This window comes from Pagrus major, chromosome 21, assembly GCF_040436345.1.
Source record: "Pagrus major chromosome 21, Pma_NU_1.0".
NCBI lineage: Eukaryota > Metazoa > Chordata > Actinopteri > Spariformes > Sparidae > Pagrus > Pagrus major.
Window position 1 is genome coordinate 9,624,881 of NC_133235.1, and position 278,657 is coordinate 9,903,537.

General features: G+C 40.5%; 24 protein-coding genes across 31 annotated transcripts; 16 read left to right on the forward strand and 8 right to left on the reverse strand.

Moving 5' to 3' along the window:
* Window positions 1-1,297: 1,297 nt before the first annotated feature.
* On the reverse strand, window positions 1,298-3,131 carry LOC141016747 (xin actin-binding repeat-containing protein 1-like). Its single transcript, XM_073491281.1, has one exon. It carries the CDS (start codon window positions 3,129-3,131, stop codon window positions 1,464-1,466), a length of 1,668 nt encoding a protein of 555 aa, XP_073347382.1. The 3' UTR covers window positions 1,298-1,463.
* A 105-nt stretch (window positions 3,132-3,236) lies between these two features.
* LOC141016746 (xin actin-binding repeat-containing protein 1-like) lies at window positions 3,237-17,068 on the reverse strand. The gene is given in 8 exon segments (XM_073491280.1): window positions 3,237-3,478; window positions 3,912-8,372; window positions 10,258-10,451; window positions 13,778-13,856; window positions 15,009-15,332; window positions 15,471-15,525; window positions 15,812-15,956; window positions 17,013-17,068. Coding segments are annotated over 7 exon segments (5,241 nt in total). The 5' UTR covers window positions 15,937-15,956; window positions 17,013-17,068; the 3' UTR covers window positions 3,237-3,475.
* Window positions 17,069-28,033: 10,965 nt separating this feature from the next.
* LOC141017362 (cysteine/serine-rich nuclear protein 1-like) lies at window positions 28,034-34,769 on the forward strand. Its single transcript, XM_073492051.1, has 5 exons — window positions 28,034-28,143; window positions 30,668-30,873; window positions 32,332-32,594; window positions 32,677-32,979; window positions 33,159-34,769. Exons 2-5 carry the CDS (start codon window positions 30,669-30,671, stop codon window positions 34,128-34,130), a joined length of 1,743 nt encoding a protein of 580 aa, XP_073348152.1. The 5' UTR covers window positions 28,034-28,143; window position 30,668; the 3' UTR covers window positions 34,131-34,769.
* A 2,144-nt stretch (window positions 34,770-36,913) lies between these two features.
* LOC141016497 (Golgi reassembly-stacking protein 1-like) lies at window positions 36,914-42,119 on the forward strand. Its single transcript, XM_073490883.1, has 9 exons — window positions 36,914-37,070; window positions 37,976-38,056; window positions 38,141-38,344; window positions 38,462-38,548; window positions 38,664-38,794; window positions 39,175-39,319; window positions 39,631-39,739; window positions 40,045-40,188; window positions 40,279-42,119. The coding sequence occupies exons 1-9, from the start codon at window positions 37,008-37,010 to the stop codon at window positions 40,773-40,775; spliced, it is 1,461 nt and encodes a 486-aa protein (XP_073346984.1). The 5' UTR covers window positions 36,914-37,007; the 3' UTR covers window positions 40,776-42,119.
* A 76-nt stretch (window positions 42,120-42,195) lies between these two features.
* Window positions 42,196-52,104, reverse strand: LOC141016494 (WD repeat-containing protein 48). Of its 2 annotated transcripts, none has more exons than XM_073490881.1 (18): window positions 52,031-52,104; window positions 51,184-51,324; window positions 50,968-51,046; window positions 50,640-50,852; window positions 50,392-50,480; window positions 48,991-49,092; window positions 48,682-48,906; window positions 48,214-48,288; window positions 47,828-47,930; window positions 47,643-47,740; window positions 46,794-46,901; window positions 46,577-46,673; window positions 46,390-46,485; window positions 45,682-45,787; window positions 45,437-45,524; window positions 44,162-44,238; window positions 43,824-44,016; window positions 42,196-43,725 (listed from the first exon to the last, which is right to left on the reverse strand). In XM_073490881.1, exons 1-18 carry the CDS (start codon window positions 52,076-52,078, stop codon window positions 43,630-43,632), a joined length of 2,034 nt encoding a protein of 677 aa, XP_073346982.1. In that variant the 5' UTR covers window positions 52,079-52,104; the 3' UTR covers window positions 42,196-43,629. The 2 variants fall into 2 exon arrangements, with proteins under 2 accessions (XP_073346982.1, XP_073346983.1); XM_073490882.1 differs by having other exon boundaries at window positions 43,543-43,725; window positions 50,968-51,043; window positions 52,031-52,103.
* Window positions 52,105-61,627: 9,523 nt separating this feature from the next.
* On the forward strand, window positions 61,628-99,828 carry LOC141016360 (sodium channel protein type 2 subunit alpha-like). Its single transcript, XM_073490666.1, has 26 exons — window positions 61,628-61,894; window positions 64,198-64,316; window positions 65,410-65,499; window positions 67,019-67,147; window positions 68,996-69,087; window positions 69,220-69,462; window positions 69,566-69,629; window positions 76,332-76,473; window positions 77,217-77,414; window positions 77,513-77,698; window positions 77,796-78,167; window positions 78,789-78,918; window positions 79,277-79,515; window positions 80,719-80,892; window positions 81,310-81,666; window positions 86,000-86,410; window positions 91,086-91,203; window positions 91,307-91,461; window positions 92,486-92,659; window positions 94,521-94,643; window positions 95,956-96,228; window positions 96,342-96,395; window positions 96,479-96,620; window positions 96,896-96,996; window positions 97,101-97,371; window positions 98,597-99,828. The coding sequence occupies exons 1-26, from the start codon at window positions 61,628-61,630 to the stop codon at window positions 99,826-99,828; spliced, it is 5,856 nt and encodes a 1,951-aa protein (XP_073346767.1).
* Window positions 99,829-107,084: 7,256 nt separating this feature from the next.
* Window positions 107,085-111,982, forward strand: LOC141016208 (uncharacterized). The gene is made up of 7 exons (XM_073490444.1): window positions 107,085-107,233; window positions 107,792-107,994; window positions 108,489-108,581; window positions 108,671-108,763; window positions 108,896-109,006; window positions 109,116-109,248; window positions 110,194-111,982. The coding sequence occupies exons 1-7, from the start codon at window positions 107,230-107,232 to the stop codon at window positions 111,579-111,581; spliced, it is 2,025 nt and encodes a 674-aa protein (XP_073346545.1). The 5' UTR covers window positions 107,085-107,229; the 3' UTR covers window positions 111,582-111,982.
* A 498-nt stretch (window positions 111,983-112,480) lies between these two features.
* On the forward strand, window positions 112,481-117,816 carry LOC141016195 (uncharacterized). The gene is made up of 7 exons (XM_073490428.1): window positions 112,481-112,624; window positions 113,561-113,763; window positions 113,872-113,964; window positions 114,154-114,249; window positions 114,426-114,536; window positions 114,639-114,768; window positions 114,876-117,816. The coding sequence occupies exons 1-7, from the start codon at window positions 112,612-112,614 to the stop codon at window positions 116,750-116,752; spliced, it is 2,523 nt and encodes an 840-aa protein (XP_073346529.1). The 5' UTR covers window positions 112,481-112,611; the 3' UTR covers window positions 116,753-117,816.
* A 2,291-nt stretch (window positions 117,817-120,107) lies between these two features.
* On the forward strand, window positions 120,108-147,286 carry col6a1 (collagen, type VI, alpha 1). Its single transcript, XM_073492011.1, has 35 exons — window positions 120,108-120,356; window positions 121,046-121,175; window positions 122,180-122,380; window positions 122,482-122,641; window positions 124,307-124,420; window positions 124,580-124,600; window positions 128,090-128,110; window positions 128,216-128,260; window positions 128,358-128,411; window positions 128,540-128,584; window positions 128,962-128,988; window positions 129,094-129,120; window positions 129,230-129,274; window positions 129,385-129,438; window positions 130,017-130,079; window positions 130,164-130,226; window positions 130,331-130,384; window positions 130,475-130,510; window positions 130,594-130,656; window positions 130,930-130,992; window positions 132,891-132,953; window positions 134,155-134,217; window positions 134,347-134,397; window positions 134,485-134,520; window positions 134,682-134,744; window positions 140,142-140,207; window positions 141,624-141,659; window positions 142,025-142,061; window positions 142,266-142,274; window positions 142,379-142,512; window positions 142,887-142,993; window positions 144,261-144,447; window positions 144,564-144,735; window positions 144,831-144,860; window positions 145,152-147,286. Exons 1-35 carry the CDS (start codon window positions 120,272-120,274, stop codon window positions 145,754-145,756), a joined length of 3,030 nt encoding a protein of 1,009 aa, XP_073348112.1. The 5' UTR covers window positions 120,108-120,271; the 3' UTR covers window positions 145,757-147,286.
* A 7,370-nt stretch (window positions 147,287-154,656) lies between these two features.
* col6a2 (collagen, type VI, alpha 2) lies at window positions 154,657-171,838 on the forward strand. Of its 2 annotated transcripts, none has more exons than XM_073492009.1 (32): window positions 154,657-154,797; window positions 157,243-157,334; window positions 157,480-157,580; window positions 157,698-157,841; window positions 159,767-160,129; window positions 160,214-160,234; window positions 160,331-160,396; window positions 160,522-160,620; window positions 160,728-160,754; window positions 160,911-160,937; window positions 161,045-161,089; window positions 161,263-161,316; window positions 161,861-161,923; window positions 162,016-162,078; window positions 162,204-162,257; window positions 162,342-162,377; window positions 162,460-162,522; window positions 162,641-162,703; window positions 162,824-162,886; window positions 162,974-163,036; window positions 163,157-163,207; window positions 163,288-163,386; window positions 163,483-163,545; window positions 163,689-163,724; window positions 163,818-163,863; window positions 163,954-164,106; window positions 165,607-165,701; window positions 166,081-166,262; window positions 166,358-166,536; window positions 166,641-166,679; window positions 169,601-169,935; window positions 170,750-171,838. In XM_073492009.1, the coding sequence occupies exons 2-32, from the start codon at window positions 157,259-157,261 to the stop codon at window positions 171,014-171,016; spliced, it is 3,036 nt and encodes a 1,011-aa protein (XP_073348110.1). In that variant the 5' UTR covers window positions 154,657-154,797; window positions 157,243-157,258; the 3' UTR covers window positions 171,017-171,838. The 2 variants fall into 2 exon arrangements, with proteins under 2 accessions (XP_073348110.1, XP_073348111.1); XM_073492010.1 differs by having other exon boundaries at window positions 157,247-157,334.
* Window positions 171,839-173,204: 1,366 nt separating this feature from the next.
* On the forward strand, window positions 173,205-177,798 carry LOC141017175 (D-serine dehydratase). Of its 2 annotated transcripts, none has more exons than XR_012180629.1 (10): window positions 173,205-173,254; window positions 174,531-174,685; window positions 174,792-174,921; window positions 175,721-175,871; window positions 175,946-176,126; window positions 176,562-176,680; window positions 176,778-176,904; window positions 177,075-177,132; window positions 177,215-177,320; window positions 177,416-177,798. XR_012180629.1 is itself a non-coding variant. In XM_073491812.1 (10 exons), exons 2-10 carry the CDS (start codon window positions 174,540-174,542, stop codon window positions 177,503-177,505), a joined length of 1,113 nt encoding a protein of 370 aa, XP_073347913.1. In that variant the 5' UTR covers window positions 173,205-173,254; window positions 174,531-174,539; the 3' UTR covers window positions 177,506-177,798. The 2 variants fall into 2 exon arrangements, 1 of the variants encoding a protein (XP_073347913.1); XM_073491812.1 differs by having other exon boundaries at window positions 177,070-177,132.
* Window positions 177,799-178,737: 939 nt separating this feature from the next.
* Window positions 178,738-184,664, forward strand: orc2 (origin recognition complex, subunit 2). The gene is made up of 16 exons (XM_073490493.1): window positions 178,738-178,823; window positions 179,138-179,209; window positions 179,302-179,457; window positions 180,464-180,550; window positions 180,679-180,768; window positions 180,854-180,885; window positions 180,977-181,034; window positions 181,135-181,445; window positions 181,529-181,638; window positions 181,740-181,872; window positions 182,466-182,562; window positions 182,643-182,789; window positions 182,875-183,046; window positions 183,926-183,987; window positions 184,100-184,218; window positions 184,312-184,664. Exons 2-16 carry the CDS (start codon window positions 179,140-179,142, stop codon window positions 184,393-184,395), a joined length of 1,728 nt encoding a protein of 575 aa, XP_073346594.1. The 5' UTR covers window positions 178,738-178,823; window positions 179,138-179,139; the 3' UTR covers window positions 184,396-184,664.
* Window positions 184,661-186,717, reverse strand: cfap410 (cilia and flagella associated protein 410). The gene is made up of 7 exons (XM_073490494.1): window positions 186,519-186,717; window positions 186,352-186,370; window positions 186,176-186,222; window positions 185,803-186,032; window positions 185,496-185,646; window positions 185,279-185,378; window positions 184,661-185,173 (listed from the first exon to the last, which is right to left on the reverse strand). Exons 1-7 carry the CDS (start codon window positions 186,593-186,595, stop codon window positions 185,009-185,011), a joined length of 789 nt encoding a protein of 262 aa, XP_073346595.1. The 5' UTR covers window positions 186,596-186,717; the 3' UTR covers window positions 184,661-185,008.
* Window positions 186,718-186,945: 228 nt separating this feature from the next.
* On the forward strand, window positions 186,946-189,390 carry rpl37a (ribosomal protein L37a). Its single transcript, XM_073492081.1, has 4 exons — window positions 186,946-187,023; window positions 187,797-187,925; window positions 188,132-188,214; window positions 189,224-189,390. Exons 1-4 carry the CDS (start codon window positions 187,021-187,023, stop codon window positions 189,285-189,287), a joined length of 279 nt encoding a protein of 92 aa, XP_073348182.1. The 5' UTR covers window positions 186,946-187,020; the 3' UTR covers window positions 189,288-189,390.
* A 1,135-nt stretch (window positions 189,391-190,525) lies between these two features.
* Window positions 190,526-194,290, forward strand: pecr (peroxisomal trans-2-enoyl-CoA reductase). The gene is made up of 8 exons (XM_073491993.1): window positions 190,526-190,651; window positions 191,278-191,411; window positions 191,515-191,680; window positions 191,763-191,844; window positions 191,926-192,022; window positions 192,108-192,218; window positions 193,053-193,164; window positions 193,607-194,290. Exons 1-8 carry the CDS (start codon window positions 190,540-190,542, stop codon window positions 193,687-193,689), a joined length of 897 nt encoding a protein of 298 aa, XP_073348094.1. The 5' UTR covers window positions 190,526-190,539; the 3' UTR covers window positions 193,690-194,290.
* A 784-nt stretch (window positions 194,291-195,074) lies between these two features.
* On the forward strand, window positions 195,075-197,639 carry ndufb3 (NADH:ubiquinone oxidoreductase subunit B3). 2 transcript variants are annotated; one of them, XM_073492199.1, is made up of 3 exons: window positions 195,075-195,112; window positions 197,183-197,311; window positions 197,399-197,639. In XM_073492199.1, the coding sequence occupies exons 2-3, from the start codon at window positions 197,184-197,186 to the stop codon at window positions 197,550-197,552; spliced, it is 282 nt and encodes a 93-aa protein (XP_073348300.1). In that variant the 5' UTR covers window positions 195,075-195,112; window position 197,183; the 3' UTR covers window positions 197,553-197,639. The 2 variants fall into 2 exon arrangements, with proteins under 2 accessions (XP_073348300.1, XP_073348299.1); XM_073492198.1 differs by lacking the exon at window positions 195,075-195,112 and having other exon boundaries at window positions 197,145-197,311.
* LOC141017471 (UDP-glucuronosyltransferase 1A1-like) lies at window positions 196,788-202,138 on the reverse strand. Its single transcript, XM_073492197.1, has 9 exons — window positions 201,573-202,138; window positions 200,888-200,951; window positions 200,658-200,806; window positions 199,938-200,065; window positions 199,580-199,673; window positions 199,294-199,419; window positions 199,123-199,210; window positions 198,792-199,011; window positions 196,788-198,656 (listed from the first exon to the last, which is right to left on the reverse strand). Exons 1-9 carry the CDS (start codon window positions 202,101-202,103, stop codon window positions 198,386-198,388), a joined length of 1,671 nt encoding a protein of 556 aa, XP_073348298.1. The 5' UTR covers window positions 202,104-202,138; the 3' UTR covers window positions 196,788-198,385.
* Window positions 202,139-205,654: 3,516 nt separating this feature from the next.
* On the forward strand, window positions 205,655-210,822 carry LOC141016196 (uncharacterized). Its single transcript, XM_073490429.1, has 6 exons — window positions 205,655-205,743; window positions 206,824-206,904; window positions 207,045-207,529; window positions 207,798-207,873; window positions 209,914-210,042; window positions 210,153-210,822. The coding sequence occupies exons 1-6, from the start codon at window positions 205,706-205,708 to the stop codon at window positions 210,547-210,549; spliced, it is 1,206 nt and encodes a 401-aa protein (XP_073346530.1). The 5' UTR covers window positions 205,655-205,705; the 3' UTR covers window positions 210,550-210,822.
* Window positions 210,823-213,040: 2,218 nt separating this feature from the next.
* On the forward strand, window positions 213,041-216,905 carry LOC141016197 (C-X-C chemokine receptor type 4-like). Of its 4 annotated transcripts, none has more exons than XM_073490430.1 (5): window positions 213,041-213,387; window positions 214,995-215,284; window positions 215,376-215,584; window positions 215,692-215,975; window positions 216,071-216,905. In XM_073490430.1, the coding sequence occupies exons 2-5, from the start codon at window positions 215,270-215,272 to the stop codon at window positions 216,664-216,666; spliced, it is 1,104 nt and encodes a 367-aa protein (XP_073346531.1). In that variant the 5' UTR covers window positions 213,041-213,387; window positions 214,995-215,269; the 3' UTR covers window positions 216,667-216,905. The 4 variants fall into 4 exon arrangements, with proteins under 4 accessions (XP_073346531.1, XP_073346532.1, XP_073346533.1 ...); XM_073490431.1 differs by having other exon boundaries at window positions 215,022-215,284; XM_073490432.1 differs by having other exon boundaries at window positions 213,041-213,228.
* A 6,807-nt stretch (window positions 216,906-223,712) lies between these two features.
* On the forward strand, window positions 223,713-230,344 carry mcm6 (minichromosome maintenance complex component 6). The gene is made up of 18 exons (XM_073492193.1): window positions 223,713-223,910; window positions 224,089-224,235; window positions 225,492-225,602; window positions 225,729-225,816; window positions 225,944-226,105; window positions 226,197-226,362; window positions 226,461-226,609; window positions 226,887-227,037; window positions 227,147-227,288; window positions 227,399-227,540; window positions 227,634-227,741; window positions 228,342-228,497; window positions 228,607-228,735; window positions 228,823-228,987; window positions 229,095-229,221; window positions 229,326-229,517; window positions 229,615-229,754; window positions 229,844-230,344. The coding sequence occupies exons 1-18, from the start codon at window positions 223,813-223,815 to the stop codon at window positions 229,955-229,957; spliced, it is 2,487 nt and encodes an 828-aa protein (XP_073348294.1). The 5' UTR covers window positions 223,713-223,812; the 3' UTR covers window positions 229,958-230,344.
* A 221-nt stretch (window positions 230,345-230,565) lies between these two features.
* Window positions 230,566-233,679, forward strand: LOC141017277 (uncharacterized). The gene is made up of 3 exons (XM_073491941.1): window positions 230,566-230,621; window positions 230,878-231,142; window positions 233,425-233,679. Exons 1-3 carry the CDS (start codon window positions 230,579-230,581, stop codon window positions 233,594-233,596), a joined length of 480 nt encoding a protein of 159 aa, XP_073348042.1. The 5' UTR covers window positions 230,566-230,578; the 3' UTR covers window positions 233,597-233,679.
* Window positions 233,680-234,020: 341 nt separating this feature from the next.
* LOC141017276 (protein lifeguard 3-like) lies at window positions 234,021-244,709 on the reverse strand. The gene is made up of 12 exons (XM_073491939.1): window positions 244,474-244,709; window positions 239,538-239,855; window positions 239,008-239,075; window positions 238,643-238,707; window positions 238,513-238,566; window positions 238,371-238,421; window positions 238,237-238,276; window positions 237,153-237,190; window positions 236,976-237,063; window positions 236,764-236,859; window positions 236,632-236,685; window positions 234,021-236,504 (listed from the first exon to the last, which is right to left on the reverse strand). Exons 2-12 carry the CDS (start codon window positions 239,848-239,850, stop codon window positions 236,355-236,357), a joined length of 1,017 nt encoding a protein of 338 aa, XP_073348040.1. The 5' UTR covers window positions 239,851-239,855; window positions 244,474-244,709; the 3' UTR covers window positions 234,021-236,354.
* Window positions 244,710-245,599: 890 nt separating this feature from the next.
* Window positions 245,600-253,408, reverse strand: casp8 (caspase 8, apoptosis-related cysteine peptidase). Its single transcript, XM_073491066.1, has 12 exons — window positions 253,251-253,408; window positions 252,239-252,395; window positions 251,822-251,997; window positions 251,598-251,703; window positions 249,920-250,049; window positions 249,783-249,832; window positions 249,633-249,696; window positions 249,388-249,452; window positions 249,176-249,284; window positions 248,909-249,036; window positions 247,927-248,318; window positions 245,600-246,592 (listed from the first exon to the last, which is right to left on the reverse strand). Exons 2-12 carry the CDS (start codon window positions 252,344-252,346, stop codon window positions 246,457-246,459), a joined length of 1,464 nt encoding a protein of 487 aa, XP_073347167.1. The 5' UTR covers window positions 252,347-252,395; window positions 253,251-253,408; the 3' UTR covers window positions 245,600-246,456.
* Window positions 253,409-253,835: 427 nt separating this feature from the next.
* catip (ciliogenesis associated TTC17 interacting protein) lies at window positions 253,836-259,310 on the reverse strand. Its single transcript, XM_073491620.1, has 9 exons — window positions 259,193-259,310; window positions 258,797-258,982; window positions 258,645-258,700; window positions 256,591-256,677; window positions 256,308-256,475; window positions 256,096-256,220; window positions 254,484-254,560; window positions 254,327-254,394; window positions 253,836-254,164 (listed from the first exon to the last, which is right to left on the reverse strand). The coding sequence occupies exons 1-9, from the start codon at window positions 259,308-259,310 to the stop codon at window positions 253,976-253,978; spliced, it is 1,074 nt and encodes a 357-aa protein (XP_073347721.1). The 3' UTR covers window positions 253,836-253,975.
* Between the last annotated feature and the right edge of the window lie 19,347 nt (window positions 259,311-278,657).

The following is a 278,657-nucleotide window of genomic DNA, read 5'->3' on the forward strand; positions in this document are numbered from 1 at the left end:
ATGTTTTTGCTCAGCAATTCCAATATAAGAATTTCAGTATGATGAATTATAGTATTGATTAGTGTGAATATCTTTTTTATTGTATAATAGTTCATTTGACTTGTTCTATCACGCTGTGAAACATATCTCACCTGAGCTTCTTCTCACAGTGTTTACAGCAGAAACAGTTCCTGTGCAGGATAAGTTTATTGGCCACCATTTTTTCCATCGGATAGACCGGTGTCAAACAGGCAGAACACATTTCCTTGGAGGGTGACTGGAACTATGATGATAAAATAGATAAAGTTTAACATAAATAGGATTTTGTGTAAAAACATTTGCAGCTGGACATTCAGGTCAACAACAGTAGGAGGTGGAAAGAGAGGACTTTTGAAATAATGTTAGCTAGGAGCCAGTAGCCTGGAGGTCAGAGCAACAGCTACATGGTTAAGTCGAGACCAAAAACCGCACATAAAGTAATGTGGAGACATTTCAGGTATGAATGTGAATTCATTACAGTTAGTTATTACCATGTTGAACTTCGGACTTGTCAAGTGTCCAGAATTTTGCTAGCATGTTGTGATACAAACAAACAATGGCAGCCATCATTGGATGGAAAGTATTTCTGTTAGCAATGAAATAATACTTCTTTTGATAACTTAAAGGAATGGTTCGACACTTTGTGAAATACATAACTTCCTGGAGTCTCTCTCGTTGCTTAACAACTGTCGAAGCCAAGAAGTAGACCAGTCCGACACATATCCCTCCTAAAATGGTTTTGCACCTTAATTTTTGCATTTTGTTTAACCAACAAGATATAATGTGTAAATTAGTGTGCTTTAGAGACACTGGTAGGTGGATTTTGTTATCTTCAGATTGATCCAGGCGACCTGCTTTATCTTGTTACCAGTCTTTGCTCTAAGGTAAGCTAGGCTAACTGCCTGATGGCTTATATCTAACGGGCAGACAAAACTTTGATGTATACAACTAAATTTGAACACCAAGAAGTGAATAAATATATTTCCCTTTTAAGTTACTGCTTTTTCCAGAATAATTTAGAAAATGTCTGTAAGTACTTTAAAAATTCTTTGACTGTGAGCTAACCTGCTGGTTCTTGTTGCTGATGTGGTATGGTGAACATTAAACTAACTTCAGGTTTTAAAAGTTGTGAAATAATAATGAGGAACCAGTTTAAAGAATAGAAATCAGATTTCACAATCACATTTTTTTGAACTGTTATTTATTTGACAATTTACACAATAAGAACAGAAAGTATCAACTTTATGCTTCGCTTTAATAAAAGAACTTAACACTTTATCATTTGGCTACAGTATAAAATCTATAAGACAATTTTTTTTTCAATTAAAAGTCAACATTTTCATGATTTCATAAGATCAATTTTGTGACTAACAAAATCTTTTCATGAAAACATAATGTAATAAATACACAAAATAAAAGAGTGGGAAATGCACTTTGTGTCGTCTTTAGTGCTTTTCCTTTGGTTGGCTAAATGTTACAAACACTGTTCCTTCCTCTTTGCCGTTTCTCGGCACTTTATCTTCAAAAGGGCGACCAGCTCTTCGAATTAATGGGGATGTCATAACTTCATATCTGGGTGGACTCCCAACTACTTCAAACAGTGCAGATGATTTACTGTCAGACTGTTTGGTGACAAATGTCGAAGTCACAGAAGAAACAAATACATTGCCAAAGCCGTCAGTCTCTTCATATGTTTCGCTGACAGTCTTTGTGCCGATTATTCCTGCGGGTTGCTCTGGAACACTTTTCACCTCCAGCACACTGACTTTGCGTTGTGGAAGGCTGTTACAAGACTCCTGTCCCAGATCACTATTTGCATCAAGGCAGCTTTGAGAATTGCCTTCTGTTTTTGGTTTAAATGTTGACATGGGGGACTTTGGTTGTTCTGCAGGCCTCCTGGCAGCTGAGTGAATGGAGATAAATGACGGGGAAGACTGTGAAGAGGACTGTCTGATGAGTGGCTTTGTCTGCACTTGCCTGGGCACTTCTTGTTTAGATGGACTTGAATCCGAAACTGTCTGCTTATTCACGTCAGATGGCTCCCTGATATGGCCTGATTTGGCCTTGCTTGACCCAATACTTATTTTCCTGATGTTGTTGGTAGGTTGGAAGTTTTGCTCAGATTTTAAAGACTCATCAAACAGTCCTGACAACCCTGCGATGTCAGACTCAGATTTCAGATTAGAGACGGAATACAAAGCTTTTTTAATAGTCTCTTCAATGTCAAGAAGTTTTGCTAACGTCTTTTCCTTCAGATCCAGTATTTCTTTGCTTGCCCTTTCCAGATCTTCAAACGCAGTCTCGACCGAGGAGATGCTTTCTAGATCATCATCCTGTGCCACTACTTCAACTTTCTTTTCCTCCGTTTTACGTTGCTTTGCATTTCTACTTGGTGTGACCATCCAAGCAGGGACATTGTCATACAATGTCTTCAAAGAGCTAACATCTGCACTGCTGGTCTCTCCCTCTATCTCTTGCACTTGAGAAAGGATTCCTTTGAGTTCCTCTCGTTTTCTCAAATTTTCAAAGATTTCCATTGCCGCCGTCACATTTCCTGTCATGATCTCCTCCTTGTGAACAGAAAGCCTTTGTCGTCTTTCATCTTCTGTCTCCTTCACTTTCTTCTCTCTTAAAACAACTTTATCCTCAGGTTTGGGTTGCTTTTCATTGCGATCATTTTGCTGTACATGGCATGCATCAACCAGACTTTTGGTCTTTGACATTTGCTGTGTGTCATCAGTGTTGTGTTGTTTCGTGGGATGGAGTTTGTGTTGTTGAGCAGTGGTTTTGTTGGTTTCTTTATGCTCACTAACATTATCATTTATTACTTTTACCTTCTTGGACAACAAAGGGGCTTTTTTGTCTCGTGTCTCACTGTCCTTTCTTTCAAAGTTCTGTAGAGCAGCCCGCAAGCTCATGTTCATTTCATGTTTACCCTCTTCTGCGTATTTCTCCATGCACATTTGTATCTCCTCAGCTGCATTGATTTTCTGTATTACATTTTTCTCCATTTCTACTTCAGTGCTGTGTGATGTCATTACTTGGCAGTCTGATTTGCTACCAGTAAATGGTGCTGTTTTCTTTGTCATCTTTTCCAGAGCCTTTGAGTTCATTGGTGGACGTTCAGTTGATTGTTTTGAGTCTTGAACTGATTCATCAACACAGTTTTGGTGGTATGTTTCATGAAAGGTCTGTGGAATCACCACGCTTTTTTTGTTGTCTTTAATGGGACAAGTGACTTCGGGAGCAGGGGCTGGTAGAATATTTTGTTCCTCCACAACTACTGATTTTGTCCATTGTGGCTTTGGCAGTAAAGCTGGCTTCTGTGGTCTTTCACTTGTCTTTTGAGGGAGTGGAGGTGGAGTTACACTCTCGGACGTGGTGGATTTAGAGTTTCCATTTGCTACAGGGTTGGGTGTTGAATTCTGTGTTGTTATGGATGGTTGTCCTTCACAGGTTACTGAAATTGAAGGAGACAATTTTGTGTCAGATGGAGGCATAGACACCACAACACACTGCTTGTGAACAGTCTTGCTCCTCCCTGAACAAGCCCTCCCTGAATTTCTGTATATCATTGCAGCCTTATAGTCTCCTTTAGATACATTTACACTAGACTTCTCAAGAGACTGCAGAGCCAATTGGACATTCCCTTTTACAATATCTTCTTTATCTAAGAGCTTCTGCTCTGTTGCTGCACTCTGCAGAGACCTAATAGCTGCCTTCACATCTCCTCTGATAACTTCTTCTGTCTCATCTTCTGTTGTCTGACCATTACACTCACAACTTACAAAAGGTGGCAGTGATTCTGGTGCACAATTACTGACTATAACTGCACTTTGTTGACAAGCCTCAAAGGAAACATGGCTTTCCTGATCTCTCTCTGCATCACTGACCTTTGAATTAGTCTTGGTTTGCTGGCATCTGGAGGAAGACGAACATGTAGATTGCATCACTGCTGAGGAGCTTTCCTCTTGTGCTGTGACATTCAGGTTGTATATTTTTCCAGGGACAATGACTTCACGCTCCACATGCATGCTTTGCTGCTTTGCCATTTCAAGGGACTTTTTAGCTGCTTTCACATCTCCAGATATAATGACCTCTTTTTGTAATTGGCCTACTTCCACCTCAGGACCTTGAACTGACAAGTCCATGTCATAGATAGTTCCAGGTTTAATGATCTCCCGCTCCACACACATGCTCTGTTGCTTAGCACGTTCTAATGACTGCAGTGTTGCCTTGATGTCTCCTGCCACAATGTCCTCTTTTTCTACCATGATTGGTGGCTGTACTGAAAGTTGTTGCTTTGCTGTAAAGACATCGCCAGGGATTATTTCTTCTTTTGGAGCACTGTCAACACTGAAAGTGCACTCAGACGAAAACACTTTTTTGGTGTTCTTTACATCCCCTGGCAAAACATCTGAAATGGTTCGCTCAACCTGCTCTTTTTGCTGAGAGAGACTTCTCTTTGCTCCCTTCACATCCCCCTGAACTATATCACTGTGCTCCTCAGCCGGAAGGCCGTGATCCACTTCATCTCCTGATGCCTCAGTGTGAAGAGTTTTCAGATAGTGCAGGTCTCCTTTCTCAATGCAGCTTTTGTACAAATTCACATTTCCCTTTTCATTTTCATCCACTCTACACGATGCTGCAGTCCTCTGACTATTGGCAGTAGCTAACAGATTTCCAATCGTAGACTTCACGTCTCCCCTCTCTGTAACGTGACTCTCAGTTCTGGTTTCATTGCAGATGAGTGAATAAACCGTCATCTCAGCTTGTCCCTCTGCAGTCTCTTGCATTATGATTCCTTTTTTCAAATCCTTGTCTTGAACGAGCAAGTCATCGATGATCTGGACAATGTTCTGTATTCTTTGATCGCTTTCGAGGTTGACAGTTGTGGCTGACTGGTAGACAGGAAGCTCTACTATTGTGGTATTCACTTTATCCTTCTCCACTTCTCTAAGGAGACTAACTTGGGGCTTTAGGGTTGGTTTGAGTAGCAGTTGTAACATGATGTTCTTGATGTTACCCCCAACAGACTCTTCTTTCTGGATTTGCACACCTTTGTTGCTTTCAATCAGATATTTTGCCATATTAACATTTTTACTCTCATTTGCTTCTATTATGATGCCACTTGAGTGAACAAAATTCATTTGGTACAGATAGGACAGGGTGTCAGCAACACTGTTGGCAGTGATTTTGTCCAGTGGAGTGGTCTCAAAGAGCCAGGTAGTGCACTTCACATCAGCTTTCGGTATCTCCTCTTCAGGACCATGCACTGACGTATCTCCAGACTCCTTGATTTTGTCCAATGGCTGCGACTCAAACAGCCAAGTGCAGCGTTTGACATCTCCTTTCTGGTTATCTTCTCTGTGGACTGTTTTTAATGGGCCTTGCTCCTGAGGTTCCCCTTTCAGACTGTCAATGGTTTGATTCTCAAAGAGCCAGGTGGAGGTCCTGACATCACCTTGCTGGACATCAGTGACACTAACCATGCGCACAAACTTGTTGCCTGACTGCTCAGATTCAAATATCTGTTTATTGAGCTGCATATTACTACTTCCGAAGTCTTCAATGACCTTGACAGAGGGCTCATCTCGGCTGGTAAGGGAGTCCAAAGGTTGAGTCTCAAACTTCCATCTGGCAGATTTGACATCTCCTTTCTTGACGTCTTCTTGAGTGACAGCTCGGATCACATAAACTTCATTCTCTGCCTTGATGGCGTCAAGGGGTTTTGTCTCAAACATCCACCTCGCTCCTCTTACATCAGCACTCATGACCTCCTCTTTCTTCACAGTTGTGACTTCATGAAACTGGCCCTCCTTGTCCCTGATGGCATACAGTGGCAGGGACTCAAACATCATTGTGCTTGACTTAACGTCAACATTGCTCACAGGCTGTTCCACAGAGTCTGCTTTCTGTTCGAGGGGTTGGTCATGGATTTTGTCCAGAGAGGAGGTTTCAAATATAAACTTTTTGTTCTGTACATCACCACTCTTAGCATCAGTGCATCTCTGAATGTCTGCATCATTTTTGTCCTTATTGATCAGGTTCATGGGGCAGTTCTCAAACATCCAGGTAAATGTGTGTACCGACCCTTTTTCGATGTGTTCATCTTGGTTCTGCTCATCAGATGCTGTTATCACCATTTCTGATCCTATTTCATCAAGGGACTGGGATTCAAAAAGTTCTCTGACTCGTGAAACATCTCCAGACTGAAAGTTGACCTGGCTGACACATCTCACATCGTGTTCAGAATTTGCATCCTTTCTTATCTTGTCCAAGGTTTCTGTTTCAAAAAGGTGTTTGACTGTTTGAACACCAACCTCTGATTTCACAGAATCCTGTATGGTGCTGCACAGCTTCAAATTGTACTCTTCGCCATCCTTGATGCTGTCCAGAGGCTGTGATTCAAAAAGCCAAGTAATGGACTTGACATTGGTATTGTCAATGGCTTCTTTATCATTTGCTTTATCTGCTTTGTCATACATAATGTCCAGTGGCTGTGTCTCAAATAACCATTTACAGGTCTTGACGTCGCCTTTGTGGAGCTCCTCTTCTACAGAGGAGTTGTGTTCTGTCTGGTTGAACTTGGAATGGATCCCATCGATTGTCTGGGTTTCAAAAAGCCACTTGGCCATCTTGACATCGCCCATTTTATCCTCCTGTCTGGTGATGCCTTTGATTACCTCAACATTTCCTTTACCCTCTGCAAGCTCATCTAAAGGCTTGGTCTCGAACATCCACTTATAGTTTTGGACCTTCCCTTTGATTAATTCCTCTCGGCTGACTGTTGTGACCTTATGGAGGTTTCCAGTGCTGTCCTTAATAGCATATAAAGGAGTTGTCTCAAACATTGCTTTGTTTCCTTTTACATTTCCTGATGCAACAGCCTTTTCCTTCTCAACAATCTCCTCATCAGACTGAGCAATTTTGCTCAGAGGAATTGTTTCAAAAAGATGTTTGAATCCTTTAACGTCGCCCTTTTCGATCTCTTGTTCCTTGATTGAGATGTTCTTTTGAGCACTGCAGCTCTCAAATATTTGTTTTTTGCCTTTTACTTCTCCTTGTTCGTCAGCCGAAAGGGTAACTTTCTTCAGATGCCCAACTTCATAGCTATCACTAAGGGTCTCCATGGGTTGAGTTTCAAACAGCCACAGAGAAGTCTTGACATCTCCTCCAATAATGTCTTCCTTTTCCAAAGACTTTTCTTCAGAGTCTCCTTTTAGTGCTGCCAAGGGTTGCATCTCAAAGAGCTTCCTCTTGTTGACGACATCTGCCTCTCCTGCGCATTCAGCCACCATTCCTTCAAACTTGTCCACTCCCACCACCTCTTGTATTGTGTCAATTGGCTGAGTTTCAAACATCCACCTCTTCTGGTCAACTCCTCCTCTGTGTCCCTCTTCCAGTGATATACCCCGAATTATTTTCACCCCTTCAGTTCCCTTATTAATCAGGTCCAAGGGCTGGGTTTCAAAAAGCCAGCGAGCAGTACTGATGTTGCTGCCGTTGATCTCCTCCCTGCAGATGGATTTAATCTCATGCATATTGCCACTGTTGTCCCTGATGGCACAGCAGGGTTCTGGCTGGAAGAGTTTCACAGTCTTCTGGATGTCTCCTTTCTGCTCCTGCAGCTCAGATCTCAGTTTGAGGAAGCTATGATCTTCTATAGAGTTGCAGCGCCCCAAGTCACTCAATGTTTTTGACTCAAAAAGCAGCCGAGTCCCTCTCACGTCTCCTGGCTGGATGGGTTCTCTCAGCACTGCTTCGACCAGTTCCCCTTCTTCTCTTTTTGATTGACTTAGGGAATCTAAGGGCTGGGTCTCAAACAGCCACATTGATGTTCTCACATCTCCTGCGACGGAAGTCTGTCTTCTAGCAGACATTTGTTGGGTGCTGTCAATATGCTCAAACATAGAGGAGGTGCCTCTGACGTCTCCTCCTTTCAACTCCTCCTCATACAGCAGCTTCTTGGTTGCATGAGGATCCCCAATATTGTCCAGAGTCCAGTTCTCAAAGATCCACTTCATGGACTGCACTTCCCCCTGATAAGCTGCGTCCGCTGCCTGAGTGTTTTCTGGCTGCACTGCCTTTAGTATATCATCATCCACAGCATCATCGAGACTTGCCCGTAGGTCTGGGTGGATGTGTTTAAAGAGCCTCTTCAGCTCACTTTTCTGCCGTTGCTGGTAGAACGTGGTGAAGGTTTCTTTAGGTGGAGGGAGAGGGAGGCTACCTAATTCTGAAGGCCCTTCATAGTCAAGGGGTCTAGGTGGTACAGGAGGAGGTGGTGGGGGAGGCAGGTAGTCTTCATCATGAGATTGTGAAACTGTGACTTTCCTAGCTGCTTCAGCCATCTTTAAATGAAAGACAGATGGGAGTAATATTGTCAGGTTTCAGTAATCAAAAACAGTATTAGTCAAGGTAAGTGCAAATATTAGAATGACATGCATGTTAGCAAGTGAAGCCATACTTTACCTTTCTCTATGCTCGCTTGATGTTTTTCACAGCAAACCATCCTTTGTCACACCAGGGTTAACAAAACACTTAACAGCTGTTAGTAAGCAGACATAGTCTATACTGTAAGTGCACTAAGTTGTGTTACTACTACTACATTTGTGCCTCAATTTTCTTTACAGAAACACCTGTAAATATGAATCTGCATTAAACCAGCATTCATTTACAAACTGTAAATATGACACTGATATATTATCACCTGTTAAAGATGGCAACAAACTAAATGGCAACATTATTATTTAATTGAAATTTGGTGACCTGACAAATGTACAACTAACTTTTAGTTCTGTTTTTGTTCTCCACCAGCTCCTGAGATAAATATCTGGCTCTTTAGTTGTTAAATGCTACATTATGTTCACCACAGTGGGTATATTTTCTTTTAGAAACGGTTGCCTGCGGTTGAAAACAACACTGGCTTGAATGGTGCGGTTCAATCATAATACCAATGATGGAAAAGCAAAACAATGAGCTCAAAGACACTGAAACACTCCACAGAGCTGAGGGAAACTTCAGTTGGCTGATAGCTTTCTATACGTTTGTCACAAGAGCAGCATATTTCATAAAGACAGTGATAGTAATTTGATCCATTGTTATTGTATGAAAAATGTAGGAATTTCAGCTCTGTTACTGTTCTGGTGCACAAGAATTGGGTGACGGTGTATAAAAGGGCCTTTAACCCAAAAAGGATGGGAACAAACTCAGCACTTAATTACATATAAAAATAAAACTGATGGTCAGTATATGACAGATAGTTGTAATTTTTTTTGTCACAGAGTCAATAATTTACAGTTCATGCTAACATTTTTACATGGTTACAAGATATTCAGGTTATTTAGAGAAATGTATAGTTTGAAGGGTCGTCTGCTCTGAGTGTAACTCTGATCCTTTCCCGTTGATGGCACTGTCCCTAACGTAATCAAGCAATTCTTGACCTGATTATGCATAAAATATAATATGTAATGAAATACATATTATAATACTATAGTATAACTATAATATGTAGTATCTGTTGGCCATGGGAAAGGCATATGGCACTGTGCTTAAAGCGGTCAAGTCGTTCTGATGGAGCTGCAACATTGACCGATTACTTGTCAGCTATTTTATTAATCATCATCTGTTTTGATAATTGATTAATTGGTTTGAGTAATTTTGTTAATGAATGTCTTTGGGTCGTGGCCAAACAATATATAGATATTTAAGAACGTCATCTTGGACTTTGGAAGGTGCATATCTTATATTTTTCACAATTTTCTGACATTTTCTTGGCCAAACAACAAACTGATTAATCAGGAAAATAATTGCGTTATCGACAATGAAAATAATCATTGCTATAATGTAAATGTCAGATGTCATATTGTGTTGCTTCTTAAGTATTGGGTCAAAGTTTAACTGTGTCTTTGGTCATACAAGCAAAATAAAAGTCAGTTCCACAGCAAATGTACAAACAGCATCCACACACTGTAGTAAAGGATAGGAACAGAACTATACAGTACCTTACTGATTTTAGCTGTTGTTCGTGGAGTACTAATGAATTCCTGTTGAAAAACAGAAACACAAAGTGTGATTTAGATCAGCTTGGATCATGCGTTTTGTACATTTTTTCTGTAACAGTATATATCAGCACATGTGCTATTCATTTAAAGTATACAATGGATTTATTGTAAAATGTTGAGTCGCTCCAATTGTGACAGAGCATAGTGGTCATTCCCTATTGAAGCCCTTGACCTCGGTGTGTAGAGAGGAATGAGGGGCATGTCAGGAACTCACTGGCTGTGTCGAGCCTCCTGTGGAGTCGATAGCTGCTGCTCTTGACAGATAGAGAGCTGATCTGTCTCTCACTGAGGAGGAGGTAGATATCCTGTCTCTGGGTTGTCTTGCTGGGGTGCCCCCCTTAGTCAGTGCTGGACTACGTTTGTCATCTGCAATAGAAAAGACAAAATCAATGCAATATCTGAAATAATTATAAAATAAATGCACAATAAGATAACAATAACTGAAGTAAAATAAAATGTTAGTTTAGATTTGTTGACATGCACTTGTAAAAGTAGGACTCAGATGTATCCCAAAATAAGCACAGCAGAGTGTGTCCAGTGTCAGCAACAAGTTTACTGATAACACTGTGCGTGTATGTTCATAGTGTGTGTATTTTTAGTGATGTTGGAAACTGTTATCACCGTTGTAGCTTCCTGTTAACTTGTGGAAACTATTTAATCTCCACCCAGGCCTAAAGTATGGCCTCCTAACCGTGATTTCAGGTATTATTTAAATGAACCTCTATGATTCTTTTGTGCCAAGAACAAACATTGTAACAAATATATCATTTTACGAAGGCTTTGATCCCTGACAAAACAAATAGGCCCACACAGACTGCCTGCTGCCTGGGACCCTCACCAAACTGCATGCCATGGTCTGACCGTGACGCCCAAGAAGAAAAAAAAAACCCAGCAACTGCTAGCTCAGCTGGAGTGACACAGATTGTTTGCACATTGTTTGTGTGAGCTCTTTGCCATCAAACCATCAACACCTGACCAAAGGAATGTGACTGCCTGCCCTCATGAAAAACATGGAAATGTTCTCAGCTCGGTGTGGCATTAATTCCCCTGAAGCTGTTTCACCCTGCAGTAATACACCTCGTTTATCAATCAAGTAAAGAAAAGTCCTGTCCTGTAAAAGTGTGTATCAGCTGAAACAAGTTGAACAGTTTGAGTTATAAGCTGTGGATGTGATAAGTTCAGGAAATATTTCAACAACAACAGCACCGTGAACAATATGGCCAGAGGTCAACAGCCCAGTGTGTTGCCATCCAGCTGTAACTAATGACCAGATTCGGACACACCTCCTCTTTTCACACACTAAGCCCTCGCAGCACAAAAGGATGGACCAGCAAGCTGGCGCCTCTCACGAGCCCGGACTTAAAGCATTTTCATAGATGGGTGAGCAGACAGAATGAGGCGACCGAGCGCCATGCGCATCCTGTTGAAGTCCTCACCCACTAAACTAAGAGGTCAACTTCCATCACTTATCAGCACCCGTACACTCACACACACTGGTATTAATAGCTGGTTTGAAAAGTGACTCAAACACATAAGGCTCCATGGATACCTGTCTCTGTGGTTCCCACACATCTAAAGTATTTCTGCTGACATCTCTTTGATCTGGGCTCATTCTCCAGGAATGAAGAGGAGCTATTAGCGGCACAGTAATGTGGGGGGCGCTTTGGGCTGCTGGCAGCTGTACAAATGGTGGTGAAATGCAGTTGGTATTTGTTCTTCACCACCACCACCACCACCACCACCTTCACCACCATCAGCTGTCGGCAATTGTGGCCACATTCACAGACTGTAATGAAAACCAGCGTGCCAAAAGGCTGCTTGTACTGGAGCACATCACGCCACTGTGAGTTACACCAATCAATTAAAGTTATATCGGATTTTCCTTTCATGCAGATATTCTGCTTCTCAGTTGTTCATCATCATTCTTTTGATGATTGATTGGAGGAAAGCTAATGATTGAGTGTCCCTGTTGTCTGACCTCCCATTCCAGACATCTCGAGGGATAAAGGGCTGAAAATTGATAGCTACTTAAGACTTAATGAAGATGCCAACAGCATAGTCACAACACTTTGTGACCTTGTTTAGCTCTGATATCACTCACAAAGAAATAGCCATAAGAGGAGAGTAATGGAAAGCCTCATCATGGTTTCTTTTTTCTTTTTCATTTTTTTGTTCAGTCTGTAATTTAAGAATTTTTTTTTTATAAGTACTAATTAACTAATTCATTAGTTTACTTAAAATTTTAAAAACTGTTTTCCTTAGATAAAGCTATAGCACATCCACTCCACTCCAGTCCATGATCATTCTGCTTATCATACAAATTAGTATAACATCCAACTTTATAAAGTACTATAATATGAAACAGTCTATACATTTAGGTAGCCTTCTCACTCATTATTATACAGCAGCACTTCTATTTATTTATTTAATTTTTTTTGCATTAGTTACACATTTGCGTCAATTTCTTCCATTTCAATAAAGTCAATACTCACTAAAATACTATCCGGCGTCGCTCTCTGTCACTTCCTCCGAGTATCTCCCCTGTGCTGGATAACTTAAGGCCCCTGCGATGTGGTGATACAGCCTGTCTCCTCTCTCAGTGCTCCTCTCTGACTGAACTCTTTCTAGTCCTGTGGTCTCAGTGACAGCTGATTTTTATCAGAGTCCGCTGCCCCAGTGGAAGACTTTGGCTATTTTGGGAGGGTGGGCTGGCGGCGGCTGCTGCTGCTCGGCTGAGTCAATCACCTCTGTTAGTCACTGAGAGACTGGGGCACCCCTCCACCTCTCATTCCCATAGCTACATTGTCACCCACTATAACGGGCACTGGGTGGGACCTGCAGTATGTGCGGTGTGGGTGTTTGGTGTGCAACATAATTAAAAAAACACCAACGGAAGGTCCTATTTTTTTAAAATGCCACACTGATAAGGCTGCTAAAGAGACTTTTTCATATAATTGTCACACATATTCCAATAAATTATGCTCTTAGACCGTAACATGATTTTCTTGCAGTTGAACAATAATTTGTGGCTGACGTTTTAAAATGTTTGTGTCAGCTATCCTCACCATAGATGTCCTGTGTCTTACACACACAAGACACATCACAGGGTCAAAGCGTGAGCTACGATACGTTGGAGTGATATCAGTTCCAGGACACAGAGGGGCATAGCTCACAAGGCCAAGGTCTGCGTCATGGTCAGAGCCGTCAGCGACAGCCTCACTCCTTAAGCATGTGTGCCAAACACATAGTTATGTATTTACACTGCCACATCCTTGTCTTTATTTAGCTGTTTCCCTGCGATTCCCAGGGCCAAAGACACAGAGGTCAATGCTTACCAACTCTGCCAGGATTATCATTGTGACACTTTAAATCCCAGAAACCTTGATCCTGTCGTTTTTACTCTGTGGGAACTTAAGCTAGATTGATTGGATGTACTGGGTGTGTGGGGATACTCCAGCATACATATTTCAAAGAACCAACAGGAACACAAACATTATTTGCTCAAAGATCAGGGACAGAGGTCTTCTTTTTCGAAAGGTTTTCAATAGTTCTATGAAGTGAGGACAACAGATTGTGAACTGGGGCACCAAAATACTAGTGATCTCATGCCTTTGAGGGAACCCTGGCACCGATCCTGTCTGTCCTATCAGATCTCAGTGACTATAAACATGAAATTCAGCACCACTGCTCACCGTGTGAGTATCTGGACGCTCTGTCGTAAGACTCTGGCAACCCATTCGTGGCCTTTCCTCTTTCCACCTGGGCGGTTCTCTGTGGATAAACAACACAGTGTTGTTACAACTGACACAACAAACTCACTGTTTGGGGCATTTCTAGTGTCACTGTACACAATATCTCCTTTTGATCGTCATGTTTGGGAAAGTGGACAACTACTGAGAGCTTAGGGGCACTATGTAGTTTTGGAGAAGAAATTCAAATTTAGAATTTAAACATGTACAATATTAATGAGGTAATAATACAAACTCAAGTATTTTTTCCATAACTGAATAAACAAGCTGTTCTCAGAGGAAAATTAGGTCCCAATAACACTGCCTGTAGCTGCAGAGGTGGCAGGTTCACCAAATATAAACAGTAAAGTAAAACAGTATGCAGTTGTGTTGTCCTTTAAGGTCATTTTGTTTATTCAGTTGATTAGGTCATGAAAACAAAGACAGTTTGTTTAAGCATAAATAAACAGTCAATGAAGATCTTTCTCTTCTCATTAGAATTTCTTCCCTAAAACTACATAGTGCACCTTTAAAGGAATAGTTTGACATTTTGCGAAATAAGTTTGTCAGCTTTCTTTCCAAGAGTCAGATGAGAAGACTGACACCACTCTCATGCCTGTACGATAAATATAAGCTGCAGCCAACAGCTGGTGAGCTTAGCTTAGCATAAAGCCTGGAAATGGAGGGAAACAGCTAGCATGGCTCAGTCCAAACTCTCCCTGCCAGTAACCATTAAAGCATGCAACTCTCTCTTTCACAAAAATATAAATAGTTGTTTTTACATTTCATTTTATGTACAGAGGGTGAATAAATCAATTTCCCAAAATGTCGAACTGTTCCTTTAAATACATGTGTGTCTCCACTTGGTTTTGTCTGGAGGTAAAGCATCTGTTTGGTTGTTTATGTTCATTGTCTGCTTCTATGAACTAAACAAATTGTTGACTGATATGTTTGGGACCTGGGCTGTCGGGTGTGTAAACACTTTGTACATCTGGTCCCTTAATGCTTGAAAGCACCTGGAAGAGCATTATGTTATGTAATGATGTTACTATTATGTGTAGGTGATTTGCCTTCCTTGGTTGCTTGATGGCTTTGACTCTATGACTCTATGATGTAAAGAACCAAGGAATGCATCACTGAGCACAGCCAATGTAGTAAAATCTGGTAGGTGCACACACGTACTAAACTCACACACCTGATTTGTTGTGTCCTTTAAAGGAGTGCTGTGACTTCTCCAGTCCTGCAGAGGGCAGTCTCTCCCTGTCTTAAAGCCAGTAGCAGCTGCTGAGTTAAGCCGAGGGCTGCTGTTGTAGCCTTGCTGCAGGTTGGCCTTGGACTCAAACAGGGCACGCAGAGCTTTGGTGCCTGTAGCCGCCCTCTGAGGGAGGAAGTCCATGGAGCGACTCCTGGACAGACTTGAGCTTCTTCCAGATTCCCAGAGAGCCACATTATCAAACTTGATTTGATTCTCCCTGCTCTCCAGCTTTCTCCATCGACTTTCCGCAACGCTTTCGGACATCTGAAAATAAAGATAGATTTCTATATGTTTCGTTTTCGGACAGTTTTGTTGTTTTAGAGGTGCAATATCTTACATGTAGGACCTTTAAAGTCTGTAAAGTTAATTACTGATGATAACAAAAAGAAAATGATGCACTACCTGATGTTTCTGCTCCACTTTTTCAATACTCCTTAGGTCATCAGAGCTTTGGTAACTGTTTGAACAGATTTATTGTCACATTTACTGACAATGACCCCCTTAAATCCAACAATCAGCTGGGAATTTGTGAGCCGTAAAAGTGAATGAAATTGCCCACGTGCCTTTCGGCAAAACTTTTATTCCTCATTGGCTACCTGAAGAGGACTGTACTGGCAAACTTCCAATGTGTGTAAAAGTGTAAACATAAGTATGAAAACTCAAGCATGCTCAGATAACTTTATTTTAACAGTATTCATAGCTGTATGTGAATGTGCATTTACAGTATATTGTGCAGAACTTACCGTTGCACCAGCTGAGACACAGACTTCCTCTCCCATCGGGTGGGAACTGGCATGGCCCATGACCTCTCCTGAACCCCAGAGAGACTCCTCAGGGACTGGGTCCTCCTCAGGCCAAAGGCCTCCATAGCAGTCCCTCTAACAGCAGCTAAGATAACGAAACATTAAAGTAACAGTTTGTAACTTTTTTTTAACCTTAAAATAACAGCCTCAAAATCATGTTGATGGTACAGTGTCTTGTAATAGAGTGAATGGTGTCTCTGTCTCAGCCACTGCGCCCCCCATCACTTGTTTCTGCACTATGTAACTTCAGTGAGAGGGTAGGATCACAGCGTTACATACAATTCACCCTCAGCACTTTGCCATAAAAAACAGTTTTAAATTTATGACTTATCCAACCGAGAAAAGTCAGAATCCAACCTGATGTCAGGCATAAAGAATAACTTTTTTTTTTATATTCAGAAAAAGTCAATCTTCTCACTGATGGTCGCTAATGCTTATTTATGTCATAAAGAGGGAACAGTATTGAATCGAGACAGTTTCATAACCAGTTAAAAGATCCTTGTGGTACGTTTAATTGTGTAACTTGTCCAGTGTGAGCACGCAACAGACTCACAAGCTGCTTATAATTAGTATGGAACAACAACCTTTAATGGCCTTATTCACAAACAGCATCTTGTGTGTTGATCAAATGATTTGTAACTGATACTATATGACTTGTTAAGGCTAAATCACTTGATCACAAACATGTTTCTTTTCACTGATCACAGAACTCATTGTCACATTTGGAGCGGAGAAAGAATCGATTTATTTTCTTCTCAATTCAACTTTCTGATGAGAATTAAAGCACACAGCTGAGGTTTGACTTCATGTGAGTTATTAGCTAACAGATTGTCACACTGACAGTCATATGACTCTGTTAATGTTTATGAGCTCTGACTCAGACAGCAAACCCACATTTACACCTCAGTATGACTGTGTGCTGCTGTACAATCGATCCATTATTATGTTGCTGCTAAAAAACATGCTCGAGTCTCAAAAAAGACATTTGTTCAAATTTTTGAACAGAGAAATTTGAAAAAAATAAATATTATCCCAACTCCATAAGCTACTTAATCACACAGAAACACAGTAATAAAACTCTAAATGCTAATAAAGTTATGCTGCTCTGTCTGCAGATTTGAAAGAATATTTGATCCCATACCTGAAGAGAAGAGGCAGCAGTCACCTGTGCATCTCTGTCTCTGTGGCTCACTTGTGTTTTAGGAGCATCTCTCACAAGACACAGCAATTTCTAGTGGTCAAAGTCCTTTGACACCTTGTGATTCGAGGCTTCCGGACATGAGATGTATGACCATAACATCACCTGATAAAATTCTCTGTCAGACCAAGTATTTTTATTGTTTAAAGCAGATCACAATGATAAAACCCATCTCTTGCTCCATAAATGTTTGGTATTCAAATACCAGTGACAGTGATGAGTGTGATGCATTAAAAAACACTGAGAAAGCAGAGAGCAGACCTGTGCGTACTGTGACAGCTGCTCCAGTCAGATGTCAGTGTTAAAATGCCTGGCATAGCTGCTCTGTTACTGTATCTCATGCCAAAACTCAGAGCAGCAGCAATTTATCTCCACCTCACATGCTCATCATAGCCACTGTATTACTGCAGCAGCAGTCACATTCATTCATCTCACACACCATTATTCCTCGGTGTGCTTAAACAGATGATAATGTGTCAAGTTGCTACTGCTATTCTGTACAGGATGTGTCCAGAGCAGAGAAAATGCTGACGCTGCACGTAAATCTATGTAGGGCTCATTCCTGTTGATGATTACATCGACAGTCTGCCAGTGCTCAAAGGGTGGAGTTATAATTCTACCAAACTGTTGGCACGCAAATTATATACACCAATAAACCAGAGAGGAACCGGTTTATAACTATTCTTTGACACAGGCAACATGAAGTAACCATTAACTGGCATCAAGATTCGCTACTGTACATTTTACAGTGCACATATAACACTTAGAGTAACTCAAACTATGATAAAAAGAATTCAAAAATTCTCAAGAACACAGTTTTTTATGTTTCATCCCAAAATGTTGATGCACCAGCCCTAACTGTTAACTATGCCCCAAAATAGTATTGTGTTATTTTACTTTGCAGTGGTGTACTGTATGTTTTACTCCACTATATTTATTTGACAACTTTAATTACTATGTTACTTTGCAGATTTAGTTCAATATTACAAAATGTAATCAACAAATAAATGATGATGTTATATTATAGCTTAACATAAAAACGTTATTGATCCCTATGGAGAAATTCACAAGCTACCCAGCAGGTAAATTATATATATAGTTAAACAACCTATACCAGTATCAACATTAGTGATGAACATATCAATGCATCAATAATTATAATCCAATAATATAATATATTTGACATAATTCTCAAATGGGCCATTCTGCACATGTACTTTTACTTTTCTAAGTTTATTTTGATGCAAATACTTTTGTACTTTTTCTTTGGTAAAAAAATTAAATACATGACTTTTACTTCTAACACAGTATTTCTACAGTGTGGTATTGCTATTTTTACTTTTTTATCTTTACTTCTTTCAGCTGTGACAGTTTGGTCCTGCAAAAATGGGTCCTGTTAAAAACATGCTTTGGTAAAAGTGAAAGTAACCAATAAAAATAGTGCTTAAGCAGAATCTTAAAGTATCTGATATCAAATGTAGGCTACTTAAGTATCAAAAGTACATTTCTGGCGATAATTGTAATAATTGTAGTTAAAATAAAAAGTACAGGTAAATGTAAATTATAAATATGTATATGCATATAAGTTATACTACGGGTCAACGATTATCAGATCTGACATTCAGCATTTTTCTGATAGTCAGAGTTCAGTTTGTTTTGTTTTATCTGATACCTATAAAACCATCTAATTTAAAAATGTGATTCTTTGGCTCTGATGCAGAATGCAATATGCAAAGTAACAAGTAACTGAAGTTTAACTTGTAACTAAAGTTATCAAATGTAGTGAGTAAAAAGTAAAATAGTTACTTCCAAATGAGTGGAAGTAAAATATAGCAGAAAATGGAAATACTTAAGTGAAGTACAAATAAATACTTCAAATTTGTACTTAAGAACAGTTTGAGTAAATGTATTTAGTTACAGTCCACCACTGCTCTCACCTGAAGCAGTTGTTTTTGTGTTCAGCAGGTTATTTATAAGAAAATGAGGTAGCTAATTTAAGCTAACTAGCTACTTTCTTGGGCTAGCTTACTATGCTAGCTTTGTTGCTTGTTATTTGTTGTTCATTTGTAATAAGGTTAAAACAGCTATAATCAATGTTTATATTAACAACAGTATTAATGACTACATGAATGTGAAACATGTCACTCATACTGACTAACCTATAATTATCAGCTGACTTACCACCAATCTACATAGCTCTTTGGCATATTTTATGCTCTTTGTTGTGGTCTTCCTGTGGGAAACCTCACTGTTTTTGCTTCACTCTTGCCTCCATCATCAGTGTTTCACAGTAGACAGCTGTTTTCAATGTTAAACAACTTTAACCTACCTGCTCAGTTTCAAGCAGCAGACTGACAAAGTTAGCGACTAGCTAGTGGACATAGTTGAGCATTCAGCAGCTAAAATGGCAGCTAGATAGAACAGGTTGTTGTCCACTTATTGCAAGATTGGTGGTTCAATCCATATCTCCTCCTGTCATCTGTATATGAATGCGCAAATTGTAAATATAATGCAGCCATTCAGCATTTAAAGAGACAGATACTTCCCTTGAGAGCAAAACACAGCAAAAAGGAGTGAAAATTAGATTGACATTTCTCACAGCGACAGAAACACAACTCCAAATGAAAGCTAATGTTTCTCTGTAACTGATAATAGTCCATGTGTTTCCCCCCTTTCTGCTGCCCCCCAGAGGCCAACAAGGGCATTATTGCTGGTGTTGCTTTTAGTTATTTTGTTGTCATGCAAGGTGTTATTGGAAGGACTGTATTTTTGTTAGTATTTGGCTGCCGGTTTTACGTTTTGTATTCTCACAAGTCCTGTAGTCATATAAGGTTAATAATATTTCTCTCACCTGACCACATGCTTATCATGAGCACTTACCATGTCAACCTCCAGTGGAGAATATGGTTCATTCATTCCCTCGCTGAGAGTTGATGTTTTCTCACCTCACTATCATTTAACAGCCAGGAGATGGCATCAGAGCAACACCCTCTCCAGTCCATAACAAATGTGGTTAAAGGGCATGATAAGTACTTGTTGACAGAGCATTTGTTGTTATGCATATCAGTTAGCCAGGTGAGTGCACGTGCATCTGTAATGCTTGGTACAAACACATGAATGCACAACAACTAACAGTGGAGTCAGACATCAGTGAGAGGAGAACTGTTGTGTTGTCAGCTTTTAATGCATGTGTTTTGCCAGCTGCAGTGGAAGAAGGGAGAGGCAATCAGTGAGTGACTGAGCATGTAGGGGAGGGAGGGGGGAAGTCAGACAGTCTCACCCACACAGAACAGTCAGTACTGGGCTGAACAGCTGAGAACAGAGCAGGTCTCCTTCCTTCTGCTGCTGCTGCTGTGTGCTCCTGCAAAAGCCTCACATGGAGCCACATGTGACAGCCAACACCAACAGCAGAGTACGCTTTGCTGGAACTCGGAGAGCACAGGAGCTCCCGCTGCAGGGCTGACAACAAGCTGCAATCATTATCAGGAGAACGGGGACACACACGTCCTCTACACACACTCACTCACAATGAAACAACAGAAACGTAAAGAGAAATACATCTTTACTGCATTCCTTAAAGGAAAACGCCTTTTGTGTCCACATTGCCTCAAACAGGCCGGTTTGTAAGTTTGTAAGAAAGGTCACCGCAGCTCTCTGGCTAATGTTGACAAGAGGTTCATTGTTGAAGGGGGAATGTCAAACCCAATCACACAGCTGCTTGGCTGTTACAGCGTGCACTGCTCACATGCAGTGACAGATAAGATCACTTCTGGTGAAAATCGTAGTTGTGTAACCTACTTTGCACTCTGGGCTGCAGCTTGTCTTGCTTTTGCAAAAATTGCATTGAGGTTGTTTTTTGAGAACACAATGAGCGAACTTGCCCTTATAAAATATAAAAAAAGTAAAACTGATTGAAGATTAAATAAAAATGATGTTAATCACATTAGTTTAAAGTAAATACTGCACATGTACTTGCCTTCGATACTACAATAGCATAGCAGAGTTGAGCCTGACTGTTCTTAGCAATGACAAGGCTGTTAAGGCAATGCATTTGAATTATACATGCAGTTCATCTCAGTCCATGTACATGCAGGTTACTCTCCATCATAGCATAAGTCTCTTTCATATCAATTTTTCAGCCTACATGTTGCACAGAGAGCACTTGGGCTCCAGGATATCGTCGCCCGAGTGACTATGCTACAGAGATACGATATCACTCCTGGACCGGCCCCAGGATTAGGCAGCAGTACGCTTGGCACACTGCCAGCACCTGCCATTAGGGTGTCACAGGAAGTTCTCTGGTGTCACCCCCTGAACTGATCCCACTGCAAAGACAAAAGGATGGCAGTTGACACATCACTTAAGGCGCCACTGTTGTGAAACTTTACCCACAGTCTTTATCTGATGACATTTTCCGAGTGGAGAAAGTGAGATTGGCGTCTTGTTGATAGAAGTTTGTCTCACAGTTTAGTTTAAAGGTCCCGGAAATAAATGTGCTCAATCAGCTTCTTGCTAAGAAGTGGGAGTAGATCCAACACAAAAAAAACAACTTTTATGCCAAAGTTTGAACAGTTTTTGTTATTTCACATGACAATTTATGTCCTTTATGCTTTCTTATCTGTGCTCTTCACATTCATTTGAAGCAGGTGGAGCCCAGTTGGACAAAGGTGATATCTTTTTTGCACCAATCAGGGATTAGTGACATTTGAATCAAAATGTGACGACAGTTGTTGAGTATAGTCGGGTTAAAAATGTGAGTCAGTGCAACAAAACTGATACAGGAGTCTGGAGACGATGTAGATCACGGAGCGGTTTAACACAAAGCAAGATTGTATTTTACTTTATTTCCAACAAACTGCGACTTTCATGACTTGGAAAATTATCTTTCAAATTGACAAACAACATATGTGGCACAATTTAAGCAGGATCAAAAAATGATTTGTCTTTCTCCAATCACTACCAAACAAAGTTTTTCCGAAATAAGGTTCCATGAGATCCACCGGAAGGGGCGTGGCCACATTCACATGGCGGCCATTTTCCTCTGACATCAGGCTAAGGGTGCAAAGCTCAAATGTTGTATGGCTGTGTTCGTGCTTGCAGGTCAAATAAATGTAGGTTATCTGGCAAATTGTTATCATTCAGCACTTTTTCATTGATCAGCACCAGAAAGACAATGGATTGTAAAAATCCAGAGGGACATCAGATCATATTTCACGGTAAACCAACATATTTGATGACCGATTAGCTTCCGTTAGACAACAGCTAACATTAGCATCCAACCACCACCTAGCTAACATAACTTTTTGATAGTGTCATACAAGGTGTAAATTAACTCTAAAATAGCAACACATTTTGGACACATTCACTTAAGCCTGGAGCTAAAACACTGGTAACACAACGGTAATGTTAGCTAGAAAGAGGTTGAATGCTAACATTAGCTAATGGGTTATCAAATATGTTATTTTACCTTGAACTATGGACCAACGTCCCTCCAGATTTCTACTATCCATCATCTTTTTTCAGTTGCGGATCAATCAGGAAGTGGTAAAATTTTAACAATTACTCAGATTCCTTACATTTATACCCAGACACAGCAGCGTAAAATTATCCCAGCATTCAAGCTTCTAACCATTAGGTAGTTAGGTACAGTGAGAAAAAAGGAAAAAGATGTGTTTCTTTTCATCAAGGTGATGCAGTTGAATGTGCATTAACATGTTTCATGTGTTGACGTTCACATACCCTACAATGGCGGAGCAACGCTGGTACACATCCTTGTCTTACCTACAACTCTCTCTCCATTGCTGTTCCCAAACAACCACTTTAAAGGTTCCAGAGTTTGTTTTCATTGCCACGAGCTTTGTTTTCATCAAAAATATACAGTAATATGTAAAAATTCTGCAATACATTTACTAAAAATGACGTTACATTTGGTATATCTTTTGTGTACTTACATTATTCTAATGCAACAGTGTATTAAAGTTGACTTTAATTTAAAATTGAAGGTTACCTTTTCTGTGACCATTTGTGCCTGAGTCACATCAGATAGATTTTCATCAGCAATGGTGGTTGCGGTTGTGTTCACCACCAGTGAAGCAAGTTTGACCATCGTTTGGTCATTTGTGTTTATTCTTGTTGCTCTGCAAGTCTTTATTCGCCCTAAACAGTCATATTACTTAACTGTACACTAGCTGTAAGAAAGCGAGTAACAGCACACATCAAGGATGTGTATGTATGTTTGAATTCAACTCTCACTTAATTCAGCACTCACCAGAGACTGTGGTACTCTCTCTTCTTATCCTCCTCTGCCCTATGTAATTTCGTTCATTAAGTATATTTACCCTCCAGCTCCAGTTGGTAGTCAGTCTTACATAATGGAAAGACTCAACAGTGGAGGTCCACAGATAGGTTGCAGTCAGGTTGATAAATGGGAGTCAAGATAAATCCACTTTTTTTCACAAATGTTAAAAAGAAATCTCGTCCTGTCAGTAAATGGCTCCAGATCATAGCAGAATCCTATGTGACTTGGGTTGTTTATTCCTCCAGAAGCTCTGGCTCTGTACACGACTATGTCCTCCAGAGCTAGTCGGCTCTAAGTAGCTGCAGCGGCTCAGCCCCCCACTCTGCCTGGCCATCCCCACACAACACTCGGCAAACCTCTTTTGTTTTGTTTAGATGGAGAGACCCCTAGCAGCAGAATACATATTGTGCGTTTAACATTTTTCTCAGGTGTTTCAATGCATCTCATTCAAAAAGTTGATGGAAACAGCATATTTTTAAAAAGACATCTCAATTTTGCTCAACAGATTTTTTGCTCCCTTGAGGCTTGCTTTTTTTTGAAAAAGTGGAAACAGAATAAGTTCTGATGTAGCAAACATTTAACAATTTTCATCAAGATTAGCTGGTTCTGCTCTGAAATTAGAAGAAGAAGAAGAAGATTATCTTCCACAGTCCCTTGTAGATGGCCAAGACAACTGGTTTTCTGTCTTCCCTCTGACAAAACTACAATTTGCTTAGCCTAGTTTATTCGCTCCAAAGCATTTAACGGAAATGCTCTTGTGCTAACCTCAACTCATGTTTCCCACGGTTTAAATTTTGGTTCTGCATTACATGCAACAATTTACATACAGTGGAGTCGGCGTGTGGCTGTGTGCATCGAATCGTGCCCTACAGCCTAATAATAACTGTTTTTTTTTTCTCCAAACCTCAACTTTGCTTGTTACACTTTTTGGACATGAATATTTAAAGTTAAAGAGAAATGCTTTAGCTCTGAAACCCTGCTTTCCGGGGCTTTAATGCTAAACTCTGAACACTCTTTGCAAGTCTGCATTTAAAACAAGCAAACTGTTGTCACCGCTTCAGACATAAGTAAGAAGAGTAAACCTGAAGTCAGAATAAAAGGATCATGTATAAAGTGAAGAACACCACTAACGTAAAAATGATGACAATAATGACTTCAAAGATATTGGCAGTGTTGATCATAACGGCAGTCATGGAGCTGATGGTGATGACGATTAAGGCAATCATGATTCACCGTCTTTCCAGCCTCTAAAATAGAAACGACTGGGCTATATTTGCCCTTGCGACCATGGTGACGAATGTCAAAAATATGACATCAGAGGCTATGTAAAAAGGAGCCAACTCATGTGTACATGTGACATTTCAACCAGAGGAGCTCGGGTACCAACAATAAGAGAGAGAGAGAGAGAGAGAGAGAGAGAGAGAGAGAGAGAGAGAATGTGGGAGTATAGTCTCCATTTCTCAATATCATGAGGGAGTTGATCCTGTTCAGTTTTCTGCACTGAGCCGAGTTACTTCACTGTCTTTTTTATTTCATTCTGTTGTCAAGGAAGTATTTCTCAGCAACACTGTCCGTGCAGCACGAGGCTTCATTTGGCACCTTCCATTACTACCTGACTGGAAAGTAATAACACACAGTCCAAAACTACACCTGATACTTCCTGTTATGCCCAGAAAAACTGAGAGTGATCTTTAAAAGGAGAGGGAGATAGTACCCAGTGAATAGTGATAGTATCCACAGAATGGAAGGAGGAACTGGGGCATAGTTTCACATGCCTGAAGCTTTGTCAAACTCTGTCAGTATATCGCTGTATGTGGGCCATCGCTGGCACAGCTTGACTGAGAAAACAGGGCCACAAGAGCCAGTGGCAGCAACCTGAGAGGCTGCCAGAATGTAGGTTAACTATAAGTTATGTAATGTGGACTCTGGACCGCAGCGCAGTAATGGTTTACTCTCACTGTTCTTGGTAAGAGCAGAAATTAGAATTTATCAGACACAGAGTTTGAGTGGAAACAGGTCTATAGTAATGATTTTTGGCAGTGGTGCAATATATTACTGCTTTATTGGCATTCACGTAGTAAAGAGAGCAGGTTAGGAGTCTGGGTCAGATTGACCAGACCAGGTCAGATGGCTGCATTGATAAATTGAAAAAATGCAGTAGATTGGGACAGAATGACTGTGTCTTTACTGCAAGTTAAAGTAGAAATATTAATTTTCCTCCATGACTCATCTCCTTCTCTGTTCGTGCTGCATCAGTGTGGTCTGAGAAGATCCGGATCCACCTCCTGACTAATTTAAGCATACGACAGAGTCACACTGTGCGTGGTAACAGCCTGCAAAAGGAACAGGAAACTCCAACCGTATTGCACAAATTGTATTTTTGGACAGGCAGTGTGATTGTACTATAAATAGCCATGTAGCCTCATGTAGCACTTTGATCATGTGTTATTAGTAAGTCAGAGCGATATCTCAGAGACGATACATAGAACTGGACCTGCAGAACATCAAATATTTTAAAAAGATCATTACACTTGTTAACAAAGAGTCCAAGTTTGAATATTAAATAAAAGACAATTCTTGCTTCTCTGCTTCACTATTACTAATTCCATCCATTCTCTCTGCACTGTCTCCCTGGTGTTTGCTCCACATGCAGGTCAGTGGAATAGAAATGCACACATGCACGAGAGCGATCCCATCCAAAGTGGGTCACTCTCTCATAACACACTTGGGTGCTGAGTTCTGGACGAGCAGTCTTTCCTTCGGCCACAATATTTCAGCGAACAGGTATTTAGGTGTTCTGTCTTTAAACTGAAGCACTGATATGTATCAACATTGGGTCAAAGCTCTGGAGTATTTTGGGCTTGTATGTCCTTCCGTTCATCTGTCTGTCCATCTGTTAATCTGTCGCTCTGTTTGTCTCTCTGAGCTTCATTTTCCGCCCAGTCGGGGACACAGAGTAGCCTATGATTATCTTTAAAAGCAGAGACACTGGAATGTTAATCCAGACGCTTTACTTTTACGCACTCAGGATTTTCCCAACCAATCCTGAGTTAACAGTTTGGACAGTTCACAATGAGCACATAGGCCAACTTCAATTTCTAACCAATGCCAATAACAGGAAACAGAATAACAGGAATGCAGGGATGTTACACCCAAATCCATCATCCTGCCCATCTACATCTTCTCCGCACTGCAGGGAGGTTCCTGGAGTTTAGGAGTGTCTGACTTAAAACGCCATCACAGAGACACGCCAGTGAGTCATATAACAGTGTCGTCAGATGAATACCTGGAAGTAAGTGTCACCTTTAACAGGAATCTCATCGTCACTTTTACAAGGCGTCTGAAGGCAATTACAGACACAAAAGACCAAACAATGGAAGGCCATAAAGAACTGAGTCTTATAAGAAACCAAATACCAAATTATGAAATGAAACCATGACTGAATACTTAAAGTAATGTTCAGAATTAAATAGCAATAACTTTGTAGGTCAACTAAAACAACATGAATTCAGATAGATGGTTTTCAATGTTAAAGATTTCAACCATATCAATTTAGTTTTGCTGATTTAACTTTCTACATTAAGGTTTCTGGTTAAAATGCACAATTTGGTAATTCAGCTCCTTAAACTTCACATTATTGCTGCCTCTCTTTACTTTGAGGTTCTTCCTGAATGTATGGTCTACTGGTCATCAACTATGCACATATTATGATATAAAAAGAAAAGAAAAAAGTTTTGTTTAAAACACTTGACACATGTCAACGATTGGGTAACAATACTACAGTGTCCACTATAAAAGTGTTAACAAAAGCTGAAAAAGATTAGCTTCACCTGTCCTACTGTACGGTATTCCCACTATTTTGCCCACCCTCAAAATATCAGTGAGCTACTTTGTTTCATTGGATACCAAAATAATAAACTCAATCTTCTAAGCAACATTTTACACATGAGCACGTGTTTCTAACTCGTTTATAATGCTGGCTGATTGCCCTCTGATAATCACCAGGTGGACGTTATTATTAAGGTTATTTATTTACCAGCATATCACTGCTTGTCACAGTGCAGTGTGAACACAACAGACAGAGATCTGTGGGCAGTAGTGACAGCTCAGAGCGTCTCCTGCCTCTGCATGTGTCACTGTCTGCGTCAAGAGAAGTCAGGGGAGCCACGGAGAGGACTTACGTGAGCCGAGATGGTTCCGCTCCCATCCGCTTCCGGCTTCGTTGGGCCGAAGTGCTCGTGTTAGCCTGATAACTATGATGATGAAGAGCAACCATTGGCACATATTAGTTAGACATGTTGAGAATGAGGTAAACAGCTGAAAGTGGCTTTATTTTCAAGCTGATGTGCATCAAAATTGGTTGGTTTGGTGTTAACAAGCTAACTCAACTGAATTTAGAACGAACGCCATGATTACAGTCTCAAGCTAGGTTTAATAAGAGGGCGAATCACTAAAAAGCATTGTTACTTTTTCATGAAGTGGACTATCATGCACCTGTTACACTACTAATAGCTTCTTTTTTTGACTTTTCCTACGGAATTGCTAGCCATCCTGACAGTTGTGCGCATGCGCGGAGGCTGAGTAGGCTGCACTATCTTGGTGCTGGCTGTCGTGTCTCTGGGAGCTCCCAGCCAGTCCTCTCATGTTCTCACTGGTACTACTGTGAAGCTTTACATAAACAGAGGGACACACACAGCTGGCTGGACCGCGGACAAGAGCCACAACTTCGTGTCAGTTTCAGCCTTCGTTTGTTATTATGCTGCCTTTTACTTCTTGGTGAGTAACTACCGGAAAACCACTGTATTATTACTCCCACAGGGTTTCTGTTGGTATTTACTGTGGTTCATATATTGACCTTATCGTATTTCTATTTATCACTTCGAATTACGTTTATCTAGAATCACGTAGTTTATAATTCTGTGTAATGTGGGCAATAACCCGAGCGTGACTGTTAATTTGACTGTAAATGTTCTGTTTCACGAAGCTCCAGAGAGCCTAAAAATTAGTACTAATGTTTAAACAAACTTCCCATCACAAAGATAAGGACTCCACTCAGTGTCTGAAGCAGCAGAGGAAGTTTGCTCTGGTTTAAGTGGGACTGTCAGTGTGTCTGCCGCACGGACAGAGAGAGGGGGGGCACTGTTGTCATTGTAGCCGACATGATCACCGTGTGTCTCCGCCAGGGGTGAAGAGGTCAGCAGCCTAATGACTGGTGTTAGTCCGAACAGGAAACGACTCGTGCACTCCCTCCAGTGAAAACCTGCCATGACATCCGTGCGACATTCCTGGAGGGATGCAAAGTGTGTTTGGACGCAGTGGGGAAGTGATTGTGAACTTATTCTGCGTCATGGTAGTTTGTTTTCCACGATGCCGTCACTATAAAAATGCCCTGCAGTCTATTCTTGTCTACTGTAGTATATTAATACAGTATAAGCCCCCCCCTTCTTGTTTCACGTGAACGCGCACGTGGACTGTGTGCCTCTGCTGCTTTGAACCTTTAAATTATTGATGTGCTCTCAGTGGACACCCACATGTACAGTAAGCTCTGTGCACACTGTCAGCTATTAAATGTAATAAATATGACATAACTGGGAGGAGAGCTAAAATACTACAACTGCAATGCAGCATTAATTAGTTCCTTTTAGTTTAGGAATGTTAAACACCATGCAGATGATTTCCAGCTGAGATGAATCCCTTCCTATGCAGCAGAGGGTTGTACAGTGTAAACAGTGTAATGGCACAAGGATCTGTCTCTTGTTTCACCTCTTATTTTCTGACGGATCCAGGAAGTTCCTCACTCTGAGTGCACACACACACACACACACACACACACACACACACACACACACACACACACATTGTTTCTCACTATTTGCTTGCTACAGACAATCAGAAACCTCTTTTCTTGTGGATCCAGCATAAGTGTGGATAACTGCAGGACAACGGCAGAGATGAGGGTAGTCAGTGGTTTATATCGCGTTTTCTGACTTGGAGGAATGTCACTGTTTGGCCTGTGTGCTCTGTCTTTTAGAAAGCACACGCTTACTACTGTTTTCCGTGGCTTGTGTGAGCTACCCTCCTCTCTGGGATTTGAGGGGAGGTCAGTCTAAATCCTGGTCAGCTGCTTGTATTACTGTCACTTATTATTATTATTGAACCATGATGGATCTTGAGGTCAAACAGGTCTGATTTTGTTTGGAGCCAGAAAGAAGAGTAGAGGTTTTATGTGAGTATACTGAGTTTGCAGGCTTTAAAGATTTAAACCTGAGTGATTTGATGACTTTCTGTCATTCTTACTGCTGGTGAAAAAAAAAAAATCTTAACCGAACCAGAGCTGTAACAATTAAATCGTTTAGTTGATCTGCTGAAAATTAACCAGCAAAAATTATGATATTTGATTTTTTAGGTCATTGCTTGAAGAAAAATGAATCCAAAACGCTCTGATTCCAGCTTCCCAAATGTGAATATTTAGTGTTTTCTTGGACTTTCATGGTATTCATTTTTTTTTTTCAATTCACCAAGTTGATAAATCCAAGTTGATACACACAGACGTGTATAACAGACTATGTTGGACTAGATTAATAACAACACAGCAACACCACTCTCGATTATTTCTCTCTTCCACTTAGTAGCTTCAAACAGCCCTGCTAAGGGTTTGATACCCTGAAATTACTCATGTTTGGATTTCTTTTCCATGTTCACATCCAAAAATAGCAGCCACTTGAACCAATACACCCCCCGGTCCTCAGCATGCAGCCATTGGACGGTCCGTTTCCACGTATTCTTCACAAAAAACTTGAGGAATCATTGGAATGTTAATTACTCTGTGGGGAAAAGAAAAAGAGCTGTTGATTTTTTTTAACTCTCACAAGTGCTCAGCTGGTTGTGAGAGCAAATGTAGTACTTCAGTTCATATTTGTACTCTTGTGAAACATCAGTTTGCTGGATAATCACTATCAAGATGTAATTAGACTAAACAAACTTGTGCCCTGAAACCGGCTCAACCGGCAGAGCTGCAGCTTCCTACAGGAAAGACCTCTCGTTCCTCCAGATGTCATTGTCAAAAGATGTTTATGTTTACAAGAAAAAACACATCATTGTTGTTAGAGAATTGTCATCTCATTATTAAATCATTACATAATGTCTCATTTCATGTTCCTGGGTTAGGAATGCTGCTGTGTGGACAAAACCACACGTTGCATGACATGTTTTCTGCCTCTTCCTGTACTGAACTGTGCATTTATCACCAAGGTATGCTAAATATTTAAACCAAGGTCCCTCATTTCTTGTGTTCATGCAGAATGTATGTCAACCACCACAGCCAAATAATGAGAGGCATCCTGAAGAGAAAGTTTACGGAGGTAGATGACTCCTCCTCCTCCTCCTCTCCTCCGTCCTCCCTCTCCTCCCCTGCCTCCTCAGAGTGGGAGTCCGACGGGGAGAGCAGCCCCTCTGACAACCAGGACTTCACACCTCACAGCCCGTCTTCACCCACCAGTTTACCCAGTAAGTTCAAACCCACAGCCAAATGTGTCCTCCTCTCTTTCAAATAATGCAAGCCTCCTCTTATCTGGCCGTTTTCCCATCAGTGTTTTATAGGAGTGTCTTATCAGCCTGCAGCAGCGCTGGCATGAGGACGCTAACTTTAGGGCGGTACTTGATATTACACATTGAACGACTCGTCTCTGGACTGTCTGTGTGGTTGTGTGGAAGATGATTTGCCTGGGCAATAGGATGTTGTGGAATCAATTTGAATAGCAAGCTCTCTTTAAACAAGTCCTATCAAATGGCCTTATTAAGATAACACAAAGCTGCAGAGAGGCCACGCAGTGACAAAGTATTCTTCAGTTGTTGTTGCTGTTGTTGTTTTACAGTCTAAAACCTAATGTGTAACAGCTTCAGGCTTGTTATTCTGAGCCTGTTACCAAGTCCCAATAGAGTCACGGTGCAAACAGTGCCCCAGTGTGGAGCTTTATAGACACACAGAGCAGCTGAGATGAGCTTAGTCAGCTGGTCTCAGTTGTTTACTGACTGTAGGAACAAGACTTCAGCCTCGGTTCTGTGTGAAGGTTGGATCATTTGGTGAAACTGTCAAACCAAACAGTAACCTGATGGATACTAAAGACTAAACCAGCAGAATGAGCCTATAGACTGTATGTTTTGGTAAACCTTCAAAGGACGTTTGTCAAACCCGGTTTACTTCATTGCTCTTTGTACTGTTGTTGTGTTCACTGTTGCCATGGACCTATTACTTGGTATTTCCTGTCCACATGTACGTTAAACTCCTGACCCAAGTGACTGCAGTGAAGCACCTGTAGTGTGTCACCTAGTGGCCGCTCAGAGAGCTACAGAAGACAATGCAGACAAAGAGTTCAAGGCCTGTATTTATTGGTATGCTAGAAAAAAGATTTAGTGTGTCCCCAACACATAGTATGTCTAATAATGCAGTCTATAATGCAGTATGACAAAAATACCAGGATGTTGTACTGCATCTGGTCACATTTTGCAGTATGCAAGCCAGCATGCTTTTCTGACCTAGAATCCTCAGTGCAGCAGAAGATATATCACAGTAACTGAGCCGCTGACAGAGCACAGACTGATGAGTCATCAGTAAAGCTAAAAATAAAAAGTATGCAATTTGGAACGAAGCATAAGAATACTATAACTTAAATTACAAAAGTACATTAGTTATATGTGATACTCGTTTCAGTCGAGTACTTGCTCAAACCTGATATTTGTCACCTTCATCATCTTGTCAAGTGTGCTGATGAACTGACTTTTTTTTTTAGACTCATACACAAATATGGGCTTAGAACTGGACTGCTCTCACAGATATGCCCATGTTTTCACAGTACATTGTTAAGGTCCTACTTGTTAAAGCAGAATATGGTCACTGTAAAACTGGACCTGACAGTGCCTCACTTCTTCTGATGTTCTTGTTGTGTCTTTCTTTAACGCAACCAGTTTGCTCCATCCTGAAGAGGCCCAAGCTTGCAGGCACACAGAGCACCGTGCGCTTTGACCAGGTGATGGTGTTCAGTTTCCCACGCTGCCAAGGCTTCACCAGTGTGCCCAGCCATGGAGGCGCCACCCTGGGCATGACCCGGAGGCACAGCACCCTCCAAAGCTACACAGTGGCTGAGCATGCATTGGAGCGACGGCACAGGCGCAGGGAGAGGCTCAGAGAGAGACTGAGACAAGAGAAGCTTGAGGCACTGAAACACAAAGTGAGTGCACTTCATTTCTACATTGGTCCACATTGCTCGTCTACACAGCAGATGTTTTACTTTACTGCTGTGTTGATTCCAGTTGATCACCAGTGGGGCCATTGACCAGAGAGAAGCAGACCGTCTCACAGTGGATCAGATCCCAGGTGGAGACACTGATGTCCACATCAGTGATGCTGAGCTGGAGGATGGATGTTTCCTTCAGCCGTACTCCTCAAGGCAGCGGCAGGCTCTCCTGCAGGCAGTGGGGGTGAAGCGTGTAGACCGGGAGGAGAAGAGGCAGCTTCACGCCCTGCGTCTGTCCAGGGCGGCCTGTGGATGTGACTGCCAAGGCTTTTGTGAGCCAGAGACCTGCGCATGCAGTCTGGCAGGCATCAAGTGCCAGGTAAGACACTTATACTAAAAACTACTTTGTTGGAATCTTGCAGACAACCTTCTAATTTATCAGCCAAAAACACATTTTAGCGGCACTCGTTTCTTAGTGATTATCAATACTAGTGCCAGTACTCTGTATATGAGTTCCCACAGCACTGATTTTGACTTTCTTCTATCTTTTATACACAGGTGGACCGCTTAAACTTCCCATGTGGCTGCAGTAAGGACGGCTGTGGAAACACTCAGGGGCGCATTGAGTTCAACTCCAGACGTGTGCAGACTCATTACATCCACACTGCCATGAGACTCGACCTGGAGAGGCAACTGCAAGATGAAACACTGAGCCAAGAGGACCAATCAGGACTTCCAGAGGACCTTCAAGAGTACGTGGACCAGGATGAGGCTGATGCAGTGCAGTGTGCACAAGACAAAAGCTGCCCCTTTGGGTTCACCATGGAGGAAGATGGTCTTCCTCTCACCATGCCTGCCACACCTGTCTTTCACTTCACGCCAGAGCGACTGGTAGTGGAGGAGAACAGCTGCAGCAGCGACATGACCGAGTCCTCTTGCTCCTCCTCGGACTCTGACGCAGGAGGATGCCTTAATGCGAGTCAGAGTCTTCCTGAAGTTGATGGAGGTTTGTCACGTGCCCTCAACATCTGTGACAATGATAACTACTCAGCGTGCAGCCAGCTGCGGCACACAGGAGAACCACTGACGCAGCACAGCAACAGCACACCTACTGACAGTATGGGACCACTGACAGCCAACACATTCACAGACAATATGAGCAGGACCTCACTGACAGATTACCTCGACGAGAACGCAAACCAAGCCAGAGACTTCTTTGAGGACGACTCTCTTGAGGGATTCCCCAACACCCCTTCCCCCACTGTGGACTACTCCTCAGGCAGGTACATGGACCTGAGTCTCTCCTCGGACTCCGACCTCGAGTTCTTTGACAGCGACTACCCCTCTGGACCTCTGCACAGCTCTTTCAAACTACACAGACACCCGGACAGCTTTTTCCACCTGCAGCTGTTCAGCTCTGTTAATCTGCCACAGTACGAGTCGAGCACCTACCTCCTGGAGTCTCTGATCGGCCTGACTGAATCGAGCCCAGAGCAGGGTTACGCAGTCAACGATACCCAGCTTTTATAGCTGATTAAAGGCAATCTATTGACATAACAAGAAACTGTATAAGAGAATTTAATGTATAAAGCACTGCTTTTATGTATTTCTAAGATTATTTCAATGTATATAGAATGATTGGTAAAATATTTTCTTAGCTGTATATTTTTCTATTGCCTCAAAATAATTTTGCCTTTGTTTCAGAGAAACTACACTTGAGTAATTAATATATGTCTTGTTTTTTATTTCCTGAACCTATATAATGATCTCTGACATGTTATTTAATGTCTTATACCATGGCCACAGAGAGTATTTGGATTGGTTGGAGGGCACATATTAGTTACATTGCTCTTTGCAAGATAAAACTAATGGCTGTAAAACTGTCTAACTACAATTTCTCCTAATTTTGGAGTAGTTGTTTGAGGTCATTTTTATTTTAAAGGTCACAAATTTCCTATTTTAAAGCTGGCCATGGTATAAGCAGGATAATCCACTTTAACACATGCAGTAATGGAAAAAATGACACTCCTTCATTTTAAACCTTCGGGTTGTGTTATATTTTATTTTTTTTAGAACTGCCCAGTTAATCATGGATTATCCTGTGTAGGAAAAATATGGTTAGAATATTTCTGTACTGGAGTAATGAAAATAAACATTTTTATTTATTTATTTACTAGTTTCAAATGAATTCAATGAGTGGTACTTTTCTATTCATCCCCAGTGTCACATTATAGGAGCAACAATGATAATGACATTCATCAGAGATACATTTCAGTGTTTTGTCTTGTCTTAATATCATGGTGTAATGACTGTGGTTTGTGATTCTTATAGTGCAGAGCCAAGAAGAGGACATACTAAAATGTACTTTTCCGTTGGCTTCTGTTATCATACACTAAAATGATTAGGTCATTCAGTACAGTCTCCACTATTTCACTCAGTCCAGTTGTTTCTTCATTGGAGGAAAAGCACACTGAGCCAGCATGCACAATACCAAGACCCCTGAACTGGTGCACTGTAAATGAAATGTAGTCATGTCAAAGTGTCTGCTGGTAAAACATTCAGTTCCTGGTTGATATGAATCTTCTGCCACTATTGAACCCATGGTACAGAATATTATCACGTTTGAGGGCTTTGCATCACCATTATATCATTACACTAAATACATATAATAAAATAATATGTTTTACCATAAAGGTAATGTTACTAGTAGTGGCTCAATAGCACAACCCATTATCCAGGGGTGGAAGAAGATCTTTTACTTAAGTTAAAGTAGAAATACCATGGTCTCAAATTATAATTGATTTAATTACAAGTAAGCGCAGTAAAACATACATAATTAATATCAGCAATATGTACTTTCACAGAAGCAAAAGTATGCTTTATACTCTTTCAAAGTTAAAAGAAAGTGATGGGATGTAACTAAGTATATTTAAGTACTGTACTTAAATATGATTTTACAATACTTGTACTTATACATGTTTTGGGCAAATATTGTAATTTTCACGCCACTACATTTATTTGATAAATTTAGTTACTAGTTACTTTTCAGATTGGGTGCTGCAAGTAATGCATTTTTAAAATAATTAATTTTACATGCAAACAGATTTTAAAAAGATGGATTTCAATACCTGGAAAAATGCAGAAACTCCGATCCAATAATCTGACAAGTGGATAAGTGGTCGACCCATTGTATAAAGTATGTACATACATGAAAATATATGTGTAATTTACTTTAACTTGTAATTTTGTTACTTGAGTACATTTATCGCCAGAAAAAATACATTTGGTACTAGTCCATCCTAAGGACAAAAGACCCAGGCGTAAGCAGAGTAATGTAGTTTATGCTGTTCAATGCAGCCAGGACTGCACAGATTTGTACATTGGGGAGACGAAACAACCTCTCCATAAACGCATGGCACAACACAGGAGGGCCAACTCCTCAGGTCAAGACTCTGCTGTCCACTTACATCTGAAGGAGAAAAAACATTCCTTTGAGGACAACAATGTGAACATCTTGGCCAGAGAAGACAGATGGTTTGAAAGAGGAGTAAAATAGTCCATTTATGTCAGACTGGAACAACCATCTTTGAACAGAGGAGGTGGCCCAAGACATTACTTATCACCCACCTACAATGCAGTACTGAGTTCCCTCCCCAGACAGCTTAACAACCATTCACTCCTGGGCTCACCTAGCCTTAGAAACCCACATGAAGGCCTGTTTGACTAAGGACCCACAAGTGGCCCTAACGACTCTGAAACTCAGAACACACACGTCCTTAACGACTCTGTAAGGACACTCCCATACAGAGTTTAAAAGCCTGCAGCTTCCCTCCAGTTAGTTAGAACTGAAGAGTCCTCTTGGATGAGAGGTGAGACGTCTTCAAGACACTGAAACAAGTCCAGTAGCCTACGATACAGCACCTAGATTTGATACTAAAGTACATTTACTATCAGATACTTTAAGACTTTAATTCAAGGACTATTTGTATGGGTGACTTTTACCAAAGAAAATTTAACACAATATTTTTACTTTTACCAAAGTATTACTTTTCAGTGTTTTTTGCACAGAATATTATGCTATTCTGTTTTTGTCATTAATTAACATACGTAAAACCATTTCAGTACTTTAGTTTGCTAATGTGGAGCAAATGTAGGTACAAACTAGGAAGTAACATAAACTGGAAATAGCCAAGTAAAGTACAAATATGTTCAAATTATTCATGAGTACAGATGAAGCAGCTCTACCAGCATTTGTGTATGTGCGCATGCGTGTTCGCGTTCGATACCAGCGATGATCGATTGTTTTGGGCTGCAGACAAGATGGCCGCGGACTGTCAACCGTAATAATTCTCACACTCTTGTTATTTTCTAATAATATTAGCTAATATTTGAAAGCTCCTGGCAGAAATGGGTTTATCACAGAGTGCAGAAGTGTCCGAAGGAGGAACCTATGGATACCATGTGCACGGCGTAAGAAATGATTCAGCTTTTTTTGTATTTGGAACAGCGTGTACTGCAGCTTATAATGAGATGTTACTGTATGCTAACACAGACAGCTAGCTAAGTAGTTGATGCAAACCCACCGGCGGTAAAAAAAAAAAAAAAAAAAAGCTGATGAGGTGGCACTGCTTACCTTTTACTCAAATATGACACATGCAAGGGAAACTTTATTTGTTCATTTAAAAATTACGCTTGAATTCAAGCGTGTAACTTTTCGCAAACAAAATCTTACAACAGTCCTGAATCCACTGAGCTATTATTGTTTTATTTGGCAGTTTAGTTTTTTAACCAAAGTCGTTAAATACAAGATGAGTGCCTGAAACTGTTAATGTTCATGTGAAGGTGTTCAGCATGCGGACAAATTAACGATAAGAGAATATAAATAGATGAATCGCTTAACTGCAACATTTTCATTGTGTTGCAACAATTACAATGACTGTACATTAAATTATGTCAGAGCAGAAATTATTAATCGATTAACTGATTAATCGATCGAGAGCGTTCAAGGGAACATGCCAAAAACATTTTAGGTTCAAGATTCTCAAATGGGAAGATTTGTTTATTGTATTTATATGATTGTAACTGAATGTTTTTTGTAGTGTTGGACCGTTGCTCAAACTAAAGAAGCATTTTTAAAGTTTTTGGGCCAAGAGAAACCAAACTATCAAGTGAATAATCATTAATCTGTAATAATAACAATAACCCATAGTTGAAGCTGATTACTGTACTGATGCCACTGGTAAAAGGCTATGATTTAATGCTCCAAAAACTTGTTCAAAGTTGTTCAATCATTGTAAAGTTTTGAACATGTAACTGTAACTCTATTAAAGATGAAGCTCCACAAGTAATTGAAATACTGGTGTTGTTTTTGACAGGTGCAGCCGAGTTCCCCTGCAGAAGAGGCCGGACTGCAGCCCTTCTTTGACTTTATTCTGTCTCTGGACAACAAAAGACTCGTAAGTTTATTGGTTGTCTATTATAAGTAGAGTTAGAGAGTAGAGTTACATACTGTTTTGACTCCTTTCATTACTGTTCACCAGAATGAGGAGAATGATCTGCTCAAGGAGCTTCTGAAAGCCAACATGGAGAGAGCGGTGAAGATGGAGGTGTACAGCACGAAAACCACCAGAGTTCGTGAGCTGGAGGTGGTTCCCAGTAACATGTGGGGAGGACAGGGCCTGCTCGGTGCCAGTGTTCGCTTCTGCAGCTACCAAGGAGCCAATGAGAATGTCTGGCATGTTCTGGTGAGCTTCTTCATCAGTAACCAGGAAAACCAAAGCAGCTGACCTAACTCTGATTTGAACTTGTCATCACTCCACTATAGCTTTGCTTTTTGTTTGCTAACAATTCCATTCCTGTAGGATGTGGAAGCCAGTTCACCTGCTGCACTGGCAGGGCTTCAGCCACACAGTGACTACATTGTTGGAGCAGATCAAGTGCTGCAAGATGTAAGATGCTTTATTGTCAGCGTTTGGCTCTGATATTTTGAGCTACAAATCCTGTCTCTGAATTAAGTGTGTTGAAAGATGAGTTGTAGTTACATCCCGAGTTGTTCGTTTCCAGTCAGAAGACTTCTTCTCGCTGATTGAGGCCCATGAAGGGAAGCCCCTGAAGCTGCTGGTGTACAACACACAAACAGACGCCTGCAGGGAGGTGGTGGTCACACCAAATGGCGCGTGGGGTGGAGAGGGCAGGTACGTGACAATACAGAAAGTATTCAGGGTGATTTACCGGAGAAAACCTCTGCATTTCACCTTTTAATATGGTAATTGTTTTGCCTTTAGGCTGTTTGGGCTATTCAAGATAACATTCACTCCTTTCCATTTCAATAAAGAACAAAACAGTTGGCCCATAATGCCTGTGTTTGGTATCAGTGGAGGTAAATGCTAAATAAAGAGAAAGGTGCATGCAGGTCAATTCTCTTCTGTTCTGTTGTTTGGCTTATGCAAATAAGTCAACCATTGAAATTAATTTACAATAAAGCTTTTTTACATTACACAGCATTAATTATTTATTAAAAGAATGAATTGTTTAATAATGGTGTTATAAATGGTCTATAAACATTCCAACTTAGTTTGGGTTGTGGCATTGGTTACGGCTACTTGCACCGGATCCCAGCACTTCCTGAAGCATCGACCGCAAAGCCTCCCACCCCTGTTCCTGAGGAGGAACCGTCTCCAGAGCTGCCAACAGAGCTGCCAACACATGGATTCACAGAGGTAAACCTGAATCCACATTAACTACAATAACTGCTGCAACTGATGATTAATTTCACTGATAGTGTTATCCACTACAAGTGGTTAAAAATCACATTTGAGAAGCTGAAAACAATTATTCGGGATGTTTGTTAGATAAATTGTTTAAAATAACTGTTAAATTACAAAAAATGTTCATGTTTTTTAATTAACTCGTTCTTTCAGCATTATCATTTGCCTGTTTTGCTGCTGTTGTAGCTATTTACTAACTTAGTGTACTGTGACATGAGATCAAATTATTGGTAGTAGCAGCTTTTTTTCTGTTTATGTTCCAGGCACCTTTGATGGCACCTTCAAGCCAAAGTGAAGATGTGTTGGACCTGGAGCAGGTCGCCCTGCAGGAAGCTCCTCTACCTCCACCCATCCAGAGAGTCATGGACCCAGGTCAGTTCACATACACATACAGCTTTAGAGGATGTTGATGTACAACATGTGTGTCTCTTTGGTAGGGATGGACATCAATAGTATATCATTATCATCATTTGAGACTATATATCATCTTAGATATTAGATATCGTTGTATCATCATACAGCATAAAGGCTGCATTACAGTAAAGTGATGTAATTTTCTGAACTTACCAGACTGTTCTACTTGTTCTAATTTATTTGAGGACCATATTGCTCAGCCCTGCTCTTTTGCATCTCACTGTATGTATAAAAGTCTTCTTGTCCTGTGTTTGCTTTTCCAGGTTTCTCAGACTCTGAAGTGGCGGTGATGACCCCTGATGCTGCAGATTTGGTGGACAGACTGGATCTGTCCATGTCGTCCATCGACATGACCAACACCGCACTGGCTATGCACGAGGAGAAGGAAGGTGAAATCTCCGGTGTTGGTAAGTTAGACCAGCAGCAGTTCATAACAGTTACTTGGTGCTTTTTTGGGGGAAAAAACATTGACTATGCTTGTATTTCCTGTCGTACAGAGGAGCTTGAGGACAGTGTGCTGCTGTCATCGTCAACGGAAAACCAGACTGACCCACAAGAGCTGAGCTCTCAGGCAGCCATGGACCTCACTTCTGCTCTGGATTCCAATGACACTTTGTCAGATTCAGGCATCCCACCAGCTGAACCATTTCACCTGCTCACAGAGTCTACAGACGAACCCGTCTCTCTCTGTGAGTCTAGCAACAGTCCAAGCCCATCTATGGGTGCATTGTCTCCCCTTGTAGAGTCCCCCGAGTCCCCCGAGCCTCCTGCTGAACCCTCTGTCCCAGCTGAAGACCCTCCCTGCCAATCTCCCGTCGATCTCCTCCAATCCTCTGCTGTGAATGAGGTGACGGTGGACGATTCACCAGCTCCAGACGTCGAGGACGAAACAGCGCCAGTGGAGGAGTCTGAGGAGCTTCTAGATGTGGCTGATGCTCATCACTGCAGCCATGAGAGTGATGAGGAGGAACCAGAAGAGACACCTCTTGAGTAAGCTTCAATCAGGCCATAGAAATGCAAAGTGAAGTTGACAATCACTGGGGCTTTTTTTAAAGGAATAGTCGATAGGAAATATACGCTGTCTGATTAGTTACACTACAGAAACCAGCTAAAGCATATAAGTAAAAAAACACTTTCAGGCACTGTCTGTAGGAAGATCCTTTTTGTTTTATGTGTAAATTTAAAGTTACTGCTCATTTGTACGCCAAGGTTTTAATGTGATGCTTCCTTGCTTGGTGCAAAATTAGATTTTACGGGTGACGAGACTTTGGAACACAAAAGTGAAGAATACTTGAACACTTCCAAAGATAAACACATGCATTTACTGCAGGAAAGCACAGCTGCACCTTTATATCCAGAAACACTATCAGAGTTTTTGAAGCTACCAGACTGCTGGCAGCAAGTAATGATTCACACAATACAGCTTTTAAAAACAGAGGACTTTTACTATAGTACATGGCCCGTGTATTGGATTTTTAACTGTTTTTAATATGTTATGAGGGAAATATTTGTCCACTTGTGCTGTGTGAAACCAGTCAGTACAAGTTTTTACATCAGTTTTGAAAAGGTCAGTATATTTTAAAGGTGCACTATGTAGTTTTGGGGAAGACATTTTAATCAGAAGAGAAAGATCTTCATTGACTGATTTGATTTTATACCTAAACTGAATACCTTAAAGAACAACACAGTTTCATACTGTTTCACTTTGTTTATATTTCACGGACCCCGACACCGTTCTTGCTTCAACAGTATTCTGGGGACCGTATTTTCCTCTGAGAACAGCCTGTTTATTCAGTTAATGAAAAAAAATATTTCTGAGTTTGTATGATTTCCTCATTAATATTGTAAATACTACAATCCTGAGTTTGAATTTCTTCTCCAAAACTACAGTGCCCCTTTAAACACTTGTATGTATTCAGCCATGCAGTTTGTGATCTTTTTGAAAAGAGTTTTACTGCCTGTATTGTTGGAATAATGTCCCCATGTCTCCTTTAACACTCTTATTTTGTAATTTTGGTGATCTATGCAACAGTAGACGAGTACTTTGTACACCCAGTAGATGACAGACCTTTCATATAGAGTATGTAAGAAGTCTGAGAACAGTGATGCTGCTGTTGAGTTAATCGTTTTCTGTTTTTCTAGGGGGCTTCTTAATGTTTTTCACAGTCAAAGTAGGTGCTAGTATGTAAAATAAGGAAAAGTATTTTTGCAGATATTTTATCAAGTAATTGTATGTTTTATTAGGAATGAGTGGAGAGTCTTTTGATGAATGTGAAACGGGTGAATCTTCGATGGTTAAACAATCATATCACTTGACTTAAAAAAAAAAAAAAAGTTGTCCCTTGTTTTTCTTATTTCACACTCATCAGCTGAACACATTACAACTCAACAAACATCCACTTATAATCCTCATATTTGTCATTGTTAAACCATTCCAATTTATTTCTTCCAATGCCTAAAATATACATATTTCACAAATTATTACAACAAGGGATATTGCAGTGTTATGGCCCAATTTTGGTACCCATCGTGTTTTTTGGCCAATTAGAGTTCACTCGATGCATCCCCACTATGGCGTTAAACACACTCATCATGGCAAAAATTAACAGCAGAAAATTTACAATGAGAGGATCTGTTGTTCTGCTTGGAGACACCAAGAGAGAAATGGGTATTTCCATTTATTTCACTTTGGTGAATTTCCCACAGTGGTTGAATATTTATATGTTCTCTTGGATGAGATTCCCCTTCAAGTTATATTCATGTTTCATTGAACTCCTATAGAATCTAAAATGAAATATACATTTGGAACAGCCCTCACTGTCATCAAAGTCACTGCTCATGACCCAAGCACAGAGCGAGTAAGCACGAGTTATTGTTAAAGATACATACCTTATAATATATAATTTCCCGATTGCTAAGATGACTTGGACGACTACTAACATTCTTAAACTGCAAGATTCTGGGTTGTAGTGAATACAACAGATGCAATTTTTAACATCCAAGTCAAATTACCTTCATGATCATGAATGTGTGCTCTAGGGATTTGGAAAATATAACAGTTTGTTTTCAGTAAGCTGTACAACAACACAATAAAACTGCTGCAAAACCAAAAGTCACTTAAATCAAAAAATGTTGTACATATATTTACAAAAAAAATAACATTCAGTCCATTGAGAACAGCACAGCTAAAAAGAAATGACAAAGACAAGTGTTTCTGTCAATGAGGTTCAAGCTCTGCGGTAATTAGATGTCTAAGCCGAGGTTAAGTTCAAGTTAAGATGACGACAGAACAGAGGAGGACTGTGACGCTACCCAGAGACCGAGTGTACTCCTAAACTGGTGGTATAGCTGAGACAGGTGTGGAGTGTTTGTAGAACAAGGACAGTTTCTGGAATGTACTAGAACAAACAAACAGTCTACTACATCCATGTGCACACACACACTCTTGGACACAAACATGTACTGTAACTTCAGTCGCTTCAAAATAAAGATGCCAATCAAAAGGAAAGAATAAACATAGCAGTCAAAGAAAGAAAACAAAAATAAATTGGTGAGCGCTGGAGGAAACGGTCCGTTCTCTTAATTCTTGTCAAACTGTAAAAAAGAAAAAAAAAAAAAGAAAGAAAAGAAACACTACGGACCACTCTTCTCGCAGGTGTCTCTTGGCTGCTCCGGCCTGTTCTGGTCAGTTCCCTATGATACACCGTGAGCCACGTCCTCACAAATTTTACTGGATTCTCATTGATGCTGCGACTCTGGACCACACAATGGGGTTTTAGGGTACTACATGTCAGAGGTGGGTGGTGATTGGCAAATGACGAAAGTTCCCGTTTTAAAAATTGTGACTTTCACGTGGACTTCTGCCTATAGTGAAGCGTCAAGTCCCCTCCACTCTTCCAGATAAAATGTTTAACTGTTCGCAGGTCCATGTTGGGATCTAGAACCTGGTCAAAAGATAAAGAGTAAAAGGTTAATTCAATGAACAATGACTGAGACTGCACAAACTTTACTCAAAGTGTACACACAAAGACACCATGCTCACCTGGTCTTGACACATTAGTTCTATCTTCTCCTCGGCCAGCATTGCCATGTCCTCCTCCTTCTCCTGCTCCCCGGGCTTATCGTTGGCTGACGAGCTGGTGGTCTGAGACTCGTTGTCCAGGTTGATGATCTTCTCGTAGACGTGCTCCATCACCTTCCTCACCTGGAGCATGTCACTGGCCGAGAGGCGGTCCCTGCAGAACACACAGAAGGTAAACTCAGCTCTCAATAGGCAGGCAGCAACACAGATCTGCAGCATCCATGTCAGTGTAGATGTACTCTGCTAACGTCATCACATAATCAAAGGAAATACAATTCAAGAGTAGACATGGAACTCACTTCTTTAGAGTTTTTGCACCAGAGGAAGAATGGGGCTGGAGGTAGAATGGGATTTTGTTGAACTTGGGCATATTTTTCTGGAATAGAAGAGGAAAGATAATACATGTGAATCAAAAAATAATAATGGGAGGATCAAACTGTGAGTGCACATAATGTATCACAGAGATGCTAAAGAATTTAAAAATACAGTGACATAGCCCTTTAAATCTTAACTCTGATGTTGTGTAGGAAAAAAGCACAGGTGTAAATAATAATAATAATAATAATGGCTGAATTCCATTTAGCTGCTCTGGTTTAAAGATTGTGGTATTATTCATGCTGGCCCACTTGAATAGAACATAACCATCATTAATGTTCTTAGTAACAACTGTGCTTTACCTACTTTGGCTATGAAGCTAAATGTCTGCTGTTATAAGGTCTATTAAAGTACTTCAGAAGTACCTGGATTGTGTTCTTACAGTGAAAAAGCACAATCTTTTACCCCCTAAAAAGTCCCTGCTCGGTTAGAGTGACAGTGCTTTCCAGAAGTACAGGAACCTTGTGGGTGGGGCTTGCAGCGCTGACCATTTCTGATTGGCCGAGTACTTGCAGCACTGTATTTCCACTAACATTAAAGAATCTGCAGCTGCAAACCAGTTTGTTTTTGTTCATTGTGCTTTGACACGTCAATGCGGAGTTAACAGATTAAAGTATACGGCAGATGGGCTGACAGTCATCATTGTGGTAAAGCTGCGCACAAAAATAATGTGCCGTCACTTTTTCATTCATCAGCGGATTAATTTGCCTCATCTTCACAGGTTTTAAGACTGCAGTGGAAACACAGCAACAGGCTGAAGTAATCTTTAAGTTCATTGGAAAGTACTTCCTGGGACAAAAAAATCTAGGTGCTTTAGGTAGATTAATTATAGAGGCTTAACGGACTCAATAATTAATGTCATCTTTAACAACAGGAAAGAGCAGACTCTTTTGTGATGCTTAGCAACAAAAGCATTCATGATTTCCTATGATAAGGTTCAAGCTGGCAAACTGATGGTTTGGTAAAAGTCAGTGAGAATAGGTTTGAAACCACCAATGTCACATTGACAAAAATGTATTTTGTTTGCTTCTCGAGTAAAAAAGCTTAAATATACACAAAAAGTAACACATATAGGTGATCACAAACACTCTCACATGATCCTCCAAATTGGAAATTATAGTCTATTTCAGCTGTGATCAATTTGACTTCATCTTAATTGATTTATTGTAAAATTAAGGTAAAAACTTAATTGTACTCACATCTACAGTTATATCAATAACCCACTGTGGGACTGTCTCATTCAGCAGCATGGACTCAGTCTCTCCACCTGAATCTCTACAAAGCAACCTGCAACACAAAACACAGGAGCAATTCAGAGGTGCAATAAATCAGTCAACTATTAACATGCATGTTTATTTCAATCATAAATTACATTACAAGGCCCACTGCAGCACTCTGAATTTACATTTAACCTGCATTCATAGGGATGTTAGTGAATCATTACCTGAATAGAGTTCTGCCTCCTGCTTCCCCAAAGATGACTGGCGTGTGTGGTGGCACTTGGAAATATCCATTTCCCTTCTGGACCCTGTTCTCCTGCTCTCCGTTCACTGAGGGCACAAGAACACAATCCAATTGTAAGACACCGAAACACAATGAATGGCGCTTTAGACACCAGGCGCTCATTTACACTAGCAGGAAATGATGTCAAGTGGAGCGATGAATACAAACGTTGAAGTTCCCAGAGCATCACTGCAGAGGTTTGCTTGATTTAGTTTTATAAAAGTCTTGCATAGCTAGACCTATCTCCCCAGCACTGTGTCAGCGCTGGAGAAAGGTCTGGCTGCAGCAAATATCATTCTGGGATGAAAAACATGCTCACCCCATACCAATCACGTTGTGCTGAGCAGCTCTTAACCCCGGATGCAGCAATGATGCCCCTTCAAAACAGTGTCGGTGAAAACTTAGTTTGCACGTGCAGAGGCAGTTAGCTAACAGGTAAGTGTTTGAGTAACTTGCCATTTTCAGTGTGTCAGCTAATAACTTGGAGGTTGTCGTATATTTTCACATAGCGATGGGAATTTTGAAAACAATACACACAGATAGCGGAAGGAAGGGTGGGAACAGGTGACCAACAATGGGCTTTATCCCAACAGTCGTGACCGGTAAGTCAGACTAGTTTCATAAGGACATAGCAGTGACTGGTCCTCACCGTGGTTCACCTCGTTCTCTTCCTCATCCATTGGGTTGATGCGAGTTCTGGGCCAGAACTCCAGCAGAGCCTGGAGCAGCAGTCCACCCAAGTTTACTGCAGAGATGAAGTTAACAAGTTAGCAGTTGTGAAATATACAGTTTGCTAGTTTTTTTTCCTTTAATATGAAATGGGTCAGATATCTTACATTTTGGGTCGGATCCATCAGAGCTTGAAAACCCAGCGTCCTTTGCAGATACCCAGGCAGCAAAGCAGTCACTCTCATCCAATGTGATGGTGAGCATCTATTCAAAGAGAAGAAGAACGATGAGACTACTAACCAGGCTGGAAGGACTTCTGAGTTTAAAAAAAGTCGCAGCAGCTGATGGATCAGAAGTTCTCGTGTTTTCCAGGTTTGGACTCACCCCAGTTTTCAGATCTACAGAGAACCAGTTTGGCACATAGACCATCTTGAAGCGCTTTTTAATCTCTTCGTCAAACTCCACTTTCCCCAAGTCTTCACCCTTGCAAGCCTGAAGGTAAAATACACATTAAGTGAGTTTAAACAGGGTTCCCCACCTTCTTAAACATTAAACTCTCTCAAATTCAAGGACCCAACACAGCGTCGTTTGAGACGCAGATCAAGGTTAATTACTGTACACAACACCGAGAATTTTCTCAATGACAACAACTTCCAACAACAGAACAAAACGTGAATTTATTCATTCAGTTATCCATTCAGTCTAAAATGGAGATGTGAAAGCAGACAAAATAGCATTGTGAAAGTGAGGTTTATAGGGAAACGATGATGTCATTTTCTACAGCAATTACAGTGTGGTTTCAACATTTACTTCATAATGATCTGTTGAAGAAAAAAACTTGTCTATTGCCAGTCTAAGCAAAAAAAAAAAAAAAAAAAAAAAAAAAAAAAAAAAAAATCAGAAAAAATTCTATTCTTGCACAGAATATATAAATTCGAGCACTTTCAATGAGGCATGTCTATTTGTCTATTTCAAAAACCTTCAAGGCCTGACACTTGTTTTTTTCAGCTCACATACACAGACTTTGAAGGATTTTCGAGTGTCTATGGGAACCCTGATTTAAACCACAAGTATCACCAGGAGTAAACACTGATGATCATCTTCTAAAATCGCTGTGGTGTGACTTGTTAGAGCATAATTTGAACTAAAAGAATCAATATAGCTTTTACAAAAAAAATGCCAGATGCAATCACACTGTAACATACCTAGAAATAAGTGCAATTCTGGGCTTACCTTCAGGACGTCCCAAAAAGCCACATTGTTGTTGGTGTCTTTGGTGAGTATGTGTCTCTTGTCATTCAGAATGTGGCACTGGATGATACTGGCACCTCCTGCAAACACAACACAGAATTACATTTTATAAAATGCCAGAGAGGACGAAACAGAAGATAGTGTTTTCGATAAATGTACACATTTACCCTTGATGACTTGCTCTGGCTGAGTGCACAGTGGTGTCAGAGGGGTCGTGCAGTCGTTGTCATACTCCCCTGATGATCTGAAGTTGTGCATTCCCTTTAGAGACTGCACACACAGGAAATAATAGTCATTGCAGATTATGCTGGATTTTAATAATCACATCCTCACTCTTCCTTGCAGCAACAGCTGTGATTAATGTAATACAATTATCTTTTGTGTATCACCCACACCATCACAAAGCTGCTTTAAATTCTTACACAAATTACAGGAGGATTACTGCAGAATAGCATTAGGCGTGGCCACACGCACAAGTCTCCATCAACACTGTATCCCAGAGTCATTATGTTGACAGTCGAGCAGTGATCTCAGAGGTGTCACGCATGCTTACCCATTTATTAACGGATGACTTGGTGGTGGAGACCCAGATTGCTGGAGGTGGGTCAGCAGATCTGTCCAGTTCCATCTGAGCAAAAGAGAAAGATGGCAGAAGGTTGAATGAATGCAAATGGTTTTTGCTATGAGCACCGGAATCACTGAAGAGAGTAAAAGGGTCATTATTTTGAACCAATTTTTTTTTTTTTTTTAGAAATATAATAAAGTACAACTTTTCTTATAATAAGCACCGTCACTGCTCAAAGGAAACAAAAGAATCGTGCGTGTGAAATGAAAGAATGACTTAAACATCAATAAGTACACCCAGTACTGACATCAACACCGTAAAGAGACACCAGTTAAAATCAATGGTCAATGTACAGACTACAAAATGCAGAGAAATCATTTATTTTTAAACTTGTTCATTATATTCTATAAACAAAACAGTAGATGTATTCCAGGTTGGAGTGTGCTAGCTTCTTACTTTGAGCACCGGGGCCTTCTCCTCGCAGATGAGCACACGGATGTCTGGGTTACGCAGGTCAGTGCAGTAGATCTTCTTGTCTCTGCCTCCAGAATAGACGTGTGTGAAGGCCTCATTGACCTGCAGGGCCCAAACCCCTTCATCGTGCACTCGGTAGGTGGCGATACACCTCTGCTGGCCGAGTGACCACAGGCGGATGGTCCCGTCTGAACTGCCTGACAGACACTGGAGAAGGACAGCAGGTTCAGTTTTTAAAAATCCTCAGTTCAGCAGTGGCCACTGCTGTATATTTGAGATTTGTAAACTCACCTGAGTGCCATCTCGATTCAGCAGCAACGACTTGACATTGTCTGTGTGACCCTTTAGCTTCATCAGTTTTGCACATGTCCGAGGATCCCACACTCGCAGAACCTGAAGAAGTAATAAAAAGGGAGGAAATGAAAATGGGCACTTCTTTACTAAATTCACATGCACACTAGAACCAGATTACAGAGACTAAACAAGGCAAGGTAATATTTCAAGCAAAGCATTTATATGGTTTCAAAGGGACTGAACACCTCTTGTAACCCCAGTTCACATTATTTGTTATGTCATCTAATTATTGTTCTCGCAGCCTCCAGGAAGCATCTTACCAACACCTCAGAGAGGAGGGGAAAATGGAGAAACTTGTAGAGCTGGGTATCATTCGAAAAAAGTTTGATACCGGTACCGACACCGATACCCTGACTTCAACACCAGTTCTTGAATGTTTCTTTTTCAATACCAATTATATGAAATCTTTTTTAACAAAAGATTACATTACACAATGATTTGTGAGCCCCGTCTCTGGGCGTTACCTATTTCCTGCAGCCAATCACCAGCATTGTTAGATCTTGGCACAGCAGTTACACAGGCTTATTGGCTCGCTGACACTGATGAGATTAACTCCTTTGAAAGATATTGAAATTGGGAATCGAATGACAAGACATTTTTAGATACTCGATAGTATTGAGGCAATTTGGTTGGTGCCATTAAAGGATTAAAGTTCGATACCCAACCATAGCAACTTGTATGTGTCATTTCTCACTCTGGCGAATCTAAGGAGTACTTTAACATCCCAAATTCTTCCCAAAACTGGCAATAACACTGGCACCATCTCATTATAATCTGTAATCTTTGGCTCTTCAGATCCTGCAATACTGCAGTAAAGAAGACCCGTCAATATGCCGGCTTTGCTTTTATACACTGAACCGAACAAGTCTGTATAGCGCTGCCTCAGTGTGTGATTTGAAATAGCATGCTGGCACATGTAACAGTTTGTGCCAGTCCTGTTGGCTCACCTTTTTTGTACAGATGTCAATTTGTCTTTGTTACTACCTCCACTGTCGGCTTAAAGGGGGAACAACAATGTCCAGCCATCGCATGTTTTTACGTTTTACCCAGAAGGGCGAAGCAGAATAACGGCGCAACATTCCTGCCTTGAACAGGCTGTGTTAAAGGGACTTTTGTGGAATCTGCAGATCATGCAGAAATCAAACTAAGACATAAAGGCTCCACAATAATTCAAGAGATTTTTGAGTAATTTCCTGTATATCTATTATCTGAGGACATTCTCAATCAAGCTGTAAGATGAATAAACACCCCAGATAAAGTGTTAATATGACAGGTGTCATTTTTTATCTAGTGCACTTGAACTAATAGTGTGCATATATGTATGTGTGCTACCCAAACCTTTTCTGTGGATCCAGATACGATGACTGTGCCCATCTGGTTCATAGCCAGACTGTAGATAGAGTCCTTGTTACCACTCAGTGACGAGGCTGTTAGGGGAGACAAATCATAGTGAGTCTACAGGTACAGAATATATCCCGGAGAAACATATCAGCTATTACAGAACAATAGTCAGTGTATATGTACAATAATCAGAACCACACTATATATGGACTAAAAATGGGCAAACAGAAACAAACAATACTTACTGGTGACAGTGTTGTTGGAAGCAGTGAGTGCCGTTAGTGTGTTCACATCCCAAAGAAAGATCTGCCGGTCCAGACCTGCAGATGCCACAAGCTCCTTGTCCTTAGCATAGGCCAGAGCTTTCACGTAGTCTTTGTGTGTTCGTAACGTCGACATACAAAATCCTTTGTGCGCATTCCATACTTTGACTGTTGTATCTGATGAGGCAGAGATCACTGAAACGGAAGACAGTGAAAAGTGTATCAGATCAATCTGTCGGCCAGAACAGTAGAGATGCTAAACAATGCCTTAAACCTACATTTAAAAAAAGCTGTCAGTAATTATACTCACATGTTTTTCCATTGCAACAGAGAACTATGTCATTAACCCAGTCTGTGTGATGCTCCATCGAGGCAATGTATGGGTCCTGCTGCAATCACAGAGGAGAGAAATTAAGACACTTCCACTGCTGAATATAAGAGAAAATTATGCATATGATAACACAGCTGCACAACCATATTGGGAGTGTAATATTTCAATATAGGTGAGGAATTTAAGAGGCTCTACTTTGTGCTGGTAGACGCTCCATATCCGGATGATGGAGTCCCGTCCAGCAGTGAAGAGCCGGTTCAGCGCAGGGTCTAGCTGGAGAGCATTCACCCCGTTTCGATTGTACTTCTCCACCTCATCTCTAATGACATAGGACACCTGAAACACAGAGGGGAGAGTGAGCAGTGAGGTCAGGCTAATCTCGAACACATCTGGTTTTTCCCACAACACACCCACTTTCCTACGGCACATTTCGCAGCTAACGATTAAGTTTCATGCACTTACGTTGAAAGGACACGCAGAGTCGGTTGATAAAACTATCTAACTAAATGACACATATTTTTGGGAAATAATTTCCCGTAGGTTGATATTAACTATGGTCAAATTCAGTACTTCTATCATGCTGTCATCTGGTAGTAATGTATAACTGGCAGACTGCACTACAGAACCAACGAGACACGTACGTTTTCCCAGCAAATAGACCGAGCCCAAATCCAGTGTAGCTTAGCTACCATCAACGCCGTACTAGCATGAAAATGCTTCTAAGACAGCACATGAAATATTTGTACTAATATACGAGCTGGGTAGTTGTGTTATAACGTTTGCAACACGTACTTATATGATAACTGTTTAGAAAAACATGTTATGATTTTGACGCCAGCGTTAGCAGAAGACGCTAACAAGTAGCTAACGTGAGCTTAGCTAGCTAGATTAGCCGGCTTGAGTCATGACTCATAACAGCAACTCTGCCGTCTGCGGGCGGTTATTACTGTCCGTCAAATATCCGTGAAGCACTTTTTAAAGCTGAGGACCCTGACGTGACAGCTGACAGACACTTAGCAATAATGCAACTACTGTAATTTACCTGTACTTTTCTCCGCCCAGCAGCATTTTGCCTGTGATGCGTGGCCATCTTGCATGTTGACAGTCAATTCATGTGATGCTACATCCGGAAAAAAAGGCAACATATGCACCTGGGCTTTATGGGTAATGTGGTTTTCACAGTGTCCTCTAGTTTCACTGTGCAAAGGACTGTTTCCCAGAGGAGTTGACCATTTTCAGTAACAAGGGTGAGAGCATGGGAGACCAGAGAAATGCACAAAATGAAAGAAAGCATCTCAGTTTAAACATTTAAATCATCAAAGTGGAGTTTGCATTTAGTGGACAACTGCCTGCCAACAGTTGTTGTATGATGTTTAGGTACAAAACATATTAACATATATTTAGACACTGTCAGATCACTTACAAAATACCATCAAGGCACTTCGTCACCCACAGCAGGTCTTTAATCCTTTGGCATTGGTGCCCAATGTGCGGGCCCGCCATCACATTTGATTCTGCCAGATGTTTCAAGAAATAATAATTATCTAAAAAAAATATGCAGGCCTAAAATGAATCACTAATATGTAGGATCCCCAATTATTAATTATTTTTCATCATCTCAACATGGCTGACACTTTGCACAGGTGGTCAGTCAGTTAAGAGTTCTTGGGATCTTAATACCATTTTGCATATCAGCAATACAAAACAATACAATAAGTGTTTGTGTTTTTGCTGAATAAAATGTAAAGAGTGGAACAATCCTGAGTCTAAAAGCACTAGAAACAGATTTAATTGTGTAACTGTAACAACTTCATCCAACATGACTTCAGGCTGGATTATTATGAGATATGTTGCAGCTCTGTCATTCAGCAAAAATCAATTCCCATCCCAGCCTTTTCCTACAAGTCTGTTATTGGCCACTGGGGGGCGCAATATCACACCAACACTGTGCGTAGACTTGACCGCTAAGTATTCCAAACCCACCGTCCCTCAGCCCATTGGAAACACTCAATAAAATTGCTGACAGCTTGTGTTAAACCGTGTCCTTTTAGGCCTCATTTAAGTGCAACAGGTTTGGAGTCCACAGGGTGACTTCAGTGGTTCCTCTCCATGGATGAAATGAATACAGATGTTGCTCAGCACATGGTTACCTGTCTGTAAACTGCAATAGTGAGCCAAATGTGGTGTAACTCCATCATTAAAAGTCCTATTCTGTCATTAAACTCCAAACAAGTTCATATAGTTCATCCTCAGACACTTAATGGTCATAACAGCATAATTAAGAAGAGTACAAGCAGCCTATTTTGCGCCACTTTACAGCCTAATTTAGGGTCAAGTCTTTCCCGCACAGAATGCTGGGTAAACACCAGGTTCAAGTCCCCTCCTCACTGTGTCCTGTACTGTGTGTAAACTGTCATACTGTGTCATATGTGAGTGTGACACAGGGCAGCTATAGGAGGGGTAATCCTCTGTGCTCCAGCAGCATCCTCCCTCCCTCGTCCTCTTGCTCAAGGGCAAACCGAGGTGCGCCTCTCCCGCCGCGGCTGAAGACAGCGCAGCATCCTCTCCGCAGCTCGGCGGCTGCTCCGGGACCTGTCCTCTGTGGGATGACTACGGAAGAGCCAGTTGGATGGAAGGACAGAGGACAACTTGTGACAGCGTCCAAAATGTCCAATATAAGGCGATGAGACGACAGGCAGCTTGTGTAGAAGTCACTTTTGACCGCTAAACTTTGGATTGTGGTGAGAAGACGCACTTTTTCTGTCCTGCGCGCTGGATTGGAGTTCTTGGTCCACCATGAAGACTGAACCTTGAGAGGAAGACATGGATTTTGCACGGAGAGTTTGGCTGCTCCTTCTTCTAAAACCCGAAGAACTCAACTCTGGAAATGATGCTGTAAATCTCAGAGTTTCATATGTAAGTACCCCTGCGAGGATCTTTACACTTTTTACTTTAAAGAGGAAATGCTCGACGTTATTTGTTTACTGTTTGGTTCTTTGCTTTTCTTTGTTTTCACGTTGAGTAAGGGCAGGCAGGTGGAGAACGTCTCCATACATTAAAAAAGAAAAGAAAAACAAATTATAATTTCAAAAAAGTCATGGTTTTACTGTCAATATCATGGCCTGTGTTACACAGTATACGCAAAAGACTAATCTACAATAAAGTGCATAAAGCAAAAATATCCTTTTAGTGTTTTATTTTTGATTGCTGAGTATTAAAAGATTACTCTTACTGAGGTAATTCACTTGCATTATCTGTATCTGTTGATTTTGAGCAGTGACATACTTTTCCAGTGCACAGTTTAGTGTTTCATGACGTCCCCAACTTATTGAAATGTGTTGAGTTACCCATTACATAATGATATGTGAGCCAGTGGTTACACATTTGAGATGAGTTTTTCCTCTTTTCATCCGAAAACCTTCATCATCTTCTTGTCTAATGTGGCTGATGTAACTCATGATTAGTTTTAAGATTTCCTAGTTTCTGGAGCAGGATTTGAAGAAGCATCAGCATGTGGATGTGAAGTCACACAACAGAGCTCATAAGAAACAGCTTTCATCAATTCTTCACCCAATTCGTGGTAGAAACCGCACCAAGGTGTCACTGTGGAGGGACATACCTTCTGTAGCCTATGCATTTAAGCTATCTGATGCAATTACATTGAAAGGTTTTTGCAAAAGAAGTAGGTCATCAGTTCAGTCTGTGCAGGTTGGATCACAGCATGCAGCTCTGAGAGGGAACAGAGACGTAACACGGCCCTGTAAGAACAGACATGATGTACACTAAGACTGCTAGTTTGTGGTGGAGCTTTGCTTACTCAAGTTTTAATGTGTTTTTGTCATACCAAAGTCTGTCTGATCATACAAGTAAGCAGTTTGTTTCAATTGATGGCAATCATTTTTACAACAGATAACAGACCTAATGAACAATTAAAACATATGCAGACTTTGAATCGGGTTCATTTGCACCTCAGAGACCGTTGCAATGTAAACCAAATAAATGAAACCACTCATTTGAGATTATTTAGTCAATCCCCATGAGTGAATAAAGTAATGCTTGTTATGTTTTATCCCGAAATAACCTTCTTAAGGACTCAGTCCCATCAAAATCCAGGGAAACACAAACCTCAATGTGAGAGTACAGAAAAGCACAACATTCAAGATACTAATACAACCCCGATTCCAAAACAGTTGTGCATTAAAAACTGAATGCAATCAGTGTTCCAGTGCCCGTGTAGTAATATCTTTATATAATCATGTGTTTCAAAAGTAATGAACATCGCCCCGCCCTTGCCTGTAAATTATTGAGCATCCCACAACTTTCCTGGTCTTTTGTTGCCCCTGTCCCAACTTTGTGTGAAACATGTTGCTGGCATCAAATTCATATTTACTAAAATCAATTATTGATGAGGTAAAACATTAAATATACTGTCTCTGTACCGTTTTCAAATGAGTAGATGTCCATAAAAGATTAACAAATGATCACATTCTGTTTTATTTATGTTTTACACAGCGTCCAATTGTTCACTGTTTACATAAACCTTCATTTAATTGTTTGTTTGCATAATCCTTTATTACATTAGGCAAACGTTTTAATACATATTACATAACGACCATAATGACAGCGAGCTGATTACACATGTTCTGTTTTGAAAACACAAGCTGTAATTTTTGAATCTCCAAATATTAAGAAAAGAGAATTTAGCAAAAACTCAAATAAGAAAGCAAATCGGACATTTTCAACAATATTTGTTTCCAAATATCCTCAAATATGAGTTTATAGAAGTAAATATGGAGACAAGTCTTTAGGGTAGATTATCTAATCATAATCTCTTTTTGTGTCAATGAATAGTTAAAGGAGGATAATGGACGTAAGACAAATTTGAGACTGACCCTCTCACACCAAAATGACAAAATCTCACAAAGCTGAAATGAGTTGAATTGACGCAACACGACACTGTGATGTGACGTCATGTGGGACTGTGGCCTCTTCTAAACTAGTTCAGACCTGGAGTCACAGATTTCATGTGTATTTCATGTGTATTTCCTGACAGCTTTCAAGCTTGGTGCATATGTCATATGCAGATTCCTCTGTAAAAATCATTGATGACCAATGGCTGTATTTGTTTTGTTTTCATTTTGACAGTAGAAAGTTTTCAAAGCTACAGCAGTGAGCTATATCGAAGGCTAAATGCCAAAATTAATGAAGCCCTTTACAGTAAAGATATTCCCTTTTCTGTCAATGACGTCTCGATAACACATCTTGCTCTACACACAGCATGTTTTCTGATGATTTCTGATTTCTTAATAGTGTTTGAGAGACATTAGTAGTCAGCTCAAGTTTTGAAAACTAGACCATAGTTTAATAATTTTAAAATGTTGCACTTCAATGAGAGAGGAAATGAACAGAATAGAGAGAGAACAGGTCAGTGAGGAGGATTTGATTACCTAAACACCTCCAGGACCCTGCAATTGTCAACCATTTCTCCTTCATCACACGGGATTTACTAAATTTTGTGATTTGCGAGTGTTACTGAAACTTATAGTTTACATCATTCACATGGAGCAGATGACTATGTGTTGCAACGCCCCGCAGACTTAAATTATACTGACTTTAACTAAAACTTGACATTTTACTGAGCAGCAACATGTTCAGTAAATCTTCAGGTTAGGAACCTTTACTTTTTAATTCACTAGAAAAAAGTTGTGTTCCCTTTTGCGTGCACTGACAGAAACACCAGATGAGGAATGTTGTATGTGCCCACTTGTGAAATAAATGTGAAGTAATCACAAAGTGAACTGCTGGATCATGCTACCCTCCACTTCCACTGCACATATGTGTGTAGCTAATGATTATTTGTAATATCCATTAATCTGCTGATTATTTCACAATTAATCAATTGTTACGTCTATAAAATGTCAAAAAAATGCAAAAAAAAGTCTTATAATCTCAATTTTTCAGAACTCAAAGTCTTCAATGCCTTCAAATTGCTTCAGTCCAGAAATCTTAAATAAATGACATGAAAAGCAGCAAATCTTCACATTTAAGAAGCAGGAACCAGCAAATGTTTCACATTTTTGCTGGAAAAATTACTGAAACGATTAATTTGCGATTCTTTTTCTTTTAATCTGCTTCATTGACTATTAGTTTCAGTTGTAAACATTACATCACCTGTCAGTCAGCCTTTTCAGTCCTATCAAAGTATTCTAAAGGCAGCGCTACTGTCCTGCAGAGAAAGAGTTAGCACTTGGTCCTTTTAACCTTTTATGCATTGATGATAAGTGTATTGTTAAATTAAATAATCATGTCACCTTTTTAATTAACTGTCCAGTCCAGATGGTAGACACTCATGGGACACATTGGAGGTAGCTGATCAGAGAAAAAAGTATTATTCGACGTTCAAGCACTTAAAGCAGTCAGAACCGGTCAGGTTGATGCATCAGCTGATATTATTTGATTGCAGATTATCGTGTCCTGTATATGTCAGTAGAGAAGTAACAAAATAAAATTACATAACATAAATACTAAATTAGATTTGAGGTCACCACCAGAGACAGAGACAAGTGGTAACATATAAAGATTGTTTTTTTCAACCCCCAAATATCGATACCAGTATTTCCCTCGGTATAAGACAGGCTGTAGTTCAAACCAGCAACACTTGCTGCTGAAGTCTTAACGCAATTACATTTCATCATCTGACTTCCTGTTCAGAGAATTTAAAACAGTAGTATTACAGAACACACGTTGCCAAGATGAGTCTGTGTGTGTGTTTGTTTGTGCGTGCGAGTCCATGGCTCCGCTCTACTTACAGTCTAATTATGATAATTATTTGCAGTGATGATGACCATATCACATCTGGCGATTACGGGAATTAAATTTCATTCAACTAAATACTTTTTTGCTCTCTCTGGTTTCTAATTCTTTACCACCATTTCCTAGCATGCAAATCAGTGCACAGTGGCAGATATTCAGTCCGTGCTTTTGACGATAAATTAATATAATTGATATATGCTTTGACTGCTTTGATTATTGCCATAGCTTCTGACTGTTCTGTATAGAGGGAATGCTGTGACGATTCATCTCATCCTGTCAGATCCTGTCACGTCCTGACAGAAATTTCATTGCTTTGAACCTGTTTATCAGCTTTATGACGTTGCAAATGGACCTTAACCTATTTATTTTGATAGCAAATGGGAAAGCGCTGGATTCAGTGTGAGAGACGAGCTGATCTGAGATCAACCTGGGCCAAATAAGCAGATCAAGTGAAAGCAGATAACTAGCGTCTGGCTGGACGTGTGAAGGGATCAATGCATTTCAGGACAGGAGGAGATGGAGAACTCACAGAGCTTAGTCAATATGAAAAGGATACAATGGTATTTCTCTGTCAAAAGGGGAACATAGAAATGTAATCCTCTCTTTGGAAAGCTTTTTCAGTTATTAAAATATCAGACCCGGTCACTGGCTAAAATGAGGGGGTGAACTTTTACCTTTACCAAAGGCCTCTGGTATTGTCTTTATTTAGACAGTGGATTTGATCTCGGATCAGATTACATAAAGACAGATTTTCTTTATGCTTTATTATAGTCCAGGAAAATAGCTTGCCAATAAAAAAAGCAAATGTGTGAATCCGTCCTTTTGATGTGTTCACTTAAACACTCAACACTCAAAATTGTTATTGTTATAGCCATTGTCTAACATTATTAACATGGTAGTAAACCAGAATATTCCACATATTCTTTCCTTTCTGTGAAGTTTTTGTCTGATTACATGTTTGATCAGCTGAGTGTGACTTGTATCTCTTTGTAGGGTTTCTATTTTATTTAACGCTGCAGGAGTCAAACATTTTAATCAATGGATCAAATGACTGTGTTATTTGAAATGGGTCCCTTATCATGATGAGTTGCAGTCCCCCTCAGCTTTATGAGAGTTTTTGCATCTCTCAGCTAATAATTTTGTTTTTGTGACCCACAATTTAAAGATCCCCTCCAGACATTTTTTAAAGATGTATTTAAAATACTTTAGTTTGAATAATAATTTATGTCCAATATATATAAATTACCTTGTTAAAATCCTTTAAATGACATCTACTCCCTCTGCCTCATTTAAAGCAACAATACGTAGAAATGGGCATTTTGTGCATTATGTGTTGAAAACTTGTATGTTGTAACGCTGCGATACTACCTTCTCACTGAAGTTACAAGTGATGGGGGGGCGGAGTGGCTGAGACAGAGACACTGTTCACATTATTACAAGACACTGAACCATCAACATGATCTTGAGGCTGTTATTTTGAGGTCAGAAAGTTACATAATGTTATTTTAAAATTCCAGAATCAATGAATATGTTATTGTTTTTTCATTTCCAAAGTTTAACTGTTTGACACAAGATGTCTCCTGCTTCACTGTAAACTCTGCACACACATCATTCTACACAGTGAAAATCAACAACTCATTTTTGATTGGAGGGACTTTTTTGGTTCTCTCTAACAGCTCTCATTTCCGGCAGCAGCAGGCAACAATTTTCACTTAAAAGAAGCTAACACAGCTAACAGACAATCCTAGTACATCTTTAAGGTTGTTGGCAGGTTGGTGTCTAGGCCCTGCAGTTTACTTCAGGTCCGCCGAGGCAAACAAGTGACCGCCATCCTAAATGAGTGCTGGTGAAAACCCCTGGTCATGGCTTCAGACCGTGGACTTAATCCCTATGACTCAGAACTATGGCTGCCCTAGTTTGACAGAGGTCGTTGGATAACAGGAAGCTGTGGTCAGTGGTAAGGGTAAAACATTTATATCGTGGCTCTGGACTTTCCTCAGTGCTGTCTTCCAATCAGAAAATCAGAGGCAGCTTTTGACGTAAGCCTCTACACAGTGTTTGTAGAAGAGAGAGCTTTAGTGATAAGACGTCCATACTTGTGTCCTTGATAAATACAGTGTACTCCAGTGTACTTATTTCATTGCAAAAGATAATATTTATTTATATTTCTTGTTGCTTGATGTGGTAATGATAAGTTATAGTTTTTTCCATGAATTTTACCTATTTGATCATTGGAAGATCCACTTTAGAGACATTTTTACAGAACCACTTGTATATACAGAACCACTTGTATATTGTAAGTATGGGTTAAAGCCACTGTGTGTGGAATTTAATCATTCTGATAAGTTTCTATTTGTAGAAAAATTATACACTCCTGGTAAAAACTGGTGCAGTTCATATATTACTTTCCCCTTGGTCTGGATACCAGTCTTTTTTTATAGCAGCAGTGGGAGTGCCAGAGTCAGAAACTTCAAAATTGCTCAAACAGAGGCTTTAAACCTGCAGTGTTTGTAAAAAAAAATAATAACAGGCTGTAAAAGTAGTAATAGTTACACATCAAGCAGACGTGGAGCAACATTTGTCTTCATTTAGAGTTGTCTTTGTGTCGACCTGATGACCAGAAGTCATGTATTCACTCTAGCTAGCTACCTCTGTTTTGGTCTCCACCTTCTCCCGAGGGCTCTTTAGCTGCTAAATACTCCATCATGTTCTCCAGATAGCTGCTTACTGTGTCTGTCTGCTATTTGGTGCTGGTGTTTTCTGAGCTTTTTCACTCAAAAAATAATCATCCACTGTGGTTGGAAACTGTGCTAATGAGAGCAGCGAACTTACTGTAAACATTGAGCAGTGAAGAAGAACCAGAACATTTAGCTGGAAGATGCTATAAAGCTGAAGGAAATGCAGAGTTGGGTAGAAAATAAGTCAGTTTGTCTCGTCAGGTCGTCTTCGTCATGTTATCCATTAGGCTATTAATACAGAAATATAGAGTGCTGCAGGGATGACATATTTTTGTAGGCTAACCCACAAGTTAGCATCACCCTGGTTCCCCCGACAGAAAGCCTATGGGATTTTGGATTATTGCAGAAAATAGGCAAACGCAAGTTTACGATACTTGAACATTTTGTGCAAAAATGCAAACTGATTTCTGGATGTTAGGACTCATTCCTGTGGCACTATATTGATTAAAGCAGCATCAAGGCTGAAAATGTGCCTAGATAAAAAAAAATAAACTGGCATATTTATGTGATGACAGACACTGACACTCGAAACACTGAACATATTCTATAGGAGGCTCACCAGTCCACCCCAGTAACTCCAGTCCCCACATACAACAGCCACAATAGGGAGGAGAAAAGTAGCCAACATGCTATGTAAATGTATAGTGCATGTAGTGTGTGGCCACCTCTCCACCTTTGTTGCAGACAAACTCAACCAACTCCAGTTTACCTATAAAGCATAGTGAGGGGTTGAGGATGCTTTGACCAGAAGTTTGGACTCATTTTCATTGCGACAACATGATTTTTTATTTGGGCTTCCTTCAGCTGTTAATACACTGAACACTTTGCTTATCTGCCTCTCTATACCAAGCTCAACCCAGTACTGGTGCTATGGATCAAAAGCTTCTTGCAGAAGGCCACAAAATGTTGTGGTTAACAGTTCAAAATTTAAAAAAGGACAATTTTGAGAGAAGTGTGACATCCAGGATGCTCTCTTGTTGAATTACATTACTTATTCTCTCTCACCTTCTTCCATTTCTGTCTTCACTCCCCTCTTCCCTGCCTGTAGCTGTAAGTAAATTCTAGTACAGGAGAATCAGGATGAAAAGATGGCAGCCATGCTGTTACCAACGGGTCCTGAGGGCTTGCGGCGGTTCACTCGCGAATCCTTGGCTGCAATGGAGCAGCGGATTGCGGAGGAGCAGGCAAAGAAAGCCAAGGGTTGCCATGACAGTCACAGGAACGTCGAGCCACCCAAACCCAGGATCGACCTGGAGGCAGGCAAGCAGCTGCCTCGCATCTTCGGTGACATCCCTCCAGAACTTATCGGGATGCCACTGGAGGACATCGATCCATTTTACTACAAGAACCAGAGGGTGAGAGCTTCTGTGTGGGTGTGTGTTGTGTGTATGTCTGTTTTTGTCTATTTAAAGCTTGGGTAGTAAAATTGGAGAAACCAGCAAGAATAAACTAGATTTTAAAAGTATACAACAGGACTCCCTCCAGAGCTGCTCTACCAAAATACGTGAATGCCTGTTGAACGACTACGCCGACTGCCCCGTAGCTCTCACTGGCCAGCTGGGAGATATGTGTTAGCGGCTAGTTTGCTAAGTTCAATGAGTCTCTTAGCTTTTTTAGTCTAATAAATACACAAGTCAACAATGCTGGTAAATACCACAATCATATAAACACAAGTAAAATAGATGTCACTAACGTAAATCAGCTAGCTACCCAGCACGGCAGTTACTTCTCACTGATGTGAGTGTGTGCTTTACGCTACCGTTACTGGGTTAGCTAACAAACGACTACAGTGACTTGTTCTTTGGCTCAGGGGCTATGTGCTAAACGTTGTGCATCGCTGTCATCACCAACTGTATCAAACTACCATATGTCTCATTCGCATGTAAGAAAAATCCTAACATTATCATAATGAAAGTGAATTACAAACATGGCTCTTATCAGCACTCGTCGTTTTCGAGCTACCGCGTTAGCATTTGAAAATTTTGGCTGCACTTTCTCTGCCGTTCTTGTGTGACTCACTCACTAATACTTTTTGCGGTATATCCACCGAGTCATGTGCAATGAGCGCACAGACAAAGTGTGGGTAGGCAGGTACGTAGCTAGACAGACATGTGGCCGTCCAAACATTTCCTCTGGGCTGAATGAAATGATTTATTGGGCTTATTAGAGGCATGCGACAACCACACCGGACAGCAGATTATTTTTCCTTTCATTTTCTTTTTTATTAGAGCATTTGATTTATTAATTAAGAGTTTGAGAAAACTGTGCCTGTGGTGTGTTTTTTATCAGAGCTAATCACTTCGACTGAAAGATGATAGATCTGATAGATAAAAGCTGGTTCCATTTGAAGTGATGGGGGATGAAATCCACAGTCGTCAGCATATCATGTTGGTAGCCTTTAAAATTAGTCTTTTTTATCAGGAACTTTGCTCTTCTTTTCCTTTGCTTCCTAGTTTCCTTTGTGAGCGACCACTGTAGAAGGATGAAGATCACAAAAAGGAAATTTGGTACTAAAAAGACTTTGGGAAATACCGGCTTTATTAGTCTAACTCAGACAGTTGAAGCATCATTTAATCTTCAGATGAACTTTGAAAAAACATTTTTGTTCATTTGAGAATGAGGACTGCAGATTTTGTCCCCCGTCACGTACATTGAGTAGCAGGATTTAGAAGAAATCTTTGAATGTCCAGTATGAGCAGGAAAAATCATTATAGCAAGTAAAACCTGTTTTAATGCACATATGAGCACCTGATTAAGACAGACTTGAAATATTATGAACTTTTTCTTTATTACTAAAACTGAATGGTTTTCATTTTCCAGAAATGGCTTCCGCATAATTTAAGTTTCAGCATCTTTAAATGTAGATGTGATTTCTTCTGAAGAAATAGTGTAATGGTGGTAAAGATGGTTCAGCCATTGACACATGAGCAGTGTCTGTGATGCTGTTGTACTATTTTTTACAAATTCATGTTAATTTATCAACAAAACTCTCATGTGGAACTCGTGAACATGATATGTCAGTGATACTCCCGATCAGGCAAGCCAGGGTTTTCACTGAATTCACCAAGTGGTGTTTTAGAGCAGCAAGCTGAGGCGAGAGGTGAGCGACCGCATCTCTTTAGATCTCTTTTGGATGCAGAAATAGGATTAGCAAGTTTTGATTTGCAGAGTAGATCAGGCTGCTGCCCCTTAATGGGCCGCTTATGGAGAGATGAAAAAGGACGTGGCAGTCATTCTCAGGGTCTCTTTGTTTTGGCATGTGATGCGCTGTTGGATGGGAGGATTATCCAAAGACGAAAAAATATTTAAATAAATGCCACATCTGTTGGGGAAAGGTTCAGCCCGCTTTGGAGTTGTCTCCATTATCTCTACTGGCCTCGCCCGTTGCATGTATGTGCACTCACTGCTTTCTTGGAGGCAGAAGTGCTTATGGTGGGAGTTAACACAGATGGTAAACAGAGTGGTAGACTCAACAACGCAGCTATATAATCGGCCCTGCAGGGTAAAGAAAACAGCTGACCCGAGCTGCTGTCGAGTGTTTGGGAAATGCGTCTATGCTGTGATGACTTGTGATGATTTGTTTCATTTACAGAATGTAGATGATTATATTTGCTTTTTCTCACTGTGATTTCTGTTTTTCCTTTTGTTTTCTTTGCAGACTTTTATAGTACTTAACAAAGGGAAGGCCATCTTCAGATTCAGTGCCACATCTGCACTTTACATACTTAGTCCATTTCACTTCCTCAGATCAATCGCCATTAAAGTTTTAGTCCATTCATATCCTTTTTGAAATACTCTTGTGATTGTTTGATGGAGAATCTATTGCTGTCTGCTTGTTGAAGGGTGATATTTATGAGGGGAAACCCCTTTTAAAAAAACACAGAACTGTTATGAAGATAGTCTTATACTTAATAATCTGGATTAGGTCTGAGGGTGACAAAACCACTTTGAGATATTACTGTGTTTGACAACCACTCCAGAAAGTGCTTCTCTAAAAGTAAAAGATATTAATGTCAGTGTCCTGACATTTGTGATGACATGAAGATTAGACTGGTAATCAGGCAGCCTGCTGAGGACAAAACCCTAGTAAAAAGTTTCCACCAGAATAATAATTCGATGCTGTAAAAAGTCTAGATCTCATACTGGCAGATAAGCCAATTTCTAATATTTACTGATTTCCCCCCGTAGGTTTCTATTGGATTTTTTTTTCATAGTCCCATTTTTGAAACAGCTTTGTAATGGTCCTCTCTGGCATCGCAAACCAAATCCCCTCATATCCCTCTTTTAATCTCTGAAATGAAATAAGAGCAAGGAGATTTCACATCATGTGACGGCTGCCTATTAGTTCTCAGACAGCCGATTTGTACTTTACATGCAGGGGGGAATCTTTCCTCTGGAGCTCCTCTATGTTGTAGATGACAAAACATGTATTGATCAAATGACCTGTTAAATAACACCACTCAGTTGTTATTGATTCTCTGCAACTGAGAAATCACACAAATAACTGTAACAGACAACATTGATGATTATTCTGATGATTTTCTAATGTTTGTCACTGAAATTTTAAATGGGTTCATGTTTCCAAGTTAGCAGCTGACAGATCATTTGTTATAGCTTCATTTATCCATGAGGGAGAATGATATCACTCCCCTGATTTACTTATGTTTTGTATAATCTGCATTTACTGTACACGTAATGCCGATGGCACGCACAGGGATGGTTTATACTAATGGGTAGACCTATATTTTATAGGATTACAAGAAACATTGTGTCATTGTGTAATATATTGTTGGCATATCACAATATCTTGTTTGACTGTAAAACTGTAAATAACTATTCCACAGTGTATTTTCCTTAACTTCTTCCCCACATTGTTTAGCCTGTTCATAATGTTCACTATATTGACCAACTGTTTCTTCATGGCCATGTCTGATCCGGCACCATGGACCAAGCACCTGGAGTAAGTACACACAGTATTTAAGCTGTTACCTCACCCTAAACTACGTGTCTTAGACAGAAATTGAAACCGGAACTACATGTGGTCTAATTTGCGGCTGTGCTGGGGTTTGTTGTTTTGTCAGTGATGGTTGATGAATCAGCTGACTTACGTGGTACGTACGAAGTACGTGATGCATGTTATATTTACTGCAGTCAGAGCGCCACATTGGCATGTTAAAAGAAAGCATGCAAGTAATTTGGAATGAAAATTGATATTTAAAAGTCTTCCGAATTATTGTGTTGTGCATGATGTGGAGGATGTTTTCGTCATCAGTGGGTCAAAGGCACTTTTTAGCATGCAGCATGCTATCTGCATCGACAAAGACTTTTTTTATTTGTACATTTTCTTTTACAACTTTAGAAATTAATTTATAATAAATGTGAAAAGAGAACTATGTGCCAATAGTTAGATGAAAAGATTGATAGGACCCTATGTTTAATATGAAGATACAGCTGATAGCCAATTAGCTTAGCTTAGCTTAACTTAAAGACTGGCTAGCCTGGCACTGTCTGAAGGTAAAAGAAATCTCTGAATTCCTCTCATGAATGTGAGGTTGTTTGTCAGCTTTTGTATGGATTATATATATATTGTGTGTATATTGTTTTAGAGGTATTAGAATGCCAGACTGTTTCCTTATTTCCCGTCTTTATGCTAAGCTAAGCTAACCTGCTGCTGACTATAGCTTTGCTGTTCAAAGCAGTAGATCGTGCTCTTTCTGAATTAACAAACAGGTCAACAGTCAGGAAATAGATGAAAGATAAACGTCCCCTATTAATAAAATACAAATGTAGCACCTCGTGAAAGAGCTTGTCCACAGTTAGGTGGACGTCCATATAAGAGATGATGAGACAAATTACTGTAACAATATGCCAATGAAAATAAGTTTTAGAAATGCAGGCTACTATCTAGCAGTTAGCCAGATAATTTATGAACGGTCCAGTTTGTGGTATGACTATTTACGAACGCACCCTTTGACTGTAACAGACCTGAAGCAAAAAAGTGTTTTGCATGTAGGAAACTAGAAAAGAAATTGCAAAAATGAATGAAGTCTTTACCTGTTTTTTGTTTTGTATGTATATTTGATCTGTTGTGTACTGCCCAGGCATCATATCTTGTAGCATGGGACATTTATTTATGTTGACCAGAATAATATATGTTCTCAGTCCTGTCCCCTGCCCTGCATGTTTTAGATGTTTCCCTGCACCAACACACCTGATTCAAATGATCAGCTCGTCATTAAACTATGCTGAAGCCTGATAACGAGCCGTTCATTTGAATCAGGTGTGTTGGAGCAGGGAGACGTCTAAAACACATTCAAAGAATTTGGGTGTTTGCACATTATTCATTATTTTTCATGCACTTCTTTCAGTCCTCGTTATTACTGCTTGTGGTTTATTTTAATGCATGAAATCCATTCAGAACCTGTAGATTTTGTAACGCACTAGATTCAGAGATAACCACATTTTCTTCTATTTTTCAGGTATACTTTCACTGCCATTTACACTTTCGAGTCGGCGATAAAGATATTTGCGAGAGGATTCTGTGTAGTGCCATTCACCTTCTTGAGAGATCCATGGAACTGGCTGGACTTCAGCGTCATTGTCATGGCGTATGTAACGATATAATTAACATTCCACTCATATCAGCAATCGACCTTACCTGACATCCACTTTACATCAGCAGTGGCTACACCTGCCAGAGAAACTTCCAAAGAAAAAGGTCCACATTAATTGAGTTCTCCCGTTCTATCCTGACGGACAGTTTTGACGGTGATGACGTGCAGATTCAGTCATTTTCAGGAATGTCAAAGTGACCGTAGTCAGTCAGTCATCCTGAGTGGTGATTTGAAACACTCTGAACATAAGCCTATTGTCGAGGTCAGAGATCTGTGTGCCATGACTGACTACCCATGATGCAGGTGGCAGATTAGACCTAGGTGACCTCCTGATGCATTGATGCAGCATTGCCTGAGACCAATCATCTTGATAGGACATTTGCTTTGTTTGATAACAGCGAGACAAAATCCCTTTCACTGGGTGTATACACACTGAAAGCTGTCATTACCTTCAGCGATTAATTTGTTTTTGACCAATTCCGGTTCAGTCAGCTAATTCTGACTAGCTCTGTAATTCATCTGCTGTAATCATTACTTTAGTGACAAGACTTACTTGCATGTAAAAGGAGTTGCATGTAGTGATGAACCCACACAGCATTATCATCCGACTCTGCAGCTCCACTCAGCTCTTTGGAAGGTTTTAGCATCTTTCTGGTCATTGTTTTGGTTTTTCAGGCTGCAACTTTACAATTTTGGTTGATTATTACTACTCTCATAACATTGCTTTTGGTAGCTATTTCAGCAAAAATGCTTATGCTTGAACGTGCACTGCCTGACTGCACTGACACTGCCCTGTAGCTCTCATTGGCCAGCTGGGGGATGTGTGTTAGCTGCTAGTTCGCTACGTTAATAAGCTATCTTCGCTTTTGTAGTCAAACCATACAAACACGAGCAAAAGAGCCATCACAAACGTACCTCTGTCTAAAAAGGCTACCCAGTGTGTAATTATATATATTATTATAGATATATATTAGATATTAATTATCTTTATTCAATAATTGTTGTGTGCTTTGTGCTAACGCTAGCTGCTGAACAAGTCTGTTGCTGCTGCAGTGGCTCTGTTCTTTGGCTCAGAGGCTGTCGTTTTTGTGCTACTTAGTTAGCTAGCTGCTGAACGACAGGCTCAGCAGCTGTGTACTGTGAGCGCAGCATATTGTTATCGTAGCTAACCGTATCCAACTTCCTCATGTCTCATTCACATGTAAGAAAAACACCTAACATTATCTTAATGAACAAAGTACAGGCATGGTTATTGAGCTAGTATGTTAGTATTGAAAACCTTTGGCTGTACTTTCTCTGGTTCACTAATAGCTTTAGTAATACATGTGCCTAGCCTTGTGAAAGACTCACAGGTAATGAGTGCAAGAGCAGAGTGCCCACAGGAAGGCCGGTAAATAGGTAGATAGACAGGCATCCTGTCCAATGATTTCTACTGGCTTAATGAAACAATTAGATGCGTAAATAAGAGGCCTGCAACAGCCTCAGATACTGGATATTTTTCTTTTACCTGTCAAAGCATTTGACAAACTTCCTCAGCGCTGCGTCTGCTGGTAACTGCTAACAAGTTAGCCCCATCAACGTATGTGTCAGTGTTATGTTTGTTTCCGTTACCCCCGAATTGGCAAAAAAAATCAGCTAGTGTAGGTTCAAGTAAAGCCACTGACACATTCTAAAGGAACTACAGATTTTTTTATTTATACATTGTTCAATGCAAGTCTACATACTATTTAAAGACATGATAAACAAACCGTTAAGTATGTCTGAGCATTGACCCTGGTCATCTGTAATACTTTCTTAATTCTCCCTGCAGACATTCATAAATCCCCTTATGTCTAATTCCAGATATGTGACAGAGTTTGTAGACCTCGGGAACGTCTCAGCATTAAGAACCTTCAGAGTACTACGAGCACTGAAAACCATCTCAGTTATCCCAGGTAAGACTACTATCAGCTCAAACCTCAGTGTCTATGTCTCTACTCTTGTTCCCAGTCATGTTTGAATCTACTTTTCCCACATCAACAGATGTTACCCAAAAATTCAAATATTGTTTCCCCGCCTCTGTCAAGGTCTGAAGACCATTGTCGGTGCTTTGATCCAGTCTGTGAAGAAGCTGGCCGACGTGATGATCCTGACCGTCTTCTGTCTCAGCGTGTTCGCCCTCATCGGCCTGCAGCTTTTCATGGGGCTGCTGCGACAAAAGTGCGTCCGCAGCCTCGCGCATTGCATCAACTCCTCCTACAGCTCCAACGCTTCCTTCTTCTGCAATAACAAAACGTGGAGCTCCAGGATGGACTTCCTCAGCAGCGAAGGTCAGGCCCCCCCCCCCCCCCCCCCCCCAAAAAAGAGTGGTTGAGAAACACATGTACAATTCATTCAGAGAAGTTCTTTAACTTCATTTTCCTCTTTCCTTAGATAATTTTTACAAAGTTGAAGGAGCAAAGGATGCCTTAATATGTGGATATGGAAATGATGCAGGGTGAGTATTTGTCCTGCTTACTGCTTGTTAATCATCTGCAGGCTGTTACATAATATCAAAGCATCGAATGGCTTTTGATCCCATGCATGTCATGTGTGTAATTGGATACAGTAGCTTGAGCATCAGGCTCGGTGCAAATAGTTTTTGCAGAACAAGACAAAACAAATCGAACAATGGATGATGATATTCTTAAGGCTTCATAATTTAATCTGTGACTTAGAGTATATGTATATATGTAATGTATAGATCCTGTCAGAGGGAGGGTTGTGACGTGAGACGGGCTGTGCACAAGACGACATGTGGTGTGGATAATCACCCCCGCTCCACTGGAGCCCTTTACTGAGAAACATGGAGTTGGCAGCTGGAGAGAGGGGGGGTCTTTGGAGATTTCATCATCTCAAAAGCTCTATGACATGATTAGGTTAACAGAAGTGGAGCGGATCACCTCGGATAGATATTCCCTTTATTGTTGAGAGGGGATGCTATACAGTACAAAGTTCTTTGCAATAGAAGCACTTTTGATTTCATTTCTAACCTCAATATAAATGCAGACATGCATAGATGATGTTTTATCTGTAGAGTGATGGACTTTGTTCCCAATCAAAGGCACAGTGTGAAACCATCCAAATATTGCTACTCAGCCTGCGCAACGAATAATCCTATAAATCCAAATGCTTTTGAAACAAGCACAACAGGACGACTCTGCCAATGCCAGGCCCAGTTCAAGGGTTATAGTGAACTAAATACCCATCTGTGTGAATCTGAAATCCTGCAGCTTCAACAAATGGCTTCCATTAGGTGCTCTTGTTAATGATACAAGATAATGGATGATAGCAAATAGCAAAAAATGGTGATATTAAGCTCTGGTACAGATATCTTTTTTTCTTACCATACGTTCATAAAATAAGTGTATTTATATTGAACCTTTATAGGTTCTATAGCTTGATGTATATATATATATATGGTATCCTTAAAAATGTGTCCCCCACCCCTTCACATCAGTCCTACACTCCTGTCCTGTCTGTCATGAGAAATGGTTGTAACATCGTGTTGATGGGCTCCTTTAGACAGCAGTAAGAGACGTAGCATATTTGAAATGTCATCGTCTCACTGCGACATGTTTCAGAACTTTGTATTTAAAGTGAAATGGCTGAATAGGCTACACAGGAGCTTTGTCTTCTCTCTTACCAAAAATGGTGGTTGTAGAAGAAGTGCAGCGTTCCTCTGGTAATATTTGAATCACTGTCACAAAGAAAAGGCCTCAAGGCTAAAACTGAACCACGTTTATTAACTGAAAAGTTACAGCTTGTCAGCCTCTGACTACATAGTCATGTTAAGATGTTTATACTGTAGGCTATAATGTCACAAGTTGTATGTTTTTAAGCAGTGTTAACAGAGCAGAGAGCAGGACCCTCCTGTTCTTGTACCTACAATGGCAGTGGTGGAGCAGGGAGATCTACCAATGCCAGTGCTCCCAGTGATGGCTTACACTTCCAAATAGGCGAAGCAATGAAAAACACTTGAAGAAAAGAAAGAGGCAAAGAGAGCTTCCTCAAAAAAAAGAAAGGAAGTTAGCTAAAGTGACGACAACGCTAACAGCAGCTTTAAAATTGTGTAACACGATAAACCAGCAGGCCCTCCCGCTTTACAACATTACACATGTAACGCTTCACGCCTAACCGAATGTTAGCTAGCACTAGTGTTAGCTTGGAAAAATCTTTTCTTAAAACTTGTGGAGCTGTTTTTACAATACATTAGCCTAAACGCTACATATATGCTACTGACCCACCATATTTAGGCTATTTTAAATTATCTTAACATTACAGGGAGTTTGAACTATCTCAGATGAGCTAACGTTAGAAGGTATCTGAACAGATTTGCATTTACATTTATATTTAGTGAGGGTTAGAGTGAAAGAGAAAGGTTTAAATAAAAAGGACTGCTGCAAGCCTGGGTTTGCTAAAACTGTGTTAACAGCTATTACAGAGTGTTACATCGCTGTAGCTTTCCTTTTCACTAACCAGCAAGTCAAAGAGCATCATTAAAGGTTATTGTGTTTCATAGTGAGCCTTTTCATGACAAAAAGTTCTCTCTTTGGGCGGACCCTGAGGCTCCTCATTGAACTTTTTCATGATGAGATGAGTTAATAGAAAACGTTTATAGAAAAGCATGGACACAGTGGAGGTAGCTGCACAATTTATATTTATTAATATTGGCATCAGAGCACAGCCAAACCTTTTTAATTTTTAATCTCCCTCTGTAACCTCTCCTCCAAAATCACAGGAACTTAATCTCCCAAGAAGTAAAATCTGATTCAGTGATTTGTGTTCAAGTCACAGCGAAACGAGGATACATTTGAGGACATTCGGTAGGAAATGACATCATTAAACTCCTAAAAATAGTAGGTCAGTAAGGTCAGACAGCCGATGGTACCAATGTGTGTCCAGCTGTCCTGGAGTTTACCTGCAAGGGGATTTTTCTAGATTTGTTGCCTGTTGTTTGTGTTATTGCCACAGCGCACTGTGAGGGCATTGAGTCTTATTCAGGTTAATCTTTTGTTTCTGGGTGTATTAACGGCTCTTTGGACAATAAGAGAACATGGAGGATTAAACTTTTTGTGTCCCTTTAATTTAAACTTTGCTTTGTCATCACTTTGTCAAGTATATGATATTTTCTTTTTCATTTTTGTTTTTATTTCTTTGTGGTTAGATTGATGTTAAATCAAACAGAAGGGCACAGGTTTATGACAGACTTGCCAGGTTATAGGTTATAGTAACCATAAGGTAGTTCATGTGTCTGTTGGCAGAATGATTGAGACAGCCTTTTAACTTCTGTGACATTTTAGATGCAACTTTCTGAGGCTGGCTGTGGAGACTGGCAAGATATTAAGCAGGTCAGGATGGGGGACGTAAAACATAGAGGATGCTTAATCTTTTGAGTGTATTCCAACAAGTAATCCCTGAGTAGATTTCCAAATTAAAGCTTTGGATACGTTATGATGACACACACAGTCACACACACATGGATACACACACACAGACATAAGTGGGCACATATGCACACACACACAAACACGCACACACACACACATATTCAAATGATATTTTCAGCCTAGATGGCTGACAAGTTTGTGATAAATGATTTGCTCAAAGGTCCAAGTTGCTTCTCATGACGTCCACTGCAGAGTTCAGGCAAATGCTTATCCCCTTACATCTTAAAGCCACTGTGCATCAAGGATTATGACTTTCAACTTTTGTGGACGGATGTGGCCGTGGAAGCCCACCGCCCCAGCGCCGCCCACCATAGAGGGAAAACACTTTGCTGCGATTGACAGATGTTCCCCTGCTGTTCTGTTACAAACACTGCAGGAAATTGATGGTACACTATCAAGGATACCACTTATAAATAATGTATAGAGCTTTCAGAGAGCTCTTACACACCCTACACTTTGTTGTTTTGTTTAAAGGACCATACCGTAGTATTTGACCCTTTTTTTTCCTCCTTAACTGCAGATTATTTATACTTTAAAATCTATGTTGACTGTTTTCAAATGGATTTTTATGTGTTTTGCTTGTAATTCCAGGAAGCCATTGATGTCATGCCATTCATTTCTGTACAGTATGAAACAATTAGCAGACTCTTGAAACTTGCTTCAGCTGTGGATTCCACCGCAGTGAACAGAGTTTGCATTTTTGTTAGTGTTACAATCATGGGCATAGGAAGCGTTTAAAATGTGGGTGGGACAATTTCCACAGAGCTTTGGGGGTTCTCTTCTATAACATTTTTTAATAGAGTAGATGTCCTTTCATGTGTTCTGGTGCCTTTTAACAGGTGGTTTGATCACTTATCTGGCTTTATTAGCATGAGAAAAATTATCAGCAGGAATCCATTTTGCAATCACATCCATAGGAAGGGCCCCAGAACATGTATTTGATTATGTTAAAAACCTACAACTTGTAAATGGATTCAATGCCTTATGCATAGCTTTGTGGCACAGGCTTTATGGGTAGGAATGATGTAGAGTACATGTGCTTTGTTACTCAATTTGTAAATGGTGACTGAGAACCTTCATCAACATATGATTTGTAGTTTTTTGATTTTTATTTATTTTTTTACTTCTGGAGGAGGACTGTTTCTGATTGTGCCTCTGAAGGCACAACACATCTAATCAATACTTATGAGTAATACATTGTAGAATGTGTTACTATAGAGGAGAAAGTTATACACAGAAAAGAAAAACGCTGGTGTGCACACACACCCTGTCAAGCAGTACCACTCTAGTGCTTCATGCTGGCTGTGGATGTTGTGGATGTTGTGGATGTATGGAGGCAGATCAGATCCCACAGCCACTACATGTGGCATAGCAGTTCTCCTTGAGGAGCGCTCACCCCGACTGCCCTAGTCTCCTGGGCAGTTACTATAGAAACCTCAGGGGCATTAGCCTGACAGACGCCTTGTTTTTAGTCTACAGCAGCGTCTAATTACAAGCCTCACATTGACAGGGTTGTTTAAGTGACAGCATTGGCCAACAGTGTGGAAATAAGATTAGCAACCACAACATTAGATGTAGGGGTCCATTTGTGTGCATCGCATGTTCAGCACCACACGAAAGCACTGAGGTTACCTTCGCCACTGACTGTTGGAAATAGCAGAACGTTTGTATGTAGAAAGCTGCTCAGACCAGTTTTTATTGAGAAAATTAAATCCAACATGACTTTCTGAACAAACAAACAAATAAAATAGGAATTACTGTGCTGTGTGACTTATTTGACTTATTATTGATTTCATACATCTGTTGTTTCCCATTAATTTGATTTTAGTATGGAAATAAGTTGCAGTTATTTCCATACTAAAATCAAATTAGTTAATTTTATTTCTTTGTTTATTTGACAGGGACGGTGCACAGCTACTTAGCTTCATGAGTCTGATAACCAGTCAGAGATCTGTTATCTAAATTAGCACTTTAATATTAAAAACACAGTTACAAGACAATTAACTATACAGCGATGAATCTGCAGATTACATTCCCAACAAATGATTTAAAGTTTATCTGAAAATGCCCATCACATATTCCTGAAGCCAAAGGTCACATCTTCTAATACCAGCATTGTTAAACCTATGTACGAAGGGAAAAGCACCAAATACTCACAACTAAAGACCAAAGAATGTTTAGCATTTTTACTGAAATGATTAATTGATAATCCAAATAGTTGTCCATGCTATTCTGTTGATTAGAAAACAATTGGATTAAACTCACTATCCGTGTTGAGAAATAATTTAAATGTTGTTATTCTTGTAACATTAAAAAGGCTTAAATATAAGAGGAATGGTGCTTTATAGTGTTTCCTGACCCACTCACAGAAATGTCTGGGCCCTTGAAAAGATCGGGGTCCTCCCCAGATCTGCTTTACAAAGTGAAAAATGTTGGTCATTACAATATTATTTTTGTCAAAAGCCCTTGCTGGCTTCCTCTTTTCTTTTTCCTTTCTTTTCTGGCATCATGATGTATGTGCAGGTCCTGGCACAGCAAGGAAATTCACTTTAGCAAGTAGTTAGGTTAGATCATCAATTGATGTGGCAGGTAATGTGGCCGCCCGCCAATGGTGCACTTTTGAAGTTGTGTACAAAAAACGACTTGTACTATTTTCAGAGATGGGGTAACAATATGATCCAACAATAAATAAATGTTTATTTTTGTTATTTTAATTAGGAATGGTGAGTTTTTTGTTTCAAAATAAAATGTGGTTACATTGGGATGAAGACAGTGATCGCCGGCCTCTATGGTCCCCCATTGTGGCTTGGCCTCAGATAACTTTCCCTTCCCCCCTTATGGGCAATCATGACAATGTCCCTGCTTGCAATTCAAGAATTAAAAAAAAAAAACTCGTAGGACATAAACCATATTAATGGTAATGGTCAACACCAATGCAATGTAGTCACAAAAGATATACTGTGGTTAATGGGCTAAAATAAGCAAAACCCCTGTACAGTCCTTAGAGACAACACTTAGTATGTTGTGTGTGCATGTTTTGTCATATAAAAGAGATGAACCGGTTGAGCAGTGCAGCAGAGGGGAGGAATCTGACAGGAAGATGTCGCTGGCCTCACGCAGCCTCCTCCGTCCTCACCGCTGGATATTAGTGAGCATTCCTGCTCAGATGGCTGGTTGGTGAGATCTACAGCTGTTGTCACAGCAGCGCTCTGCCGCCCAGCTGTTTCCCAGCCATTACGAAATTATTCTGCACTCAGATTGACATGGCAGTCCAGCTTGTTCTCAGCTGCTGGACTTAAATATTTGCTGTAATGCCACTATGCTGACAATGACGGTCAGAGATGGAGGCATGAAGCAGAAAAAAATTTTTTGAACTGCAATTTGATATCCATCTGGCTCAGCATAATCCCTTTTGCTCCAGTGCATTTTAGTGCTGGAATAAATTTCAAGAGGCCTCTTCAGTTGAAATAATGGTGTTGATAGCAGTGTGTGTACTTACTGACTCATCCGCTTCTCTACCCTGTAGAGTCAAAGGCCACAGGGCTACATGTAGATACTGGAGATGTTTTTAACTCTGGTAAAACAGCCTGCACGCTAACGCGGCTATATCCGTCCCAGCTGCCTTCGATTTAATTGTGCACAGCCTTTGTTTATCAGTGTTGTCCCATAATCATTTTGTCTTCTTCTTTTCAATTGTTTGTCCATTACAGGAAGTGTCCAGATGGATTTGACTGCCTAAAAGTAGGAAGGAATCCAAACTATGGCTACACCAGTTTTGATACCTTTGGCTGGGCTTTTCTGGCCCTCTTCCGACTCATGACACAAGACTACTGGGAAAAACTGTTTCACCAGGTGCAATATGCTGCTCACCTTGAATTATAATCCATATTTTTAAACCCTTATTAATTTCAATTGAATAGTTTTAGTCAATGAAATGTCAAATATTTACACTTAAAAGAACATTCAGCTTGTTTACAAACTAGGTTATTATGGGAGTTATGGGTGATGCAGTGACTTAACACTTCAGTCTTAAAGAAAAATCTATGTTTTCATTTTAACAAAGGGTCAGGACACTATGGGAAACAGGTTGCTTGTGACAAACCCACAGAGACTTATTCTTCAACTAAGCAGTTTAGCTCATTGTTTTGATTTAGCAAAAAAGAAAGAAGAAAACAGAAAAAGAAAAACTCACCTTCATTCACCTTGTTGTCACCATGCTAGTTTGAGACTAGCGGGTTAACATTAATGGAAAACTCAGCAGCTAAAAAGCTAGAGAGAGATAATATACCGGTGTTGTCTTTATAGCTTGTTTAACTGCCTCCAGGTGGCATAAAACTTGATTAATACATCTTTAAATGGTTGTTTCGTGAGATATGAAGATACAAGGGTCTCAACATAACTTGACAACGTGTTGCATAAGGGCAATAAACACAAGCATGAGGGCACGACGTGAACTTCTGCTTTTAATAAAAAGGATCAAACTCAGGATTGGTGTACCTCTGTCTATCATCAGCCTGTCTGTTGATCTGTCTTTATATTTCAGAAATGTTCTTCAACATGTGAATTTGGTACTGACTTCATGTCTGCTCTCCCAGACTCTGCGCTCAGCAGGGAAGACCTACATGGTTTTCTTTGTGCTCGTTATCTTCCTGGGCTCCTTCTACCTGGTCAACCTCATCCTGGCTGTAGTGGCCATGGCTTATGAGGAGCAGAATCAGGCAACCATCGCTGAGGCCTGGCAGAAGGAGAGGGAGTTTCAGCTGGCTATGGAGCACCTTCGCAGAGAGCAAAGAGTAAGTGCAGCATTCAGTAAGGATTTCGTATTTTCATGTGTGCCTTCAACCTCAGACTAAAAATGATATCTTGTAACATCATTCCTTTCTGTGTCAAGTTGGCAGCAAGAAGACAAGCACAGGAGACGGACTCAGTGTTGTCCCCAGAGTTGTCTCCGTTTTGTCTGAAAGCAGGCAGCATACGTCGAAGTAGCAGCAGACGAAGAAGATCGCACAGGACGCTGTCAGAGGAAACAGGAGAGGAAGCTGCTGAAGAGAAGTTTGACCCACTGGATGAGCCAATGGTACATCACCCAACAATCACTGTCTGCACGTTTCCTCCAGTCTTTGATGTTCTCATTACAAACCACAGGCGCTAATACATCCTCTTTGTTTCCGCAGCCTCCTCTGTCTCCCCTTCCAGCCCACCCCCTGCTGGCCACCCTCTCCGCTCACCCCCTCAGCACCCGGAGAGGAAGCCAGGTCAGCATCTTCAGTGCTTTCCGGGCGCGCAACAACTCGGAGGCTGACTTTGGGGATGACGAGTACAGCGTTCATGGGGACGTCTTCAGGAGTCGCGCTAGTTCCACAGCAACGCCCTGGAAGAGAAGGACAGGCAGTGTGCGGAGCCACTGCTCTCAGATCTTCACCCCCAGCCTCAATGTCAACGGCCGGCTCAACATCTCCCTAGACCAGAATGGAGTCACCACTCTGGGCCTGCATACTCCCACCTCTATGCCTGCCTACAGCATGGAGAGGGTCAGGGAAGACACAGTGAGTGATACAAGCCTGTGTGTGATTGAAATTCTGTAAGAGTGAAAAAACGCTTTTATGAAGACGTAGTACTGTTGAAAACTCATACTGAATACACTCACATTGAACTTAAAGGTCCAGGGTGAAGTATTTAGGGAGATTTAGGAGGATCTTTTGGCAGAAATGGAATATGATATCCTTTTCAAACTGGACAAAAAACCCACGAATATCCGCTAACATCTGGCTTTTGGACATTGGACATGACTCATGAGGAAGAAACAGAGGCAAACCCATCCACTGGCAGAGGGAAAGAAGTCAATCACTTATAAATGCGGGTTATTCACATAAAAGAACATGCATGTATGTGCAAACTTTGGTATAAAATGGTATAACAATAATAATAATAATTACGTTGCAATGCCATGTTTCTACGGTAGCACAGAGGGGACATACCAAGCCATTTGCAAATTTTGCAGCATTTTTTACGAGGGATATTCAGTTGGTTGCAATCTGCATCCTCACCCCTAGATGCCACTAAATCTTACACACCACACCTTTAACTGATCAATCTCCATTAATAACTCACCAAATCAAAAGAGAAAAAAAGTTGTACTTAATTTTTGGGTGTTTTCTGTTTACCAGAAGCCCACCAATGCAGAGGACACAGTTCCCAGGCATCTCCTCCAGCCTTCTCCGACAGTGATGGAGCCTCCTCCTGTGCAGAGGAAAAGAGGACTGAGCTCTGTCAGCTTCCTCAGTGACGCCATGGATGGTGAGTCCTTTTGAAATTGTTACCTTCTGACAGAGCCCGGCATGCTGTTCTCCATGTGTCCAGTCATTACGCTAAGCTAATTTAACTGGCTGCTGGCTGTAGCTTATATCTACCGTACAGGCGGGAGAGTGGTATTAATCTTCTCATCTAGCCCAGCCTTTAAGCAAACAAGCAAATTACCCCAAATGTCAAACTTTTCTTTTAAAGATTGCTGGATTAGCTCTCACTATGTTGAGCCTCAGAGACCAGGGCTTCAGATTATGTCTACCGGTGTTTGAAATGAAAATAAAAGCAACCACAGTTTCACATTTCAAACTGGAATTTGATGAAAAGCCTGCACTTGGGTGTGTCTTTGCAGAGTTGGAGGAGTCGAGGCAAAAGTGCCATCCCTGCTGGTACACATTCGCCAAGAAGTACCTGATATGGGACTGCTGCCCCTGGTGGCTGCAGCTGAAGGAGTGGGTGAAGTGCATGGTGATGGATCCTTTCCTGGATCTGGGTATCACCATATGCATCGTGCTGAACACCCTCTTCATGGCCCTGGAGCACTACCCCATGACTGACGAGTTCAACACCATGCTTTCAGTGGGCAATCTGGTAAGGGCTTTTTAACGATAGGGGTGGGCAGGTTTCCAGCGTGGCACACACTTTCTCTTAAGTGCTGCTGGGGTAGCAGTGGAGAGGACTGAAAGCCTAAGTGAGAAGACAGCAAAGAGGAAAAAGGAAGAGCATTCATTCAGATAATGTATTTCTATATCAGGCAGCTGGGTTTTTTATAGCCAGTGCTGTGTGGGACTTAGGGTCAAACAGGGCCATGTTGATCCCTTTTCAACGGTTCTGCTTTAGACTATTTGTGATTATCCTTGGCAAGAGGAAGTATTTTTAGCAGGACGTGGGACTGATTCCCTGATTTGTATTTTGTCATCTCCCCCTACTGGTAAATTATAGACTCTGCCAGTGTCTTCAAGTTTGAAAGCCTACTTAAAAGAAGACAAATGGATGTAAAACTTCACCAGGTTGCTTATGTTTTCAGTCCTGTTTGTTTTGTTAGTTGGATCTTAAAAGCCTTAAAATGTTTCTAATGAACAGGTGATTAGTTTCCTGTGCTGCTCCACCTAAAGTTTGTTTTAACATTGTAAGAGGACATTTTGAAGTATTCTTGATATTTTTTTATTTATTTGATTCTGTTATTTTTGCTGGGTTTGGGACGTTTCTAGGCATCAGTGATTCTGGAGAAAGAGAGTTGATTGTTGAGTCTGATTCCCAGGTTGTCTTTGTAAGGCTTTGGGTTGATGGCTTGTCAACCCACAGCATCAGTATTTGACGACCGGGGAATTAGTCTCAGTAATCAACTTTGAATGGTGTTTACAAACAACAACTGACAAATCCTGCATAGTGCACCTTTAAATAAACTTAAAGCTGCAGTATTTTATATTTTTGCCCACTTTAAGGCAGCAGAACAACCTGTAAAGACATCACTGACATATTATCATCTAACAAAGTTGTTACAGGGAAACTGTTAGCAAACAATTGCCTGGTCACACATCCAGCAAATACAGAGCAACATTAGCATTTGTTTGGAGCTGTGTTTGTTCACCTGATGAATGGAAATTACCAACCCCTTGGGGAAATATCTCTTTAGCTGCTAAGTGCTTCACTATGTTCACAGGTGGTTATTATCTGTGAGTCCAGTGGCATCGTTCATATTACAATGGGTCATTTGACCCCTGTTCATATGAGAAATACAATAAGCAATATTCTATTTGAAGATTAAACTTTGGTACTTTTTCCACCTCTTAGGTGTTCACAGGGATCTTTACAGCTGAGATGGTGCTGAAGCTGATTGCCATGGATCCGTACTACTACTTCCAACAGGGCTGGAATATCTTTGACGGCGTCATTGTCTGCCTCAGTCTGATGGAGTTGGGTCTCTCCAATGTAGAGGGGCTGTCTGTCCTGCGATCTTTCAGACTGGTAACAGAAGTCTTTAACTTTCATTACTTTTTTGACATTGCTTGCCTTTGTATGCCTTTAACAGATGCAACAAATCAAAGGTGATTGACATATATGGCTAATGATGCATGTTTTATTATAGCAGATTAAGCAATTAATACTACATATAACATTTCTTTATGTGTATAAATGTTGTGTTTCTTTTTACATAAACAAACCATAACTAGTTCTATTGTTTGTACTGAAGGCTGTTCAACAATTCAATCAGTCCAAAAAGTGAGGAAACACTGATCTTAGAGTATCAAACTGGCACAGATATTACCAAAAAATCCATTTCTGAAGTCTAGAACATCTTACAATCTAACACCAAACTTAAACACACAGTTTCTTGTAACCATGCATCATTATTTGATTTCTTCGCCTTATTCTCTTCATCAGTTACGAGTCTTCAAGCTGGCAAAATCCTGGCCGACTCTCAACACTCTCATCAAGATCATCGGCAACTCAGTGGGCGCCCTGGGAAACCTGACGCTGGTGTTGGCCATCATCGTATTCATCTTCGCCGTGGTGGGCATGCAGCTGTTTGGCAAGAACTATCAGGACTGTGTGTGTAAGATCTCCAATGACTGTCAGCTGCCACGCTGGCACATGAAGGACTTCTTCCACTCCTTCCTGATTGTGTTCAGGGTGCTGTGCGGCGAATGGATCGAGACCATGTGGGATTGTATGGAAGTGGCCGGGCAGCCCCTCTGTATACTGGTGTTCATGTTGGTCATGGTCATTGGGAACTTGGTGGTGAGTATTACATTTATATAACTTAAATGTCTGTTAATTGAGTCGATTATAATATATCAATCAAGCCTAATCCATTATCAAATAAAACATATTTAAATCCACTACATCCAGATTTTTGTTTAGATCCGCATCAAATTGTACTCTAGCCACCTACATACAGTTGATTTATTTCAACAAGATCCATGCATTACTCCCTGCGAAATGAACTAAAATGTGGAAAAACGCCTTATTTCACGTTGTTAAAGAAAGTGAGAAAAAATCCTGGATCAGTCCATTTATCTGGATCTGCCCCAAAAGTTAAGGGGGTCTATTCTGGGTATGGACCCATTCTCCATCCAAGTTTCATGAAAGTCTGTTGAATAGTCTTTGTGTAATGGTGCTGAAAAACCAACCAACCAACAAACGGACACGGGTTAAATCATAACCTCCTTAGCGGAGTTAAAAAGACAGAATATCAGCAGCCTTATCCTTTAACAGCACATACTAACAGGAAGTCGGCTAGAGAGAAATTCAATGGAACCAAGTTGAACTGCTGTCAAATCCAAAGGATGATGTCATGAGTAATCAGGGATTATGCTGAACCAATCAGGATTGGTGATTCCATATAATGAGGATGGGACATCCTTTCACAGTTTTTGGTGGCTCGTTGATAAATTTTGCAAACTCAGATATCTGTGTAGCTGCAGTGGTTTGTGTTTCTCCCTTAGGTGCTTTTGCACACGTACTAGTTACTGAGAAAGTGGTTGTGTCACAGCGTCATGCTAACTATTTTACAGATAAGCATTTGCAGACTTCAAAACCGATCATGTCTGGACAAAATATAAACCATGTGTTGTCCCCCCTAAGTAATATATGTATTATCTGTATGTGCTGTCGTGCAAGCAGCAGACACACTCTGCACCAGGAGCGGCTTTCCCGCAGCCTCATGACCGACAGGGCTGAATGTTTTATCCGCTGCTAATGAACTAAGCCTTATGGGTGAAATTGTGACCAAAGGACTGTACAAAGGATCAGCCAAGGCCACAGCGTGGACTCGCTGTCAGTCCAGTCATTTCAGCTTCAGACTTTCACACAGGATCAAACACAGTTTGCACATCATTGCATGCAGCTGTTTCTATAGAATATGTTTCATCTGTGTGACAACTCTGTTTGTAAACAACTGCTGTCACTCAGAGTCATAGCAAGGCTACATATATTCGTTAGTCCGCCCATATGGTGATTTGCTGTCCAGCTGTGTCCTGTAAGCAAACGTTAATGAGAGCAGATTAAAAAAAAATCCGGAAGCGCAGGCAGTCACAGCATTTATTCACGATCAGTGTAGCGTATTATTGAAATATATAAAACATGTCCACATGTTGTATTGTTGTAGTCTGTTTCTGTAGCACTAATGACCCGAAACATTTTGTATTTTTTATTATTATTATATTACATTTACATTTAGGGCATTATTATCATTATTATACAGACTTTTTGCCCGAATGCATTTTCAGGTTGTTGGGTTTTTTTATTCTATTTTTACTAAAGCCATGTTTACTCCTGACCTGACCATAACATAAATTAGCTGGGGATATGTGTAATGTAAGTCCAAATAAGAAACAAATATGCCACTAGTGGCTTTTGCATCTTATGCTAAGCACAAATTAGAATAGTATTATACACTGAAATATGAGCATCATCTGCACTACAGTCAATTCAGCTCTGCCACATAACTGTTTTAAAAGCCTTTCAGGCTTTTAAAAAAAAATGGAGCAAGGCTTTGAGCGTGGACTTCCTGTTGGATATGGTTCAAACACCTGTTCCCAGCATGCCCTCTGTTCTCTTGGCCATTAAATGCTAGTTTGTTCCACATTTAATCCTATGCTCTGAAATGTATCTGTCAGAAATCTTTTGAAAACCATTTTGGTTAACTCTTTATTATTTGTCAGTCTTGCCAGGATCTGTGCTACTGGAATGAGTCCTAAAATTCACCAGTGAGTTAGCATTTTTGCACTTCCTGTTCCCTTGTCTCAAAGTCAATGAGTTTTTGAATGGGTTTTTGTTATGCCTGAAAAAAAGAGCAGCATGTGCCTGCAGTAGAAGAGGCTGCAGTTTCAGGATTGCAATTTAGGGAACCTAGTCTTTGGCGATTTTGACCCAAGTGCAGTATTTGACACCACCAAGGAGTAAATAGTCAGTTGAAATAACAGACAACAGATCAAACACATACATGCTTTTATCATCTTTTGAAGTTCAGTTATTTTACTAGCTAGAATGAATTATGATAGTCTTTAAGTCAACAATTAGCTAGCCAAAATCGCACTACAGTCTCATTAACACTAAACAGATATACTAATAGGCTAACAATTCATTTTGCAGCAAGCTATCTAAGCTAACAGATGACTGTTACATTAGTGCCTTTAAGACTATTCCGGTGAGCCAACATTACTTACACTTTAGCTAGCTAACGTCAGCTTTTGAATTAATTTAAATTGATGTTTGTAAGTCCAATCTGATGCTCGGGGCTAATGAGACCGTGGCTGTTCAAAGAAGTAGAGTGTGCTCTTTCTGTATCAATTAATGAAGGGGTCATTTGAGGTGTATGTTATGTTTAACAGTTAACATCAACAACGTTAGCCACTAACGCATTATTTACCACAAAATTTTCCCATTTATATCTGTAACGTTAACCTACAACTCAACTCAAACAAGTAACGTTAGCTAAATATGTCTGCTTGTCAATGGTAACGGTAGCTAAATAACTTTAACATTTCAGCACAACAATGACTAATACCTTGAAGCTAACTTCAGAAAAACAAAGCCTCTTTGATTCGTGTCAAAGCATGAAATTTATAGCGGTTGAATTCACCCATCAGTCCACAGTTATTTTTAACTAGGATTGCTTTTTCAGCTGTTCACAAAATCCTGACTGTTCTTGGCTTTCTGCTGCTCTGATACAATACAAAAAAGGTTGTTGGGGACATTACACCAAAGTGCTTTTAGGCAAGTCTGGCCAACCAGCAGCCATCTTAGCAATGCCCAAGCCCCTATCTAAATGAATGGGTAGAGAGCCATAACTTCACTTTCAGTGGTCAACAGGACATAAAAACTATGTTTATAGAATCAACGCTGAGAATGTTTGGTGATTTTGCCCCTAAAAAGTTTAAAACACTTCTAAAGCTTATCTAGGGGCTGAATTAAAAACAAAAAAGCGCTGTTTTACAGTTAGCATTAGCCTAAATGAGCTAGCTAGAGCTGATAAAATCAGACTTATTAGGCAACAAGCCATTGTCAAGAAGCAGAAATTAAGAAATGAAGAGCCTGTTTTTGTTTCCCTTTGTGTAAAATTGAAGACCCATTGTTTAGAAAATTATGAAGAATTTTGAGCGTTAAATCTGCTATGGTTATTTTTTGTAAACTGTCATGCTAGAATGCAAAGTTTGGCAGGGGTGGTAAAAGTAACTACAGCACCAGGCTTAGCTAATGGTCAATTGCAATTGTCTATTTTATCTCTCGCACCATTGTATCCTTTTTAACCTAGTGGTTTCACTCCATTTCACACCTTCTTACCTCTTAATACAGCTTTAAATGATCATAATTTCAGTAGCATTGACAAAAGATGAATGGTGAAATGACTTACAGAACGCATAGCCATTGTCCTGTTTTACAATAGCTAGATAAAGGCACCCCCAGTGACTCTGTTACCTTGTCAGGGCAAAGACCGTCACAACAGTGTTCCTTATACAGTTTAATGGACAGAAACCTCCTCTGCGCATGAATCGTGGAAAAGCTGTTTATCCAAGGGATTATCCAGGATGCTTAGGGGCGAGAAGGTCGGAGGGCATTCATCACTAATCATCTGCTCATGCTCCCCATCTCTGACTGGCTCAGTGGCTAAAGATGATCCTTACCAACTGTGCACATCACACATGCACAGGCAGTACGCACACGTACACACATACGCTGCTTTGCAGAGATGTGCTTGATGCTGCTGCTCTCTAAGCTAGTAGACAGATTACTTGGGAGTTGGATGTTTGGAAACTTGAGTTCAGTGTAGCTGAAAGCACCCAAAGCCATATGTGTCTGAGTATATCTGGGCAGAATATCCTCCTGAATTTACAATGCAGGATTTTCCAGTGTTGACAAAATACGTGGGATATCATGTCGTGCATTAGGTGCATGATCCTTTAGCTTAGACTAGACACTGATTTTTAAAGAAAGACAAATGTTGACATATGCACAATGTAAATACAGCATTTTCTGCCATTTTCAGGCTGAATGGCTATAAGATAAAAGCAATACACTGATAGTTTCTCCAGAACAAATGTCATGTAACGTAACATTTGTATTTCAACAGGTGCTGAATCTTTTTCTGGCCCTGCTGCTCAGCTCCTTCAGCTCAGACAACCTGTCTGCCCCGGATGAAGACGGCGATTTGAACAACATCCAGATCGCTATTGCCCGCATAAATGCCGGTGTCTCCTGGTTTGTCACGCATATCGTAGACCTCTTCAACCGCGGCTTTAGATGTCGTCGAAAGCAGCAGACCAAAGAGCCCAGTCAGGGGGTTAAGCTGGTTGGAAATCACGTTGAAAGCAATGGGGGAATTTTCGGACGCTATGGAGAGAAATACATCATACCAGAGGAGGACAGCTACATGACAAACCCCAACTTGACTGTCATTGTTCCAATCGCACCTGGAGAGTCGGATGTGGAGTTTCTCGAGGAGGAGGAGATTTCTGAATCATCAGAGGATGAAGACAACAAAGTGAGTTTTTCACATCCTGATGTGATGGTTTAGGGTTTAATTTATTTAGTAAGTTTATCCTTATGTGTCATATTCTGTTTTACACTTCCTGTTGTTGTGCTGTTTCCTGCCTTTAGTTTCACCTGTCCCTTATTAGTCTTCCCTCCCTTGTGTATTCCAGTCTTTGTTTTTCCCTCTGTCAGTTTGTCTGTGTTTTGTATGTCAGTTTCCCAGTTCTGCATTTTCAAATCTGTTCCCCAGTCCTGTTTGCTTCGTGCTTTCTGATTTTCAACCTGCCTGCTTTGGTGTCTTGCATTTAGGCAAGCTTTAATGACACAAAGCCAAAGTCCAAAAAACAATGGCAGGTAACAAAAAGGCAGGCAACAAAGGGAAGAAACCAAGAGCAAAAACTAACCAAAGTACAAACTAGCATAATACAAAGAACGCAGGTAAGACACGAGGAGCAAACAGGACAGGGGAACAGATGTGGCAACGCAGGACTGGGAAACTGACATAGAAACACAGACAAACTGACAAAGAGAGACACAGAGATAAATACACAAGGAAAGACTTATAATGAACAGCTGAAACTAATAGGGCAATCAAAAAAGGCGAGGAAAAAACACAAAGACAGGAAGTGTAAAAGAAAACTTAACAAAAAAATAATAAACCTGCAAAATAAAACAGGAAACACTTGACCTGAACCCTCATGATTTACTGTTGTAGAGGTCGTTGCACAGTAATATCTACCAAAATAGTTTTTGTTAACCATATTTCCATAACTTAAATGGTAAAATAATACTTTGTCACATGCAGCTCTGCTCTGTATGAGCTGAAAAGTTTTGCACACAATCCAGAGGTGCACTTCAGTATGACAGGTGTTTGCCTTTGACTCCTGAAACTACCACAACTGCCTCACTTCACTTACTTGGGTGAAGCCAGAAGCATCATTGCCCAAGTAACAATAATTATGTTAAAACATTATGGCTATTGCTTGATTTAATGGTTCTGTAATTTCCTAACAATTTCAGGAAGTTTCTAGTAAATAAATAGGTGTAGTGATTTGGTTCATGTCATAGGGTAAATAAGCTTTTCCTTGAAGCAACAGCTCCATTCTAAACCGGATAAACATTCATTCATAAATACTGTTAGGTAACGCCGGAAATTAATTAGAATGAATAAACTGGAATTACACAAAACAAACTACCGTCTGTTTTCCCAATAAGAAGAAAATTACATAATATTTTTCAGGAAATTTCTAGGAAACTATGGACGCATAAAAGAAAGTGTTAAATTATGTAATATGACTTGTCTGAGTGGCTGATGTGTGGTCAGTTCAATCACACCTGCTACAGTTGTTTTTTAAAGCTTTATTTTGTTCTCATTTACACTGTTGTCATCATATTAACAGGCCAAAGGTAAGAAGTCAAATGGAAAGTGAAACCAGGAGGAGGAACTATATGATTTTTAGCAGCTTGTCTCTTATTGCTGTATCCAGAAAATGTTCTAGAAAGTTCTTTCAAAGAATTCACCAATTCAGCACAGTGTTTGTTTTGACTCCTAGTCTTAAGAGGAAAAACATTCACCAAGTTGAAGAATCTAATCAGTTTTCCAATCCCCCAATTCTAAGAGCACGGTGACGGGTGTGGGACATAATAGGCAGAATAGAGGTGGGGGTGGGCTATGAAGAGGACGGCGATGCGAAGGCTTTCCGGAGATGTAAGCTGTTAATCTGTCAAGCAGACAAGGTGAACTCTGATGGACACTAGTGGTCTGGTGAAACAAATATAACTTGGGAATCCAGATGTTGAATTTAAGTCTGAACAACTGTGTTATTGAGAGTTAACATCATGCAATAAACATCTGGCAAAAAACCTAAGTTAAACCGAAAAAAAAGTATTTTTTAAAATAGTCATCGCTGTTATTTGTTATCATTAGCAATTAGTTAGTTTCAGTGTCTTGTACCGCAGCTATTGTGCCATTATTATCATGTTACTGACCTTTCTGTATGCCACAGTAGGGTGCTGCTTAGCTGACTCAGCCCCTTGCTGTGAACACTAATCTCAAACAGTTAGTCAGCCGAGTATCTGGATCGGTTTTCAAAAATGTGCATTTAACATGACAAGGTCTTGTGATAAGCCTTTTCACAGAAGGCATTTGAAGAAGGAAGAGCACAGGTGGAGATAATACAATTAATAGTGGCTGAATTCAATTTCCTGGTATTGTGCATGATGATGACTCACTGTCACACTGGTATGGCTTAAAACAGAGCCACCGTTAATGTTGTTTGTATCACCTGCTATGACGCGTAAAAATGTCTGCTGTGAAAAAGGCCTATAATCGTAGGGACAATATTAAAAGGCCTGACACACTGACACATAGTTGATTGCACTTGTTCTGGTTTATTAGTCTTCTGTTCAAGTTGAAGGTGGGCAGAACTATGCTAAAATCCATATACTAATAACTATACTGTAAATTAAATGTGTAATTTATCCCCAACATGAGAGCGAGGGAGAGGATTCCCTAAGGTCTAATTGGGTATAATAATTAATAACACCTGTGTCTTTGACATTCATAGAACTATGGTTATTTTTTTTTATTTTTCTGGACAAAATTAAGATAAAAAGATCCATACAACTCTCAGCTTAGCTTATTTTAGCACAAAGAATGGTAACAGTAGGAAACAGTTAGCCTGACTCTGTCATCAGGAAACATAATCCGCACCTCTGAAGCTCGCTAATAAACATTTTATAGCCTATTTATGTTGTTTGTTTAATCTGTACAAAAACTGAAGAAGAAAAAGATTTGAGTGCTTAAATTGGGGGTTATGTGCTGGACTATTCCTTGGCTGGAAACATTAAAGGGGCACTATGTGGTTTTGGAGAAGAAATTCAAACTTTATTTAAATTGTAATATCTACAATATCAATGAGGTAATAATACAAACTCAGAAATATTTATTTTTTCCATAACTGAATAAACAAGCTGTTCTCAGAGGAAAATAAGGTCCCAGAACAATGTTTGAAGCTAGAAAGGTGGCAGGGTCCGCCTCATATAAACAAAGTAAAACAGTATGAAACTGTGTAGTTATTTAAAGGTTGTTCGATTTGTTTATTCAGTCATGACAACAAAGACAGTTTGTTTATTTAGTTTGTTTAGGTGTATACAATTTGCCAATGAAGATCTTTTCTCTTCTGATCAGAATTTCTTCCCCAAAACTACATAGTGCACCTTTAAGTCTTACCATGACTGTGAGGTTACACTGTGAAGATTTGGAGATATATCGTGTTCGTTGCTGAGCTTAAGAGGCGCTGGTAGGTGGACTTCTGATACCTTTTGACAGAGCCAGGCTAGCTGTTTGTGCCACACTAAGCTAAGCTAACCAGCTGCTGGTCTTAGCATGGTTTCAAGCCTCTCATCTAATTCTCAGCAAGAAACTGCATAATCGTATTCCCTAAAATGTCCAAAACTCTTCCTTTAAATTCCTCTTGTTTAAATAACAGAGAAGTGATGTGATTGGCTGAGAGAATCAATATCATCGTCACAGTCCTATTGCTTTACTCTAATTCGCCCTTCCTGTTTCTCCTGGATTCCTCTTGTCTCTCACTGTCCTGTGGGTATTTGTTGAGGTGGAGGGTGTGTCGCTCCTGTCCTCTCTGGCAGGCAGACAGCAGCAGGCCAGATGTGGAGCCAGGCCCTGCAGAGCAGATTATACTGACACAGCTGAGGAGAGCCAGGCAGGGCCAGGCTGATCTGAGCGGGCTGCAGTCTGGCGCGCTCTCTCTCTCTTCCTCTTTCCCTGCCGTGCTCCGCTCCACAACAAACCAGAATTAGGCTTCAGGGAAAATGGAAATGAAAAAAAAAAAAAAAACCTCCTCCAGCCCTCCATCAGCTTAACTGGGCATCAGCAGCTGCTCAGCAATAAAGAAGGATGCATTTTACATGTGTAAAGCTTTAAATACAGGAAAATGGCAAGATTGTGGGTATTAGGAAGTTAGTTGTGAATTAATTGTCACCCATTTTACATTTTTTTTAAAAAGTAGATCACTTTAAAGCATAAAACAGCCTTTGTGCACACGTATCTCAGCTTCATACTCAGAATTATCACTAAGCTTGCTGTTAGATACAAGGTAGAGTTCCAAAATGCCTTCAGTGCACTTTGTCTCCGCTCTGTCTTCGGGCACTGAGACTGGCAGTGTAGTAATCTGGTCTCCAGGTCCTGTGGATGCTCTTTAATGCTGGATTAGACTTCGCACTGGTTTATAGGATTGAAGCTGCACCTCTGTCCTATAAATCATGTGAAATATGTTGCTGTTACAACACACGAAAATCTCATCAAAATTGTATTACGGCTCTGAAGAGATTGAAAGGAAAGGCAGTACATCTAGGTGAGCCAGCTTTGATGGGATCAATCCAGACTGAATACAGGGCAGAAAAATGCTGCTGCGCTGCTTGGAAACTTTTAAGCATATTGCACGTATGGCCACGCCCCAATCAGTGATGTCACTGCAGATGTTTAGCCTTTGACAACTGATGGATAACACCTGCAAAACCCACCAATACAACCAACTGTTGGTTATGTAACGGAGGTTTATTTTCTGTGCTTTACATGTGTTCAAGTGACCAGTTAAGTACATAATGGATCTCAGATTATAATAAGACATTGGCTGGTAACATTGATACTTTGCACTACGCAGGAGAAGGTCAGCCTATCAGAGGGCAGCACGGTGGATCTGAGGAAGCCTGGAGAGGAGATGGAGAACTTATCAGTGCTGGATGAAGAGAGTATGGAGCCGGAGGAATGCTTCCCAGAATGTGAGAATTAAGAGTCGTCGGCATTCATTTAAAAGTTATTTTTACTCCACAGTTGGTCCGTGTGGTATAATCTATGCTGGTTTGTCTTTGCCTTCCCACTCAGTCTGCTCGAGGCACTGTCAGTGTTGTGAGATCGATACCAGCCGCGGTCTGGGTCAGGCCTGGTGGAGGCTGAGGAAGACCTGCTACCAGATCGTGGAGCACAGCTGGTTCGAGACTTTCATCATCTTCATGATCCTGCTCAGCAGTGGGGCTCTGGTACGGCTTCTAGATACTTTAAGATAAATAATGATACACTTTGAAAAAAAAAGAAAAAGGGAACATTGTTTAATCCTCAAGATTTTAGTTATGGTTGATGTGGCGTCACCTGTTGCACGTGTGGTTTAATACTACATTTGTCAGAAGTAGAAACACAAACAGAAGAGCGACTGGTGTGTCATTTTCTCACAGTGTTACACACATGTTTACAACACATTTTCAACACATTACATTGTTATGATGAGTTTTGTTTGTAGTTAGCACCTACGTCTGACAAATTGTTATAGACCTGAGATTTGTGTTAATCCCTTTACAGAGAAATTCAGTAAGATTCAGTTCAGTTACAACAGTGGTGTCGCACTCAGACACTGTGGGGGCGCCAAATCACACAACGTGCCAATTTCTACATATTGTTGCTTTAATAATTAAATCTAATTAAAGTGGCAGCAGCAGGAAATGTTTGGTCGTGCATTAGCAGGTACTTAATGCCCCCCAGATACAGCTGTAGGAGAGTGAACAGTTGATAGTGAGACTAATAACAATGTGGTAGACAATTTAAATTCAGAGCAGGAATGGCCGCCACTAACAAATCAACTTCTACAGGAGGTCCTTACTGAATGTGAATTTAAAAAATAGGCTGCAAATAATAAAACATTTCTAGAAGTTGAATTGGAATTTCTGCTTTCTTCCCTTCAGTGTCTGGTACCTGTTCTGTGACTGAATGCAGTGTTTGCCAGCTCCTTTATAAGCTGGAGAACTTATTTCAATACAGCCAATTAAATCTTCGCATTAAGCAGCATTGTATCATATCAGAGCAGACTGTCACCCTGTCACAGCCAGACAGCAGCCTGCTGTACGAGCCACAGACTTTTAACAACAACCACATCACCAACTTGAACACGTCTTGTGACTTGACCTTAACTTGTTCACTGGGTAAAAATGCACTGCTAACAAAAGTTTGCATGCTAGATTATTAGTAATTGTGGTGACGTTTTCTCAAACTGCTGTCGCTACTCTGCTGCAGGCATTTGAAGATATCTACATAGAGAAGAGGAAAGTGGTAAAGGTGGTGTTGGAGTCTGCCGACAAGGTCTTCTCCTACATCTTTGTGCTGGAGATGTTCCTCAAGTGGATTGCGTACGGCTTCAAGAAATATTTCACCAACTACTGGTGCTGGCTTGACTTTCTCATCGTGGATGTAAGTGAACATTTAGCTGTAACTCACATGTTATGTCGCACTATGAGAGGATGCTGGCAATTAAAAATCACATGTTGGGAATTCAGATTCAGTTGTAATCCCTCTCACTGTATCTGAACGTAGTGTGTTATGATTGTGGGATTTACAGCTTGGAAAGTGTCATATTATTCACAGGAAAGCACTTGACAATTCATTTATGCTTTGCAATAACTGGCTAATTTCTGGACCAAAATTCTGTTAAAACAACCCCCATTTAAAACCAATTAAAACAGTCAATTAACTGGAAATATACAGACTGCTTAATCACACTCTAAACTGTTGTTTCACTGTAGAATTTACATTTGCTTTCATGCCAGGATTTTGCCAGACAAATACAAAGAAGTGCTCCATCGACTGGAGTCATGTTACACTTTGTGAGCGTCTTCATGCAAACTGTTGGGTAAATTAGATGTGGCTCTGTAGTGTGTAGTCGCTCGAAGTGCCCGAGGCGTGCAGCCCGAGGCCTGACTTGACCTCTGATCTCACCTGCTGTTACACAGATCGCCACAGACCGCTCTATTGTTAGGGTAAGTTGTAGTTAGCAGGTCCCAGGTGAGTATGGGCTCTGAGACTGGAAAACGTGCATCTGCATCACAAATGCTTCTGTGTTTCTTCACTCGTAAGTGCTTTCTGTTGTGATATCAAAAGCCACTGTCTTGTTTCTAAACAATTGCACTTCTTAGAAATGTGCTAAAATTTTTGTGGTGCTATAAACAGTCATTCTTTGAATCGCTTACTTCAGGACCTTGGCTTTTATATCAAGAACAACTGCAGTGCCATGTACTTTTAGGTTTATCTACAGAAGATCTGGTGTTTATTATCCAGCTTTTTAAACCTATAAATATGTTGCCTAACAGACATTATACTTATTGTTAATTAAGAAATGTGCCGGTTGAGTTTATGTCTAAACTGTGTGTTATTTGTCAGACCTGCTCTGTTTCTCTCTATGAAAAGTGCCACCTTACTTTCCTTTACTATGATTTTTTATTTCTCCGTCTGTACTTTCTTTGAGCCAAAAACTTCTCTTGTCCCAAAAATAATTTTTTTTTGAGTATCTTCTTTAGATATATTGGACAAACACATGTGTAAATAGACTTTTATAAAGAAATACAGACCATTGGGGCCTTATTGGTCCTAAATTGTTTTTAATGAACTTATTGGATCAATTGGATGCAAATTGGCAAACAAATTTGGCAAAGACAGATATAAATTCTTTATAAAACTCACTCTATTTGATATATATACATATTGAATATGCATATATAGCTGAGTATGCATGCATGGACGCTATTTGTCTATATGTGCATACTTGTCTGTGTTTTGTCATCATCAATCATGACATGAATTTTCTTTCATTTTTTTATCATGCCATTGTCATTCATAGCTGTCATCCACGGGTCATTCAACAGCGGAATACCATTTTGTTTTGTTCTGGATGTAGAATAGAGTGGAAGTCTAAATTTGCTAAAAGATGATACAACAACCAAAACTAAATCTTAAACCTCGAAAATTAAGTCATCGTGTTCCTAACTGTGGAATGTCCCAAAATACACAAAAACTCTTGGCTCTTCAAATGTTTTCTACCTGTCTTTTATTATCTTTTTTATACTTTTTTTTTAAAAAGTTATATAATTGCTCAAAAAATATATGCAGTTCCTTGACAAATGTGTTGATAGGACTATGTGATATTGCTTTATTCAGTGCATTATACAATATTTTTGAAAAAAATATATATTGCCACTTTTCTCCCCAAATGTTTAAACATGAAGAAGAATCGACTTACACTTTTAAATTTATACATGTCTTCCTGTACTTCATGTAGGTGTCCTTGATAAGCCTCGTAGCAAATTCACTTGGATATTCTGACTTTGCTGCGATCAAGTCACTGAGGACCCTGCGGGCTTTGAGACCTCTCAGAGCTCTGTCCAGATTTGAGGGCATGCGGGTGAGAAAAAAAAGTTTTCTGAGCTGATGTCACATATCCTGTTCTGTTATCTGTTACATCAGTAATAATGCAGAGGTTCTGAGCAAATTGTATCAACAACTGTTGGATGGTTTGCCATAAAATTTGGGTCAGACATTATAATCACCTTGGTGATCCCTTGACTTTTCCTCTAGTGCTAGCATCAGATAAAAAAATTAATTTGTCAAATAAACTTGTGATATTCCCATCAGCCTCAGCTCTACTTGGTGTTAAGTACTGATTAGCACATGATAGCATAAACTACGCTTAACAAATATGGCTAATATGGTAATATTCAACCTGCTGAACGCCAGCCTGCTCGTATTTGTGTCACTGTCAGCATGTTAGCATGTAAACATGAGCAGTTAGCTTAATGTATTGTTGTGCCTAAGTACAGAATCACACAGCCGCTAGCCCCAGAATATTGGCCGTAGCTCGCTCAGGCTAAGGCTGCGTTAGTAAATATAATTTACATCATACACTTAAATGAAAGCTTGGAAGTAGAACCTGGTCTTTCTGTATGAATTAGCGAACGTGCCATTTGTAGTGTAGGTCAATGTTTAACAGTTAAAATCAACAACGTAGCCAGTAATGCCATATTTGCCAAAATGTTTGTATGTTAACTGACACCTCAACTAAAACAAGTTATCTAAATATGTCTGCCTATCTATTGTAACGTTAGCTAAATGACATTTGCATTTCAACACAACACATCAATACCTAATGTAAGAAAATCAAATTTACCATTATGATTTGTATCCAAGCATGTGTGTTGAAGTACTTTGGCTAATTTACCCATCAGTCCACGGTTCCCACATCAAGCTAGGATTGCTATTTCAGCTGTACATAAAACACTGACTTTGTCTCCTCAGACAGACAGAGTGCCCTGAGTGGGCTCTGCCACTCTGAGAGTGTGATGCTCTGAATAACCCAATGGTTCATTCCAACAGTGCTCCGGTCCAGTTTGTGCGAGATTGCGCTCTGCTGCTAGTAGTGACTATGTACAAACACACCCTCAATCACTGTCAGATGATAGCATTGCATTTAAAGCTGAAGGCACTCAGTCAACACAAACGTACACCGATGTTTAAATCTGCTTAAATCTGTTTAGTTAACATCTAAATTATTAGCTCAATCATGAGCTAAATAAGAACTAGCCTCATAATCAGACTAAAATGTAATTCATTTTTAAAAACCATCAGATATGTGGGCACCGATTCAGAGATCTGAAGCCAGGCTAGTAGACAATGTCAGTGCTTTAGGACTAACCTGTATCTTTTCCGTTGCTCATCAGGTGGTGGTGAACGCTCTTATAGGAGCCATCCCCTCCATTATGAATGTGCTGCTCGTGTGTCTCATCTTCTGGCTCATCTTCAGCATCATGGGGGTCAACCTGTTCGCCGGCAAGTTCGGGAAGTGTGTGAACAGAACAGGCTTCATCCACAGCGTCTCTTTAGTCAACAACAAGTCAGAGTGCCTCTCTATGAATGACACCCAGTTCTACTGGACAAAAGTGAAGGTCAACTTTGACAACGTTGGACTCGGCTACCTTTCTCTTCTGCAAGTGGTGAGTTTTTTCTGCTGCACTGTTTGGAGTTTGTCAGATCTGTCAAACACACTTTTAGGAATGTGGAATATAATAATGCCAGCTTTGTTAACTCATCTTATATTGTATTATAGGCTACATTTAAAGGATGGATGGAAATAATGCATGCAGCTGTAGATTCAAGAGGAGTAAGTATATCTTTCTACTTCCAGGACCTACATCCTAAACATGTCACAGTAACCAGCTGACTTATAAAACTGTTTGGTTTCAGGTGGAGGAACAACCCATCAGAGAAATCAACCTCTACATGTACCTATACTTTGTCGTCTTCATCATATTCGGCTCCTTCTTCACCCTCAATCTCTTCATCGGTGTCATTATTGACAATTTCAATCAGCAGAAGAGAAAGATGAGTATTGACAACACTGATTTCAGGCCTATTTACTCTGTATTTGCAAGTTATTCTGTGACTGTACAAGATGGATGCAACTTATTAGCCAATCAAGTAATTACACAGTCATGGATTTCAGATATTTTACATTTTTCAATCTTCAGGGAAAACCAAAAACTAACTGACCCAGATTTGAGGGAAACTGCTTGTATTCGCCACCTTCTGTTGATCACTGATCGATTCTTTCTTCCATTTTTTCTGTAAAAATAATGTTATTTTTTTTTTGCCTTTACTTAGGTGGACAGGATATCTTTATGACTGAAGAACAGAAGAAGTACTATAATGCTATGAAGAAATTAGGATCTAAAAAGCCTCAAAAACCAATACCAAGGCCTGGGGTAAAACGATAACACCAGAAAAACACATCATCTGCTAACATGCTCAATAATATTGTACTGATAGTGTTACATTCACTGACTGATTTGCTGTTTGTTTTTCATAGAACGCGCTCCAAGCCTTCTTCTTCGATCTCGTCTCAAAGCAAGCCTTTGACATCATGATCATGATGCTCATCATCTTCAACATGGTGACCATGATGGTGGAAACCGATGAGCAGTCGGACCGCATGGAGACCATCCTCAACAAGATCAACCTGGTCTTCATTGTGGTCTTCACCACCGAATGCCTCATCAAGATCATCGCCCTCCGCTGTTATTTCTTCACAGTTGCGTGGAACATCTTTGATTTCGTGGTGATAATTCTCTCCATCGTAGGTAAGTAGAGACGCACTGCCAAAAAGAGATACCTCAGTACCTATTACCTCTGCCAAGGGGATTATTTATTTAGGTTGTTGTGTTTTTGTTAGTACCAATGGTTTATTGTTGTTTGTTTGCAGAATATCTTTTTTAAAATATGGCTGGAAAGGGGATTTTTTTTGTTTTGTTTCTACTTTCTCATGGACAACCTGGCAGATGTATTCATGTGTATATACTGGATATCCAACATATTCTCACTACCAACTCCAATAACCCAAAATCACAAACACATTGCCTCAGTGGGCTTTATAATCTGTACAGTAAACAATATCCTCTGTCATTAGACCCCTTGTAGCAGGAAAGACAGGCCACACAAGATAATTAGCAAAAAATATGAATGAAAGAAAAGAATGTATATAGATTTTGATTTTAGAGTACAGATATAAGGAGATTGTAAAACAGAAGTGAGCACTGATCCATGGGGGCCCAAGGGTATGACGAATACATATTTACATACTTACCCCTCCAGCTCCACTATGGCACATGCAGGGCTCCACAGTCAAGAAAGCAAAATTAAATATGTAATGTTTGCTTTGGCTTTCAAAATAAAGCTTGCTGACACAGTTTACATATTATAGCATGTTATGACTTTTGAAGTTTTATTAATGTTGTAAAAAAGTTGCGGTTTGGTTAGGTTTAGGCACCAAAACTGCTTGGTTGGTTTAAGGAAAAGATCATGCTCGGTTTCAATAACTACATTTCCTAGGTGTGTTTGGTCATGTCATTTTTGTAACTAACGTTACGGTATTTACGTGAGTTAGCTCACTTACAGAGTAACAAAACATAAACACTTCAACTTTGACACTTGGTCACAGAGGACTCCAACCCGAGTCACCCTGACCACACCCCAACTTGGACTTGTCTCGCTCTTCCCGCTCTAGTACTACACTAAAGGGGCGCCTCGAGAAATGATGCTGGAGGGGAACCTACAGCATCATGCTAGGGACCACTGCCCAGGGTCGTACTTAATGCGTCGGGAGTGAGAACAAGCTCTTATTAACGTATAAAATGGCTATTATTAACAGAGCTGCGGGTAACTGCAGAGTCGAGTAAAAGTGTTTTTTTTTGTTTTTCACTTCTATCCCTGTCATGTTACACATGTGGTCATTTGATTGTTAATATCATCATCATTATTGTGCAGTGAGATAACCCATCCTCACCTCGTCTTTCTCTGTCTTTTCAGGAATCGTTCTTGCAGACATCATTGAGAAGTACTTTGTATCTCCAACCCTGTTTCGAGTCATCAGACTGGCGAGGATAGGACGTGTTCTTCGACTTATACGTGCAGCCAAAGGAATAAGGACTTTACTGTTTGCCTTAATGATGTCCATGCCAGCTCTGTTCAACATTGGCCTCCTGCTTTTCCTCGTCATGTTCATCTATGCTATCTTCGGTATGGCGAACTTTGCCTACGTGAAAAAACAAGACGGGGTTGACGACATGTTTAACTTTGAGACCTTTGGGAATAGCATGATCTGCCTTTTTCAGATCAGCACCTCGGCAGGTTGGGACAACCTCCTGAGTCCCATCATGTCCAGCTCCCCCGACGAGTGTGACGTTAACTTTGTCAATACTGGCACTAACACCCGTGGAAACTGTGGCAGCCCCTCAGTGGGCATAGCTTTCTTTGTCAGTTACATAATCATCTCTTTCCTCATTGTGGTAAATATGTATATAGCTATCATTCTGGAGAACTTCAGCGTTGCCACAGAGGAGAGTACAGAGCCGCTGAGCGAGGATGACTTTGAAATGTTCTATGAGGTTTGGGAGAAGTTTGATTCTGAGGCCACACAGTTCATTGAGTTTTCCATGCTGTCGATATTCGCTGATACTTTGTCGGAGCCGCTGCGCATAGCCAAGCCCAACATGGTCAAGCTGATCTCCATGGACCTTCCCATGGTCAGCGGGGATAGGATCCACTGTCTGGACATCCTGTTTGCCTTCACAAAGCGTGTCCTGGGAGAGTCGGGTGAGATGGATGCACTCAAGCAGCAAATGGAGGAGAAGTTCATGCTGACCAACCCCTCCAAGGTTTCCCACGAGCCCATCACTTCCACACTGCGCCGCAAACTGGAGGAGGTGTCGGCGATCATCATCCAGAGGTGTTACAGGAGGCATTTGGTGCGCCGGCAGATGAAGCAGGCATCCTACCTCTACAGACAGATAAACTACGAGACTGTAGTGGATGTGGAGAGCGCTCCAGAAACAGAGGGCCTGATAGCCTCCATGATACAGCACTTTGGACCTGTGGGGTTGGAGGTTGAAGAGACAACAGAGGACATTCGATTGTCCTCACCACCATCTTATGAAAGTGTGACCAGGGCAGTCAGTGACCTCACTGGGGTCGTCAGATCTATATCCAGAGACTCTGAACTCGGGGAGCCTGGTGAAAACTACGAGGAAACCTTTCTTTGAGACTCGACCGTGTGGAGAGTGTTTGTGTGGTTTTTGTCTGTTTTGTTTACAGCAGAGAATATAGATCAAAATAACTCATGGTCAAAGAGATGAACTTTTTTTTTTACATATATATTAGCAGATGCCGAGGAAATATGCTATATTTTTATGTAGATCGCAGCCTCTGTTTAAATTGAAGAAACCAGAAGTAAGTTTTGATACACAGTCACAGCCTCCATGAGAGGAGGAAAAACTTAAACTTGTCCTCACACCATCTTAAAAATGGACACTTGGCAGATAGAAGATGTTGTTATGTACTGATATACCTATATCACACATGAACAACAAGTAGGTTTACACGTGTTACCTATATTCACTCAAAACACCACAAGATCTGCAGTTTATTTAACATGAACAGCTTTACCACAGGAAACCTTTGTGAATGTTAAATTATTATTTAAAATTCTCATTAAAGGTGCAATATACGAATTGGCCACCTGTCAATTGTCACTCCAAACAAATAGGGAGTGGTACATAACCAGAATAACTGCTGACTGCTGCTGACTGTTGCTGTTACTGTAGTACTGTAGTGTTACTTTAGTAAGCCGTGCAGCTAGCAGTCCTGACTGGGAGCTTGGAGTGGAATGACAGGCAGAGGCTAGTTGGTTAACAAGCTAACTTCACTAAATATCTCTAACACAATACTAGATGTCTTTGGCATAATGTCACATTCTGTTGATAATTTCAGTTCATTTTAAAAAAAACAAAATTTCTTATGCATTTCACCTGAAGAAAACCTGCTGTCAGGGATGGTGTTCAGACATTATACAACTGTACAGTGAACACTCGCAACTAATTAGCTAAGTTCACTGAATATTCTTTGTTACAGTTGACATAGTTTAATATGTTTTGGTTGCAAAAACTCCTTGTACTTGTACAGTGAAATTCATACAAAAAATCCGTAGTGAGGCCACCTCAAGGTCACCTAAAGGCCGAAGATGAGAGAAATGCTAAAGGGACAAATACAGCCTGGTTCACCAAATAGATCAGATTCACTCGGCGGCCATTTTCCTCTGACATCAGGCTCGTACTGCTGTGCTTTCAGACTGAAAAGACAATGGATAGTGAAAATCTGGAGGGATATCAGGCCAAATTTCAAGATAAAACATATTTTTTGATAACCCATTAGCCTTCGTCAGACAACAGTTAACATTAGCATTCACCCACTTCCTAGCTAACATTATTGTTTGATGGAGTCACACCATACAAAAGGGAAAGCATAATTTTTTTTTTTTTAAATATCAACGCACATCTTTAACATATTTATTTTAGCCTGGAAGTGAAATGCACTGAATGTATTAGCTAAACAATAGCTAGGAAGTGATTGAACATGAACGTTGTTTTACCCTGAAATATGACCCAATGTCCATCATCTTTTCTGTTGCTGATTAACCAGAAGGGGGTGAAATTATAATGTTTGTCAGATTCTCTACATTTATACTACTTGCAACCTGGAAGGCAGCAGTGCAACATTATCCCAGCGTTCGAGCTTCCCACCTTGAACGTGACGTTAGAAGAGAATGGCCGCCATGTGAATGCAGTCTATTGACGAAGACAACAGAAGGGGACACAATACATACATGATAGCCTGCAAAACAAAATAAAGTTATACAAGAGGCCTCGAAAATAATTATCTTCGTTAGCGAAAAAAAGCTTAAGAGGTAGCTAATAAAAAACAAATTCAGCTAAAAATTAGCAACATTTATTACATTAAACAGCATGTAATTGAGAATTGTAATTGAGAACAGATTCAAGTAGTTGTAAATACTTATCTGTGTTTGTAACAAAAAATATTTATCAAAGAAATATATGCATGTTCGATTTTCACATTTTCTACAAACACAAATTGATTTGTAGAAATTTCCAAATATTTTAATATAGAAACAAATTCCACTCTACAAGTCCTCAGAGGTTTTGAAGCACTTTTACATCTGTGTGACTGTTTTGTTCAGCAACAAATTGTAGCCTTGCAGCTCATAAACCAGCAAACAGGCCAATTAAAGGTAGAAGAATATTGACCAGCAAACAGTTTCTACCAAATGTTATCAGCCAGCAACTATTCTGTAGCTAGCTGGCTATATTGCCAACTAATGATGACATGAGGGCCGCTATGAAGCTATTTAAATGCTTTCAACCAAAGCCAACGTTAATTCTTAGAATTGAAATTTTAACATTTTACTATTTGTAAAAAACAAATAACTAATTGTAAACCACTATTGTGAAGAAATTGTTTCTAATGTTTGGAGTTTTTTAATGTATGAGGCGCGCTCAATAAAATGTTTCCTTCATACGCACATTGATTGAATGAAGTTGCTTTATATTACATGTGTTTATAGAGATTTGTCTTTTACTAATATGGAAAGATATACTGTAATGTTTCTTATGTGAAAACTACACATTCTAATTATTTTGTCAAACATAGCACATTGCGAGTTTAACTTGTATCGATGTAACGATTACAAAGAAGGGCTGTGTGTACTGATAATCCCTGAATTATGTGCCTGATTTTGACTATTGTCCGCACACAATCTCTTGAGACCATTAAATTTGATCTGATGGATGTGGATTGGGAGAGCATGAATGCACTGAAAGCTCATTTTGTATTTAACTGTGTAAAGAACTTTGAGGCTGTGTGATGTATGTAAAGCCAATTTTTACCTATTTTTTGTAATGTATTTATATTGAAAGACCATTTCAGTGACTCTCATGTTGGCCATAACAAGATATGATCAAATTATAGAAATATACAGTGTTCATTTTTATATAAAAGACTTTCCTTGAGAACCTGATTGTCTGTATTGCATTTAGGTTGATCATTTCATGGATTGTTTTATTAAATGGGAATAAAACTCTTCCATATTTGTGAGTTTTGCAACTCTCAGTACAGTGTAAATAGATGAATGACACATGTTTTTTTTTGTCAATACATTTACTTATTTTTAACATTAATAGATATGGTTTTGAATACGCGTTGCTGTCCTGAAAAACAGAACTAAAATTCAAAACTGAGCAGTGTCTCTCCATTTTCACATGAGGAACCAGTTAGCTGATTTGACCTCATTACAAGGCAATGCGCTGTTAAATCTCTCTCTGAGTCCATGTGTATCAAAAAAAAATGGGACAGATGTGCAAACCTCTGCATCTCTACGGCTGTCTGTCCCTGTGAGTGTATTGCCCTTTAAAGCTTGAATTTGTTTATAATGCCTCCACAAATGCAGTACAATCACATAAAACCCCTCAACAATGTCGCCGAAATGGTGTGTTCTGATTAATGATTTCATCTCAGTGAAAAATGCTGGGGAGTAGAGGATCATGCACAGAAAAAAAAAAATATTCAAGGTTAATGCTGCTGCATGATTAACAATCAAAGTCTAGTGTGGTCATGGAAAAAGTCAATGATTAATAGCGCAGAGCCATAAAAAATAATCAAACCAAAGAAACTGGAATTTTTGGCATCTGTGCGTCTTTTCCATCTCTAGCACACAACTCTTCCTTCTTCAAGACAATGAGTTGTATCACAAAAAAGGTTTAGATACGTTTAGATTTCAGCAACCAATTCAAGTTAATAGTTGAGCACTGCCACATTTTCAGTTTGGAAAAAAATCATCAAGGGTGCCAATTTGGATTTAGCCCCAAAGAGATTTCCTCTCTCTTGTCGGGGTGGTCAAATCCAACTCTGACCAGCTGGGATAGAGGGATAATCTGTGTGCAAAAAAAAAAAATCACTTGTTTTAATTACACACTCACAGACACACAAATGCACGCTCTCTCTCTCTCTCTCTCTCTCTCTCTCTCTCTCTCTCTCTCTTTCACACACATACATACATACAGTACACATGTGGACATTCATGCATTAACACAACAACCACAAACACACGCAAACACACGCACACACACTATTGCCATTCATCCTCATAATAGACAGATGCTTACTTTGAATTTAATTTTGGCTTGTGCGTGAAGTGCCAGAAAAATGTGACTTGACTGAATGTGACTTGGTAATTGATCTGATTTTTAAGCGTTTGGACATGTGGCGGAGATTAAAGCTTCATCAGAGAGAGTTAACATTTTTAAAAAGATTAAAAAGGCACTATGTCTAATTACAAAATGCACCGGCACACAGTAAAACACGGCAATGTCAACGTAATGCATTACAAAATGTCTACATATAATGTGGACATGCTAAACTCTTACACAAAAGACATTTGATGAATTGCATGTTGTGTGTGTGCCATTTATTCAGATGACATTTAGTTAAATGAAGGTTATGAGTCACATCATCGTCTAGTCGTCATCGGTCAAAGGGGTCAGGGGGAATGTAATTAATATTTCAACATGATAGTCTATGTGTATTTAAATCTGTCTGTTGAGAGAGTGAAACATGAACGAACCACTCAGTTATTATTATTGTTTGCATTGTGATATTTGTGGTTGTGGTTTTTATGGAAGCCCATTCCTGCCAAGAAAGGAAACTAAAAGACCTAAAAAATGTGGTAAACTAAAAAAAAAAAGTGATTTAAGGAGAGGAGACATGACACAAATGTTATTATCTCTTTTTTTCAAAACTGCATTTTTTTTAAAGATAAAAAGGTCAAACTTGGCAAACAGTTACTCATTCACTTTCAGCAGATAAAGAGCAATATCAGCGTTCATGTGTAGTAGTTTTTGGCCACTTGGAAAAAGTCAGTCCAATATTAATTTTCCTTTTCGGTCTTTTTTTTGGGTCTCCACTAACTCCTGAAGGAAATGTCTGTCTCTTTTGCTGTTAAATGCTCCACTATGTTCAGTAGTTCACAAGTCTGCCATGTACATATTTTGAAATATTATTAATAATTAGAGAACCTACATATTTAAAGAGCATTTGCACTTCACAAATGAAAACATCTACACAGCCATGTATATGTTAATTATTATTTTTTGCTGAATGATACAATAAAGTTCTGTAGAGTTGAAGGGAACTGAGGTGTCGGGTAAAAATGATCTGTGCGTTCATCACCTCAAGCAACATTTGATCTATTGTAATTTTCAGGACCATACACTGTCCTCTTCACTTGCAATCAGGGAAATGTAATAACAACTGAAGGTCTGTGTACTGAAACGTTATTAAAGTGAAGAGGACATTGTGCAGGACTTTTTTGTTCTGATGTTTTCGACCATAAGCACCTGTTAATCCACAGTTGTGCAAAGGTTTTGCTCTGTGAATCCATTATTATAAAAAAATGATTTTAGTTGCTTTAAAGATGCTGTAAGCGTCGTTGTTGTTTTAGCTAACTTCCTGTCCGTTTTGCAGTTACCTTCCCTCCTCCCTACATCACCACATGAACGCGCAGTGCTAATCTTCAGACATAGCAGCAAACAGGAGGATCCTGCTCTCTGCACGTTGACGAGCAGACAGGACCGCCTCTTTATGGAGTTCTCTGTCCTGATTGGATAAAGTGTGCAGGGATACCAGAAAATGTCTTTCCTCTTTTACTGCATGAGCAGGAGGAGGAGAGACATGGGTTACTGACCAAACAAACTATAAGTGATACAGTGATTACTGTTGGAATACAGAGCTATTTAATACTTATTTTAATTACAAAAATATATCACTTACAACAGCTATAAGTCCAAATCTTTACCAAATCAGTGAGTCAAATCTTTTTTGCTTATGTTTATAATTTATAAGATTATTATTTTTTAATTAATGAATGAATCAATTTATTTATTTATTCATATATTTACTTTACTTTTCCTGTCAGGAATGGGCTTCCATAGAGGTTTCTGTTATGGTACTTAATGTGATAAAGCTGCAACAAAACTACTTCTCTTTACCATGTTTACCATGTTTTCACTATGTTATGAAAGGTCAAAAGGGCATATCACAGTGCTACCACACCCCAGTAAAAAAATATTTTGATATTACACCAAAACAGTCAATTCCTATTAATATGTATTTTAACTGTAGTATCTTTCTTGGCCAAAAAATAAGTCCTCAGAACTTTAAGAGCCATACAAAAATGTGATGAAAAAAAATACTTTGTTATCTCACCAGTTTCCCCTCTGTTGTACAAAATGTTATGTGTCTCGTGATGGAAGTGCAATAAATTCAAACTTGCTATCCAGTGATTGGGCCACTACAGAAAGATAACAAGCTTTTACTAAAATTTGATTCAGATACATGTAGCCTATCTATTAGCTATGGTTTCGAATGATTATCCCAGTGCTGCTGGTTGGCTGTTGGTGGTGACAAAGTAAAAATCTAGGTTGGCCTCACTAAAAGGGCTGCAAATCCAAAAAAAAAAGAAAAAAGGAAAGAGAGAATAGTGGAGGAAATAGCCTTTTTAGGTACAAGAGGGCCCTTCTGTCAGTAACCATGCACTGCAGGGATTTAGCTAGAGTCACGGTGGCTAACACAGCCCAGATGGTCTGATGAGGCACTATCTAATTACTTTTCCCATAGTTCCTCTTTTTCTGATGAAAATTTACAGTGCCCTCCCTGTTTAGAAAAAGCCTTCACTGCCACCATGAGGGGATTCATGCATGTACAGGTCAGTCTGAAGGCTGTCTAGATTTAGTTTGTTGGCACCTACTCTGGCTCCAGGTGACATTCTGACTGGTGTGTGAATGTGGAGACAGACAAAAGGCTGTAAGGGACAACAGAGAGGATAACTGGAGAACATGTCATAGAGATTTCGGAGGCCTGCACAAGCTGATATGAATAAAGTAATATAGACATATCGATGCACTCCATATTTACTAAAAATAAATATTTTTAAAGAGTATCATACAGATATTTATGCATATTTGCTGCTGATTGTATTCTGTATGCAATTTCCGGGTTTTACATCAATCTCGCAGATAACAGATAGGCTGTAGTGAACTATCGTTTCTGCACAAGTATAGTTCAGAAATTCATAGAGAGGCTGGGAAAGAGAGATTTAACATTGTATACATAGTGCCACGTTAGTCCCACATTATGCCTTCAAATGATGCTAGTTTTATTTTATTTTTTATTTTACTTTCATGCTGAGCAAATTGTTTTACTTTGAGTAAGATTTGTTGATAGAAAATATTAAAATTACGACATGACATGGAAATTGTGCATCTTAAAATATGACAGGTGTGTTTGTTTGCTTTGCGTGAACTGCTCTGTAGCAGACGTTGGGTGGCGCTACAGCTACCGGATGTTGACGAAAATACACCAAACGAAGAAGAAGAGTCAGGAAGTTGTGTTCAGCTGTATTTGACAGCGACAAGCACGAAGCGAGGAGTTGGATTAAAGCTCATTTTTCACAGTAGACAGTGCAGAAGGATCAATACTTTTATTAAGAAACCTTCATCCGTGCCCATTCAACTGTTATAGCTCTTCGGGGGAGTAAAATGGGTAACGTTTTGTAGTTTGCTTTGCTCTTGTCGGTTTGTTTTGATGTTGTTAGCTTGACTGCTAACAAAAACTTCTTAGCTTCTTTGAGTTGTAAAACAGATAATTTAAATTCCTGGGAGCTTATGCTATATTTGTCTTATTTTGACCACATAACGAACAGAAGCGTGGAGTTTCTCACTTCGTTGAGAAACTGTTGTTGTGTGTCTCCAGCCTCAGTCCAGCCCAGAATATTATAACTAATAAAGATACATAATAGTGGGCTAACGCACAACAAACTGTGAAACGGTACCTCTCAAAATAAGTGGACAAAGAAACAACAAGAAGGAAATTAATAAACCTAAACGTCACTTTGTGTTCGCTTAATAGTTGAGCTTCTTCTCTTCTTTAAATTTTATGAACCAAGTAAAAATCACACTGTAGATAAAGTCTCTTGCTCTTCTCTGCTGTGCTTTTTATGACACAACTAAGTAAAAAGTGCAACTTTCTGCCAGTGATGTGGAGACTGTACTATATGGTACATAGGCTTTATGTTTCTGGTCACCTCCTTCCCCCCTGCAGAGGGTCCCCTGCCCCTGTCCTCACTGAGGCTCCTGGTTCCTCCTCTGCGGGTGATGTCAGCTGTGATGTGGAAGGTGGTTTGTCTGAGGAACACAGAGCATTATGGGAAAGTGGAGGAGTTTGTGTCCTTGGTCACTGAAGCCATCCCCAACATCTTTACAGACAGTCAGACGAGACTGCTCACCTTGGGTTTAAGAGCAAAGGTAAGCCTTTATGTAGCAGCAAACTGTTTCATTATCAGCAAGTATTAGTTTTAAAAAGTAGTTTTTGTATCATGTCAAAATTACTTTGTATTGCTGATATTTGTCTTATTATGGGATTGCTGTTTTCACAATCTCCACAGTGAATAATGTTTTTGTTTTTTAGCCTTAATTTCACAGTATGTGCAAGAAAATATATATTTATAGATTTTGGTTTTGTCTGAAGAAAAAAGTCAATGCAATCAATACTTTTGCTTTGTCCATGTAAGGTATTATTCATTATGTATTTGCCTTGAAAATGCATCAAATGTTGCAAAAATGAAAGCAAAGATGATGGAGCATGTAGTGTCATATTTGTAGATAGTACTCAAAAGGGAGAAAGTAATATGAAAAGGGACGAGCTGGCAGTTGGATTTTATTGTTTGCAGTTCTTCACTGTGGTTGGGATTCTTGAGTTTTCTCACTTGTCAGTGACTCTTGCTTAATGACTTTTCCAGATGATGTTGCAGATGTTAAGCTCTGACCAGTCAGAGGATCTCAGAGGAGTTAAAACATACTTGAACAACTTCCTGCCATTTAGCTCAAAACAGGTGTGTGACTTTTCCGATCATGGATAAATAAATGTTGTCTGTTTATGAATTGTTCTGCTTATTTCAAATGTGTATATTTCATTTGACAGGTTCATTCAGGAAATGAAGCTCTTGAAGCCAACTTTGTCCAGTTCGTGGAAAGACTCCTGGAGGACCCAAAAGAGAGAGAGCACTTCCTCGAGGTGTGTCTGCTTTTTCCTCCATTGTCAGTTTTGACATGAAAAGGCCCAGTTTGTTTGATTGTCGAATGATGCAGTAACATGAGGTCTTACACCCATGCTTGGGGTTGAAACTTTCCACTTCACATTTCACAGAATGTGTTTCCAGTGGAGTATGGGCCTGACTTTGATACAGCTCTGGAGACCGTAATTTGTGAGTTCTTCACCCGACTGGAAGAATTTCTGGTTATACCAGACTTTAAGCAGGTGAACAGAAACAACCTACACCATAAAATTTCCAGTTCACTCTTAATTTCCATAGATAGAATTACTGATTCAAGTCCATCTAAATAAAAGTTTTGTTTGCTTGATAAAGACTGCAGTGTGGATCAGTGATGCACCGTCTGTGCTAGAAGAATACATGAAGTGTGAATCAGAAGCAGATGAACTCAAAGTACTGCTCAGAAGAAAAGCCCACTGTGGTAAAATAGCCAGGGTGGATACCAGTGGTAAGTCTGTCTGCTTGGGATACCAGCCAGGTTAAATGAGTATATTAATGCTGAAACAATCAGTCAAATAACCGATGAATCATTTAATCGTTGAGTGGTTTATCATGGTTGTAGCCTTGATAGCCTTGATAGTCTCTTCAGCCTATCTGGTTATAGCCTGTTAAAGGGGAAGTTCCCCAAAAATGAAAATTCTGTCATTAACTGCTCACCCCCATATGGATGGAAAGTCAGGTGAAGTTTCGTAGTCAACAAAACATTTCTGATGCATCACAGCATAACAGTGTTGGCATTCTCCTGAACAACTGAAGTAAATGGGGACTTGTCCAGCGTTACCCAAGTAACGTTACCAAATCCATTTGGGTTCAAATACGGCAGATGAGATGTATGGAGCCATTTTTTTTGGTCTCTGTTTTCTTTTGGTAAAGTTTTTTGTTTGTTTAAAAAAAGTCCCAATGTACTTCAGTTGTTTTGGAGAATGCTTCAACACTTGTTTTGCTGTAAAGCTCCAGAAATACATGTAGGCCAGAGTAAATGATGACTGATTTTTTTACTATACATATATACACACACACACACACACACACACACACACACACACATATATATATATATATATATATATATATATATATATATATATATATATATATATATATATATATATACACATACAAACTGTATATATACTGTATATATATATATATATATATATATATATATATATATATATATATATATATATATATATATATTTCATTGTAATATAAATGGATATGTTTGGGTACTGGACAGTTGGTCTGACAAAATAAACAATTTAAAAATTTGTGATTGACATTGTTCAGCCCCAGAGCAGAGATATCACAACCACTTTCCAAAGTAACACATTTTAAATGGACAGAATGTAAAGTAATTCTATTTTTTTTTTAAATTTCTCTTTCCCAACAGTGCATTCTCCCTCAGAGCAGCGCCTCTTCTCGTCATTATCCATCCCTCCTTCACTGCAAGGGACCAACGCCAAAGATGTAGAATCTAATGCACAAACATTTGAAAACCAAGTAGAACCCGAGGAGATTTTTCCTCACAAGGCAGAAGACATAGAGATACAGGATGCACAATGGCCATCTGAGGAGGAAACAAACATTCTGGACAGCAGCAACACAGAACAAACAGGAGGGGAGAATCGCAGTAACAGCATCCCTGATGTTCACATTGTGGAGGATGACCAAGCTTCAGCCACCTGCCGAGCCCCCTCAACATGTACTCAGAATCCTGTGTTGTCCAGCTCGATAAATGGTCCTCCACGGCAGAGAGTTGCACACAAATGCACTCAGTGTGGAAAGTGCTTCATTTACCGCTATGAACTCCTGGAGCATCAGAGACTGCACACTGGAGAAAACCCTTACAAGTGCTCTCAGTGTGGAAAGGCCTTCAGGAGGAGCTCTGACATGTCAACTCACAGGCGCACACAGTGCATAAAAGCAGCCTATATTTGTATCAAATGTGGGAATAGCTTCCAATCTATGCAGGACAGACTTAGACACAGGTGTGTTCGAAACGTCCAGAAATTTGAGTGCTCTCAGTGCGGAAAAAGCTTTAAGAATATGCACGTGCTGGGTAAGCATGAGATGACTCACACCCAGAATCGTATCTTAAAGTGCAGACAGTGTGGGGAAGTGTACCCTAGCATGAGCGAGCTGAGATCCCACCAGAAGATCCATCCTCTTGAGCTGTCCAATCAGTGCATGCAGTGCGGGAAGTTTTTCAGCTCTGCTGCCAGTTTGACATCCCATGAGCTGCGTCACAGGCAACCAAAATCACAGATTTGTGTGCGTTGTGGCAAAGCTTTCAAGAACAAACACGATCTGAAGCTTCACATGCGCAGTCACACAGGCGAGAGGCCATTTCAGTGCACATACTGTGGGAAACGTTTCTCGGTGTCAGGAAACCTGAACATACACATAAGGATCCACACCGGAGAGAAACCCTATCTGTGCTCAGACTGTGGCAAGGGTTTTGTTTCAGCTGGAGAGCTGCAGATACACAGACGTACCCACACAGGGGAAAGGCCATACAAGTGCACTATATGTGAGAGAGGATTCACCATGGCGAGCAAATTGACACTTCACATGCGCGTTCACACCGGGGAGCGACCTTATATCTGCTCTGAATGTGGGAAGGGTTTTTCCCGTAGCAGCGAACTGAAGAAACATACCATGAACCATACAGGGGTTCGACCCTTTGCTTGTCAGCTGTGTGCAAAGACTTACACATGTCACAATCACCTCAAGAGACACATGAAAACTCACAGTATAGTTCAAAGCCAGTCTGTCTAAATCCATTGACTACCATATGATTGTAGTTTTGGTTTCATGTAATGTTTAACAGATTTCTTACTAATCCTCTCTTGTGAGGACTATTTTGAAAACATGTTTGGTTTTACTGATGTTTTACTGTTTGATTCCTCATCCTGCGTTGACACTTCTGTTCTGATTTTATCCTCTAAAATTCAGAGTTCAGCTTTTGGGACTGTCATGTAAGTGTATTACTTTTGTTCTCTGGAGTCATAAAACATGTTAAAAGGGTTTCTAAGAAAACAACAAGCACATGATAAATCCCAACTGGGGCATGGAAGCAGCCTATTTGTTTGTTCCCGACACCAGCAGGACTTGTACTTGAAGCCAACATGAAACATTACGCAACTGACAACAAATGAATAAAGCTCTTGTAATCCTGATGTTTTTTTCCTAGATTTTATTCAAAGTAGAAATTATAATAATTACTTAGTTATTTTTGGATGGCTGGAAGGATGGATAGATGTTTTATGCATCCCTGTCAGGTGCCAGGATGAATATAGAGCAGCATGCACAAGGTTAAAAACAAAAATATAACTTAAAATAGTCATATAAAAAACTAAATGAATGAGTTAATAAAAGGTTACAGGACATACTGCCGCTCAACATGTCGCAGAATATAGCAAATATGTATTCAAAAGCTTTTCTCTTAGAAGTATCTGAACGCTGTGGAGACATTAGAAATACGAGTGATATCAGAAAATACAGTTTATCAAGTTTAAAACGTTGATTTAAGATTTAGTCATTTGATTGTACCGGAGAGGCGGTGCAGCTCATTGTGAGAGACGAGTGGATGGGAATCGCCTTATCCGGGCTGCCCCGTAAAGCAAAACGAACCTCGCTGTTCGAAGCTGACAACGACTGGGCCAACGCTCCCCAGAATGAACAGCGTGTTTCAGGAAGAAGTTGGCGCCTGCGGCCCCGTATACGGTTAGCTAGCACGCTAACCGAAAGTATGAAAGATATGCCACAGTAATGATTTTTCTGTCTATCGTTATTAAAGAATCCCACAATGAACGACATGGGTATGTATTAGCTCGCGAGGCTCGGCAAAACTGTATTTTTCGCTTCTTGTGCGTCTCCTCGAATAGCTAAAGCGAAGGATTATCCGAGGCTCAACAGGCCTCGACTAATCCCTGGAACAAGAATTGTTTTCCCAAATAATAAGCCGGTTTTTACCAGGCTACACCAGCGGCCTTTCGGCTAACGGCTAACGCTTCGCCTTGTGCATGAACAGAAACGATACCTCGTGTTTAAAAATGTTTTTCTGCAGTTGAAGAGGTTTTATAAACACTGTTGGGTTTGAATAAGACCCTGGTTCATTATAAAGTGACTAACGTTAGCTTACAGGTTAGCTGTTTGCGGACGTAAACTGTCCATTAGTTAGTACATGGCTACTCACTACAGCGTTATCTTCTTTGACATTTGGCGCCGTGTAAAAACACTGATTGTGTTTTAGCATTTCAGGACAATCCCATTTTATTTTACAGCTATTTACATGTAATGAGCTTTCGGAGCTAGACCTAAGATATGTACACTAGCCCGCCCGGTGCTTTAGATTGTGGCACCCTACAGGGCTGTATTTCAAACTGTAGGTTAACTAGTGCATCACAGGGATGGATAGATACTGGAGGAAAGTCAACCGTCCATGCTGACTTCAGTGACTGTCCTGGTTATAAAGTGAGATGCTGTAAGTTATTGAAAATGTAAGGCTTTTCTAATGTCCAGTTAGCACTGGAGTGTATTTCACCTCTTCCTAAAAATAAATTATGCTGATAAAGATCTTGCATGAATGACTTTCCAGAGGGCATAAATCCAATTTCATCTCAACTTCCTCCTCACTGTTGTCAACATGTTTGACATAAAACGTGAACTGTGAGCATGTGTAACAGATGTTACATTACACACGATTCCCATTTTGTATTTAAGTGTGTTTGTCCCAATCTAATTTCACTTTGTAGAATTCAGCGTCCCCCTGTCCTCGCTGGCTCTCCTGGTCCCACCACTTCGGCTGATGTCAGCAGTGATGTGGGAAGTTGTCCGCCAGCGTAACATAAAGCACTATGGGAAACTGGAGGAGTTTGTGTCCATGGTAACAGATGCAGTTCCTGAACTGATGAGTAAAAGAGAGGGGAGACTTCTCTCACTGGGCCTGAGAGCAAGGGTAAGTTTTTTTAAATGTGTAGATCCACCATATATAAATATAACTATATATAGACCTGAGAAAATGGTATCATGAAAACATTCAAATCATGAATTGAATTTCTCCTAGACAACTCTTGAACTGTTGCGTTCAGAACATCCAGAGGATCTGAAGGCCGTCGAGACCCACCTGAACCGAATCCGATCTTCTTGCATTGAGGAGGTGAGTGTGTTCATTCTCATTTCACTATTTTCTGACATTTGTTGACAAAACATTTAATAATAATTAGCAGGATAAATCAATAATTAAAATAATCGTTTGTTGCAGTCCTAATTGGCTGATTCATGTTTGCTTCATATTTAATTTCCCAAAAATCATCTGACTGCTGTGTCGTAATGTTTTTGAACCTAGACAAACGATCCTGTAATTGAAGCACCAGAGGCAAATTTTATGAAGCTGGTGCAGGGCCTCATTGAAGACACTGATGGCAGAGAGCACTTCCTCAAGGTAAAATAAATGTTACATTTCATTTATATGGAACCGTAAATAATATGATCTGGCAAAAATGTTCCAAATCCATTTCCTAATCGAAATTTTGATGAAGAAAATTAACTATATGAGGATAATGCCATGTGCTAAAGGTGTCTGGTTGTTTCTTGTTTTTTTTTTCTCCCACCTGACAGAACGTATTTCCAGTCGAGTATGGCCCTGACTTTGACACAGCACTGGAGACTCTGGTTTGTGAATTCTTCACCAGGCTGGAAGAGCTGCTGCCAATACCAGATTTTAAACAGGTGCAAAGAGTATTTCTGAAGGATTAGAAAATAAAGTAAATTAATATAACCACTATCAATTTGTTTTTTAAAATGTCTAATTTTTGTGCTGCTCTTGTATAGACTGCATCCTGGATCAGTGCTGCCCCTTCTGTCCTAGAGGAATACATGCAGTGTGTCTCAAACGGAGATGATCTTAAATTTCTTCTCCAAAGCAAACAGTGCCACGGGAAATTAGCTAAGAGTAGCGTCGGTATGTACACCGTTTACATTTACTATGAACTCATCAACATGAAGTGTATTGGTTAAGAGGAGAGAGACTGTTGCATTAAAAATTTTGTCCTTGTATTTTCCCTGCAGCTCCGTTTCAGTCGGATGATCTTCTCATTCCCTCTCTGTGTCTCCCTCCATCGCTGGAAGTGGCCATCGCTTCCCACCCGAGTGCTTGTGATGATGAAAATAATGACGTTCCTCAGATTGTCATGTTCGATGAAGAACTGTCTACGAACCCTTCAACATCCGCTGACTTTCCAGAGTCTCCAAAAAGAACTGATATCTCATCATCTCCTCGCAGGAGGCAGCAGTCAGGGATGCATAAATGCCCCGATTGTGACAAATGCTTCAAGCATCACTCAGTCCTCATTGAACACCAGAGAGTCCACACTGGGCTGCAGCCATACAACTGCTCTGAGTGTGGGAGAGCTTTCAGAACTGCCACTCTGTTGGCCGGTCACAGGCTAAGGAAATGCAAAAATGCTGCATACCTGTGCATTAAATGTGGGAACAGTTTTCCAACCTCGCTGGAGAAATTCAGACACCACTGCCCAAAACGTGGCCGTAACTACGATTGCGGGCACTGCGGAAAGAGCTTTCAAAAGTCTAGCAGCTTAAAGGAACACCTGTTGACTCACGCCCAGAGCCGCCTGTTCAAGTGCAGTCATTGTGGGGTGGGTTTTTCAGGAATTGGTGACCTGAAGTATCATCAGCAGGTAGATCATGATAAGCCTTATCAGTGTAAGCAATGTGGAAAGAGCTTTATCTCCTCCAAGTGTCTGGTCAAGCATCAACAGCGGCATGAAGAGGTCGGTGAAATGGAGACGGCCAAATTAATGAGTGGAGGTAAACATAGGAAGAGTGGCTCAGCTCATCGGATTTCTTCCACATCTATGTCCTCGAGGAAAACTTCTGTCAAGACCATCTACCCACGAGGACGAGTCACACATAACTGTCCACTGTGTGGAAGGAGCTTTAAGTATCGTTTTGAATTTCTTGAACACCAGAGGTTCCACACTGCAGTGAAGCCTTACAAATGCTCTCAGTGTGGTAAAGCCTTCCGCACAGAAGCTCACCTGTCCGGCCACAGGAAGAGAAAATGTAAGAATGCCGCCCACATTTGCACCAAGTGTGGGTGTAATTTCAGGTCCCTACACGAGCGGGTCAGACATCAGTGTGTGCAGCTACTGACAAAATACGAGTGTTCTCATTGTGGAAAGACCTTCAAGATGGCCCACCTGCTGAGGAACCATCAGATGAGTGAACACCAGCTCCCCTACAGCCCCAACCATCGCTTCAGGTGCAGATATTGCGATGAGACCTTCCCTGGCATCAGCGAGCTGAAGTACCATCAGAGAGTCGACCACGAGAAACCTTATCAGTGTCAGGAATGTGGCAAGTGTTTCCTGTCAGAAAAATGCCTGGCGAACCATGAGCTTCGCCATAACGACGACCGACCAGAGAGCTGCCTCGTGTGTGGCCGCGGCTTCAGGAACCGCTACGACTTGAAGCAGCACATGCGCACTCACACAGGAGAGCGGCCATATCAGTGTACTCACTGTTCACAGTGTTTCTCCACAGCAGGAGGACTGAGGAGTCACACCAGAGTTCACACCGGCGAGAAGCCGCACGTTTGCCCAGACTGCGGCAAGGCTTTCTCCCAGATGGGTGCGATGCGCACACACAGGCTCACCCACACAGGAGAGAGGCCGTTCAAGTGCACAGTGTGCGGCAAAGGCTTTACAATGGCACACAAGGTAACTGTTCACATGCGTGTGCATACAGGAGAGCGGCCGTACGTGTGCTCTCAGTGCGGGAAAGCCTTCTCAGATGGAAGTGTGCTGAAGCAGCATACGCTAAACCACTCAGGGGTGAGACCGTACCACTGCCAAATCTGTCCCAAGACCTACACCTGTCTGAACCACCTGAGGAGGCACCTGAAAAGCCACTCTAACATGAACTGAGTCAGGCTGTAAGCCAAACTGTAGAGACCTGGATAACATTTTCCACATATACAGAGACACTGAATCTGGCAGTTAGGCTACTAAAATTGCAACGGACCAACTAAATCAAGCAATATATGAAGGATTATACAATGATGCTGTACAGTTGCTGCTGAAATTGAAGTGAAAGTTCAATTTCCTCTTCACTGTAAAGTAAATATAGGCACATTAGCCAGTTGGAGTTGGTTGACATTTTGGGGATTGCACTTAATCACTTTGTTGCTGAGTATTAGAAAGGGTTGATACTGCTGTAATTTTTGTTTGTTCATAAGCTGGAACCAGGAGGTGTTGCTCAACCCAAAGACTAAAAGCAGGAGGGGGCAGCTGGCCTGGCTCTGTCGAAAGGTTTTAGAAGTCTGCCCAAAGAAGAAATGATCTGGCACATATTAAACCAGTCTTTTTTACATTTTAGATGTTGTATTTTATAGAACAAACAAGATATCGTGCTAATTATTGACCTTTAGAGGTGCTGTGAACAGTCGAGTTTAGCCGTTTCCCTGAGTCCAGTCTTTATGCTAAGCTAATCAGTTGTTAGCTGTAGTTTCATATTGAAAAGACAGCTCCGAGAGGGGTATCAAGCTTCTCTTCTAACTCTGAGCAAGAAAGTGAATAAGTGCATTTCACAAAATGTGGAACCATTCCTTTAATTTAAGCACAATCAAATGGTCCATTCTTTTCTGTTATTTCCTACCAGACGATTCTTTGAGCTTTTTTTTTTTTCTTCTTCTTCCATCACTTTCTTATGCATGAATATGTTTGGATGTTGACCTGGATATTATTTGGCTGAGGTATGTTCAGAAGCTGTATGTAATATTGGTGAAAATATATTTTTTGGAAAGGCCTCAGAAGTAATTGAAATGAACATGTTGGCTCTGTAAATATGCTGAAAGACAAACTTGTGAGAGTGCAAAGTTAAAAATCACGACACCATTTATTTCAACACGACATAAATGTATTCCTGTAGGCCTTCTATATCCTATGGTTTGACAACTTTGTGGATTTCAAATTAAATGACCTTGGTTATACTCTGTGCATGTTGACTGAATTTATTTAACAGGAAAGCATCTGCAAGAATTACATTTGCTATCAGAATCTAAGGTTTCACTAGAGGGCAGTAGGGGACCATTAACCATTTTTCCCCCAGGCAGTACTGGCCATTACCATTAGGTATTGAAATCAATGTGAGGATCAGTCAGATGTTCTCCAGCAACTGGAGATTATTTATATGTTGTCTGAGGAGAATGGAGATTGACGAGGGACTATTGCAGCGGAAGTTAGTCAGGCCCATTTCCTGTCATTAACTTTATTTGGCGTGGTTCAGAATCTTGATTAGCCTGCAATTTCCTGATGTTTTAACTGCCGCCTCGCATTATCTGAAGTTATTTAAACCTTGGCGAAGAGAATTCCTCACTTTCTTCTCTCTTTGCAAGGCGCTTCTTTATCCTAGTTCAGCTAACAGTAAAGTTTGATCTGGCCCACCACTGTTCCCAGTGCCTTGTAAGCTAAGTTGGACCTCAGGCAGATGAAGTAACACAGTATCGTAACAGCCACATTGAGATTAATCTCTTCCATCTGTGCTGCGCTGACTTTCATGTTTTCACTGGAGGAGAGAAACTGTTTTTTCCCCTTAGTTTCTCCCTTGTTCCATGCTTGTGTTTCATCTCATCTTTGGCCACTTATGCATAGTAGCTCAAACAAACCAAAATTCTTGCTGTTCACAGTGAGATCAACCCCAAAGATGAATTGTCATGGTGTGTTAAATGCTGCAAGACATTAAACCACAAAAAAGTCAGGCTGGAGACACTGGTTGTACTCAGCACTATTCCTTTCTCTGACTCACAAATGCTACTAATCTTCTCCAATGAGCGTCAGGATCCTGTGGAAACTCGTGCTACATCCTGCCTGCCAACAGGCTGCCGTGCCCAAGACATTGTGCAGAACCTCTCCGCTTTAGGATGCATGCAGGTTCTTTCAACATGTGGAGCTTTATCCTGACCTTCTGAGGCCTTACCCTGTGTTTGTGTCCTCAGGGAGAGAACATAATGACTTCTGAGATAATTCAGTGATCTCAATCCCACCTGCCAGCTTCAGTACTGTAAAAAGACAACAAAAAAAGGTGCTGTCTTCAGAACAAAGCAATTTTAGAAACCGAAAACGACCCCTACTGCTTGGCTAATGAGTCTTGAATTTAATGGAGTAATGTATTCCTGATGAAGGCTGCTATTGAGACATCTCGAAATGCATGCATCACAATTTATACACTTCCCACAGCTGCCAAAAATCCAGCAGATTTACTATGAGAGCTTGCTAATAAACACAGATCATTACCAGATGTCCCCCCCCCCCTCCTCTCTCCTCATCCCTTCCTTTCTCCCTTCTTTCCTTTCCTTTCCTTCCCTCCCTGCTTCTCCACAGAACTTTTTCTCTGAAACTGTGATCTCAGTGGAAACTCTGAGTCCAGGCCAGACCTTCCCGGCGCGCGCACACACACGCACACAAATGTATGTCCACCCCCATCAACACCTTGCCAAATGAACACTCCACGCCCACACCTCTGTGCCTCCTTCCATGGAAGTGCCTCACTGCACCCCGAAACTCTTTCCAGACTCCCCTCCAGGATCTGCCAGTGAAAGGCACTAGATGGCACTGTGTCTCTTCCTGCTTCCGAGGAAAAAGGGAGTAAAATCCCCCCCTCCTCCTTCTCCTGAATTTATGTTCAGGTCAGGTCTGGACGCCGAAGTGAACCAGATGTATGAACCCCACCCACCCCCATCTTCCACGGAAAGCAGAGACTTTTTACAGAGAAAGAATACAAAATGCTTCCAAGATGTGCGCCAGCTGCTTTTCATTAAGTTTGATGAAATGACTCACTCAAAACTCACTGTTGCATTTCTCGATTTTCTACATTAAACGAGTCAGGAGGGGTTCTCAACCTGCATGAGTGACAAAAGAAAGCTGTAATACGTCTCCTATTTGTCATTATACATGTGTTGAAATCATTCTAACATAACCCAACATCAGTTTCTAACATGCACTCTCTTTCCTGAGAAAAGACGGCCTGTGTATGTTGGACCTCCTCCCCAGTCAGCAGCTTTCTTGTTTATTTCAGTGGATCCAGGTCCCCTGCGGACCCCTTTTAAGGAAGCATGCATATCTGGATTTTGTGTAAACTTTCGGCCGGTGCGCGTTCTCGTCTCGTCTAACTTATCGTCCTCAAGACAAAGCGCGTGAACTCCTCCTCCTCCTCCTCCTCATCCTCCTCCCTCGCCGTACGCTCTGGTCCTCCTCTGCGCGCTCTGGGTCTCGCCTCGGACAAATTGCGTCGGAGCGCTGGATCACCGAAAGTTTGCCGAATCGGTGTAGAGGAAGCCAAGCGGGCTCGGGGCAAGGAGTGGTTCGGTGTTTGCCTTTCTGGGGATCGGGGTGTTGTATTTGTAAGAATTTGGTTGTTTTTTTTGTTTTGTTTTTTGCGGCTCAACCATGGAGACTCTCCGAGGTCTCCTTGCGCTGCTGTGCGTTGTCATGGCTGGAGCGCAAACGCAGGATGTATTAGTCAAGTTTAAGGGTAAGTTTGCTGAAACTATGTTGCACTTTTCAAGAATGAGCTCCAGTTTTGTTTTGTTTTTTGTTTTTTGCATTATGTTGCCTGTAAAGTGGTCTTTGTGTTTGAATGTCATACACTGAAGTGATGTTCGCTGCTAGAGCCAGTCCAGATGTTCGTTGTCTTTGGGTTACGTACTTCCAGAGGTCTTAGAAGCCTCGAGAATGCATCAACAACTGATGTGAGATCAGAGGGTGACTGTAGCTTAGCACAGCCTGAGCAGGGCCTGGTCCCTGGGTAGTAAGCATTGAGTGTGATGCAGACTAACATCTACCAGTTCTGTGGGGGCAAGAACCAAAGCAGGTGATGGTAGGTGCTATAGTACAGGTGTTTATACAAACAGCCATTTTATGGGTCAGGCCTGCACCTGTCATAAACCTGTATAGAGATCAGGTCAGATCACACCCAGTGTGATGCACCCTGTGGTGCTCCAAGCAGCATCATGTTGGCCTCCAGAGCTGTGGCAGTGATACCTGTGCTGACATCACCTGACTTTATGAATGGATGGTTGACCATCAATGCATTTTAAATGTACACATATATCACTTTGAAGGAGCCATTTAGCAGTTTTATGGTTGTTCAATGGCTGATGTTTGCTGACAGCTATGTTTTGTTTGTTTGTTTGTTTGTTTGTTTGTTTGTTTTGTGAGCAGATTGTCCGGCCGACCTGTTCTTTGTACTGGATACATCCGAGAGTGTCGCCCTCAGACAGAAAATTCCAGACTATTATATTGACCAGATCAAAACATTCACCAACGTCTTCATAGACAAACTCATGGACTAGTAAGACTTGCACACACACACACACACACACACACACACACACACACACACACACGTCTTTACTAACAACGATGGAAAGATACTCTATTACATTAATAGTCCTGCATTTAAAATCTTCCTTAAAGAGTAACTCAGCACCCCCAGTGGTTTAACACCTCACCTTGCTGCAGTGATGCACAGGTGTACTCTGGGTCACTGTGACATCACTGTTGGGTGGTGGTACATGTGCGATACAGCACACTTCTTACCACCCCCAACAACTGTTTTTCAGGCTGCTGTTAAGTTACTCTTTAAGTAAAAGTATTTTCAGCAAAATGTTGACAGTGAATGTATCAAATGTGTCAGTGTCATAATATTGTGACACATTAGTATTATATGGTTTGAACAACGTATATAATGTTGGTTAGTGTAGTCTGTAGCTACAAATAGGTCATAACTCAACGTGTTTGACAAATTTACAGAAGTTTAAAGTAGAAGAAACATGGAAGTTCTAAGTATTGTGACATCAAAACTGTACTTAAGTGCAGTACTTAACTTAGTTACATTCTACAACTGCCTGGCTGTACCACCTTGCATATTAAAGGTGCACTATGTTGTTTTGGGGGAAGACATTTTAAGATTTTCCCTGACTGCTTTTTTATGCTGAAACAAACTAAATAATAAAACTATCTTTGTTTCATGACTGAATAAACAGAATAAACAAACTGACCCCAAAGGACGACACAATTTCATACTGTTTTACTTTAAAACAGTTTATATGTGGCGGACCGTGCCACCTTTCTAGCTTCAAACAGTGTTCTGGGGACCTTATTTTCCTCTGAGAACAGCTTGTTTATTCAGTTGTGGGAAAACAAATATTTTTGAGTTTGTATTATGACCTCATAAATATTGTTAATATTAAAATTCCGAGTTTGAATTTCTTCTCCAAAACGACATAGTGCACCTTTAATGTTGTGTTGACTTGATGGTTGCTGTTACTCTACTTAGCACCTCTATTTATGCAGCAACCACGATTGTGACCGTACCCTGACGTGGAACTCAGGAGCACTGCACTACAGTGACGAAGTCATCCTTGTGCGACAGCTGAGTGACCTGGCCACTCAACGCCAGGCCCTGAAGAGTGACATCAATGGCATCAAGTACATCGGCAAGGGCACATATACTGACTGTGCCATTAAGCAGGGTCTAGCTGAGCTGCTCGCTGGGTAATTATCACACACACACACACACATACACTTGATCAGATTAAGTATAGAAAGAGTGACTTGATTTCACGGTGTGTGTTTGTGTGTCTGCATACATACAGGGGCTCCCGCTATGTCGAGAACAAGTACATCGTTGTAGTGACTGATGGCCATCCTATCACTGGTTACAAAGAGCCATGTGGAGGAGTGCAGGAGGCCGCTAACGAAGCCAGGCAACACGGAGTCAAAGTGTTCGCTGTCGCCATCTCACCTGACCAGGAGGTACAAAACACACACACACACATTTGCACACTAGACCGGTGAGGACCCTCAGTGGGATAAAATATATTCCCTAGCCCCTAACCCAAACTTTTATCATAACTAAATACAAAACCCCAAACCATACCCGGTATTAAAAGAATAAAGTTTAAAGGCCCTTAAACCCTTTTTACTCAATCAGCTTCTTACTATAAGTCAAAGGATCCTACATGACAGCACTATTATCTGCCAAAATTCCTACAGTTAACACTAACTTTCATGAGAAATTTCTGTATTTGTTTTTTTCTTCTTTGCTTGTATCACTGGTTTAAGAGGTGATGTCACAATTGTCTGTGGACCAGTCAGTAACCAATTTAACAAGGCTTGACTCACAGTCTGATAAAATCTTATTTATTTATTATTTATGTTTAATAGAGAAGTATTTGAGATTAGCTTTAAGAGTTTTACATTATATCTGAATACAGTAATTGCATACCCATTTGTACATTGATAGAGTTGTTGGTCTCTAGCTGTGGAATTATAGCCTCCTAGTGAGACTGAAGCTTGAGAGACTGGAAACAAAATCAAAAGTTTTTTTGTCCAGTGCACAGGTTAGGAACACAAAGAATGACTTCCCCACTAAAGATAACACCTCTCAGCTAAAATACCTGCTTGATTTAGCAAACTCAGACTTCTGATCCCTAATATTAGCTACAGCTGGAATCTTGAATGCATTTTTTCACAGAACTTATCCCTTACCTTTAAACTAACTCTGAACTTAACCTTAGAGCCAATTCTTAACCCTCGAACAACCCTCAGAAGAAGTAAACGCCGATGTCTGTCTGTGTGCAGTGCTGCTTACACTGTGAACTGAACCTTGTTACCATGCTGTACTGAAAACAGAAAACTAAGAAAACTCCACTAAGTCAAGTGAAAGTGAAGTGGAGTGCCTTTAAGTGAAGTAAAGTGAAGTAAAATGAAGAGAAGTGAAGTTAAGAGAATTCAAATTAAATGGAAATGCAGTTAAGAGAAGAGAAGTGAATTAACTTCAAGTAAAGTGCAGTGAAATGAAGTGAACTAAAGTAAAGTCAAATTAAGTCCAGTGAAGAAAAGTAACGTACACTAAAGTAATAAAATGAGGGGAAGTAAAGTGCAGTAAAGGAATGTAAAATCAAGTAAATTAAAGTAAAGTAAAGAGTAGAGAGGTGAAGTAATTTAAAGTAAAGTGAAGTTATAAAGAGAAGTTAAGAAACTTTGAGTAAAGTTAAGTGAAGTGAAGTAAATAAATGTCCAAAATCATCATTACTCTTGAGATCTAAAACTCAAACTAAAGCATGTGTCATGAAGAGACAACTTTCTGCAGGACGAACAGTATTTTAAAACATGTATTGTCAGGTGTTTGTGTGGATTTCTGTCATTTATCACACTGTATGAACTTTGTGGCTCAACCACTGGAGTCGATGTATTGTACTGACGTACTGAGCCTCATGTGGGAATAAATGAGGGTGTTCTTGATGGAGGCTCTATGGAGATCTAACTATATAATCAGTCTGTTAGTTTCTAAAATATGACAGACTAATGACAACCTTGGCATAAGCTAATAGGGACCTCACCAGAGAGTGTATTGTACTGTAGGTCCTTCTCTCAGGCATGTGATGGTGATGATTTTTGTATTTGGTGTCTCACCAGGAAGCCAGGCTGCAGCTCATTGCCACAGACCAGCACTACAGACAGAACTTCACTGCTGCTGATGAGTACAGGTCCACCCAGATGGGAACCATTGACACCATTATTAATATAATTGTAAGTCTCCTCTCCTCTCCTCTCCTCTCCTCTCCTCTCCTCTCCTCTCCTCTCCTCTCCTCTCCTCTCCTCCTCTCCTCTCCTCTCCTCTCCTCCTGTATAAACAGAATTAAATATTTGGATTTTGAACTAACATCTGTTTTCTTTCCATCTTTTCAGAAAAACGAGACGAGGGATACGGTACGTCTCCATAAGAAATCTTTGAAAGGACATTGCTCTTTTTCTATTTGTTTGCTTACTGCATTTACATTGGAATGAGTACGTGCTTTGTAATTGTGTATATATAACTGTATTACAGATCCAAAAGATTAGATTTTCTCTCATTTAGACCAACATGGCCTCAAAAATGTTTTTATATCATATGTTTATCATGATATTTTTAATTCTTGCTAGAAGAACAGTAGTAGAAGTGAAGTAAAGTGAATTGAAAAGAATAGAAGTGAAGTGAACTTACTTAAAGTGAAGTGAAGTAACTTAAAGTGAATTGAAGTAACTTAAAGTGAAGGAAAATGAAATTAAGTGAAGTGAAGTGAAATGAAACAAGGGGAAGTGAAGTAACTTAAAGTGCAGTGAAGTGAAGTAACTTAAAGTGAATTGAAGTAACCTAAGGTGAAGTGAAGTACCTTAAAGTGAAGTGAAGTAACTTAAAGTGAATTGAAGTAACTTAAAGTGAAGGAAAATGAAATTAAGTGAAGTGAAGTGAAATGAAACAAGGGGAAGTGAAATAACTTAAAGTGCAGTGAAGTGAAGTAACTTAAAGTGAATTGAAGTAACCTAAGGTGAAGTGAAGTACCTTAAAGTGAAGTGAAGGACAGTGAAATTAAGTAAAGTGAAGTGAAATGAAACAAGGGGAAGTGAAATAACTTAAAGTGAAGTGAAGTAACTTAAAGTAAATTTAAGTGAAGGAACTTAAAGTTAAGGAAAGTGAAGTAACTTAAAGTACAGTGAAGTGAAGTAACTTAAAGTGAATTGAAGAAAGTTAAAGTGAAGTGAAGTAACTTAAGGTGAAGTGAAGTAACTTAAAGTGAAGTGAAGTAACTTAAAGTGAATTGAAGAAAGTTAAAGTGAAGTGAAGTAACTTAAAGTGAAGTGAAGTAACTTAAAGTGAATTGAAGAAATTTAAAGTGAAGGAAAGTGAAATTAAATAAAGTGAAGTGAAATGAAACAAGGGGAAGTGAAGTAACTTAAAGTGAATTGAAGTAACTTATAGTGAAGTGAAGTACCTTAAAGTGAAGTGAAGTTACTTAAAGTGAAGGAAAGTGAAGCAAGTAACTTAAAGTGAATTGAAGTAACTTAAAGTGCAGTGAAGTAACTTAAAGTGAATTGAAGTAACCTAAGGTGAAGTGGAGTACCTTAAAGTGAAGTGAAGTAACTTAAAGTGAATTGAAGTAACTTAAAGTGAAGGAAAATGAAATTAAGTGAAGTGAAGTGAAATGAAACAAGGGGAAGTGAAGTAACTTGTAGTGCAGTGAAGTGAAGTAACTTAAAGTGAATTGAAGTAACCTAAGGTGAAGTGGAGTACCTTAAAGTGAAGTGAAGTAACTTAAAGTGAATTGAAGTAACTTAAAGTGAAGGAAAATGAAATTAAGTGAAGTGAAGTGAAATGAAACAAGGGGAAGTGAAGTAACTTGTAGTGCAGTGAAGTGAAGTAACTTAAAGTGAATTGAAGTAACCTAAGGTGAAGTGAAGTACCTTAAAGTGAAGTGAAGGACAGTGAAATTAAGTAAAGTGAAGTGAAATGAAACAAGGGGAAGTGAAATAACTTAAAGTGCAGTGAAGTAACTTAAAGTGAAGTGAAGTAACTTAAAGTACATTTAAGTGAAGGAACTTAAAGTTAAGGAAAGTGAAGTAACTTAAAGTACAGTGAAGTGAAGTAACTTAAAGTGAATTGAAGAAAGTTAAAGTGAAGTGAAGTAACTTAAAGTGAAGTGAAGTAACTTAAAGTGAATTGAAGAAATTTAAAGTGAAGGAAAGTGAAATTAAATAAAGTGAAGTGAAATGAAACAAGGGGAAGTGAAGTAACTTAAAGTGAATTGAAGTAACTTATAGTGAAGTGAAGTACCTTAAAGTGAAGTGAAGTTACTTAAAGTGAAGGAAAGTGAAGCAAGTAACTTAAAGTGAATTGAAGTAACTTAAAGTGCAGTGAAGTAACTTAAAGTGAATTGAAGTAACCTAAGGTGAAGTGGAGTACCTTAAAGTGAATTGAAGTAACTTAAAGTGAATTGAAGTAACTTAAAGTGAAGGAAAATGAAATTAAGTGAAGTGAAGTGAAATGAAACAAGGGGAAGTGAAGTAACTTGTAGTGCAGTGAAGTGAAGTAACTTAAAGTGAATTGAAGTAACCTAAGGTGAAGTGAAGTACCTTAAAGTGAAGTGAAGGACAGTGAAATTAAGTAAAGTGAAGTGAAATGAAACAAGGGGAAGTGAAATAACTTAAAGTGCAGTGAAGTAACTTAAAGTGAAGTGAAGTAACTTAAAGTAAATTTAAGTGAAGTAACTTAAAGTGAAGTGAAGTAACTTAAAGTGAATTGAAGAAAGTTAAAGTGAAGTGAAGTAACTTAAAGTGAATTGAAGAAATTTAAAGTGAAGGAAAGTGAAATTAAATCAAGTGAAGTGAAATGAAACAAGGGGAAGTGAAGTAACTTAAAGTGAATTGAAGTACTTATAGTGAAGTGAAGTACCTTAAAGTGAAGTGAAGTAACTTAAAGTGAAGTGAAGTGACTTAAAGTGAAGGAAAGTGAAATGAAATCAAACAAGGGAAAGTGAAATGACTTAAAGTACAGTGAAGTGAAGTAACTTAAAGTGAATTGAAGTAAAGTGAAGTAAAAAGAAGGAAAGTGAAGTAACTTAAGGTAAAGTGAAGTAAAGTGAAGTTAAAAGAAGGAAAGTGAAGTAACTTAAAGTGCAGTGAAATGAAATGAAGTAACTTAAAGTGAATTGAAGTAACTTAAAGTACAGTGAAGTGAAATGAAGTAAAGTAAGGTGAAGTGAAACGAGGAAAAGTGAAGTAACTTAAAGTACAGTTAAGTGAAGTAACTTAAAGTACAGTAAAGTGAAGTAACTAAAAGTGTGTAATTCTTCTTGAATTGTCTTAACTGAGATATTTATGACCATTTTTAACTGAAGCATCCCCACAGCAGAATTGTTATTGAGACAAACTGTCATATCTTGTTATTTAGAGGAATATATCTTATTAGAATGTAGTCAGGATGTTTAGAGAGTGTGTTTTGTTGTTTTTTTAACATCTTGTTTGTCTGAGCTGCTGGCTTAGTCTTGTTACCGTTGGTCTCCACTGCCATGTAGACTCAGCTAAACTCTCTCACTCTCAGGAAACAAGGAGGGGTCAGGCTGGGCAGCTACAGGAAGTTGATATGAAGACATGAATGCCAACTGAGATTGCAGTGATATTCATGATCTTGCCTACTTTTGTATTACCTAAAGAATTACTGCAGTTATATCTTAAATACTGGACATGTGTCCCAGCCCTGCTGTTACCTGACAGTCTAACATGGTGTTGTTAAATTCAGCTGACACCAACTAACATCATTATTGAAGTATTTTACATGGGATCAGTCCAGAATACATAGGGTCATACCATGTTTCTAAACTTAAACTAAAACAACGCTTTTATGCTTTGTTCATAATCTCTTTTCTGTTCTTTTTTTCCCAGTGTTGCTCTTATGACTGCCATGTAAGTAAGCCATTTATTATCTTACTGTCACCATAAAGTCTTTGTCAACTTCATGTTTTAAACAATTATTTGACTGTTTGTGCTTTATTTTTTGTTTGTCTGCAGGCTCCAGGAGGGCCTAAAGGACCAGATGGAGACTCTGGCAATAAGGTGTGATGATATAATATGAAAACATTTGTCAGAAAACTGTGCAGCCAAATGCACAAATGTACACAACTTTCTACATCTTTTTTGTGCCTCTCTGCAGGGAGAATCAGGCAGACCAGGGATGCCAGGAGAAAAAGGAGATATTGGTGACGTGGTAGGTCACTTCCGTCATCATCCTATCCTCCACCGCCACCACCAACACCATTGGAACACGCATATGGATTGATGGAGGCTTGATGGAGGTGTCATCCAGGTGATCTAATATTTCTCTCTGTGTTACAGGGTAGCGTTGGAGATCCTGGTCCTCCTGGTTACAGTGGAATGAAGGTAGAGTGCACTTAACTAAACATAAGTGATGTTCTTCATACTGGAACTAAACTAGACTCAAAGTTACAGGAGAGATTTTTTGGATGTGAATCAGTGGTTTTTAAAGAGATTTCGCAGTAGCAGCATTGATGCAGTAATAAAGGATACAACACAATCACATTGGCTGTTAAGAATCTTTTAAGATCTCCAACAAAAAGTTGTATCAGCCACTGACCAGTTTTGTTTGACCCAGAAACAGACTGACGTAAGCAATTTGCAAATGTGAGGAAGTATTTATCATTTTTCATGTTGCTTACCTTTTTATGATGACTCCTTCTCATTCATCACTTCACTGCTTGTGATGATGATCGTTCTGATGTGTGTGTTTCTGTTTCCAGGGAGACCGTGGCGGCAGAGGAGAAAAGGTACGATCAGAATGCGCAAATACAAAAAGTACACTTAAACAAGATTCAGCATTTGCTGTATAACTTATTGGCATGGCTGAATAATACTGTGTGTTTTCTCTGCAGGGTGATAGAGGACACAAAGGCTATAAGGTGAGTTCACCAAACATTTGTGTTCAGAGGGATGTCCTCCTATCCATGATTGCTCTGAAAGCTAATGTGGTTAATTCACTCACTCGTTCTATCCTCTTTATCTTCTCAGGGAGACAAAGGTCAAAGGGGAAGGGATGGAGTTGATGGACGCAAGGTGAGTTTCAGACCCAAACATCTGAACAACACAGCTCTGGCTATCTGTCTGTTATATTGCTGAGTTCATCAAGTTGTTTAAAGACACGTCTCTCTGGTTTTCCTCATTAGGGTGACTCTGGTTACGCTGGACTTCCCGGCTGTAAAGGATCTCCCGGACCAGACGTGAGTTGTTTCTCTCAATCTTAGAATAATCCCACTGCAATGGTCCTGCATCATCTGGAGGTCCACTCACATTAACCTCACACATTTTAGACAGTTTATCTATCTATCTATCTATCTATCTATCTATCTAGCTATCTATCTATCTAGCTATCTATTCTGGTGTCTTAAACTGTCTTTTACAGACACACACACTCAGATAGGCCACTTCCGTTTGTGCCTGAGGCTCAGCCACATTGTTTACAGATCAGCCATTAGCCACAGTTGCATGTTTAGGAACGTTGCTGTCGGCGCTGCACTGATCAACATCACGCCCTCAGTCTGGATCCATGGGGGCAGGCAGACTGAGGCCCTTGGCTCTCAATCACTGATTCGTTTACATTCTCTGCTGTCAGACTGTTTAAATGAAGCCATATAGTCATACTGTAAACAAACACACACACACACACACACACACACACACACACACACACACACACACGCACACTCATACCTATGCACAGTGTCCTCCAAGACTGAGCATTGCGGCTTCAGCTGCTTTTGATCATACACTAAAACTGTGTCTGTTTTCCTGCTTCCAGGGCCAGCAGGGAGATGGTGGACCAAAGGGAGACCCAGGTCCTTATGGAGTGAAAGGAGCAAAAGTATGAAAAAAATATACTCGGGCAAGTGAAGATTTCAGATAACCTTTCCTTGGTCTGTAATGAGATATCGTGTGCCTATTTCAGGGAGATCCTGGAAGAGACGGTGAACCAGGAAGGCCCGGAAACAACGGCCAACTGGGACCTCAGGTGAATCAAAGAGATTGAAAGACGGATGACAAAACACAGATCTGTGCTAAGTGTATGTCACGAAACAGGAAATAGGACACGTCTAAATATTTGTATTGTGACAGGGTGAACGTGGCCCTCCTGGAAACAACGGGGACAAAGGAGAGCGCGGTGATGATGTAAGTGATGAAGCTGCCGACATCGCCAAAATGATCTACTTTGTGATCTTTAACGGCTTGTCTCATGTCCTTCTGTCCTGTGTGTTTCAGGGCTTACCGGGACCGGATGGAGGTCGCGGTGACAGAGTAAGTGGAATTAATATTATGTGAGAGTGTTTGTGTGTGACAGCTGCCAAAATATGTGTTAACATTTGCAAAATCCCTTGTAGGGCGCAGTTGGAGAGAAGGGCGAGCAAGGTTCCCGTGGAAACAGAGGTCCAAGAGGAGAGCCAGTAAGTGATGAATCTGATAAGGATGAGGGGGATGGAGGGAGGGAGGAAGAGTAGCTGGCTGATTTCAGCGCTTCCTCCGTAGAAATTCATGGGAAATGCAGTTTGGCTTATTGAGTCAACTGCAACCACACTGACCTTAATGGAACTTCTACTGTATTTAAATGATCCCCATGCGCTCCTACTGTTCTAACTTTGTTTAAAACTTGGCTCTGTCTGCTGTACTTGTCTATTGTCTCTAGGTTGCTTTTATACATTTGTCCTTTTCCTTGCCAGGGGGAGCCAGGACCCCGTGGAGAACAGGGGAGGGAGGGCTCAGCTGGCCCCAACGGAGACCCTGTAAGACGCACTCAAATATAATCACACACTTACACAGACACAGACACACACACAGGAGCAGTAGTACATGCAGTACAACTGTTCCTTAGCCTGTTGTGGAGTTTCAGGAGGCAGCACAAGGACGAACCACCCACTTCTCTCTCTGGCAGCATCCTTTTTTCCAGAGAACTTGTGCCAGAGTGCGCTTGCACGTGTGAGAATCCATACTCCATGTTGAGTGGTGGGGTATATTGTGCAGAGGTTTGAACAGAGGCGAAGTTGGCTGCAGCCCCAGAGTGCTGCCCACTCCCGCATGCTCCGTCTCCCCTCACTCATTCTCAGTTTTTACTCCTCCTGGGAACATCGACACTCACTCTTTCCCCTCTGACTCAGTTCTTCTCTCCGTCCGCTCCAGCCAAAGCCTCAGTATGGTTTTCTTAATAAGGCACCAGGCAGTGTAATAATAATAATACGTTACAAGCGTTAGTTGTGGTAACCTCCGTGATGTCAGAACTTTGAATGGTTCTTTTGTGCTGCCTGAGCTGAATGAATAGTAACTGAAGTGAAGAGTACAGAAAACATGGAATAACTGACTTGTTAGACCTACCTCATACACTCAGGGAAAAAACTGTATCCTCACATGCAGTAATGTTCTCAACATCATAAAACACTTTGTATCTTCTGTCTAACCTAGAGTTACAATTTCCACTCTGTGCGTCCAGCGCATAGATTGATTTAGCCTAGCTTAGCACACACTGGAAACAGAGGAGACATCCATTAATGCAACTAGTGTTTTGTTCCGTTTCAGCAGTGTGCAAAGTCTTCACTGACTTCATGACTTCATTATGAGGACAGGACTGCATTCAGCAGCTGGACCCAGCTGTTGTTTGCCAGGAAATGGTGCAAATCCAAAAGCTAATTCCTTCTATAAACTACAATGCCGTGTTTTCTATATCTACGAATGATGTGTCAAATGCACAATAAATCAGACAGCTTTAGAGATTTGGAAGGATTATTTTTTCACATTTGTCCGAGCTAACGTTTTAACATATGCCTGGTTTTTCATGCGTCCAGTCTTTAAGCCAAGCTAGGTTTAAATGTCTAAGTCTCTCTTGATCTGATTCCAGACAAGTGTTTCTCCTTAGATGTTGGAGAGTTGCGTAAACATATTCAATATTCACTGTGGTGACACTTCAGCTTCAAAACAGGCTGCTGGGAGGCTACACTGCACGATGCCAGCAGCAGATCTGGACATTGCTCTCCGGAAATTTAACTCACTGAACTGACTCATAGTGACATTCTGCGATCTAATTCTGATAGTGGCCATTTTGAATCTACCCAGCCTGTGACACAGCAGAAATGATTTCCAATATACCAATAAAAAAGAGTTGCGTCAATGCATAATGCAGAAACTTCACACTGTTGAGTTATCAAATCAACTAGTAATGCATGCTTTATTTTACTAATTATATTAATATTAACAATGTTAATAAAACCAATAAAAACTTAAAGAATTTTTCAGTCCCGTAACACGGGCTGAAAAAAAATGTTTTCGGGGAATTCCAGAGGTTTAACTTCTTACATTGCTGCAGTGATGTAGAAATGTACTCTCAGACACTGTGACGTCACTGTTGGGTGTGGTTTCCGGTCTGTTGGACCTCTGGTGAGATCCTAGGCTGAGACATTTTCATCCAAGCTTCTGTTTTGCTAAGCCATCAAATTTTAACAGTTTGCCGATGACAAAGACTCATGGGAGCTGTAGTGTAGAGTGTAAACAGAATGAAAATAGCCTGAATGTTAGGTGGGTTGGTTTTTTTGCCAGTTTTTTTTTTTTTTTTCTTCAGCTGAGGTTGTTTTATGTGACCGTTTCTGCTGAAGTGTTTTAACAGTGTCTCATTAACGGTGGTGTTGTTTTCCAGGGCGAGAATGGCAGGGCTGGGGCTCCTGGCTACAGAGGAGATGAAGGCCCCCCTGGACCAGAAGTGAGTCCAACTGGACGCACATATACATATATACATCAACTCACGTATGCATACATAAGGGCCTGAAAACCCTTTTACTGTTACTGACAGGATCCTACTAGAAAACACAATTCCTTTAAATCAATAAGTGTCTGACCTTGTCCCACGTGTTTCACGTGGGCAAAGCTCAGTTGGAAAACCGTTTTCATGAGCTTCCATGCACCAATCAGGATTAAGCAACATTTAAATGAGAATTTGATTACAGTCTGGTCATTATTGTCTGGTCTCTGTAAATCAAACCAGTGTGGGGGTGTGGTTTTATTTTTCTTTCTAGTTTTTTATCGTCTTATTTAGTCATGAATGTTTAAAGGGGCACTATGTTTTTTTGTAGAAGAAATTCAAACTCAGAATTTTAATATTTACAATATTAATGAGGTAATAATACAAACTCAGAATTTTTTTTCCATAACAGAATAAACAAGCTGTTTTCAGAGGAAAATAAAGTTCCAGAACATTGTTTGAAGCTAGAAAAGGTGGCAGGGTCCGCCACATATAAAAAAAATAAAGCAGTATGAAACTGTGTTTATTTAGTTTGTTTAGGCATAAAAAGTCAGCCAATGAAGATATTTCTCTTCTGATTAGAACTTCTTCCCCAAAAGCGACATAGTGCACCTTTAATGTTTGAGAGGACTTTTAAAAACAAGGTTTTTCTGTGTTGGACTCAAAGGAAATAAAAGGGAAAAATATGAAGTATTGGTGCATATTTCATCATAAACATTGATTGTTGTTGAGACATACTACATACTAAGATTTTAAAGCCTCAAGCTTAAGAGCTTCAACTCCAGCTGTACAGCTCGCACTGTTACAACGCTCCAAAAATCCATAAAAATGTGCAGTTTTCTGTATCAACCATAATCAACAAGCAGTCTAATCATCAGTCATTTCCTATTAGAACTGTTACCAACCATTACTTCAGATCTTTAAAAAAACTGGACATTCATAATCACACAGTTGAGGCAAGCAGCTCGTAATAACCTGTAACAGATTGTAGTAACTTCTTGTTATGTAACAGTTAAAAGACGTGTTTTTGTTCATACACACACAGACACACAGACACACACACACACACATAAGCACAATGAGATCCAAATGTTTTTCACCAAACATTATGCCCTGTCACATTTCATATGTTTATAATCTCATCATTCCTTTCATCTCCCAGGGACCCAAAGGACCACGAGGAATCAAGGGAGCTCCGGGAGACAGAGGCCCGATGGGGGAGAGGGTGAGTGGGTGAGGGAGAGAGAGAGGGGAGACAGATGTGTGCCATCCATCATATTTCCTGGTTTGTTGGTGTGTGTGTGTGTGTGTGTGTTCAGTTAGATCTGTAATTGTTTCTTTTTCTGAATTTCAGGGAGTAGATGGTGCCCCAGGAAATGGTACTTCAGGTTGTCATGGTTTCCAGGTATGAGTTAACACCAGTTAATTAATGTACACATCATGGTGGCTCGATGTAAATTTGTATATTCTGAACATTAATGTCTTTTTTTAGGGTTATCCTGGGCCCCGCGGAGACCCTGGTGAGCCTGTAAGTGTTCTTTCAAAGTTCTGTTTGAACTTTCCTTTTTACATTTACACATCAACACTGAATATGAGTATCCATGTTTGAAGTTCACTGCAGACAGTGTAAAATCAATTGTCATGCCCATATGCCCTCTTGACCTCTTACATTTGCTGCGTGACCTTCAGGGCGGCAAGGGAACCCCTGGACCCAAAGGAGATGACGGAGAACCCGGAGATCCAGGCCCCGATGTGAGTCTGCCTCTGACTTGTCTCCTTTTTGGACTAGCTCCTCGTTCTTGATCTCATTTTATCTTTCCTCTAGCCTCTCTTGGCAGAACTCTGACAGGATGTGACTCACATGTGTCGATTTATGGGAACATTTACATATTTCTTTTTTATTGCTCTCTTTTAACACATAATAGTATATAATAATACATCTCTTCTTCTAATTTCTGTCTTTCATTTTGTTTTTCTGTGTTACCCCCCTTGCATACTTTACTTCCCTTATTTTTCTCAGTCCATCGCTCTCACACTCTCCTTCTGTTCTGCAGCTGGAAATGCTTTCTTAAGCAGATCTGAACACTTTTTATGTGTGTGTGTGTGTATGTGCGCGTGTCTTTGGGGAAGAGGGCTCTGAGCTGCTGCAGCTGTGTATATGTCGTTGTCAAGGATACCAGGAAATGAACAGAAACGATGAAGGGACAGCATTACTCTTTTGGCGTGTGCGTGAGTGAGTGTGCATGTGTGCCAATGGTGCATGTGTGTGATCACCTGTGTCCATATAGCGTGCCAGTATTAACACTTTAACCCCTGGTTCAACTTGGTCGTGTTTACATTGAAATTATCGCATTTCCAAGGTCTGTGTTTCACGACATAAACATTTCTGCACATGTTTGTACTTTTCTCTCATCTGAACATCAGTGAAACCTGAACTCAGTCTCACAGTGAGCAGTCTCACTTTGTAAGCTTCAGATTTACAGTGTCAGATCAGTTTACCACTAATCAAGACTTTGTGTTACTGTAGCACAGGGAGGGATTAGATACAGAAGTGTAATTTAGCCAGTAACCCTACTGTTTACCTTCTCCATTTTTTGCTTGTCATGAGTAGTAACAGCAACATGCAGGAAACATCTCGTAAACTCTGTAACTGGTTCTACAGCTGTAATAAAGGACCATAATCCTCAGCTTTATAACATAGTGTCAAATCACTCTGACTCTAAACATGCATGATGTCATGATTCAGCTCAGAGGAAATAGTTTTGGATCCTTCACAAAAACTTCTCAGTGGCTCCATTGACTTTTTTTTAGACACTTTCTCTTACTGAAATAGAAACACTCGATGTGTATGCCTTAACGGTCATACTGAAAACATTTTTATGGAGACAAATAATTTTTAAAAGTCTTAGCGTTATTGAGGTAAATATAAGCAAGCATTAGCGATGTTAGCCAGCTAGCGTTAGCGATATTAATGTTAGCTAGAACTTGCGACGTTAGCTAGCACTTAAGACCTTAGCTAGCGCTTGCGACGTTAGCTATCTAGCGTGATAGATGTTGGCTGCAACAAACCGTCAACTGCTTGAGGGGGCTGATGATTCAAACAAAGTTAGTTGAGAAGATTGACCACCATCATATTGTAGATATGCAGCTACGGCCAGCAACTGGCTAGTTTACGGGTGCATTCATAAATTCAAAATTAACATCATGGCTGTCACAAGGCATCATACAAGAGGCTTAAAATTATCATATTTAGTATCCATATTTTGCGATCATGATTGTGTCAGAAAAATGAATTAAAAGTAGACAGCGCAGACCAACTACCAATGTAATTATTGTACATTATGGCATTTTTGGTATTATTGATTATGCATCGTACAGACAGCAAAATTATCAAGTAGTCTATGACTGTATGTATTAATGAACCAGTCAACACTCAGGAAAATGGAGGGAAAAGAACTTTCCCATCAATATGTAGACTACTATTATACAAAATGTAGCGCCTCTTGTGCAGGGGCTTGTCGACAGGGCTGGCATATAGATCCTGCTAAATCCTGCACACTGGACCTCTAACAGACAGATATGAGAGTGATAGTAATCTGATTATCTAACTCTCAGCAAGAAAGTGAATAAGCGCTTATCCCAAAATATTGATCGCCACAAACAACAATATCATCCATCTTCCCTCTGCTGCCGTCCCATCAGTCAGTCCTTTATTAAAACACATAAAAAGATGCCATATTTAGTCTATTTTGTCTATTATAAAAGAGCCATTCATCAGTTTCTTTTTTCTCTTTTTAATAGGCTGTTTCTCTGAACAGTCACTTGTTTGTTCCCACATGTTTTATATTCGGGTGCTCACTGTTTTGGACAGGACAGCAGAAGAAACATTTTCCACTTTAACTCAAAATCATGAGACATCAGACTGGCTAACAACATTGTCGCCACTGGCTTCACTGTGATTTTTGACCAACTGGATTTCAAATGTAAATTGTTTGAATATTTTCACACTGCACAGGCACGTACTCTTTGTTGTTGCCTGCACTTTCTCTGGCCAGAGGGGACAGGAGGTTACAGACCAGGTTGTGTCAGGGAAGATAAAGTTGGAGACTGACTTTTTGACTTTTTACACCTCTTTAACTTTTGGCTAACACACTTTGGAATGATAATATACACATATCCAACAATGTTTGACACACAGTCACATCTGGCTGTGTCGTCAAGTATGACGCCATAAAATCAAGGTCAGGATGTGTGTGTGTGATTGTGTGGATGATATGGTCCATGTTCTTTACATCAGAGTGTTTGAAGTTGAGAATGCAGTAATTGGATCTGTGTGTGTGTGTGTGTGTGTGTGTGTGTGTGTGTGTGTGTGTGTGTTCTCATTCAAGACTAACTTTGCATGTGTGTGTATGTCTGCATTTGTGTGTGTGTGTTAAAAGCCAGGTGGTTGGCATTACCTTCTCTCTCTCTCCCTCTTGTTCTACTTCTTATCTGTCCACTGTAGGTACATGGTTGTATCGCAGCAGTGTAGTTCAGTTTGTCAAAGTTGGCTTCCAACTTACATCAAAGAGCAAAAACTTTTATTTTGATGATTTATGACTTTACAGTACCAGCCTGCCATCTTGCTGTTGTAAAACCATCTATCTGCATCTTATTTCTGTCTTTTTTTATTTCTGTCTTTTTTTTAAGAATACAAGCAGCTCTTTCTTTAAAAAAAAGAAAAAAATAGACTTGTTTTAATGGTTTGATATTGCACATGAGTAAAAACAATACGTACTTTTAAACAGCCTCTGCTTTTGATTCTGCAACATGTGTTTTGCCGTTTTGAAAGCTGTCTCTGGAGCATAACTCTAGTCTGCCTGGCATCTTCTCCCAATGTGCAAATATGCATTAATTTGTAATTCTCTGCAGCTGTCTGCAGTCTTCCTCAGACCAGAATGCAGATATTTCTTTGCAGTGTGTGTATTAGTAGTTTGTGGGAACATGAAACTTACAGATGGGACAATTTTCCTAAATTGATTTACTGTGTAACCTTGTTATTCTCCACACTTCTACCATCAGGGTCATAATTTCATATCAATCAGCAGCAGGTCAGAGTGCAGCAGCTGCAGGGACTTTGGCTGCTCTCTCCACGCCAGCTCATACTTGAAATGATTTTTGAGACTTTTCTCAGACTGACTGCAGCATTTGAAACTGTTTTATGCTGACTCTATTTCTAAAGTGCAATAAATAAAGATAAAATGAAAGAAGAAATTAAATACAGAAGAAATGGAATAAAGGAAGAAGCAAGGACATAAAGAAGGAAAGAAGGAAATTAGAAAGGAATGGGAAATAATACAGAAGGCAGGAAGAGAGTGATAACATGAACTTTTCATGTTCAGTCAAAACATTTTGATCTACAAAGTCACTTGGTAACTACAACCACTAGATACATTACATCTTCAATTTCACTCTAAAATGTAGTGTATATTTGTATAAGTCCCAAAAAATCCAATTGGATGATAGAAATACTAAAGTACCAATACATAAAATTTGTACACAGCACAGTACCCTATTGTTGTCTCTGTAGTGACTCTTTGCTACTCTTAAAAAGCCACTGAGGTGCTGCTGTTGTGAGATTTATTAGAGACACATGCTTGAATTTCCAAAAAATGTACTATCTCAAAATATATTGCTATTATGATATAAATTGTATATACTTTGATAGAAAAATTTAACTATATCATACAGCCCTAGCTAACACACTGTAATCTTAACACTTTCTATCATTTTCTTTGGGGTATCCTAAGGCTGTATATTAGGACCCTTACTTTTCTCACTGTAAATGCTCCTATTTGGTAGCCTAGCATCGGCAGACCCAATTCGCAAATGGTATTAATCTGAAACCTTTCCAAGGGCAGTTATCAACAGGCGCAGACCAAAATTCCTCTAGACACAACTGCATAGACTTACAACCAATTAGAGCAACAAAACCTGTGCTGTGGTGCTTAGCCACACATGCAAGTTAGGGCGGTGCTTGCTTCGTTTTCAAGCAAAATAAATGGCAGCCTTTTCAGAAACTTTCTCAAATTACAGCAACTAAAACATGTTCCCTAAAATATTTGAGACGGGAAAAAGGCAACACAGTAACAGAATCTTGATTCATTTTTAACCAGCACTGCCTAGTTTTGACAGTTTGATCTGACTGTTATGAGCCTGGCGGACCTTAAAGCTGATTGGCCTGTCACAAACCAGTACACAGAAAAATCTGTCTGAATGGGAGGGTGGGTAGAGGGTTGGTAACATCCTCCATTAATTTCAAGTGAATATCTGTTTTTATGCTGATGACACTCAGATGTATATTACTATCTCATCAGAGTCCAGTTTGTTTTTCCAAGCTGAGCTTTGTTGCGATGTCACCTGTGATACCAATTTAGTTTTCACTTCAGAAATAAATTGCTGCTTCGTACTTACAGTGCAACACTCTTTGTGGATTAGCATTGCCTTATTTGGCAGAAGTCCCCAGTATTTATATTAATTTATGTTCGGATCACAGATTTTGTTCACCCAAAGATAAATAAGCAAGCAATCTGTAAGGAGTAGCAAGTTTTCCTACCATTCTTCACTTCTATGGAATAAACTACCATGCTTAATAACAGAAAACATTATATTCCTTTTCTTCATGTTCACTGTTTTTACACACCTGGAAGACTCAAACAAATCAATTACATTTTATGTTTTTAATTATATTTGTCAATCCAGTATTTAAACTTTCAATTTTAAGCACCAAGCCATATTTAATGGAAAGGACTAACCAACCCAATCAAGTTGCATTACAGATTACTAATGGCTAACATTGTATGTAATGACAGTGGAAAGATTTTAGCTGAAACAGCACATGCACATAACATACGGTCGCATGAAGTTTCGTAAATTCGTAAAACGCACCTACAGGACACAAAGCTGTCACACATCACTGCCAGACAGTGATTGATGTTTACAGCACTACATGTTGAACATGGATACTATATAAAACACTGTAATTGTATGTTTAACTATAACATGTGTTTCCATCCTGTAGTTTGAAAGAATACATCTATAGAAACTCTATACAGGTCTGTACAGGTTTGGGCCTCTCTCTTATTCTCCATTATTTCTCTTTTTTCACAGAACAAGGAACTGGGGCCTCCAGGACATAAAGGAGCCAAAGGTCACAGAGGACCCGAGGGCAGACCGGTAAGAATACCATGGAGCCATGGCATGAGCAGTGGGTTTGTCTGCATGTGTATGCACGTTTAAACACTGAAGGGACTGCTGTCCATACATGCATAGCAGACCCCCACCTCCAAACCTCTAACCTAATCTCGCATTCAAACGTAGTTTTGGGGTCGTTTGACCTTTTTTTCGTAAAATACCTTCAGTGGAAAGTGGCCCTGGTTTTGAGTAATGTTGAATTTAATATTAGTCTATCTTAGTTCAACTGAAAATCCCATTTTAATTGACAAATTTGCCACAGATTTTACCCCTCAGCGCATAAATGTATAATTGGAGCCCTGAGTCGAGCAATAAGCTGTACCAGACTTTGGCTTCACAGGCACTACTTGATATTAGAACCAATTCATCATTGGTTTTGGATTTGTTGACACTAAATCTAGAAATATAGAATATCTATCACCAGACATTTGATAAATTGGGCCAACAAGAACAAAGTGAACATCCAGTGCTGTGCCCACCTGTGGGCAGAAGTTACTACTGATGCCATAGACATCCAGTAACTGAGTTAAAGTTAGCTACAGCACTCAACAAAACACCAAACCGCATGTTAAGACTTAAAAAATGGCATCATTTAGTTTGGTTCGCACTTTGTAGGAAAGATAGAGTAATTTCCTTTCACAAACTGGCAGATGAAAGTTTGTGGTACTGTATCATGTGAAGAGATGAACAAAGATCGGATCTAAATATAACACTGTGCATGAAGACATGTTCTCAAACTCTCCCCTTTTACACTTTCCTTACTTTCTGTCTCTCCTCCTCCTCTTCCTCCCTTTCCTCCTCTCCTCTGGCCTGTGTCTCTGCTGCATACTTCTGTATAAAAAGTTTGCGTCATGTGTTTTCGAGACAGTTCCTCTCGTCTGCAATTAACAGTTCTCTCTCTCTCTCTTTCTCTCTCTCGCGCGCATGTGTGTGCGTTTTCCTGTGTGCACACATGCAAGCTACGCTGGCGTCTTTGTCGCAGAGAAGAATGCTCTTAAACTGATTTTAATGTCTGCTAAAACAAAACAGATGGTTTTCCTGCAGCCGAGCGAAAAAACAAAACGCTGTGGCAACGAACTTTTGGAAGATTCACATGTTGTTGCAGAAAGATAGCAGCGCACACAAATGTGTGGGTGTGGATGTGGGTTGAGTGACTGAGGGATTCTGGTTTGCAGTCAAAGAAGTAGTGGTTTTCCAAAGAATCACCACATTTTTTAGTTTTTTGTTTTTTTTCCCCAGTTAAAATGAAAAGTCATCCAGCTCTAGCTCATCTTGGACTCAGAGCAGATCAGCTTTTGTCTGGCCAGTTTTTATTTAAACAGATAAACACACCTATCAGGGGGATGAATCACTCATCCTCTAATCTTCTCTTCTCACTCATTCTCCCTTTCTCTTCAGGGACCTCCTGGGCCTCCTGGACCACACGGAACTGATGTGAGTATAAAATAAAATTCAATCTGTCCATTTAATCTGGACCCTCGCCCTCTTTTTCACCACAGGACACCACTGCTAAGCACCACAGTTTTAATTCCCCCTTGAGGCTGCACTGGTTCTGACTCAGAAACTGATACTGTATGTTCAGTCCAAAGCCGCACATCCAATTTCCTGAACACAAAAACCTGTAGCCTTTCACCGACCAGACCTCTAAGTAAAAATATTGCCATTTTCATTTTTTCTTTTTCATGTTGGAGCAGCTTGAAACCGTCTGTGGCCTGGTTGTGTGTTGTGTTTGAGAGTTATGTAATGAGATTTAACTGTGCGTTGCCGTACTGTAACATGTCCTCCACTTCTCTCTTCAGGAATGTGAAATTTTAGATATCATCATGAAGCTCTGCTGTAAGTTCCACACTAAACTTACACACTTAAACGCATACTCACAAAAATGAAGCCACATGTGCTCTACATTAAACCCTCTGCCCTTTTCAACTCAGTGCCTGATTAGCCAATCATGTCGTCAAGACCTGAGCTATGTGAGGGTTGATTAACGTTATTTGTGTTTTTTTATTTCATCTTTTTCATCTTCTCCTGAACACCTCACAGCCTGTTGTGGTAAGTTTGTACTAAATCTAAAACACAGTCGTTGTCATAATTTTCTCATGTTCTATGGCTCTCATGAGCCTTTGTGATTTTGTGTGTGTTTCGTGTGTCTCCAGAGTGTAAGTGTGCACCTGTGGACCTGGCATTCATTGTGGACAGCTCGGAGAGTATTGGTTCCACAAACTTCGCTCTTGCCAAAGACTTTATCATCACAGTCATAGACAGACTGGCCAAAGACCAGAAAGTCAAGGTAAAGTCCTCTGAATTCATCCTTGGTTTTGAAGTTGAATACACTAGATTTCATATTCATCTCTGGCTCTGCAGGATAACCCACATTTGACCTCTGTGGTTTGTGTTGTTTATTCAAAATGATACCAAAATGTTGTGAAAAAAATGTTTTCAGAGCTGTTAAGAAATGTTCAAAAATAGAAAGTGTGAATGAAAGATATTGTCTCTGGTTTTGGAACTTGCTTTCATGTTTCTCCAGTGACTCTCCTCTTTCAGTTTGGATATAATTAGTCAGGATGGGTGGGACGCAGAAATGTTGACAGAGGAAAACATATCCTCGTAGACACAACACACAGACCAAAACACACGGTCACTATGCAATGCTTTTCTTTCCAGTTTGCAGCTAATGAGTCCAGGGTGAGTGTCGTCCAGTACAGTGGACCTCAAGCCCAAGAGGTTGTCCAACTGGGAGGCAACATCGTCGGGCTCACCAACTTTAAACAGTGAGTTCTCATGCATGAAACCTGAGACCTGCCTTGCTTTTCCCCTGGCTTGCTCTTTGACTGTGTACTGTCATAGTCATTCAGTAATGACTCAGTATCACCGCTGCTGCAGAGGTTTGTGATTACATCCCTCCCCAAAATCTCAACTTTTCATCAGTCACACTGTATTTGGAAGGAAGTCTGCACTGTTTCAGTAAAGCAATAAGCTCATAATCCTCTCCAAGAACAAACTGTACAATTGCTAATTTAATAACTCAATATTGTTGTTTCCTGTTTGCTGTCTTATTGAGGGTGAGGAGATAAATTACGATATCATCCCAAAAGAAATGGCCCCACATGATCAGCCTAGCTTGCAAAAAAAGACAGCGAGCAAGTAGATACCTTTAGCTCAATCAAACGTGATCGCCAGAGTTGTTTATTTACACATTTGTTTATTTATGTTTATGCTAAACAAAAAGTGGCACTAAAAGGATAGTCTCACATTTGTGAATATTCCCTTTCTCTACTAGAGTGACATGATAAGAAAATCATGTCATCTAACAAAACAGCTAGTCTGACTCTCTCAGATAGTATGTTATTTGTTCAATCTGTACACAAACAGAAATGTTAAAACAAAATTGTGTTTTCCGTTATGTGTATGGACGGATTTAAGAAATGAGCTCTAGAGGTATTTTTACTTTGCTTCAAAAAGAGCCAAGCTAGCTGTTTCCCTGTTTTTGCTACGCTAGGCTAATCACCTCGCAGCTCTAGCCCTGTATGTTGCATGGGAGACACGGGAAATGTATTAAACTACTTATCTTACTCTTGGGAAGGAAGCAAATATACATTTACTGTATAAATGTTGTGCCATGTCTTTGAGAAGCTTTTTGTGAAGCAAAATTCTGAATACGCCTACAAGAAGTGCATCCATGCTAGTGTTTTCAGGTTATTTTGGTAAAGATCAGTTTCCACATTTAAACTCCTGAAAAATACGACAAAATGTCTTCTTCTTCTCAGTCCTTACTGGGCCAGCAAACAACAGAGTGAAGTAAGAGTTTTCAAACTGTATGCATATTTTATATATTTTGACAAAGGCATTTGTGCTTAGATAGGCTAAAACACAAGATAGGCTACAAAAAAATAAGTATCCTCTCATTTCATTCTTGGCAGAGCAGCAAATAATTGTTGTTCAATTGTTTTTTTTAAATAATTTTGTTAATATAATTAATTTTCTATATCTATAACAGATTTTCGTGTCCTCAATTTCTGTGTTTGTGTGTGTGTACAGGGCAGTGAGAGACATGCGCTGGCTGGCTGAGGCCACGTACACAGGCGAGGCTCTTGATTACGCTCTGAAAACCACAATCCAGCGTATGCAGAAAGAGAACCGAGTTGTTCTCGTTCTCACCGATGGACGTTCAGATATTATCAGGGACAAGGTTCCCCTCGACGTCCTCTGCGGCAACAACCTCCAGGTCAGTACAATACAGTACAATACACCTCATTAACCACACTCATAGGCCTTTAACTGAAATACAAAAAGTAGCTGCTTAACTCAAACCTCTTTCCCTAACCCCAACCCTGTCTCCAGGTGGTTGGCCTGGGAGTGAAGGACTACTCAGGCCGTCAGCCCAACCAGGAACAGCTGCAAAACATTGTCTGTGGTAATGACCCCAAACCAGGTATCCCCATTGTCCTGGATAACTATGCTGCGCTGCTGGAAGACTCCTTCTTGCAGAATCTCACAGCCACAATCTGTCAAAGTAAATATACACACCGAATTAGACATTTCCATCAATTGAATATATTATACCATCTCCAAATAAACTGACTTAACCCTTGTTGTTCTCTCATCCAGAGAAGAGGTGCCCAGACTACAAATGTCCCAGTAAGTCTGCTTTCACATTCTGTCTAAATTAGTTTGAAGTTCATTGAAATTACAATAATGCAACTGCTCAGATAAAACACAGACCTAGGATGCACAGTAAATGAGAGTTAAAATAAGACATGAAAATACCAACAATTTAAACAGTAAAATGTGCAAATTAATTGAAAATGTGTTGAAGCTATTTGGCTGTCTTGCACATTGCTTTCTAGTGTGGAAACAGCTATTGATCTTTGTACCTGTGTGTGTGTGTGTGTGTGTGTGTGTGTGTGTGTGTGTGTGTGTGTGTTACAGTCTCTTTCTCCGAAAGCGCCGATATTTTGGTGATGATGGACAGCTCAGCCAGTGTGGGCCAGAAGAACTTCGAGACAAGCAAGACCTTTGTCCGTCGATTGGCCGAGCGTTTCTTCGCTGCAGAGAAATCGAGGGGTGCGACTGTCAGAGTGGGTATGGGTCAGTACAGCCGAACCGCCCGTATCGAGCAGGCGCCAACTACCAATCTGACCGTGCTGTCCCATCAAGTTGAAGAGGCAGTCTTCCAGAATGATGGCACTAATGTGTCTAGGGCCTTGGAAGTTGCCGTTAGGGCTTTACGTGGCCGTGGGGACGCAGCAGGAGGCAAGAAGAAGCTGGTGTTGTTTTCTGACGGCAGGTCTCAGGCTGTCACCCCAGATGTGCTGGAGCAGCGCGCTCGCGAGGTGGCAGACGCCGGGGTGGAGATCTTTGTCATTGCTGTTGGCAACCAAGTGAATGAGGCCAACCTACGCACCCTGGTGAGCAGGGGTAGGCCGACTGATGTCAACTTCGCCCAGCGTCACCTGTTCCATGTGTCAGACTACTCCTCTCTGCTCCGCGGGGTCTTCCACCAAACCGTCTCCCGCAGGGTGTCCCTGCCCTGAATGCAGGGCCCTGAACAACAGGACCAACACGCTTAGATTTTTAGTCCCATTATGAATATTCAGTCTCACGCATTTACAATACACTGTGTTCGAGTTCTGTAAAAAATAAATAAATACAAAAAAAAACTAATGTCACCAAACGACAGATGATTGTGTGGCAGACAAGTGGAAATGTCTTCATGAGATTCAGAGGCTTTTTTACCCTGAGTTAGATCTCCAAGGCACACCATCTCAGGCCGTGTACAATTTCCACCTCCTATGCTGGGACCATTAGACTATAACCCAAGTGATGGTGCTAACCTAAACTATTAACAACCAGGAGGCACTGCTGCCTTGTAGGCACAGTTCAGGGTAAAAAAGTCCCTTGTCAAAAGGAATTGCTTTGGTCCTGGAGAGCTGTCAGTGATTGCCACAACTAAAGTACATTTCTAGCGTTTAAATGCATTGTGCTGATTTCTACTCAGGTATTTTACATCCCTGCATCATTTTCAGCTAGTCTGGACCCGTGCTCTGACTTACATCATCTAACTAGCACGGGTTGATAATGGCTCATCAAGGCTACACTCTCCTGTCTCTCTAGGACCAGAGCTCCTGCCTTTTGAAGGATTTGTGTTAAGGGTTCAATGTGGACTTGTTTTTTAAGCTCTTACCACTCTTTCAAGTAGTGTCGGATTTGTGAAGTCAAAATTTTACATAACCTTTAATGATTTTTTGACCTGGAAGGCTGGCACGTTTGGCCGATCAACTTCATTTTAAGTTTTGAAAAAGTCAGTTGCAAAGGCCAAGGCATAATCCCAACTTGGTGAAAACTCGCATCCGACATCACTTGAAAGCTCTTTTAGATTACCAAACACATACAAGGAAAGCAGGACATGACACCCAGCACTTCACCTGGTACTAATAGGGACACATCTGGACTCAACGTGTGTGATTCTGTCCGTGTGTGTATCTGTATGTGTGTCTGTGTAAGCACCTCTGTGTGTACATAAATTACATGTTCATGTGTGTGGGGTGATTTTTCATGTGTAGCCTTGAGCGATCGTTCCACAAACAGTTGTGCTGGGGTCACTGGTTCAGATGACCGAATGACTGAAACCTGTTCTTTATTTTCTGTGCAGAGAGAGAGACGCCTCTGTCAAACACACACACACACACACACACACACACACACACACACACACACACACACACACACACACACCTTTTTACTTCATCAGTGAAGAGGGAAAACATCTGTCATGGTTGAAGGCTGGAAAAGTGACCTAATGGGACTCATGCTGTGAGCCCCTCACACCTAAACTCAGACAGAAAAAGACACACACACCTTCTACATTCCTTCAACTGTAACTTCCACACCTTCAGTTTTGTAGTCAGCAGTGACCCAAAGTCACTGCACTGTTGTTATCTGTGGTGCTATTAGACTTAGTGTATCAGCCTCTACCCATGTTGTTAAAGAAGATATTTTTACCTGAGGATACAAAACCTCAGTAGTGTTGTAAAAGCTCCTTCAATAAAGGTTGCTACACCAAAGTGTTTCTGCTCACTTTTGTCCAAACACACACCGACTATACAAAGCCACTATACAAATTTGTGTTTTCATATGTTCATGCATAGATATACCTCTAAAGAGCCTCCTTTGACATAGATTCATTCTCTGTGAAATTTAAACTCTGGATGATTGCCCATGACTCTTACCTCGTAACCTCTTACCCCTTAGCCAGTGTGTAATTTGTAGATTTCTAACACGGAGAAAGGCACAAACCCTAAAACTTAACACTTACCTAACCCCAGTGGTGGACTCAGGATGTTTGAGGGGCTGGGGCAAAAAAAATGAATAAAAAGGGCACCGAATGTATGCATTATAGTGAAGAGAGGTCACTTCACCACGTTTTTTCCAATGCAAGGGCAACAAAGTGTACAGGGCACTTCATCGTGTTTTATCTACTATAGGGGCATCCAAGAGGGCACTTAGCAGCGTTTTTTAAACCATGGGGGCAAAAGGGGGGGTGGTCGGACTATATCTGTAAAAACTATATCTGTAGTCATGTCTCACCTAACATATTTTGGTAAGGAGGTGGTTTGCTCTTGTGTGTATTTTGAGCCGCACAGACACTACTGAATGATCATTGAAATATTATAAGAATATGATAAGAATACTACAGGCAGCAGTGTGTCTCTATGGTCCTCTCACACTTTTTGACTACTTGGTACTTACTCTATAGAGTATAGATACAATACAGCATATAATTGAGTCTAATGGAGAATATTATAGATCCAAGATAAAAACAGGCAGAAGGACGGGACTGAGAGAAAAAAGGCGCAATTACAAATTCATCTGTTATTTCAGCACCACTGAAAATGCCATGGATTTATCATTACTGATATTCAGAGCCGTGGTCCAGACAATAGATTCTTACTTGTACAAACCCCGGTCAGATAAAGGACCAATGAGTCAGACTGACTACACAAACATAATCAACTCAACAGTCCCTCTGCTCCTGCACTCTCTCTGATAGAGGGGGATGGAGACTGGTCATTTTGCTCACAAGGGGGATGAGATCCCCTCTCAAATCGCCTTCTGATTTAAGAGCCTTATAGTGATATGGGGCTGGGGATCACAACCCTCTAAAACTCCCCTGACTTCTGATCTAGCACCATAATCAAGTAAAAATTCTAATTTTTCCAGTACTTTGCTTTATGACTGCACTTTGTATTTAGTGGTAATTAGCAAACGTTAGTATGCTTACACACTGAACTAAGATGGCAAACAGCATGAACAGAACTGTATCTCCTGAACATCAGTCTTTTAAAATTGTTATTGTAAGCATGTAAGCATGCTGATGTGAGCATTTAGCTCAAAGCAGAGGGTTAGGGTTATACGATATGATACGATACGATACGATACGATACGATACGATGCGATGCGATGCGATGCGATGCGATGCGATGCGACGCGACATGACACGATGCGACATGACACGATACGATACGATACGACACGACACGATACGATACGATACGATACGATACGATACGATGCGATACGATGCGATACGATACGATACGATACGATCAGTACGATACGATAAGATACGATACGATCAGTACGATACAAAATACTTTATTAATCCACCAAGGGGTAAACTGAGTGTCACCATATATATAAGACAAACAAGTAGGACAATAATAAAGAAGACATACACATCTTGAGGCTGTACAAAATAAGCACAGCACTATAGATAATAAATAGCATAAACCTCATTATTACTGTACCCTAACATATTCGACATTTTCATGGCTGGCATCATTCCACAGTACTCAGTTTGGTCACAGTTCAAGTCGTCAACACCATACTGTCATCAAACTTCACCACTAAACACTATGGGGTCAGGTTTAGGGGTTAGGGGGTTAGAGCTAGACTCCTAAAGCTCGGGGTGTAAGTCCAGAGCAACCAGCAAGAGCAAGCTAAAATTTGAAAGTGTCCACCCCTTCCCTTTAGGCATCCATCCAGAGCCAATGGACAACATGTTTCTGTTGTTACCTGCTCTTCACCACCGGATGTACAGAAAATATACAGTACATGGTCACATACACCAATCAGCCACAACATTAAAATCACTGACAGGTGATGTGAATAGCATTGATCATCTCATCACAATGCGATGTTCTGCTGGGAAACCTTGGGTGCTGTCATTCATGTGAATGCCATTTGACACGCAACACCCATCCAAACACTGTTGTGGACCAAGTACACCTCCTCATCACCACATCACTACCCGATGGCATTGGCCCCCCAGCAGGACAATGTGCCCTGACACACTGCAAACACTGCTCAGGAACAGCTCGAGGAACACAATAAAGGGCCCAAGGTGTTGACCGGGCCTCCAAATTCCCCAGATCCCAATCTGATCGATGGAGGCCCCACCCCCCAACATACAGGACCCAGAGGATCCAATATGAAACGCCCTGGTGCCAGACACCACAGGATACCCTCAGAGGTCTTAAGTCCATGTCTTGACAGGTCAGAGCTGTTTTGGCTGCACAAGGGGAACCCTCACAATATTAGGCAGGTGGTCATAATGTTATGCCTGATCGGTGTATATGTGCTGTAAGTGTTTGGACTGTTTGATACATCTCCTCCTGTATCAAAGTCATTTTTAATGGTTTGAAGCCAAAACTGCATATATCACATCATTGCACAGAGCCCATGTGCATGTATATGTGTGTGATTTGTGTGAATATGGCTGTGTGTTTGTGTGTCGGGGGGGCTGTTCCTCAGAAATTTGTCTTGGCTCCTCTGTAGTTCTTTTGAAATCAAATTTCCTCCTTACTCTTGTTTTTTTTTACTAAGCCAGAGCAATCAGACCTCTCACTACCATCTGACACACCTCAGTGAAACCTTTTTCCACTGAAATTCACTGGTAGTGACATTAGTTTTCACACTTGGACTTGACCACACGCGTTCATGATGTCTGCGCGATCTTGTGCGTGTTCATGATGTACTGATGTAGCAACTCCATGCGCATGCTGGTGAGCAGGAGGCGGCTACATGACATCACCTACGCAGAGCGCTGCCTGCTCCACATCTCAGACTGGGGGGGGGGGCCTGAACAACAGGACCAACACGCTTAGAATTTTTGTCCCATTATGAATATTCAGTCTCACACATTTGCAGTACACTGTGTTTGAGTTCTTTAAAACAAAATACAAATGGAAATGCCCTCATGAGATTTACAGTAGTATTTTCCCCCTGATTTAGGCCTCCAAGGCACAACATCTCAGGCCATGTATAAGGTTCAACTCCTATGCTGGGACCATTAGACTATATAGACCCAAAATAAAAAAGGAAAAAATAAAAAGGTCACCAGCTTTAAGCAGTGTGGCCGCAGGGTGCAGAAAGCCATGCTATATTCATAGTGAAGAGTGGGCACTAATTATTTGTCCACTGGAAGGGCACTCTAGAAGGCACTTCATCACATGTTATCTACCATAGGGGCATCTAAGAGGGCAGATTCTCAGTGGTCTCACCATACCGACACCTGTAGTCAAGCGAAAGCGGTTTCATAAGCTAACCATCATGTAGGACCTTGTGTCATGGGTTTTGGTGTGCATTAAACAAATGTACTCACTGTAAATATATCACAACTTTCTCATGCTGGTGCCCCACTGCATTCAGCCAGTGCCCTTTTAATTTTTTTTGCCCCTGCCCCTCAAACATCCTGAGTCCGCCACTGGTCCCATGGTGGTCCACTGGAAAGGGGAAGGGATTTTCACTCTATGTTCCCCAGAGGATGACTCATACTGGTCCCATGACTTTTCCACAAGCACCGCCATGAAGTTGACAATATAAGATTGCAGTTAAATGTCTGTTCAACTGTTGGACTGGTACAAAGACTGTGACCATGGACAAGATTACACACACACACACACATATATATATATATATATATATATATATATATATATATATATATATATATATATATATATATATATATATGTGTGTGTTATATACACATAAATATTATGAGATATAAGTATATACATATATAAGTATCATGTGTAAGGTGAAATTTAGTAGTATAACATAATGAAGTAGAAGAAGAATCAGAGATATAATAAAGTATGACCATAGTGTGGTAGGTCAAAATATACAACCATAATAATAATAATGAATAGGTATAGTGTAATATATAATAACCAACAGTGTATATGATATGTATGTATTGTGTACAGTATTATACATACATGCACAAATGCACAAAAGTATGACAGTACATCATTTTCTTTTCGACTTTGACTGAACACTAATTCTGTGTCATTACGGTGCAGCAGTTTGACAGTGTGACCTAAAGTGACTTTAACATAAGTCCCAAGTCGAACCTTCTGTGTCAGCATGTACCCGCCTGCGAAGGTGCCCTCCAGCAACACAGAGCCTGACCTCTGGCCTCCCTTTTGAAAAGGGACCAAGAGAAAAATGAATTCCTCCATCAGAGGTCAGAGGTGTATCACTACACACGTTTTTGTTGTGACCTGCTCTTCATTACTGGACCCACTAACCCTAACCCTAGCCCAGAAAATATACAGTTCATAGTCACACAAATGTTAAATTGTCTTCCTGTCTGTGGCTCAAACAGAGACACGTGTTATACAATAAATATTCACAGTCAGACTGCAGCAGAATTTCAGTGGAACTGTCTCTGTTTGAGTTATTTTGCTGCCTTTTTTTCCTGTAGTCCTGATTTTGAGCCACTGTTTTGATCTCCAGTGTGTACCTTCTTGTGTGTGTGTTTGTGTATGTGCACGTCCATGCGCTGTAAGTCTCTGGACTGTTACATCTCAAGTCATTTTTGATAATTTGAAGCCACAACTGCACTAATCACAACATTCCACAGAGCTCTTGCTTGCATGTGTTTGTGTGTTTATTTGTGTGCATATGCATGGGTGTGCCCGCATGCATAGTGATGCACACATATGATTTACAGCATGTGTGCATGTATATGTGTGTGATTTGTGTGTGGTGGGGACTGTTCCTCAGAAATTTGTCTTGGCTCCTCTGTAGTCCTCCTGAAACTCAATTTCCTTTTTCCTCCTTTTTTTTCCTGAAGCCAGAGCGATCTGAACTCTCGCTACCATCTTACGAACCTGAGCACAACCATTTTTCCACCGAAATTCACTGGTAGTGACACAAGTTTTGCACATGGACTTGGTCCATGGACGATCCGCGTGGATGATGTGCGCGCAACCTTGTGTGCGTGTTCATGATGCACCGAGGTAACGACTCCCAGCTGCCTTGTCTGAACAGAGAGCACATCTGGGGAGAAGGAGGGGAAAAGATTGCAAAAAGAAGCAAAGGAAAAGAGGAGTGAATGTAAGCTTATCGTAGGTTTAATGTAATATCCTGTTCATTTGTTCTTAAATATAGCATTTCAGATTCAGGAGCTGCACTGGAAAACATCTGGAGGGACAGTGTCACTCCCATATATATACACAGACACACAGTCCGAGAGATTAGACAAGCTTTAGAGCTGACATTTCGCTGCAGATACCATGAGCATGTATCTGCTCTCTGACTGTGCAGATTTGTGTGTTTGCATATGTATGCACATGCTTGATTTGCTTTCATGTTTCTATTGTGGCCTCCTCTCTGAGTCGTTTCTTGTGTTTTCTGCGGCTCAGCGAGAGAAAAGTCGCAGCGATGTTGGGAGACTTGAGCTGTTTGTGTTTCTGGAACTGATTATGCAGAAATCCCCCCAGACTGAAATGCTCTTTTAGTCCATGTGAAAGAAATAAAAAAAAAAAGAGTGAGAGAGTGTGTGAGACAGAGAGAGAGAGAGAGAGAGAGAGAGAGACTGGTTTACTCTGATTCGGGAGGGAGGTAATTCCTATTCTATGAGTCACACTTTTAAGAGGGAACAGAACCCCCCCACCTCCACATCTCTCCATCACATGTACACACACACACACACACACACACACACACACACACACACACACACACACACACACACACACAAAGAGAGAGAGAGCTCCACTCCTCTCTTCCTCTCTTTTTAAGGGAAAAACTCTTCCCTGGCCAAGGCAGAGAGAAGAGCTTCAGTGAGTAATAACTCTGGTCAGCAGCTGCCCTCCTCCTCCTCCTCCTCTTCTTATTCTTCTTTCTCATCTGCACTTGGTCGCCATGGCAAAATGCTGACATCTGTTTCACCTCCAGCCACCTCTAAACTAATCACAGCCCACTTCAGATGAAGTCAATTAAAAAAGCACAAGGCACTCAAACTTAAGAATTGTGTAAAAATACGTTTTTATATGTGAATATATATATCAGATCAGATCAGAACCACGTTCCCTACGTCAGTGGGGAAACATCTACCTTGATGTCATGTCACATATACTCCATACTCAACCTGACCCCTCATCTCCCTCTCCCAGCTGATAGCATATCATGTAAGGGATGCAAAAGCCTGTTCCTGACATCGCCTCCTGTGTTCCAGCCTGGATAACACATTAGTGGCAGTGTTGCTGCTTAATGCATTGGCAGCTCTGCAGGCCACACCAGAGGAATCAAGCTAATTCGACGCTGTGACATGTGCTGCATGTTGCTGCACATGTCACAGCGTCTCAGCAACAATGAAATGACAACGAAATATGCTTTACATTGACTTTGTGTCTGTGCAGATGTGTGCGCACATTGTAAATCCTCTAAAATGGAGACCTCCCACCCTGTTCACAAACACACACAAATAGGCAAACGGGGCAGCTGAATCACCTATGGTTATAAACCTGGTGAGCAGACTCATGGACGGTCTGTCACTGTTTACACCGAATGTAAACTTCTCTCACTCGGCCTACTAATTGCAACCAGACCACCACACACAAACGAGAGCCGTTTGTGTGTGTGTTTAGGAGTATGGGGGGCTCAAGTCTGCTCTTTATCCTGCTCTATTTCGTTCTGACTCACCACGTGGATGAGATCAACTGTAAAAGCCGCCTAAATGATCTATCTGAGGGACATGAAAGCTCAGTGTGTCCCCAGGGTTGCGCCATGTGTTCCGCTGAGGGCCACAGCTATAAAATTGTCATATCTCCTGATACTAAACGCGCATTATAGTCTGTTTGTGGGGTTTAAGGCATATTTGATGGGTGGGGGGTGTTCAACACTCCAGCTGCGCTTTGTCATCTTCTTTTACTGGTGCACGGCAGTAATACTGGTACAATAGGCCACGCGTGAACGCGCGCATGCACGTGTCAGTTCCTGCAGAGCCATGGCGCCTCCAAGTGGACAGCAGGAACCACTGCTGGGGTGCGCCGTGCGCGTACAGGAGGAGGGATCAGAGCTTGTCGCTGGGGCTGGACCGGGACAGGAGAGCGAACGGACGGCTCTTCTGCGGGAAGTAAACGCGCATCCAGGGCTTTACTTGCCATTTTTCTCTTTCCATATCCCCCTTTTCTTTCTCGGCTTCCCCTTCTGCTGAGATGAGGACATAATCAACAGAGGATCAGCTGCGCACCAAGTTTTCAAGTTGTTGGAAAGAGTTCGGGTAAGCAGCACTTTTACGCACAGCAATGTACCAGTGTTTCTTTCCCCTCTCTATCTCCCTCTTTCCTCTTGTGTGTCTCTGCTTCTCTCTCTCTCTCTCTTTGCCTTCCCGCATCTCTTAAAACTCCTTCTTATCAGCAGAAATGAGCGCCTTCTCTTGGCAAATCCAATCTCCTGCGCGAACACACTTTTAATCAGCAACACCCACAAACTATTGCTCAAGAAAATCAGCCGCGCTGTTATCTCTATAGATTTTTTTTTCCTCGTGATATTCACCTTTGCATTGATGGGAAACTGTAAGGACTCCCACTCATTCCCCTGGCGCGGACAGAGGCAGAGCAGTGGGAACATCTGCAGGAGCGACTCCTCCGCAGCTCACAGCTGTGTGTGCGCTAGAGGGAGCCACAGCAGAGCGCGTGGCTCACAGCCTGTTGGTTGGTGTGCACTTCAGATGTGTTTGAGAAGGCTTGGAAATGAAGACTCAGTGCAGCTGGATAAAGAAGCTGGAGGGAAGGTGTGAGATGACTTCACATTGAATTACATGTCATTTGTTTTGCGCACAATCTGGAGAAAAGTTGAGAACATTAAGGTAAAATTGTTCTCCTGGCAGGATGACATTTAATTATAATGAAAATAATTTCCATTTGTAATTATATTAATAATATTATAATAATTGTTTTTCTCGAGAGCCGGACCGATGCTGGATTTTAGATGCTGATGCCGATATTAGGGTGCAAAATAATCCTGCTAAGGATATATCATCTGATATTCTAACACATACACAACATATACATAACACATTTTTTGCTATGATCCCTCATATGTTGGTATCAAATATTTGTGAGAAAGAAACATACTTAATGGAGGCAGGATATTTTACAGTTTGACGACTGCACTGAAACAGTAAACTTCACTGGGAATTTAATAATCATAACCTACCCCAAGCATCTTTTCTGTTTTATATTCCATCAATGAAAATAATGAATATCGGCACATACTGGACAACATTCTCGCAGATACAGATATATCTGTGACAGGCCAAATTGGCCAACCAATATATTGACTGGGCTCTAGTTCTCTCCTGTTTTTCACTGGTGAGGGTACAGATTTTTACATTGTGATCATACAGTATGAAGGAGTGGACAGGTGGCAGGTCCAGTGGTGGACACTTGTTGGATTGAGCTCTTTGGAGTTTATGTAGACTGATGGATAGACACAGACACAGAGAGGGCAGCTTTGGGCTTTGTTGACATGTTGCTACCAGCGTCAGACAGAGTTAACTGGGTGTGAGGGCAGTCGTCTTACAGGTGTCCCCCCTTTGCTCACAGGCAACAGAGCTGGAATATTAACTGAGCACTCAGGGGCCCTGAAGGCCTCATATCATGTGTGTGTCACACTGTGATTGGTTTGCTTGTAATTCTTTAAGAATTTGCAAACATTAGATGATAAGGGCATTTAGGCAGCTCCTGTGTCTTGTCCAAATTTACATGCTGCATATTCCTATATAAATTTGTTTCAAACCAAATTACAAACGAGGGTCTGTATGCCCGAGTCCAGCACACCCTAACGGTTTAATCCAGCCATGACAGTCAGTCAACCCAGGGTCACTGTGAGGTAAGGAGAAGCCTCTGGAGGGCAGCAAATTGTGGCCTTTTAAAATCTTGTGGTTTCAAAGCAACATGTGATCCCTGCTCTATTCAATCAGCAGCCTGCTCTCTGCTGCCAGAGTCAGTTCGTTCCCTGTCAACACCACAGTTATGTTGTTATAGAATTCTTTACTTGACTTAAAAGGGTGATGTGCTCTGTGTAGGTAATTAGTTCCATTTTTTAGACTTGGACCGAACAAGTTTTAGTTGATCAAACTGAGTCTCTTGAAAACTCCGACTGAACTCACATTGATTATTGCTGTAATTTGGCTGTTTCTAGGTTATTACATGAGTGATGTATAACCAGGCAAATGTCAGCTTATGTTGAGATCAGTCACTTGTTCTACCTTCTCTTGTTTCCATTACCACCATTAAACACAAGAAAGACGAGCCATGTTCAACTACTGTCATGGCTTTCAAACCTATTACATAACTCTGTGGCAGCCATTTTGTTCCCCGAGCATTGATACCAGGTGCAGAATCTAGATGGAGTTATTACTTCTTTGGCCATCAACTAACACTACTTGGCAACAGTCACACAGCATGTGGAATAATAAGACAATTCTATATTATTAGACCACATTAAAGTAAAAGGCTATTACAATGCTGTTCATTTTAAAATAAGCGCATAGTTTCTTGATTTAGGCCTTAAATTGTCTTTCCAGGTTCAGTGTTTTTCCTGTATTTCATGTCTTATATGTGAATTCCGTTTTCACTTTACTGATTTTGAGAGATAAAGTGAGAAATAAACAAGGAGATTGTTAGCTCAGTTGTGTGTGACTCGTGCTTGTATGTGTCAGACAGGAGAAGAGGAAGATGCTGGGGTTAGAGGTCTTCGTGATCTGTCTTCTTTTTGGAGCCCTGACTCACGGCCAGACGACAGAGTGCTCGAGTAAGTGTCGTGAGACTGAAACCCAACATGCTAATATGTCATAAAGTTGTAGTGATATAACGTGGAACATTTCACACTGCTGATTTATATGCATTGAAACTGTCCTTGGAGGTTCTAATGAATCTTTTTCGCGTGTCCCCTCCAGAGAAGAATGAATGTCCCATAGACGTGTACTTTACCATCGATACATCCGAGACCATCGCCCTGCAGGAGCCTCCGCCTGGATCCCTGGTGGAGAGCATCAAGGTTCCTTGTTTATCTACAATTTTATTACTAAAAACTTCAACACACTTTCTAAATGACGGTCGACCAAGTCAGATGTATTAGCCATGTCGTATGACGTGTTGTGTCTTGTTCTTGTAGAAATTCACAACGCAGTTTGTCAACGAATTAAGAGATGAAGAAATCAGAGGTGCTGTGCGGATCAACTGGAACATCGGTGGACTGCACTTCTCCCAGGAACAGAGGGTGTTCAGTGCCATCGCACCCAGGGCTGATTTCATTGCTGTGAGTCCCACAAATACACATATACATACATGTCACATATTAACATCAAGTTAAAGAAAAAAATACTTTGCTCAGCTTGCATTTTGGTACCTGTTCAATATAAGTTTATTATAACATATTAATGAATCACAAGTATTTGATAATTTAATCTATGGAGAGTAGAAAGTTGCTGCTCAAATGACTACTGATATCATGGGTGTGTTTTAGCTTACCACACTTGTTAAAGCTCCAGTGTGTAGGATTTAGGAGGATCTATTGGCAGAAATGAAATGTAGTAATCATAATTACATTTTTATTGACGTATAATCACCTGAAACTAAAAATGGTTGGGTTTCCGTTACCTTAGAATACATTTTATATAAACCGGAGGAGTGGCTCCTCTTCCACAGAGTCCGCCATGTTGCACCACCATGTTTCTATCAAACACTGGCTCCAGAGAGGGACTTTCATGTTTTTCATGTTTTAAGCAGCCACCATAAGGGAGGGTGCGGCGAAGGGGAATTTTGTGAGTTGCAATTTGCATCCTCACCACTAGATGCCACTAAGTCCAACACACTGGACCTTTAAACAACAACCAGACTAGGTAAATCTGATTTGGGGCCATAGGGCAAAAATCACGCGTGAGCACCCCCTGCGCCCTAGAAATGCAAAACTATTTAAGAAAATAAACAAGCCTTTCACAACGCTGTGTACTACAGAGCAAAAATGGCTGGTTCATGCAAGATGGGTGTATAGTCTTGTCTATGCAGTTGCAAAGCTACTGATTTGATTCTGACCAGGACCTTTGTTGCATGTTTCCATCCACTTTGTGTGTCTTTTTGCCTTGTCAAATAAAGCCAAAATGCCTAAAAAGCATAATCTGAATAAAAGATGAACATATATTCAGGAGAAATAAACTACAAGTTGTTGTAGTATTTATGCACTTAGCCCAGAGCTAAATGTGTTGCTTCAGTGTTAATAGCAACTTGTTTATCATTTACTCTAATGAGCAAGAACGTTTATTAAATTAATTATATTTAAGGTGCAGTTTGTAAGAATTTTCAAAGAATTTAAAATTTCAAAACAATTAAAAAAATTAACCATAATTATCATCAGAATGTGAAGACAGAACCGTTGTGACCTTATGTCTAAGCTGTCTGTATGGTGTGTTGCAGAGATATCTACTGAATTAGCATGCTAACCAGCTAGCCCTGAGCCTGAAAACCTCAGTAGCTCCTGTGCAAGCAGTGTAAATGCCATCTACCCCCCTGGATGTCCGGCTAGCTGTACTGCTAACATAATACAATTAGCAGCAGTTAGCAGTTACTCTGGTGATATGGCAGTTTGAATTCAACAACCAATTTTTACATATTGCTTAACATAACGTTTAAGTAGTTAAGTAGTTTTTTGTTTATTTAACGAATAGTCTGCTAGTTCAGGAGATACACAGAGTCAGATGAGAAGATCAGTAACACTCACATACAAGGCTACAGTCAGCAGCCAGCTAGCTTAGCTTAGCGCAAAGACTGGAAACAGAGGGAAGCAGCTAGCCTAAACAAAATCCGTCTGCACATCTAAAGCTAGTTGGTTAACACGTTATCTTGTTTGTTTAATCTGTACAAAAACTAAAGTATATAAAATGAAACAAATCAAAGTGTCTTACACTACTTCCTGACTGGTGGCAGTAACTTCCTGGAGTCTCCACTTGACAAATGATCCCAGCCAAGACGCACGTAACCTCTGTAAAGCAGGAAGTTTTCTTTTTTACACTTCTGGTTATGTATGGTGTAAATATTAGTGAGCTTTAAAGGTTATGATCAATACATCAAATTACCACTAACTTATTACAACAAAGTGAACTTGATCCTTTCAGGGGCCCTTGAATTTCCCTTTCCCGATTGATGATCCAGCTTTAACCAGTCATGTTCTGTTTACTCTGTTTCCAGCGTGTCAATGGAATCCGTTACCTGGGTAAGGGCACCTACATCGACTGCGCCCTCACCAACATGACCCACGAAATGCTGCGCTCAGCCTCACACCCCAAGGCCCTCCGATTTGCTGTGGTCATCACTGACGGCCACGTGACTGGAAACCCGTGCGGGGGTATCAAAGTGGCAGCAGAGAAGGCTCGCGACGAGGGCATCCGGATGTTTGTCGTGGCCGCATCGAAAAACGTTGAAGAGACAGGGCTGAGGGAGATCGCCAACTCTCCAGCAACAGTCTATAGGCGGGACTTCATGGCTGTGGACCTGAGCCAGGGCAGAGCCATCATACACGATGAGACCATTAAACGCATCATCAAGACGATGGTAACACACAGACACACCCACAGAGACACATGAAACATGATCACTGCCTGTCCTGCTCACACCTTGTCTCTTTTGTCTTCACAGAAACATTTGGCGTATACAGAGGTAAGAATGACCACAGGACCAATCATCAGAGACATCATAAAGATTTATGTTTCAGACTGTCATCACTGACTGTTCTTCATTTCCTGTGTAACGCAGTGTTACAGTGTGTCCTGTCTGGAGACACCAGGGCCTCCCGGTCCTAAAGGCCACAGAGGACAAAAAGTGAGCTTCAAACACACACACAAACACACATACACATACACACACACACACACGCACACACACAATTGTCATACTGGTCACTGTCATCTTCGCTGATATTTCCCCCTTTAACTTGCTGACCGCAGGGAGCTAAAGGAGACAACGGCGATCCAGGTCTCAAAGGAGAAAGAGGTCGCCCAGGAGACCCTGGTATTGAGGGTCCCATCGGTCAGCCCGGTATCAAAGTAAGACACTGAACATCCACCTACCAATCGTTCACTATTCTCTACAGTAGGACGGATGTGAAACATTGCTCTAAATCATTTGTCTTTTCCCTTTCTCCTCTCTCCAGGGAGAACCAGGTCTTAAAGGCGAGAAGGTGAGGCATCATGTTCCTTTTGTGTGGATCAAGTTTATCAATGCAGGAATTAAAACTGTCTGAAAGGGTGAAATATTCAAGAAATTACTGGGTATGTAGAGGAATGATAATATTGATTGTGCATAAAATGACTGCTGATCTTCTGTCTGCCCACAGGGAGAAATTGGAGCTCAGGGGAAAAAGGTAAGACTTGTTTCTAATTATGATTTAATACCGAATCTGTTAATTATCATTCATTTAATAAAGTCATTGCTCTTTCTCATCCGATTGTCTCCTCTCTTTGTCGTTAGGGAGTGGCTGGCATCCCAGGACGCAATGGAACAGATGGACAGAAGGTTGGTGCTGCATACGGCTGAATTTTGAGAATTAGGGGACAAAATGCCACATAGAATCAAACCTGTTTCTATTCTGAAAATTTCAAATCGTGGCTGTGGCTGATTTTCAAGTGATCTCAGATTTTGGCCTCTTTTGTAATGCAATTTTTCTTTCTTCGTCTTCTTCTCCCTAGGGTAAAATTGGACGGATCGGTGCTCCTGGCTGCAAAGGAGACCCAGGCGACAGAGTATGACATTCAGTATAATTTAAAGGTCCCATATTTTCCTCATTTTTTAGGTTCATACTTTTATTTGGGGTGCCTACTGGAAAATGTTTACATGCTTTAATGTGCCATAAAACATATTTTTTTCTCATACTGTCCATTGCTGCAACACTTCTAGTCACCCTCTGTCTGAACCCTCCGTTTTAGCTCCTGTCTCTTTAAGTCCACCACCCCCCGAAAAGCCCAGTCTGCTCTGATTGGTCAGCTCTTACATGCCTGAGCAGGCATCGCCCACTGTGTTTCTGCATCAGCTCTGCCTGTGTTTTTGTAACCATAGCTGTGCTGGGGTCATGGATTACCACCTTAGGGAAGTCTTTACAGTTCATTGAAGGCACAGTTTCTCAATTGGTGCTGCGTTATTTTCTTCATGGATTGAAATTTAAACCTGCTTTATGATCAAAAAAGAAACAGGGATCTTACTTTCTAATATATGGGACCTTTAAAATTATTAGTACATCTTTATTGTGTTGTGTTATTGCCTATTTACAGTGTGTGTAATGCTTTGTAGGGTCCTGATGGTCACACCGGAGATGTCGGCGAACGTGGTCCTCCTGGAACTGATGGAGAGAAGGTACAGTCTCGCTTTCACTTACAACAAAATCCATCAGCAATCCAATTCTGCCTAATTGTATGTGTGCATGTGCGCTTGTGTCGTGTCTCTAGGGTGATGCAGGCCGCCCTGGAAGAGCTGGTCCCTCTGGCCCATCTGGAGAATCTGGACCCAAGGTAAACTGCAACACATGGACAGGGGTAGCTGCACTTTCCAAGGGCAGATATTAGGTCTAAGGTCATGTTAAATGGTTTGAGGATCATTGGAGGGGAAATGCTAACCTCTGGTGCTTCTTCCACAGGGAGAGAGAGGAAGTCCTGGATCACCTGGCGTCCCCGGACAGAAAGGAAACCCAGTAAGACTCATCACCACAGACAGAACATTCAACACACAATCATTTCATGCGTCATGTAGCTCACCTGTGTGTTGTGTTTCTTAGGGAACCGCTGGATCTCCAGGAGGCAGAGGAGAGCTGGTAAGATTCATTTATAATCTAATGTTTCCATTCTCGCACGCATTTGCCTCGTGTTGGTTTTCTAATTGTTCTTGTGTTCTAGGGGAGAAGAGGAGACTATGGGCCAAAAGGTGGCCAAGGGCCGGATGGACCTAAGGGAGACAAGGTATGAGTTAATCAACACATTGTTAAATATTGATTTTTGCCTCAGCTCAAATTATTTGTTTTATTGAGATGTATTACTCCACCACTAAGGGGGTCATATCGCTGGTTTTATGTTTCAGGGTGAAATGGGGCCAGAGGGCTTGAGAGGACTTGCAGGAGAATCAGGAAACAAAGGAACAAAAGTGAGAAGAGACGTATTATTAGTCATATCCTTCGTGTTATCGTATGAACACTATACACCATTGAACTCTTTAATCTGTCTCCTTTGTTGCACTTTTAGTAACTTTCTCTCCTCTGAACAGGGAGACAACGGCCTGCCAGGCCCCAGGGGACCTCCAGGGGTACCAGGAGAGTCTGGGAAAAATGTAGGTTAAATGTCACATTTGGACATCATGTAAAAAGTGTCTCAGAGATACCTCATGTAGCTTACATTAAAACTGCTTGTACTAAAGGGAACCAGAGGTGACCCCGGTGATGCTGGACCAAGAGGAGAATCTGGAGCTCTTGGACCAAAGGTATGTATCACTGTGTGTGTGTGTGGGTGGGTGGGTGTTAGCATTGGACTGTGGACTGGACTGTTTTCAGGTATCAAGCTGCAGTTCTTTGTCTTGACTGTTTCTTTCATCACCATTCAGGGAGACCCCGGAAGACCTGGCTTTAGCTATCCTGGGCCGAGAGGACCATCGGTAACGTACACTCCATCTCTTTACATTTGCGAGTAGATGTGACACACTAGACCGACAAAGCTTTCTCTGCTGTTGTACAGGGTGAGAGAGGAGAGAAGGGCAACCGTGGACCTCGTGGCAGCAGAGGAGACTGTGGTCAAAAGGGCGGTCCTGGAGATAAAGGAACTCCGGGAGATGCAGTGAGTAACTCGTCATAGTTGGATGCATGCTGTCTCTGGAGCAAAAGATGTCTGTACACTGCAGTAACACAATGCCTATTTTTCTGCTTGTAACAGGGCGAGCCAGGACCTCAGGGTGAATCTGGCCTAAGAGGGCCAAGAGGAGAGCTTGGGCGTGATGTAAGTACAAAAGAACTGCACTGTAAATAAGGAAAACCCACAAACAGGTGTTTTCTTGGTCACTGACATAGTGCAAACATTGGCACTATCTGGTAGCTGGCCCAAAGGTAGGATGTGATATTGTGTGTTCTCTTCCCCTACAGGGAGATTCTGGACCTGAGGGAGACCCCGGCCTGACTGTAAGAACATCTAATCACTCTTTGTCGCTGGAATATAAGCAGAAACACACAGAGGATGTGATGGATTTAATGATATAATTTTTCTTCCGTCAGGAATGTGATGTCATGAACTACATCAGGGAAACGTGTGGCTGCTGTGGTGAGTTTGGTTATCGCTGTGTTGCCATTCAGGATCTGACCCAGCTCTTACGAGCTGTCAGGTTCTCACCGTTTGTGTTTTCGTCTGCAGACTGTGAGAAACGCTGTGGACCCCTGGACATTGTGTTTGTGATCGACAGCTCAGAGTCGGTTGGTATGACTAACTTCACCCTGGAGAAGAATTTTGTCATCAACACCATCAACAGACTAGGATCCCTTGCCAAAGACCCCCAGGCAGATACAGGTAGACATGCATTTGTTCTTGCACATGTTCCCTTGCTTGGACCATATTCACGTGGGGGCCATTTTCTTCTGATGTTGCCCTCAGGGGGAGGGCTCAGATGTCATAGTACAGTGTTCAGGTTGTCCTATAAATGTTGAAAATATGACAAATTGTTATCATTTCAATGCTTACTAATTAATCAGCAACTGAAAAGACAATGGATAGTGAAAATCTGGAGGGACATAAGGCCACATTTCAAGGTAAAACAACATATTTGATGACCTATTAGCTAACATTAGCATTCAACCACTTCTGAGCTTACATAATGTTTTGATAGTGTTATGCGATAAGATAGGAAAGCAGTAAATTAATTCTAAAATATCAGCACATACCTTGGATACATTCATTTAAGCCTGGAAGTGAAACACACTCGATGTAGTCCAACAGTAATGCTAGCTAGGACGTGGTTAAACACTAACGGACGATAATAGTTTATCAAAGATGTTGTTTAATCCTGAAATATGCCCCGACGTCCCTCCAGATTTTCGCTATCCATCATCTTTTCAGCTGCTGTGATAAAATAAGTATTTGTCAGATTTTCTGCGTTTTATACAACTTCTAATATGGAACACAGCAGCAGTAACATTATCCCAGCATTTTAGCTTCCCACCCTGAGCGAATTGTTGAGGAAAATGGCCGCCATGTGAATATGGTCTACAATTTTTTTTTTTTTGTATTCATGCTCTGATCAATTTTAGGACTTTGGGCACTTGTGCTTCCATAACATGGGTTTTGTGTTTAATTTAGTTCAAGTTTTTGTTCAGGAATGTATGCAAATTAGCAAATATTTGGATAGGAAATTTTGATAATGCCTCACATTTATATTTATACATAAAATTTGCGAGAACTTGCTATATCTATTAGTTGAAACTTTTACCTTGGTCACAATTTTTTGTATAAATGACATTACATATCTTTAAAGGCAGTATTTTCATACTCTGAGCGAGAAATCTCCACTTCAGTAGCACAGATATTATATTATCTATATCCTGGAGGTTTTTACAGAGGCTCATAGGCTGTTGTGTATAACATTTTATTCCTAACAACATAGCAAAAATTTTAAACAGTATTTTCTGATTCATGGAGTGCTAAAAAAATCCCTCTGTAAAAACCTTTGACTCTAGTATGACAACAAAATGAACCAAGAATTTTCAACCTTGCCTTTTTTAATGTTCAGATTTCTGTTCTGGATATTTATGTAAATTACCACATACCTCTGACAAACAGTCCCCTCATAGATACCAGCCACCTCAATAAACCTGATTTTTCATCAAGGTCCATGCATTATTCTCTGAGAAATTAACATAGATGTCGAAAAATGCCCTATCTCACGATGTTAAAGATAGTGAGAAAGATTTCCTGAATCCATCCCTTTTTCCGGATCTGCACCAAAAGTTATGTCAACAAAACTTGACAAGACGGTTGCCAACTTGGTGTAAACACAGTTGTTTATGTTCCCAGGCACCAGAGTGGGAGTTGTCCAGTACAGTCATAGTGGAACGTTCCAGGCCATCCAACTTGACGACCCCAAGATTGACTCGCTGTCTGCTTTCAAGGTCTCACTTGACACATCTGCACATCTGCATATAGCTTTGGAGTGTATTTTTAGGGTGCAACACAGACTGTCAGTTCTTTTGTCTCTTTTGTCCAGATGTTTCTTAATGAATCCAGGCTGGTGTTTTGATCTGGTGTCAGATCAAACGTGTTGCATGCACGAGGCAGACAGGAGCCAGCACAGTTACATATGTGTACATGTCTCTGTGACTATATTGACTTTTACAAATTGTTGTCAAAAAAATCCCATAAAAAGACAACACCAACGATGAAACGATCCTGTTAAGATGTCATTGTATTCAAAGTCTGTTACAGGTTATTCCTCTTTGCCATAGAGATCAATTGTTCAAAAAAACACCTCCATTATTCTCCATTATTCAGGATGCAGTGAAGCGATTGGAGTGGATCGCTGGTGGAACATGGACTCCATCCGCTCTGAAGTATGCCTACGACAACCTGATTAGGGACAGCCGCAGAGCCAAAGCCAACGTCACTGTAGTTGTCATCACCGATGGACGCTTCGACCCCAGAGATGACGACTCGCTGCTCACCTACCTCTGCAAGTGCGTGACCCTGGCTGTATTATTTGATTCACAATTAGCATTTGTGGAGAAGGAAAAAGTTGTATCTCATTGCTTGTGTTTGTACATTTGAGCAGTGATCCCAGTGTTGACGTGAGCGCCATCGGTATCGGAGACATGTTCGACCAGATCGAGGAGAATGAGAGTCTGAAGAGCATCGCCTGCCAGAGGGACGGCAGGGTGCTGGGAATGAGGCGCTTTGCAGACCTGGTGGCTGAGGAGTTCATCGACAAGATTGAGACCGTGCTCTGCCCAGGTACACTCATCATAGTAACACGCAATATAGGTTAATCTGGTGGCATTTGAGAAACTGTTTTTTTGTCCTTTCTCCCTGACATTCTGTCTTTTTTTTTGCTTTAGATCCAGTCGTCATATGCCCAGAATTACCTTGTAAATCAGGTAAGATTTTTGAATTGAATGTGTCTCTTAGTGTCCTCTTCTAATATTATGCTGTTTGAGCTTTTAGGCCTGAGTAACCAGCATTATTAAAGGGACAATTTGTAAGATGTGGCCAGATTTTAAGTTTAAAACATTCAAAAAATGAACATGATGAACATTAACACCAGAATGATAAAAACAACAGTTTTGACATTATGTCAAAGACATGTATTTGCTGTGTTGCAAAGATATCGACTGAATTTAACATGCTAATCAGCTAGCCCCCGCCTGTCCTGTCTCTTAATACCACTTTGAACCTCAAGATAGTCTAACAGTAGTTTCAGCTGGGAGATGTATGCGAGCGGGGAGATTGCCCACATTTTAAGTTCTCTTAACGTCAAGTATAATAAATTAACAAAATGTGAAGAGAAGAAAAAAATACAACTATACACCGTCTGAATTCAGGTTTCCATTGAACCAAACTGAGGCTTGCTTAATTGCCTCTGTAACTCATCGTAAAACACTCTTCATTCAAACTCAACATAAACAAAATATAACGGACCACAACAGTCTTGGTTTTTCTACTCTCTCTTGGTCCTCTGCCGGTTCATGCCTCTCCTGTCTCCGCCTGCTGCACATATTTCCTCCCGGGAGTCATGGTCCTGGTCAGAGCAGCTGTAAATCACCTCTGTACTGTATCCTCTGTCGTCAAACTGACCTCAGTCGGTCTTGGAGGCTGTGCCTGTTGCTCACAAACAGGCAAACTCCACTCAGCTAATAGGGCCACTATCTCCACTGCCACCTAAGCTAATTGTAGCTGACAACATCCAAGGATGTAGCAAAGAGCAGCGACTGTCCGTTTCTCTGGTGATATGCTGCCACCTATACTTTTGGAGCTACCTTGAATTCTGGCCATATTTTACAAATTACACCTTTAAGGCGTCATGTGCTCCAAAGGAACTGCTTGTCGGATTGACAAACAGTGTCAGATTTGAGGGAGATGTGTTCAATTTTGTATCGTTCCAAAACAGACAATTCAATTTAGTCCAGTAGTCTTTACAAAATTTCGTCCCTCAGTTTTCATGCGTAAAACTCCACGAATGCCTCAGAGGAGAGACTGTCAGAAAGTGTGCACCATTAGCCCCACTGTATGACTCAACAAACCCCACACTTCTCTATGACAGCAGGTTCCTTTGCCCTGCCTTTAAGTGTCTCCATTCAGATCAGGTATAAACACTTTCACCTCAAGACACGTTCGGACAACATTCTGTACCAACTAGTTCACTTGAAGCATACTGACGCCTTTGAGCTTTATCAAGGATTAGATGCGTTTCGGCTTGAACTGAGGGCAATACGTCTTTTTTAAACAGTTGTATCATTTCACCTCCATTGCCATGATGCAGTTAATTAATGGTTCTGTAAACACTACACTTGCAATTTAGTGAAACTCGGTGTACCGTCGTCATCTTTGTTGGCTGTTATGATGCGCCGTGTCTGTGGGACCCCGCCCACAATGTTATTCCGCCCACTTGTTTCAGGAGGGGGCGTCACTGTGGGGCAAACCGCTTCCCCCTGGAAGCCACTGGCTGAGGAAGGCAGCCCCTCATTGGTCCCCACCTCTTTGGAGGGTGTGGCCAGCCTGCTGAACGGCCTGAGCGAGCAGCAGTACGGGGTTGGCGTTGCAACCATGGCGTACACCGCCCAGAGAGCCAAAATCGCCCAGGGAGCGGACAGGCAGCAGTGGACCCAGCTGTTCATCGACTCCTTCAGATATGTCTATGGAGACATTATGGGAGACCCCGAGAAAGCCTTAGGACTCTGCTAATGCTAATATGCTACCCATGCTACCTCGCCATTATGGACGCCAACAACTAATAAGCTTACTGCTGGACATAAAATAGGTTTTATTAAAACTGTGGGCATTTTTTAAAACTCTACAGTGCAATATACACCTGGGCTGATGCAAAAGAACCGCATGATATGAAGCTGGTCCTGTGCTAATATTTCAGAGCAGCCTTATGAACAGTTACTATGTTGGGCCAAAATTCAAAGGTGGTTTCATGTTGCTCCCTCTCGACAAAGATTTTTTCTGATTAAATTGTACATGGAGCTGTTTCATAAGTATGTCTGTTATAAATATGATACATATCATTTCTTCCACCTTAGTGGAGGATCGTTTTCCATTCACATGGAAAACGGATGTCATCCATTTGTTGGAGGCTGACTGGTCTGTAGAGCCATTCATGTTGCTCCTGTATGGTGTACAGTGGCTCTTTGATGAGTCCTCATTTCCACTGTGAATCACGAGCTCACTGAATCACTCTGATGACATTTATTTAGCTGTTTTGCACATTTCCATGGTTACGGCCGTTATTGTGCCCTGTGAATTACTCATGTCGGTGAAAAGGCCATGACATGTGGAAAATATCTGGTTTTATACATGCCACAGTATACTGTATATGAGTCAGAAGTTTGGTGTATGTGGATGTTTGGTTTATTGACTTGGCACTGACAATGAAGGAACTATTCCCATATTGGTGCATGTTTTTTTTTTTTGCATGTGGCTTGGCTTGTGAAGTAGGATGACTAGAGGAAAATGACTACAGAGCCGCAGATGTTATGGTATCATGTAAGCTCTGTGACTGCAACTTTCTGATGTGAAGTATGTTTTTTTTAAATGAAATGTATTCGTGTTTTTTTGAAGTCATCTCAAAAGAATAAAATTGTAGAGCACACTAAAAAAGTGATTTCTTGATAAGGCACTACTGATCTCAGAAGGTTTGAATGACATCACACAGCTGGATTGCAACTAGCATGTATGGAAGCAAACCTTTTCAAAGTATGTCTTCTGCTGGCTTTGACCTCTAAGCATCTGTGTTCCAGCTGTAGCTCACTGACCACCAGGTTTGATTTAAAACATTATATCTGTGTGTCTGTTCCAGAGCCTGCTGTGGCTAGCTGTGTTCAGCGGCCAGTGGATGTGGTGTTCATGTTGGATGGTTCTGAGAGGATGGGACTGGAGAACCACCGCAGAGCCAAAGAGTTCATCGAGAACATAGCTCGCCGCCTCACTCTGGCCGGCAGCCAGTCAGACGAAAGGAATGCCCGCTTTGCTCTGGTGCAGTACGGCAGCCCTACAGAACAGAGGGTGGAGTTCCCACTTACACACAATCTCACAGTGATCTCGGATTCACTGGCGGCGGTGAACTACATGGACTCCTCCTCTGCTCTGGGCAGCGCCATCATCCACGCTGTCAACAATGTGGTGATTTCAGGGGTACATAAAAACACAAACACTAGTATTGGATTTGTAGGCAGGTATCCAGCTAAGGAATAGTTTGACATTTTTGGAATTTGCGTTCTTGAGCAAGATGAGAAGACAGATACCACTCTCATCTCATGAAATATGTGGCAAGAGCCAGCAGGCGATTAGCTTAACTTTGCATGAAGACTGGAGACAAGAGGAAAAAGTGGCGTTAAAAGCTAACGTTAGCATATAACACCCCTCAAAACCAAAACTTGTTATTTTTACACTCTGTTTTTAATACATATTAATAAAACACGTGAATATAACGTATTGAGTAGTTAGCTAGAGGATGTTTTAGCTTTTGTCCGATTCAGGCTCGCCGTTTCCTCCTGTTTGCAGTCTTTATGCTAAGCTAAGTTGATTGCCTGCTGGCTGTAGCTTCATATCTTCTGTACAGACATAAGAGGTGTCAATCTTAAAATCTAACTCTCAGCAAGAAAGCGGATGAACATGTGTCCCAGAATGTCAAACTATTCCTTTACGCACAAAACTGAAGCCATTAGCTTGGTTTAGCATAAATATTGTAAGCAGCGGAAAACAGCTAGCCTGGTTCTTAAAAATCGGCCTCTATAATAACACCTCTAATTAATATATTGTACCACGTTGTTTCATCTGTACACAAACAAAAATAACAGTGACAATTTGGTGTTTTATTCACTGTTTTGTCCTGCTTGTTGTCTTTATGCTATGCTAAGCTATTTCCCGCATGGTTCAACACAGAGATCAATCCTCTTATCTAAAAATAAGTGTATGCCCTTAATATTGCATTTTGTGTTTCTGGCAGGGAGCACGCTTGGCCCGTCGCAACGCTGAGCTGGCCTTTGTGTTCATCACTGACGGCATCACATCCAGCGAGCAGCTGGATGAGGGCGTGAGCGCCATGAGGCGAGCAGAAGGTGTTCCCACGGTGATCGCCATAGGAACAGACACGGATGAAGAGGTGCTGCGGAAGGTGGCGCTAGGGGACATGTCGGCCATCTTTAGAGGAGCTGACTACGCCATGCTGAATAAGGCCGCATTCTTTGAGCGCTTTGTCCGCTGGATATGCTAGTGAGGAACTCTCTACACCATAGAATTAGAATCCACAGAATGCAGGAAGGGCCAGCTCCTTCACTGTACACGTAAACACACACAGACGCATCAACAAGCCTCTGTGATCATTATCATTACTGGATGTAAGGCACTGAGACGGCTACTTATCCAGTTGCTGTAGGTGAAGATTTATTTACAAAAGCAAAAAGCAATCCATGTAGGACCAACTGACACACACAGAAACACATAGGAATGCAATATGATTCGTAACTTGGTTGTTCTATTCATTCTAAATCTATGGTCGGCACTTCCAACCAAAGACACTCAGTAGTATCCCAGAGGAGAGGTGTATGATTATTGAATGTGTATGGAAAAAATTGTAGGCTTTATTTTGTTTTTATTTTGTACTGGTTCTCAGTTTGCAGAAAAAACTTCTCTCTCTCTCTCTCTCTCTCTCTCTTTCTCTTTCTCTCTCTCTTTCTCTCTCGCTCTCTCTCGCTCAGTCTCTCGCTCTCTTCACAAAGTCAGTATTTACATTAAAGGTGCTAAAGTAGAAATAAAGAACAAAGCCATCTGAGTGGTGCTGAAGACTTTTCTTACATCATGTTATGCTGTAATTACCGTAGTTTGTTCAGGGGATAAAAACATGTAGACATATCTTCTCCAAGGAGGGAAAAAACATCACACATAGATGCCCCACACACAGCCACACTAGTCTCACACACACGAGCACATGCAAATGCAAATGCAAATGCCACAGTTTTATACATTGACAGACAAACATAAAAGAGACAAATCTGTAAACATGAAGTCCAAATAAAACCTGATGTGGTGACCCCAACACTGTCTTTTGTTTTTGCAAGATATATAAATGTGTTATTATGTTTTTGAGTGTGTCATTAAATCACTGTGACTCTCAACCTCTATTTTAGTAAAGAAAACACATTGATTATCCACCTGCTGGAGATTTCAAGTTTCCAAATCACACTGTATGCTGAATATTGGACCAGGATTGGCTTCCAAGTTCTTTGTGATGTCACAAATCATGCTTGTAAGCCCGCCTCTTAAAACGGATTTTCAGTGAGCGCAGAAAATTTTACACTTTCAGCAATTAATGTCAAAAACAGCCTTCTAGTGTCAAACTCTGCACATACATCATTCTACACAGTGAAGCTCAAACATTCAACTGTAGGAAGAAAAAGAAAAACATTTTAATGTTTAATGGACAGGGGCTTTAATATTTAAACATTCCCCATGACAAAAGAAATTTGCCCCCAAATGATTTTAATCCTGTAAAAAGAAAAGTGTTTTTTGTGCATCTGGCTCCCTCTGCTGTACAGAGAAATACAAAGCAGCAAATTCAACAGTGTATTCAGACTAATCTGTGACAGTATATGATGTTTTTGTTTTGTACTTTTTGCTCCACTAAATTTATTTGACATTTTTAGTTACTTGTTAATAAGCAGAATCAGATTATGAATACAAAATAAAATAAATTATGTTAAAAATCAACTGAGAAATACATTATCATATATTAAAGATCAAGATACCTAGCAGTAAAAAAAAAAAGAAAAGAAAAAGATTTTGAATTTATCCAACCTTTACCAACTGCAGAAGGATGTACTTCTGTTTAATTTTTGTAAATTATTCTATTATTGTTTTTTGGCAACCCTGTTGTGTAATCTTATCCTGGGTTTATCCATCCCTGATCATCAAAAACTGCCCTGTCTATGTGGGGAGAAAAATCTATGTGCAAAGTTGCTGCAAAATAAGCTTTACACTAAATGTTTCTGATTAAAAGTGAGTATATTTAAAATGTATTTCTTATCTTCTATATCATCTATTTATTGTTTTGTTTTTTTAAAAATGTATTCATTCAATAATATGTGTATAATGTTATAATAATATAACATTCATGCCAGTAGAACTCATTTGAACTGAACTAAGTGTAGGCTATTGTAGTGTAATGTGCAGGCTGTTGTTTAGGCCTACACCAATAATTAACTACCTACCTCATATTAATAAGTAAAATTATTAGGCCTAATTATTAATTACCCAAATTAATAGTAATCTGCGTGAGGCTGTTGCTCAGTTATCAACATTTACACTTTGGTATTGGTTCTCTTACAAATCAAAGCATGTGAATACACGTCAGAAAACAACTGCGTTGAGGAGGTTTGTCCATTCGAGGACACCGTAAGAGTAACGTGACAACAACATCCGCCAGACTGCGAGAAATTAGAATCAGTGCCCAACGGTAAGTTATCTAAAATGATATGATATAAATATTATCTGCATAGTCTACGATCAATATACATGTGACATATTGAGGAATGAATAAAGTGTATTGTAACGGAGTAGGTGACTCGTCTCTTGAGGGTATTGCTATAAAAAATACAGCCTATTAAAACTTGTATTTATGAACCCGTTTGTAACCTTGGTTTAGTCGTATTTTAGGGTGGCGTGTGGCGTTTGGTTAATACATTTGTTTTTGTTTGTTGGTATAATTTAAGGTCGAAAAGTATTCAGTTGAACATGAGGGCTGGTTAACTCGGTCCAAAGGTCTCTAAATGATAAAACCAGAGGCTGTGACACCGGGGACAACAAAAAACCCGAAATACTCCACTACAAGTACTGCGTTACAAATGTAAGGCTGTTGAATAAGTTAAGTATGTAAGTAAATCAGAGAACATGTACTGAAAGTGTTAAAAGTACAAGTAGGCTATTACTATACTGTAGTAGTTGGTTAAGGTGGAGCTGGTTTTGAACTCTTCATTTTTCTCGATTAATTTATTGTTTGTTTTGTTTGTAAAAATTCAGGAAATAGTGCGAAATTATGTCACAATTGCCCAGAATCCCAAGTGAGACCTTTACAATAATTGTTTTCTCCAGCCAGACGTCCAAACCTAATAAATAAATAAATAATAAAAACTATTAATCCTTCCTAAGTGTTAATAATCTGGACCCATGACATGTTTGCAAATGAAAAATGACTTAATAACCGAAAGAGTGTGATTAACTATCTAATAATTTCAGCAGCACTTGTATCTACTATACGGTAGTTGAACAAAAGCTCATATTTTATAAGCACTTCATATACTTTTTTAATGCAAAGATTTAATTTTCAAAATAACTAGTAGCTAAAGCTGTCATATATAAATATTGTGAAGTAAAAAGTACAATGTTTCCCTTTTAATCACAGTGGGGTAGAAGTACAATGTAACAGAAAATGAAATATAAGTACTCTAAAATTGTAGGTACAAAGTTAAGTACAGTACTCGAGTAACTGTGAGTGACTTCATAACATTCCAACACTTGGCATTGCAAAACTACATGAACTGGAAAAAGTACTAGTACTGGTATGTGTGCTGATGTGCTGGTATAATTTTTATATAACAAATATCATGTTTGCATGTTTGCTGTAGACAATAGGGTCACTATGTGACATTAAAGCAGTCATGCACAAGAATTTAATTGGACAATAAGTATCTGGTGTGTGCGTGTGTGTCTGTGTATACGTGTGCATGCTCCAGTGCTTGCTTATGGAGGGGGAGGCCATCTCCGTCCTGTGTACCCCTGCTCTGGTGGTGGATGTGGACAAAGTGAAGAGGAATGCCCAGAGGATGATCGAGCGCTGTCAGAAGCTAGGGGTCCAGCTTCGGCCACACATGAAGACCCACAAAACTGTGTATGAACACACACATACGCACACACATAAATATACAATACATTAATACAGTATGTAAGGAGTACTGATATGGTCTGTGTGTGTGCATTTGTGTTCATGTTTATAGTGAGTGTGCTGACATAATGACAGGCGGATCACGGAGATGCATCGTGGTTTCCACTCTGGCTGAAGCTTGTTTCTATGCTGACCACGGATTTGATGACATCCTCTATGCGTACTCTATTCCCTTTGATAAGGTTGTCTCAACTCACACACCAAGAAGATTCATTTTATATGTGCATGTTTTTTGGGTGTGTAGTGCTGTCATACTGGAAAAGTGGCAAATTGTCTTTAGACCACAGTGGAAACACACACAACAATGGGTTGAGAGAAGCTTTTATGTTCCCTAAAAAAGTATTTCCGGGGACTAAAAGTTCCATGTACTTTGGGTGAAGGCATGGCTTATGACAAATCATGTCTGCTGTGAAAAAAAACATACGAACAAAAGTACTAAAGGTGCTGCTCACAGCTGCATATCATTCAAATAACTTGCAGGTGGTTGTGACATTAAAAAATGTAATATTTAATGACAAATATATGTTATGAAATAACATTGCATGATTTCAAAAGGTTAGATATTGATTATACTACTGAATGACAATTAGCATATAGAACATCCTGTACTGCAGACATTACTACAGAAGTAGTAGCAGGAAAATCAAAGTCAAAATGTCTGCCATGAAAAATAAAAGACCTAATGTACCACAACCAAGATAATCTAAAAATCGACTAGTAAATGTTTGGTATTTTACTTAAAATTTGACTTTTTCTAAGTGACTGTATCAAGTCATCATCAGTGATAGCAGTTCATTTGTTTTCCACCCATGAAGCACTATTTTATTATTATGAATATCAACTTGCAGGTCAATACAATTAATATTTTTTTTACAAAATTTCCTGTTACTTTTTCATTTGTTAGGCTGTTATCTCCCAACAATACTCCAAATACCAATTGCACTAACAACTGTGTGTGTGTGTGTGTGTGTGTGTTCATAGGTGGAGCGCTGTGCAGCCCTGTCAGAGAGGCTTGATCTCTTCCAAGTTTTATTGGATCATCCTCAGGCTCTGGAGCAACTCAAAAAGAGACCGCTGAGGGACGGTCGGCTGTGGCACGTTTGGCTCAAACTTGACTGTGGCAACGGGAGAGGTAAATAGGACAAAGATCATCAGCTACTGAGTGGTGGAAGCGCCTGCTGATCCTCTGTTTGTTCTTTGCTGTAGCTGGTGTCCTGCACTCAGAACCTGAGGCGCTCAGACTGGCTCAAGCCATCACTGAGACAGAGGGTGTGGAGCTAACAGGGGTGTACGCTCACTGTGGAAACACCTATAACTGCAGAGGAGTGGAACAAATACAGGCTGTCGCCCAGGAAACCACCAGCTTTACTCTGCAGTTCACGGAGAAGTATGACAAAAGTGAAAATAAAGTAATGTTACATGTTACCTGCCACATAGATGGTTAAAACACGTTTTCTCCAATACATTTTAAAATACGTTTGACTGGTGTGTAACAGTGTGGGTTTAAGGAAGTCCATTTTTTTCCCTCCCGACCATAACAAGTTTCTCCCCTTCACAAAAATCGTGTTTTTTTTAGAGAGTTTTTTAGAGTTAGAGCTGTAAAAGAGGGGAGAGTAAAGTTAATAAGAAAGGACTTGTGTAGAATTTAATTAACACTACTTAAATCTATCTTAATTGCACTGTCCTTTTATATATTTAGCTTTGATACATTACAGCTGTTCTAATTAAAGGTGCAATATAATAAATAAGCAATCAGATTTATTTCTGATGAAATGTCTTGATAAAATCATTCTATAAACTTCTCTTCTTTGCTTTCGGGCAGACTGAAGGCTGTTGGCATCACCTGTAAGTCCAGCATCGGCTCCACCCCGTCCTGTAGTCACCCAGTCAAAGACATGGCCCAGCTGAGCGAGGTGCATCCTGGAAACTATGGCTTCTATGGTGCGTGTATGGATGGATAGATGTAGTTGTTTCAATTGAAATGAGCTTCAAAAAGAATCATAAATTCAGCAGTGATGATGTTGCTGATGGATTTTAGACGTGCAGCAGTCTGTGATTGGCTCGTGCAGTCTGGAGGATGTGGCTGTGAGGGTTTTGACTAGAGTCATTGGACACTGTCCTCACAGGAACCAGCTCCTGATTGACTGTGGATGGACTGGACTCAGGTACCTTCATCAATGTTGTTTACACCATTTATTGATTTTCCTGGTTACCATTTCTAAGTTGTCATAATCCTTACTTATTAATTCAGCACTATCTACATGACTTTTTTGTATCACCATGGCTTTCAGTTGCTCCCAAATTTGCTTCAAACCCTTTTTTGCTTTCAGTCTAGATGGAGCTGGCAAACTTCCCACAGGATATGCTGTGATTGAAGGCCACCCAGACCTCAAGTAATGCCATCTACTATTGTCTCTAGTCTGAATACTAAAGTTAAGTGTGACTGAAGTTCTGATGAAAGATATTTCCCTCCAGGTTGTTGTCTATGACTCAGGAGCACGGCAGAGTGGAGCCCATTTCAGGACCGCTGGACTACAGCAAATACCCCCTGGGCTCTCTGCTCACACTGATCCCCTATCATGTTAGTGCTGTTCTATAAGGACAGAAGCTTAACAGTGTCAGTTTTATTGTGGCACTCTGCTTTTGTGTGACCCTCTCTTTGTTGTTTTTTTATAGTCCTGTGCAACTGCAATGATGCATCCCGTGTACCATGTGCACTCTGAAGGTCATCTGCTGGGGAAGTGGACACCGACACGTGGGTGGTGAACAGTGTGCTAATACAACACCCTGACAGGATAACTCAATAAACACTAGAGGATGGACTTCCTGGAGCAACTCATGTCATTAGTTGATTTAATAAGTAGAGGATGACTGTGGTTGAATATTCACCTTCAGCTAAGTGTAAGAGTACTCCAAAAATGAATGATCAAATAACATGAAGTACTTTACTGTAGACCTGTTCCCCAAATGTTTTTGTGATATGATTTGGGAAAAGAAATTAAGAAAGAAATACATACCTTTATACTTTTAACTGATTAAATTCAAGTTTTAGGACTACAGTATGTTGTCTCATCATTTAAATGATATAATCTTACAATATTTTCAAATGAGTCTGTGTGTGAATGCAAACGAATCAATTTGCTAAGACAAACCAAGACAGCAGCAAAATAAATGCTGCCAAAGGCTGTCAGTATGTGGGTGCTGACTGGAGGTTGAAAACAATCACATAATATGATGCCAAAGTAAAACAGTTAACTATGTGTGCCAGTTTGATGATTAAACACAAATGATGATGATGCAGAAGTCTGTGTGGTGCTATGAAGAGCATGGGTAACGACTCATGTCCATACAATATAATATGAAAAAGACTCCATTTAAACTTCTTGCAATGTATTTCACCTACAGACATTGTTTTAACATACGTCTTTCAGAAGTGTTCACATATTTAAGTGTGTGCACTGGTAGTATACATTTGCAGATACATTTCTTGCACATTTAAAAAAAGATAAGTGTATAAGTGTAAGTATAATGCAACTGTTAGTATTATAATTTAATGTTATTTGCTATTATTTTACTTAAATAACTGATAATCATGAAACTGTTTTTATTGAGAAATAGAACAATATGCAAACAATTCAGGTAAAGAAAATGGCAGCACAGATCATATAAGTAAAACATGTATATAGAACTTATAGATATTGAAAGATAAATACATGGGGGAAAAACAGAAGTACAAACAATATAAACAAAATTACACAGAGGGTTCAGGGAAAAGGCTTTCATAGATATTCAGAAGTTCTGTTTACTAAACTGGGATTTAAGTTGCAATATCAGTTCTGAAGGATAATCATCAAACTTACATTGAAGTCTGCAATGTGGTTGCGAACGACAGAGCGAGGTGCATCATGGGAAATGTGGTTTTAACTGAGCTAGCGTTCTGATTCGCTATCACATGACCTTTCACTTGTCACGTGGTTTAAAAACTTCAGGAGGATGGCGCGGAAAGTTGTCACACCGCACAGTGTAGTTTTCAGTTCATGAAAGTTTTGTTTACATTTTTCTCCGGCGATACCGACATTATCAGGTGAGTCTCCGCAGTTCAGATACAGCTGCCTGCTGTTCCTGTTGTATTTCTGGACTTTCAGTGTGCAGCCGCGGTCTCTTATAGCTGAATGTCCTCAGGGCTTCTCCTCTTTACGCCACACTGTCGGCTAACATGTCTTAGTTAAATGACTTCACAGGGACTGGCAGAGAAAAACTACATTAAACGTCCGGGTAAAGCACGTAACCCAACATTTAAGAGCTGTATGTGTTTGTAAAACCCTGCTGAGTATTTAGCTTTTAGCTAGCTACTGCCACTCTGTGACGTTATGATATCGTTATGATATTTCCCTTTAGCCATGAGTGTGTTGGAGGTGAAGTTCATCGGTGATGGAGATGCTCTGGAGCACATCGTGGACAAACAGGAGGGTAAGGACAACAGACACTTTACTTCTCCTGCTTAGATATTTCTGTTAATGAGCATGTAGCTAACTAACTACCTGCCTGTGTGTAACTACAAGGTGTGCAGAGCAGCACTGGGTCTGTTCAGAAGATGGTGACGTTCAAGAGCCCAGCAGGACGACGGGCCAGGGAGGAGGCAGAACATGATGGGGATGAAAATGGACTCCTCGATGAGCAGACCTATATCCAAGCTCTGGGAACAGATTACACAGAAGGTGAGTGAGACAATGGTCATTTTTGAATACCTGTTTTGGGTGGTAAACTTTGCATGTAGACTCCCTGCCAGCTTTTGGTCCAGTTCTCTTTTGTATTTGAAAGTTTTTTCTAAAAAAACCTTGATTTGTCTTGTTGGAAAATAATGCAAAACAATACCAAGTGACCTCTTTGAACACACTCACACGGTTACCAGTTTATTAGGTACACGCGGGCTAAATTAATACAGTCTAACACAACAGAACTGCAATAGATCCAGTTTGTGAAGGTTATACTGCTTGTTCTTGTTGTTTTAGAAAACTGTTAATTTAACTTTATTATTGTTTTGGAGGTAGCTGCTGGTGTTGATTTGTATTGCTTTAAACTGAGAGGTGCGCCTCACTGGTTATATAGTTCACACCATTTACATCACTGAGAGTATTTTGTGTGTATATTAACATATCATATTGTCACGATTAAGCAGTGCTGTACAAAGTACCCAGAAGACACACTTGAGTAAAAGTAAGATATCCTGTTAACCCATACAAATAGTACTTGATGAAGTCTTTAAGTATCTGATATACAGTAAAGTAAATTATACTTGTATTTACATGTATGTAAATCAGTGGGTTTTTTAAAAATCTGATTTCTGATAAAAATGTGTTACTCTGCTCTGATGCAGCGTGCAATCTACAATCTAGTAAGTTATCAAATAAATGTAGTGAAGTAAAAATACAATATCTGCCTCCAAAATGTAGTGGAGTGGAAGTATGAAGTAGTAGGAAATGGAAATACTCAAGGAAGGTACAACCACCTCAAAATTTTACTTAAGTGCAGTACTCAAGTAAATGTACGTATTTACATTCCATCACTGTGATTGATCAATGCTGGAATAAAAATACCAGCTCCAGTTCCTCCAGGTACACCTTGCTGTAGCACATGACCATTGTTCTTAGTACTGCTAAATATATAAAAATGATCATATGATGTGGTTACACCTCAGTTAGAGCTTTTGTCTTGGTTCTACAGAAGATGAGGAGGGTATGTCCAGAGTGGCTGGATCCTCCATTTTCACCTTTCAGAAAGTCAAACGTGGACACAGCATGGCTCAGACTGGTGAGAGCCTCCATTTATCTGTGACACACACACATGGCTGTCGTGACATTGGCTGCATTTGTCAGATGATCAATTAACATTTACTTATCAGGATATAAGACACTTTGTTTTTGTGTTTTTATAAATAGCAAGTGAGTTGGCTCATACTCCTGGAAAAAGCGTGACCTTCAGCACGACCCCCAATGCTGAACCCTCCACTCCCACCCGAACAGGCCGCAGTGAGTCCAACACACCTTCCTCATATTTTTGTCTCCATTTACATCAAACTAAGTCACCTTTTTCTCTCTGTCTCTCTCCGACTAGACAACAGGAGTGAAAGTAGGACACCACAGAGGGTAAGAATAGAAGGAATTTGTTTGACTTCCGATGTTTTTTTGTGAACCTGTAGTTGTCTTCTCGGTATAACCTCTACTTTTTGTACGACAGAGGAAGAAGGTTCAGTTTGTCTCCACAACACCTCACAGGCTCAGGAAGAGAATGACGAGTGAGTTGAACATGTTACAGTGAAAGTAGACTGTCTTGCAGTAGTCCAGGTATATAAAGTTAGACTTCAGGTCTGATCTAAAGCTGTGTGATACTTTCAGCTCCGAGCATCCGGTCAGACAGCGATAGTGAGCTGTCGCCCTCTGACTCTGGGGAGGACGAGGATGAGGATGGAGAGGAGGAGGAGCAGAATGTCAAGAAAGAAGACAAGGAGAACTCAAAGACTCCAAGAACACCCAGTAAAGGCTTATCTGCCGCTCTCTACAAGACTCCTGCCAAGAAGAGCAAGAACACCTCTGAAGCACTCAGTCAGCCCAGTGTGATCGAGGAGTATTTTGAAGCTCATGGCAGCTCAAAGGTCTTGACGTCAGACCGCACCCTGGAGCGTTTGAACATCCCTAAACTTGACAGGGTCAGTATCTAACAACCAGTGTTCTGAATGTATTCAACGAGCTGTGTTCCTGTGCATTGAAGATCCTGATTTTGTGTTTGCAGGAGACGTTGGTCCAGCTTTTAGAAGGAAAGCCGTCATGTTACTCAAAAGAGATCCAGCAGCTCCACAACAAACACAGAAAGCACTTTAGCAAATGGATGTTACAGTTACAGTGAGTGTGTTTTTTTTCTTTATCTTTTTCCCATGCTTTCTTTGTAATGTTTTAAAAGTTAGTAGAAGACATGTGTCAGAAGTGTCTCTGTGTTTGTGTAGGTTGGGATTCGGTGTGATGGTCTACGGTTTGGGCAGCAAAAAAGCTCTGCTGGAGGACTTCCGTGTGTCTCACTTGGGGCAAGAAATCCACCTCGTGGTCAATGGATTCTTCCCTTCCATCACTCTTAAATCAGTCAGTATACACAAAAAACAAACAAACATGCAACTGTTCATTCAATTCAAATTTCATAAGAAAAAAAACATCAATCCTACTGGGTCAGTGTTGTGTGTGTGCATAACTCCACTGTTGCTCAATACTGTTGCACTGGGTGGTATGGTGAACACAGGCACTGTCAATTGTTTTGAGTCAATCCCAAACACAATGTCCTGTTGAAGAAAACACTCATTACAGTGTATTAATCCACAGCTCAAAATAGTTCCCAACAAATGCAATATATTTAGCAGTTTGAGTAACATTTTCCATAAACTGGTATTCAACAATTTAAGGTGATTACTTGGCCTCATTTAAAAAAATAAAAACATATTTATGACCCAGTTTAAAGGTTTAAGTCTTATAGGAAGCAGTGGGCTTGGAGCTGAGAGCCACAGACAGGGTGTGGAAGTTAAAATGGTTTTAAGAGACAGACTAACACATTGTTGGTTTTGGTCTTTTCATGAGATTCATTGACTTGTGGTTTAAAAAAACTAACGCTTTTTCAATATTGATGGAGGAAGATTTTCCTTTTTTTAAACTTGTATCTCTACCATACTGCGCTTTCATTACAGATCTTAAACGCTCTGACATGTGAGGTTCTGGAGCATCAGGGAAGCTTCCGCACACCCTCAGACCAGATCCAGCACATCACTCAGACCCTTAAAGACAGTGAGTATGTTTGTCAGTTCATTTTGTTTTAAGCTTTTGTTTGATTTCCTGTGTTTTAAAATGAAAGCCTGTCCTTGAAGGTCCAGACCTCCATGTGTACCTGCTGATACATAACATCGATGGACTAATGCTGCGAGGAGAGAAGACCCAGAGTGCACTGGGGCAGCTGGCCTCCCTGCCCAACCTGCACTTGGTGGCTTCTATAGACCACATAAACGGTCCACTGGGTGGGTGTTTGTAAGTGTGTGTACTGCCTTATTAACTATATTGAAATGTTTCCTTGTAGCTAAATCTTTCCCATGTATTTCCCAGTGTGGGACCAGTTTCAGCAGAGCCAGTTTAACTGGCTGTGGTGGGAGTGTGTGACGTTCCAGCACTACGCGGAGGAGACGTCGTATGAAAACTCTCTCCTGGTGCAGCAGACTGGCGCTCTCGCTCTGTCCTCCCTTACACACGTGTTACGCAGCTTGACACCCAATGCAAGGTACCGCATACAGGGGAGCTGTGGGTTCTTAGAAAGTCTCAAATCCAACAATCAGAATTTTAATAATGTCTTAAATAAGTTAGACAGGTCTTAAAAAACGATTGAATTATAAAGTTAATGCTGCTTTTATAAAGTTGCATTAACTTCAGTGTCTCTTTTTAAATGTGTTTTTGGGAAAAAGTAATATTGGTCACACTGTAGCAAAACTAGAAAGCCAACATTGAACCATTAGTCACTAATGCAAACTGTGCAGCCCAGTCAGAATTAATTACAGCATACCCAGCCAGTGGGTGCAATGTGGTGTGTGGGCTAACGTGACGTCTCCTCTAATCAAATAAATAGCTACACCTAAAAGTAATAAGGTTAAATGTATTGTCATTGTTAAGTGCAAGTTCAAACAGATCTGGCTTGAGCACATTTAGTGTTTGGTGGAATCCTGTTGCAAATAACAAATTTGAAGCCTGCTGCATCTTGTGCAAAAAGTTATGAACTTTTGGCATAGAGTATCGTGTGAAATCAGACAAACAAAAGCTGTCATAAAAAGCCACCAGCAAACGCCTGCCATCACCCAATATTGTTCTGTATTCACATCAGGAGCAATTTGGAGTGGCAGATTTCACTAAGAGAGACTTCACCTCAAATTTAATAAGGTCCCATTGGTGCTGATGCTGAACGAAAGTCTAATTTTTCTTTATATACTTTGTCGTCTTTTTTTTGCCCATATGAAGATGAAATGGGTCCTAAATTGAATTCATGATCGTCTTAAAAAGGTCTTAGAAATTTAATTTGCTGAAACCTGCAGAAACCTTGCACATACATTTCCATATTATTTGTTAGAGCTGTTGAGTGGCTGATGAATTGTGTCCTTCCTATTCGCAGAGGAATTTTCAAACTGCTGGTGAAATTTCAGCTGGAAAACAAAGATAACCCTTCATACACAGGTACACACACACGCACACACACTCAAAACATCTAAATCCAGTAAGGATTATCTCCTGAATGTACAACTTGTTTTAATTAATGATTGTAATGTTTTCTCATCACTGTGCGAAGGATTGTCGTTCCAAGATTTCTACCAGCGTTGTCGAGAGGCGTTCCTGGTGAACTCTGACCTCACACTGAGGACTCAGCTGACTGAGTTCAGAGACCACAAACTGATCCGGACACGCAAGGTGAAGTCTTGTTTCACTTTTAAAAACTCTCCCCGCCATAATTCTCTACAGCCTCTGTCTCTCTTACTTACATTTATTTCTATGATACTCCAGGGTGCAGATGGAGTGGAGTACTTGCTGGTTGCCGTGGAAGCAAGCACGCTGATGGATTTCCTGGAGAATGAGGAGGGTGACTGAGAAGTGAAGGCTTTGGACTTACATCACTTACACTTCACTAACTGACTTTACCAGAAAATAGATAGGCCCAGTTACATCTGAATGACGTAAGATGTGAACCCAGCTTACAGGCTCTGCAGTTTAACTTAATGGTTTAAATCTAATTATTGGTGAAATGTTGACTTGTCATAAATGCCCCATTGTAGCACTGTGCACATTCACATCTTGAGTTTTGATGTATACATGTTTTCAACCAACATCTGTAAATTAAAATCGACACTTGCAGTTAATGTATTGCAATTTCATCTCTTTACTTACAGAAATAGATTTAAATTTAGCAAAACATACATTCTTTTGTTCTTACAAGGCAGGGTAGGCATGCTGCTATAAAAAAAGAAAGAAAGCCAAGGATATTATTCAGTACTGCTGCACATGTGAAACCTCTGACAAAAACAAGACAGGTCAGCGAGATTACATCACACATTATAATGCATATTGCAAAAAGAAGGTGACGGGTAGAAAAGGGATGTGCTGGGAAACTGTTTCTGATTCCCAAAGAATGAGGTTTGGGATAAATATGTACAAAGTATGAAGGGAGGTGAGGTTTGGCCTGGAGTGCATGCTGGGAAATGTTTCAGTGTTGGATGTCAGCTGTCTTCTGTGTCTGCAATGAATCGTTAAACATCTCTGAGTCCATTGTGTAAATCTGGAGTCTGTTCTGAGTAGCTGTGTGCACGACGCGAAGCTCCTCTTCATCCAAATCTCTCAACAGAAGCAGAACCGCATCAAGAGTGTGTGTCTGGAAAATACAATTCAGCTGATCAGTTTCTAGGAGAGATTAACAGAAATACTGCAAGTTTTAAAGTTTATTGCAACATTTAGAATTTTAGAGATGAGACCGCACCTTTTTCAATGATGGTTTGTTTTCTCTGGTCGATGGAGAGGAAAGAGACGGGAACTTGTCTCTGGAGAGAGGCTTCATCCCCAACTCCTCCCTGATTTTGCTGGAACAACAAAAGAGTAATGTCTTGTTTTTAATGTTTCCATCAGTTTTACGGATTATTTTCAGCCAGTGCATGTTTTGCTTTGTGTAAATGTTGGGTTCAATCCACAAGGCTCACTTGGTTTCCTCCATGTTGTAGTTCAGCGGGTCATTCTCCGTCTCTGCATCTGGAAGTCCGTTGGTGGAGAGCTGGTTTTGGTGGCTACCTGGGGGGGTGGTGACCACTTCGCCCTCCATGAGAGCTAAAGCAATCTCATCCTCTGTTACAGCTGAAAACACACATGTGCCTCATTACAATAATTTCCAATCTCATCACAGAAATATTATCTTTGCAGAGTTTTACTCCCCCCAACACAATCATTTGAATGCTTTTGTTCTGTTTGTGGGTGGAAAAAACTTCATTCCCAAAAACACTGCCCACTCACCTTGGTTGTCCAGCTTCTGCAGGCGAGGGAGGCATCGCAGTACAGTGAGGCGATACTGGCTGGAGTCACTTCCACAACAGGGGTTCTCAGCCAACCAGAGCACTCTGAGACGTGTCAACGGACGCAGATGAGAGAGCTCAGAGAGTGAGGGAACCAAGTTTTTCCTTAGGTAGAGCTCACACAGAGACAGACAGCCAGCCAGAGGAGAGAGAGACATGATGCTGTTGACACTGCAGAGAGAGAAAAGGAAGGATTCATCGATCAGCTCAAATGAATCAGTGCAAGTGTAACATTATCATGTCAGTGTTAACAGTCAAATGGCTCCGTGTGTGAATGTGTCAAAGATAGATAGCAAAGAATTAAGTAGACCAACCTCAGTGTGAGCACCTCAATGTTGGCCATTTGAGAGAAGATGGATATCTGAAAAGACAGAGCATAAGAGAACACTGATATCAGTGCATACACATGTAAAACAATTAAAAGAAGAGTAACAGAGTACATTTGTGCATGAATAGTAAATTCAGTGTCGGGCCAAATATGACTACTTACATCAGTCAGGTTGCATCCCCTGCAGAAATGAAATGGAACATAACGTTACCACAATAGAAGATACACAAAATAAGTAGTGCCAGTCATTATCCAGCGACGACCATCAGCATTTAAACACAAAACCAACAGCCGTACTTGGGACTGTTGTGGTCATTTTAAACACTTACCAGCAGTTCAATTTCTTCACGCTTTCCAAGTCGGAGGCCTTAGCCTTAGCGAGAACCTGTTTCCGTGTTAGCTTCATAGCATATCATCTAACTCAGCTGTCAAGAAAGACTATTTTCAATGCACTATATGCTCACAAACAACAAAGACCGCATTATGACAGGCGGAACGGACAAACATTTCAACTCAGCAGTGGGGATGTTGTCGTCCGCTACATAAACGCGCATGCGCGTATCCACGAAGCGTCCTTAGTTACAGTCATTTCCTGTATAATGATTTTGTACGTGAAGATTTTTTTGTTTGTTTAAAAATATTAAACAGCAACGCTACTACTTCGCAAACGCACTTAATGTTTTATACTATTATTACTTATTATTAATGATAGTTGTATTTGTATGTAGTTGTACCCGTACTCAAAGTCCCACAATGCAGTGCAACGCGACTGGGTAAATCGCGCCTGCGCGGTAAGCAATCCCTCTTTGGACCTACGTCTCCACTGAAATCATGGTGAGACCTGAATGTCCCCTTCCTAATCCGTGTCAATCTGACATTTTCTGTGCTATAAATGATATAATCACATGTTTGGGGGCTTAGAGGTGTCCTTTGCTGTCACACATGAGTGTTATTTGTATTGGTTTTGCGATTGTGATAGCAGCAAAAACGATGTTTTCATGTCCTATTGAGACAGTAATGGCTGCCACCATTGCTATACCCAGTCCCAGTACCGGGCGGGCTAGCTAACATTAGCTTGCTGTCGGTCGTTACATTCTAAGTTCCGTGTAAGTGTATAGGACCCACCGTTATTAGAGTAATGTAAAGTGGCACGCTTTTCTAAAACCCGTCCGGGTAGTTGAAATTGGTAAAGTTAGCTAGGTGGCTATCTTGTTAAGAAGAAGCTAGTGCAGGCTAGCTGGTTATACTTGTGATGACAGCTCATTCGCCCTGATTCTACGGGTTTTGCAACTGATTAGAATAAAACGTGAGTTATTTACTTATAGTGAGGTGACACGGTGTGTTCCCTAGTATATTTGGGTGTCAGCATCTTATCACCAGAACCTCTTTGGCTCTGTGTGGGTTATCCTGAGTGTCTGGACATCCTCATAGAACTGTACTGAAGAGACACGGGTTAGCCCCGGTAGCAACAGTACTGGTTTGAAGTGAAGTGGCAGACATGCCAGTAGTATTACATCTGTATATCAACAGTCGTTACTGCTGGTTAACCTGCATCAACGCAGCAGAGTGTATCATTGTGTCTCACTGTGTGTTCATATTGTCCACAGGCCAAGCGCACCAAGAAGGTGGGGATCGTTGGTAAATATGGCACGCGTTATGGCGCGTCGCTGAGGAAGATGGTAAAGAAAATTGAAATCTCCCAGCATGCCAAATATACCTGCTCTTTCTGTGGCAAGGTGAGTACTACTCTGGGAATGACCAGAAGTCTATGCTCTAACTAATTCATCATTTTGTGCAGATAGTGGTGTACCTATTCAGTGTTTATACATATTGTATTAGTAACTATGTATATTTTAATGTTTTGAATACACCCCTGAGGTGTATACACCACCTTGACTAATGCAGTTTTCAATTGTTGTTAATGTGCTACTTATATTTACAGACCAAGATGAAGAGGAGGGCTGTTGGTATCTGGCACTGTGGGTCCTGCAAGAAGACAGTGGCCGGAGGTGCTTGGACATACAAGTAAGTTTCTGTTTCTGAACTTGTTGCAGGGATATTATTTATCATAAAAGTCAGCTTGGATTGAGGGCTGTCTCCTGCCGTCACTAAATCTGATGACTCCACTACCAACAAGTGGATTTCTGCCACCAGCATAGTGTAGTTTTACCAGCTGCTAGGGCCCTGTCGCGATTTGTGTTCTTACAGTAAATGGTCAGAACTCAGAAGGTATTGTACCTACAAAAGCAGCCAGTGTTTTCACTTAAGCTGGATGTCATTTGTTTCAATATTGTGTAGTACAGCACCGTTCATTACACCAACATGTCAATCTCGCATAGCAAGACTGCAGTACGTAAACTGATTTACTATACATCTACCAATTACTCAAGAATTGATTCGACCCACCCAGATTTCCTCATTCAGTGTACATTTACAACATACCTACTCCCCAGGCACCAGAGAAGAACCTCTGAACTATATAGGCTAGGTTGTGTAAATATGAAATTTGATCTCTGACATGGTCTACAAAGTACTTTATTTGCTATTTGGGGGGCTAATGATTTTCCTATAGCAGCTGCCACAATTGTCAATTTAGAAACTAGAATTTAAAACAGACGGCCGAGGCGGACATAAGAAGGGTTTATGTCTGCCATGAACTGTAAATTATCCAGTTTTTAATTGATATAAAATGGCATTGCCAGACCACAGTATGAAAAATGATTAGATGGTTTTCCCAATCTACCACAAATTAATATACTTCATTAAACTGTCAGTGTGACCACAAAGCACCTCTGTACTGCTTTCAAATGAAGTCAGCTACTGACCTGCATGAATGGTAATAAATCTGTTTACGTGACTAAGTACAGTAACACTTAAGTTTTCCTTAACAGTTGATTCAGTTTGAGGAAAGATGGTTTCTGTTGCAAATCTTTCTGGGGTTGTTTAAATGTGTTTGCTTGAAATCTCAGGCTGTTGCAGTATTTATTAAAGAACACAAGTCATAACTAATTTTTTTGTTTTGTCTTATTTACAGCACAACTTCCGCTGTCACAGTCAAGTCTGCAATCAGGAGACTGAAGGAATTGAAGGACCAGTAAACCAAGTGCGATGATCACTGGTGGATTTGGGACTTTTTTTTCTATAATTTAACCGATCTGGATATGGCCTCAACATCCAAAAATAAAGCGGTCTGGAGCGGAAGTTCTTTGTTTGTGTCTTTGTTCATCTGGTTTATAATGTATCAGTAAAATCTAAACTTGTGGCCTACAACAAGAAGATGCTTCACCAAACCTGCATTAACGAGTTGCACCATCAAAAGCAGTACTATCCTGATAAATCAGTGCATGTCATGATGTCTCAACATAAAAGGTTCTCCTGGCCTATATTTTATTTTTTTTAGCAGAAAAAAAACCTGCACTGATTTCTTATAGCAAAATGGGTGAATAACCTTCATATCAATGGATGATCTCACTCTGATAATGGAGTTTGTTCGCAATTAAGTGAAAGCCTTTGAGTTTGAAATCCTATGCCTAAATTAAAGAACACTGACTTGAGCAGTGTTCTCATTTGAGCTGAGCAGATCAAAAAGTTGTGTATACTAATGACAGTTATAAATTGGCATACCTAAATGTCACTCAGCTATTAATGCCTGTATATTACACACAATGGCCAGTCAGAATGACTGCTGTGAAAATGGTCTGTTACAGGTACTATAGGTGGTTGGTGTTTAATAACGTACTGTCTTTTTTAAAACAGTGGGTTTTCAATCCTGTCATTTTGATGGACCGGAGACCAGGACCTAATATGTAGTTAATCAAGTTACAGTTGAGTTTGTCACTGGTGCTTATGGTGTCAATAGTATTGCATCAAAGAAGTATAGCGGGTCTTCAGCAAAGGTGTAAGTAACACTTTTACAAATTGCAAACAATTTAAAATTACAGTAAAATAGAAGAACTTGGAAACCATGGGGGGTATTATACAAATCAAGTACATTACATGTTAGATTTGTTTATTTTCAATAGAATTGAGGGGGGGTTTTCTGCTTCATAGTTGTGGAAATTAAAAGTTGTACCAAAATTTTTAATTATTGAAAAAGCCCTGAAAACTTAGAATCTTAACTATTTTTACATTTAATAGCCATAAAGCTGACAGAAACACGTTAAATTGACGACTTTTTAATAAGATATATTGTATTAAATACAGTCTTCTGTATGTATCGAGATAAAGGGACCTTGTAGAGAAACAGGTTACCTCCTGAGAAGAGCAGCGCAGATAATCGACTGCCGCAAAACGTCCAGCAGGGGGCGCAGTGTCGTGCTTCTCCCTCCTCACCAGGGTCAAGAAACAAGTATGGCGGCGGCCAGTGTTTTCAGACCGGGCTTGTTCAACCATAAAGTTGCAATAGTGACGGGTGGAGGGACGGGTATCGGTAAAGCTATCTCTGCGGAGCTGCTGGAGCTGGGTGAGTTGACTGCTGTTTTTGATCGAGATACGTGTATTTGTCACAGTGCGGACAGTCTGAAGTGAACCGCAGCTGATTGACAACAAGAGCCCAGTGAACTTCGACACAGATAGAAGTGCTGTCGGACCAGCTACTATAGTACAGTGGTGGCGCAATGTGTGGTAACTGCTATCAAAAACAATTAAACAAAAAAATAGAATAAACAAAACTGCGTGGCGTTATAGCAGATGAATCGTAATGATGTCATAGAATCTGATGGGTAACATAATTTGGTGTAACACCTGAGCCCAGTGGTCTGTTTCAGCTAGATTTCGGTAACTTAGACTTATTTCGCCCACTGAATGTGTCATGGCTGAATAAATAACGAAGAAAAACTGTTTCATTTATTGACCTGACGTGACTTTAAAAACTGCCAATGCTATCAAATGTTTCCTCACTGATATTCAGTGGAAGCCTTCAGTTGTTCCTTCATTCAGAGAGCCCTGTCATCCATGTGAAGATCACACAGGAGCAAACATTGAGTGACATAATTCCCAATAATCACATCAAAAGACTAAATAATGACTAGCCACCAGCCATCTCTCTTTTGCTTGCTGTTACGTCATGGCTAACTATTGTGTGCACAGGTTGCAGTGTGGTGATCTCCAGCAGAAAGGCAGAGAGGTTGGAGGCAGCAGCTCAGGAGATGAGACAAAAAATCCCTCCCTCCAGCCCTGCGCGTGTCACTCCTCTACCATGTAACATCCGAAATGAGGATGAGGTAGGCCTGTACACACCTTCATCCTCTGAAACTGCTTCATGTTGTCAGTGCACGTTTGCAAGATGTCATTGTGGCCTGTTGTTTTGATCCCCCTTTGTGGCAGGTGAAGGCTCTTGTATCATCGGTGCTGAAGCAGCATGGCAGGATAGACTTCCTGGTGAACAATGGAGGAGGTCAGTTCAGCAGCCCGGCGGAGCACATGACATCTAAAGGCTGGAAAGCTGTGATAGACACCAACCTGACTGGAACCTTTCACTGCTGCAAGGAGGGTGAGAAGCAGACCACTAACACTGGTTCACTTTGTGTTTTTGAAAGCTCTCAGTTTGATTGTTTGCTGGTCTATCCACACAGTCTACAGCGCGTGGATGAAACAGCACGGAGGTGTGATCGTCAACATCATCGCTGACATGTGGAAAGGCTTCCCAGGCATGGCGTAAGCGGCACCGCCTTGAATTTACACTCGCACACACTCTCTTCCAGTTTGTCCAAACACTGTATGTCCTCTCCCTGACAGCCACACAGGAGCAGCGAGGTCAGCAGTCGACAACCTGACAAAGAGTCTGGCCATCGAGTGGGCTTCCTCAGGAGTCCGAGTCAACTCTGTTGCACCTGTAAGTACAGGTTATAAATTCATGCAGAATCAATGTTTTGGGTCTTAAATTATGTAGTCAAGTGTGTGCATTTGTTTTGTTGCAGGGAACAATATTTTCCAAAACTGCGATGGAGAACTACAAGGAGTTCGGGCCACAGCTCTTCAAGATGTCTGTTCCGTTCAGCCCTGCAAAGAGGCTGGGAGTACCAGAAGAGGTGTGTAACCATGTCATGACACACACAAGTCCTTGAGGAAAGGAAAAGAAAAGGCACTCATGAAACTCAGCAGCTTTGTCAGATTTAAAAAGTCTTTTAAGGAGTAACTCAACCGATTTTACACATTTAAGTGTGTTTACAGGTCTTGGGGAGTGCTACTACATATGTGAACAAAGTAGTGTAAAGCCTTTTGTGGCTCCTGAGGAAGTTGCATGTAATCTCCCCAAGACCTGTAAACACACGTCAATGTGTAAAATTGGTGGAGTTACCCTTTATCCATGCAGCATTCTTTGAAGTAATACATATGCAAAATAATGTGAAACTCTCAGTTGTTTATCGTATTTTCAAGTGCTTAACAAAGTCCCTCATCATATATCTGAAGCTATGGAGTTAAAATACACACACAATGATACAGTTTGTTATCAATGTCACAGTATCTGCTTTTTTTAGGCAAATCCCCAATAAAATGGTCTAATTGAAATCTATCATATTTAATTGCATGATAATAAGAAGTCAAACTGAAGTGTTATTCTGAGTATTTAAGGAAAACATCCTCTTATACTAATTTTGATTTTAGACAGCATGGTTATGTATCATGTTTCACAGAGCTGATGAAAACCACACTGTATCAAGTGTGAGATGATATTAAGAGGTGGTTTTGTTGGGTTGTAGTATGACGGGATGACTAGTGGGCATCAAGAGGGGGCCAGTCAAGCCGTTTAAATACTTCTAGAGCGATCGATACACGGTATTTTCTGTTCTGTTTGTAGTGTGTAGGACTGTAGACTGTAGGGATTTTTATCTGTTTTTTTTCTCTCATGTTTCTTTGTTCAGATCTCATCAGCAGTGTGTTTCCTGCTCTCCCCTGCTGCCTCCTACATTTCTGGAGACACTCTGAGAGTTGATGCAGGACAGAGTCTGTACCACTCCATGTGGGATATACCCGGTACATACATCTTGCTAATGCATCCAAATAGTGCTTGGCAATATATCCATATTACATCGTGATATGGCAGAAGTGTTGCCCTTAGTTATGTAATTTTCTGAACTTACCAGACTGTTCTACTTGTCATTTTTGTCTTTACCCGTTTTATCATCATATCCACATTACTGATGATTATTATCAAAAATTTCACTGTTAACATTTTGTGAAAATACCAATAGTCACCCCCACAGTATTGTTACAATATCAATATCAAGATATTTTGAAAAAATATATTCTTCTTCTTTGATTTTGTCGCCCAATCCCATCATTTATGGAGATACTTTAAAATATTTAAACATATATTCTGTATTGTGAATAAAGGTCTTTACAGGTTATGCTATATACCATACAGTATACCTTGTAATATATTTCATTCATGTGGGGATTTGTGTGTTTGTTTCAGATCACAGTGCATGGCCTGAAGCTCCAGAGGGGGAGAACCTGGATGCTCTGAAGGAACTGCTCAAACCACAAAGCAAACTCTGATTCCCTTTTGTGGAACAGTCTGAGCCCAATGCATAAACACACACACATGCTGTGCCAACAAGAATCATGGACGTTGAACTGCACGGGCACCACAAGGGATCATCACACCGTGTTGGCCTTGTTGTAAGATGATGTGATTAATTATGTAAACAATGTACATAACTGTATGTAATTAATAGCAACATGAATGTCTGATAAGTGTCATAGATAAAGAATAGCAACATAAAGCTTTTCCAATGCATTTTGTAATTTTGATTAAAAAAAAGGTGAAGTGCCTTTAAACACAGCTGCTACAAAGACCTTTACAAGTTGAGGCTAAAGTCAGAAACGACACCAAATAACAAACAGAACAACAATTATAAATCATTCCAGGAATATGGCAGTAATTTTGTTTTTATCACCGTTAGTGTCTCTGAGACTGTTTCAAAGTCAGCAGCTACAATGTCAAAAGCAAGATAACCTTTAGTTTTTTCAACTTGGACCTTGGAAAAGTCTACTACAGTGATAAGATGGGACAAGAACTGTTTTGTGTCCTACTGTGGCCTGGAGCAGATAAATTATATCTGCTCTGTTTTTGAAATAATAAATAAATAACACACAACCATGGGTAAAAGTTTTTATTCGTGCACACAGTGACAGAGCTCCGATAGATATGAACATATAGCAAAATGTGCTGTGTTTGAGTTGTCTCTCTCCCTCAGAAATTCCCCATCCTTTTAATAATGAGTGAGAAACATTTCACACACGAACTTTGACCATCATATGATTTGGACACAATCCCAACCTTAATAACTGGTGTTACATGGGTGTTGCTTACACACTTGTAGGCTTTGCTATCTATGCAGCACAAGATGAAGAAACTACCCATTCACATGCTTCTCAGAGCAGTCAGTTAAGAGTCATAGTTACCATTAACATCTTAATTAAACATGTTGCAAAACACATCTTCGTATAATATATCATGGAATGTGTTTTCTTTCTTTTTCTTTATATTAAACATTGAAAGGAAAACATACAAATTCCTTTAAAAATTTAAATCTTAATATAACAAACCGAAAATAAAATACTTATATATTAAAGGTATATCTGTAGTAAGTAGTCAACCAGAAGGTTGACAGTTGAATAAATATCTACATGAAGGTAACAATTAGTGATCCTCATGATCCTCAACAGTTACATGTATGGACTAATAGGAATTGTACTTGTATTGCTGAAATGACTTCTGTTTCACAGGTTTTCCAATGAACAAACGGATAGAACAAAATAAATATTTTTGTTTTGCTATTATTTTTGGTACTCAAGTGAAATGTCAAAACGCACGCTTTGGTATTTTGTCCCGAATGCGTTTCCGTAACTTGCCGTAAAACAACGTCAACTGTCGCAAACTTAAGTCCAGCAGCAGAGGTCACAACAAACCACTCAGGTACAGTGATTGTTTGTAATAACATCATACATTTCTGACGATAATTGTTGCTCTTTCACACTGGGTGACAACAGAATCTTTACAAATATAAATGTGTAGCAAATGCGTCTTAAAACAAACGCTTTATTTATCTAGCGAGAGAACGTAAGCTCGTTAGCTAACGTAATGCTAGCCCAGGAAACGCTGTGTACGTTTTTGTCTTCTTTTACTCAACAATTGGATTCATTTTATATGAAGGGCTCATTTATTTTAGGTAGACAAGCTAGTTAAGTAATCAATGACAATGACTGGATTAAGATAGCCAGTCAGTGATAACTCAAGGCAAGTGTCAAATGTTCAAAACGTTTCACACCGGTGAGCATTAGCAGGCTAATGTCATGAAGGCAGACACAAGTTTGTTTCTTTGGGTATTTTAGTAGGAAAAGTACACATTTAACACACTGTCATAATAACATCAGTATTACTGATCAGTCAGTTTGGACCTGTGGGTTAATCGAAAATAAAACATTACAAATTGTTATGTGGCATTCATTAAAGTATAAAACGTAAACTTTATTCCCGAAATTGTCGCTTACCCTTTTTTGTATACAAGGTACAAAGATTAAGGACTGTTTTAAATCAATTAGTATAATGTGGGCCCATGTATCCTGGCCAGCACATTGACTCCCATAAGGTCAGGTGCTAAACATCTCCACCTCACTGTATAAGACATCTTTTTTTTATGTTTGTGCTGATACAATGAGCAATAAAATGTATTAGGAAGTAAAATGAAGTTGTGTATCTTTGCATTGGGGTTGGAGCTTTATTATGTAGTGCTTACTTAATAAAATGGTAATCTTATATAATCATCATATTAATGTGTCAGTCTTTTGCACAGATAGCATTTCCGTCAGGGTTTGTACTAAGTCTTAATAGTTAATAATAGAAAAGGCTTCATTTGAACCATTGTGTTTTCAAGGTTAGGAATATGTTTGAATCCGAATATATCCCTTGAATGAAAAATGCTTGATTTTCAACATAATCTGGTGTTTAGTCTACACAGCCACTCATGTAAACCAAAAATAGTGTAAAGGGGCTCTGTGGAACAAAGAAATCCACAGTCCAGCAGCATTAAACAACTTAAACATATAATTCACAGGCTTGTATAGGCAACTGAGAGGGATGGGGGAAGGTCTCGTTTTTCACATTATGTTACAGTCCGCTCACATGTGGCCAATAAAAAATGTATAATATATGTAAATTGCTCAAAACGGTTACATAGAGCCCCTTAATATTTAAATTGAAGCGTTCCTGTCTGCATATTGTTTGTCTCCTGGTATTGAAATCAGAAAGCATAAAATAATCATGTTCATAACACACACATCATAGTTAATATAAATATAATGCCAATATACATTCATTGTTGTGGGTATAAAGAAATTCTGTAAACTTTATTTTCACAATTGCAACAATTTAGATGTGATGATAAAGGCTTTGAGAGTGTCGAAATGTTAGAGCTACCTTGAAAGTGCTTGAAAAGTTCTTTTTTAAAACTCATTAAGCTGTGCATTACATTTAGATGACAGAAACAAGCTGCAGCTTTGGTAAAAATGGAATTGAAGTAGCACTGCAGATACTCAGCACTTTGATCACCAAAGCTGAGTTTTTTTGCCTTCACAGTAAAATGATTTTGACCCAATTTTCAAGCTGTCTTTATTATCTGGACTCAACAAAGAGCAAAACCAAAGAGCGAGCAGTTGTAACTAGGGTTCAGTCTGTGTTGTGGTTCAGGTCTGGAAATGCAGCTTATGAAACAATAGAACTTTCCTTCACTGTTAATTGGAGGAAATATGTTTGGGCCAGGATCCAAGAGCCTTTGTGGATTACAGACAAGAATTATTCTGTGTCTCGTATTTCCATTTTGCCTGAAACATTGCTGCATATTTCTGAGTCTAATCACAGATGTATCTCATATTTTATAAAATGAAATGATGATAAGAGAGACACAAATTGAGGCTTCTACCAGTAAACTAACTGGTAATTACCATTTAAAATGACTGTCAACTTGCATATATCTGTATCTGCTCTCAGCATGGGAGGTGACCACGGCCACAGCAAGATGTCCATGCCAGACTGGCGGCAGTGGAAGACAGACGGAACACCAATGGAGTTCACACAGCAGAGGCTGGCAGCCAGGGGCCTCAAGGACCCCTGGGCACGGTCAGTAATTATATCCACACATGATGTATAAATTATATATTTGTTATTCTTCTTCCTGACCTCCTGCTGCTGTTCTTCTGTCTGCAGGAATGAGGCGTGGAGATACTCAGGTGGCTTCGCTCGTGCTGTCACTTTCTCCGAGGTGCTGCTGAGAGGCTTCAAGTGGGGCTTTGCTGCTTTTACTGTTGCTCTGGCTGTAGAGTACGTCATGTTCCCACCCAAGAAGGGTGGCCATCACTAATGTTAATCACTCTCCCTCAATGCCAGTCGATAACGGAGTCTAATACTATTCTGTATTTTCTGTTCAATAAATGTTTTTTTGATCACACCACAGCTTTTCTTATTCTTCTTACACGTTTAAACCATAACCACATTTACTCTGCACAAATGTTTGAATTATAATGATTCGCTTTTAAGCTCCCTTAAAAAGATATTTCAAAAATCAGTAGTAGTCTGTAGTGATATTTATCATCTAGACTGTTTTGGTGTGAGTTGCCAAGTTTTGGAGATATTGACTGTTTTCTTCTCTCCAATATAATGAAACTAGCTGGCTACTTTTTAATAACTCAAAAGCAACGTCTCTCTCCAGAATTCATGACACGGTCAGTTTCATGTAGGACCTATTTTCTTTCTACCAAACTACATCCGCCAACCACATCACTTTGCAGAAGCCAGCATCTATTCATGGGCAAGAGGCTAGCTAACAAAGCTAACTAACATTACAGCTCAGCTGTGGAGGATGCCACTGGTGTTTACATCCTGCCCTGTCAAGAGCATGAGTTCAGTAGAAAGAAAATAGTTCCTACATGAAACTGCTCACAAAAAGGTCTGTCGATTATCTTGAAGATGGTGGGTCATGATTTCTGGAAAGAGTTTTTCAAATGTATTTCTTTGGAGTGTCATCTCTAGTTACATTATATATTAAAAACAAACAGACATCTCTATGGCCAATATCTCCAAAACTCAGCAAGAGTAGCACTACAAGAGGAAAAAAGTGTTTTTGATTTTGGGGTGAACTGTCCCTTTTAACATACATTATTACTGCTGAGATGAAGGTGAACATGTGGCACCAGATTAGTCCTGCTTCCTCTTCCTGCCCAGTTTCCAGAGGCAAAGCTTCAAGCATTTTACTGTCAGCATCACAAAAACCAGGACTACAGTAGTCAGCAGCGCTATTACATCCAGGCAGAAGTACTGGATCCAGTTGAGGTCGTGGACAGCAGATCTGAGATGTTTTGCTCCTTTGTGCCGCATCACAAACTCTGTCCAGTACACAGAAAGCTCAAGTGGGTCAACTTCTCGGTCATTATGGAGAGCTGACAGCTTCTGAATGTTCTCTTTGTACCTGGACATAAATTGAAAAATACAACATGGGAGTTAGATTCCAAAACTTGTTTGATATTTTGATCATCATGAGCAACAAGATTTAAGGAGCTTCTTTTTAACAGAACCAACACTGAGCGACCTCTGACCCCCTCACCTGGTGTCACTGATGACATCGTTCAGTGCCTGAAGAAGGCTCTCTGTAGTGACGGTAACAATGTCCAACACCACTCCCACGCCTTTGCTCGCCATCTTCTGTGCGTTGTCCGGCTGGTCCCCCGAGATTGGTACCATCACCATGGGAACAGCGTGACACAGTCCCTCAAAGAGACCGTGTGAGCCAGCATGGGTGATGAAAGCCCGAGCTCCAGGATGTGCTAACACACACAACACAACACAATACAACACAACACAAAGATGTCAGACGTTATTGTATGTGACACGTGGTCGGAGTGTGCTTCACTTCACGTGTTAGGATGTTTACAGACCTAGCAGGTCGTTCTGAGGCACCCATTCCATTATCTTTACATTTTCTGGGACACTGCCTGGAACCTGTCCGGTGTACCTCCATATTACCTGCAAAAACGACTGTCAGCTATTGCTTTTTGACTATCGCATCAATGTATGATTTGAAATGGTGAAATATGTCATTCCTGAACCTTCTGTGGAATCTGTCTGAAGGCTTCTAGAAAGGCAGAGGTCGTTTCTTCAGGCATTTCTGACAGCATGGTGCCCAGAGTGAACACTATGAACCCATGCTCTCCTGACACCCAGGACTCCAAATCCTGCAAACGCACACACACAAACATACATGGTTGGCCTGGCATTCATTTCTGTTTTTGTTCTATTGATCTCCCTCAATTGAGAGCAGTGAGACAAAGTGAGTAGAAGGAAGTAAAAGAAACTAATTGTTTTCCATCAAAATCAGAATCACATGGGCCTTACCTTAGGAAGAGGATTTCTCACGTTGCAGTTGATTCCACCAACAAGCACCATATTGGGCATGAGAGGGCGTGGGAACTCCAATATGGCGTCAGTCCTGGTTAAACACAATATCACAATATCAATCTGAATATTAGACAAAGAGTCTGACTTTTTTTTTCTCTCAATGTGATTAGTGGTATGAAACAATAACAACAATAAAACTTACCTTTTCACTTTACTTTTCACTATCGGTGTAATAGTGTGTGTGTGTGTGTGTGTGTGTGTGTGTATGTGTGTGAATTTTAGAACAGGACAGTCTAGGTTGATGTGTATTCTTCCCCCAAATATCACTCTACAGTATAACCTTTGTACATGTTACCTCATCAGCCAAATGGCAGACTCTGACAGCACTTCAGCTATGCCCACCTCCTCTCCCAGGAACTGATAGGCTATGTTGTCAAAGTGCCAGTACAGCAGTCGGCACATCAGTGGCTCCAGTAAAGCCACCTGTAGGTCAGAGGCATCACAGAACAATATATTTTAATGGCGCTCAAACTGAAGACAAAGTTTAACAAGGACAACATGACCTACGTGGTTAAGTGTGGAGCCAGACACCGAGGGCTTCTGTTGTGTCAGTGCATAATCTGTGGTTAATGTATTGAAGGGGCACTATGTAGTTTTGGAGAGGAAATTCAAACTCAGAATTGTATTTTTTACAATATAAATGAGGTAACAATACAAACTCAAAAGTATTTATTTTTACCATAACTGAATAAACAAGCTGTCAGAGGAAAATAAGGTCCCCAGAACACTGTTTGAAGCTAGAAAAATGGCAGGGTCCGCCAAATGTAAACAAAGTAAAACAGTATGAAACTGCGTTGTCCTTTAAGGTCAGTTTGTTTATTCAGTCATGAAAACAAAGAGAGTTTGTTTATTTATTTCTTTAGGCATAAAAAATCAGTCAATGAAGACCGTTCTCTTCTGGTGGAAGTTCTTCCCCAAAACTACATAGTGCACTTTTAAAGTGGAGTAAAGTTAGATTTTTCAGAATAAAAGAAACACAGCCACCCCTCATACATATGTGGCTATGAGTACTCACCAAAGTGTTGACAGTCCTCTCCTTGAAGTTCATTTTATCCGTGTATCCTGTGAAGAAGCGAGGCACATACGAGGGCGGCGAGGGGCAGCCTGCAGACTTCATATCCAGAGAACAAGGAATTCCCCTCAGCAGATTAATAGTGGGGAGACCTGAAAATGGTTTAATGATGACCGGTGAGTAAATGTGCAGAAGTGTAAGAACAGAGACAAGCCATGTGTGGCGGGGCTCACCTAATTTCCGAGATATTAATGAGCCTGTGGGCACCATGGGGTCTGTTAGGACGGCGTCAAAGCCCTGCAGAGTGAAAAGGTACAACAGGAGAGTAGGAGAAAGGGGTGAATCTTAAGAGGAGATACTAAAACAGCACTTCTGGGATCAAAATTCACATATACAGTACATGCAGTACATATACAATTCCCTACACTACACTTCATTTTTTGAACAAATATTGTACTTTTTACTCCACTTCATTTACTGATGCTTAAAATTAAAATTATTAATACAAAATATTTACATTGTCTGAAACCAAAATCTGGCATGTTATCGCAGATAAAGTAGTTACGCTCCATCTAAACCAGCTACGACATTATAATGCTTACACATTGTTGCATCAGTATTACCAATCTCATGCCTGAGATAATAATATGATCAGTCAGAGGGTACTTTCTTTCTCATAAGTAAAGAATAATTGCTTCCGTAGATATAGGGGGTTGTACACAGTAACATGAAGAGGTCACAGAATAATGCAGTCCAATATAGCAACAGCCCCAAAGAGTAGTTTAAGAGTAGTAAACACAGTCTGATACTGATGTGCCTCATAAATTCAGTATAAAGTTCAAGGCTATTGTATTGGATTTTATTGGCTTTTGCACATGATCCTGATCTTGTGTTCAAATCTGTATTTGTAGGACTCACCTGCTGTGCCAGATGTGAGATGAGACTGTCATTGAACAGTAGGCTTTCGGCACCAGTGTGGATTAAGCCTGTTACCTTCTGGATTTGCGAGAATCGCTTCTTTATCTTCTCTGTGAAAGACAGTGTTGATTTTTTGATCACATCCATGTGTGAGGCCATGACAGAATCAATATAAGCCTTGTCGTACGGAACAGGATAGGTCACAGTCTCGTAGTGTTTCCCTGGACCCATCCGTATGCTGACCTCCGGTATCACAACCGTGACCCGGTGTCCACGTCGACCCATTTCTTGTGCAAGGGCCTTCACACCCACCCAGTGACTCCCATCCATGGGTACCACCAGCAAGTTACCCAAGAAACTGGAAGACACAGTGCCACTTGCAGGAACGGTGTTGGAGCCTTCACCCTCTTCTGTCTTCACATTCTTCTCTGGCCCGGAGTTTTCTGCCACGGACCTTGTCTTATCCACAGCACCATTCACCTGAATAAACATGTTTAGCAGCAGGAACACAAACACTGCTGCTTTCCACATTGCTCTCTTTCCTCTGTGTCAACAGCTCACTGAATCCAACACAGAGAGAAGGTAGGGCACAATGAGGAAGAAATGGACTACGACCATATGGAGGACTGACACTGACAAAATCAAAAGTAACTAAATAATTAAAAATACTCACCAAATAAATTAACATAAATACACCAAAAAAACTAGAATGTCACTCAGCAGAGTGTATACCTCCCCCAAGGCCCAATAGTGCCCTTTAATTCAATCAACCCTCATTCAGTATCAAACTCGATACCAGCCAACTAAATATGTATGATTTGTATTAATCAGGATGCATGCATTTCCCCCAAAAATTAATGAAAATTCCTCATCTCACCATGTTAAAGGATTCATCTCTTTATCTGGATCTGCACCAAACATTAATGGGGTCTATTCTGGGCCAAGACCCATCCTTGATCCAGGTTTCGTGGAAATCCATTCAGTGGTTCTCGTGTAATCTTGTTGACAAACCAACCAACAAAAAAACAGACACAAGTGAAAACCTAATATTAGAGTTATTATTAGAAATAAATCTAGGCATTTATTAATTTACAAATAATACAATTACAATAATTAATACAAATACAATTAGTACAATTAATTAATTGGATTTTTACTTCTAAATGCTAATGAGAGGGCTGACATTAAATGTGTGTTATAAGCTCAACTTCTGCCCATCGGTTAGTCGAGTGCCAATGTTGCAATATGCATCAATATATTTATTTATTTTTGGTGCATTCATTGGTATATTAATGTATTTGTTGAGTCATTTGTTTATTTGTTTATATACTGTATGTATATATATATTACGAAGCCCTAAAGGGCCATGCATTCATACATTTTATTTCCATGATAACGAGTTAATTTCATTTGTTTTCTCGAGATCTCGAGTTTTTATCTCGAAATAACAACTGCCGTTTTCCCGAGATAACGGGATAATTTTCTTGAGATCTCGAGATAACAAAACTTTGTTTTCCCGAGATAACGATAAAATTAATTTGAGATCTCGAGATAATGACTGTGATATGATAGGCCTGAGATTATGGAGACGCCCGGGACCTCGTAGCTGGTCAGCTATGCTGTTAATGACGACATCAGGCTCACTTAGATTGCGCCGCCAATATAGCTGAAGCCTTGCTAACCGTCTTTTTAGATTATGCACACTAATGTGTAATGTGTATATTATCTGAAATAGCAAGGCATAATGCTATTTCAGCCTGTGTCAGGCCTTGATTGAAAAGATATGTGACGTGGTGATCGATATGCTCCTGCTCCTCTGACATTGCTACACTGAATGATGTTTCCTGCAATGATTTAATATACTACACTATCGTTTTGTTTTCTCAAGATCTCAAATTAATTATATCCTTATCTCGGGAAAACAACATTTTGTTATCCTGAGATCTCGAGAAAATTATCCCGTTATCTCGGCAAAACGGCAGTTGTTATTTCGAGATAATAACTCGAGATCTTGAGAAAACAAATGAAATTAACTTGGTATCACGGGAAAACGGAGGAAATAAAATGTATGAATGAATGGCCCTTAATATATATATATGTATATATATATATATATATATATATATATATATATATATATATATATATATATATATATATATATATGTATATATATATATTCTTTTTTCTTTTTTTTTTTGCAGTTTTGGTCCTCCATAAGAACGCGCCCTCCCACCTCCCAACCCCCTTCAGCATACTCTGTTTGACTTGGAATTCCTCTGTGAATTAGCAGAGCTGGTGCGTTCAAAGTCCTCACTTAAATACAAGTGACAATAGCGGTCCTAGATTGCAGGCTAGAGGTTAGACATTACTGATATGGGACTTTTAGTGATACTGTTACTGTGTAATTTAATTTACTGCTATCCATACATAAAAGAAAGCACAATCACAGTTGCTACTGCATTTGGGGGAGAGTTCATCTAGGGAACCGGCTGTGTTTTGTCGAAGAGAAGAGATTTCTGGCTAAACTTGTTTTCTGGACACCCACAGATACAGCTGAGCCGGGTAACAAGCTGTAAGACATAGGTCTGACTAAGTTGTTGGTTATTGTTGTTGGAGTTTTCCCCTCTTGAAACATCAGTGTTTTGCAGCCAATTGCATTACTGACAGTAAACAGGAATGCCCTTTTCAGTTCAAATGTATATCTCCATGTGTAATGAATATGGTGTAAAGTAATAGTAGTTCCATTGGTCTGATCTTATTTAACACAACTAATTTTTAATTTGGACATTAATCCATACATTTAGGGATGGTCTCAAACTCCGTGTTTACTTGCACGAAATATTAGATACCATATTACCACGAGAAAGTATATCAAGTTCTTTAGAGTTCAAACCTCCTCAATTGGGTCCTGCATTCCCCTTTTCACAGCAGGTATATTGATTAGTAATAGTAGGGAAAATCATAGGTGTTATTACATTAACAATGGCTCTGTTTTATTGAAGTGACTCAGTGAGCCACAGCAGTATATCAGCATACACAATACCAGGATCCTGAAACTAAAGCAACTCAATGGAATGAATTCATTTTATTATTTACACCTGTGTTTTTTCAACTGTGATTAGACAAAATGTGCGTGTTTCACAAAATTACCACAACTGACATATAGAAACCTGGTGCCTGGTAGTATCCATGTTTGTCTATGACAGTTTATTACAGTTTTAACATATGGTGGTATGTGATTTACATGAGGATGAAGATGTCATTAGAATTTCCTTGTTTGAGAGTAGCCACAACAATTACACAAAAAGTGGAGGGGAAATGATCTACTTGTTAAGATTTATGTTTTTGTAATTATGACTTAACCTTTATGTAACCAAGTAAGTATGTAAGCAAGTCTCTTCTTTAGTTAAAGGGGCACTGCGTTGTTTTGAAGAAGAAATACAAACTCAGAATTGTAATATTTACAATATCAATGAAGTAACAATACAAACTCAGAAATATTTAGTTTTTCTATGACTGAATAAACAAGCTGTTGTCAGAGGAAAATAGGTCCCCAGAACACTGTTTGAAGCTAGAAAGGTGGCAGAGTCCGCCACATATAAAAAAAGTAAAACAGTTGTGTTGTCTTTTAAGGTCAGTTTGTTTATTCAGTTTATGGAGTCCTGAAAACAAAGAAATTGTGTTCGTTTGGTTTGTTTGTTTAGGCATAAAATCAGTGAAGATCTTTCTCTTCAGATTAAAACTTCTTCCTGAAAACATTTATTTTAACACATCAATATTAATTTACAACTTTCACATAAAGGAGACAGACGAGTCAAAACATTCTTCATCAAACATGTTTTGAGGCTTGTGTTTTGGATGTGATGTCTTCTAGCATTCAAACGTTTTGTCCACTTGGTGGCGTTATCACCGACTAGTTTTAAAATAAAAACAGTAGAAGAAGAATCCACGAGCTTCCCTCCCTTCCGCCCATGTCCCCCCCCGCGCGCGCATCTTCAAGCAAGTTATCCTCGAGCTCAACAAGGCAGCCCGAGGTCCGCGAGCTCACTGCGGCACCAGCGAGTTTACTAAAGTAAGCGCCTCTGTGTCTGCGGGGTTTAGCCAGATGTCAGTAAAAACAGTTAGCGGACATGTCATGTCACGGTAACGGTGAACGATATGAGACGAAGTAAGTTTTAAAGTCTTCGCCTAACGTTCGCTTACATGAGGGAAACTATCTCCGCGTTAATGTTGACCAGCAGCCTTCTGTCTGTTGTCTAGTTTAGTCCTGCTAGCTTAGCCGGGCGCTAAAACTCGCTAAACTACAACAATAGTTAACGGTTAACTACATTTTCGAGTCGGGTGTGCTGAAGTTATTGTTAGATAACCAATGTCAGGGTTTCAAAACAACACGGACCGATGGCCCCCAGGTTCATCGTCGTGTATCAGTTGTTTTGCGACTGATTTTAAGCTAGTTTGGAAATATTCACCATTAAATTGTTGGCTAACTAGCTAAACCATCAAGTATTGTGAGGGATCTGCGTCATTACCTGTTCTTCTGGAGAGGCCCTGTGTAGAAAACCTAGCTTAGTTGAAGAAATGTTATGATATCAGTTGATATTGTTCTCAGATCATGCTGAATCCTTTATAACTTAAACTGCGGTTTAATGAAAATTTACTGACACACAGCAAACCTGTGGGGAAAGTGGTGTTTCAGCATAGTACTGCTTGGTTTCTGTCTCATGGCAAAATACAGCTGTGTGCACTGCTACCACGATACATGCAGAGTTTACAGAGAGTGGTGTGAAAGGAAGGAGCCTATCCCAGACATAATGGTATCGCCATAGGTTGACTGATATGAAAATGTCTTTTATTTAGAGAATACAATGCAGAAAGAATGCTTGGAATCATTTATAATATTATATTTCCATGTATGTTTACATTTCAGTTAGTTTAGACAAAGTTTATTGTTGAATTGTTTATTATCCTGCCCTGTCACAAATATTTGTCACAAGAGTTTAATAGCCACATTTGAGTGATCATTGCAAAAACTGTGTGTATATCGGCCGATGTATCAACATCTACATTTTTTACTCCCTAAAATCAGGAGTGGCATTAGCCCCAAAAATGAGTCTTGGTCGATCTCTAATTAAGATCCATCGCAGAAACGGGAACAAGATAATTTTTCTAATACTGTGCTGTATTTAGTATTTTTCACTGTTTTTATAACCTGTCATTAAATTGTATTTTCTTGTCTTTAAACTTCCAGGCCTGCGACTGATGGCTGGTACGAGTCAGATGGCTTGGAGTCTTTCATTCTTACATCATCTTTAAGAGTAAAGTATTATAGGCAAGTCAGTATTAGATCTTTCTAAAATGTTTTCAGATTGTGATTTCACTTTAATAGTGAAATAAAATTAAGCCAGACGTCTTAGTGATTGCACCCACATAATGTATATTACAGGTATTCATTGTTTCTCTCTATCACAGGTCATTTGAGTATTGTCTCAAGTGGGAAATACCCATGTCTCCCAGGCGCTCCTCCAGAGAACCAAAGGCCCCCAAGAAGAGCTCCCAGAAAAGCGCCAGCCCTGTCACAGAGGTTCAGCCGCAGAGGTTGAAGGGTAAAAGGCCAAAGAGAGGGCTGAAGAAGGCCAAAGTTGATGACAGCGTAGCTAATCCAGATGAAGGGAGTGGCCGTGATATCCTCGACATCATCAACAGTACAAATGCTGCTAAACATGTTGCCAAGGAGGCGGAAGACAGGTTTGTAAATGTGACTGATGAAGGAGTGGATGAGTCGGATGAAGACAGGTACTCTGTTGCCAGCAGTGTAGCTTCTGGTCCTTCCCTCCTACACAACACCACTGCCAAGAAATGGAGGCCCTCGAAGGGAGAGTGCTCAGCCTGCCGGAAGCTCTATCAGAAGGCTAAGAGGATGAAAGCACCAATTAAAAATAAACTCTTAGACAATGGTGAGTGCACCAACAATGTAACGTCTGTGTGGGGAAATTGGGTCGTTGCTAATTCAGTACAGAGGAAAACCTCAATGTTTTTTTCCAAGGCCTGTGTCAGTATCGATTTCGCACTGGTGTTTTGAGGCTGAATAACTTCCACATTCACATGGTCTGTGCTCATCAATGGGTAGAGATGACTGCTAGCTGCGATCCAGCGGGTTAGTCTGCTGTCACTGCTCAGATGCATCCTAACAAGTCCAACCTCTCTTTCTGGCTTGTTCTTCAGATCCCAAGTCCCTGACATGTGACCAGTGGGTCCTGATCAAGACCTGGAGACCGAGGAGGCTGCCAAATGCAAGAGGGTAAGCCTGCATCTGTGTGTGTGGTTACCAGCTTTAAAGGGACAGTTTACCCCAAAATCAAAAACACATATGTTCCCTCTTATCTGTCCTGTAGTGCTATTTATCCATATCGATTGTTCAGGTGTGAGTAGTCTGCCTTTTCTCAAACAAGACAACGCTTGGTTTGTGGTGATCAAAGCGCCATAAAACATGCATATGAAAATCTCAACAGCAGTGTCTTTTTCTAGAAATCATGACCCAGTTACTCAAGATAATCCACAGATAGGAACTATTTTCTTTCTGTAGCACTATGCGCAAGGAAGCGTGCATCTACTCACTGATGACAGGCTTGCTACCTCAGCTAGCTAACATTAACATTCAGCCTGGTCACAAACACAAGCCTCTCGACCATGAGCAGGGTTCCCGCGGGGTCTTAAAAAGTCTTAAAAGCATTGAATTTATGAATTTGGAAATAATACCTTTAAAAGACTTGAAAAAGTCTTGAATTTTGATATCTGGGTCTTAAATTTTGTGCTGTATGCATGGATTAAAGTTCTCCGTCGCTACGACGGATTTCCGTCATTCAAACTTAACAGAGGCGACTTATGAGATCAATGTAGATCGGAGGAGAACTGTTGGCTGATTTTTATTGACAGATTGTCACACTCTACAGCCAATTATATCGTTAACAGTGTGTGCTCGCCTGACCAATGACAGTGTAGTGACCCACACAGGGCGGGATCTCAACACGGAGCGGCGCTAAAGTTTAGCTGCTTAGCTAGCAAGGACTCGTCGCACTGCTACGTTATCAACTGAGTTTAGTCAGCACGTGAGAACTCGTCTGACACGGAGAGTCTCCTGTTGTGTGCTACATGTGTGAAATAACAACTATAGTCTGGACTTTGTCTGCAGTGTATCTGTGTAAACGGCTTCATTCAGCTTCTCTCCCTCCCCTCTGGCACCGTGAGTTACAATGGTTACAGGAACGCCCTGAAACTTTATAATGATGATCAAAAAGAAGTTTTTGGTTAGTTTGGCTGAACAATATCATGAATGTTGCCTGATTGTAGCTCAATGCTGAAATCTTGTATTATAACATATAGAACAAAGCCTCAGAGCTTCTTTGATTATTAACAGTATGTTAGTGATGACAGAAAGGTGATAACTCGCCATCAGACTGACAAGGCTGCAAAAGTTGCTGCTTGTATGATGTATTTTTCTATTAAACGATAAGAGGCTCACTTTACACAATATTATTAATAATAATAATTAATGATGATGATGATGAGAAGAAGTAGAAAAATAGCTTACTGAAAAGTTCTATAGATGGTTGATTATTTGAAAGAGTAAAACTTGGCGACAGCTAATGGGGGGCAAGGTGACACCACCTCATCCCTTACATACCCACAGATTTCTGTATTTCTTTATTTATTTTATTTAACCAGTAAATCACATTAAGACATGTCTTTTGAGTACTGTGGACGTCTTTTGTTTGTTGAATAAATGAACACTCTGAAATTCAAGGATTTCATTCTTCTTTGCCGGTAGGGCCATGAAATAGGCAGAGAAATAGGTATTAATTTTTGATATGAATGGTCTTAAAAAGGTCTTAAATTTAACTTGAAGAAACCTGTAGGAACCCTGATGAGTAGATGCAGCTTCCCTCTGCGCAGTGATAGATTTGGTGGGTGCAGTTCAGTAGTAGGAAAATAGTTCCTACATGAAACTGCTCACAAAAAAGTCTGTGGATTATCTTGAATAAATGGGTCATGATTTTCTGGAAGGAGACATTGCAGTTGAGTTTTTCAAATGTAGTTTTTTGCCGCTAGTGCCATCTAGTTCCATTGTATTCGAGGGAGGAGAGACCTCTCTACAACCGTTATCTCCAAAACTCAGAAACTCACACCTAAACAATCTAGATGGATAAATAGTAGTATAGGTAAGAGAAAAAAATAATTATTTTGGATTTTGGGGTGAACTGTACTTTAAAGTATAAAACCAGGAGGATGGCAAATTCACATGCTGTCAGCAGATTTTAACAACACCTATCTTTTTTATCAGGAAGCTTATGGCCCATCTAAAACTGGTTGAGAAAAGACTCAAAGTCAAGAATGGTGCACAGCGAACTAACCAACATGCTGGGGAGGGCAAACCATCAGTCTGCTCGAGGGCGCACGCGTTCCTTCAGAGGTAATGTTCATCTTTACGCATAACACACATTCCCTGCAGTATCAAAGCAGATACTGTAAATAGACTGTTTACAACAAACACATCTTAAACATGCTGCGTTTTTGTTTTAGGAACCTTCGACAGTGTGTCAGAGTTCCAGTGAAAAAAGAGAGGAAGAAGAACAGGAGGAAGAGGACAAGAGATGATTCTGAGGGTCCTCGCGTCGCCAAGCAGCAGCGCCTCCACGGCAGCAATCACCGCCAGTACATCAGTAGTGACGACACCGATGACAACAGTCTTCACCTAGCCAGGGGTAGCAGTAGCAGTGCTGGTTTCGAGGGATTTAGTGATCAAGACATGGAGGACATGGAGATTGAGCATCTGATTCCCTCCAAAGTCCCCCTGGAAAAAACCACCAAGCCCAGAGAGGTCCCAACCAATAAGAAAGCACCAAAGAGGGGTGGGTTCAGAGATTTGCTTGCCCAGTTGCGCGGCAACAGCAGCATGGTCGTCAGAGAAACACGTTAGCGAGTTGACTCCCGACTTTTGTTTTTTAAGCCGCCAGGCTTTTACTTGTGATGTTCTCATTGATGTTTGGTGTTCTGAATACCAGTCTGTAAATACTTGTTGCCATTCATGTCGAGTTGTATATAACTTTTTACGGAAGTGAATGACGTGTAACTCTATTTGAGTTTGTTGGCAAAGTTCTGCTGCAGTTTGCTGCATGCTGTACTTGCATGCTATTTATTTTTTCTTAAATTTCAAAATGCCGTTTATTTAAAGTTTCATACAACAGCATAACTGAATAAATGTGTGTTTCTTTTACATTGATGCTGTTTTTAGCCATATTAGGGATGCACAATAATATCGGCACGTAGTGGTGTCACAATTTTGATTCTGAATAGAAAAGTAGTCAAAATGAGCTTTCAATTTTGATCATCAATTTCAAACGCAGTACCAATGATCCCCGATCCTGTGTGCAGCCGAAGGTAAAAAAGAACCCTCACTTCAGTCAATCAGTCTTTATTTGTATAGTGCCAATTCACAACGAAAGTCATCTCATGTCACTTTCCAAACTGAGCAGGTCTAGATGTAGGTCTCATGCTCTTCAATTAAAAGATTAAAAAATTACACAGCTGGAGATGAAGATGGTCAACTGGCTGGTACTTGAGGTAACTGTGACAGCATCGATGATATTGGGTTATTATTTCCTTCATTGATTTCTTTGGGAAGAGGTTCACTTCAGATTTGAGACTGAACCTTTTAACCAGCTGATTTTTGTCTTTTTTTCTTGAATTGTTTGAGTTTTAGTTGTAGTTATGGTATTTTGCGCAGTGAGTGTGCACGTTTTGAAAATTCAATTCAAAAAACTTTCGTTCCGGGGGGGGCAATTAAGGGCACATGGAGTAGTTGTACACAGACACAAGTCAGCACAGTACATAAGTCAGCATGTTAGTTACACAGACACAAACAAGTCAGCATGTTAGTTACACAGACATAAACAAGTCAATAAAATAGACTAAATAAACTAAAAACATATTTACAGTATTTACATGAGGTGCAAAGTAGCATTGAGGCAGGTTGGGTTGTGCATTAAGAGGCAGCAACAAGTTGGTGCAAAAGTGAAAAATGCCATAGAGAGGGAGGGGAAGTGGGAAATGCAGTGCATCAACAGGTTACTTATTGTCTGTTTCAGCAGGGGTGGATGGGAGTTTAGGAGCTGAACAGCCTTGGGAACAAAGGTTGCTCTCCTCTGTTCTGCAGCCCGGGCAGCAGAGCCGATGTCCCGAGGGGACCCACTCAGCTGCTGGGAACAGAGCGTGGGAGGGTTCCTGAAGGATCTTGCGCGCTGTCCCACAATGCACTGAAAAAAATGATTTTGTACTCACATGCAAAAAGTGAAGACAAGTTTAAGTGGCAGCAACGGTCTAATAGCAAATGATTGTATCATTTCCTCTTAGTATAACTATTAAGGTGTGTTGGAAAAACTACAACAACCATAAAGATTAGCATAGTATATACATTTTGTCATGGGTTTCGTGACACTGTATCTCTGCCCCTTCTTTATAAATAGAAAACACTGTTTACCAAGGATATAAAAGGATAAGTTTAATCAAAAATGAAAATTCAGTCAGTATCTCCTCACTCCAGCGCTGATGGAATGTATGGTGAAGTCCACGAAACATTTGTGGAGCTTTATAACAAAAAGGCATTGCAGCATTCTCCTAAACAACTGAAGTAAATGGAGACTTGTTATTTAAAAAAACAAAAAGCCAGAAGCCCTGAGATCCCAAGTTTGATTTGAAAAGACGTTATTTTCATCTTCAAGGCACGGTCAAGCTTGTGCACCTACTTCAGACGGTGTGCATGCTAACGCTTTAAGCTCAGCACCTATAGTGAATATTTCTGCTTAACATCTCCTCAAATCAATTCTGGGATCTCAGGGCTACCGGAGACATGAATTACGCCAGATGCTGTATGGGGTCATTTTATTTTATTTATTTAGTTGTTTGGTCCCCATCTACTTCAGTTGTTTAGGAGAACACGGCTGTTTTGCTGTGAATCTTCAGAAATGTTTTGTGGACTACACTTTGCCCTTTCAATGAATGAATAATTCCAGGTGGTGACTTGTTGAGAGGCGTTCTGTTAACATGGTAAAGAGATTAGATAGTTTAGTTTCTGAAGTATTCTCAAAGGGTATGTGCTGTGTAAGATCCTTTCTCAAAAAGCCCACATGGTGGCGCCACTTAATAGAGGAATCAGCACCCCTGTTACAGTATATCAGCCCTGTGCCATTCAGTGTACCTTCAAACAGAACACAGTTTGACTTGTCCTATCAGGGAGAAGTGCAGGCGTAATAAATAACATTAAAGATCATGAAGTGTCCCAGTGAAGGAGTAGGCTACGTGCAATAAGTAGAGCCAGGGTACCAGTGCACCTAAATGGAATTAATCCTTTAACGAATGTGATGAGTTACACCTGTGTTTTGTGCTCAGTGTCAGCTTTGGGGGAAAAAAAGCTATCAGCAGCAGAATCGATATTATTACTGTCAGTTCTGTTCCAATAAGCATGTTTACCATTTTATCTGGATACTTTTTGTGAGGTTAAACCAGGAATAGGTTGTTTTCTTTTTCCACATTTGAAGAGCTTTACACAGCAGTGTATTTTTGAGATGTCTGTGCTGATACCAGTGAATGTGGAGGAAGGGTGAGCAAAATGAGAAAGAGATAAGGAACTGAGGGTGTAGTCTTGGAGGTTTGACTGTGGTTTTTTGGGGGCTGCTACTGTTTACTTATGGGATTAATGTATCGGGAGAGGATGGGGACTTCCAGCCAGTGCCAAGCCAGGAAAAGTGTCTGCTGACAGGTATCACACACGTGGATGTGGTCTGTGGAGTTTAATTACAAGTTAACACACTGATTTCATTGAAATGTCATTCAAGTTAAATTGACAAATTAATAATTGAATTAAAAAATTTGAATCACAGAATTTAATATTTAACGTTGACGATACTGGTTCTGATTAATGACGAGTTGAATTAAAAGACTAACCTGTGTGCCACTCCTGTCAACACAGCATCTGGCCAATCGGAGCCCCAGCTGTCGCTCTGTGCTGCTGACACATCCTTAACCAAAACAGCCATGAAATGGAAACTGTGAGTGTTAAAGCAGGAAGCAAATGAATTGTGAGAGGGTACTTGATTTAAAGATACATTATGTAACATTTTGGCATTACATGTTTAAAAACAACTAGACTAGAGTTGTGTGCTAGCACTATCCCAAATGTTCCCGACATGTCCAAACTCAGAGATCCATTATTTTGTTCAAGGTAACGGTGTGTTTAATATGGCCACATGTAGCTTTAACTTCCAGGAGAGAGTCAGAGATGAGGAGGGATGTTAAACCTTTCATATATTACCTAACCAGTGAACATTTCTGCCTGAGTCACGTCAGATGGATTTTCATCAGCAATGGTGATTGTTTAACAATGAGAACAACTCCCACGATCCCTCACTGATCCCTCTCCCTCATGAATTTGCTACTTCATTTCAAAATTCAATTATTAATTCAGAATGAAGAAACACAATTCTGAATTTGCAACTTGAATTCCCTCTTTATATGCATCCTTTAAATTCAGTTTTGATTCATTAAAGGGGCACTATGTAGTTTTGGAGAAGAAATTCAAACTCAGAATTTTAATATTTACAATATCAATGAGGTGATAATACAAACTCAGAGATATTTATTTTTTCTATAACTTGAATAAGCAAGCTGTTCTCAGAGGAAAATAAGGTCCCCAGAACACTGTTTGAAAGTTAGAAAGGTGGCAGGGTCCGCCACATATAAAACTAGTATGAAATTGTGTTGTCCTTTAAGGTCAGTTTGTTTATTCAGTTTATTCAGTCATGAAAACAAAGAGAGTTTGTTTATTTAGTTTGTTTAGACATTAAAAAAAAAAATCAGTCAATGAAGATCTTTCTCTTCTGATTAAAACATCTTCCCCAAAACTACACTGTGCACCTTTAATTGAAATTGGTTGATTTGTTAATTAATTCTATCAAACTGTGTTAAAATCACATTCCACAATCGGGGAGTCCAGAGGGATGTGCTCCTGCTCGTACTGGTGTCGAAACATTGCTGTTATTCTGCTCTCAGAAAGGCGCCACACCAACATCACAAACACACACTCATGGTTCATTGGCAGTGAGAGATAAGAGGGAGTGTTACAGCTTTACCTTAGCTGATAATCATCTCCCATTCACTCGCAGAATACCACGTTCACATTCTGCGTCCCCCCTCTCTTATACATGTTCATACACATGCATCACATAAGACGGTGACGCAGATACAACAAGTCTGTTCACACTCCGTTGAAACTCCGAGTTGAAACTCCTGCTACTTGTCCTGATTCAACAGAGCGTGGAGTCCGCAGACAGATACGGTCACACATTACACATTGTCTGATTCTCATAGGTCGGCGGTCTTTCCTATTGCCAATAGATCCTGATTATCACAAACCAGAGGTCTCAGGGGCAAAACACTTCAAGCAGTGCATGCACACACACAGCACAGCATCCTGTGATAGAACCACTATCAGCACCTGACACCTCGAAAACAGGAAAAACGTATCAGCAGGAACACAGATGTGTTGGAGTGTTTGGAGGAGGAGCGTGGACACAGCTATATAAGCGCTGTCGGCAGAAACCTCAACTTCACTCCGCTGAGGAAGCAGAGGGACTGCCTCCGTCATGTCATACTATGAGGTAAGCATGTTCAAAATGTGTTTTGGATGTTTATGTCTTTCCTTCCTCACTCTGTGCCCCTCAATCACCATCCTCTAACATCTGTCTACAGCATATCGTCCTGGACTATGACTTTAATGACACGGGCTCTGGCTCTGGTTCTGGTGACCTGGGGGCAGATTTCGAGGAGCCCTGTGATGTGGAGCACATCATGACGGCTGACCTCCAGCAGGTCTTCTTGCCTGTGGTCTACGCGCTCATCTTCATCCTGGGCATCACCGGGAACGGCCTGGTCGTCATAGTGCTGGGCTGCCAACGCAGGTGAGAGATGAGTGGAGGGTTTTTGGTTGGTAAGCTTCCAGTGAATCTCTTTGCGTCCTTGATAAGAAGCAAAATGACTTGATTTGCTCTCCTGTGTTTGTGTGCAGGTCAAAGTGCAGCCTCACAGACCGGTATCGCCTCCACCTCTCAGCTGCTGATCTCCTCTTTGTTCTGGCGCTGCCCTTCTGGGCCGTGGACGCAGCCATGGCTGACTGGCGCTTTGGAGCAGCCACCTGCGTCGGCGTGCACGTTATCTACACCGTCAACCTGTACGGCAGCGTGCTCATCCTGGCCTTCATCAGCCTGGACCGCTACCTGGCAGTGGTCCGAGCCACGGACACCAACACTGGTGGACTGAGGCAGCTGCTGGCTCATAGACTGGTTTATGTGGGTGAGTGTCAGAAGGCTTTCTGTAGATCGACAGCTTTTTCTCTCTTCTTCTTCCTCCCACAGGCCCTTACTGTTCTTTATCTTCTCTCCCTGCAGGTGCCTGGCTCCCTGCTGGCCTCCTGGCGGTGCCCGACTTGATATTCGCCCGGACTCAGGAGGGAGGAGAAGGGGCCACTCTGTGTGGGAGATTCTACCCAGCAGACAATGCTCCTCTCTGGGTTGCAATCTTCCACCTGCAGCTGGTTCTGGTGGGTCTGGTGATCCCAGGCCTGGTCCTCCTGGTTTGCTACTGCGTCATCGTCACCAGGCTGACCCGAGGCCCTCTGGGGGGCCAGAGGCAGAAGCGGCGAGCCGTCAGGACCACCATCGCGTTGGTTCTCTGCTTCTTCGTGTGCTGGCTGCCATACGGAGCAGGCATCTCCGTGGACGCTCTGCTGCGTCTAGAGGTCCTGCCACGCGGCTGCGGCCTGGAGGCCGTCCTGGGCGTGTGGCTGGCGGTGGCCGAGCCCATGGCATTTGCACACTGCTGTCTGAACCCTCTGCTGTACGCCTTCCTGGGGGCCGGGTTCAAGAGCTCAGCCCGCAGAGCACTCACACTGAGCCGAGCCTCCAGTTTGAAGATTTTACCACGGAGACGTCCGGGGGCCTCCACGACCACAGAGTCCGAGTCCTCCAGTTTACATTCCAGCTAGTGTTGGCTTGAGCTGTATATATGTGTATATACTGTAAATACGTGTGTGTGTGTGTGTGTGTGTGTGTGTTTGAGGATGTTTACACAAAGTATCTGAGAGAGTAAGGAGCAGTCTGCTGGCCCACGACTTGTCTTCTCACTTTCTGGTTTCTTTGTAAATACTGTTATTAGGTTTGTTTTCAGTTCTGCTGTGTTTGTTGTCTACTGTTGCAGATGTTTGTAATAAAATATACCAAATAACCACATCGGTGAAAATGTTTTCTTTTCTCGTTTCTTGCTTCCTGGGTGAAACCACAGCTAATGCCACCATCACCACGTCTCCTCCTCAGTGGGAGACGCAGACATCATTTAGGCCCAAATTACACAAATAATTCTACAAGTCTGCTAATGAGGTGTTAAATGAAGATGAAGGCATTTCAGCTTTATCACAGTAAGCACATTTAAAAGGGACAGGAAAGGTGGAAAAGGAAAAACAATGAGCCAGAATCAAATCTATTTTTTATTCAACAGCTGCCAACTATTGTCCAAGGCTGCTTTTTGCAAATACTACCAGGTTGTTTGGTGTGAGATGGTGGTTTACAGATAAAAATTGTTTGACAAAAGTGTGAAAATCAGTTGGTATTGTGGGGCCTGTTCTCCTAATCTTTACCATCAGCCTGTCTCCCTCTGCACTGATTCAGAGTCACTCAGCCCCCCGCCATCTGAATCCACTGGTCCGCAGCATTTCATGGTTCTGTTGAGAAATGAAACTGTGCTTTTTGAAACGTGATGTGTGATGGCCAGGTGTATCTGAGTCACACGCTCCAGTGTGCGTGAGTGGATGTGTGTGTGTCAGTGTTTTGGGGGCAGCAGGTGAGATTTATGTTGATGATATAAACAGTTTGCTTCTTCTACGTAGAGAGATGGGAGCACGGGGGGGTCAGGAGGTCTATTTTTCCAGTGCTTTAATGCACTCACACACACACACAAAGTGCTTCCCACATACCCTACTTCCACTTGGAAGTGGAAGAAACAGAAGCTGGAAGTTTGTTGTGTGTCCTGTTTCCTGGAGGATGAAGAGGAGAGTTGTGAGAGAGGCTTAAAGGAAGAACACAGTAAGACGGATTGGCTGTGCATGAGTAACTGTCTGCATCAGTGTGACTGAATCCTGCCGTGTGTATATGTGGCTTTATAGATACAGACGTGTGTGTGTGAAATCAATATATTCAGTCAATGTTGGAAAAAACATTCTTATTACCTTTTTTATATTTGGCCCTCTCTCTCCCTGTCTCTCTCCGTCCTTCTCACACACACACAAACACACACATACACACACACACGTACACACCGTCACACACTTCTCTTCTATTCATAGTGTATTCAAAACAGGAAAGACTTCCTGCAGCTCATTTTAGGAAAAACAAGCAGCTAAAACAATCAAACAGCCAGAGCAGCTCTGCACTCAGCAACACAGAGAGCTGCGACAAAATAAATCAGTTTAACAACATGAGGAGCCTGTAGTGTGATGGTGATGTGTAAACAGACAGTAGATCTGTTAAGTGTTCAAAGTCACGATTGTTGTGAGCTCTTGTAAATGACACAAATACATTCATGACCCAATTATAGATTTTCCCATATTTTTATTCAAGTTTTGAGTCAGTTTCATGTTTTATCAAACCTTACACCAAACTTGAGCCTCCGAATAGAAGCACCAAAAACCAGTGTTGTAAAAAAAGTACCCAAAAGTCGTACTTGAGTAAAAGTAAAGATATCATGTTAAAATAGTTTGGTTCAAGTGTAAAGTCACCAGTACTGATAGTATTTGAGTAAAAGTCTTGACAAATGTACTCAAGTATCAAAAGTACAAGTAAAAGCAAATTTTACATTTATTTCCATTCATTTATATATTGTATTGGATGGGTCCACTGATTATCAGATGTGATAATCGCAGTAATCAGGCTCAATGTTTATTTTATCTGATTGCTGATAAAATAAACTAATTCAAAAATGTGCTACTTTGGCTCTGATGCAGTATGCAATCTGCAAAGTAACAAGTAACTGAAGTTATCATTTACAGTCAATATAGTGAAGTAAAAAATACTATAAAATACTAAAAGTATAATAAAAGACCTCAAAGTAGTACATTACTGGTGCCATTGCGCTTGCATGTAAAAAATAAGCGGGCATGTGCGTCCTCATGCGTGCGTGGATATGTTTTCTGCCCATGCTCAATACCATGCCTCTGTGTAAATATCTTACCCAAGTGTATGTTGTGTGTGTGTGTGTGTATATGTATATGTATATATATATATACATATACATATACATATGTTTACTCTAGGATACATCTACTGTTGAGGTAAAGAGTGTTGGTTAGATTCTGTTTTGTTCTTTTTTCACTTATGTTTCTTAGTTACTTCTCACCTTCATGCTAAACACTTCAACAGCCATCTGGTAGGAATCAAAGACCACCAAATGGTAGATCACTCACACCTCTATGTGTCTCCAGCATTGTCATAGTATGCTAACCTATGGTCTGTGTTGTGAGCCAGCGAGCCTCATTGTTTTACACTTTGTTGTTAGCCTGAATTATCTCCCCCAAATCCCTATTTACATGCTAAAACACTTTGACAGCTACCTGGCCCCTAAGCATGGGTAGTTTTACCACTTCTGCAGACACTCTGTCTTCATGTGAATGAATGTTCCCTATGCAAAAACTGACTATATACTTTTGAGTGATTTTTTAGGGAGGCTTTTAGTGTTTCTTTGTTTTGTCCAACATAAGACACATATACTGCGGCATTATAATTGTGTGTGCATGTTAGCATTGACATTAGCATATAGCTCAAAGCAGTACAGTGCCTAAAAACAGCTTCATAGAGCTGCTAGCTGTTAGCTGATTTGTATGTGGAGTCCATCCATATCAGTTCTGCATTTAAACACAGGTTATAATTATTACAGTTATTGGCACAGTGACATGTTCTTTGTTGTTTTGCTTTGTACTCCAGATTTTTAATAGCATTTGAAATTAAACATATGTGGTTAAAGCTAATGCTAAGCTAACACTTTTGGCTGAGCAGCTACACTGAAGATTTCTGCTTTAAAAAGGGTGTAAATAACATCTTTTTGGATCAATTTAGGATCTCTGTATGGAGACACTTTGTTTTTTGTTTTTTTTAACGTTTTTAAACAAGTCCCCATCTACTTTAGCTGTTTAGGAGAATGCTGTTTTGCTGTGAAGCTCCAGAAATGTTTTGTGGACTACACAACTTCACCTGAACTTCACTCTCTATCAGCATGAGGGTGAGTAGATAATGACTGAATTTTCATTTTCAGGTGAACTTTTCCTTTAATTTCAGGCCTTTAATGCTCACATTAATGGGTCCTCATCTTCTCTATGTGGGTTCTATATTTTCCAATTAATACTGTCTGAAATCTATGATCTGCAGACATCAGCAGACGCTCTGTGTCCTTGTGGGCTTTTTGCCTTCAGTCTGGTTCACCCATGAACTTGAGCACCAGCACTTAAACCTCAGTCACTGTTTCGTGTCAAGTCCAGTGTGCTGGAGTAACCCAGAAAAACAATGAGAATGTGTCACCATATGAATACAAATACACAAGGAAATGACCCTATTTAAACCATAGTTTCCCCTCTTCTCTTTCATATCCTGCAGCTTGTAAGAGCAAACAGTTGCAACAAATCTGACACCACCAGTGTTCATCTTTAACTTCTGTAATATCACAACCAGTGGTGAAATGTTGCTGCTTAAATGTATTGTTGAGGCACTTCTACGCCACTTCTGCCTCAGAAGTAAATATATTTACAGATGCAAATATATAACTAAACCCCTCCTCACCAACATAGATGGCACTGATGCTCTGGAGGTGCATATGTGTGAGTGTTATGCATTTCAGTGTGTGTATGTGTGCGTGTGTGCGTGTTTGCCTACAGATGGTCAGGTTCCCTCATATTCAGACAGGCTGAGTTTCCTGCTGCTGAACAATCGTGGGAAAAGCAGAGGTCAAGACAAAAGGAGAAATAAAGACGGAGAGAAAGACTGGGCTGCATCCAAATGGCCCGCGATAACTTCCTGCTTTGTTCCTGGTGGATTAATACAATGTGACAGGTGAAACCAATAGCCTGCCGGGAGTGTTTGTATTGACCTCAGCAGGTGGAGACGTGAGAATGATGTGGGAACAGAAATAGAAACTAATGGAATAATAGAGTAGGAATCAGTGTTGATCACAGATGGCCCTGTGACTGCAGACTTGTTGTGTAAGACTGCATGTCCCCTCAATGTTCTCTCCTTCCTCCAAACAAAAAGACAGACATGTTAAAAATCCTCCTGCCCACCCATCCATCCCATATAAACCCTAATGATTTTTGATACATTGTTAATAACACACTATAATGTAGTTTTGAGCAGAAATAAGAGTGTTTTCAAGTGTTTATTTACGTGTTTGTCAACAATAAAGCATCTACAACTGATGTAAATACAGATAATGATAATGATATACAGTGTAAAGTAGCTGTAACCATATTTAAAGGTGCAGTATGTAAGAATTTTAGTTGAAAACATCTCAAAATGAACTAAAGTTATCAACAGGATGTGAAGAAACAAGAGTTTTGATGTAACAATGTCTGTGTATTGTTGCAGAGATATCTACTGAAGTTAGCATGCTAGCCAGCTAGCCCTGGACTGTCACAGGCCAACATTCCCCTGCTGCGCTCCCAGTCTGGACTGAGCTAACTAGCTAAAGGCAGCTACAGTTAGCAGCAGTTAACGGTTACTGTAGCGATATGCTGCCCCCTATTGGTCTGAAGTATGAGTTCGACAGGTGGCCACTTCTTAAATATTGCACCTTTAATGATATATGAACAAACACACATAAATAAATGGTGGTTATCAACTGTTTATAGACATGTGCTAACATGAACATTGTGGGCATGTTTAAAGTTGTTTATAAATGTTTTCAAAACGTTGAGTTTGAAAGCACACAAAAAATAGCAGTTTCACACAAAAAATCTTGATCAAAGGTCCACTTAATAGATTTCTCACAAAGCTTTCGGCTGCATCTCATGCCCTTCATCAGCTGGTATTTGCTCAGTTGTCACTGAGAAAGAAAAAGTTTTTAGAAATAAGCAAATCATTTCTTTGTAAGTATACAAATTATAAGATATTGTTCAAATATTTGATATAAAATGAAATAAATGAGTATTGGGATGCACATATGACTCTGATGATAGTGGACTGGTTCTACTTTTCCCCAGCCATTATAACCGCTAGAATACTACTATGATGGTAAGGTTAGGGTCTGTTCAATGAACAGCCTCCTCCAGTGGTCATGCAAACTCACTACACTATGTTGTCAGTGGTTTTGGATCCAGTTGTGGTACACAGTGAGTTACATGGAAGGTGGTGCAGAATACCAACACATTTTGTCAGAAAGTCATCATCTTCAGCGCCCTCCTACTGTAAGTGATGAGTGATGAGACAGACAAAAGCACTGGTGCACAGCTTTTCTTCCACCTAGCACACACTCCTACAGTTTATATTTACTGTTTTGTGTTTTTTTTTGTTTTTAATATCAAGTATTTGGTTCCTAAAGGCTTGAAACTAGCTTCAGAATGAAAGTCTTATTCTTCAACAGCTGCAAAACTGTAGAAATGTCTCCTTCGACAGCCCACTCTACTTCTCTGCTGTCCACATGTATCCTCAATATGCCAAACATGACACATATACTTTTGTCAAAATATGCCAAACCTACATTGTTTCCAAACAACAAAACAGACCCCAATAAATTGCAATATACGGAGCACAGTGCTGGGAGATAAACATTCTGTTTTGTTTATGCTCTCTTTTGCCCGTTAGAATACATTGTAGTTGACGTGAACTCAATAACCGTAATAACAGCTGCTGCTCTCTACTAACCCAACAACATCACTTGCATGGGCAGACCAGCGACTAAGAGTGGCTATCTACAACAATCATCCCTCACTGGCTTCCCACTGACCTACACTGGCAACAGTGGGTGAATAGTTATTTCTCTGTATCACCCAGGTTCCTATAATTATAGTATTTTAACTGACTTTAACAGTACCTCTAGGTCAAGCTGAACTGACACACATTTGTACCAGAAACTACTTTTTCTTAAAGCAACATTATGTAGAAATTGGCATTTTGTGTGATTTGTACTGTAGGTGCTAACTACGAACAAAACTCATTACGTAATAACAATGTTATGTGTTGAAAACTTGTATGTTGAAGTAAACATGTAAGTAATGCTGTGATCCTACCCTCTCACTGAAGTTACATAGAATAGGAGCAAGTGATGGGGGCGGAGTGGCTGAGACATTCACTCAATTACAAGACACTGAACCGTCAACATGATCTTGAAGGTGCTGTTTTAAGGTGAAAAAGCCATAAGTTGTTGTAGCCTACAGTTGTGTCTTGTGTTTACCACAAGTGAGAAATAACTAATTACTTGAACTAAATAATACAAATACTCACATATATGTATGGGGTGTCTTAGTGGGATATTGTATTGTGTGGAGTTGACTGTTCATGCGAGTGTACCATGGAGTGTACCTAGATAAATGAGTTTTCAGCGCCCTGCAGTGGCCGCAGTGAGGAACTGCAACACTACATTGCAATTGTGGCTTTAAAACACACGACTGATGTTACAGTTGTTATAGTATGCTATAATCACACTAACAACGATATTGACATGTTAACAATAATAATAATAATAATAATAATAATAATAATAATAATAATAATAATAATGTTAATATGTTGTCTGTATTATGTCTACTTTATGTCAAGTTAAAATGACAGAACAGAACAAATAAGCACTTTTTTAATCTCCATTTTTTTCGCCCTGAACTTTATTTGTCTTGAAGCCGGAAACATGCCGCGGGAAAGAGCAGGAGGACTTCACGTCAGTTGCTCCTGATTGGTCACAAGCCGGAGAACGTTTGCATGCTATCGCCGATTGGTCGAAAGCGGCGCGCCAAAGATCACGTGTCTCCCTTTTCGCGCGAAACTGTAGCTCTGTTGTCAGGACTCGAGCGTGCTGTGTGTTCCTGTGTCCGGAGAGCAGCGGTGTGGATCTGTAGCTTGCGGGACTTTTTGAATCCTTTGTCGCAGTTTGACGGTGTTTCAACATGGATGTTGCCACAACGACCGCGGAGAATGCCGGAGAGATGGTGAAGGACGAGCTGGCTGAGAAATGCCAGAAGTTATTCCAGGCTTTCTTGGAGGAGTAAGTCAGTCAGTCAGTCAGGCAGCACCAGGCTTCATTGTGTTGTTGTCGGCCCCAGATCGCGCTGCGCACGAACTGATATCGAAAATATTCTTTAATGTAATCAGTATTTATGAGGATCAGGTGCTTTGTTGATCGATGCATTACAGTTTAATTATCTCTCTGTGTCCGTGCGCAGGTTCCAGACCGGGGATGGGGAGGTGAAGTATGTCCGGGAGGCCGAGGAGCTGATCCGGCCTGAGAGGAACACCCTGCTGGTGAGCTTCACAGACCTGGAGGGCTTCAACCAGGAGCTGGCCACCACCATCCAGGAGGAGTACTACAGGTGAGCTGACACAGCCTGTGTCACACAGGAAGCAACAATTGATCAACACCTTGTTACCTACAGAGATGAAGTGAGCAGCACCACTACCTCACTGGTGAAGCTGGTAGTCTGATACAGTGGTGGAAGAAGTACTCAGATCTTTTACTTAAGTAAAAGTAGTAATAGCACAGTGAGAAAGTACTCCATTACAAGTTAAAGTCCTTCATTCAAAACTTTAAGTAAAGGTACAAAACTAGTAGCATCAGAATGTAATCGGAGTACTAAGAGTAATAGTCCCATTTATAACCCTGACCCATTTCAGAGTTGGGAGGGTTACTTCAAAAATGTAATCCAATACAGTTACTAAGTATTTGTAGCCAGGAACTTTATCCAAATATCACAGCATTAATGTACTTTCTGTTACTTTTGAATGACCTCATTACCAAGTATATGCAGATAAAGTAGAGAAATCTATATAATATCTTTAATTTAATCATAATGTTTTCTGTAAGAACACACACTTTTGTATTTGTCTCTCACTCGAGACCAGAGTGGTGATGTGTGAGACTCAAGTGTTGTCATGTGTGTGTATGCATAGTTACAGACTAGTATATCATTCATTATCTTAATATTGTAGTCCTGTTAGTAATCTCCTTTTTACTGAATACATCTGTATTTTTTGTAACTTCACTGGAGATACCTTTTTTGTATCCTGATTATTTAGTCCTGTTAATGTCAATCAATCAAACTTTATTTGTATAGCACCTTTTTAAACAAATCAAAATACAATTCAGAGTGCTTTACAAGTGACTGAACATAAACATGGTATATTAAGAAAACAAAAACAGGTTGCAATAAAATTAATAATTAAAAATGATAAAAGATAAAAAATAAAAGATAAAAATGAAATGTTGCATGTAAAAGTTGATTTAAAAAATGGGAATAGAATAATATAACAGTTAAATGTAGATAAAAATCTATTTAAATATAGTAAAATAAGAATATAGGTATTATTGATAATATGAATTTGCAAAGTAACAACAACTGTAAGATACATGTAAAGTAAAAGTATAGTGGATTAGAAGTGCAGTATAAGGTGGAAGAAAAATGCTCAAGTAAAGTACAAGTACCTTCAAATTGCACTTAAGTACAGTACCTGGTAAAAGTAATGTTACATCTCATCACTGCTAATAAGTGCACACATTATACTATCTGTATCAGTGACCAACAGCCATAGACAGACTGCTGTGGACTGACCTGAAGGGTTGTGTTTTCAGAGTCTACCCCTTCCTTTGTCGGGCGGTGCGCAACTTTGCTCGGGATCATGGGAACGTTCCCCTGAACAAAGAGTTCTACGTGGCCCTCGAGGATCTGCCCACCAGACACAAGTACGTTCATTTCAGACAGCTTTTATTGGCAAATGATTTGTAAACTTATAGCGCAGTAGTGACTAGTTTGATATGTAAAGCTTGAGCAATATATCAAATCTGACCCTTTTCCTGTGTGTGATCTAGGATCCGTGAGCTGTCATCCATGCGTATCGGCACCCTGGTGAGGATCAGTGGTCAGGTGGTGAGGACACACCCAGTCCACCCTGAACTGGTACGATATCCTGCCGTCAACACATGCATGAAAATAATCAGTGGTGTGAGGTAGCAGCCACACTGATGCATAAATGTAGTAATGTCGAACTTGTCTGATGATTGTTCTGCCTTCTTTGTGGTTGCAGGTGAGCGGCACCTTCCTGTGCATGGACTGCCAGGGGATGATCAAAGACGTCCCCCAGCAGTTCAAATACTCCCCGCCCACCATCTGCAGGAACCCCGTCTGCAACAACCGCTCCCGCTTCCACCTCGACACACACAAATCCAAGTTCATCGACTTCCAGAAGGTAACTTGAGAGAGAGGATACATGAAACGGGTGCGCTGTCGAGAGCATTTGCCCGGTGTTGTCTCATTACGTCTTATCTCTTATTGTTCAGGTGCGAATCCAGGAGACGCAGGCAGAGCTGCCTCGTGGTTCCATCCCACGCTCGCTGGAGGTCGTGCTGAGGGCCGAGGCTGTGGAGACAGCTCAGGCCGGAGACCGCTGCGACTTCACCGGGACCCTCATCGTGGTGCCGGATGTGTCCCAGCTCCGCACTCCTGGTACGACTTTGAGCCTCCAGTTGACCTAAGAAAGTACTTAATAAAATCATTGTAGTTGTTTAGTTTCATCGGACACCTCGTTATTGTCCCCTCTCCAGGAGTGCGAGCAGAGACCAGTACCCGTGTAGCCGGAGGACCACAGGGCTACGACTCTGAGGGTGTGAGGGGGCTGAAGGCTCTGGGAGTCCGAGAGCTTTCATACAGACTGGCTTTCCTGGCCTGCAACGTGGCCCCGACTAACCCAAGAGTAAGAGACTAATAATGAGCACATTTACATAGTCATCACATCTGTTAGATGTTTGGTCCATAAAATGTCAGAAAATCTTGCAAAATGTCCATCAGAGTTCCCAAGATGACGTTCTCAAATGTCTTGTTTCATCCACCACCCAAAGATATTCAGTTTAGTGTCAGGAAATATTTGCATTTAAGAAGCTGGAATCAGACAAGTTTTAACTCTTAGACATAAATAAAGCTCCAAACATGCTTATCTTTCAGTTACAAGTGTGTGTTTCCTCTGGTTATAGTTTGGCGGTAAGGAGCTGCGGGAGGAGGAGCAGACCGCCGAGAGCATCAAGAGCCAGATGACGGAGAAGGAGTGGGAGAAAGTGTTTGAGATGAGCCAAGACAAGAACCTGTACCACAACCTGTGCACCAGCCTCTTCCCCACCATCCACGGTCAGTGCTCCAACTGTCTCTGAACACTTTCTCCAGCCAGGACAGCTCTGGTACATGTTTTTAGAGCCAGAATGTTTTTTTAAGCTCAATGGTGAATTTGATTGTGCAGGAAACGACGAGGTGAAGCGCGGCATCCTGCTGATGCTGTTCGGTGGTGTTCCCAAGACGACCATGGAGGGGACCTCGCTGAGAGGAGACATCAACGTGTGCATCGTCGGAGACCCGAGTACTGCCAAGAGCCAGTTCCTCAAGTATGTGACGCAACGTAGAAAAGTTTCCTTTAACTATATAGAGATTATAGGGACTGAATGACTCACGGATCTGTCGGTCTGAATGGTACTTTAAATGTGTGTGTTTGCAGGCACGTGGAGGAGTTCAGCCCCAGGGCGGTGTACACCAGCGGGAAGGCCAGCACGGCTGCAGGTCTCACGGCAGCTGTGGTCCGAGACGAAGAGTCCAACGAGTTTGTCATCGAGGCCGGAGCTCTGATGCTCGCCGACAACGTGAGTGTTACGAGCCACTGCTGACGGCGAAGGCGGACGTTGTGAAGTATATTCAGTGGTGTTTACCGCAGTGTTTTTTTTTTCTTTCTCCAGGGCGTGTGCTGCATCGATGAGTTTGACAAGATGGACCTCAAGGACCAGGTGGCCATCCATGAAGCCATGGAACAGCAGACCATCAGCATCACCAAGGCCGGAGTCAAGGTAATGGCAGCCGGAGCAAAAATGTAACTTTTGTTGAGGTAATTGTAGCAAAAACGGATATATAGGATTCTTAAGTCTACTTACTGTCAGGCGATTTCATTTTGAAATATGAAACTTTGTCACCCAATTTTGATTGTCTGGTTGTGAGGCAGTCTATCCACACTGAAAAATATTCCAACCTGTTTTTAAACGCAATTAACCTGTTTCAAGTATTCTCTACATTTCTAGTTCAATTTTTCAGAATTCTTGTGCAGCAAACTGCAGCATTCTCTTTTCCAGCGAGGGACGTTCATTTCTAGTGCCTTTTTTAAACAAGTTGATTTGTCCTTTTTAATCTTGAACACTTGTTCTGACCGCCACCCTAACTGAAAAAGAAAGCCTGTTTTGCTCTAATGTTTAAATACATGTGGCTTTAAAATACATTTAAGACTTTATAGGCCTGTTAATGGTGCACCTTTAAGTCTGCAGTACTCAGTCATACACTCTGTATGAATAAAAACACTGGAAAAGCTTGAAAAGTGCTTAAATTTGACAGTGGAAGAGGTGTAGGAACCCTGTCTCTGCAGTAGAATAACCAGGCATTGCCTCCATCTTCTTCAGGCCACCCTGAACGCTCGCACATCCATCCTGGCTGCTGCCAACCCGGTCGGAGGGCGCTACGACCGCAGCAAGAGCCTGAAGCAGAACGTCAACCTGACCGCCCCCATCATGAGTCGCTTCGACCTCTTCTTCATCCTGGTGGACGACTGCAATGAGGTCTGTTAACTTGCTTCTGCGCTGATTATTAAATAAACACATTTTTATTTTTTCATTCTTGCATTTATCTGAACTGGTCTAAAGCTGCGTGCGTCTGTCTGTATCCCAGGTGACGGACTACGCCATCGCCAGACGCATTGTGGACCTGCACTCCCGCATAGAGGAGTCTGTGGACAGACTGTACACTCTGGATGAGATCCGCAGATACCTGCTCTTCGCAAGGCAGTTCAAACCTAAGGTGCGTGTCTGCCTGCGCTGACTCTGCGTTCACATCAGGTTTGTGCGCTTGTGATCTGTATTAACAGTTGCACGTTCCCGTTTGTAGATCTCCAGCGAATCCGAGGAGTTCATCGTGGAGCAGTACAAGCGTCTGCGTCAGCGTGACGGCTCCGGAGGCGTGTCCAAGTCCGCCTGGAGGATAACGGTGCGACAGCTGGAGAGCATGATCCGCCTTTCAGAGGGCATGGCACGCATGCACTGCTGTGACGAGGTGGGCAACGAATGATATTGTAAAGTGACAAATAAGGTTTAGTAATGTAACTACTCACAAGTGTATTACATGATACAGTGTTGACCTTTGTCTCTCTGTGTTTTCAGGTGCAGCCCAAACATGTGAAGGAAGCCTTCAGACTCTTAAACAAATCCATCATCAGAGTGGAGACGCCCGACATCAACCTGGAGCAGGAGGACGAAATGGAGGAGGAGGAGCAGCAGGAGGAGGACGGTACTGACAAATCTACACACTGAGATAAAATGTTACATAGTAGATCAATAATAAGTGTGAAGGACCAAATGATTATTTTAACTAATAAAAACTTGTACATGCAGGAAACGCCATCCCTAATGGAGTGAATGGCGTAAACGGCCATGTTAATGGCGTCAACGGACACGTCAATGGAATTAATGGTCACGACAAAGGCGAGCCTGGCAGCCAGCCCAAACCGTCCCTCCGCCTGTCCTTCACCGAGTACAGACGCATCTCCAACCTGCTTGTGCTGCATTTGCGCAGGGCAGAGGAGGGTAAGAGAGGTTCCTCTTCATACAACTGAAAAGTTTCCAGAATTGCTTTTTCTTTCATCATTCACTCCAACGTTCTTACCAATGTTCTGTGTCGCAGCTGAGGAAGAGGAGGAGCTGAAGAAAAGTGCGGTGGTGAACTGGTACCTGAAGGAGATCGAGTCTGAGATCGACTCTGAGGAGGAGTTGGTCAATAAGAAGGGTCTGATAGAGAAGGTCCTCCACAGGCTGGTGCACTATGTGAGTCCGTCCTTCACAAAAACAAAGCTGAGTCGTTGTTATCCAAGTTTTGACAATAACTGACAAGGTGTGTGTGTGTGTTTCAACAGGATCACATCCTCATTGAGCTGTCTCAAGCGGGGCTGAAGGGCTCAGAGCCAGCCAGCACAGAAGAAGAAGAAGCCGTTATGGTCGTCAACCCCAACTACATCCTGGAAGATTAAACTCCTCCCTTTATCCATGTCCATCCTGTTTGTTTTTCTCCACCGCCCTTACAGCCTCCATCATTGCTGATGTTAAACCTTAACAATAAAGGTGTTTCTGAATGCGCTTATGTAACACATACATAATAGTAGACTGGAGATGTCATACGCCCTGTTTTTGGAGTTTATCTGTACTGTACAAACGAATATGAGCTCTTTAAGGAAAAAAAAGTTTTTTAGGTCAAACTGACTTTTGTAAATAAGCTGCTCTCTTTGCCCCAGTTGTTTGCTGGTTTCTGTCTGTTTGTTTGGCTCTTAGTTTATGGAACCGCCCTGAATTGCTGTTTCTCCATAACTGTATATTAAAGGCATACATTGAGGCTTACTTGCCTCCATGGATTCAAGTTATATTGTATGTCTTTTTGTAAAATTATGATATGTGAATGAAAATAAATAAACTGTTGACATAAACACAACTGCTTGGTTTGTATATAATTAAAAAAAGTAACGAAAGTTGCTTAATTCTTTATTAATAATTCCTCCTGTGTTGTATCTAATAGCTACATCATGATGACCACTAGGTGGCAGCAGGCAGATGTCATAATTGTACTGCGCATGCGCGGCTGACATTATTCAACAAACATGGCGGCACCCTACGTGACAGCAGTCAGGACAGCACTGAAAGGTAAAACACAGGTGTATTAACATTACACCTTCTCTAAAAAGTCTAGGAGCCGCAGTTAAACAGAATTAACATCGAAGTTACCTTCGGCTCGGCCTCTTACAGTGTAATGAACGTCAGACTGTTATTTTGTCGGATCTTTGAATCACACAGATGACTTTCTCACGATGTAACCGGACTCAAGCACCAAATGAACCTCTCCGCTAAGGTGACACAATATTTTTTTTAATGGAAGAATAAACGTGTTTCTTTCTCTTAGGTGTGTACCTTGTTCCCGGCCGGTGGCTCCTCACGCGGAGGAGCAATCCCCCGGCAGTGTGTCAGTGTTTGCGGCTACATGTCTCCCCCGCTGCCTCCCTGTGCAGCAGGACAGACACACAGAGGAGCACCCAGCCACAGAGCACAGCCGCCACCCACACTGACCACAGGAGAGCTGGGGAGGAAGAGGAGGAGGAACCTGAAGGTCCTGAATACATCCCCAAGAAAAAGGCCAAGAACCCCATGATGAAGATTGGCTACGCCTGGTGAGTCTACTCTCCTCATTCATGTACATCTGTGTCTAACAACTAGAAAGGATGTAAACCCCACCTGTAGGAATGTACCTGGATTAATATGTCACGTTTTTAAAGTATGAATGAAAGAATTGGCAGTAATACCAGAATTTGAAGTTGTAATAGTAGCAGATACACACAGTAGTAAAACCATCTGCAGACTGAGTTGTGTCGTGCACATACATAAGTTCCCATCCAACATGGACTTCAAATATACAGTTGTAGAGGTACAACAGCCTCCAGATCACAACAGTCATTCTTATGTAACTGTCACAAAAAGTGATCTCCTTGTAGAGCACAACTCAAGTCATCAGAAATATAAAAATACACTGCACTAAGTAATGCAAGTCATTGTACAGTGAGGAATAAAATATGAACGAGAATTCATCTTGAGTCTCAGCTACATCATAAAACAGGAAGGAGATCCACACACTTTACATGTATTGTATAAATTGTATCAGATATTCTGTCAATGCAATTTGTAAATTATGATTTTGTTGTTCTGTTCTGTATATGTGACACCTATTGCATGTCTGTCCGTCCTGGGAGAGGGATCCCTCCTATGTGGCTCCTCCTGAGGGTCTAAGGACAGAGGATGTGGTTCACTGTACAGATTAAAGCCCACTAAGGGGATTGTGATTTTGGGCTATATTAATAAAATTGATTTGTAGACCAGTAAGCCTCTACCTGAATGTAACCGTGACTGTGACTAGTCAGATTCTGCATTATCTACACTACAGTCATTTGTCAGGAGGCAGTTTGTTTCTAATTTAGGATTGCACCAAACGTCAGCAAACCATTTTTTATTAGACATAAAGAGCAATTTTCCTCGAGCATCATGGCTAGCACACTGCACTGTGAGCAGTGCTCCTGGGGTACTACTTGAAAAAGTTTAATTTTCTGAATAACGTGAAAATAAAGATAAAAAATATATACAATTAAGAAATAAGTTTAGTGTTATAGTGATTATTTAGAGCTTTAGGTCTCAAGGTAAAACCCATTGGTCTGCTGCTGGCTCATTCTCTCAGTCTGAGAGTCAGAGCTACTAAATTATTAATTCTTAACGATCTATATATTGAGCGCTCTTGTCTGCAGTGACAGCTGTTGTGCAGACACTAACAGCTAACATGTTCACAGACTGACAGAAAAACAATGCAAGTGTTTATATTCATGTGCCAGAAGTCACGTAGACACACAGTGTTGAGGGACACAGCAGATGATTATTATTACATTTATTATGTACACCAAGGTACAACAATAGTCTTACACAGCACTCCTCCAACACAATCCTACCTTCATGAAGATAATACTATCTACATTATAATCTCTACACTCATTTATAAAAAGGTGGACAAAATATTAGAAAAACACAAAAAACTGCTTGAAATATGACCAGAAAGTTGGTCCAACACCTTTTCAAAACAGCTTTAACACAAACTTTAATGAGAAAATCATCTATGATCTTACTCTTGTCAGACTCTGCCATGTCATTTTTAAAGTATAGATTCCACCGCATATTTCCATACATACCTACCATTGTTTCACCAGACACAGGAGTCATGTGATATTAGTCCCATGCGAATTGACATTTCTGTGATTTTGGACAGCAGTCAGCAGCCGTGCAGTAAGATCGGCTGAAGTGACGTTTAAACATGATGACAGTTAAACCACAAAGCATCCATTATTTGATCTAAATAAGCTGCAAATGTGTATTTATGCTTCTAACACATGCAAAAACTGCGCAAATCAATTCTAAACTATATTAATAATGTGGCTGCTGAAACGTTGGTGTTACACAGAGCTTTGACATCTCATCCAGGAGATATTGTCAGTAAATAGTGTGATAGTAAACAGACTTCACTGTAAAAAACACTGATGCAGGAGAGTCATTCCTAAATCACAAGAGGTCTTCTGGTAAAACTAGTCTCGTGCGAAAAAGGGCATTAGATTTGTGTACCCAATAATAAACTGTGTGTGAGTGTACAGCATGTGTTCAGCTTACATTTCACAAGTTGTGCCACTCCTTCCCAGCAAATTGTGTTTCTAGAGAGGGAAGACTGGATGATCTAATCACAAGAGGAAACATGAGCACAGTAGATTACCATTAGCTCCCTAACCATGACTCAAACACTCTTACCCTCGCCCTTTTTGCTCCTTCTACACTACACTTGATGTTTTTTCTATGCTCATAATTAATAATGGATACTGTGTGTGTTGCCCACTGAGTAAAACAATTGTTGATCTCTCCCCTCCAGGATGATAGGCCTCCCCACGGGTATCATTAGCTTCATCCTGGCCAAGAGACAAGTGGACAAGAACCGACTGAAACAGCTGAAGATTCGACAGAGGATGAAAAAGTCAAACGAGGGGGATTATGAAGGCAGTCGCTACCGCCATCCTGCAGAAGAAGTTAAACTGGACCGATAATGCTTTGAGATATCATATCCCGAATGTCACTACTGAGGCGGTGTCTCGTGCGCTACAACCCAATGACTGATTACAGAAGGGGTGTCAACTTCATGAGCTTGAGTTTTAAAACATCCAAAAACCTTTTTCAGACGTTCAGAACTGGCTCGTGATTCTTCTAAAGGCTAATGTGGATGGAAATCTGAGAGGGAACGTGCTCGTGACTGAGCCTTAAATCAAGACAGATGTTTTGTTTTTGCTCATGAACACAGATGAATCATACTGTTAATGTTGACTGCTTCATTGAATCTGGAGGATGATCACATTTATTAGCAATGATGCTGATGTTATAAATATGATAAGAAAATAAATATAAATGTATTTATAAATTTGTGAATATATAAGAATCCTCACTGGTATAACTGCACATGAACCACATGAAAACTCACAAATACAAATCTTTATTTGATATGAAAAGACAGACACTCTCCTCATCATTGATATGTATATTTACAAAGCCCACACTGACATATCTGTACTACACAAAATGTTTGTCGTAGTCGAGGGCTATATGTAACTTTGGTCGGGTCTATACTTTTGTGTGGAGGACCAGCTGGGTGGTGTAGACCATCTCAGGAAAAGTTCCACATTAGCTGGAGCTCACTGATGTTCAGGAATGTTTCAATAATTTAACATTGTGGTATTGATTGTGTTATCCCGTATGGACACACCCACCCAGCTGGCACCGACCCACAACTGACTGTAACACAAGAAGATATAAACAGGCACATACAGTATGTAACAATACTATAAAAGCTTATGGAGTACTGCAACATGTACTTCTTTAAGTAAAAAAATCTAATCTCAGGAACATTGTTGTTGTGAAGGCACTGTAGTGATCTATGTATATATAGTATATAGCAACACATGTATTAAAGATCATCAGCATAGGCCTTATAATATGAACCCACGACAGCAGATCTGAGGCCGTCAGCAGGTGGACCGAACTGGATTTAAAGGGTGGGCAAACCAATCACCAAAGTATCAATACTGCCGATATGAGTGTAGTTTTGAGTATCCATGCTTGTGTCATTAGGATCAATACCAAATGTTACATCATACATCATGTAACGTGTTTTAGGCACATATACAATCCTCTCCACCAAATTAGCTCTGGTTTTTGAACTGGTTCTGTTTCCGTTTCTTAAAAAAACTAACCTTTGTTCTATCTAGCGTGTGAGACTTTGTTTCACCAGTTTTCGGTAGAACCTTTGTGATCGAGGATGTGCCATCACTGGAAGGTATTGTATAATGTGACGACCTGTACCTTGGTCAAGAATAACCTATTTTTTGGTTCCAACTGGGGTCCAACTTTTTCAACCCCAAACCAATTTGATTTTGGTAGAATTGCTCCAAATGGTTATAAATTAGGTGTTCGAACCGCAACTGAACCAGTTCCATGTTGGTGGAAAAGGGACATCAGTGCAGCAGAGCCACTGGTTGAGAGATCAAACAAACATTTGTTTTTGTTACCATTAAACCATTTTTTCTTTTGAAATACACATAATTTAAAATGTGCAATATGTACGAATTGGCCACTTGTTGAAACAATTAGGGGCCAGCATATCGCTAGCGTAACTGCTAACTTCTGCCAACTTTGCCTGCCATTAGCAAGTTAGCTCAATTAGCTCACATCTGTATGGCAAATATGAGCCTACAGCGAGCAGGCAGCTGGTTAGCTTCTTATTAGCTTGGCCTTGTTAAAACCTTGTTAATCAATCTGTACAAAAACCTTTGTATAAAATGACAGCTTCACTGCAGACTTCAGGAAATTACTGCTAGAAGCCAAGAAAAAGTCAGACATAACATCCACATAAGCACGACCTGGTGATTTTAACACTTTCTTATGGAATATACAAACAAGATATTACATGTTAAATCATGAATCTTAGAGGCGCTGAGAGGCAGCTTTTTACCTTCTGTCAGAGCTAGGCGACTTGTTTCCCTGATTTCAATCTTTATGCTAAGCCAAGCTAACCAGCTGCTGGCTGTAGTCTACCAGACAGATGTGACTGTGGTATCAACTGTTTCACCTAAATTGCCAAAAGAAAGCAATGAAGCATAACTATTCCTTTATGTACTTAACAGTGAATATTAATATGACATGTCTAATGTTTGATAAATGATTGAGTGTTAATTGAAATACATTTGAAGTCGCCTATTGATGATTCATTCACTTCATAAATCCTGACACATGTACTGCCCACCCCTGCTGTACTTCAATGCCAACCGGAGAAGTGGGTCTTTGCATCAACAAATTAAGAGTTTGACCTTTACAACAAACATAGATGCCCATTTCCTTAACATTCAAACGGACCCAGTTCATGTTAAATATACCTACATGCAGAGAAAGAAGCTCAGGCACTGTCTGCCTTAACTTAAGTCCAGCAAGAGTGAATAAATGTTGCAGCTGACATTCCAGTGTCTATAGATATTTGCAGTATTTACAGTATTATTCTTTTAACCACTGGTTATATGCCCAATGCAGACAGACAAATATTGATTTCAGAAAAAGTGCATTATTTGTGCATAGGATTAACCTATACTATGATAAAATCTCAAATTTAAAAATTCAGCCCTTACTTTGAGTGCATCATGATTTTATATTTGTATTCTGATTCTGATTGACAACAAAGCTGTTGTGTGTTAAATTTTTTAAAAAGCACGGTATGGTTTTGCACCCTGTTGACCCAAGTTGGTCGTGTGCCCTTGTGTGCACCTATTTGGTCGCAGCACCGATAATCTGCAGTAGGAAAAGGAAGATCTGGATGATGTCGACGTAGATGGAGAGCGCGGCGAACACGTACTCCTCAGGACTGATGGAGTGCTTCCTGTTCCCTATCAGCAGCTGCGTGTGGTACGCTAAGAACTACAAGACATACAAGAAACATTAAGAGTTACACTGTAAAAAGTTCTGTCAGAGGGTGATACGTGAAGTTATACTACAAGGACTACTGTAAAGAATTACAGCATAAAGCCACCACCAGACTACTCACCATGGTGAAGACTATGGCTCCCATAGCTGCATAAAGCATGTGAAGCCACAGCATCTGCAACAACAAACAGTCATTACAATGACGGAAACTTGAAAAGGTGTGTTTGCAGGAAACAGTGCTTCCTTAACTCACATATTTGAAGGACAGCACAATGCTTGTAATGATGCCGGTCACAAATATTACAATCCCAAGGACACAGAAGAGGCCCTGGCACTTGGTGAAGTCCACCTTGAAACAGAAACCACAAACAGCCTCGTTTATACGCGTGTGACCGCATGAACACACAGCGGCTATTTGAGGCTGATAAGCGATCGCTCTCTAGCACACAGACACACACATGCTACCTTTGTCTGGAAGCAGAAGATGGTGACGGCGATGCAGACGACGGCAGTGATACCAATAGCGAGAAACACTACTTTTGTGTCATAGTAACTGAAACCAAAGAGCAACACAGTTACTTCTGGGGGAAACGGACTGGATGGTTATTCACTATTGACAAACTTTATACACATTTATTTCACCTGGAAATGGATCCAGTCATGTAAGACAAAGCGAGCGTCTGTAAAAAATAGATAGAAAAATGCAGTTACGTCACAATTGATGAGATCACTGCAATATACATACATATTCTCCACTTGTACACTGTAGTGTGATGTATATCCGCTTTAGCAACTGCATGTCCTTTTTTCATCTGTAACTTGGTAAAACACTTTCCACAGCTCGCTTTATATATATTGTTAATAGTTTACTGTTCGTTTTTTAAAAATGCATATATATACACATTTATGTATTTATAAACATTTTTGATCCTTTAGATATACAGATAGCAGTTAGCAAAGTAAGCTAGCCACACATATACAGTCTTGTTAAAGCGAGCAGTAAAGCTCGGACCTAATTGATTGATAATGGATTCAAATCACAAATCAGAGAGAAGGGTGAACGGTGCGACTGTAAGTGTAAATGCGAAGCTTTGTAGAAAGCCAGCTAGGCTAGACGACAGGCTAACCTCTCTCGTTAAAAACATCCACTATTATCTAAATGATCAAAAATGTTAAAAACACTGCATACAAAAACAAAGTATTAACAATATATACAAAGTGAACTGTGAAAAGTGAAGAATTTAACTAAGTTAGGGATGAAAAAGCACTGAGAGAACTACAGATGTTTACTGTAGAGCTGCACTGAAAGCAAAAGGACGTGCAGTGGATGTGCTCTGATGTCATGTGGATTTAAATATTTAATAAAGAGGAAAAACAGTTGCAACAGAGCTGGACTGCAGCTTTCAGGACAAAAATGAACACCTAGCAATCACCCTGACGAAGCTGAACAATAACAGTCAACCTCAGCTGTTGGACAACACTGGTCCATTCAGTCACACATGGAGCCATTTTGCACAGAGAGCTGATAAGATGCAGACGCAACATATCAAAGAAATTATGCAAACACAGTCCCGGGTCAAGTCTGACTCACTGCTTAGCTCTAGTAGCAAAGTAAGCGTCAGTATTTCAGTCTAAGAATAGATTTGATTCAAGTCCAGGAAATTGTCAGTAATTATATTTTATCTACTTCCTGATCCACAAGGCAACCACAAGTCATCTGACTTACAAAGATGGACAGCAGAATGACGTTCCATGGGCACTTCCTCCTACAAAGAGAAAATAAGATTAAAAGCACTTTATAAACATTTCTTGAACAAATATTCTTTGTAAAACTTTGTAAAACTGAGCGATCACACTCACCGGGGGCCCTTACAGCAGACCAGCACGAGGTGGGTCACGATATACACACCACTAAAACAATAATATTACAAGACATTTATTTTGAATTCTGTAAAAGCACATAACTATAAATGAAGCGATGTCACCTCAGAGTGAGACTTACTAAGACGCCCAGTAGATAGCTCTGTTTCTCTGCACGAAATATCTGACAGGTTGGCTGTGGGAGACAGAAACACAGTTAACAGCACGATACACAGACACATGCACGCAAAACACACAGTCTGTATACTCACACAAATGTGAACACGGCCACAATGGCTGTGGTGACGAGGAGCTGAGTGGCCAAAATCATATACACCTAAAAAACAAATACAGACAAAAGAAGCATTACACCCTGTAGTTTCAAAACACTCAATCCATCCTACGCCAGCACCGACTCCAATTAGTGTCTCACATATCTTCTTTCTCAAATGTATGACACAAACAAAACATTTCAACACTTAATTATGTATGAAATGTCACATAACTTCATTATAAATGAATAAATATACCTGGCTGGGTTTTAAACATTAGCTTTGCTGTGTGACTCAAGTGTGATGACACATGACACACTAGCTGGGGCTAATCCAGCGTGGTTTGTGTGACGAGTGTGTTTCACCTTTCTGATGAAGGCGTGTCGAATGCTCAAACTGTCCCAGCCGCTGCCGTGCGCCGCAAACTCGTCACCTGTGACATCGGTTAGAAAAGAGATATGAGCATTGACCACAGAGAGCTACAGGAAACATGAGACAGGAAACATGTCTCGCCAGTGAAGAGTCAGTGACGAGGCCTTATGCTGTTGGTCCTGTTGGTTTAATATATTGGAAAATACACTTTGATGAGAAGATTGATACCACTCTCAGGAAGTTGCAGGCAGAGGGGTGTTTAGCTTAGCTTAGCATAAAGACTGAAAACAAGGGGGAACAGCTAGCTTAGGTCTGACAATAGGTAAACAAATCTGCCTACCAGCTAACTTATTAACATGCTCTATCTAGTTTTTTTAATTTACACAAAAACTCAGCTGTAATAACAACAAATTAAGCTTTAACACAGTGTACCTTTTCTTAAATACTATGATGCGACATTTATTCAAAAAAAGTTAGCCCCAAGATAGACACACAATGGTATGCTTAGCAGTCCCTGTCTTACCAGAGCTCAGGATATCTGATGGCATGGTAGGTGGGACGATAGGGGGCATGGGAGGGGGATTGGGGTAGCCAGCTCCTGGATGCCCACCGTGGTGAGGCTGTCCTGGGTACGGGCCGGCAGGATAGCCCGCTGGCTGGCCTGGGTACAGCGGGGTGTTTGGACCCATGGGGTAGGGAGCGCTGGGCTGGCCTGGCTGGGGACCACCGTATGCAGGGAAGCCATACGCAGGGGGTGGTGGGTAATTACCGCCCTGAGGGGCGTACATCGGGCCCCGGGAGTCATCGTACCCTGGAGGGTAGTCTGACCTGGACATTGCACCTGGGAGGAGAGAAGTTCACAGATATTTCACTTTTCTGTGTACAACAGGGAGGGTGAACAGCACGGAACAACAAGAGCAAAATACATCATTATCCACTGATTTTAGCTTTTCACAGATGTGTCAGCACACGCTATATGTGGGCCAATATTTAAAATGGATTAAATGACTGTGAATGTGAAAAAAATAGTTGTGATAAACCGATTGACAATTATCACCACCCCTACAATTTCCCTTCGTTTTTCAGAGCATTTAGCCCGTTTTAGCTCATTGTTTTCCTGCCTCCAACTTGACTGTGGCGGCTCAAACTCAGGCTTGGGTTATATTACGTTGCTTCATATGTGCTCAATGTGTAAATGGTAAAACCGCTAGCTAATGTTAGCTATATCAACAGTATAAGGTGACAAAATAACAATGTTGTGTTTACAGCTCGTTGTTCTGCCCCCAAGGCACCAAAACCGATCAATTCAACCAGGTTCAAGTAACAACAAATTGCAGTTCATTAAAGCAAAACATATGTTAAAGCTAATTTAAGTGTTGCTAAAAAAGTCCTGCTTTACACGTCATCTCTTGAATAACCACATTTAAGGGATCCTGATCTAACTGTTTTGTTTATGTTATGTGCTTATGTAAAAAAGAAATATCAGCTGAGTCTCATATACAGGATATCAATTTTGGTATTGGTCTCAAATATCCAGTATCATTTGGGCTTTGATGGAACTCCAACTGATACAGTAGGGATGGGAGATATGAATAAAATGTCCCATCGTGGCATAGTAATTTTATATGACAATATATATTTTTAATTCACTCACTGTTTTCACTGTGACATTAAAAAGAAAAGCCAAAATATATGATATAAGATAATTATATGATTCCATTTATAAAAGCATTAAAAGAGGAAAACATCATCATCACTACAAACAAAACTCATTACGTCATTACAATGTTGAATGTGTTGAAAACTTTAAGTTAAACTCAGTCAGTTAAAAAAGCCCAGACTGGCTTTAGGCCTGTGTGTTGAGCTTCTGTTGGTGTGTGTGAGTTTGTACGCACATATGTTCATCCAGAGATTACATTAGATTTGGCTGAGTAATAATGGTACTTGACTTACAGAACACATCTGGGGTTGTATCAGGTTAAAGTGAACATATGGATCTGATTAGAAATGTGGTTCCCAAAAGCCGCTGTAAGCTCAGGAACCACCACATGCATCTCCAAGGGAAATTTCTAATAATAAACCTCATACCCACTTAGCCTCACACATGAAGACAATGTTGTCACATGTGGCTGAACTATTACATGTTCCAGAGAGGTTTTAAAAGAGCTGTGCTACTTTTACAGGGTGCTTTAAGTGCTTTACCAACAAAATTCACCCACTTTTATGATGTGAATCATTTAGATTTTTAAAGATCTTTCACTTAACATTTCGCAGATGATTTTTCTCCTCACGATATAACAATACAAACTAAGCCACCATTCTCAAAAACACTGACCTGTTATTTAGAAAATGCCAAATGTCCACTGAGTTCCATTTTCACTGTGGCTTTCAGGGGAATACACACAGTAAAGGAATTTAAGAGCTGGCTCCACCTCGTGCTGCCATTACGTCACATCCCCAGCACCAAGCAACAGGACAGAAAACACTAAATGGAAAAAGTGCTTCAGAGTATCTGCAGTAGTCAAACAAACCAGAGAGCGAGCCACAGAGCTGATCACTGATTCGGTCATTGAGACACAGTCAGCAGGGCGTGAGGAGTGTCTGAATAGGAGGGTGTAACTCTAGGAAACATTTAGAAACTGTCACAATCGCTGATCGACTCAACCTGGAGGCCTGAGACGATTTCCACTGTCTGATTGTTGTGTCAACGTCATCATCACTACCAACACCAAGCTCTGAGTCAGTACTGTAAAGTATGCACCCTTTGACAACACTAACAAGTTTGTTTTTACGTCCATGCAGCCTAACGTAAACTTTAATCACTCACATATTTCTTTATACGTAACAGGCAGTAAAACCCCTGTGCCCCAAAATGCAACATACTGAGTCCTGTGGAGCCTGTCATGTGGACGGACAAGATAAAAGAAACAATAACAACAAGAACCAGTTTGGCAAATCTTATCATTTTCACTTTGTGTTTGAGGCTATTTTTAGTTTTGAATTGACTCGGTCTACAAGGTGTCCTTAAATACATATGAGGGAGGGTTAGCTGTTACTAAGACAGCCTTCCTGTGTTTGGCCGGTGTCATCATAACTTGTAACACTTCTTCTTAAATTATGTACTTCTGCATTTGTTTACAATTGTCTTCTTAAAACTGACCGTCAAATACAAACAAATGTAGAAACATCCTGACCTGTATCACTTTTTATACCTTGTTTTGTCATTAGTATTATTATCACAGACTGTATTTTGATACAGTACTTGTAAAGTTTGGGTCAGCAGTACGAATAATGTCATTTTTCATTTGGCTGAAGGCGGCTGATCTGACTTTTTCTGATGATCACAAGAGCATCTCTTATTTTTTTCTTGTCGTAAATGTGTATGTATTTCATCCCTCTTGTGAGTTAAAGGGGCACTATTTAGGTTTTGGAGAAGAAATTCAAAATGAGAATATTATATTTACCATATAAATGAGGTGAAATACAAACACATTTATTTTTTCCATAACTGAATAAACAAGCTGTTGTCAGAGGAAAATAAGGTCCCAGAACACTGTTTGAAGCTAGAAAGGTGGCAGGGTCCGCCACATATAAACAAAGTAAAGCAGTATGAAATTGTGACCTTTAAAGTCAGTTTGTGTATTCAGTTTATTCAGTCATGTCATTTAGTTTGTTTAGGCATAAAAAAAAAAAATCAGTCAATGAAGATCTTTTTCTCTTCTGATTAAAATGTCTTCCCCAAAACAACATAGTGCACCTTTAATAGTTTAGAGCTGCAAAGATTAATAATCAAGTAGTCAATCACCAGAGAATTAATTTCTGTAACTGATTTAATAAGCAATTTAATAATTTTTCAGGCAAAAATGCAAAACATCAAGTTTCTCAACTGTGAATACTTGAATAACTTCGGGTTTTGGCCCAAAGAAAAAATAAATATTCCGGTATCCCTGCCCACTTAACCAATCAGGGCAGAGAACCTCATAAAGAGGCGGTCCTGTCTGCTCGGGAACACTCCATTTGCTGCCATGTCTGGCGATTATCGCTGCAGCTCATGTGGTGACATAGAGAGGAGGGAGGGGATTGCTAACTGTCAACAGACAGGAAGTTAGCTAAACAACAACGACGACACTTACAGCAGCTTTAAAAAAAAAATTGAAACAAATTCTAAATCAGAAGACAAAGATCTTCGTTGACTGATTTTTTTTTGTCTAAACAAACTAAATAACAAACTCTCTTTGTTTTCATGACTGAATAAACTGAATACACAAACTGGAATATTTATTTTTTCTTTGGGCCAAAACCCGAAGTTATTCAAGTATTCACAGTTGAGAAACTTGATGTTTTGCATTTTTGCCTGAAAAATTATTAAATTGCTTATTAAATCAGTTACAGAAATTAATTTCCTGGTGATTGACTACTTGATTATTAATCTTTGCAGCTCTAAACTATTAAAGGTGCACTATGTTGTTTTGGGGAAGACATTTTAATCAGAAGAGAAAAAGATCTTCATTGACTGATTTTTTTTTTTTTTTTTTATGCCTAAACAAACTAAATGGCATGACTGAATAAACTGAATACACAAACTGACTTTAAAGGTCACAATTTCATACTGTTTTACTTTGTTTATATGTGGCGGACCCTGCCACCTTTCTAGCTTCAAACAGTGTCCTGGGACCTTATTTTCCTCTGATAACAGCTTATTTATTCAGTTATGGAAAACAAATATTTCTGAGTTTGTATTTCACCTCATTAATATTGTAAATAATTAAATTCTGAGTTTGAATTTCTTCTCCAGAACTCCACAGTGGTTCGGGGCCCTGGTGCTATGCGTGCTGGCTGTCACACCTTAATTGCCATTTAAAAGGGAACGAAGCCATCATCAGTGTTATTGGTCACACCTGTGCTTCTGGTGGACACGTCAAGATGTCTGCCCTACACAAAAGTATATTCCCTGTTGAAGAAGTGCTCTGTCGCTTGGTCTTGTGTTGCAGATGAGAGCAGAGTAAACACCCAGTGGATAAATAAAAGCAAACGACGCGTTTTCAGTGACATCCGCACAGAGAGTGCGCCTCATCGCAGTGTTGTGCTGCGTAAGAACAAAAGCATTCACCAGTTTAACCGCAGCTAAATTAAAGTCTGATCGCTGATGTTGACTTGACTGAAAGCAGGGATGTCTGAGCAGCTTCAAACACGAGGCCAACATGCCCGGAGCAGACAGGCTGCACCCACTCCACCCTGCTGCTCACCGAGGACCAGACCTCAGCGCACAAAAAGCCTTTTCAGGTGTGTGACGCTGGCCCGCAGCACAAACACGCTGCTATGAATAGCGCCCACAAAATACAAGGTTACTTTATGGGAGGCTGCCAGCACACCATGGGAACAGATTCAGTTAAAATCAGAAGACATGTCTGATATATCTCTAAAAAACACGAAAACATCTCAAAATCAGCGGTACTTACCAAGTAAGAGATGTCAACGGAAGATACAGTCCGGTCGTGTTAATGAGCAGCGACAAAACGAGGCTGTCCACCACACCCTCTCTGCTCACCAAACACCCTCTCTGCTCACCAAACACCCTGCGAGGACTGAAGAGCTTTGATAAACAGGTAAAAATGGAGCAGCTGGTCTGTGTCTGCTGCTCTGGGATCTGTGCTGTGGTGGACAGATGTGAAGCAGCAGTGAAGAAGAGTTCCTGGAGCGGTTAAGAGCAGAGAGCAGAGAGCAGAGAGCAGGGTGGAGTCCCGAGGAATCTGTCACACACACACACACACACACACACACACACACACACACACACACACACACACACACACACACACACACACACACACTTACCCGACGGGTTTAGCTGACTCATTTTCAACAGGCACTTCTCATGTTACCAAATAAAGGTGCATTGCAACTAGTTGTGGAAGAAGTCAAAGTAGCAATGGCCCATTTTAGAGTAATTCATATTCTAATCATAACATCAGTGGATTATAGTGGGCAGTGTTGTTAAAAGTACACAAAAGTAATACTTAAAAAAATAAAAATAAAATAAAGATAGCGTGCTAAAAGTAATTTTCTGGTAAGTTTCCCAAGTACAAGTACATTATAAATACAGTATATTTACATGTTTATAACACCTGGTCAATTATCAGATCCAATATTTAGCATTTTTCAGATTACTTGATTATTGAGAAAATAAGTTGATTTGAAAATGTGTTAATTATATCTGTACCGATGCTGTTTATTTACATATTGTACATTACATCTTTACATTACATTTACATCTTCTTCTCATTCTTGTACTTTTCATATTGTTTATATTTCTAACTTTACATCTCTGTTTCATTGTAAAACAGCTTTCAGAGTGTAAGACAAAGGAAGAAGTTTAACTGTGCGTATGACAATAAATGCTTTGAATTGACTTGACTTGTTAAGGTGGAGCTAATTTCAGGTCAGGTAGCTTAGTCCATAATAAAATATCATAATTTATTGATCTATAACCCTGACCCTCAAATAAATGTAGTAGAGTAAAAAGTTCAATATTGGCTTTCAAAATGTAGTTGAGTAGCAGTATAAAGTATAGGCCACGCATATCACTGGAGTAGAGAAGTACCTTAATGTTTTATTTAAACAAAATGTACTTATTTACATTCATACTCTGATTACACTTGCATACTAAGAACAGTAACTCAAGTACTGTACAGTTTAAAAATATTTGTCTCTGCTGAAGAATTCCCATTCAGTGCACGTGAAGTGAAGTCTGGTGGATGAGCATTCTCATTAAAATAGTTTACATGTCTCTTTAAACATCTTTAAATATCAACTCAAATCATTTAACAGGCTGACAGGCTCATCTACTGAGTACATTTCACTCTTTATCCAAATTAAACTGTATAAAAGCCCATGATCCTGCAAAGGATACGACGGTGTAGACAATGGATGGATGTGAATAAATGACCTTTTTCCTGCAGCAGAGTATCTGAATACATCTGACTGAACACTTTCCCATAAATTATACTATCAGAAAATAACAAAATGTCGAGAGCTATTACATGCTCTATAGATTCATTTGTGTTGTACCAAGTTAAAAAGGTGGAGGATGGTTTGTGAAATGAGTTATGACATTCATCACAAGAGTAACTGCTTTGCTTTGACAAAAAGAAACTTCCAAATGACGACTTATTATTTATTTTTCCTAAATTACATTGGAATAATCACAAACATTTCAAAATATTTTCTCATAACGGCTTCTGTAACATTTCATTTTTCCATGATGCTTTTTGTTCTTTAGATTAAGAGACATCAGCTTCTTGGGTTAACTCCAGAGACGCTAACATTAAAATTCATCCAATCAACTTGGACCAACACACACACACAAAGTCATACACACAGTAAACCAGTTTGTTCTGATGTGAATCCGGGAATATGGCGCGTTGCACCTGGTCCCTGTCAGCTCACACACGTTTGAGGACGAGCTTCTTGGTGAGGGTGTATTTGGGCTCTGGCATTTGTTTGTAGCTTTTATACTCTCCTTTGCTGACCTCCCTGTTCACACGTGTCAGGATGCTGAGTATATCGTCAGTCACAGTGCTGCATAGAAAACATTGCAAACACATTACAAATTACATTTAAAAACAAATCTTGTCTTGTTTTTTCACAACCCAAAGATATTCAGTTTACTGTCATAGAGGGATAAAGAAACCAGAAAATATTCACATTTAAAAAGCTGGAAGACTGAAGACTTTTGACCTTTGAGCAGACCGGTGATAGTGGCCGGAGCAGAGGGAAAGTTTAGAGGAGAAGTTGTCTAGTGACATTAAATGTACAGTAAAAGTTACAGATTGACCATAAATAAACTCTGCAGTTCTTCAATACACAAGAAGAACTTCTGTTTGAGTGGCAGGTATCACTGTCCCTGCTAATATTCATGCCCCTGCCGGAACGGAAGTCTGGTTGTGATAGTAATAACTACGACTATTAGCTAATGACTATTAACCACGGCCCCATTCTCTGTTCAAGAAAGAACATTGACCGTTAGACAGGAAGTAAACGTTACTGGAGGGTGGCTTTAAAACGTAGGCACTTATTAATCAATATAGTTATTTCAACATTTCAATTCAACAACCAGCAGGCTAAACAGTTCCATTCTTATAATTGTACATAATGTATGGAGCCCCTAAAGTTCAAAAAAGTTATATATCTTTTTGATCTTGTGCGCACAAAATTATAATCGTAACTTGTTCACAAAACAAAGTTAACTAGAATGGTAGAGTGCATACAATGCAATGCTTGAATGCAATCAAGCCTAATCCAATATCAAACTTGATGGCCCTGTATCAATCTAAACTTCAAACTACCAGTAATGACGATAATAAATAATGAAATTGTACTCAGATACCAGCCACCTAAATACACCTGATTTTTTTCATCAACATCCACGAATTATTCCCTGAGAAATTAACATAAATGTGTAAAACACGTCCTGCCTTGCAGTGTTGAAGAAAGTGAGAAAAACTTGCTGGATAGGTCCCTTTATCAGGATCTGCATCTGTTAATGAGGTCTACTCTGGGCTGAGACACATCCTCCATCCAAGTTTCATGGAATTCCATTCAGTAGTTTTTGTGTAATTCTGTTAACAAACCAACCAACAAACCAACAAACCAACAAACGGACACGTTTGGCAGAGGAAATTATATTGCGGGTACAAGAAAATATCTGGTTTGCACAAGATAACAAATATCAACTTAAAGGACTGAAGGAGCTCCATAATAATATAATACAGATTTGATAAAAAAATAAATCTGCACTATGATGGAAACTTCATTATGAATCAGTGAGTGCTCATCCTTTTTGAGACTGTGCCTGGCCAAAACTGTAGCAAGTGGACAAAAATCTCAAAAAGCATCATCTTAAACTCTCTTACCTATTTGCTGACGTCTCGAGCTGCATACACAGCTGCTGGATGTAGATGGAGCCAGACTTAGTGTTTCGAAACGACTTGCACTCTGGCACGGTGGCCATGCCCAGCAGGAAGTCAGCCTCCGCAGGCACCGTTTGGCCGCGTATAGGACCTGCGTCTTCCTCCAGGCGGCTCTCGCTGTTGTCTTCTACCTGCTGTGGCCTCGGGGGCCATGGCTCAGCTCCTCTCTGGTAGCTGCTTCCCTGACACGCTTGGATGAAGAACAGTTTGGGCTTCCCTGCTAAGCTTGGAGCTTTCAAGCTCGTGAAGGGCCGTGTGAAATCTTGCAAGGACACCTTGTTCTCATCAGACCCAAACACACATCCCATTTCTCCGTGGGAAAGCAAGCATACCACCTAAAATCAATCAAAAGAAAATTAGTCACCAACTATTTTTATTATTGATTAATTATAGTCATTTTCTGGTTCCGGCTTCTTTAATGTAAGGATTTGCTGCTTTTCTTTTTGACATTTATGACAGTAAATAAAGTCTTTGGACTTTGGACCGATTGTTGGACAAAGTAAGCAACTTGAAGATGTCACTTTGGGTTTTGAGATATTGCAATGAGAATTTTTCAAATTTTTTGGACATTTTATAGACCAAACAATTACCTGACCTATCATGAAAATAATCAGCAGATTAATCGATAATGAAAATAATCGGTATTCGCAACTCTTATCCAAAGCTCACATTTAACACATCATATCTTGTTGTTTATGACATGTAAATGTGCCAGACTATTTCTTGGCTGGGTTGCTGGCTGTAGTTTCATGTTTACGGGACAGACATGAGAGTGGTATCGATCTTCTCATGTGTCTCTCTGCAATAATGAAAAGAGGTTTTGTTATCCTACTTGTCAAGCTATTCCTTCAAAGAGTAAACAATAAAGTCTGTACACTTGTAACTGACTACTGTTACAGCTATGAAGGTGTGTGACATTGCTTACCAGTGCATCGTGATCCAAAAAATTCCTTCTGCCTAGGTTTTGGATTTCACGTCGCATTTCCTCCGCGGTCAAGTTTCTGTGCACCTCCATGACAAAGCCAAGCTGTGTGAACACTCTGTGGAGAGCCGCTGTGTCACACAGAAGAAAGACAAACTGAAGCATACTGGCTGACTTGTTTTATGTCACATCATATCATATGTGATAAAAGTCATAAGCAGTACACAAACAAATCAGGTCACATGGATGTTCAAATACAAGGATACATACTCTCATCCTCCTGAGTCCCTGCTCTATTTCCCAACCCTCCACGGAATTCCTCATTGTTGATGACCATACACACACCACGAGGGTTATGACTCAGGCTGTAGTATTCTGTCTAAAAGGGCACAAGCACACCCACATGGACAAAACATAAATATTAATAAATTAGTGAAAAGATGTAAGGATGTGAGGGCATGTGTGTTTGCGTGAATGGTTACCAGATCAGGCGAAGAGGAGGACTCAATGTTTGGTTCTGCATCAGGGACAACACTCTGTCCTACATCTGCAGAACACAGCAAGAAAGACAGCAGAAACTTTTATTCCTCGTATGTGTGTGACAAATAGCATGAAATGGATATCTATAGCAGTGAGGAGGCGGTGGTACGTTCTTTTAGGGGTAATTATTCAATGGCTTGTGCTCAAATGAATAGAGAGTCAGTGAGTGATACAAAGGGAGACGTACCACTGGGCTGAGTCTCAGATATGGACAGGGTAGTTTGATTCTGCTGAGGGGTGTTGTCGATCCTCTGTGGGAAGAAAACAGAGTCCAAGTCCTCAGTATAGCGGCTCATTATAGCATTAACTGTATATAAACACACATTTACACACACACCTGGTTATCCATGCTGACATGAGCTGGTGATGCAGGCTGCCGGTTTACACCTAAAGAGGGTAGAATCATCTCATGAATTTGATTGTAATTCAACATTTACATGTTAATGTGTTTGTTTGTGTAAGTGCGTGTCATACTTTGCATGTGGTTGTGTACAGTCGATGCCAGCTGTTGATCGAGCTCCAGCAGTGTTGCGTACAGCTCATCAAGCTTTGTGTTCGACAGTAAACAAGTCGTTTCCATCACAGCGAACACATCTAGGGCCGTCTGTGAACAGAGAAAACTTGTTTGTGTCCGTGTGTTGTGTGTAAAGACTTTGCAGCTGCAACTTAGTGCAGTAATAAAGATGTGAGTTATCAACGCAAAGTGCCAAATGTCGGGTGCACGTTTTTATGGAAACCCAGTATTCACCATTGCCTATTGGATGAATGTACACAAATACTATGGAGGGCTGAAACTGCCGAAACCATAAATAAATAAGCAATTAAAAGCAACATAATGTAGGTTGGTAGGTTGTATGTTTATAAAATGTGACATAAATTGATATTTCTGCTTTAAGTTGCCTCTTTATTTATTAACCTTTGTATCAATTCAACTATATTTTTTTACTTTTCCATTTTATTTTATTTTTTTTAAATGAATGTATTCATTTATTTCTGTATTTACACATTTATTTCTGTATTATTTCTCTTTGCATTGCCCCCTCTTTATTGCCACAAACTAATTTGTATCTTCTCTTTTTTTGGAAACACTGTGAGGAAGAAGACTGCAAGCTAGTAAACATGTATCTAAGCAATGCAGGATTTACAGTATAATGTTCAAAAAATGAGCTCTGAAAAGGCAGATCTCAAGGATACACACAGTGCATTTTGGTGAGAAGCACTTTATGTAAACATGTTTGTTTGTTCATAATTCAAAGCTGAGGACATCCGAAATGGCCAGCAGAGGGTGCCTGCATCATTTGAGTGATTTATACTGATTTTGGAACTGAAGTTGCAATGAAACTACAACCCAGTTCTCAGTTGGAAACATATAAATACAATTTCCTTCTGCCTTATTATGAAGAGAAAGATCTTCATTGACTGTTTTTATGCCTCAACAAACTTAATGAACAAACTGTCTTTGTTTTCATGACTGAATAAACTGAATAAACAAACTGACTTTTAAAGGACAACACAATTTCATACTGTTTTACTTTGTTTATATGTGGCGGACCCTGCCACCTTTCTAGCTTCAAACAGTGTTCTGTGGACCTTATTTTCCTCTGATAACAGCTTATGTCTTCAGTTTTGAAAAATACGAATTCAGTTTGTATTATTACCTCATTAAAATTGTTAACATTAAAATTCTAAGTTTGAATTTCTCCTCCAAAATTACATAGTGCCCCTTTAAATCAAGACAACCCATAATGAGACCGACTGAGAGCAGCAAAACTGTATATTTACCTAACTAAACCTTACATGTTCGTTTGATACAACCTTTGCAAAACCTTCTACTTTTTAATATTTTATAATTATGAAGGAGATCATTATTATATTTAAAAATGTTGAGGACACTTTGTTAATAAAAAAAACAAGACAGCTGCAGGTAAATATAATAATAATAATTAGTGCGAGTTATGAATTTTGGTTAGGGTCACAGTTAACGTTACGCTGTTTTAAGTGAAGAGAGTTGAATTATTCACCTTTAACTAATGTTGCATATTAGACCTTTTAAGCAAAAGTTAAAAAAAATAAAAAGACAAAAAAAGTGAAGTCTATGTCATCATTTCTTCTATAATTATGGATGTGGCAAGGTGGATGGGTGTGATCTTACTTTGCATGTATCAATTTGTCCTCTGCCCAACTTGTCACTCAACAGAAACTTCATCTTATCGAGATTTTTCTGAGTCATGTCCTGATATATCTGGTACAGCATCACCCTGACAGAAAGAGCAGAAGGACAGGCAGAGAAATAACAGACAAAAGATTTTAACATTGGGAATAAAAGTGAGTGTACTGTAATCCTGTCATCCTGTTATATGTTACAGTAAATTTCACCTGTAATCTGACAGGATGGGATTTGCGTCAGTCTCTTCTGGTGGCCCGCCGTCTGTCTCCAGCAGGTTGACAAGATCTGCCCTACGAATAGTTTTGAGCAGCTGAGAAAGGAAGAAAGGGTTCTCCAGAAGACATTTTTCTTCTAGTCTCTTGAACAGATCCCTTGCATCCTCGATCTGTATGGAAAAAAAAAACAAGAAACACACAAAAACCACTGAGAAGACAAACTTTGAATAGAATCAAGATACAGTGGATGAAAATTGTAGCAATGGGAGAGAAATGTTGTCTATAAAACGAAGGTAAACGAAGGTCATAAAGTAGGTTATCTGTAGTGGCATTAGTAACTGTTCATTCAGACATTTCTCCTCAGACAGGAAACTGAGACAAAGACAACACTACAACATATATGGTGCTCACCCCCTCCAGGCGTTTCCTGTGGATAACATCACGACACAAGAAGCAGAGAGCAGCCACCTCAGACGATTCCAGATCATCATCTATGCGGGATAGTGTGAACCTGTCCATCACAGAGCCACTGCCACCAGCACAGGCCTGGTGCTCAGCTCACCTTGCACTACAGGTCGATTCAGTCAGAGAGGAAAACACACAAGAGACAAGCAGGAAGTAATAAGGAAAAGTGTGCATTTTATTGCAGACGCTGAAATGAGCCTGACTGGGTTGCTTGACAACAAAAAAAAATTGCTTCAACAAATAGCTAGGAACTATGCAAATCCACAGACACCATACAGAGAGCACTTTTACACTTGTTGTGGTATAATGTTATTGAAATATTAATTACCAACATACGTGATAAATATGGGAGAAAGTACAGTAAGATCCCTGTAGATATATTGTTAAAGTACTCAGTACTTATAAAGCACTCCATGGCCCAGTCCCGGATTGTGCAGTATGAGGTGCTCAGACAGGAACCTGTTGACTCTTATCAAGGTTTAAGACTACAGGGAAAAAAAGCTGGGGCACCTCAACATAAGGCAACTCCTTATGGGTACTTGTGTGGTGCAGTTGTATTTTATCAATCCCCCTTTTCTCATTTCTTTCTTGATTTAAAATTTCACTCTGACAGTAAATTTGATATTGGCTACATAAATAATATATACTAACACAACATTATAATACAGGATGGATAACAAGAGTGTTTTAATCAGAGTGTCGGCATTTACAGTAAAGTGCTGCGGTGACGTCACGTAAAAACTTCACCAGTCACGGCTGTTTGTCTTGACAAAAAGTTTAAAAAGTTGTGACTCAAGCCTGGACGACACCACAAACGTAATATAACTTCAAAGTTAACATCACAATGAAGCCATATTAACTTTTAAGTTACTTCACTGACTTTAGGTAACGTTACAATAGCTAGGTGTGTGGGCTAACCACCGTCTGTCCGACGTATCGTTACGACGCTAAAACTTACCGACGACAGTTTAAGTCCGAGAAGCTGAGAGGTGTATCTTCCTCGTGCCGGGCGACAAATATATGTTTTAGTTGGAGCTTTAATTTTTAGCGCCACTCGTTCAGCAAGTTAAAGATGCTCTGTGAAACTTTCTGAGCTGTCGTTTCACTTTCAGAGGAAGTGAGCGGAAGTTGTTCGAGGAGTGGCTTGTTTCAAGCCTTCAAAATAAAAGTTCTATTTGTGAAGACAGGGATTTCAAATATTATAGTCAGGTAATTCTTTCTTTGGATTAACCTCAGCGAAGCCACCCAAGTACAGTCCGCATGGTTGTCCTACAGCTCCAGCTTTGGAGAAGTCTGTAGTATGTATTTCATTTAACTTTATTCATCAACTTTTTTTTAACACTTTTACTTTGAAGATAGATTCGCGGTATCCTTATCTCTCTGCTCAGACATACTGTAACTGCTCTGACAAGATTGACAGGTTAACAAAATAAAACTACAAACACAGTTTTAAACAAACCACTTTAATCATATCACTTAGGGTTTTTTTTGTCTTAGCAAGATCACACAGCGTGAAGTCTCAGGTAAGAAAGGTGTTGCTCCCTATCATACTACGAGTCATGAGTCACTCAGAAATAAAGACCAACCCAAATGCAATTTTGAAATGTCATCTCCAGTTAAACTGAAACACAAAAATGGAAAGGTACAAAAAGGCTGCTTTAAGCATGTGCCTCAGGTGTGCTTTCAGAGTGAGGGGGCTTTCAGGCTTGGTTCTGGAGGACGGCGGGAGGCAAAAGGGGGGAAGTACTCTCTGGCAAACTGGAAGACATCATCTGGTTTCCTTAGCAGCAAGAACTGCAAGAAGTCCGAAATTAGGGCACGGATCTCTGGATGCTGTCTCAGGTACGAGGCATGATCCGCCTTTAGCTCCTCCTGTCCCAAAGAGACATTAACACACATTCATATTCTATTCCGTTCAAAGGCTTTATGGGTAAGATGAGATCTGTGTGAGGTATTATTCAGGTACAGTCAGTCTGAATACATGAGGCAAATAATAAGCCAGAGTCTTTATCATATGAGAACATTACTGGTTACCTTTCTTTCCAAGAAGTTGGAGCGCATCTGCATGTCTTCTTCCCAAACCAGGGGGATCTTCTCAAAACCTAACACACGCACGCACACCACGCACACATTTGAAAAAACTTTCAACTTTCCTTACAGAAACAGTTTTCATGTGTGTGCTGATGATTACCTTTTTGTAGCTGTGATGGCAGCTGCAGAAGTCTCATGGTGACCGGTGATCCCACCTGCACTCTGCTGGCCAGGTGCCTGAGCAGATAACAGTTTGATTCACAATGAGTTTTATAGATGCAGGGCTTCAGTGGTGGTTGATAAGTGCACTATGCAAAAGCACTTAAAAAAAGCTTTAAAAAAACACAGGCACAGAAGAAAATGACTGATGATGATTATTAGTTATTATCTTTCTTGCACTCTCTCTTTCCCCGTTTACATTTATCATTAAATCAACATACAATTTAATTCATTTTTGTTCACACTCATCCACATACGGATGCATCTCTGGTCACTAATCTGATTGCAATTGGTCTAGGTTGTCCCAGGCTACATGCAAACCAAGGTTGGCCCTGCTCCAGGCAAGAGGGCAGTGAATATGCAGCTAGGATTGTTGATCATGCCTAAGAAATGCCAGAAAAGGTCAAGAAAACAAGCTTTTAAATTTGATGCTCTTTTGACACCATCTCTTGATGCACAACACTGATGCTCAATCACCGCCAATAAATTCTCTCCCTGTGGGAAATAATGCATAGATCATTATAAGTATTCAGGCTGAACTATTAATGAAAATATTATTCAAATCATAATAAGTAAGTACAATATCCAAATTGCAGGAGCTGCAATGTTTTGATGAAGGTCAAGTGTGTCACAACACAACATTATAAATGAGGCATTGTGGTGCTACAGAGATTCCCCAGCCTACAAATCAGGGCTGCACGATACTGGGGAAAAAAATGACATTATGATACTTTAGTTTTCTGTGATATATATTGCCAGATGAAAAAAAATACAGGATTTTTCACCTGAAAACTTTAATAGAATTATTGGGAAATAATTATTTCCTTTTGATTGGTGGTTCGCAGTACAACAACTCCCATGTATCTAAGAACCCTTAAAATCAGATTTAATGATGTAATATCAGACAGACTTTCATGGAAAATGAGAACCGTGTGAGTTTTCCTTGTGTATCAAGCAGCAAAGAAAAGATGTAGCATGATGTGTTTGAGTCAATTTGCCTTGCTTGACATTGCACGGCTTGCGTTGTGGCTACTGTTTAAGCGCACATTGCAATGTCGATGCTGAAAAAATAAATTGTGCAGCCCTTCTACAAATCATATTCTATAGACAAAAAGAAACAGACCCCAGCAAAAATCACATCATCATCAGTTTTATATTTTTTTCAGTGAAAATGAAATGCAGATATTAGCATTCACAATTTACCTAAACTATTGCTTTAGGAATAGTTCCAGTTTTTGGACCTTATTTAAGTATAATTGCAAGGAAAACAAACTGCCTTATTATATATTAATATTTTGCTGAGTAAAGCTCTGAATACCATCTGTGATGTGAACACAACAAACCTAAACCTGGATCTGGACCTGATCTGTTACACAATAAGAACAGAAAAACTCAATGGCAAGCCCTTTTTGTCTTTGTTTTGCCTGTTTTTATGCCCATATAATGTTAGTGTACTAGTGTCAGTGTCCTCATGTTCAGAGTTATATATCTTCTGTTTGAGTGTGACAGTCCAACAAGTATCAGATCCTGAAGAAAGTAATCACTGAGCTTACCCATCAGCCAGGAAGTAGCACTGCCAGGTTGTGGGGCTGTCCTCCACTGAGTGAACAATCCTCTCCACTCCAAATACCTCCACCATCTCACTCCCAACCTCCAGCTGCTTCAGACCCAGTTCGCTCTGACCACAGACAAAGAGAAAATCAACTATTCAACTATTCTAACAACACACGGAACCAACAAGTCAAAATACGGCATAACTACTCACAAAAGTGGTGTGGATGATGTTTAGTCCCTGGTCGAAGGAGATGAACGTCATGTGTTCTGGCACCTTCTTCCTCAGAGCGATCAGGCGCATCAGCAGCAGGTTTGAACCCTCAGTTAGCAGCCCTCTTAGGACAGACATGGGGTAAGAAGCGCGCTCCGTTGTCACATCCTGTACACGTACAAGAAAGGATTACATCCCTGAGCATTAAATTCTATGGAAGGTGGTGTAAAAACCACACCATCATAAAATGACATAATGAAAACTCCATTGTTTTCTCGCCCACCTCTCCTACAGCAGTAACTTTATCGATCACCATCTGCCCGTCACGCTGCACCATGTGACACCTCTTGTCCAAACTGTGGCCCTCAAGCTAAAAAGGAATTCAGATGTGATTAAAGGCAGATAATACAACATAAAAACAACAAGATGTGCCATAAGCGGAAAAGACAGGAAAGCACCAGAGTACAAGTGTTGCAACCGTATGAGATTTTCACAGTAAAATATAACGGTTAACTTAATTAAAATATTACAACAAATAAAAAGGGTGGTTCAAGCACCTGAATATCTGTATATTCTCCTATTTGTTTCAACTATAATTCTGTCCGACCTCAATCAGATCGAGCCTATACTCACTGGAGGGATAAAGGCCTGAAAAATATTGCAGACTCGTACATAAATAATCACTTTGCATCTTTTAAGGGAGCTGAAAGAAACGTACTCCCTTCCACAAGTTCATTTCTTTCGTTATTTACAAGTCAGACATTTTGTTAAGAATAACTTAAAACATTTTGAAAGCTTACTCAAAGAACACTCTTTTTATGCTTTAGTGAGGCAACAACCTGATTCGAAACACCTTGTCTCAAAATGTGTTTTATTGTTTTCAAATATGACAGTTGTATCATCTGAATATATCAAATCCTGGAGGCAGATCTTGGTGTGGAGTTGCCTGAGGTGTTGTGGAGGGAGGGGATCCATGAAGGTTCAATCAATGCAAGTCTGCAATTGATCCAGTTTAAAGATATGCATAGATTACATTATTCTAAAGAGAAAAATAAAATGTATCCTAATGTTGCTGATACATGTGACAGATGCAATATAGCAAATGGTACTATAGGCCATACTTCCTGGTCTTATGTTAAGATTTTCCCTTTTGGCAGGATATCTATAGTTGGTAATGCAAAATGTGTTCTCTAAATATTGAACCTGATGCACTGATTGCCTTGTTTGGTTGTTCCGAAGCCTCTCTTTCACTGCCACATACTGTACAGCAGACTCTTATGTTCGGTATGTTATTGGCAAAGAGAATAATTCTACAGGAATAGAAGGCTACCAGTGCTCCTTGTTTTTCTAGATGGATTAGGGAACTCACCTCTTGGATACATCTTGAAAGGCTCCGTAGCAACACACATGGGTTTCGTGAAAAATGTGAAAGTATCTGGGGTCCAATTATGAGACATTTTAATTTTCCCGGTTTTAGTAGAAGCCCCTGCTATGTGATATCCAGGTGGGACATTCTTTGTTATATGTTTTGTTAAGGCTGAAACTTTGGTGTTTCTGTGGTTGTTGTCTTTGTTGTTGTTGCTGTTGTTTTTTTGAATGTGGGGTATGTGTGTTTGCTGTTTGGTTTGTGGTTGTCATTTCGTCTGGTCTGTATGATGAAAATTAAATATAATAAAAAAGGGGGCTCTTTTGGTTTGATACTGTGAGAAATTAAATAGTTTTCCATTCAGTAATCAATGTACTGTAAAGACCATATCAGGATGTGAGAGGAGGAGGGGATAATCCTCCTTAGGTGTAAGGGTCATAAAGTCATGTGAAGGGCAATTCTCTCTGCCTGAGGTGGTTACAGGAAGGATGATAAGATGACATTTACATTTCAATGAAACAGCAAATGGTCACTGCCCTGGGAAAGACATGATCAAAACAAACACCAGGGGGTCATTGCTTTGGGAAGAAGTAATTCATGACTGTCGTAAAGTATGCAACCACTGTATTTAAGGCAGAAACATTTGGAAGACTGGAGAGAACACTTCAGGTCTTCTCTCCATGCTGCATGTATTAAAGAGATCTGATTCATCACGCTGAGTCTACAATTCTTCTGAGATTTAGCAACTCTCAACCTCACAAAGGAGAATTTCCACTACAATACAAGAGATTTTTTAAATAAAACTAATACGGTAGAAATCAATACAGTAGAGAAGCAAATGTACATAATATGATGTCAATTTTCATACCCAGTATACCTTGAAACGGGTATACAGCTGCAACCCTAGGGTACAGTGTTTTCACCTGATCCCTGTGTTAGAATGACATTATGGGAAGCTTGCTAAGACTCACCTTGACATACTCATGGTAATTTTCCTCCAGGACCTCCAGGTCAGCGGTCAGGTAGGCTTGAATGGACAAAGGACATGAAGACACTGAAACATCTGTTAATGGACAAAACAATGGAGATCAACCTGTCTTTACAGCCCCTGCCTCCCCCTCACCTGTCACCGTTGTTCCACAGGGGCAGTCATCGATGGCTCCCTGGCTCTGAGCATGCAGCAGCACACAGGGCTGCTGGGCTCTGCGGGCAAACTCCACCGTCACACTGAACGTGCCCAGGTCCCGGCCGCCCTCTGACACAGTCACCAGAGAGTCTGGAAACACACACTCCTGCAGCTCTGCAGCCTCTGAGAGAAGAGGGTGAGACTTTAGTTGGGACACACGAGCTCGTTTCATAGAGAACATTTCTTATTTTCTGCTCAGTGCAGTTAGTTAAGCGTCAGGGGCAGGTCAAGATGTGCCAAAACCAGGTGGTGCTAACTCTCAGGCGCACTCAGCCTATGTCTCCTACTGTATAGTCACTTTAGAGTAGCCTAGATAATACACCATGAACTCACCAATGCTGGACATGAATGTGGTCGCTTCGTCAGAGGCTTTCAAACCCTCTCCATGGTCGAGTTCTTCAGGCTTCGCGAAAGCACCGGCAGGAGCCTCTTCCCCCGGCGCCGCTTCCATCATTAGTGATAGTGAACGGCAGATACTCCCAGTAGTGAAAAAAGTGCCTACGAAGTTGGAACAGCTTTAAGAGACGGACTTTTGTTGCGACGGATGGGTTGTTTCTATCATTTTTTCTAGCTAGCGCTTCGTCCTTTGCTGTACGTCTGTGTGCAGCGTCTTTTCCGAAAGGAACCCGAGTTGTCATGGCAACGACGCTGCAGTGCCGTAAAGATAGTTGTATGTGCGCAGCCGAGGCAAGCTATTTCCCACCAACGAAGGCGCGCACACAAATAAACCCCTTTTCACTGATCGAGTGTGGTGTATGGAAGCTCATTTTCCCCAGTTAAACAATAAAGAAAGCAACGAAAGATGAAAACTAAGCTCGATGAAAAAAACTAATATTCCCATGGAAAGTGTCGTGGCAACTGGAAAAGGCAGTCTCTCTCAGTCGTTTATAGTTGAAAAAATCCAATGCACACAATTGTAGAGGTGACAAGGTTACCTCTGGACCACTAAGAACAACACTCCCATTATCTCCACTTTCTCCACAAGTTAACATAAATTTAACATACACGTACATAGTTTATGTTTCATATATCAACCACTATCAGAACACATTTCTGCTGCATCTAGGGCTTCTGCTGGCAAAGAGTTGTGTTGAAGATGTTTAAATGAGTTTATTGTCATATGCACAATGAGAGAAAACAGTAGTTTCCAATGAAATGTTTAATTCTCAGACTCCTTCCAACAATGCTCAAACAATGTGTAAAAGAAAATCACATACAAATTTAAAATCGAAGATGATATGTGACATAATATAGTGTACCAATTAACAATTACATGATTTGTGGTGATTAAGTTTCAACTATGATGTGGTGAAAACACAAGCGTCTTCTTCAGGGTATACCTAACTTCAGGCATTTGCTGTCCTAAACTGTATTGCCTGTAACTTTTTCTCGCTTACTTCACAGATCACGCGATGGAAGATGGTGGTGATGTCTTTACCCCTAAAACAACACAGCACAGGAACATGTTATGATCCCTACCGGGGGAGAGATTATAATTCAATAAAGGCACAGAGTAAGTTCCTACCTCCCTTTGGATACTGTAGAACACTCTACCTTTATTTTACTTGTTTCAACCCTCACGCCATTTCTTTTTCATTTCTACTTTGATTATGCTTAACTGTCATATTTACTTCTACTACTTTTGTTGCGTCTTTTGCATATTTGTCTGCCATTTCATTTCCGTCTACACCTATATGGGCTGGAATTGTGTGTGAACTTCACATTTACTCCTGCTTTGGTAATTCTATACACAGTTTGCGCTATTTCCACCAGAATATCTTGTCTTGTTTCTGATTGCATGTTTTTGAGACTGGTAATTTCACTCCTTGAATCTGAACCTATTAGTACTTTGTTTGGTTTATTGCTTTCCACCCACTCAAGTGCTAAAAGAATAGCTATCATTTCTCCTGTAAATACCGATAGTTTGTTACTGATTCTTTTATTTGACATAATATTTAAATCTGTGATGGTGAACGCAACTCCTACCCTATTCTTAGTTGTCTTTGATGCATCAGTATATACTTTAGTAAATGTTGAATAACGTTCCTCTATGTATCTATTAACCTGATTCCTATTTATACTTTTCCCATTCTTCCTTTCTAACAGGTGTATGTCTACCTCTATCTCCCCTAATAGCCAAGGTGGGACAGTGAAAAACGGTACAGTGGGGCTTAACACTAAATCCCCTATCCCTATTTCTTTTACTGCATCCCCCATCTTCCAACCAAAGCTCTTCATCTGTCTTCTTTCCTTCTCTTGACACAGCTGTAACACCTTCTGAGTGGGGTGACTCTCCTTATGGCCCTTTAGGTTTGTCCAGTATGTTAATGAAATCTGATTTCTTCTTATTTCTAATGGCATTTCATTCATCTCCACTTGTAAGGCTGACACTGGGGTTGTTTTAATAGCACCACAGCAGAGTCTCAAGGCCTGGTATTGAAGTGTATCTGTAGTGGGAGACTACTTTTCTTATCTTTCCAATTAATGCACTATCTGACTCTGAAAATCCGCTCAAGGTTGAAGTCCAAAAAATCAAAGGCAAAGCAGCAGGTCCTCAGTCCAAAAGGTGTTTATTTCCAAAAACAGAAAATATACATCCGTGAGCTACCCCGGGGCAACTGAGATCTCTCGCTGATTCTCCCCTTTTTATACCCGTGGTCCAGGGTCCCCACGCCCCTATGGACCATCCTTTTACCTTTTTGATCATCCTGGGTTTATCACTTATTATTCTCATTCTTGGGTGTGCTCTAAAGAACCTACAAATGTCTTGCTCAGGCCTCTTCTGTGGCCTTGGGTGAACTGTGGCAGCACCTGTTGCTCATTTTAAATGGTGCATCAAACATTGGTCTTTTATCAGCCTCAAGCTCAATTAGAGCACAGTTGGGACTGCAAGGGATATTCCAAAATCTAATCACATACATGATCATGACCCAGTTTCTCATTTGCCACTACAGTCCCCCCTTTGGTCCTTAAAAAAAAAGGACCAATACTTCCACTAATGACCCGGGAGAGCTCACACAAGTCAACACAACACAAACAATAGCATGAATATAATGTAAATAACACATAGTATATATGGTATCAAACGATATAAATGCAACTCCAACCTATAAGACTGACAATGAGTATCAACCCATAGGGAAGTGCTTCAACTATCAAGAGGATAGTTGAGAGTTTTCCCTGAGCCATCTTCTGGACCGGCCCTCAAACAGATGACCCAGTGATATTCATTAACAGATTTCTATTCTGACCTGGCAACATGATGGGGGAAACATCCTCTCCAATTTAGCTGTTTCTGAGAGGTAAAGGCCCCATCATGTGGCCCACTGTTCAAACTGACCTGTCCTTTTGGTGCTGCATACAACACAGAATAACTTCAAAATCAAATGGCAAAACACTTTAAACTCAATGGTAAAATAGAGATATATAAATGATGATAAAACACATTACACATGCTTAATAAACACATTTAAGTCCATGACATTAAATGGGTACACATTCTTGTGGCGGTAATCCACCTTAAGTCAACACAAGTAAACACTAGATCAACAGTTATTAGATCATCGTCATGAGATACTCATATTGTCTTTTTGTTTTTGTTGAGATTTTTCAATAATACTTTTTTTGCCTGTTTCCATAGTAAGATAGAGAAACTCTAGTCTAATAATAGAGCAGGACTTTAAAAAACAACACGCCTGGGTAATTTGCATGGACAGTTTACCCTTCGTGGATGGATTAAAACTACATGGTTAACATAATATAAGCTAATATAATCTACTAATACTACATTGTGAATCATATTTAATACCACAAAGTGTAATCATCTAGAACTACATGTGCTTTATTTCATGCATAATTAATAACTTGTGCACATTATGATTATATTAAAGTGATTAAGAGTAATATATATATATATATATATATAGGTGACAGGCGTGTTTGCAGGGTGCGGTACACGGGTTTAGGCAGATTGCCTATTGCAGTCTCAGCATCTCGGCGTGATGGGTATGTGCTCAGTGGCTGTGGCAGCACTTCATTGAGCTTTCCCACGTCGTCTGCAGCAAACTCATCTTGTAGTGGTTGGGCTAGCCGTTGGGCCCACCTGCCTCGTAGTGCAGGTCTGATGGGCTCTATGCGATGGAGTCCTCTGTCCTCCTCGCCGTCCGGGCTCGCTGGGCTGAACATGTTCCCCGTTGGGGAGACTCCTGGACGGTGTGGAACCACTCTTGCTTCTGATGAGGCGGATACTCGCATTGCCAGGTCCTGGGATGAGTTGAAACCTGCCCTCCAAGGTTGGGCGAAGGTTATCGGTGGGTGTTCTGGATGCTCCGGCGGCGGTTGTGGCGAAGGGTGTCGACCTACCAGTGGTGTATCTTCTCCCATGCTGCCAGGCATTCCCATTTGTGCATATTGGTCTGCTGGTGCTCCTGCTGGCTGCATAGCTGTGTATTGTGTAACTGTAGATGTAGGTGTGTGTGTTGGACCATAATTCTCGCTGCTGTGCCTGGTGTGCATCTCTGTGGACTGCGACTTGTATATGTATGCCTCCGCCATTGTGTCCAGTCTGTGATGGAGACAATACAATTACTACTCGTATATTTAGCATAAAAGATATTTACATATGAAATATTTACATGTGTATACAACGCTCATATATTTTATATTTAGACAAGAATGCTTACATACCTTGAGAGAAGTGGATGGTGACTTGTTTAGATTATCTCACTATCAACAATGCTGATTTGATCATAGATTTGCATGTTAAACTCGTGCTGCACCTGCAATAGTGGGTACTGACCAGTTATTGTTTTGAATACTCGCTCGATTAGAATGCGCAGCAAAGGTAAAACACAGCAAACCACCATCACAACCAACAACAGGAACCCCCCGACCACCAATCCTATCATTTTGAACAATCGTCCCCAGCCCATTCTTTCCAGCCAATCCCAAAAGCTTTTTAGTTGTGTGTTCCAATTGGAATTTCTGACATGCTCATCCTGCAACTTTTTCATATTTTCTAAAGCGTGGGTCAGGTTGCCTTCTTCACCAGTGTGCATTGGTATTACAGTACAGCACTCATCTCCAATTTCATCACACACTCCTTGATCTCCTGCCATGATAGTTTCAATCACAAACCTATTTTGCATGGTCATTACTGAGGTGGCATGTAATTGTTCTTTCACTAGTCCCAGGGCCAAAATGGTATAATTTATAAATCTCTGTTGGTTATACCACAAATAATTTGCCCATCTACTATTTCGTGCTATATATTGGGCATTTGCTATTTGTCCTACAAATGGAGCAATTCCCAAACCTCGTCCTGATTTTATCCATAAGTCTCCTATGGCCTCATACTCTGCTGGGACTCCATAAGGGACTTGATCCCAGCTGATATATACCTCATCTGAGTGTTTCCATTTCCAATTCCAATCTGTATTACCGTTCTCACTTTCACTATTTCTTTTAGCTCGATTGTGAATTTGGTTATCTTTTGGTGTGATTAAGGTCAATTGTCCTGTCAACATTAACGGGGCACATATGCCTGTCCAATCCTTTGGTAACTGGGTTAATAGGGTGGCATTGTGCTCACACATCCAGTAGATGTCGCCCAATGGGGCAGTACCATGTGCCCAATTTAGCAATCGGTACTGAGCTATATGAGATGAGTTTTTCTCATAGATTACCTGTCCTCCATTTGGCACAACCTGACCACACCTGATACGGGCCTTTGGGCTGGTTTCACACATTTTGATGGTGGCTGTGGTGTTTCCGGTGTCAGTGGTTGGATACCAGGTTTCCTTGCTGCATCTCACCAGTCCTGCTGCATCCGTCATGTTGGGTGTGGATCTTTGGGTTACATATTCCAACTCTTCTCCTCGCACTACACAGAAAGGGAAGAGTAGTTTATCAGGTTTACGTACCACAGGTGGCATTGCTGTTGCTATGTCATAGCTGTCATGCTTTTTAAATCTATATGGGCATATCTGTGAGTCTTTACTCCATCCATCCAATTTCCCTGCCATGTGCATTGCACAAAAAGCAAAACATTCAGTTAGGTCTGGACAGTCACCTATGTGACTTCCTGGCAGTGGCATGAGCTGTGGTATTCTTTTGGCGTTGTAACATGCAATACACTCTTGTCGGTCTTTATTCTGTGCTTTGTACACTGCTTCAGCTGAGTAGGTTATCCACTGTTGAAACATGTTTGAGTCCCACTGTGCAGTTTTTAGTTTGGCCAAATCTCGTTTTTCTCACTTGTTCATCAGCTGAATCCACTTGCTAGCTTCTACTATTGTCATTTCCTGGTTTGTTTCTACCTCCTGACATGATGTGTTGGTGCATATTACCTGCAATGTCACCATCCCTTCTTCTCGGCAGTCAGCAGTGCGGGGTAATCCCACCCAATGTTTACCTGGAGCGTTGGCTGTTGTGATGTCGGTGGTTAGTACATACTCATATGTGTCAGCTTTTACATACAGAAAGTGATGTGGTTCTCCTATTTGTATCATGCCTTTATCAGTGGCTAACATAATCATGGCAAGTACACAATTAACATGTGGTGTGTTAATAGTGGCGGAAAAGGATCGTGTCATTAGGACTTCTCCTTCTCCCTCCCCCCTTGCGAAACCTGAAAGGGTTAGCACAAAGAAAAAGAAAACAAACAAACTAATCTGAGTCAGAGAACGCCCCCCCAGGCGTGAGTGGGCAGTCTGTATCTTGCAGGCCAGACGGCCCTGCACTTGCACTTTCTGGAGTGTCACCGCCTGTGGCAGTGCTGGCGGCATCATTCTTTGCAGCCGCTCCAACACTATGATCAGTACGTGATAGGGGAGTACCGTCACGTCGGGCCCGTAATCGGGCTGAACGTCGTTCCCCTTGAGGCGATGCAGTGGGACCAGGTGTGACGCTGCGGGGTGTGCTTTCCGCCTCCCCTTCACTAGGTGTGACAGTGCGGGGGGTGTCTTCCGCAGCCCCTTCAGCATGCTCAGGCAAATGCCCAGGCGGGTCTGGCGGTCGGTGACGGGTGCAGTGGTTACGATGGTACCAAAAGTTCTTACCTTCTACTTTCAAGGCTGAGGGTGTAGTAAGTACCACCTTAAATGGCCCTTCCCTACGGGGCTCGTGCCACTGGCGTCTAAATACTCGTACGAACACCTGGTCTCCCACTTGAGTCTCACGAGCATCCACTGGAATTCCCTTATCGTCTCCTTTATTGGCTTCTTTCACCTGTTGGAAGACAAGTCTGTGGATTTGAGTTAAACCCCGTAAATAGTCCCCCAATTCTCGCTCCAGCTGCTGAAGCGGTGGTCCCTCTATAGGGCCTCTGCACTGTGGCAGAGGCATTGGGCGTCCAGTAAGCATTTCATGCGGGGTTAGATGGGTTAGTCTGTTAGTTTGCGAGCGCATAGACATTAGTGCTAATGGCAAAGCATCCACCCAGGTGAGTTTACCATTACTGCCAGCCATGATTTTGGCTATTTTAGTTTTTAATACACCATTTGCACGTTCTACAGAACCTTGTGACTGTGGGTGATACACACATCCATATTTCTGTTGTATTCCAAGTGTTTTAAACATTTCTTTTATGACAGAGGACACAAAGTGTGGTCCGCTGTCTGATGAGATGGTGTCTGGCATGCCAAATCTGGGGAACACCTCTGTACACAAAAATTTAGCAGCTGCTCTGTGATCATTTCTAGAAGTTGGGCATGCCTCTACCCATCTACTGAATCTGCAAATTACCACAAACATATATCTTTTGCCTTGAACTCTATCCAGCATGTCTACATAATCCATCATCAGATGCCTAAATGGGCCTTCTGGTACTGGGATATGAGCCAATGGATGAGTGAATGATTTGCGAACATTATATTTTGGACAATATATACATATGGCCAATTCTCTATCTACCATTGCCATCATGTATGGAGACCACCATACTGCTTGTAGTTTTCTCAAAACCTGAGCTCGTGAACAATGATCTGGCTCATGCATTTTCTTTATTGCTATCTTTAGCAATGACAGAGGTAGGACAAATTGTCCATGACTGCTTCTCCACAGTCCTTCATGGGGGGTCACTGTTCTGATTGCCCCCCTTTGAACCCATAAGCGTTTTTCTGCTTCTGGGACTTGGTTTTGTGCCTCTATTAGTGAGGTTAAACTGGTTATAGGGGCACAGTCTTGCTCAAACAAAATTGGGGCTTGAGTTGCTTGCCCTGTAGCTTCTTTTGCTGCCTCATCAGCTAAATTATTTCCTCTAGCTACCAGTGAGTCGTTGGTCTGATGTGCTGCGCACTTAACTATAGCTAATTCTGTAGGCAATTGTATTGCCTGGATTAGCTCTGACACTCCATGTCCATGCACTACAGGAGTGCCATCTGCACGAACAAAACCTCGCTGTTTCCAAATACTGGCATTAATGTGACAAACACCGTAACCATAAGCACTATCGGTATAGATAGTTGCTCTTTTTCCTGCAGCTAACTGACAAGCTGCAGTTAGGGCTTTTATTTCTGCTAATTGAGCTGAACATGGTTGATCTAAACGCACTGATAGGAGTTTGGTGAATGTATTATCTGGGTTCAACTGCACAACTCCATATCCTGCACAATTACCTATGTCACCTCGTACGCAAGATCCATCTACAAATAATGTTAGCTCTGACGGGATTGGTTGGTTGTACAAATTCTCGCGTATTTTCATGAAACTATCTGTTTCTTTAAGGCAATCATGAGGAATGCCATCAGTGGGCAACACCATTCTTGTTGCTGGGTTTATAGTGTTGCATCGCTGTATTGTAAGTTCTGTTCCTGATAACAAAACTTCATAACCAGTTCTTCTGGCTTGAGTTAATACAAACCGTGGGCTGGTTAGCATGGCATGTAACTGATGTGATGTATATAATGTAACAGGATGTCCCATTGTCAAGACTGATGCCTTTTTATAAGCAAAGGCAGCTGCAGCTAATCCCTGATAACAGGGAGGCAGGCCTTCTTCTATGTTATCCAGTCTTGTGCTATAATAAGCCAATGGTTGTTTTCCTGTGGGGGAATCCTGCATTAACACAGCACATGCATAACCTTGTCGTTCAGCTGCATAAAGATGATTACTATAATCTGGGGTGGCCAGAGCGGGGGCAGTCTGCATATCTGTTTTAAGGAGGAAGAATGCTTTTTCGGCTTCCTCTGTCCAATTTAACTGGGCTGACCTGTTTGTCTGCCCTGCAGCACGTATCAGAGCTCTCAATGGAGCTGTTTTGATTGCATAGTCACATATCCATGGTCTGCTGTAACCAGTCATGCCCAGAAAAGACAACATTTGCCCCACCGTTTGCGGTTTTGGAGCCTTTGTTACAGCTTCAACTTGAGAGGGTGCAATTTGTCTTTTATTCCCACTCAGTTGCCGGCCTAAGTATTCTACTGTTTGTTGACAAAACTGCAGTTTGCTTTTACTGACCTTATGTCCTCCTGCTGTTAGTGCTTTCAGAACTGTAATTGAGTCCTTTTTGCACTGCTCTTGGCTGTCTGAGCATATAAGAATGTCATCGACATACATTAAAGTGGTGGACTGAACATTTAAATGTTGCAGGTCTTCTGCTAGAACTTTGTTGAATATTGATGGAGAGTGCACAAACCCTTGTGGCAGTCTGCTGTAAGTGTACTGCTGTCCTTGATAAGTAAATGCAAACAGATATTGTGACTCTGGATGAACTGGCACACTGAAAAATGCAGAGCACAAGTCTATCACCGTGTACCATTTTGTCTCTGGAGGAATGTTGGACAGTAATGTATGTGGATCTGGTACGATTGGTGTTTCTTCCGTTACTATGGCGTTTATTGCTCTTAGATCATGCACCAACCTGTAGTCGTTGGAATTTAGTTTCCTTATTGGAAAAATTGGTGTATTGCACAGGCTTTTAGTCTTTATTAGAACTCCTGCCTCTAATAATCCTTCTATAGTTGGTTTTATGCCATTGATTGCTTCCTGTCTGAGAGGATATTGTTTTTGGTATGGTAAACGTACATCTGTTTTTATTTGAAATCGCTGTGGGGTTGCTGATTTCACTAAACCTACATCAGTTTTATGTGCTGACCATACTTGTGATGGGACTTGTGACAACAGGTCTTCATGATCTTTGGTCAAGAACATTTGTGTCTTTTCTTCTGTGGGCAACAACACTTTTTCTGCAATCACTTCGTCGGCTTTTTTGTATGAAATTCTCAGAAAACGTCCATCTGGTGATGTATGGATATATTGATTGTCTGTGGAAATCCATTCTTGGATTTGTTGAGCTTCTTTTATCATTGGTCCTAATTCATGTGATTCATGTCCAGCTGCCACCAGTAATGTCACATGGGGTGATGAGTTAGGATCTTGAAACCATTCTTTCACATCTTCTGAGAGCCTGACTGCTGCTGCTGTTCCTTGAGGTCCCATTATGATGTCCTCACATTGTATGACTGTCGTGGTGTGATTAATCAGTTCGTTCCAACATGCATCATAGTCCTCTTGTTCACCATCAGCATCATACATCATGGTACAGTGAAGTGGAAGAGTGGGTTCTTGGGCTGCTTCATAATAGTGTGTAACAAATAGCTTCCATGTTTCCCATTCTTGATGCAGAAAAGAGTTTGGTGAGGTTATTTTCATCCAATATACATGTGCTTCTTTGGTCACCATATGTTGTTCCATCACTGGTGCCATTAATGTCTGCAGATTTTCTTCTGGCAGATCGAAATGTAAGCCATCCGGTGTGCACATTATTCTTGCTTGTAGTGTACACAAAATGTCTCTTCCTAATAGATTGATGGGTGTGTCAACTGAGTAGAGTAGTGGCGCATAAACAGTTCTTCCTGCAATTTTCATAGGAACTGGTTCTGTCATTGGTATTATTTGAGTCTTCCCAGAGAAACCAACTGTCCGAATTTTTGCTGATGAAAGGGGAAGCCCAGCTCCTTCTTTTCCAATACAGGAGTGTGTTGCTCCTGTGTCCACCATAAAATTATGCTGACGATTCTGTATTGTTACCTCTATGGTGGGCTCAGTTTGTGGTTGCATGGTTAGAACAGGTGTTATAACTTCCCCTTCAGGTTTCTCTGGGCATCCCTATTGCCATTGTGCTGCGGGTCCCATCCAGGGATTGGTTGGGCAGTTTCTCTGCAAGTGTCCAGATTGTCCACATCCCCAGCATTGGCTGTTTTGTCGTTGTGTGTTTTGTGCTGGTTGGCCATATGAAGGCTGTTGACGTTGGTATTGCATTTGTGGAGGTCCTCTTCTCCATCTTCCTCTTTGTGGTGGTCCTCCATTTTGATTTGCTCTTCCTCTACCCTGTGGCGGGTAGCCGGTGTTTCCTCCTTGGTCAAAATGCACGTGTATTGGAGGAGCTTGTTGCATTGTTGTTGGAGCTGTTGCATAGTTTGGTTGCTGGACAGCTGAGGGCTGTTGCAGAGTTTGTGGTGGTGCCGCTGCTGCTGCAAACATTGGTGCCTGAGTGATTGCTGGCTCAGCCTTTACCTCAGGTGCAGGATTAGGCTTGATTTCTGATGCTGTAGTTGTCACTGATGCTTGGTATTTAGCCTTATCTTTGTCTTTCTTGATGTTCTTGGTCAATTCTCCAATCTGGAGTTGTGTTAGCTTTCCAGCTAACATTCTGCTCTGTTCTTCTTGGCTTGACTTTTCAGCTCTGTATGTATCCACATAATGTACAATGTGTTCTGAAAACACAGGCCAGTCCATTTTCATCAGGCCAACCACTTGGTTTAGTTTATTTTGTACTTCTTTTGGCATGGCATTTTTCACATACAGCTTGAACAGAGCTTTAGATGCTTCATTTGCGTTCCAGTCACTTCCAGTTTCTTCTTTCCACTTTCTTTGAAACTCATGTAAAAACTGTGTTGGATTTTCTCCTTCTTTCAAAGTCTGCCTTTCCAGCTTGGATGGATCCATTTTAGATGGATACTTGTTTCGTAATGCCTCCCATATTTTTGTTCGATAGTGTCCAAAGGGTTTAGCATCATGATAGTGATTATGATTTAATGCTCTTGCACTTCCATCTTCAAAGATTTCGGCCGCCATCTGCTGGCCTACTATCTTCATTAGTATGGCCTTAATATCTCCCAGCGCCAGCTTTACTCCTCCTGTGTTTTCCTCAAAGGCTCTGATCCATTTATCAGCTCCTTCTGTTAGTGCAGGTAGACGGTTTATTAACCCTGTCATGTCCATGAAACTCCAGGGCACATATCTTTCAGCCTCGCCTGGTCCTTTGGCCAGGAGGGGCAGTATTGTTTCCTTTGACCCTTCACCTTTTCTTTCCTCTTCTTCAGAGAGTTCCTCTTCCTCCTCTCTCTCTCCAGTGAGTGGGTTGACCTTTGTATGATAATCAGGGATGCGTCGCCTTCGTAGTTGCAGGTGATTTAACCCTGTGTCCATATTTCCGGCAACTGCCAAGTTTACCTCATATGTCAGAGGTTGTCGTGATTTGGCTCTGTTCCTCTCCTGTGCCTGTTCCTTTAATATCTCCTGTTCCTCTTTTATCATGTCAGCTTCGTATTGTTGACGAAAGCTTTTCATTAAGCCATTCCAATCAGGTGTGTAGCCTGAGTGTTTTTCTGCGTCTTTCACGAGCTGTGCTTTACATTCGTGGTACCACTGCTTTTCCTCCCGTGTGGCCTTTCCAGTTTCTATTTTTTCTTCTATTTCTCTGCATCTTTGTATTCCAAACTCCATTTCCCATGGTTCAATTTGGCCTCTGTGCAGCTGTCTGTCGCCTGGGTGGGAGTACTTGAACCATTCTCTCACTCCCCTTCTGTCTTCACAGGGGAGTGTGTGTGCATGTGGTTTTTGACTTTCTTCCAGCTTCTCCATCAGCCTGCTGAACTCCTTGAACACTTTAGGGTCTAGTGCATGTTGTGTTGGAGTGGAGTGCCGTGCTGTACCATGTTGTTGTTGCTCTCTGCTTTTCACCGTCTGTGTTTCGGACGGTGCTGGTGATACGTCACGGTCAAGATCAGTCACATCACTGTCATGGTCACTTCCTTCTCTGTCTAAATTTTCTGCTAAATGCTCAGAGGTTTGGCTGTGGTCTAAATCCTCTGAAATACTATCCTGACTGTGTGTTCTTTTGTGCTGTGCTGAGCGTTGGCTAGTATTCAAGGTCTTCACTAATCTTTTGGCTTTTGTGTGTGTTATTTGCTTCTGATGTTCCGTTTTCTCTCTCAAGTCTACTGTAAGTTTTCCCACTATTCTCCCATCCACTTCTCTCAGTGGAAACTGTCTTATTTCCTCCCCAGACACGTATGGCGGTGGCGGTGTTTGTGCTTCTAAGACCGGAGCAGTGGGCTTTGTTTTATTCTGCTCCCTTTTTTGTTGTACTGCCATTAGCCTCTGTGTTCCTTCTATTTTGAAGTACTGCAGCACATCTCTCTGTTCAGCGTGATTCATCTTTTTATTTTGATGCTTTTTATCATTTTTTAGGTCTTTTCTCCGTAATTCAGCCTCTATTCGGTCACAATAATTTAGGTCAAAAGTCCCTGTTATTGGCCACTTAGTGGCTCCGGAGGATACTCTGTGCCACTTTTTCATGCACTCCTGGATTTTTCTCTTTTGTGTTGGGTGTTTCAACATTACTAGTTCAACTGGTGTCAATCCCGTCGGCCGCTTACTGTGCGTTATGCCCATTCTGTTAGACGCTAACTGGTACAGCAGGCCCCGCGCTGCTTTTATCTTCTATTTTTCTTTTCTTGCCGCCGTTATCTTTTTAGATTAGACTGCTCCTCTTCTGGCCCTCCAATTATTAATCTCTTTTTCTCTTAATCAATTTCAATATTATTATATTATTATTATATATATTATATATTATTTATTATTTACGTATTTTTGTCAAACAAGTTTTCTTAATTTCTTCTTCACTGCGTTTTACTGCTTTTATTTTCTTATTATTATTTCTTAATAATGTATTTTTTAATAGTTAATAATTTATTTCTTAATATAATTTTATTTCTTATAACTTGTTCTGCCTCAATTATTCTCTTTATTATTTACACAGTACTCATACTCCTCTTTTATTTTATGACATATATTCATGCATATTTCAACTATTTCAACTATTTCATGCTTTTTTGTACATATATTTACAAAGGCCTTATGCTATTTTCTTATTTTTTTTCTACTCTACAGCTGTTTTACTACTATGTCACAGCCCTCTTACTTAGGCGCTGTCTTTGGATCCTTTTATCTTATTTTAGTCATCCCAGAGAGGGCACGATGACCTGGCTTCCCTGCCATACAGAACTTCCCGCGTCTAAATCACCCCGGAGAGGGCACGGTGATTATACGTAAGACCGCCAGTTCTCTTGACCCTTCACCCGGGTCGCAACGAGCTCTTGTTTGAATCTCAAACCACAACAACAACTTATTTAACGACTTATTCAGACTTTTTAAACAACAATAACAACTGATTAGACATATATTTCTTTCGACCCTCCCGTCGGGTCGCTACGAGCGCTTGCTCCAATCTCAAACATCAATAAAACTTATTAACGACTTCTTCAGATTTTTTCTTTGAACAATGATAACAACTGATAAGACGCTTAGACAACGATAACAACTTGTTCAGACATTAACATGCATTTTATCCTCAGCTGATCTGTCCCTACTCTTCACAGCTAGAATTATTTGTTTCAACAGATAATGGATTAGTACTATTTTCTTGTATCATCATTCTTGGTACTGCCGTATATTTTACAAAATACCATATTATTCCACTTCCTAGACTCAAACACATACAAATCCACATGCAAATTAACATGTTAAAAAGCATCCTTTCACATTTATCCATCTTTCTTCATGCATATTTTTGTTTTACCATTAAAATTTGATTAGGACAGGCTATGCATGAACATTAATATTCAGACATAATTCACATGCACACATGAATTGACATGACTAAATCATACATTTACATAAAATGACTTAAACATACATATATAATCATTAATCACACATACTCACGATTTTGACCTGAAGACTGCTGTCAAGCCTCTTAAATACCTCAATTCAGGTTATTATTTTTACAATTTAAAATTTAATTTAATTTAATTTTATATATATTTTTTATTTATTTTAATTTTAATTTTTATCAGTTTTAGGTTCTTTTGGAGAGGTTTTAGCAAAATACCTGAGACTTGTGGGCTGGGAAGGAGCGGACAGCATTACTCATGTAAAATAATAATAATAAATTTGTCTCACCTTAATGGTGGATGTGGGGCGCGCCTGAGCTCCGCCGTCCTTTCCCGCCCAGTCCCTTTGCCGCAGGCTGTGTGCCGGTCACTCCTCCGCGGCTAGCGTCGCCAAAATGTAGTGGGAGACTACTTTTCTTATCTTTCCAATTAATGCACTATCTGACTCTGAAAATCCGCTCAAGGTTGAAGTCCAAAAAATCAAAGGCAAAGCAGCAGGTCCTCAGTCCAAAAGGTGTTTATTTCCAAAAACAGAAAATATACATCCGTGAGCTACCCCGGGGCAACTGAGATCTCTCGCTGATTCTCCCCTTTTTATACCCGTGGTCCAGGGTCCCCACGCCCCTATGGACCATCCTTTTACCTTTTTGATCATCCTGGGTTTATCACTTATTATTCTCATTCTTGGGTGTGCTCTAAAGAACCTACAAATGTCTTGCTCAGGCCTCTTCTGTGGCCTTGGGTGAACTGTGGCAGCACCTGTTGCTCATTTTAAATGGTGCATCAAACATTGGTCTTTTATCAGCCTCAAGCTCAATTAGAGCACAGTTGGGACTGCAAGGGATATTCCAAAATCTAATCACATACATGATCATGACCCAGTTTCTCATTTGCCACTACATATCCAGTTTTTTTAGTAAAGTGTTTGAAGCAGACTTGTAAATTGTGCAGCCATAGTCAAGAACTGCCCTGATTAGCCCAATGTAAACAGCTTTCAGAGACACTCTATTTGCTCCCCACTCTTTACCCCTCAAACATCTAACAACATTCAGTACTTTTTTACATTTTCCAACAATTTTACCTATATGAATTTTCAAGTAAGATTCTTGTCGAACCAGATACCTAGATATTTGAAACACTCTACTCTCTCTAAATTTTCTCCATACATTTTAAGTTGAATCTGATCCTGAATTTTCCTTCTTGTGAAACAGACTACCTTTGTCTTTGCCACTGAAAATCCAAAAATTCATTTTCCCTTTTATTCGCATCTGATATAATTTGATCATTAGTCCTTGTTTCCACAACATGCCATATGCCTTCAAAAAAAAACATCAAAAAATACAGCAATTAAACTTTCTTTATTAATCTGGGCTTTTCTAATTTCATTGTACTTCTTCACTTTCTGAATCCACTCTGGTAATCCTTCAGTAGCTCATAGAGTACAGGACACTGGTAGACAACTTTGTTGAGTGGTCCGAACAGAATCACCTGAGGCTGAATGTCAACAAGACCAGAGAGATGGTGATTGACTTCAGGAGGAAGAAGATGCCTTCACAGCCACTACGGATCAGGGGGGAGGTGGTGGAAGAGGTGGACGACTACAAGTACCTGGGAGTGGTGATAGACGACAGACTGGACTGGAAAACTAATACCGAGGCTGTGTACAAGAAGGGGATGAGCAGACTCTATTTCCTGAGGAAGATGAGAGCCCTCAACGTGTGCAGCAAGATGTTGGAGATCTTCTACCAGTCTGTTGTTGCCGGAGCAATTTTCTTTGCTGCTGTGTGTTGGGGCAGCAGCATCAGAGCCAGCGACACAAACAGACTTGATAAAATCATCAAGAAGGCTGGCTCCGTACTCGGTCTCAGGCTGGACTCTTTTGAGACAGTGGTGGAGAGGAGAAGGCTGAAGAAACTTTTATCCATCATGGACAATGATCAGCACCCTCTCCATCACACAGTAGACAGACAGCGGAGTACCTTCTCTCGCAGGCTGCTTCAGCTCCGCTGTCGAAGGGACAGATACAGGAAATCTTTCCTGCCACATGCCATCACACTGTACAATAACAGCTAAAACTCTGGTCGTAACATACAGTCTCTACGCACTTTATATGTTTTTACACTGTTCTGCACCTCATCTGTTCACTGCACCTTATACTTTATTTTGCACTACAATGAATACTGCTTATGTATACATCAACACTGCTCATTTATACATATTTTTTATATATATACATTTTTTATATTGCTATGTTAATATGTCTAGGTTGTTCTTTTTATTTCACTGTGTTGTCATTCGTCTCTGTGTGTAATGCTGCTGCTACACCTTAATTTCCCAGCTTGGGATCAATAAAGTATATCTATTCTATCTATTCTATTCTATTGGTCTCTAGATAATACCTTAATCTTTCATTTATCATTTTTTCCATAGTTTTCCCTACATGTGAAGTTAAAGCAATAGGTCTATATCTTTCTGCTAAACTCGGATCTTTACCTGGCTTACATATAGGGACATTAACTGATGCTTTCCATTGTTTTAGCAGATACCCCACTTCCCATATCTTATTATATAATTTTAATAATATTTCTTTACTCTTCTTTACTTCTTTACCACACAATAATTTATTTGGTCTTTCCCTGGTGTTGTCTTCCCAGATTTCCTTAAAACACTATTTAGCTCTCCTATTGTAAATTTCATATTTATGGTACTTCCATCCTCCCTAACATCCTGCAGTGCCTCTAAATGTTTCCCTATTGTTCTCTCCCTCTGTCTCTTTTCCTCATTTCTCAAATTTTCATTACTATGTACCTTCACAAAGGTCCTTGCTAGTAATTCCGCTTTATCCTTACTTTCTATTATTATTTTCCCTCCATCTTTCATTACAGGATAACCATACTCTTTCCTATTGCCAGACATTCTTTTAATCATACCCCATACTCGGTCTTATGGTGTAGTTCTTCCTAGTGAATCACAATACTTCCTCCAAAAGTTCCTTTTAACTTCCTTTATTGTCTTTCTAACTACTGCCTGCTTCCTTCTATATTCAATTAAATTCTTAAAATTATGTTTTTTTCAACACTTTAAATGCCTTATTTCTATTTTTAATTGCTTTAGTGCATTCTTGCGTCCACCATGGAACTATCCTTTTCTTTTTATTCCCACTTCTTTTTGGTATTGACTTTTTCGCTGCTCCTAGAATAATACAGCTTATTTCTGCATTGAGATCTTCAATTGTCTGGTTTATATTGATCTCTTTTAATTTTCCTTCAGCTAATACTCTATACTTGTTCCAATTTGCTTCTTCAAATTTCCATCTTTCTTCTCTCTCGTCCTGTTTCATCTCCCTTTCTACTCCAACACCTATGAATATTGGATAGTGATCACTCCCTATAGTGCTTCCTTTAAATACTTCCCAACAACTCTTCCCGACCAGTGACTGTGATACCAAAGTAAGGTCTACTGTTGACTCTGTACCCTTCCCCAAATTAACCCTTGTGCCTGCTCCATCATTTAAACACACTTATTCCTTCTCATCTATTAGTTCCTCTAAAATCTCTCCATTTAAGTCTTCTTTTTCCCTCCACACTGTGCTATGTACATTAAAATCCCAGCTTATGAGAACACAAACGTTCCGTCCCATTTCCAATATAGACGGAGCACCTCAAGACAATATATGACTTCTGATTGAAAACGTAAATATATACAATAACAAAATAATTGTGATACTCATTAAAGGAATCTTACCACCTAAATGTGGTCACCCTATTTTAGGTGTGCCACATATGGAAGCTCATTTTCCCCAGTTAAACAATAAAGAAAGCAAGGAAAGATGAAAACTAAGCTTGATGGAAATAAAACAAATATTCCCATGGTAAGTCATTTGGGAGAAAAAGTCATAATTATGAAATGAAAAGTCATAATTATATAGACATATAGACATTATAAGCCATACATATTAGATAAAAAGCCATAAATATGACATAGAACCTTGAAAATTAGATTAAAAATAACAAAATTATGAGGTGAAAAGTCATAATTATGAGATCAGAAGTCATAATTATGAAATTAAAAGTCATAATTATGAGATCAAAAGTCATAATTATGAAATGATGATGAAGTCATGATTGTGAGATAATAAGTCATAAATATCAAATAAATCATACATGTCTGATAAAAAGTCAAACGTCTGATAAAAACTCACAAATATGAGATAAAAAGTCAAAAATAGGAGTTTAAAAATCATAATATATATACATCATAATATGAGAGAGACTTGAAATTGAGATATAAAAAAATTATGAGGTAAAAAGTCATATTTATGAGATAGTCATAAATATGAGATAAAAGGTCAAATTTAGGAGTTTAAAAAAAACATAATATATATACATCATAATATATGAGATAGAAACTTGAAATTGAGATAAAAATAGCAAACTTATGAGGTCGAAAAAGTCATATTTATGAGATAGAGTCATAATTATGAGCGAAAAGTCATAATTATGGGATAACAGGTAGAAATTTTGAGATATTAGGTCATAAATATGAGATAATTAGTCGAAATTCTTAAGATTAAAAAGTCATAAATATGAGATAAAAACTTGAAATTGAAATAAAAGTCATAATTAATAAAAACAACAAAAAATAAGAGTGATAATGTACCTACTAATATTGGCTTTTTGTATAATTACCTTTTTTCACATCATTTCGACCTTTTATCCCATAATTTTGACTTTTATCTCTTAATTTTAAGTTTTATTTATTTATTTTTTTCTCTTTTTTAATTCAAGGCTAAGCTTTCTATATGTTTTTTTCTCGGTGGATATGGGCATCCATTATAATGT

Excerpts from the sequence above, each read along its gene's own strand:
- pecr (XM_073491993.1), top strand. The coding sequence starts at position 190,540 with ATGGCGGCGGCCAGTGTTTTCAGACCGGGCTTGTTCAACCATAAAGTT. Across the intron at positions 191,412-191,514 it reads ACATCCGAAATGAGGATGAG|GTGAAGGCTCTTGTATCATC; the intron begins GTAGGCCTGTAC and ends CCTTTGTGGCAG. Across the intron at positions 191,845-191,925 it reads AAAGGCTTCCCAGGCATGGC|CCACACAGGAGCAGCGAGGT; the intron begins GTAAGCGGCACC and ends TCTCCCTGACAG.
- LOC141016195 (XM_073490428.1), top strand. Across the intron at positions 113,965-114,153 it reads GATCTTCTTGCATTGAGGAG|ACAAACGATCCTGTAATTGA; the intron begins GTGAGTGTGTTC and ends TTTTGAACCTAG. Across the intron at positions 114,769-114,875 it reads ATTAGCTAAGAGTAGCGTCG|CTCCGTTTCAGTCGGATGAT; the intron begins GTATGTACACCG and ends TTTTCCCTGCAG.
- LOC141016360 (XM_073490666.1), top strand. The coding sequence starts at position 61,628 with ATGGCAGCCATGCTGTTACCAACGGGTCCTGAGGGCTTGCGGCGGTTC. Across the intron at positions 94,644-95,955 it reads CCAGATTTGAGGGCATGCGG|GTGGTGGTGAACGCTCTTAT; the intron begins GTGAGAAAAAAA and ends GTTGCTCATCAG. Across the intron at positions 96,997-97,100 it reads AACCAATACCAAGGCCTGGG|AACGCGCTCCAAGCCTTCTT; the intron begins GTAAAACGATAA and ends TGTTTTTCATAG.
- catip (XM_073491620.1), bottom strand. The coding sequence starts at position 259,310 with ATGGAAGCGGCGCCGGGGGAAGAGGCTCCTGCCGGTGCTTTCGCGAAG. Across the intron at positions 258,701-258,796 it reads CTGTGGAACAACGGTGACAG|CCTACCTGACCGCTGACCTG; the intron begins GTGAGGGGGAGG and ends TGTCCATTCAAG. Across the intron at positions 256,678-258,644 it reads ATTACCATGAGTATGTCAAG|CTTGAGGGCCACAGTTTGGA; the intron begins GTGAGTCTTAGC and ends ATTCCTTTTTAG.
- orc2 (XM_073490493.1), top strand. The coding sequence starts at position 179,140 with ATGAGTGTGTTGGAGGTGAAGTTCATCGGTGATGGAGATGCTCTGGAG. Across the intron at positions 182,790-182,874 it reads CCACATAAACGGTCCACTGG|TGTGGGACCAGTTTCAGCAG; the intron begins GTGGGTGTTTGT and ends TGTATTTCCCAG. Across the intron at positions 183,047-183,925 it reads AGCTTGACACCCAATGCAAG|AGGAATTTTCAAACTGCTGG; the intron begins GTACCGCATACA and ends TCCTATTCGCAG.
- cfap410 (XM_073490494.1), bottom strand. The coding sequence starts at position 186,595 with ATGAAGCTAACACGGAAACAGGTTCTCGCTAAGGCTAAGGCCTCCGAC. Across the intron at positions 185,647-185,802 it reads GCAGAAGCTGGACAACCAAG|CTGTAACAGAGGATGAGATT; the intron begins GTGAGTGGGCAG and ends GTGTGTTTTCAG. Across the intron at positions 185,174-185,278 it reads ACAAACCATCATTGAAAAAG|ACACACACTCTTGATGCGGT; the intron begins GTGCGGTCTCAT and ends TGTATTTTCCAG.
- LOC141017471 (XM_073492197.1), bottom strand. The coding sequence starts at position 202,103 with ATGTGGAAAGCAGCAGTGTTTGTGTTCCTGCTGCTAAACATGTTTATT. Across the intron at positions 200,952-201,572 it reads TCTCACATCTGGCACAGCAG|GGCTTTGACGCCGTCCTAAC; the intron begins GTGAGTCCTACA and ends TTCACTCTGCAG. Across the intron at positions 199,674-199,937 it reads TCTGCCATTTGGCTGATGAG|GACTGACGCCATATTGGAGT; the intron begins GTAACATGTACA and ends GTGTTTAACCAG.
- LOC141017175 (XM_073491812.1), top strand. The coding sequence starts at position 174,540 with ATGGAGGGGGAGGCCATCTCCGTCCTGTGTACCCCTGCTCTGGTGGTG. Across the intron at positions 174,922-175,720 it reads ACTCTATTCCCTTTGATAAG|GTGGAGCGCTGTGCAGCCCT; the intron begins GTTGTCTCAACT and ends GTGTGTTCATAG. Across the intron at positions 176,127-176,561 it reads ACTCTGCAGTTCACGGAGAA|ACTGAAGGCTGTTGGCATCA; the intron begins GTATGACAAAAG and ends GCTTTCGGGCAG.
- mcm6 (XM_073492193.1), top strand. The coding sequence starts at position 223,813 with ATGGATGTTGCCACAACGACCGCGGAGAATGCCGGAGAGATGGTGAAG. Across the intron at positions 223,911-224,088 it reads TTCCAGGCTTTCTTGGAGGA|GTTCCAGACCGGGGATGGGG; the intron begins GTAAGTCAGTCA and ends GTCCGTGCGCAG. Across the intron at positions 228,736-228,822 it reads CAAGGCAGTTCAAACCTAAG|ATCTCCAGCGAATCCGAGGA; the intron begins GTGCGTGTCTGC and ends TCCCGTTTGTAG.
- rpl37a (XM_073492081.1), top strand. Across the intron at positions 187,926-188,131 it reads CCTGCTCTTTCTGTGGCAAG|ACCAAGATGAAGAGGAGGGC; the intron begins GTGAGTACTACT and ends TTATATTTACAG. Across the intron at positions 188,215-189,223 it reads GGAGGTGCTTGGACATACAA|CACAACTTCCGCTGTCACAG; the intron begins GTAAGTTTCTGT and ends TCTTATTTACAG.
- col6a1 (XM_073492011.1), top strand. The coding sequence starts at position 120,272 with ATGGAGACTCTCCGAGGTCTCCTTGCGCTGCTGTGCGTTGTCATGGCT. Across the intron at positions 130,993-132,890 it reads CTGGCCCCAACGGAGACCCT|GGCGAGAATGGCAGGGCTGG; the intron begins GTAAGACGCACT and ends GTTGTTTTCCAG. Across the intron at positions 142,994-144,260 it reads GGGCTCACCAACTTTAAACA|GGCAGTGAGAGACATGCGCT; the intron begins GTGAGTTCTCAT and ends GTGTGTGTACAG.
- LOC141016497 (XM_073490883.1), top strand. The coding sequence starts at position 37,008 with ATGGGTTTATCACAGAGTGCAGAAGTGTCCGAAGGAGGAACCTATGGA. Across the intron at positions 37,071-37,975 it reads ATGGATACCATGTGCACGGC|GTGCAGCCGAGTTCCCCTGC; the intron begins GTAAGAAATGAT and ends TGTTTTTGACAG. Across the intron at positions 38,057-38,140 it reads CTCTGGACAACAAAAGACTC|AATGAGGAGAATGATCTGCT; the intron begins GTAAGTTTATTG and ends ACTGTTCACCAG.
- LOC141017362 (XM_073492051.1), top strand. The coding sequence starts at position 30,669 with ATGTATGTCAACCACCACAGCCAAATAATGAGAGGCATCCTGAAGAGA. Across the intron at positions 30,874-32,331 it reads TTCACCCACCAGTTTACCCA|TTTGCTCCATCCTGAAGAGG; the intron begins GTAAGTTCAAAC and ends TAACGCAACCAG. Across the intron at positions 32,595-32,676 it reads TTGAGGCACTGAAACACAAA|TTGATCACCAGTGGGGCCAT; the intron begins GTGAGTGCACTT and ends TGTTGATTCCAG.
- LOC141016197 (XM_073490430.1), top strand. Across the intron at positions 215,585-215,691 it reads GTGCTGGGCTGCCAACGCAG|GTCAAAGTGCAGCCTCACAG; the intron begins GTGAGAGATGAG and ends GTTTGTGTGCAG. Across the intron at positions 215,976-216,070 it reads TCATAGACTGGTTTATGTGG|GTGCCTGGCTCCCTGCTGGC; the intron begins GTGAGTGTCAGA and ends CTCTCCCTGCAG.
- LOC141016747 (XM_073491281.1), bottom strand. The coding sequence starts at position 3,131 with ATGAACTCAAAGGCTCTGGAAAAGATGACAAAGAAAACAGCACCATTT.
- LOC141016208 (XM_073490444.1), top strand. Across the intron at positions 107,995-108,488 it reads CCTTGGGTTTAAGAGCAAAG|ATGATGTTGCAGATGTTAAG; the intron begins GTAAGCCTTTAT and ends TGACTTTTCCAG. Across the intron at positions 109,007-109,115 it reads TTATACCAGACTTTAAGCAG|ACTGCAGTGTGGATCAGTGA; the intron begins GTGAACAGAAAC and ends TGCTTGATAAAG.
- LOC141016196 (XM_073490429.1), top strand. The coding sequence starts at position 205,706 with ATGTCATGTCACGGTAACGGTGAACGATATGAGACGAA. Across the intron at positions 206,905-207,044 it reads TTAAGAGTAAAGTATTATAG|GTCATTTGAGTATTGTCTCA; the intron begins GCAAGTCAGTAT and ends TCTCTATCACAG. Across the intron at positions 210,043-210,152 it reads GCGCACGCGTTCCTTCAGAG|GAACCTTCGACAGTGTGTCA; the intron begins GTAATGTTCATC and ends TTTTTGTTTTAG.
- LOC141017277 (XM_073491941.1), top strand. The coding sequence starts at position 230,579 with ATGGCGGCACCCTACGTGACAGCAGTCAGGACAGCACTGAAAG. Across the intron at positions 230,622-230,877 it reads AGTCAGGACAGCACTGAAAG|GTGTGTACCTTGTTCCCGGC; the intron begins GTAAAACACAGG and ends TCTTTCTCTTAG. Across the intron at positions 231,143-233,424 it reads ATGAAGATTGGCTACGCCTG|GATGATAGGCCTCCCCACGG; the intron begins GTGAGTCTACTC and ends TCTCCCCTCCAG.
- casp8 (XM_073491066.1), bottom strand. The coding sequence starts at position 252,346 with ATGGACAGGTTCACACTATCCCGCATAGATGATGATCTGGAATCGTCT. Across the intron at positions 249,833-249,919 it reads TGTACACAACCACATGCAAA|GTGTAAACCGGCAGCCTGCA; the intron begins GTATGACACGCA and ends TACCCTCTTTAG. Across the intron at positions 246,593-247,926 it reads CTCGAGACGTCAGCAAATAG|CACTGTGACTGACGATATAC; the intron begins GTAAGAGAGTTT and ends TTTTCTATGCAG.
- LOC141017276 (XM_073491939.1), bottom strand. The coding sequence starts at position 239,850 with ATGTCCAGGTCAGACTACCCTCCAGGGTACGATGACTCCCGGGGCCCG. Across the intron at positions 237,064-237,152 it reads ATGACTGGATCCATTTCCAG|TTACTATGACACAAAAGTAG; the intron begins GTGAAATAAATG and ends CTTTGGTTTCAG. Across the intron at positions 236,686-236,763 it reads TTGTGCTGTCCTTCAAATAT|ATGCTGTGGCTTCACATGCT; the intron begins GTGAGTTAAGGA and ends TTGTTGTTGCAG.
- col6a2 (XM_073492009.1), top strand. The coding sequence starts at position 157,259 with ATGCTGGGGTTAGAGGTCTTCGTGATCTGTCTTCTTTTTGGAGCCCTG. Across the intron at positions 165,702-166,080 it reads ACTCGCTGTCTGCTTTCAAG|GATGCAGTGAAGCGATTGGA; the intron begins GTCTCACTTGAC and ends TCCATTATTCAG. Across the intron at positions 166,537-166,640 it reads TGAGACCGTGCTCTGCCCAG|ATCCAGTCGTCATATGCCCA; the intron begins GTACACTCATCA and ends TTTTTGCTTTAG.
- ndufb3 (XM_073492198.1), top strand. The coding sequence starts at position 197,145 with ATGACTGTCAACTTGCATATATCTGTATCTGCTCTCAGCATGGGAGGT. Across the intron at positions 197,312-197,398 it reads CTCAAGGACCCCTGGGCACG|GAATGAGGCGTGGAGATACT; the intron begins GTCAGTAATTAT and ends TTCTGTCTGCAG.
- LOC141016494 (XM_073490881.1), bottom strand. The coding sequence starts at position 52,078 with ATGGCCACGCATCACAGGCAAAATGCTGCTGGGCGGAGAAAAGTACAG. Across the intron at positions 48,907-48,990 it reads TGAATCGAGATGGCACTCAG|TGTCTGTCAGGCAGTTCAGA; the intron begins GTGAGTTTACAA and ends GTCCTTCTCCAG. Across the intron at positions 45,525-45,681 it reads GGAGGCAGAACTCTATTCAG|GTTGCTTTGTAGAGATTCAG; the intron begins GTAATGATTCAC and ends TTTGTGTTGCAG.